Consider the following 288,358-nt stretch of genomic DNA (forward strand, 5'->3'; position numbering starts at 1 on the left):
AAAACGCGGGAGTGTCTGAAGAAACGGGGGAGTGTCTGGGCGAACGCTGGGTGTGTTTGTGACGTCAAAGCAGGAACGAAACGGCCTGAGCTGATCGCAGTGGCAGAGTAAGTCTCGAGCTACTCAGAAACTGCAAAGAAATTTCTATTCGCAATTCTGCTAATCTTTCGTTCGCAATTCTGCAAAGCTAAGATTCACTCCCAGTAGGCGGCGGCTTAGCGTGTGCAATGCTGCTAAAAGCAGCTAGCGAGCGAACAACTCGGAATGAGGGCCCATGTTAGGGACACAGAGTTGTAATGTGACACCAAGAGCCTGACTGGGTGAAAGATTTACGTGATAGTGTGAATCATATCAGTAAGAGATTGGATAAGTCTGAGTCTCATGCAGAAAACTGAAAATAATCTGTTGAAGATGTGATTTTTAATAGTTCTGCCTTTCATCCACAGGGGACCCCTCTGGGTCACATAAACATTTGCACAAGTAGTATGAAATTATATCGACACGGACGCTGATTCCTGTGTCGACAATAGTGATTCCAAGGGAATAGGTCCTAAGTTAGCGGAAAAACATTAAAAACATGTTCTTAGCTATAAAGGAGGTATTAGAAGTTACGGGGCCCCCTCCTTTACCAGAGGAGCAGGCTTACTTTAGTAAAGAAGTAATGTAACTACCCTCCACCTCATGAGCTGAACCGTCTCTTGGAGGGAGTCTGGTTTAACCCGAAAATAAATTTTCAGATTCCCAAAAGAAGTCAGGCAGCTTAGCTTTTTCCATGCAGAGGACAGGAAAAGGTGGGAGTCACCCCCCATTTTAGACAGTGCCCTGTCACAGTTAAAGAAAAAAGGTGTCTCTCCCTGCGTCTGAGACGGCTTCACTTAAGGAGCCGCAGACCGCAAGTTGGAGACTACGTTGTAATCTATTGATGTTGCCAATGGGACACTACTCAGGCCTACCATTGCCTGTGCGTGGGTGAGTGGTTCTATTGAAAAGTGGTCAGAAAACTTGTCATCAGACATTGACACAATAGATAGAGACGAGATACTCCTAACGTTAGGTCATATCAAAGACGCTGCTGCGTACATGCTAGAAACCATGAAAGATATTGGTCTCTTGAGATCAAGAGCCGCTACCATGGCAATCTCAGCACGGAGGGCGTTGTGGATTCGCCAATGGAATGCTGACGCAGATTCCAAAAGGAATATGGAGGCTCTCCCGTATTAAGGTGAGTCCTTATTTGGAGATGGGCTGGTAAGTCGACATTCTTGCCTATTGCTCCTTCGCCGGCGAAAAAGACACATCACTCTCAGATGCAGTCATTTCGGCCCAAAAATTACAAAAAAGGGTAAAGGTTCCCCTTTCTTTGTGGGTAAAAGGAAGGGGAAAAGGAAATAAAGTCCACAGTGTCTCCAGGATCACAGGAGCAGAAATCAACCTCTGCTTCTGCCAAATCTTTAGCGTGAAGCTGGGGCTCCCTTGCGGGAGTCCGCTCAGGTGGGGGCACGTCTGAAACTCTTCAGTCAGTTCTGGGTTCAATCTGGCCTAGACCCGTGGGTCATACAAATATAGTCCCACGGGTACAAACTAGAGTTTCAAGATATTTCCCCAGGCCGTATTTTCAAATTTACCTCACCAGCTTCTATCCCAGACAGGAAAGTGGTGGCAGCAGCAATACAAAAATTGTGTAAGGATAAAGTTTTTGTCCTGGTTCCCTTGTTACAACAAGGAGAAGGGTTTTATTGCAACCCTATTCGTGGTTCCGAAGCCGGACGGCTCGGTCAAACAGATTCTAAACCTGTATACTCTGAATCTTGCCCTGTGACCAAGCTATTTGCGAAACGTACATCAGGAGGAAGGAAGGAGGCAACATCCTTCACGGTCACGTGGTGCGCACATGTGACCGCAACTAGCCGTTCTCGGCAAAGTCCGTCGCCAAGGGAACCAGTCTAACAGGAAGTATAGTGCGGCCGGAGCACGACAGCAGGCAGAACGCGGACAGACGCGGCCAGCACCTTCCCCATACCAGGATCTCCCTCATCATACAAGTAGGACAAAAACTTAATGAATTTACACCTGGATTTGTTAATATACGTGATATATGCACCAGTGCATTTTCTATTGCACGGACTGGTATTTATAAATCCTACCCACATGGTATATAGACTATTGTACTATATGTACAAGTGACAGTCAATTATCACCAGCAAGTGAATAAGTGCAATTCTGAGTGTGGTCTATATTTCTATCAAAAAAGCGGATGTGGATACATCTGCTAATTTTTGGACCCTATTAAACACACAAACGCCTTCTCTCTTTACACTGCAGAAATTCATATTTATCTCAATACCAGTTGATGATATATATATATCATATAGAATATACTCTGTGTCAACTTATTATTTTCCAACTACTTGAAAATAATTTCTGATTGGTTATTAGAGCTGAAGGTTTCATTGCTTATGTTATTTAATCTATAATTTTCATAATCCACAGTGTAATCTCCTACATTCATTTTTGTTTTGTTTTGGAGACCAAACTTGGAGGTTTCCCTCTTTGCACAGTTAAAATAATATTATGATTTAATGATTGATTTACATACATGTGATAACTGTGCAGCATAGAGGTTTTTTCTACTTGTACTGCGACTACTTAAGCCGTGAAAACTTAGATGGGTATCTGAATCTTGTGTTATACGTTATCATCTGTGATAAAAAAAAAATTGATATCTTAATTCCACATCAAATCAGCTGTTTGGATACCTGTGGCTCACATAATAACGCAAATTGGCTCTTATCTGTGCCCAATTTGGACACAGTGTGACAAGGGTGAGCATAAGGTCTGCGGTCATACTCCGCTGGAGATGCCCAATCTCATCTGATCTTGGAAGCCAAGCAGTGGCGGGCCGGGTTAAGTACTTGGATGGGAGACTACCAAGGAACACCCTGGTACTGCAAATATTTGCCACCCACCTGTCACTAATATAGAGCATTGTCTTACATCTCGGTTATGACCTATGATTCAACCATCTGCTAGGATTAAATTCCCATTTGGGATATATAGCAGTTTATAAATGACGGTCATATATATATACACTGAATGAGCAACTTTTTATCACAGGTTGTCCTATAGTTGGAATGTGATTATCAACAAAATTATAGATATACCCACTTCGGCCTGTATTAGGTATTTGCACCTTGCAATTTATATATCACTTTCTATATTTTCGCAATGTCACTATTTAACAAATATTGGCGCTCATTGAACTCCTCAATAATCAATTTTAATGAGAATTAATAAAATATTGCATTTTAGTTAGCTATTGTGACATTCAGTCATATAACATTATCTGTATATGAGTGCTTCCCAACAAGAGTCTTCTTTTTTTCTTTTTCTCTATGTTTACACTGTGAATAACTGACTCGGGGGAGCACCACTGATGGGCAGCTTTCTGATACATAAAAATAAGGAATGCGTTACCTTACGTATCTGCTTCCCAAAATGAGGATTTGAACCTTAAATTCAATTATCAGTTTATACAGATAATTATCATTATACATATACACCTACTATACCAGTGCGGTTTCCAATTTTTTGTTTTCTAATACTCTGAATCTCTAACTGCAAAGGTTCTAGTTCAAGATGGAATCTCTGAGGGCAGTGGTTTCCAGTCTGGAGGAGGAAGACTTCATTGTGTCAGTAGACATAAAAGATGCCTACTTACACGTTCCCATTTATCCTCCACATCAAGCTTATCTGAGATTCGCAATACAGAATTGTCATTACCAATTTCAGGCCATTCGGACCTTCCACGGCACTGAGAGTTTTCACCAAGGTGATGGCAGGAAATGATGGTCCTCCTTCGACAGCAAGGAGTCAATATAATTCCTAACCTGGAAGATCTCCTGATAAAAGCGAGATCCAGGGAAAAGTTGGTGCAGAACATGGCACTCTCCCTGACAGAACTTCAACATCACGGTTGGATCATAAGTTTTCCAAAGTTACAATTGGAACCGACGACAAGATTGTCCTTTCTGGGGATGATACTGGACACAGAAGTATAGAGGGTATTTCTTCTAGTGATGAGCGGGTTCGGTTCCTCGGAATCCGAACCCCCCCGAACTTCAGCCTTTTTACACGGATCCGAGGCAGACTCGGATCTTCCCGCCTTGCTCGGCTAACCCGAGCGCGCCCGAACGTCATCATCCCGCTGTCGGATTCTCGCGAGGCTCGTATTCTATCGCGAGACTCGGATTCTATATAAGGAGCCGCGCGTCGCCGCCATTTTCACACGTGCATTGAGATTCATAGGGAGAGGACGTGGCTGGCGTCCTCTCCATTTAGATTAGAAGAGAGAGAGTGAGAGTGAGACACTTGATTTACTGGAGCTTAGGAGTACTCAGAGAGTGCAGAGTTTACTAGTGACTGACCAGTGACCACCAGTGCAGTTTTATTATATTATTATTTAATATAATCCGTTCTCTGCCTGAAAAAAAACGATACACAGTGACACAGTAACAGTATACCATATCTGTGCTCAGCCTCAGTGTGCTGCATCATCTATGTATATCTGACTGTGCTGAGTGCTCAGTGCTCACACAGCTTAATTGTGGGGGAGACTGGGGAGCAGTAGCAGGAGTACATATTATTTAACAGTGCACACTTTTGCTGCCAGAGTGCCACTGCCAGTGTGACTGACCAGTGACCACTGTCTGACCACCAGTATATTGTGATTGTCTGCCTGAAAAAGTTAAACACTCGTCGTGTGGTGTTTTTATTCTATAAACGCATTCTGCTGACAGTGTCCAGCAGGTCCGTCATTAATTATATAATATATACCTGTCCGGCTGCAGTAGTGATATATATATATATTTTATATCATTATCATCCAGTCTATATTAGCTGCAGACGCAGTACGGTAGTCCACGGCTGTAGCTACCTCTGTGTCGGCAGTCGCTCGTCCATCCATAATTGTATACCACCTACCTGTGGTGGTTTTTTTTTTTCTATCTTCTTTATACTACTAGTAGCTTACTTTAGGAGTCTGCAGTGCTGCTGACAGTGTCCAGCAGGTCCGTCATTATATAATATATACCTGTCCGGCTGCAGTAGTGAAATTTATATATATTTTTTATATCATTATCATCCAGTCTATATTAGCAGCAGACGCAGTACGGTAGTCCACGGCTGTAGCTACCTCTGTGTCGGCAGTCGCTCGTCCATCCATAATTGTATACCACCTACCTGTGGTGGTTTTTTTTTTTTCTATCTTCTTGATACTACTAGTAGCTTACTTTAGGAGTCTGCAGTGCTGCTGACAGTGTCCAGCAGGTCCGTCATTATATAATATATACCTGTCCGGCTGCAGTAGTGATATATATATATATATTTTTTATATCATTATCATCCAGTCTATATTAGCAGCAGACGCAGTACGGTAGTCCACGGCTGTAGCTACCTCTGTGTCGGCAGTCGCTCGTCCATCCATAATTGTATACCACCTACCTGTGGTTTTTTTTTTTTCTATCTTCTTGATACTACTAGTAGCTTACTTTAGGAGACTGCAGTGCTGCTGACAGTGTCCAGCAGGTCCGTCATTATATAATATATACCTGTCCGGCTGCAGTAGTGATATATATATATATTTTTTATATCATTATCATCCAGTCTATATTAGCAGCAGACGCAGTACGGTAGTCCACGGCTGTAGCTACCTCTGTGTTGGCAGTCGCTCGTCCATCCATAATTGTATACCACCTACCTGTGGTGTTTTGTTTTTTTCTATCTTCTTGATACTACTAGTAGCTTACTTTAGGAGACTGCAGTGCTGCTGACAGTGTCCAGCAGGTCCGTCATTATATAATATATACCTGTCCGGCTGCAGTAGTGATATATATATATATTTTTTATATCATTATCATCCAGTCTATATTAGCAGCAGATGCAGTACGGTAGTCCACGGCTGTAGCTACCTCTGTGTCGGCAGTCGCTCGTCCATCCATAATTGTATACCACCTACCTGTGGTGTTTTTTTTTTCTATCTTCTTGATACTACTAGTAGCTTACTTTAGGAGTCTGCAGTGCTGCTGACAGTGTCCAGCAGGTCCGTCATTATATAATATATACCTGTCCGGCTGCAGTAGTGATATATATATATATATATATATATATATATATTTTATATCATTATCATCCAGTCTATATTAGCAGCAGACGCAGTACGGTAGTCCACGGCTGTAGCTACCTCTGTGTCGGCAGTCGCTCGTCCATCCATAAGTATACTAGTATCCATCCATCTCCATTGTTTACCTGAGGTGCCTTTTAGTTGTGCCTATTAAAATATGGAGAACAAAAATGTTGAGGTTCCAAAAATAGGGAAAGATCAAGATCGACTTTCACCTCGTGCTGAAGCTGCTGCCACTAGTCATGGCCGAGACGATGAAATGCCAGCAACGTCGTCTGCCAAGGCCGATGCCCAATGTCATAGTACAGAGCATGTAAAATCCAAAACACCAAATATCAGTAAAAAAAGGACTCAAAAATCTAAAATAAAATTGTCAGAGGAGAAGCGTAAACTTGCCAATATGCCATTTACCACACGGAGTGGCAAGGAACGGCTGAGGCCCTGGCCTATGTTCATGGCTAGTGGTTCAGCTTCACATGAGGATGGAAGCACTCATCCTCTCGCTAGAAAAAAGAAAAGACTCAAGCTGGCAAAAGCACAGCAAAGAACTGTGCGTTCTTCGAAATCACAAATCCACAAGGAGAGTCCAATTGTGTCGTTTGCGATGCCTGACCTTCCCAACACTGGACGTGAAGAGCATGCGCCTTCCACCATTTGCACGCCCCCTGCAAGTGCTGGAAGGAGCACCCGCAGTCCAGTTCCTGATAGTCAGATTGAAGATGTCAGTGTTGAAGTACACCAGGATGAGGAGGATATGGGTGTTGCTGGCGCTGGGGAGAAAATTTACCAGGAGGATTCTGATGGTGAGGTGGTTTGTTTAAGTCAGGCACCCGGGGAGACACCTGTTGTCCGTGGGAGGAATAGGGCCATTGACATGCCTGGTGAAAATACCAAAAAAAATCAGCTCTTCGGTGTGGAAGTATTTCAACAGAAATGCGGACAACATTTGTCAAGCCGTGTGTTGCCTTTGTCAAGCTGTAATAAGTAGGGGTAAGGACGTTAACCACCTCGGAACATCCTCCCTTATACGTCACCTGCAGCGCATTCATCATAAGTCAGTGACAAGTTCAAAAACTTTGGGCGACAGCGGAAGCAGTCCACTGACCAGTAAATCCCTTCCTCTTGTAACCAAGCTCACGCAAACCACCCCACCAACTCCCTCAGTGTCAATTTCCTCCTTCCCCAGGAATGCCAATAGTCCTGCAGGCCATGTCACTGCCACTGGCAATTCTGACGAGTCCTCTCCTGCCTGGGATTCCTCCGATGCATCCTTGCGTGTAACGCCTACTGCTGCTGGCGCTGCTGTTGTTGCTGCTGGGAGTCGATGGTCATCCCAGAGGGGAAGTCGTACTCGTAAGACCACTTTTACTACTTCCACCAAGCAATTGACTGTCCAACAGTCCTTTGCGAGGAAGATGAAATATCACAGCAGTCATCCTGCTGCAAAGCGGATAACTGAGGCCTTGGCATCCTGGGCGGTTAGAAACGTGGTTCCGGTATCCATCATTACTGCAGAGGCAACTAGAGACTTGTGGGAGGTACTGTGTCCCCGGTACCAAATACCATCTAGGTTCCATTTCTCTAGGCAGGCGATACCGAAAATGTACACAGACCTCAGAAAAAGACTCACCAGTGTCCTAAAAAATGCAGTTGTACCCAATGTCCACTTAACCACGGACATGTGGACAAGTGGAGCAGGGCAGGCTCAGGACTATATGACTGTGACAGCCCACTGGGTAGATGTATGGACTCCCGCCGCAAGAACAGCAGCGGCGGCACCAGTAGCAGCATCTCGCAAACGCCAACTCTTTCCTAGGCAGGCTACGCTTTGTATCACCGCTTTCCAGAATACGCACACAGCTAAAAACCTCTTACGGCAACTGAGGAAGATCATCGCAGAATGGCTTACCCCAATTGGACTCTCCTGTGGATTTGTGGCATCGGACAACGCCAGCAATATTGTGTGTGCATTAAATATGGGCAAATTCCAGCACGTCCCATGTTTTGCACATACCTTGAATTTGGTGGTGCAGAATTATTTAAAAAACGAGAGGGGCGTGCAAGAGATGCTGTCGGTGGCCAGAAGAATTGCGGGACACTTTCGGCGTACAGGCACCACGTACAGAAGACTGGAGCACCACCAAAAACGCCTGAACCTGCCCTGCCATCATCTGAAGCAAGAAGTGGTAACGAGGTGGAATTCAACCCTCTATATGCTTCAGAGGTTGGAGGAGCAGCAAAAGGCCATTCAAGCCTATACAACTGAGCACGATATAGGAGGTGGAATGCACCTGTCTCAAGCGCAGTGGAGAATGATTTCAACGTTGTGCAAGGTTCTGCAACCTTTTGAACTTGCCACACGTGAAGTCAGTTCAGACATTGCCAGCCTGAGTCAGGTCATTCCCCTCATCAGGCTTTTGCAGAAGAAGCTGGAGACATTGAAGGAGGAGCTAACACAGAGCGATTCCGCTAGGCATGTGGGACTTGTGGATGGAGCCCTTAATTCGCTTAACAAGGATTCACGGGTGGTCAATCTGTTGAAATCAGAGCACTACATTTTGGCCACCGTGCTCGATCCTAGATTTAAAACCTACCTTGGATCTCTCTTTCCGGCAGACACAAGTCTGCTGGGGTTCAAAGAACTGCTGGTGACAAAATTGTCAAGTCAAGCGGAACGCGACCTGTCAACATCTCCTCCTTCACATTCTCCCGCAACTGTGGGTGCCAGGAAAAGGCTCAGAATTCCGAGCCCACCCGCTGGCGGTGATGCAGGGCAGTCTGGAGCGACTGCTGATGCTGACATCTGGTCCGGACTGAAGGACCTGACAACGATTACGGACATGTCGTCTACTGTCACTGCATATGATTCTCTCCCCATTGAAAGAATGGTGGAGGATTATATGAGTGACCGCATCCAAGTAGGCACGTCACACAGTCCGTACTTATACTGGCAGGAAAAAGAGGCAATTTGGAGGCCCTTGCACAAACTGGCTTTATTCTACCTAAGTTGCCCTCCCACAAGTGTGTACTCCGAAAGAGTGTTTAGTGCCGCCGCTCACCTTGTCAGCAATCGGCGTACGAGGTTACATCCAGAAAATGTGGAGAAGATGATGTTCATTAAAATGAATTATAATCAATTCCTCCGTGGAGACATTGACCAGCAGCAATTGCCTCCACAAAGTACACAGGGAGCTGAGATGGTGGATTCCAGTGGGGACGAATTGATAATCTGTGAGGAGGGGGATGTACACGGTGATATATCGGAGGATGATGATGAGGTGGACATCTTGCCTCTGTAGAGCCAGTTTGTGCAAGGAGAGATTAATTGCTTCTTTTTTGGTGGGGGTCCAAACCAACCCGTCATTTCAGTCACAGTCGTGTGGCAGACCCTGTCACTGAAATGATGGGTTGGTTAAAGTGTGCATGTCCTGTTTATACAACATAAGGGTGGGTGGGAGGGCCCAAGGACAATTCCATCTTGCACCTCTTTTTTCTTTCATTTTTCTTTGCGTCATGTGCTGTTTGGGGGGTGTTTTTTGGAAGGGCCATCCTGCGTGACACTGCAGTGCCACTCCTAGATGGGCCAGGTGTTTGTGTCGGCCACTAGGGTCGCTTAGCTTACTCACACAGCTACCTCATTGCGCCTCTTTTTTTTCTTTGCGTCATGTGCTGTTTGGGGAGTGTTTTTTGGAAGGGCCATCCTGCGTGACACTGCAGTGCCACTCCTAGATGGGCCAGGTGTTTGTGTCGGCCACTAGGGTCGCTTAGCTTACTCACACAGCTACCTCATTGCGCCTCTTTTTTTTCTTCTTTGCGTCATGTGCTGCTGTTTGGGGAGTGTTTTTTGGAAGGGCCATCCTGCATGACACTGCAGTGCCACTCCTAGATGGGCCAGGTGTTTGTGTCGGCCACTAGGGTCGCTTAGCTTACTCACACAGCTACCTCATTGCGCCTCTTTTTTTCTTTGCGTCATGTGCTGTTTGGGGAGTGTTTTTTGGAAGGGCCATCCTGCGTGACACTGCAGTGCCACTCCTAGATGGGCCAGGTGTTTGTGTCGGCCACTTGGGTCGCTTAGCTTAGCCATCCAGCGACCTCGGTGCAAATTTTAGGACTAAAAATAATATTGTGAGGTGTGAGGTGTTCAGAATAGACTGAAAATGAGTGGAAATTATGGTTATTGAGGTTAATAATACTTTGGGATCAAAATGAACCCCAAATTCTATGATTTAAGCTGTTTTTTAGGGTTTTTTGAAAAAAACACCCGAATCCAAAACACACCCGAATCCGACAAAAAAAATAAGATTTTACTCACCGGTAAATCTATTTCTCGTAGTCCGTAGTGGATGCTTGGAACTCCGTAAGGACCATGGGGAATAGCGGCTCCGCAGGAGACTGGGCACAACTAAAGAAAGCTTTAGGTCACCTGGTGTGCACTGGCTCCTCCCACTATGACCCTCCTCCAAGCCTCAGTTAGGACACTGTGCCCGGACGAGCTGACATAATAAGGAAGGATTTTGAATCCCGGGTAAGACTCATACCAGCCACACCAATCACACCATATAACTCGTGATACTATACCCAGTTAACAGTATGAATATAACTGAGCCTCTCAACAGATGGCTCAACAATAACCCTTTAGTTAGGCAATAACTATATACAAGTATTGCAGACAATCCGCACTTGGGATGGGCGCCCAGCATCCACTACGGACTACGAGAAATAGATTTACCGGTGAGTAAAATCTTATTTTCTCTGACGTCCTAGTGGATGCTGGGAACTCCGTAAGGACCATGGGGATTATACCAAAGCTCCCAAACGGGCGGGAGAGTGCGGATGACTCTGCAGCACCGAATGAGAGAACTCCAGGTCCTCCTCAGCCAGGGTATCAATTTTGTAGAATATAGCAAACGTGTTTGCCCCTGACCAAGTTGCAGCTCGGCAAAGTTGGAAAGCCGAGACCCCTCGGGCAGCTGCCCAAGATGAGCCCACCTTCCTTGTGGAATGGGCTTTTACAGATTTTGGCTGCGGTAGTCCAGCCGCAGAATGCGCCAGCTGAATTGTGCTACAAATCCAGCGAGCAATAGTCTGCTTAGAAGCAGGAGCACCCAGTTTGCTGGGTGCATACAGGATAAACAGCGAGTCAGTTCTCCTAACTCTAGTCGTCCTGGAAACATAATTTTTCAAGGCCCTGACTACGTCTAGTAACTTGGAATCCTCCAAGTCCCTAGTAGCCGCAGGCACTACAATAGGTTGGTTCAAGTGAAAAACTGATACCACCTTAGGGAGAAACTGGGGACGAGTCCTCAATTCTGCCCTATCCATATGGAAAATCAGATAAGGATTTTTATATGACAAAGCCGCCAATTCTGATACACGCCTGGCCGAAGCCAAGGCCAATAACATGACCACTTTCCGCGTGAGATATTTTAGATCCACGGTTTTTAGTGGCTCACACCAATGTGATTTTAAGAAACTCAATACCACGTTGAGAACCCAAAGTGCCACTGGAGGCACAACCGGGGGCTGACTATGCAGCACTCCTTTTACAATGTCTGAACTTCAGGTACTGAAGCTAGTTCTTTCTGGAAGAAAATCGACAGAGCCGAGATCTGTACCTTAATGGAGCCTAATTTTAGGCCCATAGACACTCCTGCTTGTAGGAAATGCAGAAATCGACCTAGTTGAAACTCCTCTGTTGGGGCCTTTTTTGACCTCACACCAAGCAACATATTTTTGCCATATGCGGTGATAATGTTTTGCAGTTACATCTTTCCTGGCTTGAATCAACGTAGGAATGATTTCCTCCGGAATGCCCTTTTCCTTTAGGATCCGGCGTTCAACCGCCATGCCGTCAAAACGTAGCCGCGGTAAGTCTTGGAACAGACAGGGCCCCTGCTGCCGCAGGTCCTGTCTGAGCGGCAGAGGCCATGGGTCCTCTGATATAATTTCTTGAAGTTCTGGGTACCAAGCTCTTCTTGGCCAATCCGGAACCACGAGTTTCCCAATGGTGTACAATCCTTTGGAAGACTTCTGGATGAAATCCCCACTCTCCCGGGTGGAGGTCGTGGCTGCTGAGAAGATCTTCTTCCCAGTCGTCCACTCCGGGAATGAACACTGCTGACAGTGTTAACACATGATTTTCCGCCCATCGGAGAATCCTTGTGGCTTCTGCCATCGCCATCCTGCTTCTTGTGCCGCCCCGTTGGTTTACATGGGCGACTGCCGTGATGTTGTCTGATTGGATCAGTACCGGCTGGTTTTGAAGCAGAGGCCTTGCCTGACTCAGGGCATTGTAAATGGCCCTCAGTTCCAGAATTTTTATGTGTAGGGAAGTCACCTGACTTGACCAAAGTCCCTGGAAGTTTCTTCCCTGTGTGACTGCCCCCCAGCCTCAAAGGCTGGCATCCATGGTCACTAGGACCTAGTCCTGTATGCCGAACCTGCGGCCCTCTTGAAGATGGGCACTCTGCAGCCACCACAGTAGAGATACCCTGGTCCTTGAAGACAGGGTTATCAGCCGATGCCTCTGAAGATGTGATCCGGACCACTTGTCCAACAGGTCCCACTGAAAAGTTCCTGCATGGAACCTACCGAATGGGATTGCTTCGTAGGAAGCTACCATTTTTCCCAGGACTCGCGTGCAATGATGCACCGATACCTGTTTTGGCTTCAGGAGGTCTCTGACTAGAGATGACAGCTCCTTGGCTTTCTCCTCCGGGAGAAACATTTATTTCTGTTCTGTGTCCAGAACCATCCCCAGGAACAGTAGACGTGTCGTAGGAACCAGCTGTGACTTTGGACTGTTTAGAATCCAACCGTGCTGTTGTAGCACTTTCCAAAATAGTGCTACCCCGACTAGCAACTGCTCCTTGGACCTTGCCCTTATAAGGAGATTGTCCAAGTACGGGACAATTAAAACTCCCTTTTTTCGAAGGAGTATCATCATTTCGGCCATTACCTTGGTAAACACCCTCGGTGCCATGTACAGTCCAAACGGCAGTGTCTGGACTTGGTAATGGTAATCCTGTACCACAAATCTGAGGTACTCCTGGCGAGGATGGTAAATGGGGACATGCAGGTAATCATCCTTGATGTCCCGGGATCCCATGTAATCCCCCTCGTCCAGGCTTGCAATAACCGCCCTGAGCGATTCCATCTTGAACTTGAAGTTTTTTATGTATGTGTTCAAGGATTTTAAATATAAAATGGGTCACACCGAACCATGCGGTTTCGGTACCCCAAACCGTGTGGAATAGTAACCCCGTCCTTGTTGAAGTAGGGGCACCTTGAGTATTACCTGCTGGGAATACAGCTTATTAATTGCCTCTAGCGCAGCCTCCCTGTCTGAGGGAGTTGTCGGCAAGGCATATTTGAGGAAACGGCGGGGGGAAGACATCTCGAATTCCAGCTTGTACCCCTGAAATACTACTTGAATGAAACAGGGATCCACCTGTGAGCGAGCCCACTGATCGCTGAAATTTTTGAGACGGCCCCCCACCGTACCTGGCTACACCTGTGGAGCCCCCGCGTCATGCTGTGGACTCAGAGGAAGCGAGAGAAGAATTTTGATTCTGGGAACAGGCTGACTGGTGCAGCTTTTTCCCTCTTCCCATGTCTCTGTACAGAAAGGAAGCGCCTTTGACCCACTTGCTTTTCTGAAGCCGAAAAGGACTGTACCTGATAATACAGTGCTTTCTTAGTCTGTGAGGAAACCTGAGGTAAAAATATTTCTTCCCAGCTGTTGCTGTGGATACGAGGTCCCAGAGACCATCCCCAAATAATTCCTCACCCTTATAAGGCATAATCTCTATGCGCCTTTTAAAGTCAGCATCACCTGTCCAGTGACAGGTCTCTAATACCCTCCTGACAGAATGGACATTACATTCATTTTGGATGCCAGCCGGCAAAATATCCCTCTGTGCATCCCTCAAATATAAGACGACGTCTTTAATATGTTCTTATGTTTGACAGGGTCACCGACCACGCTGCAGCAGCACGATCTGCAGGTCTCAGTCTAGTACCTGAGTGTGTAAATACAGACTTCAGGATAGCCTCCTGCTTTTTATCAACAGGTACCTTCAAAGTGGCCGTTCCTAAAACGGCAGGGCCACCTTTTTTGACAACCGTGTGAGCGCCTTATCCACCCTAGGGGATATTTCCCAGCGTAACTTATCCTCTGGCGGGAAAGGGTACGCCATCAGTAACTTTTTAGAAATTACCAGTTTCTTATCGGGGGGAACCCACGCTTTTCACACACTTCATTCATTCATCTGATGGGGGAACAAAACACTGCCTGCTTTTTCTCCCCAAACATAAAACCCCTTTTATGTGGTACTTGGGTTAATGTCAGAAATGTGTAACACATTTTTCATTGCCGAGATCATGCAACGGACGTTCCTAGTGGATTGTGTATATGTCTCAACCTTGTCGACACTGGAGTCAGACTCCGTGTCGACATCTGTGTCTGCCATCTGAGTGAGCGGGCGTTTTTGAGCCCCTGATGGCCTTTGAGACGCCTGGGCAGGCGCGGACTGAGAAGCCGGCTGTCCCACAGCTGTTACGTCATCCACCCTTTTATGTAAGGAGTTGACACTGTCGGTTAATACCTTTCACCTAACCATCCACTCTGGTGTCGGCCCCACAGGGGGCGACATCACATTTATCGGCATCTGCTCCGTCACCATATAAGCCTCCTCATTAAACATGTCGACACAGCCGTACCGACACAGCGCACACACACAGGGAATGCTGAGGACAGGACCCCACAAAGCCCTTTGGGGAGACAGAGAGAGAGTATGCCAGCACACACCAGAGCGCTATATAATGTGGGGATTAACACTATAACTGAGTGAAATTTCCCCAATAGCTGCTTGTATATATAATATGCGCCTAAATTTAGTGCCCCCCCCTCTCTTTTTAACCCTTTGAGCCTGAAAACTACAGGGGAGAGCCTGGGGAGCTTTCTTCCAGTTGCACTGTGAAGAGAAAATGGCGCCAGTGTGTCTGAGGGAGATAGCTCCGCCCCTTTTTCGCTGACTTTTCTCCCGCTTTTTTCTGGATTCTGGCAGGGGTATTTACCACATATATAGCCTCTGGGGCTATATATTGTGGTATTTTTGCCAGCCAAGGTGTTTTTATTGCTGCTCAGGGCGCCCCCCCAAGCGCCCTGCACCCTCAGTGACCGGAGTGTGAAGTGTGTATGAGGAGCAATGGCGCACAGCTGCAGTGCTGTGCGCTACCTTGGTGAAGACTGATGTCTTCTGCCGCCGATTTTCCAGACCTCTTCTTGCTTCTGGCTCTGTAAGGGGGACGGCGGCGCGGCTCCGGGACCGAACACCAAGGACTGGGCCTGCGGTCGATCCCTCTGGAGCTAATGGTGTCCAGTAGCCTAAGAAGCCCAATCCGGCTGCAAGCAGGCGAGTTCGCTTCTTCTCCCCTTAGTCCCTCGCTGCAGTGAGCCTGTTGCCAGCAGGTCTCACTGAAAATAAAAAACCTAATTCTATACTTTCTTTCTAGAAGCTCAGGAGAGCCCCTAGTGTGCATCCAACCTCGGCCGGGCACAAAATCTAACTGAGGCTTGAAGGAGGGTCATAGTGGGAGGAGCCAGTGCATACCAGGTGACCTAAAGCTTTCTTTAGTTGTGCCCAGTCTCCTGCGGAGCCGCTATTCCCCATGGTCCTTACGGAGTTCCTAGCATCCACTAGGACGTCAGAGAAAATTCGGTGAGGTTTTGCCAAAACGCGTTCGAACCCAAAACACGGCCGCGGAACCGAACCCAAAACCAAAACACAAAACCCCGAAAAATTTCCGGTGCTCATCACTAATTTCTTCCAGTAGAAAAGGCTCTGGAAATCCAGAGAATAGTCAAACAAATTCTGAAACCGACAAGAGTGTCGATTCATCAATGCATTCGGTTGTTGGGGAAGATGGTAGCGGCCTACGAGGCCATACAGTTTGGCCGATTCCATGCCAGAGTATTCCAGTCGGACCTATTTGACAAGTGGTCCGTGTCCCATCTACACATGCTTCAGAGGATAATCCTGTCATCCAAAGCCAGAATTTCTCTGACGTCCTAGTGGATGCTGGGGTTCCGTAAGGACCATGGGGAATAGACGGCTCCGCAGGAGACTGGGCACACTAAAAGAAAGATTTGGTACTACCTGGTGTGCACTGGCTCCTCCCTCTATGCCCCTCCTCCAGACCTCAGTTAGATTTCTGTGCCCGGCCGAGCTGGATGCACACTAGGGGCTCTCCTGAGCTTCTAGAAAGAAAGTATATATATTAGGTTTTTTATTTTACAGTAAGACCTGCTGGCAACAGGCTCACTGCAACGAGGGACTAAGGGGAGAAGAAGCGAACCTACCTGCTTGCAGCTAGCTTGGGCTTCTTAGGCTACTGGACACCATTAGCTCCAGAGGGATCGACCGCAGGACCCGTCCTTGGTGTTCGTTCCCGGAGCCGCGCCGCCGTCCCCCTTACAGAGCCAAAAGCAAGAAGATGGTCCTGAAAATCGGCGGCAGAAGACTTCAGTCTTCACCAAGGTAGCGCACAGCACTACAGCTGTGCGCCATTGCTCCTCATACACACTTCACACTCCGGTCACTCAGGGTGCAGGGCGCTGGGGGGGGCGCCCTGAGCAGCAATAATATCACCTTGGCTGGCAAAATAACCACAATATATAGCCCCAGAGGCTATATATGTGGTAATTACCCCTGCCAGAATAAAGAAAAAAGCGGGAGAAAAGTCAGCCGAAAAAGGGGCGGAGCCATCTCCCTCAGCACACTGGCGCCATTATTCCCTCACAGTTCCGCTGGAAGGAAGCTCCCTGACTCTCCCCTGCAGTCTACACTACAGAAAGGGTAAAAAAGAGAGGGGGGGCACAGATTTGAGGCGCAGTAAATATTATAGCAGCTATAGGGGACATAATTCAGTTAGTCCCTGCATTATATAGCGCTCTGGTGTGTGCTGGCATACTCTCTCTCTGTCTCCCCAAAGGGCTTTTTGTGGGGTCCTGTCTCCTTTAAGAGCATTCCCTGTGTGTGTGTGCGGTGTGTCGGTACGGCTGTGTCGACATGTTTGATGAGGAGACTTATGTGGAGGCGGAGCAGATGCCTATAAATGTGATGTCACCCCCTGCGGGGCAGACACCTGAGTGGATGGACTTATGGAAGGAATTACGTGCAAGTGTCGAATCCTTACATAAAAAATTTGACGACATGCCAAATGCGGGACAGCCGGCTTCTCAGCTCGTGCCTGCCCAGGCAATTCAAAGGCCATCAGGGGCTCTAAAACGCCCACTACCTCAGATGGCAGACACAGATGTCGACACGGATACTGATACCAGTGTCGACGACGATGAGTCAAATTTAATGTCCACAAAGGCTATTCGTGGCATGATTGAGGCAATGAAAGAGGTTTTACACCTTTCTGATATAAACCCAGGTACCTCAAAAAAGGGTATTATATTTGGGGAGAAAAAACTACCAATAGTTTTTCCCCCATTTAAAGAATTAAATGAAGTGTGTGATAAGATAAGAAATTGGTGATTTCAAAAAAATTACTAATGGCGTTCCCTTTCTCGCCAGAGGATAGGTCACGTTGGGAAACTCCCCCTAGGGTGGATAAAGCGCTCACACGTTTGTCTAAAAAGGTGGCACTACCGTCTCCGGATACGGCCGCCCTAAAGGAACCTGCTGATAGAAAGCAGGAGGCTATCCTAAAGTCTGTATATACACACACTGGTGTTATACTGAGACCAGCTATTGCTTCAGCGTGGATGTGCAGTGCTGCTGCTGCTTGGTCAGATTCCCTGTCAGAAAATATTGACACCCTGGACAGGGACACTATATTGCTAACCGTAGAGCATATAAAAGACTCAGTCTTGTACATGAGAGATGCACAGAGGGAGATCTGCCGGCTGGCATCTAGAATAAGTGCATTGTCCATTTCTGCTAGGAGAGGTTTATGGACTCGGCAGTGGACAGGGGATGCAGATTCTAAAAGGCACATGGAAGTTTTGCCTTATAAGGGTGAGGAGTTATTCGGGGATGGTCTCTCAGACCTTGTTTCCACAGCAACAGCTGGGAAGTCAGCATTTTTACCCCATGTCCCCTCACAGCCTAAGAAAGCGCCGTACTATCAGGTGCAGTCCTTTCGACCCCTGAAAAACAGGCGGGGAAAAGGCGGGTCCTTTCTGTCTAGAGGCAGAGGAAGGGGAAAAAAGCTGCACCACGCAGCAGGTTCCCAGGAACAAAAGTCCTCCCCCGCTTCTTCCAAATCCGCCGCATGACGGTGGGGCTCCACAGGCGGAGCCAGGTACGGTGGGGGGCCGCCTCAAAAATTTCAGCGATCAGTGGGTTCGCTCACGGGTGGATCCCTGGATCCTTCAAGTAGTATCTCAGGGGTACAAGCTGGAATTCGAGGCGACTCCCCCCCCCCGCCGTTTCCTCAAATCGGCCTTACCGACAATTCCCTCGAGCAGGGAGGCTGTACTAGAGGCAATTCACAAGCTGTATTCCCAGCAGGTGATAGTCAAAGTACCCCTACTTCAACAAGGACGGGGTTACTATTCCACACTGTTTGTGGTACCGAAACCGGACGGTTCGGTGAGACCCATTTTAAATTTGAAATCCTTGAACACATACATAAAAAAATCAAAGTTCAAGATGGAATCGCTCAGGGCGGTTATTGCAAGCCTGGACGAGGGGGATTACATGGTATCCCTGGACATCAAGGATGCTTACCTGCATGTCCCAATTTACCTTCCTCACCAGGAGTACCTCAGATTTGTGGTACAGGATTGCCATTACCAATTCCAGACACTACCGTTTGGACTGTCCACGGCACCGAGGGTGTTTACCAAGGTAATGGCAGAAATGATGATACTCCTTCGAAAAAAGGGAGTTTTAATTATCCCGTACTTGGACGATCTCCTAATAAAGGCGAGGTCCAGGGAGCAGTTACTGGTCGGAGTAGCACTATCTCGGGAAGTGCTACAACAGCATGGCTGGATTCTAAACATTCCAAAGTCACAACTGGTTCCTTCCACACGCTTACTGTTCCTGGGGATGATTCTGGACACAGAACAGAAAAAAGTGTTTCTCCCGCAGGAGAAAGCCAAGGAGCTGTCATCTCTAGTCAGAGACCTCCTAAAACCAAAACGGGTATCGGTGCATCACTGCACACGAGTCCTAGGAAAAATGGTGGCTTCGTACGAAGCAATTCCATTCGGCAGGTTCCATGCAAGGACCTTCCAGTGGGACCTCTTGGACAAGTGGTCGGGATCGCATCTTCAGATGCATCATCTGATAACCCTGTCTCCAAAGACCAGGGTGTCTCTACTGTGGTGGCTGCAGAGTGCTCATCTTCTAGTGGGACGCAGATTCGGCATACAGGACTGGGTCCTGGTGACCACGGATGCCAGCCTTCGGGGCTAGGGCGCAGTCACATAGGGAAGAAATTTCCAGGGACTTTGGTCAAGTCAGGAGTCGTCCCTACACATAAACATTCTGGAACTGAGGGCCATTTACAATGCCCTAAGTCAGGCAAGACCCCTGCTTCAAAACCAGCCGATCCTGATTCAATCAGACAACATCACGGCAGTTGCCCATGTAAACCGACAGGGCGGCACAAGAAGCAGGGTGGCCATGGCAGAAGCCACAAGGATTCTCCGATGGGCGGAAAATCACGTACTAGCACTGTCAGCAGTGTTCATTCCGGGAGTGGACAACTGGGAAGCAGACTTCCTCAGCAGACACGACCTTCACCCGGGAGAGTGGGGACTTCATCCAGAAGTCTTCCTACTGATGGTAAACCGCTGGGAAAGGCCACAGGTGGACATGATGGCGTCCCGCCTCAACAAGAAGCTAAAGAGATATTGCGCCAGGTCAAGGGACCCTCAGGCGATAGCTGTGGACGCTCTAGTGACACCGTGGGTGTACCAGTCGGTCTATGTGTTCCCTCCTCTGCCCCTCATACCAAAGGTACTGAGAATAATAAGAAGGCGAGGAGTAAGAACGATACTCGTGGTTCCGGATTGGCCAAGAAGAGCTTGGTACCCGAAACTTCAAGAAATGTTATCAGAGGACCCATGGCCTCTACCGCTCAGACAGGATCTGCTACAGCAGGGGCCCTGTCTGTTCCAAGACTTACCGCGGCTGCGTTTGACGGCATGGCGGTTGAACACCGGATCCTAAAGGAAAAGGGCATTCCGGAGGAAGTCATTCCTACGCTGATAAAAGCCAGGAAAGAAGTAACCGCAAACCATTATCACCGCATTTGGCGAAAATATGTTGCGTGGTGTGAGGCCAGGAAGGCCCCTACAGAGGAATTTCAGCTGGGTCGTTTTCTGCACTTCCTACAGTCAGGAGTGACTATGGGCCTAAAATTGGGTTCCATTAAGGTCCAGATTTCGGCTCTGTCGATTTTCTTCCAGAAAGAACTGGCTTCACTACCTGAAGTTCAGACTTTTGTAAAGGGAGTGCTTCATATTCAGCCCCCTTTTGTGCCTCCTGTGGCACCTTGGGATCTCAATGTGGTGTTGAGTTTCCTAAAATCACATTGGTTTGAACCACTTAAAACCGTGGATCTCAAATAGCTCACGTGGAAAGTGGTCATGTTATTGGCCTTGGCTTCGGCCAGGCGTGTGTCAGAATTGGCGGCTTTGTCATGTAAAAGCCCTTATCTGATTTTCCATATGGATAGGGCAGAATTGAGGACTCGTCCCCAATTTCTCCCTAAGGTGGTATCAGCTTTTCACTTGAACCAACCTATTGTGGTGCCTGCGGCTACTAAGGACTTGGAGGATTCCAAGTTACTGGACGTAGTCAGGGCCTTGAAAATTTATGTTTCCAGGACGGCTGGAGTCAGGAAAACTGACTCGCTTTTTATCCTGTATGCACCCGACAAAATAGGTGCTCCTGCTTCTAAGCAGACTATTGCTCGCTGGATTTGTAGCACAATTCAGCTGGCGCATTCTGCGGCTAAATCAGTAAAAGCCCATTCCGCGAGGAGGGTGGGCTCATCTTGGGCGGCTGCCCGAGGGGTCTCGGCTTTACAACTTTGCCGAGCTGCTACTTGGTCAGGGGCAAACACGTTTGCTAAATTCTACAAATTTGATACCCTGGCTGAGGAGGACCTTGAGTTCTCTCATTCGGTGCTGCAGAGTCATCCGCACTCTCCCGCCCATTTGGGAGCTTTGGTATAATCCCAATGGTCCTTACGGAACCCCAGCATCCACTAGGACGTCAGAGAAAATAAGAATTTACTCACCGGTAATTCTATTTCTCGTAGTCCGTAGTGGATGCTGGGCGCCCATCCCAAGTGCGGATTGTCTGCAATACTTGTATATAGTTATTGCCTAACTAAAGGGTTATTTGTTGAGCCATCTGTTGAGAGGCTCAGTTGTATTTCATACTGTTAACTGGGTTAAATATCACGAGTTATACGGTGTGATTGGTGTGGCTGGTATGAGTCTTACCCGGGATTCAAAATCCTTCCTTATTGTGTCAGCTCTTCCGGGCACAGTATCCTAACTGAGGTCTGGAGGAGGGGCATAGAGGGAGGAGCCAGTGCACACCAGGTAGTACCAAATCTTTCTTTTAGTGTGCCCAGTCTCCTGCGGAGCCGTCTATTCCCCATGGTCCTTACGGAACCCCAGCATCCACTACGGACTACGAGAAATAGAATTACCGGTGAGTAAATTCTTATTTTCGCTCCTGTGGTGGCTACACAGTTCTCACCTCCTAGAGCAGGGGTGGGGAACCTCCGGCCTGCGGGCCGTATAAGGCCCGCAAAGCTGTTTGGTCCGGCCCACCCGCTCCTCTCAGTGAGACACGCCGCCGCTCAGTCCGGCGGCAGCATGTCTCAGCTGTCAGCACACGGAGGAGAGCGCAGCTATTGTCGGGCGGCGAAGGTGTAGGACTTGAAACCAGCCGCCGGTTCGTGCGCCAATCAGAGCTCGCGGACCGGCAGCCAATCTGGAGCCACGGCTGCCGGTCCGCGAGCTCTGATTGGCTCTCGAACCGGCGGCTAATTTCAAGTCTTACACGCCGCCGCCCAACATAGCCGCGCTCTCCTCCGTGTCCCGCCGAAAGGTGCGGTAAGCAGCACGGGGGGGGGGGGGGATTTGCATACCTGGCACTATGGGGACATCTGTATACCTGGCACTGTGGGGGCATCTGTATACCTGGCACTATGGGGGCATTTGTATACCTGGCACTGTGGGGGCATCTGTATACCTGGCACTGTGGGGGCATCTGTATACCTGGCACTGTGGGGGCATCTGTATACCTGGCACTGTGGGGACATCTGCATACCTGGCACTGTGGGGGCATCTGTATACCTGGCACTGTGGGGACATCTGTATACCTGGCACTGTGGGGACATCTGTATACCTGGCACTGTGGGGGCATCTGTATACCTGGCACTGTGAGGGCATTTGTATACCTGGCACTGTGGGGGCATCTGTATACCTGGCACTGTGGGGACATCTGTATACCTGGCACTGTGGGGACATCTGTATACCTGGCACTGTGGGGGCATCTGTATACTTGGCACTGTGAGGGGCATTTGTATACCTGGCACTGTGGGGGCATCTGTATACCTGGCACTGTGGGGACATCTGTATACCTGGCACTGTGGGGGCATCTGTATACCTGGCACTGTGAGGGGCATTTGTATACCTGGCACTGTGGGGGCAATTGTGGATCTGGCACTGCACTATTGGGGGCATATGTGTATTACGTCCCATTTAACTGGCCACACCCATTTTTTGGCGCACGTGGGGGCAGACTTGTATGGCCCCCGAAGGATTTTATAAATATCCAAATGGCCCTCGGTAGAAAAAAGGTACCCCACCCCTGTCCTAGAAGGACACAGGTTCGGGATTCAAGACTGGATCCTGGTGACCACGGATGCAAGTCTCCGAGGCTGGGGAGCAGTCACACAGGGGGAGAGCTTCCAAGGAAGATGGTCAAGTCAAGAAGCTTGTTTTCACATAAACGTTCTGGAGTTGAGAGCCATTTACAACGGCCTTCTACAAGCGGTACATCTTCTTCAAGATCAACCCGTACAGATCCAGTCGGACAATGTAACAGCAGTCGCGTACATAAACCGTCAGGGCGGAACGAAAAGCAGAGCGGCAGTGTCAGAGGTGTCAAAGATCCTCCTCTGGGCAGAAAGACATGCAAAAGCTCTGTCGGCAATTTTCATTCTGAGAGTGGACAACTGGGAATCAGACTTCCTCAGCAGACACGATCTCCATCCAGGAGAATGGGGCCTCCACCAAGAAGTCTTCGCAGAGTTGACAGGTCTTTGGGGAATTCCTCAAATAGACATGGTGGCGTCTCGTCGCAACAAGAAGCTTCAGACATATTGTTCCAGGCCAAGAGACCCTCAAGCAATAGCAGTGGATGCACTAGTGACCCAGTGGGTGTTTCGGTCGGTATATGTCTTCCCTCCACTTCCACTCATTCCAAAAGTTCTCAAAATCATAAGAAGAACAGGAGTTCGAGCGATCCTCATTGTCCCAGACTAGCCAAGGAGGGCTTGGTATCCAGATCTTCAGGAGTTGCTCATAGAAGATCCTCTGCCTTTTCCTCTCCGTGAGGACCTGCTGCAGCAGGGTCCGTGCGTGTATCAAGACTTACCGCAGCTACGTTTGACGGCATGGCTGTTGAGCGCCGAATCCTAGCCCGAAAGGGTATTCCAAAAGAAGTCATTCCCACTCTTATTCAGGCCAGGAAGGGAGTAACGTCTAAACATTACACCGTATTTAGAGAAAATATGTGTCTTGGTGTGAAACCAAGAAGACTCCAATGGAACAGTTTCAGTTAGGACGTTTTCTCCATTTTCTCCAGGAGAGTGTGGATGCGGGCCTACGATTGGGTTCAATCAAGGTCCAGATTTCGGCCTTGTCCGTTCTCTTTCAGAAACAATTGGCCTCCCTTCCAGAAGTTCAGACATTCGTGAAGGGGGTGCTACACATCCAACCTCCATTTGTGCCTCCTGTGGCACCATGGGATCTTAACGTGGTGTTGCGATTCCTTCAATCGGATTGGTTTGAGCCTCTCCAGGAGATTGAGTTGAAATTTCTCACTTGGAAAGTGGTCATGCTGTTGGCCTTGGCATCCGCAAGAAGGGTGTCCGAGTTAGAGGCCTTGTCTCACAAGAGTCTTACTTGGTTCTCCGTGGAGATGGAGCTGAGTTACGAACTCGTCAACAATTTCTTCCAAAGGTGGTTTTTTCTTTCCATATAAACAAGCCTATTGTGGTGCCAGTGGCTGCTGACACCATTGCTGCTTCAAAGTACCTAGCTGTGGTTGGGGCTTTGAGAATCTATGTCGCTAGAACGGCTCGGATAAGGAAAACAGAGGCTCTGTTTGTCCTGTATGATCCCAACAAGATTGGGTGTCCTGCTTCTAAGCAGACTATTGCGCGCTGGATCACAGGTACGATTCAGCCCGCTCATTCCACGGCAGGATTGCCATTACCGAATTCGGTGACTGTCTATTCTACTAGAAAGGTGGGCTCGTCCTAGGCGGCTGCCCGGGGGGTCTCGGCATTACAACTTTGCCGAGCAGTTACTTGGTCAAGGGCAAACACGTTTGCTAAGTGTACAAGTTTGACACCTTGGCCGATGAGGACCTACAGGTTGGTCAATCGGTGCTGCATGGTCATCCGCACTTTCCCGCCCATACTGGAGCTTTGGTATAACCCCATGGTACTGAAGTGGACCCCAGCATCCTCTAGGACGTATGAGAAAACAGGATTTTAATACCTACCAGTAAATCCTTTTCTCCTAGTCCGTAGAGGATGCTGGGCACCCGTCCCAGTGCGTACTTTACCTGCAGTTATTATTTGTTGAAAATGTTTTCAGCACGTTTGATGTAATGTTCATGCTGTTGGCATGTGTTTTGTTGAATACCATGTTGTGCGGCATGGTTGAAGTGTGAGCTGGTGTAAATCTCACCGTTAACTTTAAAGTAATTCCTTTCCTCGAAATGTCCGTCTCCCTGGGCACAGTTCCTATACTGAGGTCTGGAGGAGGGGCATAGAGGGAGGAGCCAGTTCACACTCTAGAAAAGTCTTAAAGTGCCCATGGCTCCTGCGGAACCGTCTATAACCCATGATACTGAAGTGGACCCCAGCATCCTCTACGGACTAGGAGAAAATGATTTACCGTTAGGTATTAAAATCCTGTTTTTTCATTCACCCAATACATGAATGGGCTAACACTGCTATTACCAGTTGTGACCTCCGGCGGCGCTGTAACATGATGACTGACATTGCAGGCAGACACATATTTAACAGATGTCCTGTTTACTTTGGCAATTATATCATCTCTTATCTTACAAAAAAAAACTACCAACAAGACATACTGGCCCTCATTCCGAGTTGTTCGCTCGCTAGCTGCTTTTAGCAGCTTTGCACACACTAAGCCGCCGCCTACTGGGAGTGAATCTTAGCTTTGCAGAATAGCGAACGAAAGATTTGCAAAATAGTGAATAGAATAACGATCAGAAATTTCTTTGCAGTTTCCGAGTAGCTCGATAATTACTCTGCCACTGCGATCAGTTCAGTCAGTTTCGTTCCTGGTTTGACGTCACAAACACACCCAGCGTTCGTCCAGACACTCCCCCGTTTCTCCAGCCACTCCCGCGTTTTTCCCAGAAACGGCAGCGTTTTTCCGCACACTCCCATAAAATGGCCAGTTTCCGCCCAGAAACACCCACTTCCTGTCAATCACACTCCGATCACCAGAACGAAGAAATTTCTTCGTTAAGCCGTGAGTAAAATACCAAACTTCTTAGCAAATTTACTTGGCGCAGGCGCTGTGCGAACATTGCGCATGCGCAGTTTGCGGAAAATCGCTGCGATGCGAAGAAAAATAACGAGCGAACAACTCGGAATGAGGGCCTTAATACATCTGCCCCAGAGTTTTTGTTCACTCCAGTTGTATTTGGCTGATATAGATACCCCTGAGTCAGCTATTGTCTGGCAATGCCTCTCACAGTGGACAATCGTGTGCTGCTTATACCGGAGGTCAGAAATGTGACTAATATTTCGCAAATTTTAGTTTAGTAAATAAGTTTTCGTTTTTCCCTGTGGGTGGACTTTCACATATATATGGCACCTTACAGGAGGCAACATGATTGATTTTCTGAGTAAACAGCAGTTCTGACATCAAGGAAACAGCACAGTTATTTGCTTAGTTACCAACCGGCAAAATGACGAAACAACATACCAGTAATGGTTGTGTGCACCCGAACGGAGCAACACTTGAAGTGCTCTGTCGGGCACCATGTAGTAGCTGCTGGCGCGGAAAACACTTGAATTCATTATATAGGATATGTGTGTGTGTGAGTATGTATACAATATATGCGCGTATAATATATATTTTATATATATATATATATATACATACATACACACACACACACACACACACACACACACACACACACACACACACCTTTCCATATATATATATATATACACTGCTCAAAAAAATAAAGGGAACACTAAAATAACATATCCTAGATCTGAATGAATGAAATATTCTTATTAAATACTTTGTTCTTTACATAGTTGAATGTGCTGACAACAACATCACACAAAAATTATCAATGGAAATCAATTTATTAACCCATGGAGGTCTGGATTTGGAGTCACCCTCAATATTGAAGTGGAAAAACACACTACAGGCTGATCCAACTTTGATGTAATGTCCTTAAAACAAGTCAAAATGAGGCTCAGTGGTGTGTGTGGCCTCCACGTGCCTGTATGACCTCCCTACAATGCCTGGGCATGCTCCTGATGAGGTGGCGGATGGTCTCCTGACGGATCTCCTCCCAGACCTGGACTAAAGCATCCACCAACTCCTGGACAGTCTGTAGTGCAACGTGGCTTTGGTGGATGGAGCGAGACATGATGTCCCAGATGTGCTCAATTGGATTCAGGTCTGGGGAACGGGTGGGCCAGTCCATAGCATCAATGCCTTCATCTTGCAGGAACTGCTGACACACTCCAGCCACATGAGGTCTAGCATTGTCTTGCATTAGGAGGAACCCAGGGCCAACCGCACCAGCATATGGTCTCACAAGGGGTCTGAGGATCTCATTTCGGTACCTAATGGCAGTCAGGCTACCTCTGGTGAGCACATGGAGGGCTGTGCGGCCCCCCAAAGAAATGCCACCCCACACCATTACTGACCCACTGCCAAACCGGTCATGCTAGAGGATGTTGCAGGCAGCAGAACGTTCTCCTTGGCGTCTCCAGACTCTGTCACGTCTGTCACATGTGCTCAGTGAGAACCTGCTTTCATTTGTGAAGAGCACAGGGCACCAGTGGCGAATTTGCCAATCTTGGTGTTCTCTGGCAAATGCCAAATGTCCTGCACGGTGTTGGGCTGTAAGCACAACCCCCACCTGTGGATGTCGGGCCCTCATACCACCCTCATGGAGTCTGTTTCTGATCGTTTGAGTAGACACATGCACATTTGTGGCTTGCTGGAGGTCATTTTGCAGGGCTCTGGTAGTGTTCCTCCTGTTCCTCCTTGCACAAAGGCGGAGGTAGCGGTCCTGCTGCTGGGTTGCTGCCCTCCTACGGCCTCCTCCACATCTCCTGATGTACTGGCCTGTCTCCTGGTAGCGCCTCCATGCTCTGGACATTACGCTGACAGACACAGCAAACCTTCTTGCCACAGCTCGCATTGATGTGCCATCCTGGATGAGCTGCACTACCTGAGCCACTTGTGTGGGTTGTAGGGAGGTCATACAGGCACGTGGAGGCCACACACACTACAGAGCCTCATTTTTACTTGTTTTAAGGACATTACATCAAAGTTGGATCAGCCTGTAGTGTGTTTTTCACTTTAATTTTGAGTGTGACTCCAAATCCAGACCTCCATGGGTTAATAAATTTGATTTCCATTGATAATTTTTGTGTGATTTTGTTGTCAGCACATTCAACTATGTAAAGAAAAAAGTATTTAATAAAAATATTTCATTCATTCAGATCTAGGATGTGTTATTTTAGTGTTCCCTTTATTTTTTTGAGCAGTGTATATATATATATATATATATATATATTCATTATGCAGCGCCTTTCAATGTTGCAGTGTGTCATCTGGGGTTCCGGCAGCTGGACATATACTTTATGGGAGGGTTAGCAGCAAGTGTCATGTCCTATATCACCTACAAGGTGTAATCTTCATCTAATGTCTAGTAATTGCTGAAAGAGAATAAAACCATCCAGATGCTATAAACTATTAGATGTGAGACACTGAGAGCTTCCGGGGCTGTATGACCTATCCTCTGTCACCGCCGTCATTTAGCCATTAATAACCCCTTCCACTCAGTTTCTGCTGATTTCTGACACAAAACATTCCAGTAATGAGAATGCACCATCACAGAAGGGAACTACCATACATCAGGCTGTGTGCTCAGAGATAACTGCAGTCTGTAGCTGGGTCCTGTCCACAGTAACGTTGTAGAATAGGACACGGATGCAGATTGCAGTCCAGGCCCAGTCATATGCTTTGGGCCCCCATTACGACAGTAGGTGCCTGGGATGGTCACAAGATCTTGGTGTGACGCTGTCAGACAGGGAAGGGGGCCCATGTGCACCTCTGGGTGGGCCCCCTCCTCTGTACGGCGCTGTAGACTCCGGCATTGTGCCGGAGTCTACTGCGCATGTGCAGGTCTCCGGAAACATGGTGCCTGCCATGATCTGGAGACCAATTTGGCTACCGTACATGCGCGGTGGCCATTTTGGCGGAGATTTTCACCGCGATTGCAGGTCTCGGCGCTGGACTCCGGAAAGGTAAGTGTTAAAATGGGTGCAATGTGTGCAGTGTGGGCCTCCCTGGACCCAGGTGCCTGTGTGCACCGCACCCATTGCACCCATTATAGAAACGCCAATGCTGTCAGACCTCCAGTGCCAGTGGTGCAACTAGAAATTTTTCTCCCCCAAGCCAAAACATTCTCTGGCGCCCCCCCCCCCCCATCTAAAATTGTCACTAGAAAAGTGATGAATCTGTAGGTGCGTACGCCACAAAAAAAGGGGCGTGGCCTTGCTGAAATGGATGTTGCTCTGCTCCTTACATTATTTGTAATTTTTCCTCCTTATAGTAATGCCCAGTATACATTATGCCACATACTGCAATGGCCCTTAGACATTATGCCACACACAATAATGCCCATTACACAGTATGCCACACACCATAATTGCCCTTACACATTAAACCACGCATCGCAATGCCCGTTATACATTATGCTACACACTGCAAGGGATACGTTCGTTGGGTCGATCCAACTTAGGTCGACAATCATTGGGTCGACCACGATAGGTCACAATGCGTTAGGTCGACAGGGTAACTAGGTCAACATGGTCATTAGGTCGACCTGTACTAGGTGTCGCCGCTGGAGACACAGGACGGAGACTGGGGTGGGGAGGAGCTGAGATAGTGTCTCCTCCCTCCCCATTGGAGGGGCACTCAGCATCTGTCAGCAGCAGCAGCGCAGCGTCTGGGAGGAGGAGGCACGCAAGAATGGAGGAGAGGGAAGAATGGCCCTCCTCCCTCTACAACCGTGCTGCCGCTACGTTATTGTTAAAAGGAAGAACAGGAGGGGCACTGGCAGCGGGCGCAGTGCTGGTGGCAGCGGCGGCGGTGTACAATGAGTTAGTGACTCACTGCAATGACGACGGTTGTGGGCCCCTTCAGTGCAGTGGGGCCCCCGGTGCAATGCACAGGCTGCACCGCCGCAAGTTCCGCCACTGCTGGGCGGTCAGGGCTGGGTCCCTGGTGACTAAAGGCTCACTCGCCCCCAGTGTTCCAGACCATCTTCGAGAAGATAAAAGTTTGTGGGAGATATGAAGGTGTCTGCAGACTCTTTGTGTGTTCAGCAAGTGTCAATCATTCATTTACCACTTGTTATCCAATATAGAGCCAATATATCCCACAATGCTTTGCAACACAAGGGGATTAATGTACTCTGTGGTGCTCTACACAGCTGCTGTGTCTTCAGCGCTTTCTCACACAGGATTTAATGGGGTAACAGTGATCACGCTGAGCCCAAAAAAAAGTGGGTCCCAGGGACCCCTCACTTTTAAAAATTGGGGTCCTACCGGTCTTTTTCTGGGTCCCATCAGAATGAAGGTTCTTTTTAATCTTAATCTTGTTTGGACACTACAAAAGTGTTGCAAGGTGGGGGGATGGGGTGACAATGCTGCTGGGCTGTGTAGCATACAGGACACCCTGCACCAGAGGTGTAACTAGACATTTTGGTGCCCTTAGGCAGAAAGGGAATTGGTGTTCCACCTCCCAGACCGCAAAGTATAGGAAATGCGCGCCGCAGGTGCGCTGCAAAAATTTAGGGGCGTGGCTTCACGGGGAAGGGGCATGACCACATAATAGTGCCAATTCACATTACACCACACAGTAGTGCCGCTTATACACATTGCACCAGGTAGAACCTCCTATGCACACTGCGCCAGGCAGAGCACGTTATACACATTGCGCCAGGTAGAGCACGTCATACACATTGCGCCAGGCAGAGCACGTTATACACATTGCACCAGGTAGAACCTCCTATGCACACTGCGCCAGGCAGAGCACGTTATACACATTGCGCCAGGTAGAGCACGTCATACACATTGCGCCAGGCAGAGCACGTTATACACATTGCGCCAGGTAGAGCACGTCATACACATTGCGCCAGGTAGAGCACGTTATACACTTTGCGCCAGGTAGAGCACGTTATACACATTGCGCCAGGTAGAGCACGTTATACACATTGTGCCAGGCAGAGCATGTTATACACAATGCGCCAGGTAGAGCACGTTATACACATTGCGCCCGGTAGAGCATGTTACACACATTGCGCCAGGTAGAGCACGTTATACACATTGTGCCAGGCAGAGCATGTTATACACAATGCGCCAGGTAGAGCACATTATACACATTGCACCCGGTAGAGCATGTTATACACATTGCACCAGGAAGAGCACGTTATTATACACATTGAGCCAGGTAGAGCATGTTATACACATTGCGCCCAGTAGAGCACGTTACACACATTGCACCAGGAAGAGCACGTCATTATACACATTGAGCCAGGTAGAGCATGTTATACACATTGCGCCCGGTAGAGCACGTTACACACATTGCACCAGGTAGAACACGTTATTATACACATTGAGCCAGGTAAAGCATGTTATACACAATGTGCCAGGTAGCGCACGTTATACACATTGCGCCTGGTAGAGAACGTTATACACATTGCACCAGGAAGAACACTTAGACACATTGCACCAGGTAGAGCGCGTTATACACAATGCGCAAAGTAGAGCACGTTATACACAATGCACCCGGTAGAGCACCGAGGCACATTGCACCAGGTAGAGCACCGAGGCACATTGCACCAGGTAGAGCACCGAGGCACATTGCAGTAACCAGATTGCAGTGTGATAATCTAGTGACTACTGTACATAAGATGAGAATGCTTACATATAATAGTGAAATATATATGCTGTATTTGTATTTGTATCTATCAATCTTTCTCATTAAAGTGATGCTGGCACGGGAACTGGGCACATGTACCTCTACCAACATAAGACACCAGTAATAACATTATGTGACACTGACAGGTTTCCTTATAAACACTGTTTATGTGTAAGCATAGAAAATTGGGCAAAGGTTTCTTAATGAAGTGAATGTTACAGTATCCCACTCCCTCACTCGGGCAGAGCACCGTGTACTGTGCCATGTCTGGACACCCGCCAGCCCCAATCACCTGTTTTAAACGTGAGCTGAGGTTCATTCTTGGACCCAAACTCCTGGATCAGGACCACGAATATGACCCCGCTTGTGTTCTGGATGCCAAAGACGGACCCATTGCACCACATGGCGGAGAGCATGACCAGCCATCCCCAGCCACCTTCCGGGTTTACAAACTCTGTGCTGGTCTCCGGGTCCCCTGCTCCTCCAGCAGCAGCAGCAGTGATCTTCTCCCCATCTCCCGGCACGGAGTTCCACTCCCCCCCATTCTCTTGCTTCTCCTCATCAGTGATGAGGGGTGCGCTCTCCTCTGCCGCAGCTGCAGCACTGTCGTCCCCCGCCGGCTCCTCTTCTTCTGCTGCCGGGACATTGGTGGGTAGCTCTTCCTTACTCTGCACTAATGACACTATATTAGCGGGGAGGAGGTGGAGATGAGCGGGGCCAGTCTGTCAGCGCTGCAGCACAGATTCATCCATGTGCTGGTGGCGGAGCCCATGTCTGCGGGGAGGAGGATTCAAAGCGGGCGGACTGGCGGGAGACGCTGCAGGGATGATTGGCTGGAGACTACAGGAGGTGATTGGTTGAGGAAACAGCCAGTCACCTCATGCGTCCCGCTGACTGGCTGGCGCGATCTCAGAGATTCAGATGAGCGCGTCCATCTGCTAAATGTCCCGGAGTATTTGCTGCTGCGGAGCGCGTCCCCGGGGACCCTCCCATTTTAGATAAGTGAGTCCCTAGACATCAAAAGCGGGTAAAATACGCGCTATAGCGCGTTTTTGCGATCACTGGGGTAATAAATGTAACAGCAAGTTTTGTATTCCGTATTACTGTCCCTTTAAATCCAATCACCAGAACTTACAAAGACAGGCGCCTTTGATAAGCCCTGCTTAGTAAATGTACCACTAGAATTACATACAAGATGTTACTACATATTTATCCAGCCAGGGGCAGTTTAAGAGAGGAGGGTGCCCATGCACAGGCTCCGTGCTGGACCCTCCTTACCAGTGGCAGAGCCGGCCCTAACCAATATGATGCCCTAGGCAAGATTTTGGCTGGTGCCCCCTAGCACCACCGCTGGTTCTGCCTCTGACCTTGCTCCTCTTTCCCAGCACCATCACCCCTCACCCATAGCAGTCCTTGTACCCCCTATATTTTAAATAGGAACAGTTTGCACATTTGACGCACAGCCCAAAAAGGGGCATCTTCTTGCTGGGAAGGAGCATGGCCACACAATAGTAACCCCAATTCCAATTACGCCACACAGTACTGCAACTTTATTCACATTTTATCTTGCGATAGTGTCCATAATTCATATTACATCCCACAGTAGTATCACTTTACCTTATAAACGTTACTCCTCACAGTAGAGCCCCTTATTCACATTGCATCACACTGAATTGCTCCTTATTCACATTACACCACACCTTATTGCTCTTTATTCACATTAGACGACACAGTAGTGCCCTTTCTATATGCAACGCCACATAGTAGAGCACCTTATACACATAATGCCACACATTAGTAATGCATTTATACACAATTCCACACAGTAATGCCCCTTACACATATGAGACACATTAATGTCCTTATAAACATAATGCACCTTACACATTATGACAACCTTTATTAATGCCCTTTTACACATAATGTCCCTTACACATATGCCGCACATTATTAATGCCCTTATACACATAATGACACACATAGTGCCCCCTACACATTTGATGCACATTATTAGTGCCCCTATACATATAATGACACACATACAGTAGTACCCTGTTAGACATATGCTGCACATTATTAATGCCCTTATACACATAATGACACACATAGTGGCCTTTTACACATATGTTGCACATTATTAATGCATTTTTACATGACGCACATATTGCTCCTTACTAGAGATGAGCGGGTTCGGTTCCTCGGAATCCGAACCCGCCCGAACTTCAGTTTTTTTTACACAGGGCCGAGCGACTCGGATCTTCCCGCCTTGCTCGGTTAACCCGAGCGCGCCCGAACGTCATCATCCCGCTGTCGGATTCTCGCGAGGCTCGGATTCTATCGCGAGACTCGGATTCTATATAAGGAGCCGCGCGTCGCCGCCATTTTCACACGTGCATTGAGATTCATAGGGAGAGGACGTGGCTGGCGTCCTCTCCGTTTATAGAGAAGAGAGTGAGACTAGAGTAGAGAGAGACACAGTAGTAATTTTGGGGAGCATTAGGAGGAGTACTTTAGGAGGAGTACTACTACTTGCTGAAGTGATAGATAGATAGCGTGACTGTATAATGTATATCTGACTTGTGGGGGAGACACTGACAGTGGGGAGCAGTTAGAGTCTGAGAGCAGGACTTGCTGCCAGAGTGCCACACTGCCATTGTGACCACACTGACCACCAGTATAATATATATTGTGATTGTCTGCTTAGGAGTACTACTTGCAAGTTGCTGATAGTGTGACCAGTGACCTGACCACCAGTTTAATAATCACCACCAGTTTAATATATATAATATATATATATATAATTGTATATAATATATATATAATATTGTATACCACCTACCCGTTTTTTGTTTTTTTTCTTCTTCTTTATACATACTACTATAGTAGCTTACTGTAGCAGTCTGCGGTGCTGCTGAGCTGACAGTGTCCAGCAGGTCCGTCATCAGTCATTACATAATAAATATATATTATATACCTGTCCGGCTGCAGTACTAGTGATATTATATATATATATATTGATTTCATCTCATTATCATCCAGTCTATATTAGCAGCAGACACAGTACGGTAGTCCACGGCTGTAGCTACCTCTGTGTCGGCAGTCGCTGGTCCATCCATAATTGTATACCACCTACCCGTGTTTTTTTTTTTTTCTTTCTTCTTTATACATACTACTATAGTAGCTTACTGTAGCAGTCTGCGGTGCTGCTGAGCTGACAGTGTCCAGCAGGTCCGTCATCAGTCATTACATAATAAATATATATTATATACCTGTCCGGCTGCAGTACTAGTGATATTATATATATATATATATATATTGATTTCATCTCATTATCATCCAGTCTATATTAGCAGCAGACACAGTACGGTAGTCCACGGCTGTAGCTACCTCTGTGTCGGCAGTCGCTGGTCCATCCATAATTGTATACCACCTACCCGTGGTTTTTTTTCTTTTCTTTCTTCTTTATACATACTACTATAGTAGCTTACTGTAGCAGTCTGCGGTGCTGCTGAGCTGACAGTGTCCAGCAGGTCCGTCATCAGTCATTACATAATAAATATATCTACCTGTCCGGCTGCAGTACTAGTGTGATATTATATATATATATATTGATTTCATCTCATTATCATCCAGTCTATATTAGCAGCAGACACAGTACGGTAGTCCACGGCTGTAGCTACCTCTGTGTCGGCAGTCGCTGGTCCATCCATAATTGTATACCACCTACCCGTGTTTTTTTCTTTTCTTTCTTCTTTATACATACTACTATAGTAGCTTACTGTAGCAGTCTGCGGTGCTGCTGAGCTGACAGTGTCCAGCAGGTCCGTCATCAGTCATTACATAATAAATATATCTACCTGTCCGGCTGCAGTACTAGTGTGATATTATATATATATATATTGATTTCATCTCATTATCATCCAGTCTATATTAGCAGCAGACACAGTACGGTAGTCCACGGCTGTAGCTACCTCTGTGTCGGCAGTCGCTGGTCCATCCATAATTGTATACCACCTACCCGTGGTTTTTTTTTTTTCTTTCTTCTTTATACATACTACTATAGTAGCTTACTGTAGCAGTCTGCGGTGCTGCTGAGCTGACAGTGTCCAGCAGGTCCGTCATCAGTCATTACATAATAAATATATATTATATACCTGTCCGGCTGCAGTACTAGTGATATTATATATATATATATTGATTTCATCTCATTATCATCCAGTCTATATTAGCAGAAGACACAGTACGGTAGTCCACGGCTGTAGCTACCTCTGTGTCGGCAGTCGCTGGTCCATCCATAATTGTATACCACCTACCCGTGGTTTTTTTTTTTCTTTCTTCTTTATACATACTACTATAGTAGCTTACTGTAGCAGTCTGCGGTGCTGCTGAGCTGACAGTGTCCAGCAGGTCCGTCATCAGTCATTACATAATAAATATATCTACCTGTCCGGCTGCAGTACTAGTGTGATATTATATATATATATATATTGATTTCATCTCATTATCATCCAGTCTATATTAGCAGCAGACACAGTACGGTAGTCCACGGCTGTAGCTACCTCTGTGTCGGCAGTCGCTGGTCCATCCATAATTGTATACCACCTACCCGTGGTTTTTTTTTTTTCTTTCTTCTTTATACATACTACTATAGTAGCTTACTGTAGCAGTCTGCGGTGCTGCTGAGCTGACAGTGTCCAGCAGGTCCGTCATCAGTCATTACATAATAAATATATATTATATACCTGTTCGGCTGCAGTACTAGTGATATTATATATATATATATTGATTTCATCTCATTATCATCCAGTCTATATTAGCAGCAGACACAGTACGGTAGTCCACGGCTGTAGCTACCTCTGTGTCGGCAGTCGCTCGTCCATCCATAAGTATACTAGTATCCATCCATCTCCATTGTTTACCTGAGGTGCCTTTTAGTTGTGCCTATTAAAATATGGAGAACAAAAATGTTGAGGTTCCAAAATTAGGGAAAGATCAAGATCCACTTCCACCTCGTGCTGAAGCTGCTGCCACTAGTCATGGCCAAGACGATGAAATGCCAGCAACGTCGTCTGCCAAGGCCGATGCCCAATGTCATAGTACAGAGCATGTAAAATCCAAAACACCAAATATCAGTAAAAAAAGGACTCCAAAATCTAAAATAAAATTGTCGGAGGAGAAGCGTAAACTTGCCAATATGCCATTTACCACACGGAGTGGCAAGGAACGGCTGAGGCCCTGCCCTATGTTCATGGCTAGTGGTTCAGCTTCACATGAGGATGGAAGCACTCAGCCTCTTGCTAGAAAAATGAAAAGACTCAAGCTGGCAAAAGCACCGCAAAGAACTGTGCGTTCTTCGAAATCCCAAATCCACAAGGAGAGTCCAATTGTGTCGGTTGCGATGCCTGACCTTCCCAACACTGGACGTGAAGAGCATGCGCCTTCCACCATTTGCACGCCCCCTGCAAGTGCTGGAAGGAGCACCCGCAGTCCAGTTCCTGATAGTCAGATTGAAGATGTCAGTGTTGAAGTACACCAGGATGAGGAGGATATGGGTGTTGCTGGCGCTGGGGAGGAAATTGACAAGGAGGATTCTGATGGTGAGGTGGTTTGTTTAAGTCAGGCACCCGGGGAGACACCTGTTGTCCGTGGGAGGAATATGGCCGTTGACATGCCTGGTGAAAATACCAAAAAAATCAGCTCTTCGGTGTGGAAGTATTTCAACAGAAATGCGGACAACATTTGTCAAGCCATGTGTTGCCTTTGTCAAGCTGTAATAAGTAGGGGTAAGGACGTTAACCACCTCGGAACATCCTCCCTTATACGTCACCTGCAGCGCATTCATAATAAGTCAGTGACAAGTTCAAAAACTTTGGGCGACAGCGGAAGCAGTCCACTGACCAGTAAATCCCTTCCTCTTGTAACCAATCTCACGCAAACCACCCCACCAACTCCCTCAGTGTCAATTTCCTCCTTCCCCAGGAATGCCAATAGTCCTGCAGGCCATGTCACTGGCAATTCTGACGAGTCCTCTCCTGCCTGGGATTCCTCCGATGCATCCTTGCGTGTAACGCCTACTGCTGCTGGCGCTGCTGTTGTTGCTGCTGGGAGTCGATGGTCATCCCAGAGGGGAAGTCGTACTCGTAAGCCCACTTTTACTACTTCCACCAAGCAATTGACTGTCCAACAGTCCTTTGCGAGGAAGATGAAATATCACAGCAGTCATCCTGCTGCAAAGCGGATAACTGAGGCCTTGGCATCCTGGGCGGTGAGAAACGTGGTTCCGGTATCCATCATTACTGCAGAGCCAACTAGAGACTTGTTGGAGGTACTGTGTCCCCGGTACCAAATACCATCTAGGTTCCATTTCTCTAGGCAGGCGATACCGAAAATGTACACAGACCTCAGAAAAAGAGTCACCAGTGTCCTAAAAAATGCAGCTGTACCCAATGTCCACTTAACCACGGACATGTGGACAAGTGGAGCAGGGCAGGGTCAGGACTATATGACTGTGACAGCCCACTGGGTAGATGTATGGACTCCCGCCGCAAGAACAGCAGCGGCGGCACCAGTAGCAGCATCTCGCAAACGCCAACTCTTTCCTAGGCAGGCTACGCTTTGTATCACCGGTTTCCAGAATACGCACACAGCTGAAAACCTCTTACGGCAACTGAGGAAGATCATCGCGGAATGGCTTACCCCAATTGGACTCTCCTGTGGATTTGTGGCATCGGACAACGCCAGCAATATTGTGTGCGCATTAAATCTGGGCAAATTCCAGCACGTCCCATGTTTTGCACATACCTTGAATTTGGTGGTGCAGAATTTTTTAAAAAACGACAGGGGCGTGCAAGAGATGCTGTCGGTGGCCAGAAGAATTGCGGGACACTTTCGGCGTACAGGCACCACGTACAGAAGACTGAAGCAACACCAAAAACGCCTGAACCTGCCCTGCCATCATCTGAAGCAAGAAGTGGTAACGAGGCGGAATTCAACCCTATATATGCTTCAGAGGTTGGAGGAGCAGCAAAAGGCCATTCAAGCCTATACAATTCAGCACGATATAGGAGGTGGAATGCACCTGTCTCAAGCGCAGTGGAGAATGATTTCAACGTTGTGCAAGGTTCTGCTGCCCTTTGAACTTGCCACACGTGAAGTCAGTTCAGACACTGCCAGCCTGAGTCAGGTCATTCCCCTCATCAGGCTTTTGCAGAAGAAGCTGGAGACATTGAAGGAGGAGCTAACACGGAGCGATTCCGCTAGGCATGTGGGACTTGTGGATGGAGCCCTTAATTCGCTTAACAAGGGTTCACGGGTGGTCAATCTGTTGAAATCAGAGCACTACATTTTGGCCACCGTGCTCGATCCTAGATTTAAAACCTACCTTGGATCTCTCTTTCCGGCAGACACAAGTCTGCTGGGGTTCAAAGACCTGCTGGTGAGAAAATTGTCAAGTCAAGCGGAACGCGACCTGTCAACATCTCCTCCTTCACATTCTCCCGCAACTGGGGGTGCGAGGAAAAGGCTCAGAATTCCGAGCCCACCCGCTGGCGGTGATGCAGGGCAGTCTGGAGCGACTGCTGATGCTGACATCTGGTCCGGACTGAAGGACCTGTCAACGATTACGGACATGTCGTCTACTGTCACTGCATATGATTCTCTCCCCATTGAAAGAATGGTGGAGGATTATATGAGTGACCGCATCCAAGTAGGCACGTCACACAGTCCGTACTTATACTGGCAGGAAAAAGAGGCAATTTGGAGGCCCTTGCACAAACTGGCTTTATTCTACCTAAGTTGCCCTCCCACAAGTGTGTACTCCGAAAGAGTGTTTAGTGCCGCCGCTCACCTTGTCAGCAATCGGCGTACGAGGTTACTTCCAGAAAATGTGGAGAAGATGATGTTCATTAAAATTAATTATAATCAATTCCTCCGTGGAGACATTGACCAGCAGCAATTGCCTCCACAAAGTACACAGGGAGCTGAGATGGTGGATTCCAGTGGGGACGAATTGATAATCTGTGAGGAGGGGGATGTACACGGTGATATATCGGAGGATGATGATGAGGTGGACATCTTGCCTCTGTAGAGCCAGTTTGTGCAAGGAGAGATTAATTGCTTCTTTTTTGGTGGGGGTCCAAACCAACCCGTCATTTCAGTCACAGTCGTGTGGCAGACCCTGTCACTGAAATGATGGGTTGGTTAAAGTGTGCATGTCCTGTTTATACAACATATGGGTGGGTGGGAGGGCCCAAGGACAATTCCATCTTGCACCTCTTTTTTCTTTAATTTTTCTTTGCGTCATGTGCTGTTTGGGGAGTGTTTTTTGGAAGGGCCATCCTGCGTGACACTGCAGTGACACTCCTAGATGGGCCCGGTGTTTGTGTCGGCCACTAGGGTCGCTTATCTTACTCACACAGCTACCTCATTGCGCCTCTTTTTTTCTTTGCGTCATGTGCTGTTTGGGGAGTGTTTTTTGGAAGGGCCATCCTGCGTGACACTGCAGTGCCACTCCTAGATGGGCCAGGTGTTTGTGTCGGCCACTAGGGTCGCTTATCTTACTCACACAGCTACCTCATTGCGCCTCTTTTTTTCTTTGCGTCATGTGCTGTTTGGGGAGTGTTTTTTGGAAGGGCCATCCTGCGTGACACTGCAGTGCCACTCCTAGATGGGCCCGGTGTTTGTGTCGGCCACTAGGGTCGCTTATCTTACTCACACAGCTACCTCATTGCGCCTCTTTTTTTCTTTGCGTCATGTGCTGTTTGGGGAGTGTTTTTTGGAAGGGCCATCCTGCGTGACACTGCAGTACCACTCCTAGATGGGCCCGGTGTTTGTGTCGGCCACTAGGGTCGCTTAGCTTAGTCATCCAGCGACCTCGGTGCAAATTTTAGGACTAAAAATAATATTGTGAGGTGTGAGGTATTCAGAATAGACTGAAAATGAGTGGAAATAATGGTTATTGAGGTTAATAATACTTTGGGATCAAAATGACCCCCAAATTCTATGATTTAAGCTGTTTTTTAGTGTTTTTTGAAAAAAACACCCGAATCCAAAACACACCCGAATCCGACAAAAAAAATTCGGTGAGGTTTTGCCAAAACGCGGTCGAACCCAAAACACGACCGCGGAACCGAACCCAAAACCAAAACACAAAACCCGAAAAATTTCAAGTGCACATCTCTACTCCTTACACATATTCTGAACACTACTGCACAACCAACCCACTCACATGCACACAGCACTCACACTGCCACTAACACTGTGACCTCTGCCTCTGCTTGGATACAGATGTGTCCTCACAAATCTTGCATCAATGCTAACGTTGGGCACCTTTTTTTTTTTTTTTAAATGCATCTTATTTGCATTGCTATGTGGCTAGGATGCACAAGCAGGTTCTGCTGATTAAACTGATATGCAGCATGCCAATATACTGTGTGATACTGTGGCTGTATCTGCATATGAAATGCTACATACAGAATATAGGCATGCCGCATATCATTTTAATCAGCAGAAGCTGATGATGCCCCTAGGCATATCAAATGCCCTAGGCAATTGCCTAGTTTGCCTATGCCTATGGCCGGCTCTGACCAGTGGTGCACTAGACTTTGGCTTTGTACCAGACTCTACTGTGCATGCGGAGGTCTTCAGGAACATGGCGCCTGTGCCTTGCTCTCAGGGACACCTCTACTGTACATGCGCAAAACCGCTGATAAAATGGCTGCAGCTGCCATTTTCCTGGTGCTTTCTGCAGTTCTGGAACCAGTGCCGGGCCGATGGTGGGGTAAGTATAATTATACTAGGTGATTCATCGCGCCCTACAGGCGCTCTTCACACCGTTGTAAGGGGCTACGCCCCCGTAACCCCTACAGAAAGGTGAAGGTGTAGAATACTAGTTGTATATTTGCTTGTGGTGGAATGGGACTTTTTCGGTTGGTTAAATATAGCATGGCAAAAGGAAATGTGATGGTGTGGGGAATGATTTATGGGGGGAAATGTACTAAGCCTGAAAAGTGCTAAATATCACTGTGATAAAGCACCAGCCAATCGGCTCCTAACTGCCATATTACAGGCTGTGTTTGAAAAATGACAGTTAGGAGCCGATTGGCTGGTGCTTAATCACAGTGATATTTGTCACTTTTCACGCTTAGTACATCTAGCCCAATGTGCTTGGGCAAGTGCGTGGAGGGGGTTCGCTGCCTGTATATGTTGTTGCGTAGTGGTGAGGGATGGGGGTGGTGAGCGGAGGTGCAGTGTGGAATGCAGTTGTGGTTGGCAGGGGAATGGGGGAGGGGGTTTGAAGTTTGCATGGGTGGAGGAGGTGCACATAGGATGGGTGGGTGTATGGTGGAGTGTTTTGTGGGGTTTGTGGTGTGTGCAAGGGAAGGGAAGGGAGGGGAAGGGAGGGGAGGGGAAGGGAGGAGAGGGGGGTTGTCTGGATTAGTCAGATGGTAAAGGTTGTGCTGTGGTGGAGGGGGTGTTGGACGGGTGTTGTATTTGTGGAGGGTGGGTGGGAGGTATGGGGTTATTGGGGGTGGGTGATGGGCTTGCGGTGTGCGCGGGGATGTTGGACAGGTGGTTGCGTGGTTGTGGGTTTGTGTGCTAAATGTAGTGTTGGGGGTGTGGTTTTTTTTTTTACCCTAGTGGTGTGAGGGTGATGGGGGCAGGAGTGGTTGCTGTTTGGTGGTGGTGTAGCCAAGATGCGTAAGGTATTTTGTGTGAGGAGGGTGGGGGGGGGGAGGGAAGGGGAGGGTGCGTGCGTGTTGTTAGGAGTGTGGAGGGTGAGTGTGTGTGTGTGTGTGTGTGTGTGTGTGTGTGTGTGTGTAAGATAGAAGTGGTAGCAGTATTTGTGTGGTGATAGTGAGTGTTTGGCTGAGGTGGGTGTAGACATAGTGGGATGTTTGTGGTCCGTTGTCCGGCGGGGGTGTTGGGAAAGACACATGCATTTGTGGGGTCTGGGGGCAGCAAACAATGAATGCTGGTAGAGAGGCAGGTGTGGCGTGCTGTCGGGGTGATGGTGCATGTACAGCAATGTGTTGGTCCGTTCCCGGTCAGCGTGTCCCAGCGGCTCCTGGCCAGCGTGTCAGTGGCTACATGTGTGAGCTGGTGACGGGGTGGTGCGGAGGGAGGGTTCCGTGGTGCGGGTGTCAGTGGGCTCCCGGGCAGTGTGTCCCGTCAGTGGCTGGATGTGGGAGCTGGGGACGGGGTGTTGTGGAGGCAGGGTTTCGTGGTGCGGGTGTCAGTGGGCTCCCGGGCAGTGTGTTCCGACAGTGGCTGGATGTGGGAGCTGGTAACGAAGTGTTGCGGAAGGAGGGTTCCGTGGTGTGAGGTGCGGGTGTCATTTGGGGTGTGGGCGGCTGTGTGTTGCGGAGAAACCAAGGGCGGGGTGTATGGGGTGGGGTGTGGGTGTGTATTGTGTTACCGTGCACGGTGAGGGCTCCGTCTAGTGGTGTTTTCCTGTGATGATGGTGGCCGGATTCTGTGGCTGCTACTGCTGCCGCTGTCCACCTCCTTACGTGTAGGTAGTGTTGTGCTGGCACAGGCCAGAAGCAGGTGACTCCACCCAGCCCTGTGACTCCACCCAGCGTTACAGGCCCAGGCACAGAGTCACAGATTTGGCCTAATATATAGGAGATGGCTGCAGGGTGTGCGGTGTATGAGTCCCTGAGGTGTGTAATGATGCGATCACATCCCTGCTTCTTTAGGACCCTCCAGCTCAACTCCTACAGATCCCTCTCTCGGTAACTGATGCGGTAAGTAGTCTGCAGGTACCAATGGCTAACATCATCTAAAGATGGGGTTAGCCCTCAGATATACTGTATCTAGGCAACGCATGCTGACGTATGAATCATGTGACGGCTGGGCAATTTGCATACTGCTTATTCTATAAACTCTCCACATTTAAAGTGTCTGTTTTATTGCCTCTTCTTACTGCATCTCTGAGCATCAGCAGCGGCCCGAATCGGCCCCGTCAGACCTGTCACACTGTAATTAGCGCCAGATCTATAGCAATGCAATTGCATCTGTTTCTGCGGGCCTATACACAGCTGTCTGCCTAATACGAAGCCGTCTGCAGGTTCCTCCGCGTGTTCTGTGCTCATTTAGGGGGTGATAGTATCATAAAATATTTAGCATTCAGAAATTAACATAAGATACAGCGATTCTCTACTTTCCATTTACTCGTTATCCTTGTAGATAAATATAGGCTGCATCTCTGCTGCACTTTTAATAAACTCTTCCCAATGAGAGATGACTGCGGAGCAAACCGGTACTTTAATGTGCAATCTTCCCATTATTTGTGAAAAATATCAAATGATCAATATTCCTGTCTCAAAGGCACCTTCATCTGCATGAGGGTACGGAGCCACAAAATGCTCATTTATATTCAAGCGCTGATGCGCTGACTCTTGCTGGGGAGCCGGGTGCTGTGTTCGCAATGCTTTTATTTAGCACATCACAGACGATTATTCCTCAGAGTTGCACGATGCATCTGACACATCTCAGCCCAGTAATTCTAAAAAGTGCCGTCTCACAGTCAAACTAAATTCAGTTGATTGATTCGGTTTGTTATAAAAATACAAAAAATAAAAAAAGGAGATGAACTGAAGATATTTTTATTTATTTGTTTGAAGTGTTCTTGACTTTGTTACTCAAACACTTTAATGTGTTTATATCATGGTCTCGGTGTCTTGTGTCACATAATTGCCAGGACATGTGGGGCGAGCGATTGCGTGGTGAAGAATCGTACACATACCATGCCCCCTGCCCTATCTGCGCTGTGGAAGAAAACATAAACATCATGCATAATTAGACCCAGCCGGGTTACCCCAAGTGCAGCCACAGACGCAATTTTGACACTTAAACCGCTAATTATAATAATTTAAATGATTTCCACGTTAAATCTAGCAGCTTAAGCTCTGAAAACTCAAAAGAGCCTGCAAGTCACAGGCTTTTACATCTGGGTCCAGTGATAGCAGGGACAGCTGCGGGACCTGGGTGTAGTATGAAAAGTCATACAGTATGTTAAATGTTGACTATGCCCGTTTTCCATAGACATGTTAACTAACTCTAACATCATGTCGGCATTCTGAACATAAACTGAAGGACCTAACATGATGGTGGCGCATGTAGGAGAGGTTTCTGAGTATCCAGAAATCCACCTAGATGGACCGATATACTCAGAAGTCTTCGTCTAAAAGTTATTATTGAGATAGTTCACAAGTGTATAGATATGATATAAGAGGTTTGGTGTTCCTTGCTTGAAGTGTTCTTAAATGTGTGCTGTGTGTGTCTGTGTGGTACATGTAGGTATATGTTTATTGGCATAGGAAAGGAGGGTGTTAATATTAGATCTAGGCCTGCTATTACTTTGACAACAGAATTAAGGAAGGTAGAGTATTTTAAGAGCTTACAAGAGGTGTGGCCATCCACTGATTGACAGCGACGGATAATCATTTTTCAGGACTTTGGGGGTCATTCCGTTGATCGCACGTAGCAACTCTTTGCTGCTCGTGTGATAAACTAGACGCCGCCTATGGGGGAGTGTATTTTAGCATAGCAGGGCTGCGATCGTTTGTTTCGCCCTGCTATGCTAAAAAAGTTTCCTGCAAAGCAAGACCAGGGTCAGACCTACTTACCCTGTGCGACGGATCCAGCGACGAATGTCCCGGGATTGACGTCAGACATCCACCCTCTAAACGCCTGGACACGCCTGCGTTCGGATCTCCACACCCGGAAAACGGTGAGTATCCGCCCCGGAACGCCTCCCCGCTGTCAATCTTCTTGCGATCGCGCTAGCGATCACCTTCCCCTCTCTTCTGGTCGTTGCCCGGTGAGGGCAACGCCACGCGTGCACATTGCGGGCACCGCGCATTCACAGTTCCAACCTGTTTGCGCCGCAGCGAGGAACGGGTTGGAATGACCCCCTTTAACAGCAGTCGCCCAATAAAAGGGAAGTATTCTCTAAGATGTGAAACACCTTGTAGTGATAAATAAAAGACAGCTAAAGTAGCACTTGTCCTAGTAGTAATACTGTAGGTTCCCCAGCTGGCCCTACCACCAAGGGCGTAAGTTCATCACAGTCGCCTGGAGGCAAGTTGGAGTTTGGTCCCCGCCCCCACTTTAAAAAAAAAAAAAAGGGGAAACAAACATGGTATGTGCATGTTTTAGTGTGTGCATGTGTATAAACTCATGCGCTCCCAGCTGGTCTATGCTGTAATTCAGCCATCAGCAGCATGCAGAATCAGTGTTCACCGGCGGGTCCCATCTTACTGTCCAGCAGGAGAGGCAGGTGCACAGTCGCTTGCTGCAGAACAGGCTGAGCGGCACCAGGCAGGAGCCGCCCTGTCCCCTATTGCAGGTGTTAGCAGAGCTCATGGGACAGAGACGATTAACTCTGCAGCAGCCGCAAGTGTGCCGCAGAGCTCCATTGAAAGAGCAGGGGTCTCACTTGGATACCGCTGTGAACCACACAGGTGCTGCTGTATATGAAGGTGACCCTTCAGGGCTTGGAGCCCGGAGGCAGGTGTCTCCATTGCCTCTGGGAGTTACGCCCCTGCTACTCTCTATGAAGGTGAGTGAGTCTTTCTACAGGGCCAGCAATACAGCATCTATCTCAGCTCGTTTATAGATTGCAGTGGGATCTTCCCAATCCCCCATACTGTAAGAGGGGAGAGGGGAGGTAGACTTAGATTACTCTGTGTGGCGTTATGGCAGCACTGCTGACGGCTGCTCCCCCATGGCACTCCAGACAAATTCCACTGAAATTGGCAAAAAGACCACAAAGGGACATCAAAGCCTTTATATAACAACTAAGGCATTATTTAATAAAGCCGGCTGCAACCAGCAAAAGCTGCGGGATGCACGTAAACCACTACGGTAAAGTCACCTGAAGCTGAGAGCCAGTTCCGAGAGGGAATTTCCCCCAGTAATAATAAATAATGTACAAAGTTTTAGTCTACTCTCCTGCGCAGTAACAATCATTTTCTGCCGTTACGCCAAGAAGACAGAAAGTGGGGACTCAGGTTTTACAGTCAATGGGGCAGATGTATTAACCTGGAGAAGGGATAAGGAAGTGATAACGCAGTGATAAGGTGATAACGCACCAGCCTATCATTACGGATTTGAAAAATGACAGTTAGGAGCTGATTGGCTGGTGCGTTATCACCTTCCACTTATCACTGTTTTATCACTTCTCCAGGCTTAATACATCTGCCCCAATAAATATTCTGTAAGAGCCATTTATTATTATCTGGAATTTCCTTGGTTCACATCCTAATTTAATACTAAAAATACACTTTCCTCATACACGTTTCTGTCCCACTGCTGCCTGAGACGAACAAAATGTGTCTCTTTCAATGTAGATATACAGTACAGGTTGAGTATCCCATATCCAAATATTCTGAAATACGGAATTTTTTGAATGAGAAACCTTTGTTTTCTGATGGCTCAATGTACACAAACTATGATTAATACACAAAGTTATTAAAAGTATTGGCTAAAATTAACTTCGGGCTGTGTGTATAAGGGGGGTCATTCCGAGTTGTTCGCTCGTTATTTTTTTCTCGCAACGGAGCGATTAGTCGCAAAATGCGCATTCGCAATGTCCGCAGTGCGACTGCGCCAAGTAAATTTGCTATGCAGTTAGGTATTTTACTCACGGTTTTTTCTTCGTTCTGGTGATCGTAATGTGATTGACAGGAAGTGGGTGTTTCTGGGCGGAAACTGGCCGTTTTATGGGTGTGTGCGAAAAAACGCTACCGTTTCTGGGAAAAACGCGGGAGTGGCTGGAGAAACGGAGGAGTGTCTGGGCGAAATCTGGGTGTGTTTGTGACGTCAAACCAGGAACAAAACTGACTGAACTGATCGCAGATGCCGAGTAAGTCTGGAGCTACTCAGAAACTGCTAAGAGGTGTGTAATCGCAATTTAGAGAATCTTTAGTTCGCAATTTTACTATGCTAAGATTCACTCCCAGTAGGCGGCGGCTTAGCGTGTGCAAAGCTGCTAAAAGCAGCTTGCGTGCGAACAACTCGGAATGAGGGCCAAGGTGTATATGAAACATAAATGGATTCTGTACTTAGACTTGGGTCCCATCGCCATGATATCTCATTATGGTATGCAATTATTCCAAAATACGGAAAAATCCGATATCCAAAATACTTCTGGTCCCAAGCATTTTGGATAAGGGATACTCAACCTGTATATTTGCAACAGTATATTTGCTCTTTCCAGTTTTTCCGTTGGAAGGATAAGTACGGTGCTTCTGTTGAAGTATTGTTTGGCTTGAATTCTCATACTTCTCTCTTTTCTCTTTATTCTTATTTCATTCTGTTCTTCATTCTTCTCACTCCTGCCTCTACTCTGCTGCTTTTCTATCTTTTCTATTGAGCTATGTCCTCTAGGCCTAGGCGCAGCGCGGGTCTGCCAGCGCACTTGGCAGACTCGGAACAAGTTTGTCAGGCTGGCGTTCGGGGCAGGCCAGAGGCTCTAGGGGTCAGGAGAGGCACGGGCATTCGGGAGCGGGCTCACCCTCCGAGTCGCATGGCGACAAGGGCCCCTTCTCTGTCTCCTGCCAGGGCCGTGTTGGCCGCAAGTGGAGATGGCCTAGCGGGAGTATCAGGGAGGCGTGCTGGTTGCGGTGTCGCAGGCCCGCGGCTGCATCGTTGGACTCTGGCATTGGAGCGGGCCCAGAGGGTGGATGTAGCAGCTGGGGCGCTCTCTGTGGCGTCACGCTCGTCAGCCTTGCAGCTCTCCGGTGGGGTTGGTGTGCTCCCCAGTGTGGATGGCATGGCATCTGGCGGTCGCAAGCGGAGGGTCAGGCCTCCTCTAGTGCGCGGCATGGTTAGGGGTGTGCGGGATGCTGGAGCTGCAGCTGAACGATCCCAGCGTCTCTATGACAGTGATAGTGTGCGCGCTTCGGGCAGTGGTGAGAGTGCTAGGGAAAGGAGGAGAATTAGACGCAGGAATGCACGGTTCTTATGCGGAAGTGGTGCGTGGCGTACCGGTTAGGGCAACCGCCCCTGCTTTAGATGCATCTGTGTTGTCTTCAATCTACGTGGCAGTGGTGTCGGCAGTGGCTCCCTTGCTAACCACCGTTCCCGGTGGGCAGGGCACTGATGTTGGTTCATTGGTGGCTAATGTTTTGCAGGCGCTTGCACCGGTTTTGTCCTCGATCGGTGTGCCTAGGGCGCAGGGTCAGTAATCCAGTGCGGATGTAGCGCATGCTGTTGCGGATGGGAACAATGTTTCTTTTGTTTCTCCAGCTCCTGAGACGGTTGGTGAAATGGAAAGAGCTTCAGCTTCAGTAGGTCTTCAGGGTGGAGCTGAGGCGGCGGACGTGGCTGAACAGGCTGGTGAGTCTTCTTCGGACCCCGACTGGTCCAGGGGCAGTGTTGGGAGCCCTGGTAGTGGACTCTAGTACCCGGTCTTCCTCCTCTAGTGAGGACCAGCATACGGGTAAGGGCTTCAGCAAACATCGTAGGAAGAGACATAGACGTCGGGGGACTGACTCTTCCCTGGCTTCTATGTCGTTGGAGGAGGTATCCTCCTCCGATGGCGGAGTGCACAGGGTCAAGAGGCGCAGGTGGCGCTCACGGAGGTATTCTAGCTCTAATTCTTCCCAGGTGTCAGTAGAGTCAGACACGGTCCACTGTGCTAACACGGCGGTAATGCGCGGGTTGAGGTCCTGGGCCTGGGACCGGATACGTAAAGGTCGTTATATTAATATATTTGCATTGACCAGTGACGATAGAAAGGCGTTGCTTGCGGCTAGAAAGAAAGGCCAGGTTAGTGAAGACTCGTTTAGTTCTTATCAGAATTGGGTTCGGTGTTTGCTGATTTTTTCCGCCTGTTACTTGGGGCCACGGCCTGATGAGTACATGAATTTGGTTCGCTACCAATTTTTTATTAATTTACTGTTCACTAAGTATAAGGGTTCTGCTTGGCGTCATTTATGACGAGGATTTTCAGAGAAAACAGCATGGATGTGAGGTTTACGATTTTGGGAAAAAGGATGTGGAGTTGTATGTAGAGATGAGCGCCTGAAATTTTTCGGGTTTTGTGTTTTGGTTTTGGGTTCGGTTCCGCGGCCGTGTTTTGGGTTCGAACGCGTTTTGGCAAAACCTCACCGAATTTTTTTTGTCGGATTCGGGTGTGTTTTGGATTCGGGTGTTTTTTTCAAAAAACACTAAAAAACAGCTTAAATCATAGAATTTGGGGGTCATTTTGATCCCAAAGTATTATTAACCTCAAAAACCATAATTTACACTCATTTTCAGTCTATTCTGAATACCTCACACCTCACAATATTATTTTTAGTCCTAAAATTTGCACCGAGGTCGCTGTGTGAGTAAGATAAGCGACCCTAGTGGCCGACACAAACACCGGGCCCATCTAGGAGTGGCACTGCAGTGTCACGCAGGATGTCCCTTCCAAAAAACCCTCCCCAAACAGCACATGACGCAAAGAAAAAAAGAGGCGCAATGAGGTAGCTGTGTGAGTAAGATTAGCGACCCTAGTGGCCGACACAAACACCGGGCCCATCTAGGAGTGTCACTGCAGTGTCACGCAGGATGGCCCTTCCAAAAAACCCTCCCCAAACAGCACATGACGCAAAGAAAAAAAGAGGCGCAATGAGGTAGCTGTGTGAGTAAGATTAGCGACCCTAGTGGCCGACACAAACACCGGGCCCATCTAGGAGTGGCACTGCAGTGTCACGCAGGATGTCCCTTCCAAAAAACCCTCCCCAAACAGCACATGACGCAAAGAAAAAAAGAGGCGCAATGAGGTAGCTGTGTGAGTAAGATTAGCGACCCTAGTGGTCGACACAAACACCGGGCCCATCTAGGAGTGGCACTGCAGTGTCACGCAGGATGTCCCTTCCAAAAAACCCTCCCCAAACAGCACATGACGCAAAGAAAAAAAGAGGCGCAATGAGGTAGCTGACTGTGTGAGTAAGATTAGCGACCCTAGTGGCCGACACAAACACCGGGCCCATTTAGGAGTGGCACTGCAGTGTCACGCAGGATGTCCCTTCCAAAAAACCCTCCCCAATCAGCACATGATGCAAAGAAAAAGAAAAGAAAAAAGAGGTGCAAGATGGAATTGTCCTTGGGCCCTCCCACCCACCCTTATGTTGTATAAACAAAACAGGACATGCACACTTTAACCAACCCATCATTTCAGTGACAGGGTCTGCCACACGACTGTGACTGATATGACGGGTTGGTTTGGACCCCCCCCAAAAAAGAAGCAATTAATCTCTCCTTGCACAAACTGGCTCTACAGAGGCAAGATGTCCACCTCATCATCACCCTCCGATATATCACCGTGTACATCCCCCTCCTCACAGATTATCAATTCGTCCCCACTGGAATCCACCATCTCAGCTCCCTGTGTACTTTGTGGAGGCAATTGCTGCTGGTCAATGTCTCCGCGGAGGAATTGATTATAATTCATTTTAATGAACATCATCTTCTCCACATTTTCTGGATGTAACCTCGTACGCCGATTGCTGACAAGGTGAGCGGCGGCACTAAACACTCTTTCAGAGTACACACTTGTGGGAGGGCAACTTAGGTAGAATAAAGCCAGTTTGTGCAAGGGCCTCCAAATTGCCTCTTTTTCCTGCCAGTATAAGTACGGACTGTGTGACGTGCCTACTTGGATGCGGTCACTCATATAATCCTCCACCATTCTATCAATGTTGAGAGAATCATATGCAGTGACAGTAGACGACATGTCCGTAATCGTTGTCAGGTCCTTCAGTCCGGACCAGATGTCAGCATCAGCAGTCGCTCCAGACTGCCCTGCATCACCGCCAGCGGGTGGGCTCGGAATTCTGAGCCTTTTCCTCGCACCCCCAGTTGCGGGAGAATGTGAAGGAGGAGATGTTGACAGGTCGCGTTCCGCTTGACTTGACAATTTTGTCACCAGCAGGTCTTTCAACCCCAGCAGACTTGTGTCTGCCGGAAAGAGAGATCCAAGGTAGGCTTTAAATCTAGGATCGAGCACGGTGGCCAAAATGTAGTGCTCTGATTTCAACAGATTGACCACCCGTGAATCCTTGTTAAGCGAATTAAGGGCTCCATCCACAAGTCCCACATGCCTAGCGGAATCGCTCCGTGTTAGCTCCTCCTTCAATGTCTCCAGCTTCTTCTGCAAAAGCCTGATGAGGGGAATGACCTGACTCAGGCTGGCAGTGTCTGAACTGACTTCACGTGTGGCAAGTTCAAAGGGCATCAGAACCTTGCACAACGTTGAAATCATTCTCCACTGCGCCTGAGACAGGTGCATTCCACCTACTATATCGTGCTCAATTGTATAGGCTTGAATGGCCTTTTGCTGCTCCTCCAACCTCTGAAGCATATAGAGGGTTGAATTCCACCTCGTTACCACTTCTTGCTTCAGATGATGGCAGGGCAGGTTCAGTAGTTTTTGGTGGTGCTCCAGTCTTCTGTACGTGGTGCCTGTACGCCGAAAGTGTCCCGCAATTCTTCTGGCCACCGACAGCATCTCTTGCACGCCCCTGTCGTTTTTTAAAAAATTCTGCACCACCAAATTCAAGGTATGTGCAAAACATGGGACGTGCTGGAATTTGCCCATATTTAATGCACACACAATATTGCTGGCGTTGTCCGATGCCACAAATCCACAGGAGAGTCCAATTGGGGTAAGCCATTCCGCGATGATCTTCCTCAGTTGCCGTAAGAGGTTTTCAGCTGTGTGCGTATTCTGGAAAGCGGTGATACAAAGCGTAGCCTGCCTAGGAAAGAGTTGGCGTTTGCGAGATGCTGCTACTGGTGCCGCCGCTGCTGTTCTTGCGGCGGGAGTCCATACATCTACCCAGTGGGCTGTCACAGTCATATAGTCCTGACCCTGCCCTGCTCCACTTGTCCACATGTCCGTGGTTAAGTGGACATTGGGTACAACTGCATTTTTTAGGACACTGGTGAGTCTTTTTCTGACGTCCGTGTACATTCTCGGTATCGCCTGCCTAGAGAAGTGGAACCTAGATGGTATTTGGTAACGGGGGCACACTGCCTCAATAAATTGTCTAGTTCCCTGTGAACTAACGGCGGATACCGGACGCACGTCTAACACCAACATAGTTGTCAAGGCCTCAGTTATCCGCTTTGCAGCAGGATGACTGCTGTGATATTTCATCTTCCTCGCAAAGGACTGTTGAACAGTCAATTGCTTACTGGAAGTAGTACAAGTGGGCTTACGACTTCCCCTCTGGGATGACCATCGACTCCCAGCAGCAACAACAGCAGCGCCAGCAGCAGTAGGCGTTACACGCAAGGATGCATCGGAGGAATCCCAGGCAGGAGAGGAATCGTCAGAATTGCCAGTGACATGGCCTGCAGGACTATTGGCATTCCTGGGGAAGGAGGAAATTGACACTGAGGGAGTTGGTGGGGTGGTTTGCGTGAGCTTGGTTACAAGAGGAAGGGATTTACTGGTCAGTGGACTGCTTCCGCTGTCACCCAAAGTTTTTGAACTTGTCACTGACTTATTATGAATGCGCTGCAGGTGACGTATAAGGGAGGATGTTCCGAGGTGGTTAACGTCCTTACCCCTACTTATTACAGCTTGACAAAGGGAACACACGGCTTGACACCTGTTGTCCGCATTTCTGGTGAAATACCTCCACACCGAAGAGCTGATTTTTTTGGTATTTTCACCTGGCATGTCAACGGCCATATTCCTCCCACGGACAACAGGTGTCTCCCCGGGTGCCTGACTTAAACAAACCACCTCACCATCAGAATCCTCCTGGTCAATTTCCTCCCCAGCGCCAGCAACACCCATATCCTCCTCATCCTGGTGTACTTCAACACTGACATCTTCAATCTGACTATCAGGAACTGGACTGCGGGTGCTCCTTCCAGCACTTGCAGGGGGCGTGCAAATGGTGGAAGGCGCATGCTCTTCACGTCCAGTGTTGGGAAGGTCAGGCATCGCAACCGACACAATTGGACTCTCCTTGTGGATTTGGGATTTCGAAGAATGCACAGTTCTTTGCTGTGCTGCTTTTGCCAGCTTGAGTCTTTTCATTTTTCTAGCGAGAGGCTGAGTGCTTCCATCCTCATGTGAAGCTGAACCACTAGCCATGAACATAGGCCAGGGCCTCAGCCGTTCCTTGCCACTCCGTGTCGTAAATGGCATATTGGCAAGTTTACGCTTCTCCTCCGACAATTTTATTTTAGGTTTTGGAGTCCTTTTTTTTCTGATATTTGGTGTTTTGGATTTGACATGCTCTGTACTATGACATTGGGCATCGGCCTTGGCAGACGACGTTGCTGGCATTTCATCGTCTCGGCCATGACTAGTGGCAGCAGCTTCAGCACGAGGTGGAAGTGGATCTTGATCTTTCCCTAATTTTGGAACCTCAACATTTTTGTTCTCCATATTTTAATAGGCACAACTAAAAGGCACCTCAGGTAAACAATGGAGATGGATACTAGTATACAATTATGGACTGCCTGCCGAGTGTAGACACAGAGGTAGCCACAGCCGTGAACTACCGTACTGTACTGTGTCTGCTGCTAATATAGACTGGTTGATAAAGAGATGTCTATGTAACTATGTATGTATAAAGAAGAAAGAAAAAAAAACCACGGTTAGGTGGTATACAATTATGGACGGACTGCCTGCCGAGTGCAGACACAGAGGTAGCCACAGCCGTGAACTACCGTACTGTACTGTGTCTGCTGCTAATATAGACTGGTTGATAAAGAGATGTCTATGTAACTATGTATGTATAAAGAAGAAAGAAAAAAAAACCACGGTTAGGTGGTATACAATTATGGACGGACTGCCTGCCGAGTGCAGACACAGAGGTAGCCACAGCCGTGAACTACCGTACTGTACTGTGTCTGCTGCTAATATAGACTGGTTGATAAAGAGATGTCTATGTAACTATGTATGTATAAAGAAGAAAGAAAAAAAAACCACGGTTAGGTGGTATACAATTATGGACGGACTGCCTGCCGAGTGCAGACACAGAGGTAGCCACAGCCGTGAACTACCGTACTGTACTGTGTCTGCTGCTAATATAGACTGGTTGATAAAGAGATGTCTATGTAACTATGTATGTATAAAGAAGAAAGAAAAAAAAACCACGGTTAGGTGGTATACAATTATGGACGGACTGCCTGCTGAGTGCAGACACAGAGGTAGCCACAGCCGTGAACTACCGTACTGTACTGTGTCTGCTGCTAATATAGACTGGTTGATAAAGAGATGTCTATGTAACTATGTATGTATAAAGAAGAAAGAAAAAAAAACCACGGTTAGGTGGTATACAATTATGGACGGACTGCCTGCCGAGTGCAGACACAGAGGTAGCCACAGCCGTGAACTACCGTACTGTACTGTGTCTGCTGCTAATATAGACTGGTTGATAAAGAGATGTCGTAGTAGTATGTATGTATAAAGAAGAAAAAAAAACCACGGTTAGGTGGTATATACAATTATGGACGGGCTGCCGAGTGCCGACACAGAGGTAGCCACAGCCGTGAACTACCGCACTGTACTGTGTCTGCTGCTAATATATAGACTGGTTGATAAAGAGATAGTATACTCGTAACTAGTATGTATGTATAAAGAAAGAAAAAAAAACCACGGTTAGGTGGTATATACAATTATGGACGGGCTGCCGAGTGCCGACACAGAGGTAGCCACAGCCGTGAACTACCGCACTGTACTGTGTCTGCTGCTAATATAGACTGGTTGATAAAGAGATAGTATACTCGTAACTAGTATGACTATAAAGAAAGAAAAAAAACCCACGGTTAGGTGGTATATACAATTATGGACGGGCTGCCGAGTGCCGACACAGAGGTAGCCACAGCCGTGAACTACCGCACTGTACTGTGTCTGCTGCTAATATATAGACTGGTTGATAAAGAGATAGTATACTCGTAACTAGTATGTATGTATAAAGAAAGAAAAAAAAACCACGGTTAGGTGGTATATACAATTATGGACGGGCTGCCGAGTGCCGACACAGAGGTAGCCACAGCCGTGAACTACCGCACTGTACTGTGTCTGCTGCTAATATAGACTGGTTGATAAAGAGATAGTATACTCGTAACTAGTATGTATGTATAAAGAAAGAAAAAAAAAACACGGTTAGGTGGTATATACAATTATGGACGGGCTGCCGAGTGCCGACACAGAGGTAGCCACAGCCGTGAACTACCGCACTGTGCTGTGTCTGCTGCTAATATATAGACTGGTTGATAAAGAGATAGTATACTCGTAACTAGTATGTATGTATAAAGAAAGAAAAAAAAACCACGGTTAGGTGGTATATACAATTATGGACGGGCTGCCGAGTGCCGACACAGAGGTAGCCACGGCCGTGAACTACCGCACTGTACTGTGTCTGCTGCTAATATATAGACTGGTTGATAAAGAGATAGTATACTCGTAACTAGTATGTATGTATAAAGAAAGAAAAAAAAACCACGGTTAGGTGGTATATACAATTATGGACGGGCTGCCGAGTGCCGACACAGAGGTAGCCACAGCCGTGAACTACCGCACTGTACTGTGTCTGCTGCTAATATAGACTGGTTGATAAAGAGATAGTATACTCGTAACTAGTATGTATGTATAAAGAAAGAAAAAAAAACCACGGTTAGGTGGTATATACAGAGGCGTCACTAGGGTTGGTGTCACCCGGTGTGGTAACTCATGGTGTCACGCCCCTCCCCCCCTATGGACCTCCTTCCGCTTCACACCCCATGGAATACTTAGTAGATATGTGCACCTGGCCATTTTTGCCAAAACCGCCCTTGTGTGTTTTGCTTTTGGTTCTAATTTTTTTTTTAAATCATAAAAACAGCTAAAATCAAAGAATTTGGGCCTGTTTTTGTTCCTACAGTATTATTAACCTCAATAACATTAATTTCCACTCATTTCCAGACTATTTTGAACACCTCGCAGCTCACCATATTGTTTTTAACCAGTTTAGGCCAAAAGGTTGCACCGAGGTAGCTGGATGACTAAGCTAAGGGACAGAAGTGGGCGGCAAAAACACCTGGCACATCTAGGAGTGGCACTGCAGTGGCAGACAGGTTGGCAGTTTTAGAAACTATGCCCAAAAAATGCTCCAAAGAGCACTTAATGCAAAGAAATAAGGTGCAAGATGGAATTGCCATGTTGTATATATTAAACAGGACATGCACAGTTTAACAAACCAATCATTTCAGCGACAGGGACCGTCACTTGTGGCTCAAATGATTGGTTTGTTTGGGCCCCCACAAAACAATTTTTTAGAAGGACTTCCTCCTTTAAGTAATTACTCTGAGGATGTTAATGATGAGGTGTTAATTGCATTATAATATTGTATAATAAATGTAATGTCTTCGCCGCAAATTATGTAACATGGAGGTGGGGGTGGTCTTCTGTATGCCGGCGGTCGGGCTCCCGGCGCTCAGTATACCGGCGCCGGGAGCCCGACACCCGGCATACCGACACTTATTTTCCCTCGTGGGGGTCCACGACCCCCATAGAGGGAGAATAAAATAGTGTGGCGCGCGTAGCGCGCCACCGTGCCCGTTGCGCGGCGAGCGCAGCGAGCCCGCAAGGGGCTCATTTGCGCTCGCCACGCTGTCGGTAAGCCGGCGGTCGGGCTCCCGGCGCCGGCATGCTGGTCGCCGGGAGCCCGACCGCCGGCCAGCCGTAGTGAACCCGGAGGTGGTGCCTAGATGGCTAACGTTCCTACCTCTACTAAATTTGGCCTCACAAATGGAGCAGATGCTTTCATAAACATTGTCAGGATTGGAGTAAAAATAATCCCACACCCAAGAGGTGGCTTTTTTGGTCTCATGCCCTGGCATCCAATGTCTTTCTTTTTACCACGGTCAATAACTGCAGCCACTGGTGGCTGACTTACACAAACAATATCATCATCAACATCCTCACTGTCCGATAGTACACACATATCACCCTCATCCTGTCCCACTTCCACACACGAATCCTCAATTTGTATTATGTCCTCTTCCATATACCCCTTATACACATTATGCACCACAATAGTAGGACCCCTTATACTATCTAGTACTGGTGCCCCTTATAAATTATGCCACACTGAATGAGCCAAAATTCCCTTTACGACACACAGAATGATCCAAAATTCACATTACCCCACACAGTATGATCCAAAATTCACATTACTCCACACCGTATGATCCAAAATTTAGGGACAGGGAGAGTGACAGCACGGACATAGGGACAGGGAAAGTGACAGAAGGAACAGAGTAGTGACAGAAGGAACAGAGTAACAGCAGTAACAGTGACAGAGTGACAGCAGGGAGAGTGACAGAGTGACAACAGGGAGAGTGACAGCAGGGAGAGTGACAGAGTGACAGCAGGGAGAGTGACAGAGAAAGTGATAGCAGGGAGAGTGACAGAGAAAGTGATAGCAGGGAGAGTGACAGAGACAGTGACAGCAGAGAGAGGGAGAGTGACAGAGACAGTGACAGCAGAGAGAGGGAGAGTGACAGAGACAGTGACAGCAGAGAGAGGGAGAGTGACAGCAGTGACAGAGGGACAGTACCTAATGAGCAGCGGACGAGGCTGTACTCGGCGGTGGTGCAGAGGCTGAAGTCAGCGGCGGCGAGAAGGACCTGGGCAGCGCCGGTGACCAGGAGAAGGCCCTGGGCAGCGGTGTGGAGGATGACGTCGGCGGCAGGCATCAGCGGAGGACGTGGGCTGCAGCAGGGGAGGATGTGGGCAGCAGCGGCGAAGGGCAGAAAGCCCGGGGGAACAGCAGTGATGTGGAGATGGCCTTCGGTCCCTATGACCGTGGCGCCACCATTTGAAATCTCCCGCAGATCGGTTCCAATGCTTGACAGCGCAGAATTTGAAAGGCGGCAGCGGGGGTCGGTGCTCGAAGTGCCGGTATGCCATACCGTTATATACTGGCCCACTTCGAGTACTGAGGGGGTTAAAAATATATTAGAATATGAATAGGAGCGCTGAATAGATATGAAAGTGCTAAAACCTGTGAAAAAAAACGGTGGTTAGTAAAGCAATGTTTAACAGCCCTTTTAGATGCAGGTGTTTTGAGTCCGTCATTGATCCGTTTTTGTGTGATTAAGGGTTCTGTATATTGCTGGGGGTCAGGACCGCATGTAGGTAGTATGCAGAGGTTAGCAAAGGGATCCTAACTTTCTGTCCCTACTACCTACATGCGGTCCTGACCCCCGGCAATATACGGAACCCTTAAACACACAAAAACGGATCAATGACGGACTCAAAACACCTGCATCTAAAAGGGCTGTTAAACATTGCTTTACTAACCACCGTTTTTTTTTCACAGGTTTTAGCACTTTCATATCTATTCAGCGCTCCTATTGAAAATGTTATTATTGCTTTTATTTATTGGAGCCGCTTATATACAAAAATATATATTTAAATTACTTGATAAAATTTACCACACTGGCAGGTGAAACGACTGGCAGCCAGCCAGGGTGTGACAGCAGCAGGAGACAATCGCCACTGCAGAACAGATCCTCTCCGTTAAAACAGCGGCAGCGCTACAGATTGCAGTGTCCTCCACTTCTCCCTCCCAGCATTGCAAGCGGCACTGAAGTTCATGGTGACGTCACAGCGCCCGGGATCCAGGGAGTTTATTATGAAACAGCCCGGCTGTTCTACAGAGTCCGGACCCTCCCGCAGCGGCGTTCTGCTGCTTGTACAGGCGGGTGGGACTGACATGGGGTCGGCGGGTGTGCGGCGCTTTGTGAAAAGGAGGAGGGGGTGCGGTGCGCGGACCTTGTATGCGGCTCGTTTTGGTGTCACCCCATTGAAGGGTGACACCCGGGTGCGGGACGCACCCCCCGCACCCCCGTCATGACGCCACTGGGTATATACAATTATGGACGGGCTGCCGAGTGCCGACACAGAGGTAGCCACAGCCGTGAACTACCGCACTGTACTGTGTCTGCTGCTAATATATAGACTGGTTGATAAAGAGATCGTATACTCGTAACTAGTATGTATGTATAAAGAAAGAAAGAAAAACCACGGTTAGGTGGTATATACAATTATGGACGGGCTGCCGAGTGCCGACACAGAGGTAGCCACAGCCGTGAACTACCGCACTGTACTGTGTCTGCTGCTAATATATAGACTGGTTGATAAAGAGATAGTATACTCGTAACTAGTATGTATGTATAAAGAAAGAAAAAAAAACCACGGTTAGGTGGTATATACAATTATGGACGGGCTGCCGAGTGCCGACACAGAGGTAGCCACAGCCGTGAACTACCGCACTGTACTGTGTCTGCTGCTAATATAGACTGGTTGATAAAGAGATAGTATACTCGTAACTAGTATGTATGTATAAAGAAAGAAAAAAAAACCACGGTTAGGTGGTATATACAATTATGGACGGGCTGCCGAGTGCCGACACAGAGGTAGCCACAGCCGTGAACTACCGCACTGTACTGTGTCTGCTGCTAATATAGACTGGTTGATAAAGAGATAGTATACTAGTAACTAGTATGACTATAAAGAAAGAAAAAAAAACCACGGTTAGGTGGTATATACAATTATGGACGGGCTGCCGAGTGCCGACACAGAGGTAGCCACAGCCGTGAACTACCGCACTGTACTGTGTCTGCTGCTAATATAGACTGGTTGATAAAGAGATAGTATACTACTAATATTATATATACTGGTGGTCAGGTCACTGGTCACTAGTCACACTGGCAGTGGCACTCCTGCAGCAAAAGTGTGCACTGTTTAATTTTAATATAATATTATGTACTCCTGGCTCCTGCTATAACCTATAACTGGCACTGCAGTGCTCCCCAGTCTCCCCCACAATTATAAGCTGTGTGAGCTGAGCACAGTCAGATATATATATACATTGATGCAGCACACTGGGCTGAGCAGTGCACACAGATATGGTATGTGACTGAGTCACTGTGTGTATCGTTTTTTTCAGGCAGAGAACGGATATATTAAATAAAACAAACAACTGCACTGTCTGGTGGTCACTGTGGTCGTCAGTCACTAAACTCTGCACTCTCTTCTACAGTATCACAGCCTCAGGTCAATCTCTCTCTCTCTCTCTCAACCCTAATCTAAATGGAGAGGACGCCAGCCACGTCCTCTCCCTATCAATCTCAATGCACGTGTGAAAATGGCGGCGACGCGCGGCTCCTTATATAGAATCCGAGTCTCGCGAGAATCCGACAGCGTCATGATGACGTTCGGGCGCGCTCGGGTTAACCGAGCAAGGCGGGAGGATCCGAGTCTGCTCGGACCCGTGAAAAAAACATGAAGTTCGTGCGGGTTCGGATTCAGAGAAACCGAACCCGCTCATCTCTAGTTGTATGTTGAAGTTACGCAGGATGCTGGAGGAACGGTGGAAGGGAGTGGCGCTAAAGAGTGGAGGAAGCAATCTGGTCCTCGATCCTTTGGCTATAAGGCGGGCCGTTGCGGGCTGGGCATGGAAAATGCTTTGCCTTTAATAACGGACAGTGTGAGTTAGGAGAGAGGTGTCGTTTTCGACACTCCTGTATTAGATGTGGTGGAGGCACGCAATCAAAGACTGCAGCAAACCGGCGGCTGGGGGATCTGCCACACCCTTGACTTGGCAAAGCCGCAATCCAGCGGCCCCTGTGGTTGGGCTGAGCCCCCACCCCAATTAAGTTGCCGGTGCTTGTGCCCTGGTTGCAGAGATATCCACGTCAGGTTGACACGGAGTTTCTGCGTACTGGCTTCACCTTGCCTATTTCGGGGTCCGTTCGTCGTGGTCTCGTGAGAAATTTGCGTTCTGCGCAAGACTTTCCCGATGTTTTAAAACAGAAGGTCTTAGCAGAGGTTCTGTTAGGACGGATGGTGGGGTCTTTTCGGGAGCCTCCTATTCTGGACCTAGTACTTTCACCAGTAGGGGTAGTGCCTAAAAAGGTTGCTGACAAGTTTAGGCTCTTTCAGCATCTTTCTTGTCCTTTGGGTGCATCAGTGAACGATGCCATCCCTGAAGAGCATTGTCGGGTTGTGTATTTATCTTTTGACTCGGCTTTGGAGATTGTTAGATTGTTTGGCAGGGGGGCTTTGATGTGCAAGTTAGATGTTGAATCAGACTTTCGTCTCCTACCCTTGCACCCTTCTGCCTTTTCTCGAAGTCGGATAAAATTAGATATACAAACTACACACAGAGTGGCGCTTCTTGGTGGTGGCGTAAGGACACAATTGACGTATATGGATGCACCATGCTTCTTTACCGTACATCATGCATAGAGTTGCACGGCGTGCGTGTTGCAGCGTGGTGGGTGTATATACGGTAAAAGGCGCAATCACAGAGAAGCGCCATAAAGACGCACACAGACACATATTTCATACAACACATAAATTACACATAGACAAAACATGTTCAACACCAGACTTGTATTATAATGTATTTATATAGTAGAGTGTAAAACCAGATATATATGTATTATTGGGACGGAACAAGTTTATTATATCATGCTTAGTGTCAAAATGGTCAGGAGAATGTGTGGATTAATTTGATAGCTGTGGGTAAATTGTAGCACATTGCAACGATTAGTTATGACCAAATGTATAAATATAAAGTCACATTCTATGAGAACAAAGGACTTCCTGAAAAAACATGTGTGCAGAATCCCAGTGGTTAATCCCTGTATCTACATCTTGAAACTGGACATTGCTTACATATGAACTGACCAATAACACACAATGAATGAGAAACCTCCTTTTCCTGGACCAATGGAAGGAGACCGAAACCAACAACCTGTTAACTCCCACTGTTTGATATATGCAGTTTTCTAAGGCATAGTTAGTAGCTGAGAGGAAGACATGGAAGAAGGTTCTATGGGATAGGGTGATGTATACTGGCTGTAACTATTTCTTATGTAACTGTAACCCTGTAAACCTATCTTATTTTTATATATGTTATACCAAATGATATACTGTACAAATGTTATTTTGCATGCATAACTTATAATATCAAATACATATATATCTCTGAGTATTGGACCTCAGTATACCATGCAGTGATGTGCGGTGAGTTCAATGGCTGGGGAGGCACTGGCTTCTCCAGTACATCCCCATCAGCCTGTGTGTAGCGCCTCCGGCGGGAGACTGCAGCAGGCATTGACGCTGCTGAAGCTGCTACCTGAAAGGAGGAGGAGGAGAGCGCCGGCCTCCGCTGCACAATGCACTCCCAGCCATAGGCGTGCGCAGCTAAATTTATTAGGGGGTGCACCGCAGGAAGGATGTATCAAGCACCACCCAGGGGCATGTCTATCACTAGTTTACATTCTCTCAGTAAAATCACATGGCTTAATCTAATTTCTCCCTAGTTCCTAATAATAAAGTAGATATAATACACCCCAGAGGAACATAATGGTGCAACCACCGGCCAGTACTGACTGTCCGCTACGAATAACCCTCAGTCCTAGCTACTGCTGCAGCACCCTATCGCTGCATACACTTCCCCAACCTATCCCTGACCCAGTGGTGGAATTAGAGAGTGGTGGGTCTAAATGCATATGCATTCCCCCCCTCCCACACACCCCCCACCCCTTGCACCCCCAGCACCTACACCCTGATTTTGAGCTGGCCACTCTGAAAACTACGGGATATTTAGGGGGCCAAACATTTGAGTTTTAATATAACACAAGTAAAGTTTAAAATTTACACGTGCTATCAGAGCCACATTTGCCTCTTCCTATACCATCAGACCCCTCCTCCGCAGGACACCAGCATTTGTCACACATGTCCCCATGCTCACCAGCTACTGACAGTAGTGCCCCTTGTTCACATTAAGCCACACAGTATGAGCCGAAATTCACATTAAGCCACACGGTATGAGCCAAAATTCACATTAAGCCACACGGTATGAGCCGAAATTCACATTACGCCACATGGTATGAGCCAAAATTCACATTATGCCACACGGTATGAGCCAAAATTCACATTACGCCACACGGTATGAGCCAAAATTCACATTACGCCACACGGTATGAGCCAAAATTCACATTACGCCACACGGTATGAGCCAAAATTCACATTACGCCACACGGTGTGAGCCCGCACACAGGTTCACCACCACCTGGCCACTGCTGCTCAATCTACTTCACGGCTGCAGGCCAGCTGAGGATGCTGAAAATGAAGACCACAGAGCCACGCCGGGTCCTGACTGTTACTGCCGACTACAGTCCACCACTGAGATCAATCATAGCAGCATGGGGAGGGCTGACAGCAGCAGCCTTGTCCAAGCAGCTGCAATAAAATTAAAATAAATAAATAAATAAAAATCAACTGAATGACTTGGGGGCACATACCTAGGTGCCCCCCCCCCCTCCCTCCCCCAAATCTGCCACTGTCTCCGGTACACACAGCATAGATTATATTATGCACAGTCCCCTCATAACGCACCCATACTATATTACATTATACACAGCACCCCCTTACCATAGCACACGTTTGTTTACATTATTCACAGCCTCCCCCTCCGCATTGCACACCCATACTATATTTCATTATACACAGCCCCTCTCCCTATACCACACACATACTACACATTATAGACAGTCTCTCCTCCCCATAGCACATCCACATACCTCCCAACTGTCCCGATTTTCGCAGGACAGTTCCGTTTTTTGGGGACTGTCCCGCTGTCCCAACCGCGGACCGCAGTGTCCCGCGGTGGGGGGGGGGGGGCAGTTGGAAGGCTCTGTCTCTCGCTACCCTGCTTAGCAGAGCAGCGGTGGATAGAAGCTGTGCGCATGCGCACAGCGTCTATTCTGTGCAGACAGTGGGAGAGAGGGCATGCCAGCAGCTCATAGAGCGCTGGCTATGCCCCCTCACTGACAAAAAAGGGTCGCGATTGTGGCCCTCCTGTGAAGCCATGCCCCCTTTCCCGTAGGCCACACACCCTTTTTGGGCGCCGAGATGTCCCTCTTTCAAGTTCTTCAATGTTGGGAGGTATACATCCATAGTATATTATAATATATCCAGCCCCCCTCCCCCATAGCACACCCACACCCAGAGTTTACTACATTGTACACATGCCCCCCTCCCCATAGCACACCCATGCAACATCATACACAACTCCCTCCCCCTAGCACACCCATGCTATAGTACATTATACACAGCCCCCCAAAAAAGCAGATTATATAATTAGTGATGTGCACCGGAGATTTTTCGGGTTTTGTGTTTTGGTTTTGGATTCGGACGCGTTTTGTCAAAACCTCCCTGAACAATTTTTGACGGATTCAGGTGTGTTTTGGATTCGGGTGTTTTTTTACAAAAACCCCTCAAAAACAGCTTAAATCATAGAATTTGGGGGTAATTTTGATCCCATAGTATTATTAACCTCAATAACCATAATTTCCACTCATTTCCAGTCTATTCTGAACACCTCACAATATTATTTTTAGTCCTAAAATTTGCACCGAGGTCGCTGGATGACTAAGCTAAGCGACCCAAGTGGCCGACACAAACACCTGGCCCATCTAGGAGTGGCACTGCAGTGTCAGACAGGATGGCACTTCAAAAAATTGTCCCCAAGCAGCACAAGATGCAAAGTAAAAAAGAGGTGCACCAAGGTCGCTGGATGGCTAAGCTAAGCGACCTAAGTGGCCGACACAAATACCTGGCCCATCTAGGAGTGGCACTGCAGTGTCAGACAGGATGGCACTTCAAAAAATAGTCCCCAAACACCACATGATGCAAAGAAAAAAAGAGGTGCACCAAGGTCGCTGGATGGCTAAGCTAAGCGACCCAAGTGGCCGACACAAACACCTGGCCCATCTAGGAGTGGCACTGCAGTGACAGACAGGATGGCACTTCAAAAAATAGTCCCCAAACAGCACACAAAAACTTAAATGCACCACAGGTATGGATGGATAGTATACTTGATGACACAGAGGTAGGTAGAGCAGTGGCCTACTGTACCGTACTGTTATATATTATATACTGGTGGTCAGCAAAATTATGCACTGTCCTACTACTTTATATATACTGCGCTCAAAAACTTAAATGCACTACAGGTATGGATGGATAGTATACTTGACGTCACACAGGTAGGTAGAGCAGTGGCCTACTGTACCGTACTGCTATATATTATATACTGGTGGTCAGCAAAATTATGCACTGTCCTACTACTATATATATACTGCGCACAAAAACTTAAATGCACCACAGGTATGGATGGATAGTATACTTGAGGACACAGAGGTAGGTAGAGCAGTGGCCTACTGTACCGTACTGCTATATATTATATACTGGTGGTCAGCAAAATTATGCACTGTCCTACTACTATATATATACTGCGCACAAAAACTTAAATGCACTACAGGTATGGATGGATAGTATACTTGACGACACAGAGGTAGGTAGAGCAGTGGCCTACTGTACCGTACTGCTATATATTATATACTGGTGGTCAGCAAAATTATGCACTGTCCTACTACTATATATATACTGCGCACAAAAACTTAAATGCACCACAGGTATGGATGGATAGTATACTTGATGACACAGAGGTAGGTAGAGCAGTGGCCTACTGTACCGTACTGCTATATATTATATACTGGTGGTCAGCAAAATTATGCACTGTCCTACTACTATATATATACTGCGCACAAAAACTTAAATGCACTACAGGTATGGATGGATAGTATACTTGACAACACACAGGTAGGTAGAGCAGTGGCCTACTGTACCGTACTGCTATATATTATATACTGGTGGTCAGCAAAATTATGCACTGTCCTACTACTATATATACACTGCGCACAAAAACTTAAATGCACCACAGGTATGGATGGATAGTATACTTGACGACACACAGGTAGGTAGAGCAGTGGCCTACTGTACTGTACTGCTATGTATTATATACTGGTGGTCAGCAAAATTATGCACTGTCCTGCTACTATATATATACTGCGCACAAAAACTTAAATGCACCACAGGTATGGATGGATAGTATACTTGAGGACACAGAGGTAGGTAGAGCAGTGGCCTACTGTACCGTACTGCTATATATTATATACTGGTGGTCAGCAAAATTATGCACTGTCCTACTACTATATATATACTGCGCTCAAAAACTTAAATGCACCACAGGTATGGATGGATAGTATACTTGACGACACAGAGGTAGGTAGAGCAGTGGCCTACTGTACCGTACTGCTATATATTATATACTGGTGGTCAGCAAAATTATGCACTGTCCTACTACTATATATACACTGCGCACAAAAACTTAAATGCACCACAGGTATGGATGGATAGTATACTTGACGACACACAGGTAGGTAGAGCAGTGGCCTACTGTACTGTACTGCTATGTATTATATACTGGTGGTCAGCAAAATTATGCACTGTCCTGCTACTATATATATACTGCGCACAAAAACTTAAATGCACCACAGGTATGGATGGATAGTATACTTGAGGACACAGAGGTAGGTAGAGCAGTGGCCTACTGTACCGTACTGCTATATATTATATACTGGTGGTCAGCAAAATTATGCACTGTCCTACTACTATATATATACTGCGCTCAAAAACTTAAATGCACCACAGGTATGGATGGATAGTATACTTGACGACACAGAGGTAGGTAGAGCAGTGGCCTACTGTACCGTACTGCTATATATTATATACTGGTGGTCAGCAAAATTATGCACTGTCCTACTACTATATATATACTGCGCACAAAAACTTAAATGCACCACAGGTATGGATGGATAGTATACTTGACGACACACAGGTAGGTAGAGCAGTGGCCTACTGTACTGTACTGCTATGTATTATATACTGGTGGTCAGCAAAATTATGCACTGTCCTGCTACTATATATATACCGCGCACAAAAACTTAAATGCACCACAGGTATGGATGGATAGTATACTTGACGACACAGAGGTAGGTAGAGCAGTGGCCTACTGTACCGTACTGCTATATATTATATACTGGTGGTCAGCAAAATTATGAACTGTCCTACTACTATATATATATAGCGCACAAAAACTTAAATGCACCACAGGTATGGATGGATAGTATACTTGACGACACAGAGGTAGGTAGAGCAGTGGCCTACTGTACCGTACTGCTATATATTATATACTGGTGGTCAGCAAAATTATGCACTGTCCTACTACTATATACTACTACAATGCAGCACAGATATGGAGCGTTTTTCAGGCAGAGAACGTATAATACTGGTGGTCACTGGTCAGCAAAACTCTGCACTGTCCTCCTACTATATAATACTGGTGGTCCCCAGTCTCCACAATAAAGCACACTGAGCACAGATTTTTGCAGCACACTGAGCACAGATATGGAGCATTTTTCAGGCAGAGAACGTAGATATTTGCAGCACACTGAGCACAGATATTTGCAGCACGCTGAGCACAGATATTTGCAGCACACTGAGCACAGATATTTGCAGCACACTGAACACAGAAACTGAGAGAACGCCAGCCACGTCCTCTCACTATCATCTCCAATGCACGAGTGAAAAATGGCGGCGACGCGCGGCTACTTATATAGAATACGAATCTCGCGAGAATCCGACAGCGGGATGATGACGTTCGGGCGCGCTCGGGTTAACCGAGCAAGGCGGGAAGATTCGAATCTGCCTTGGAACCGTGTAAAATGGGTGAAGTTCGGGGGGGTTCGGATTCCGAGGAACCGAACCCGCTCATCACTAATTATAATATATACAGCCCTCCCCACATCCATAATATATTACATTGTACAGAAGCCCCTCCCCCATAGGACACCCATGCTACATTATACACAGCATTCCCCCCCCCCCCCTCCAGTAACCACAGCCCCTACCTGGCTTTTTAGTGTAGTCCTGTGAATAGCAGGAAGCCAGCCCGGGACAGAGACAGCCAGGGAGTGTATGCAGCCAAGGACCAGGAAGACGGGAGGGCTGACACACACAGCCCACTCTAAGCCTGGTGGGAGGGGCCGGCCAGACACTGTTAAGCAGAGCTCTCTGACTGCCGGGTCCTCTGCTTCACTGTACAGGTGGCTCAGCATGGACTCAATCGGCACACTTGATGAGGGGCGTGCTGAACATTAAGGGGTGCCTGAGAGCACTAATCGCACCCTGCTCCTGTCAAAATGGCTCACATTACCCATGCCCCAGGAGGAGAGAGGAGTCAGGGGGAGTGAGCCTTGTTTCGCCGCCTCCTATGGGTGATTGGACAGCGGACTGGATCCGCTGTCCACTCACATGTGCCTCGCTGGCAGGGGAAGCCCGTCCCTGTTAACAAGGCACATGTAGAAGTGCCGCTTTCACTGCTTTTTTCAATGGGCATTTACTGCCCAGTGCTTAGCCCCGCCCCCTCTCTATCCCCATTACCGTTGTCAGCGGTACCTCCCAAACTGCTTTAACGCCTTAAAATGATTAGAATAATGTAAAGAAGATACTTATGACACAGAATATGTGTCATAAATATCTTCATTGTATTATTGTAATCAATAATGACAGGGGAGGCACTGACTTCCCTCACTGCACGTCCCTGATACCATGTGTATGAGTACTTGCTTTCTCTTAAGGGACATAGTGCTGCAATGTTCAGCGTACTATTATCGTCAGAGGCGGAACTACCGCCAGTACAACCAGTGCGTTGCACTGGGGCCCGCCACTGTCCAGGGGCCCAAAGCATGTAATGAGTCAAACTGACTCATCACATGCAGCTGTGTGCTGCGGGCAACCGCTGCCCGCACACACAGCCGCCCGGAGAGAGAGGAGAGGAGCGCAGCAGTACGGGGGAAGGAGGAGGAGGGAGGTGGAGGAGGGAGCCGCAGCAGCGCTTTGTTACTGGTTGAGGCGCTGCTGCTGCTGTCCCTCTACTTCACTATAGGCTGTCTTCCGCCGCTGTGAAGCGCATCCCAGGATTCACAGCAGCGGATAACAGCCTATAGTGAAGGGACAGCAGCAGCAGCGCCTCCACCAATAACACAGTGCTGCTGCGGCTCACTCCTCCACCTCCCTCCTCCTCCTTCTCTCCTGCCCGGGATCTCTGCCAGAAGCTGCACCGAGGAGCCTGAGCCAGCGGAGAGGGTAAGTATAATTCTTTCTTTCTTTATGTGCAAAAAGGGGGACTGTCTGCCGTAATGTGTAAAAAAGGGGGATGCTGTCTGTCGTGATGTGTAAAAATGGGACGCTGTCTGCCGCAATGTGTAAAAAGGGGGAATCTGCCAACCGTAATGTGTAAAAAGGGGGACGCTGTCTGCCGTAATGTGTAACAAGGGCACGCTGTCTGCCGTAATGTGTAAAAAGGGGAAGCTGTCTGCTGTAATGTGTAAAAAGGGGATGCTGTCTGCCGTTATGTGTAAAAAGTGCACGCTGTCTGCCGCTATGTGTAACAAGGGCACACTGTCTGCCGTTATGTATAAAAAGGGGACGCTGTCTGCCGTTATGTGTAAAAAGGGGATGCTGTCTGCCGTTATGTGTAAAAAGGGCACGCTGTCTGCCGTTATGTGTAAAAAGGGGGACGCTGTCTGCAGTAATGTGTAAAAAGGGGAATCTGTCCGCCGTAAGGTGTAAAAGGGTCTCTACCTGGTGTAGTGGTGCTACTGTGTGGCGTAATTTGAATAACGGAGACTACTGTGCACCGTTTTATGAATTGGGAGTATTTTGTGGCCACACCCCTTCCCCACGAAGCCACGCCACTATGTATTTTTGCGCGCAGGGGTGGGGCTCCGATGCGGTTTCTTGCACACAGTGCTAAAATGTCTAGTTACGGCACTGTTGCTAGGTATCCATTTCTCTGGCCCTGAGCAGGTCCCCCTCACCAGATCCTCTCCAGGGGTGAGGGGGTGGACTTGGATGGGATGAGGGGGGGCATAGCATTTTGTCGCACCTGGGCCCACCGCTCGCTAGTTCCGCCACTGATTATCGTATATGGTAATAAGATGCGCCTTGCGTCCGCAGTATATATTAACGCTGGTATTTAAATGAACAATTGGTATAAGGGTTTCTGGCGACCACAGGTGTATTAATTAAAATATGCATCAGTCCATGTATATAAAAATATACAACAAATTTATTTGGTACAGATAAAATACAATAGAGTAACAGTAAAAAATGTATATATACTGTATAATTTTAAACTCTTAAAAAAGGGTGGGGAGAGGGGTTGGATTGTACTTTAAAACCACATAAACATGGTTCTAAAACCAGAAAAATTAATAAATAATAAACATATATTCAAATATTTAGAACGAATAAAGGAGAGTCTTAACTTTTAGGTAGAGGGTCACAGAGGGAGAGCCCAACGCGTTTCGTCCTGTTGACTTCTTCAAGAAGTTGAAGAAGTCAACAGGACGAAACGCGGGTAAGCTTACTCTTAAGCAGGCTCAATCCCTCTTGGGTCTGTTTCATTTTGCTGGCAGGGTGATCCCTATGGGTAGAGTGTTCTGTAGGAAATTGGAAAGGGCGACAGTTGGTATTAGAATGCTGCATCATTTCTTGAAGTTATCTCTTGAAATTCGCAGGGATCTGCGCATTTGGGATGCCTTCCTTTTCCAGTTCAATGGGGGTGTGCTTATGGCAAGAGTGAGCCGTTCCCAATGCCTTATTGGTGCTCTTTACTGATGTGGCTGGTGCTTGTGGTTTTAAGGCTTATTTCGCGGGTAGATGGTATGTTGCGCGTTGGCCGGACGATTGGGTGAGCAGTCGGTTGATAGGAACAGCGTATTTCCTATCATGATGGCCTTGGAAGTGTCATTACCTGCGGAATAGGGAGGTAATTAGTATTAGTGTCATTACCTGCGGAACAGGGAGGTCATTTTTTGGTGTGAAGATTTAGGAGCAGTTTTTGCTATTAATAAACAGAAATCTACCTCGCTACCAGTACCGGGAGTACGTAACGACATTGCTGATGTCCTTTCTCATTTTGATTGCGAAAGTTTTAGACGGTTGGCTCCTTCTGCACGTCCATTGGGTGATGAATGTCCTGATTATGTATGGCAGATTATCCATCAGGACTGGAGGACCTAGCTCATAGATCCTTGGCTCCTGCGACATTTGCAGCCTATTTGGCATTGTGGGAGCGGTGGAATCGTTTCCTGCTGGTGAGGGGCCATAATGGTAAGAACATTCATGACTTGATTCTTGCCTTTGTGTGGCGTTTCAATGTCGACGGGAAGTCACGCACTTACGTCGGACGGGTTCTTGCAGGCATATCGTATTTTTTGGCGTCTTCGTGGGAAGAGGGACTTTACCAAGTCTTCAAGTCCTTTTTCCTTACGAGGGTTCTGAAAGGTTGGGCAAGAGCGGTCCCACCTTTGCCTGACAAACGGCGCCCCATCGATGGTTCCTTGTTGAAACGAATTTTAGGGTCGCTGAGGAAGATTTGTTCTTCGGGCTATGAAGTTCGACTCTTCAGAATGGCCTTTGTGATGGCCTACCACGGAGCGTTCAGGGTGGGTGAACTGGTGTCGGTTTCCCAAACAGCAGTTTCGCCCATGCTGGCGAGCCATGTTGTCGTACATCCCGACGGTTTATAGTGCAAGATGCAGCGCTCTAAGACTGACGTAGTTGGCAGGGGGCAGTGGGTCCGAATGGGTCGGGCCTGACAGGTAGCTGGTCCATAGCGACGGTTCCCCGTTGACTTGTTATCAGGTCCGGTCGTTTTGAAGCACTGTATATTGGACTTGGGTCTGCCACTGGTTGACTATGGGACTCACTCTTTCCACATCGGTGCTGCTTCAGGTGGTGGGTTGGTCCGAAGTCGATATCCGGGCACTGGGTAGGTGGAGGTCTGGTGCAGTTAGACGCTATTATCAGGCCTTCTCCTGGCAGTGCGCCCCTTTGAGGATTAGCCGCTCGTTGCAATTGCCTTTTTAAATTGAGGAATTTGAAGACCTTGAGGAATTTTTGGTTTTACCGTTGGTTTTAATTACGGCTTCTGCCGGCTGATGGACTTTTTTTTTTTTTTGCCTCAAGTCAAATTGGGCGAACCCCCCCTTTAATAGTTAGGGTTTACAATTTCCATGTTACATGTTGGTCAAACTTATTCCGCAAGTTATTTGGGTGGTTGGCCACTCTTTTATCTATGGGCTTCTGGTGTCACCTGTGGTCACCGATGTTAGGAGCCTCCCAGAGCTTCAGCTTATGCGCTGGCTGGCCCATAGGGGCCTTAGGTGGAATGGTCTGAGTGACTGGTTAGTATAATCGGCGTCCGGTTTGGTTTTCCCTTATTTTTGATTATTCATGTGGGGGGGTAACGATTTGGTGGTAAGGTCAGGCCTAGATATACGGTGTGAGATTAGATGGCACATGTTGCAGCTGAAGACCGATTGCCCATTTTGCACTGTCATCTGATGGGACATCGTGCCTCAGAGGGTTTTGCGTGGTGCTGTGAACCCGGGAGCGATTGATCTGGTTAGACGCCGAGTTAACTGTTGGTAGAGCAGTCCTGCAGCGGGGTGGTCTAGTAGTGACTCATGGTAGAATTATCTTTCGGGACCAGAGAATGTATTGGTCTGATGGTGTTCACCTGTCAGAGGAGGGCCTGTTGATTTTTTTTGAGGATATTATTAGTGTTGAGGTCTTGTTAATTGTGTTTTAGGTGGAGGTGGCGGTGGCAGGTTTGGAGGAACCTGGCAGTTCACCGGTTCAGAATGGTTAGCTTAGTTAACCTTTGCTTTACTAGGCTTTATTATGGTTTTGGATTAGAAGTTTTGTATTTTTTGATAATTTTTTTTAGTTATGGGCATCACCGGACCAGGTGGGCCCATATGCTATTGTTCACTATTCTCATATGTGGTTCTTGGGGCTGGTGGCCCAATTTGTATTCCCGTAGGGGCGGAGTGTTAGCTCTGTCCTTACGAGTTGTGCTGTGGTCAGCGGTGGTGGCAGGAGGTCGACCCCTGGACCGTGGTTGCTTTGGAGTTTGGATGTTCAGGAATGGTGGCAGAAGGCTGATCCTTGAACATCTGGACGTGTTTAATATTTGATTTAGATGTTTTATATGTTTTATGTCATATGTGATATTTGCATTGTGTTATTTATTTTCATGCACATTTTAACCGTTCTTCTCCCCGCCACCTTAGTTAGAGAGGGATTTCTTTCATCAGAGTTTAGTTTTTTAATAGGCCTTCCTCTCAATCAATAAAAAGTCGACCCCTTTCATGCCATATTTCAGTTGTCAGTGTCATTATTTATTTAGACAAGTGAGTATGAGTGATGTGTGAATGCTTCTGACCATGTGACGTTTAAAAGGACAAAAAGTGATGGATCATTAAATGCAATAAATTCTGTAACCGCCAAACGGGTTCAGTATGATTTCCTGATTGACGGTATGCCGACGGTCAGAATACAAACAGCCCCCTCTAAAGTACCCTAACCAGTAGCGGCTCTTGCCACAGGTGCCGCTGCCCCGGGGCCGCCGCCGTGGCAAGAGCCGCTACTCCTGATCCCCGCTCTCCCCGGTTGCAGCAGGCACCGTGGGCTGTGTGGGCGCCCGCTGCAGCCGGCTCCAGTGACAGACACTAGAGGTCATAATTTACCTCTAGTGTTTTTGCAGCGCTGCTATGGGAGAGACGTCATGACGTCTCTCCCTTAGAGAGGAGCTGGTGGCCGGAGACGGAGGACAGCGCAGCAGCGGTCCGGAAGCAGGAGCGGGACTGGCAAGTATTGGTTTTGGGTTTTTTTGGTGTTTGGAAGCGGTGCTACTACAGGGGTCACAACTACAGGGGGCACTGCTACAGGGGCAAAATCAACTGGGGGTACAACTACAGGGGGCACAGCTACTGGGGGCCAATCTACTGGGGGCACAGCTACAAGGGGCACAGTTACAGGGGGCACACAGGGGTCATAACTACAGGGGGCACTGCTACAGGTGTCAAAGCTACTGGAGGCAAATCTACTGGGGGCACAGCTAGGGGGCACTGCTACAGGGGGCACTGCTACTGGGGGCACAGCTACAGGGGCACAAGTACAGGGGGATAACTGTGGCCATGCCCCTTCCCTATGAAGAAGCCACGCCCCTATTTTTGGACACGCGGCTTTGGCGTGCACCAACTCTATTTTGCCGGGGTGGGCACAGGAAACTTTCGCCCTGGGCGCCACAAGGTCTAGAACCGGCCCTGACCCTAACCCTCCTCTGCCCCCTATCCTACTGATTTGGTCAGGATTAATGGTGTCCTCAATGCTGAGAAATACAGGCAGGTACTTATCCATCATGAAATACCATCAGGGAGGCGTCTGATCGGTTCAAAATGTATTCTGCAGCAGGTCAATGACTCCAAACATACAGCCAATATCATTCAGAACTATGGCCCTCATTCCGAGTTGTTCGCTCGGTATTTTTCATCGCATCGCAATGAAAATCCGCTTAGTACGCATGCGCAATGTTCGCACTGCGACTGCGCCAAGTAACTTTGCTATGTAGAAAGTAATTTTACTCACGGCTTTTTCATCGCTCCGGCGATCGTAATGTGATTGACAGGAAATGGGTGTTACTGGGCGGAAACACGGCGTTTCAGGGGCGTGTGGCTGAAAACGCTACCGTTTCCGGAAAAAACGCAGGAGTGGCCGGAGAAACGGTGGGAGTGCCTGGGCGAACGCTGGGTGTGTTTGTGACGTCAACCAGGAACGACAAGCACTGAACTGATCGCACAGGCAGAGTAAGTCTGAAGCTACTCTGAAACTGCTAAGTAGTTAGTAATCGCAATATTGCGAATACATCGGTCGCAATTTTAAGAAGCTAAGATTCACTCCCAGTAGGCGGCGGCTTAGCGTGTGTAACTCTGCTAAATTCGCCTTGCGACCGATCAACTCGGAATGAGGGCCTATATTCAGCATAACAAAGAACAAAAAGTCCTGGAAGTGATGATATGGTACTCACAGAGCCCTGATCTCAACATCATCTAGTCTGTCTGGGATTACATGAAGAGACAGAAGGATCTGAGCAAGCTACATCCACAGATCTGTGGTTAGTTCTCCAAGATGTTTAGAACAACCTCTCTGCCGAGCTCCTTCAAAAACTGTGGCCCTCATTCGGAGTTGTTCGCTCGGTAAAAATCTTCGCATCGCAGCGATTTTCCGCTTAATGCGCATGCGCAATGTCCGCACTGCGACTGCGCCAAGTAAATTTGCTATGCAGTTAGGATTTTTACTCACGGCTTTTTCATCGTTCTGGCGATCGTAATGTGATTGACAGGAAATGGGTGTTACTGGGCGGAAACAGGCCGTTTTATGGGCGTGTGGGAAAAAACGCTACCGTTTCCGGAAAAAACGCAGGAGTGGCTGGAGAAACGGGGGAGTGTCTGGGCGAACGCTGGGTGTGTTTGTGACGTCAAACCAGGAACGACAAGCACTGAAATGATCGCAGATGCCGAGTAAGTCTGGAGCTACTCAGAAACTGCTACGAGGTGTGTAATCCCAATATTGCGAATACATCGTTCGCAATTTTAAGATGCTAAGATTCACTCCCAGTAGGCGGCGGCTTAGCATGAGCAAATCTGCTAAAATTCACTTGCGAGCGAACAACTCGGAATGAGGGCCTGTGTGCAAGTGTACCTAGAAGAATCGATGCTGCTTTGAAGGCAAAGGGTGGTCACACCAAATATTGATTTGTTTTCTCTTCTGTTCATTCACTTTGCACTTTGATAATTGATAAAAATAAACTATGAACACTTCTATTTTTGAAACCATTCTTACTTTACAGCATTTTTCCCCATGCCTGCCTAAAACTTTTGCACAGTATTGTAACTATAATGTCTGGGCATGTAGTTACGCTCATTTATTTGTACCAATTTAGTTTTGCCTTACTAAAATTGGCACTTTCAATTTGACTGTTAACACGCCAAAATCTCCTCAGGTTACATTTGGCCCAGATTGTTAGCAAACAGAACAGATTGTATAAAGGACCCTCGGGCCTAATCTGTCCACTCCAAACAATGCCTACTGACATTTTACATTGTTTTTCTTTGCATATCAATGGGAAATGCTTTTAGGCTATATCAGAGGATGTATAAAAAAAAAAACGCGTATACCAGAGGTTCCAGAATGCAATCCTGCAGAGAAAATTAGATTTGGGTGGGGGGTGTTCAAACTGAAATCTAAATTGCAGTGTGCAAATAAAGCAGCCAGTATTTACCCTGCACAGAAACAAAAGTGATGAGCGGATTCGGTTTTACTCGGTTCTCAAAACGGCATCTTATTGGCTCACAGATGTCACGTGTTTTGGATAGCCAATAAGATGCAGTTTTGAGAACTGAGTAAAACCGAATCCGCTCAACCCACCCAAATCTAACTCTCTCTGCACATCTGCCCCACCTGTAGTGCAACATGGTTTCGCCTATTAGAGAAAGATTTTGCTTTTGTGATCAGGTCTGACTTAGGCCCTTAATTAGTACTTCACTCAATATCTTTAAAACCTGGACAGTTAGGGCGCCTTTAAGCCTGCGTTTGGGTACCACTGGCGTATACATAGAGAGTAATAGTGTACGACCTTGAGTGGATTTTGTTGCTTTAGCGGATTTCTGCTTGCAGACTCCCAAGCATAATGGCCCTCATTCTGAGGTGATCGCACGTAGCAACTTTTTGCTGTCGTGCGATCAACTTGACGCCGCCTTTGGGGGAGAGTATTTTAGCATAGTAGGGCTGCGATCGCTTGTGCAGCCCTGCTATGCTAAAACAGTTTCCTGCAAAACAAGACCAGGGTCAGACTTACTTACCCTGTGCGACAGATCCAGCGACGAAGGTCCCGGGATTGACGTCAGACATCCGCCCTCCAAACGCCTGGATCCGTCTGCGTTCGCCTCACCGCGCCTTGGAAATGGTCAGTTGACGCCCCGGAACGCCTCCTGCCTGTCAGTCTTCATGCGATCGCCGCTGTGATCACTTTCCGCGCTGGCGGCGGTGCTGCCCAGAGACGACTGTCGCCGGGCTGCACAGGGCCGTCTTTTCGTATGGGCTCAATGGGCTCTTGCCCAAGGGCCCCAGGAGTATAAGGGCCCTAGGCTGATAGCTGAGGGTCCCCTCTTTCCAGGGGTACCAGATTTTTGAAAATCGGCCCTGGGGAACCGGAGATATCCAACGTGAAAGCAGTGGTCCCCATCCAAGCCTGTTAATTGCTCTTCCCAGCCAGATATCTCAGGTTCTGTCTGACTTAGAGTTTTTCTGAGGGTATAATCCAAAAGCTGTGACTCTCCCCTTTTGCTGGACGCTGGCAGCTTATCTCAGAACCAGAGATATCAGCCTTCCAGAAGCTGGTCCCTGCTCCAGCTCCACGCGCCTGGTATACAGTTTTATATATTCATTGGAGGATTGTTCTGGCTCCTGACCTCTGATCCCCAAGTCCCTAGAACCTTCTGAAAGGTGGGACTCGCTAGTTTTTTTTATCCCATTCAAAACTGAGAAATATATTTTCAGGAACTTGAGATATCTGCAGTCAAGCAAGCTGCCCTCCCACCGGAAAATGCAGAATATTAAGCCCACTCCACTATCCACCCCTCCCCTGCGTATTAAACACCCCCTACCACCCCGGAAGTCATGTACCGGGGCCCCTTCATTCAGCCCAATGCCCTCTTCTACAGTTTAGTCTTCTCCCTCCCGCCCCATCTGTGCAGTAAAGGAGCAATTAGCAGAAATTACTGCTCCAGGTCCTACATGCTGAGCGGAAGATAGAACACCACCTACCACCCACGGGACATCAAAGCAGCTGCTGATAGCACCCTCCACCCCTACCGCTGGATGATGGGTAGGGGGCCCAATGCATTGCTGTGCCCAGGGGCCTACACTGCCGTTAAGACGGCCCTGGCCGGGCAACGACACGTGTGCCCATTGCGGGCGCCTAGCAGCCGCAGTCCCGACCCGTTGGCACCACAGCAAAGAACCGCTGCGTGCGAACCAGTCGGAGTGTCCCCCAATGTTAGCGTTTGTGCTAATGACACAGTTCTTATATTTTAGAGTGACCATATTATCTCTTTTACCTGGGACGCTCATGGATTACACAGGTTCTGGGGCTGTCTGACTTCAAGACTACATTTCAGCTGGTTTTAATCAGCCACAGAACCTGTGTAATCCATGAGCATCCAGGTAAAAGTGATAAACTGGTCACCCTATATATTTATATGTGTTGCATGTTAGTCTCAGTCATCCCATCAAATACAAGCGGACTATGTGTGAGGTGGATGGAATCAAATAGCGAGGTTTAGCATACACATGCACAAGGGCAGATTTATGGATTTTTTTACGTATATGTCCACCCAGACCTGACTGGATTTGTCTATTCATACACTGGCGTATTTATAATGGGTACAGAGTGTGCGGTGCACACGGGGCCCCACACTGCACACCCTGCACCCATTATTTGTAATACTTACCCTCCAGAGTCCTGCGGCGAAGCAGCAGCGCTGCAGAAATCAGTGGGAAAATGGCGTGGCACTATTTTCCCGGTGTTTCGCGCATGCGCAGTAGGAAAATCACTGGAAAAATGTCCGCCGCACCATTTTCCCGGAGATCTGCGCATGCACTTTAGACTCTGGGACAGCACTATGGTCCCCTAGGGACCCTAGTGCCCAGCGTCATAGCTAGAGAGTAGGGGGCCCTGACGGAGCCTGCACACAGACCTGCTCCTCTCTAGATGCGCCCCTGCATTCATGCAATGGGTGTTTCAGGACGGGAACTTTAAAAGAGTAGGGGGCTCTAATCGTGCCCCCTCTTCTCCGGCGGTGAGTATAATTAAATGGATGCAGGGTGTGCAGTGTTTGGGCCCCCTGGACCCGGGGCCCGTGTGCACACCTTGCACCCATTACAGATATGCCAGTGCTTGTGACAGTGTCATGAGTTTGTACTCTATCTGAAGCTCCGTACCATCGTGTGTATGGGGAAAGGAATGGGCCAGCTGCAAGTGCAAATACTAATGATTAAGGGGGTCATTCCAACCCGATCGCTCGCTGCAGTTTGTCGCAGCGCAGCGATCAGGTGGGAACTGCGTATGCGCCAGCGCATGGCAGCCGTCGTTGCCTAGCGATTGCCTCCGAGGCAGAGGTGGTCGCTGGGCAGGAGGGGGCTGGACGGCGGCGTTTAGGGGGATCGGTCCAGGTGTGGCCAGATCATTGGGGGGGCGGGCCACGGCGGCTGCGTAAGCGTCGAGTAGCTCCCGGCCAGCACGCTAAAGCTGCGCTGGTCGGGAGCTACTCTTGAAGTAAAGAGGCATTGCCGTTGTGCGATGCCTTTGCACTTCTGCGGGGGCGTCACTGACATGGGGGGCGGACTAGCCCTGTGCTGGGCGTCCCCCCGCATGTCAGTGTGAATGATCGTAGCTGTGCTAAATTTAGCACAGCTACGATGAACTCGGAATGACCACCTAAAACCATTAGTAAAATCGATAGGTGGCACAGACCCCAGCATTAGCTGAATAGCTTAAGGTAGTATATCAGGTTTCTGCGGCTACCTGCAACCACGGCCATTTTGCCTTTGACTCAGAATGCCTGTGGACGCCGAGTGGACTGTTTGTCAGAAAACTGGATTTTAAAGTAAAGTTAATTGTAATGTCTGTAAAAGAAATGTGAATGTTACAGACCTTTCTAGATGTCCCCTGAGGAAAAGTAAAACAAAAATTAAACATACATTAAAAAAAAACCTGCCCACTTCTACATTTGGAATGCCCTAACTTGCCCATCAACCAGAGCAAATATTGGCCTGACAAGAGAAGCCATCTTGCTGTGCACACCCCAGAGCAACAGTGCAAATGTAGTCACACGCAGCCACCACGGATGGACAAAGCTTATTGTGTGGAGACGTTATAGGGCAGAAGGATAGAATTCAGGCGACCAGCAGGGTCTCTCTGAGCCAGCAGGTATCGTGGATGTATGGCTTTCTCCTCAAGCTGTATGGCAGGCTATCCATTTTCACCATTCTCTAGCAAGAACTCCGGCCAAAGGAATATTTTGAGCACAAGCCAATGCAATTACTTTTTTTTTCAATGAAAGGATAATGGAAGCAACTGAAAAGCCGTTCATGGCAAGCAAATACAGGTGCTGTATTCCTGAGGAGACGCAGTTTGCTGGCAAAGCATTTCCTGGCAGCCGGTAGTAAGAAAGCAGCAGCAGCTTAGAGAAATACAAACCATTTATTCCACGAGGTCTAACCAGTCTTAAAGGGGAACAGTTGCATCCAAACATCTCTATCCCTATTCCCAATTAGTCCATGTACTGCGTGGCATTAATACTAGTCAGGGTGTGTGGGAGGCGGTCATCCTAGAATGTCACATCTGATTGTACATTATTTATGCATTACCAGTTTTTTATATAGCACATACATGTTCTGCAGCGCTTTACAGGGACTAAATCAGTCATTCTCATCAGTCCCTTACTATATTCCCGAATGAGAGCAGTATGATTTGCCGGCGCTTGGGATCCCGGCGCTCGTAATACCGATTCCGGGATCTCACTTGTTAATAAGCCGACAGGGGTGAGTAAAGTGTGTTCCCCCTTCTCCCCAACCCCCTAACTCAAACCCTCCCTCCCCACAGCCTAACCCTAAACTCCCCCCTTGGTGCCTAACCCACCCACATAGGTGCCTAAACCTAACCCCCCCATATCCGCTGCCTAAACATAACCCTCCACCCCACAGCCTAACCCTAACCCTCCGAGGGGGGTGCCTAACCCCCCCTCCCCACAGCCTAACCCTAACTTTCCCCGGGGCACATCCCATCCCTAACCCCCTCCCCACCCCCTGCGCAGCTTACCTGACGTGCGGCCCGATGTCTCGTCATTGATCCTGGCTGTCGGTATTCCAGCGCCGGGATGTTGTACTCTTCTGGATGCCGGTGTCAGCATTCAGAAGGGGGTCGGTATTCCGGCATCGGTATTCTACCTGTCGGGATAACGGCAGCCGGGACCCTGACTGCTTCCCTCCCGAACACATGCACACACACATAGACTAGGATTAATTTTTTTGTGTCAGAAGCAAATTAACCTACCAGTATATTTATGGATTGTGGGAGAAATTCCTTAGCTGATGGTTGGAGCATGCGGTCATCATAGATGCCGACATATATTCAAGATGTTCACATACAGTTCAACATGTCAACATTGAGACTGACATACAGATGAGCCCTAGCTCATCTTACCCGCTAATTGCGGCAAATGCAGGTCGTTTGTTACAAGTAGCGTGCCCACAGATGTGCTTGTGCACATAGGAATAGGAATGCATGGGTGTCCCTGCTCCTGTGATCGGATCGCACATGGGCGCACCAAGTTGCAACCATGATGCAGCTGCACGTGCAACCCATTCGTGGCCAAGGTGAGCAAGGACATATCTGTAATGTCTACATTGTCAGAATGTCAACACAGGATTTTAGGGTTAGGCTGCAATTAGTTCTAGGCTTCGGGTGTGATTTACATTGGAAATACTACTGTCAAAATTCTGTCAACATTCACAGTGTTGACATTCTAGCAAAGTCAACATTTTGTCAGTATCGACATTCTGAACACGTCGACATTCCGAGTGTCAACATGCAGTCCATGTCAACAGTATGCACTTGACATTCGGAAAATCAACATAATATACCACACCCAACGGTCAGTATATGATGCAGATCTGTTATATTAATGGCTTGTATACAAAACAAAGCCTAATCTGGTGACCAATATGAAAAACAGTAACTACATCTAGCCTGAAGAGGACCAGTAGGAAGACCAGTAACAATACCTAGCCTTATGAGGACCAGTGGGAAGACCAGTAACAATACCTAGCCTGAAGAGGACCAGTAGGAAGACCAGTAACAGTACCTAGCCTGATGAGGACCAGTAGGAAGACCAATAACATTACCAAGCCTGATGAGGACCAGTACGAAGGCCAGTAACAATACCAAGTCTGATGAGAACCAGTACGAAGACAAGTAACAATACCAAGCTTGATGAGGATCAGCAGGAAGACTAGTAACAAGACCTAGACTGATGAGGACCAGTAGGAAGATCAGTAACAATACCTAGAATAATGAGGACCAGTATGAAGACCAGTAACAATGTATTGCCTTATGAGACCAGTAACAATACCTAGCCTGATGAGGACCAGTGTGAAGACAAGTAACAATACCCAGTCTCATGAGAACCAGTGTGAAGACCAGTAACAATACATAGCCTGATGAGGACCAATAGGAAGACCAGTAACAATACCTAGCCTGATGAGGACCAGTAGGAAGACCAGTAACATTACCAAGCCTGATGAGGACCAGTACGAAGGCCAGTAACAATACCAAGTCTGATGAGAACCAGTACGAAGACAAGTAACAATACCAAGCTTGATGAGGATCAGCAGGAAGACTAGTAACAAGACCTAGACTGATGAGGACCAGTAGGAAGATCAGTAACAATACCTAGAATAATGAGGACCAGTATGAAGACCAGTAACAATGTATTGCCTTATGAGACCAGTAACAATACCTAGCCTGATGAGGACCAGTGTGAAAACCAGTAACAATACCTAGCCTGATGAGAACCAGTGTGAAGACAAGTAACAATACCCAGTCTCATGAGAACCAGTGTGAAGACCAGTAACAATACATAGCCTGATGAGGACCAATAGGAAGACCAGTAACAATACCTAGCCTGATGAGGACCAGTAGGAAGACCAGTAACAATACCTAGCCTGATGAGGACCAGTACAAAGACCAGTAACAATACCAAGCCTGATGAGAACTAGTAGGAAGACCAGTAACAATACCAAGCCTGATGAGGACCAGTAGGAAGACTAGTAACGATACAGTACCTAGCCTTATGAGGACCAGTAGGAAGACCTGTAACAATACCTAGAATGATGAGGACCAGTATTAAGACTAGTAACAATGTATTGCCTTATGAGAACAGTAACAATACCTAGCCTTATGAGGACCAGTAGGAATACCAGAGCAATACCTAGAATGATGAGGACCAGTATGAAGTCCAGTAACAATACATTGCTTTATGAGACCAGTAACAATACCTAGCCTGATGAGGACCAGTAAGAAGACCAGTAATAATACCTAGTCTGATGAGGACCTGTAGGAAGACCAGTAACAATACATAGCCTGATGAGGACCAGTGTGAAGACCAGTAACAAAACAGTACTTAGCCTGATGAGGACCAGTGTGAAGACCAGTAACAATACAGTACTTAGCCTGATGAGGACCAGTGTGAAGACAAATAACAATGCCTAACCTGATGAGAATCAGTGTGAAGACAAGTAACAATACCTAGCATGTTGAGGACCAGTATGAAGACCAATAACAATACATAGCCTTATGAGACCAGTAACAATACCTAGCCTGATGAGGACCATTGTGAAGACCAGTAACAATTCCTAGCCTGATGAGGACCAGTGTGAAGACCAGTAACAATACCCAGCCTTATGAGGACCGTTGTGAAGACCAGTAACAATACCTAGCCTGATGAGGGCCAGTGTGAAGACCAGTAACAATACTGTACTTAGCCTGATGAGGACCAGTATGAAGACCAGTAACAATACCTAGCCTGACGAGGACCACTGTGAAGACCAGTAACAATACCTAGCATTATGAGAATCAGTAGGAAGACCAGTAACTATACCTAGCCTTATGAGGACCAGTGTGAAGGCCAGTAAGAATACCTAACCTGATGAGGACCATTAACAATACCTAGCCTTACAAGGACCAGCAGGAAGACCAGTAATAATGCCTAGCATTATGAGAACCAGTAGGAAAACCAGTAACAATACCTAGCCTTATGAGGACCAGTGTGCAGACCAGTAACAATACCTAGCCTTACGAGGACAAGTGTAAAGACCAGTAGCATAACCCAGTCTGATGAGAACCACTACGAAGACCAGTATCAATACCAAGCCTGATGAGGGCCAGTAGGAAGACCAGTAACAATACCTAGAATGATGAGGACCGACCAGTATGAAGACCAGTAACAACATATTGCCTTGTGAGACAGTAACAATACCTAGCCTGATGAGGACCAGTAGGACAAGTAACAATGCCTAACCTGGAGAGAACCAGTGTGAAGACAAGTAACATTGCCTAGCCTTATGAGGACCAGTAGGAAGACCAGTAACAATACCTAGAATGATGAGTAGGAAGACAAGTAACAATACATTGCCTTATGAGACCAGTAACAATACCTAGCCTGATGAGGACCAGTAGGAAGACCAGTAACAATACCAAGCCTGATGAGGACCAGTAGGAAAACAAGTAACAATACATAGCCTGATAAGGACCAGTGTGAAGACAAGTAAGAATACCTAGCCTGTTGAGGACCACTAGGAAACCGGCAGTAACAATACCTAGCCTTACAAAGACCACTAGGAAGACCAGTAACAATGCCTAGCCTTATGAAGACCAGTAGGAAAATTAGTAACAATACAGTACCTAGCCTGATGAAGACCAGTAACAATACCAAGAATGATCGGGACCAGTAGGAAGACCAGTAACAATACCTAGCCTAATGAGGACCAGTATGAAGACCAGTAATAATGCCTAGCCTTATGAAGACCAGTAGGATGATCAGTAACAATACAGTACCTAGCCTGATGAAGACCAGTAACAATACCTAGAATGACGAGGACCAGTAGGAAGACCAGTAACAATACCTAGCCTGATGAGGACCAGTATAAAATGCAGAACCCCATGTTTGACTTTGAGCAGAATGTAATATAATGTCCCTTTTGTTACCAGTAAACAATGCAAGCCCTTTAAGTGATGCACATACTATAACCAATAAAATATACAAATATAACCAATATATTTGACTGAACTTAGATATTAATTCTTCATTCCCTATGGGCTTATTAAACACTTGTTCCTGCATGTATTAAGTAACAGGCCTTTATTATTATTAGTGGCCCGTTGTGGCAACCCTGTATTCAGCAAACTCCACATGCCCTGACTAGACATCCTGCTCTGTACTAACAGACACTGCGGCTGATTTATCAAAAAGTGTTTTCATATGTGAGTTTTAAAACTCGTTGCGTATGATAAAACTGCTCATTGCTAAATGGGCCCTATGGCTCTAAGCAAGCCTGGTCAGTTCATGATGGCTCATCCCCACTGTTAGCAACTGGGTATTTAGTTTGGTGGTGGGTCCCTCTAGGGCCCTCATTCCGAGTTGTTCGCTCGCTAGCTGCTTTTAGCAGCATTGCACACGCTAGGCCGCCGCCCTCTGGGAGTGTATCTTAGCTTAGCAGAATTGCGAACAAAAGATTAGCAGTTCTGCTATTAAATATTTCCCTGCAGTTTCTGAGTAGCTCCAGACCTACTCCTAGATTGCGATCACCTCAGTCCGTTTAGTTCCTGGTTTGACGTCACAAACGCCCTCTGTTCGGCCAGCCACTCCCCGTTTCTCCAGCCACTCCCGCGTTTTAGCCTGACACGCCTGCGTTTTTTAGCACACTCCCGGAAAACGCTCAGTTTCCGCCCAGAAACACCCACTTCTGTCAATCACTCACCGATCAGCAGAGCGACTGAAAAGCGTCGCTCGGACCTGTGTAAAATTGCATAGTTTTGTGTTAAAATACTTAGCGCGTGCGCCCTGCAGCCCATACGCATGTGCAGAATCGCCCATTTTTAGCCTGATCGCTATTCTGCTAAAAACGGCAGCGAGCGAACAACTCGGAATGACCACCTATGTCCCAGGACAATCTCAAAAACTGTGAGTCTGCAAAATTGGGTGCCACCTTACTCCCTAACAAAGTATTTGTAAAAATACATGAACAAAATTATATATTATGTATGATCTTGCCAAAACCGGTGAGCCCTACATTGTCCAAGGAGGTCGCTCTTTCCACCATACCGTACCTCCTATCCATAACACTTTTGGGTGGAGTTTTAGGCAAAAGTGAGCTGTTAAGTGTGGATAAAGGCAGTGTGTGGGCAGATCAGGGGCAGGGTTTGGGTGTATCAGGCGCAGGGCTTATTTTCACCTCATTTTGTGTGCCATAGGGGTCTATTTACTAAGACTTGGACAAAGATAAAGTGGATGGATATAAACCACCAGCCAACCAGCTCATGTCATTTTTCAAACTCAGCCTGTGACATGGCAGTTAGGAGCTGATTTGCTGGTACTTTGGGGTCTATTCATGAAGCAGTGATAAGAGTGGAGAAGTGAGGCAGTGGAGAAGTTGCCCATGGCAACTAATCAGTGCTGAGGTAACATTTAAAAAGTGCATTCTATAAAATTATACAGAGCAGCTGATTGGTTGCCATGGGCAACTTCTCCACTAGCAGAGCAGCTGATTGGTTGCCATGGGCAACTTCTCCACTAGCTCACTTCTCCACACTTTTCACTGCTTCATGAATAGATCCCTTTATGTCCATCCAGGCAGTGTCGGACTGGGGCATGAAGGGCCCACCGAGGAATGCAATGGTATGGGCCCATATTTTGGGGTGTGGCCAGTCTTCAGCTGACACAGAGTCTTCAGCTGACACAGCTGACTGTGGCCAGTCTTCAGCTGACACTTGGCTAACCATTAGAGAGTGCATGGTCTGGGTCGCTTGATAAATAGATATAGTAAATGCTGATAGTGCATGCATGATAATGTACCACATTAATAACAGCAATACACTGTAGAAAATACACCATAGTAATGTGCAGTATAAGGTAACATTTATAATGTATAATTCAAGTGCACAGTCTGAAACCTGATCCCTAGAGGAGGAGGTGGGCCCCCAGGCAGTGGGGCCCAACGGTGGTTTCCTCTGTACCTCTGTGGGCCAGTCCAACCCAGGGCTTAGTAAATAGACCTGTAAATCTTGGAAGGGATAATTTACTCCTAGTATACACTGCTACAGTGGTTTAAATTAGAGATGAGCGGGTTCGGTTTCTTTGAATCCGAACCCGCACGAACTTCACTTTTTTTTTCACGGGTCCGAGCGACTCGGATCTTCCCGCCTTGCTCGGTTAACCCGAGCGCGCCCGAACGTCATCATGACGCTGTCGGATTCTCGCGAGGCTCGGATTCTATCGCGAGACTCGGATTCTATATAAGGAGCCGCGCGTCGCCGCCATTTTCACACGTGCATTGAGATTGATAGGGAGAGGACGTGGCTGGCGTCCTCTCCATTTAGATTAGATTTAGAAGAGAGAGAGAGAGAGAGATTGCTGTGATACTGTAGATTAGAAGAGAGTGCAGAGTGCAGACAGAGTTTAGTGACTGACGACCACAGTGACCAGTGACCACCAGAGACAGTGCAGTTGTTTGTTTTATTTAATATATCCGTTCTATGCCTGAAAAAAACGATACACAGTCACACAGTGACTCAGTCTGTGTGCACTGCTCAGCCCAGTGTGCTGCACATCAATGTATTGTATATAAAGCTTATAATTGTGGGGGAGACTGGGGAGCACTGCAGGTTGTTATAGCAGGAGCCAGGAGTACATGATAAATAATATTATATTAAAATTAAACAGTGCACACTTTTGCTGCAGGAGTGCCACTGCCAGTGTGACTAGTGGTGACCAGTGCCTGACCACCAGTATATTAGTAGTATTGTATACTATCTCTTTATCAACCAGTCTATATTAGCAGCAGACACAGTACAGTGCGGTAGTTCACGGCTGTGGCTACCTCTGTGTCGGCACTCGGCAGGCAGTCCGTCCATCCATAATTGTATTATATACCACCTAACCGTGGTTTTTTTTTTTCTTTCTTTATACCGTCGTCATAGTCATACTAGTTGTTACGAGTATACTACTATCTCTTTATCAACCAGTGTACAGTGCGGTAGTTCACGGCTGTGGCTACCTCTGTGTCGGAACTCGGCAGGCAGTCCGTCCATCCATAATTGTATTATAATATATACCACCTAACCGTGGTTTTTTTTTCGTTCTTTATACCGTCGTCATACTAGTTGTTACGAGTATACTACTATCTCTTTATCAACCAGTGTACAGTGCGGTAGTTCACGGCTGTGGCTACCTCTGTGTCGGAACTCGGCAGGCAGTCCGTCCATCCATAATTGTATTATAATATATACCACCTAACCGTGGTTTTTTTTTTCGTTCTTTATACCGTCGTCATACTAGTTGTTACGAGTATACTACTATCTCTTTATCAACCAGTGTACAGTGCGGTAGTTCACGGCTGTGGCTACCTCTGTGTCGGCACTCGGCAGGCAGTCCGTCCAACCATAATTGTATTATATACCACCTAACCGTGGTTTTTTTTTCATTCTTTATACCGTCGTCATACTAGTTGTTACGAGTATACTACTATCTCTTTATCAACCAGTGTACAGTGCGGTAGTTCACGGCTGTGGCTACCTCTGTGTCGGCACTCGGCAGCCCGTCCATAATTGTATATACCAGTGACCTAACCGTGGTTTTTTTTTCTTTCTTTATACATACATACTAGTTACGAGTATACTATCTCTTTATCAACCAGTCTATATATTAGCCTCAGACACAGTACAGTGCGGTAGTTCACGGCTGTGGCTACCTCTGTGTCGGCACTCGGCAGCCCGTCCATAATTGTATATACCACCTAACCGTGGTTTTTTTTTCGTTCTTTATACCGTCGTCATACTAGTTGTTACGAGTATACTACTATCTCTTTATCAACCAGTGTACAGTGCGGTAGTTCACGGCTGTGGCTACCTCTGTGTCGGAACTCGGCAGGCAGTCCGTCCATCCATAATTGTATTATAATATATACCACCTAACCGTGGTTTTTTTTTCGTTCTTTATACCGTCGTCATACTAGTTGTTACGAGTATACTACTATCTCTTTATCAACCAGTGTACAGTGCGGTAGTTCACGGCTGTGGCTACCTCTGTGTCGGCACTCGGCAGGCAGTCCGTCCAACCATAATTGTATTATATACCACCTAACCGTGGTTTTTTTTTCATTCTTTATACCGTCGTCATACTAGTTGTTACGAGTATACTACTATCTCTTTATCAACCAGTGTACAGTGCGGTAGTTCACGGCTGTGGCTACCTCTGTGTCGGCACTCGGCAGCCCGTCCATAATTGTATATACCAGTGACCTAACCGTGGTTTTTTTTTCTTTCTTTATACATACATACTAGTTACGAGTATACTATCTCTTTATCAACCAGTCTATATATTAGCAGCAGACACAGTACAGTGCGGTAGTTCACGGCTGTGGCTACCTCTGTGTCGGCACTCGGCAGCCCGTCCATAATTGTATATACCACCTAACCGTGGTTTTTTTTTCTTTCTTTATACATACATACTAGTTACGAGTATACTATCTCTTTATCAACCAGTCTATATATTAGCAGCAGACACAGTACAGTGCGGTAGTTCACGGCTGTGGCTACCTCTGTGTCGGCACTCCGCAGCCCGTCCATAATTGTATATACCAGTGACCTAACCGTGGTTTTTTTTTCTTTCTTTATACATACATACTAGTTACGAATATACTATCTCTTTATCAACCAGTCTATATATTAGCAGCAGACACAGTACAGTGCGGTAGTTCACGGCTGTGGCTACCTCTGTGTCGGCACTCGGCAGCCCGTCCATAATTGTATATACCAGTGACCTAACCGTGGTTTTTTTTTCTTTCTTTATACATACATACTAGTTACGAGTATACTATCTCTTTATCAACCAGTCTATATATTAGCAGCAGACACAGTACAGTGCGGTAGTTCACGGCTGTGGCTACCTCTGTGTCGGCACTCGGCAGCCCGTCCATAATTGTATATACCAGTGACCTAACCGTGGTTTTTTTTTCTTTCTTTATACATACATACTAGTTACGAGTATACTATCTCTTTATCAACCAGTCTATATATTAGCAGCAGACACAGTACAGTGCGGTAGTTCACGGCTGTGGCTACCTCTGTGTCGGCACTCGGCAGCCCGTCCATAATTGTATACTAGTATCCAATCCATCCATCTGCATTGTTTACCTGAGGTGCCTTTTAGTTGTGCCTATTAAAATATGGAGAACAAAAATGTTGAGGTTCCAAAATTAGGGAAAGATCAAGATCCACTTCCACCTCGTGCTGAAGCTGCTGCCACTAGTCATGGCCGAGACGATGAAATGCCAGCAACGTCGTCTGCCAAGGCCGATGCCCAATGGCATAGTACAGAGCATGTCAAAACCAAAACACCAAATATCAGTAAAAAAAGGACTCCAAAACCTAAAATAAAATTGTCGGAGGAGAAGCGTAAACTTGCCAATATGCCATTTACCACACGGAGTGGCAAGGAACGGCTGAGGCCCTGGCCTATGTTCATGGCTAGTGGTTCAGCTTCACATGAGGATGGAAGCACTCAGCCTCTCGCTAGAAAACTGAAAAGACTCAAGCTGGCAAAAGCACCGCAAAGAACTGTGCGTTCTTTGAAATCCCAAATCCACAAGGAGAGTCCAATTGTGTCGGTTGCGATGCCTGACCTTCCCAACACTGGACGTGAAGAGCATGCGCCTTCCACCATTTGCACGCCCCCTGCAAGTGCTGGAAGGAGCACCCGCAGTCCAGTTCCTGATAGTCAGATTGAAGATGTCAGTGTTGAAGTACACCAGGATGAGGAGGATATGGGTGTTGCTGGCGCTGGGGAGGAAATTGACCAGGAGGATTCTGATGGTGAGGTGGTTTGTTTAAGTCAGGCACCCGGGGAGACACCTGTTGTCCGTGGGAGGAATATGGCCGTTGACATGCCAGGTGAAAATACCAAAAAAATCAGCTCTTCGGTGTGGAGGTATTTCACCAGAAATGCGGACAACAGGTGTCAAGCCGTGTGTTCCCTTTGTCAAGCTGTAATAAGTAGGGGTAAGGACGTTAACCACCTCGGAACATCCTCCCTTATATGTCACCTGCAGCGCATTCATAATAAGTCAGTGACAAGTTCAAAAACTTTGGGTGACAGCGGAAGCAGTCCACTGACCAGTAAATCCCTTCCTCTTGTAACCAAGCTCACGCAAACCACCCCACCAACTCCCTCAGTGTCAATTTCCTCCTTCCCCAGGAATGCCAATAGTCCTGCAGGCCATGTCACTGGCAAGTCTGACGAGTCCTCTCCTGCCTGGGATTCCTCCGATGCATCCTTGCGTGTAACGCCTACTGCTGCTGGCGCTGCTGTTGTTGCCGCTGGGAGTCGATGGTCATCCCAGAGGGGAAGTCGTAAGCCCACTTGTACTACTTCCAGTAAGCAATTGACTGTTCAACAGTCCTTTGCGAGGAAGATGAAATATCACAGCAGTCATCCTACTGCAAAGCGGATAACTGAGTCCTTGACAACTATGTTGGTGTTAGACGTGCGTCCGGTATCCGCCGTTAGTTCACAGGGAACTAGACAATTTATTGAGGCAGTGTGCCCCCGTTACCAAATACTATCTAGGTTCCACTTCTCTAGGCAGGCGATACCGATAATGTACACGGACGTCAGAAAAAGACTCACCAGTCTCCTAAAAAATGCAGTTGTACCCAATGTCCACTTAACCACGGACATGTGGACAAGTGGAGCAGGGCAGGGTCAGGACTATATGACTGTGACAGCCCACTGGGTAGATGTATGGACTCCCGCCGCAAGAACAGCAGCGGCGGCACCAGTAGCAGCATCTCGCAAACGCCAACTCTTTCCTAGGCAGGCTACGCTTTGTATCACCGCTTTCCAGAATACGCACACAGCTGAAAACCTCTTACGGCAACTGAGGAAGATCATCGCGGAATGGCTTACCCCAATTGGACTCTCCTGTGGATTTGTGGCATCGGACAACGCCAGCAATATTGTGTGTGCATTAAATATGGGCAAATTCCAGCACGTCCCATGTTTTGCACATACCTTGAATTTGGTGGTGCAGAATTTTTTAAAAAACGACAGGGGCGTGCAAGAGATGCTGTCGGTGGCCAGAAAAATTGCGGGACACTTTCGGCGTACAGGCACCACGTACAGAAGACTGGAGCACCACCAAAAACTACTGAACCTGCCCTGCCATCATCTGAAGCAAGAAGTGGTAACGAGGTGGAATTCAACCCTCTATATGCTTCAGAGGTTGGAGGAGCAGCAAAAGGCCATTCAAGCCTATACAATTGAGCACGATATAGGAGATGGAATGCACCTGTCTCAAGTGCAGTGGAGAATGATTTCAACGTTGTGCAAGGTTCTGATGCCCTTTGAACTTGCCACACGTGAAGTCAGTTCAGACACTGCCAGCCTGAGTCAGGTCATTCCCCTCATCAGGCTTTTGCAGAAGAAGCTGGAGGCATTGAAGAAGGAGCTAAAAGGGAGCGATTCCGCTAGGCATGTGGGACTTGTGGATGCAGCCCTTAATTCGCTTAACAAGGATTCACGGGTGGTCAATCTGTTGAAATCAGAGCACTACATTTTGGCCACCGTGCTCGATCCTAGATTTAAAGCCTACCTTGGATCTCTCTTTCCGGCAGACACAGGTCTGCTGGGGTTGAAAGACCTGCTGGTGACAAAATTGTCAAGTCAAGCGGAACGCGACCTGTCAACATCTCCTCCTTCACATTCTCCCGCAACTGGGGGTGCGAGGAAAAGGCTCAGAATTCCGAGCCCACCCGCTGGCGGTGATGCAGGGCAGTCTGGAGCGACTGCTGATGCTGACATCTGGTCCGGACTGAAGGACCTGACAACGATTACGGACATGTCGTCTACTGTCACTGCATATGATTCTCTCAACATTGATAGAATGGTGGAGGATTATATGAGTGACCGCATCCAAGTAGGCACGTCACACAGTCCGTACTTATACTGGCAGGAAAAAGAGGCAATTTGGAGGCCCTTGCACAAACTGGCTTTATTCTACCTAAGTTGCCCTCCCACAAGTGTGTACTCCGAAAGAGTGTTTAGTGCCGCCGCTCACCTTGTCAGCAATCGGCGTACGAGGTTACATCCAGAAAATGTGGAGAAGATGATGTTCATTAAAATGAATTATAATCAATTCCTCCGCGGAGACATTGACCAGCAGCAATTGCCTCCACAAAGTACACAGGGAGCTGAGATGGTGGATTCCAGTGGGGACGAATTGATAATCTGTGAGGAGGGGGATGTACACGGTGATATATCGGAGGGTGAAGATGAGGTGGACATCTTGCCTCTGTAGAGCCAGTTTGTGCAAGGAGAGATTAATTGCTTCTTTTTTGGGGGGGGTCCAAACCAACCCGTCATATCAGTCACAGTCGTGTGGCAGACCCTGTCACTGAAATGATGGGTTGGTTAAAGTGTGCATGTCCTGTTTTGTTTATACAACATAAGGGTGGGTGGGAGGGCCCAAGGATAATTCCATCTTGCACCTCTTTTTTCTTTTCTTTTTCTTTGCATCATGTGCTGATTGGGGAGGGTTTTTTGGAAGGGACATCCTGCGTGACACTGCAGTGCCACTCCTAAATGGGCCCGGTGTTTGTGTCGGCCACTAGGGTCGCTAATCTTACTCACACAGTCAGCTACCTCATTGCGCCTCTTTTTTTCTTTGCGTCATGTGCTGTTTGGGGAGGGTTTTTTGGAAGGGACATCCTGCGTGACACTGCAGTGCCACTCCTAGATGGGCCCGGTGTTTGTGTCGGCCACTAGGGTCGCTAATCTTACTCACACAGCTACCTCATTGCGCCTCTTTTTTTCTTTGCGTCATGTGCTGTTTGGGGAGGGTTTTTTGGAAGGGACATCCTGCGTGACACTGCAGTGCCACTCCTAGATGGGCCCGGTGTTTGTGTCGGCCACTAGGGTCGCTAATCTTACTCACACAGTCAGCTACCTCATTGCGCCTCTTTTTTTCTTTGCGTCATGTGCTGTTTGGGGAGGGTTTTTTGGAAGGGCCATCCTGCGTGACACTGCAGTGCCACTCCTAGATGGGCCCGGTGTTTGTGTCGGCCACTAGGGTCGCTAATCTTACTCACACAGTCAGCTACCTCATTGCGCCTCTTTTTTTCTTTGCGTCATGTGCTGTTTGGGGAGGGTTTTTTGGAAGGGCCATCCTGCGTGACACTGCAGTGCCACTCCTAGATGGGCCCGGTGTTTGTGTCGGCCACTAGGGTCGCTAATCTTACTCACACAGCTACCTCATTGCGCCTCTTTTTTTCTTTGCGTCATGTGCTGTTTGGGGAGGGTTTTTTGGAAGGGACATCCTGCGTGACACTGCAGTGCCACTCCTAGATGGGCCCGGTGTTTGTGTCGGCCACTAGGGTCGCTTATCTTACTCACACAGCGACCTCGGTGCAAATTTTAGGACTAAAAATAATATTGTGAGGTGTGAGGTATTCAGAATAGACTGAAAATGAGTGTAAATTATGGTTTTTGAGGTTAATAATACTTTGGGATCAAAATGACCCCCAAATTCTATGATTTAAGCTGTTTTTTAGTGTTTTTGGAAAAAAACACCCGAATCCAAAACACACCCGAATCCGACAAAAATAATTCGGTGAGGTTTTGCCAAAACGCGTTCGAACCCAAAACACGGCCGCGGAACCGAACCCAAAACCAAAACACAAAACCCGAAAAATTTCAGGCGCTCATCTCTAGTTTAAATAGCTACAATATACTCTGTACATGATACCTCCCAACACTGCAGGAGAATCTCTTGTGTTCTGTATCCCCCATTTATATAATGCTGCAGAATATTGTCACTCAAGACATACCTCCCAACATGGGTGGTCATTCCGCGTTGATCGCTCGCTAGATGTTTTTCGCAGCCGTGCAAACGCTATGCCGCCGCCCACTGGGAGTGTATTTTAGCTTAGCAGAAGTGCGAACGAAAGGATTGCAAAGCGGCGACAAAGTTTTTTTGTGCAGTTTTAGAGTAGCTCAAAACCTACTCAGCGCTTGCGATCACTTCGCTGTTCAGTACCTGTTTTGACGACACAAACACGCACTGCGTTCGCCCAGCGATGCCTGCGTTTTTTGTGGCACGCCTGCATTTTTTCGAACACTCCCTGAAAACGGTCAGTTGACACCCAGAAACGCCCACTTCATGTCAATCACTCTGCGGCCAGCAGTGCGACTGAAAAGCTTCGCTAGACCCTGTGTGAAACTACATTGTTCGTTGTAATAGGACGTTGCGCCGCATACGCACAACTGCCATTTTTTTTGCCTCATCGTTGCACAGCGAACAAATGCATTTGGCGGTCAACTCAGAATGACCACCATGACCCTATCCAGGAGGGACACCATGCTCTGCTCCTGGACTTTTCTCTTAATGTATGATTGCCGGCACCTGTGCTGAAACACCTTTCTTATCCACTAACCTGTTCAAAACAAGTGCTGGCAATCATACATTAAGAGAAAAGTCCAGGAACAGAGCATTGTGTCCCTCCTGGAGAGGGTCATGTTAGGAGGTATGCTCAAGATTTATAAGCGATAACACTAATAGTATCCTTAACACTAATATCAACAATAGCGGCAGTACTTATAGTAATAATAAAACTGAAAAAATATTATTTATTACTACCACCACTGCCACTACCATTAGACATCTGTAGTGTGTGCTGCAGCTGCAGTCCTCCGGCCGCCAGGTGGCAGTGTGGCGCGGTGTTGGGAACAGGGACTCTACACACCACAGGCTCTGAGGAAGCAGCAGCAGCAGCATCAGTCAGGCTGGTCAGCAGCAGCCGGGAGATTATCACTGACAGCGAGTGCACGGTGCAGGTAATGTGACAGCCGCGGAAAGACTCCATGTAGGGTGAGACTGTCTGTGCCAGTCAGAGAGACTGCTTGTGGCACACTGAGCGCAGAGAGACTGCCTGTGCCACCGAGAGAGACTGTCTGTGTCACTCAGAGAGACTGCTTGTGACACTCAGAGACTGGCTGTAGATACTGCCTGTGCCACTCAGAGAGACTGCCTGTAGAGAGACTGCCTGTGCTACCCAGAGAGACTGCCTGTGCTACCCAGAGAGACTGCCTGTGTCACTCAGAGAGACTGCTGTGCCACTCAGAGACTGGCTGTAGATACTGCCTGTGCCACTCAGAGAGACTGCCTGTAGAGAGACTGCCTGTGCCACCCAGAGACACTGTGCCACTCATAGAGACTGGTTGCAGAGAGACTGCTTGTGACACCCAGAGAGACTACAACCAGAGTTCTCATCAGCTGAACGTTTGTTTTGTTTTGGATAGGTACAGTGTGATGAGACTGCTAGTGCCACTCAGGGAGGCTGCACACAGGGAGACTGAATGTAATAAACCATAGGAGATGTAACATCTTGAAGTTTCCCTTTGTCATCAAGCAGGCAGGGTGCAGTGATGTGACATCTGCAGAGAGACAAAGAAAAGACAGGTGAGCGTTATGTGAAATGTACAGAGACACAGGTGAGCATTATGGGGAATATGCAGAGAGACAGGTGAGCGTTATGGGAAATATGCAGAGACGCAGGAGAGACAGGTGAGCGTTATGGGAAATATGCAGAGACGCAGGAGAGACAGGTGAGCGTTATGGGGAATGTGCAGAGACGCAGGAGAGACAGGTGAGCATTATGGGGAATATGCAGAGAGACAGGTGAGCGTTATGGGGAATGTGCAGAGACGCAGGAGAGACAGGTGAGCGTTATGGGGAATGTGCAGAGACGCAGGAGAGACAGGTGAGCGTTATGGGGAATGTGCAGAGACGCAGGAGAGACAGGTGAGCATTATGGGGAATATGCAGAGAGACAGGTGAGCGTTATGGGGAATGTGCAGAGATGCAGGAGAGACAGGTGAGCGTTATGGGAAATGTGCAGAGAGACAGGTGAGCGTTATGGGATATATGCAGAGACGCAGGAGAGACAGGTGAGCGTTATGGGAAATATGCAGAGACGCAGGAGAGACAGGTGAGCGTTACGGGAAATGTGCAGAGAGACAGGTGAGCGTTATGGGAAATGTGCAGAGACGCAGGAGAGACAGGTGAGCGTTACGGGAAATATGCAGAGAGACAGGTGAGCGTTACGGGAAATATGCAGAGAGACAGGTGAGCGTTATGGGGAATGTGCAGAGACGCAGGAGACACAGGTGAGCGTTATGGGAAATATGGAGAGACGCGGGAGAGACAGGTGAGCGTTACGGGAAATGTGCAGAGAGCCAGGTGAGCGTTATGGGGAATGTGCAGAGATGCAGGAGAGACAGGTGAGCGTTATGGGGAATATGCAGAGACGCAGGAGAGACAGGTGAGTGTTATGGGAAATGTGCAGAGAGACAGGTGAGCGTTATGGGGAATATGCAGAGACGCAGGAGAGACAGGTGAGTGTTATGGGAAATGTGCAGAGAGACAGGTGAGCGTTATGGGAAATGTGCAGAGACGCAGGAGAGACAGGTGAGCGTTATGGGGAATATGCAGAGACGCAGGAGAGACAGGTGAGCGTTATGGGAAATGTGCAGAGACGCAGGAGAGACAGGTGAGCGTTATGGGGAATGTGCAGAGACGCAGGAGAGACAGGTGAGCGTTATGGGGAATGTGCAGAGATGCAGGAGAGACAGGTGAGCATTATGGGGAATGTGCAGAGACGCAGGAGAGACAGGTGAGCGTTATGGGGAATGTGCAGAGACGCAGGAGAGACAGGTGAGCGTTATGGGGAATGTGCAGAGACGCAGGAGAGACAGGTGAGCGTTATGGGAAATGTGCAGAGACGCAGGAGAGACAGGTGAGCGTTATGGGGAATGTGCAGAGACGCAGGAGAGACAGGTGAGCGTTATGGGGAATGTGCAGAGACGCAGGAGAGACAGGTGAGCGTTATGGGAAATGTGCAGAGAGACAGGTGAGCGTTATGGGGAATGTGCAGAGACGCAGGAGAGACAGGTGAGTGTTATGGCGAATGTGCAGAGACGCAGGAGAGACAGGTGAGCGTTATGGGGAATGTGCAGAGACGCAGGAGAGACAGGTGAGCGTTATGGGGAATGAGCAGAGACGCAGGAGAGACAGGTGAGCGTTATGGGGAATGTGCAGAGATGCAGGAGAGACAGGTGAGCCTTATGGGGAATGTGCAGAGACGCAGGAGAGACAGGTGAGCGTTATGGGAAATATGGAGAGACGCAGGAGAGACAGGTGAGCGTTACGGGAAATGTGCAGAGAGACAGGTGAGCGTTATGGGGAATGTGCAGAGATGCAGGAGAGACAGGTGAGCGTTATGGGGAATGTGGAGAGACAGGTGAGCATTTTGGGAAATGTGCAGAGACGCAGGAGAGACAGGTGAGCATTATGGGAAATGTGCAGAGACGCAGGAGAGACAGGTGAGCATTATGGGAAATGTGCAGAGACGCAGGAGAGACAGGTGAGTGTTATGGGAAAAGAGCAGAGACGCAGGAGAGACAGGTGAGCGTTATGGGGAATGTGCAGAGAGACAGGTGAGCATTATGGGAAATGTGCAGAGACGCAGGAGAGACAGGTGAGTGTTATGGGAAAAGAGCAGAGACGCAGGAGAGACAGGTGAGTGTTATGGGGAATGTGCAGAGACGCAGGAGACAGGTGAGCATTATGGGAAATGAGCAGAGACGCAGGAGAGACAGGTGAGCGTTATGGGGAATGTGCAGAGACGCAGGAAAGACAGGTGAGCGTTATGGCGAATGTGCAGAGACGCAGGAGAGACAGGTGAGCGTTATGGGGAATGTGCAGAGACGCAGGAGAGACAGGTGAGTGTTATGGGGAATGTGCAGAGACGCAGGAGAGACAGGTGAGCGTTATGGGGAATGTGCAGAGAGACAGGGGAGTGTTATGGGAAATGTGCAGAGACGCAGGAGAGACAGGTGAGCGTTATGGGAAATGTGCAGAGACGCAGGAGAGACAGGTGAGCGTTATGGGAAATGTGCAGAGAGACAGGTGAGTGTTATGGGGAATGTGCAGAGACGCAGGAGAGACAGGTGAGCGTTATGGGGAATGTGCAGAGACGCAGGAGAGACAGGTGAGTGTTATGAGGAATGTGCAGAGACGCAGGAGAGACAGGTGAGCGTTATGGGAAATGTGCAGAGACGCAGGAGAGACAGGTGAGCGTTATGGGAAATGTGCAGAGACGCAGGAGAGACAGGTGAGTGTTATGGGGAATGTGCAGAGACGCAGGAGAGACAGGTGAGCGTTATGGGGAATGTGCAGAGACGCAGGAGAGACAGGTGAGTGTTATAGGGAATGTGCAGAGACGCAGGAGAGACAGGTGAGCGTTATGGGAAATGAGCAGAGACGCAGGAGAGACAGGTGAGCGTTATGGGGAATGTGCAGAGACGCAGGAGAGACAGGTGAGCGTTATGGGGAATATGCAGAGACGCAGGAGAGACAGGTGAGCGTTATGGGAAATGTGCAGAGACGCAGGAGAGACAGGTGAGCGTTATGGGGAATATGCAGAGACGCAGGAGAGACAGGTGAGCGTTATGGGAAATGTGCAGAGACGCAGGAGAGACAGGTGAGCGTTATGGGGAATATGCAGAGACGCAGGAGAGACAGGTGAGTGTTATGGGAAATGTGCAGAGAGACAGGTGAGCGTTATGGGAAATGTGCAGAGACGCAGGAGAGACAGGTGAGCGTTATGGGGAATATGCAGAGACGCAGGAGAGACAGGTGAGCGTTATGGGAAATGTGCAGAGACGCAGGAGAGACAGGTGAGCGTTATGGGGAATGTGCAGAGACGCAGGAGAGACAGGTGAGCGTTATGGGGAATGTGCAGAGACGCAGGAGAGACAGGTGAGCATTATGGGGAATGTGCAGAGACGCAGGAGAGACAGGTGAGCGTTATGGGGAATGTGCAGAGACGCAGGAGAGACAGGTGAGCGTTATGGGGAATGTGCAGAGACGCAGGAGAGACAGGTGAGCGTTATGGGAAATGTGCAGAGACGCAGGAGAGACAGGTGAGCGTTATGGGGAATGTGCAGAGACGCAGGAGAGACAGGTGAGCGTTATGGGGAATGTGCAGAGACGCAGGAGAGACAGGTGAGCGTTATGGGAAATGTGCAGAGAGACAGGTGAGCGTTATGGGGAATGTGCAGAGACGCAGGAGAGACAGGTGAGTGTTATGGCGAATGTGCAGAGACGCAGGAGAGACAGGTGAGCGTTATGGGGAATGTGCAGAGACGCAGGAGAGACAGGTGAGTGTTATGGGGAATGTGCAGAGACGCAGGAGAGACAGGTGAGCGTTATGGGGAATGTGCAGAGAGACAGGGGAGTGTTATGGGAAATGTGCAGAGACGCAGGAGAGACAGGTGAGCGTTATGGGAAATGTGCAGAGACGCAGGAGAGACAGGTGAGCGTTATGGGAAATGTGCAGAGAGACAGGTGAGTGTTATGGGGAATGTGCAGAGACGCGGGAGAGACAGGTGAGCGTTATGGGGAATGTGCAGAGACGCAGGAGAGACAGGTGAGTGTTATGAGGAATGTGCAGAGACGCAGGAGAGACAGGTGAGCGTTATGGGGAATGTGCAGAGACGCAGGAGAGACAGGTGAGCGTTATGGGGAATGTGCAGAGACGCAGGAGAGACAAGTGAGCGTTATGGGGAATGTGCAGAGAGACAGGGGAGTGTTATGGCAAATGTGCAGAGACGCAGGAGAGACAGGTGAGCGTTATGGGAAATGTGCAGAGACGCAGGAGAGACAGGTGAGCGTTATGGGAAATGTGCAGAGACGCAGGAGAGACAGGTGAGCGTTATGGAGAATGTGCAGAGACGCAGGAGAGACAGGTGAGCGTTATGGGAAATGTGCAGAGAGACAGGTGAGTGTCATGGGGAATGTGCAGAGACGCAGGAGAGACAGGTGAGCGTTATGGGGAATGTGCAGAGACGCAGGAGAGACAGGTGAGTGTTATGGGGAATGTGCAGAGACGCAGGAGAGACAAGTGAGCGTTATGGGGAATGTGCAGAGAGACAGGGGAGTGTTATGGGGAATGTGCAGAGACGCAGGAGAGACAGGTGAGCGTTATGGGGAATGTGCAGAGACGCAGGAGAGACAGGTGAGCGTTATGGGAAATGTGCAGAGACGCAGGAGAGACAGGTGAGCGTTATGGGAAATGTGCAGAGACGCAGGAGAGACAGGTGAGCGTTATGTGGAATGTGCAGAGACGCAGGAAAGACAGGTGAGTGTTATGGGGCATGTGCAGAGATGCAGGAGAGACAGGTGAGCGTTATGGGAAATGAGCAGAGACGCAGGAGAGACAGGTGAGCGTTATGGGGAATGTGCAGAGACGCAGGAGAGACAGGTGAGTGTTATAGGGAATGTGCAGAGACGCAGGAGAGACAGGTGAGAGTTATGGGAAATGAGCAGAGACGCAGGAGAGACAGGTGAGCGTTATGGGGAATGTGCAGAGACGCAGGAGAGACAGGTGAGCGTTATGGGGAATATGCAGAGACGCATGAGAGACAGGTGAGCGTTATGGGAAATGTGCAGAGACGCAGGAGAGACAGGTGAGCGTTATGGGGAATATGCAGAGACGCAGGAGAGACAGGTGAGCGTTATGCGAAATGTGCAGAGACGCAGGAGAGACAGGTGAGCGTTATGGGGAATATGCAGAGACGCAGGAGAGACAGGTGAGTGTTATGGGAAATGTGCAGAGAGACAGGTGAGCGTTATGGGAAATGTGCAGAGACGCAGGAGAGACAGGTGAGCGTTATGGGGAATATGCAGAGACGCAGGAGAGACAGGTGAGCGTTATGGGGAATGTGCAGAGACGCAGGAGAGACAGGTGAGCGTTATGGGGAATGTGCAGAGACGCAGGAGAGACAGGTGAGCATTATGGGGAATGTGCAGAGACGCAGGAGAGACAGGTGAGCGTTATGGGGAATGTGCAGAGACGCAGGAGAGACAGGTGAGCGTTATGGGGAATGTGCAGAGACGCAGGAGAGACAGGTGAGCGTTATGGGAAATGTGCAGAGACGCAGGAGAGACAGGTGAGCGTTATGGGGAATGTGCAGAGACGCAGGAGAGACAGGTGAGCGTTATGGGAAATGTGCAGAGAGACAGGTGAGCGTTATGGGGAATGTGCAGAGACGCAGGAGAGACAGGTGAGCGTTATGGGAAATGTGCAGAGACGCAGGAGAGACAGGTGAGTGTTATGGCGAATGTGCAGAGACGCAGGAGAGACAGGTGAGCGTTATGGGGAATGTGCAGAGACGCAGGAGAGACAGGTGAGTGTTATGGGGAATGTGCAGAGACGCAGGAGAGACAGGTCAGCGTTATGGGGAATGTGCAGAGAGACAGGGGAGTGTTATGGGAAATGTGCAGAGACGCAGGAGAGACAGGTGAGCGTTATGGGAAATGTGCAGAGACGCAGGAGAGACAGGTGAGCGTTATGGGAAATGTGCAGAGAGACAGGTGAGTGTTATGGGGAATGTGCAGAGACGCAGGAGAGACAGGTGAGCGTTATGGGGAATGTGCAGAGACGCAGGAGAGACAGGTGAGTGTTATGAGGAATGTGCAGACACGCAGGAGAGACAGGTGAGCGTTATGGGAAATGTGCAGAGACGCAGGAGAGACAGGTGAGTGTTATGGGGAATGTGCAGAGACGCAGGAGAGACAGGTGAGCGTTATGGGGAAGGTGCAGAGACGCAGGAGATACAAGTGAGCGTTATGGGGAATGTGCAGAGAGACGGGAGTGTTATGGCAAATGTGCAGAGACGCAGGAGAGACAGGTGAGCGTTATGGGAAATGTGCAGAGACGCAGGAGAGACAGGTGAGCGTTATGGGAAATGTGCAGAGACGCAGGAGAGACAGGTGAGCGTTATGGGGAATGTGCAGAGACGCATGAGAGACAGGTGAGCGTTATGGGAAATGTGCAGAGAGACAGGTGAGTGTTATGGGGAATGTGCAGAGACGCAGAAGAGACAGGTGAGCGTTATGGGGAATGTGCAGAGACGCAGGAGAGACATGTGAGTGTTATGGGGAATGTGCAGAGACGCAGGAGAGACAAGTGAGCGTTATGGGGAATGTGCAGAGAGACAGGGGAGTGTTATGGGAAATGTGCAGAGACGCAGGAGAGACAGGTGAGCGTTATGGGAAATGTGCAGAGACACAGGAGAGACAGGTGAGTGTTATGGGGAATGTAAAGAGACGCAGGAGAGACAGGTGAGCGTTATGGGGAATGTGCAGAGACGCAGGAGAGACAGGTGAGCGTTATGGGGAATGTGCAGAGATGCAGGAGAGACAGGTGAGCGTTATGGGAAATGTGCAGAGACGCAGGAGAGACAGGTGAGCGTTAAGGGGAATGTGCAGAGACGCAGGAGAGACAGGTGAGTGTTATGGGAAATGTGCAGAGACGCAGGAGAGACAGGTGAGCGTTATGGGAAATGTGCAGAGAGACAGGTGAGCGTTAAGGGGAATGTGCAGAGACGCAGGAGAGACAGGTGAGCGTTATGGGGAATGTGCAGAGACGCAGGAGAGACAGGTGAGCGTTATGGGAAATGTGCAGAGACGCAGGAGAGACAGGTGAGCGTTAAGGGGAATGTGCAGAGACGCAGGAGAGACAGGTGAGTGTTATGGGGAATGAGCAGAGACGCAGGAGAGACAGGTGAGCGTTATGGGGAATGTGCAGAGACGCAGGAGAGACAGGTGAGTGTTATGGGGAATGTGCAGAGACGCAGGAGAGACAGGTGAGCGTTATGGGGAATGTGCAGAGAGACAGGGGAGTGTTATGGGAAATGTGCAGAGACGCAGGAGAGACAGGTGAGCGTTATGGGAAATGTGCAGAGACGCAGGAGAGACAGGTGAGCGTTATGGGAAATGTGCAGAGAGACAGGTGAGTGTTATGGGGAATGTGCAGAGACGCAGGAGAGACAGGTGAGCGTTATGGGGAATGTGCAGAGACGCAGGAGAGACAGGTGAGTGTTATGGGGAATGTGCAGAGACGCAGGAGAGACAGGTGAGCGTTATGGGGAATGTGCAGAGAGACAGGGGAGTGTTATGGGAAATGTGCAGAGACGCAGGAGAGACAGGTGAGCGTTATGGGAAATGTGCAGAGACGCAGGAGAGACAGGTGAGCGTTATGGGAAATGTGCAGAGAGACAGGTGAGTGTTATGGGGAATGTGCAGAGACGCAGGAGAGACAGGTGAGCGTTATGGGGAATGTGCAGAGACGCAGGAGAGACAGGTGAGTGTTATGAGGAATGTGCAGAGACGCAGGAGAGACAGGTGAGCGTTATGGGAAATGTGCAGAGACGCAGGAGAGACAGGTGAGCGTTATGGGAAATGTGCAGAGACGCAGGAGAGACAGGTGAGTGTTATGGGGAATGTGCAGAGACGCAGGAGAGACAGGTGAGCGTTATGGGGAATGTGCAGAGACGCAGGAGAGACAGGTGAGTGTTATAGGGAATGTGCAGAGACGCAGGAGAGACAGGTGAGCGTTATGGGAAATGAGCAGAGACGCAGGAGAGACAGGTGAGCGTTATGGGGAATGTGCAGAGACGCAGGAGAGACAGGTGAGCGTTATGGGGAATATGCAGAGACGCAGGAGAGACAGGTGAGCGTTATGGGAAATGTGCAGAGACGCAGGAGAGACAGGTGAGCGTTATGGGGAATATGCAGAGACGCAGGAGAGACAGGTGAGCGTTATGGGAAATGTGCAGAGACGCAGGAGAGACAGGTGAGCGTTATGGGGAATATGCAGAGACGCAGGAGAGACAGGTGAGTGTTATGGGAAATGTGCAGAGAGACAGGTGAGCGTTATGGGAAATGTGCAGAGACGCAGGAGAGACAGGTGAGCGTTATGGGGAATATGCAGAGACGCAGGAGAGACAGGTGAGCGTTATGGGAAATGTGCAGAGACGCAGGAGAGACAGGTGAGCGTTATGGGGAATGTGCAGAGACGCAGGAGAGACAGGTGAGCGTTATGGGGAATGTGCAGAGACGCAGGAGAGACAGGTGAGCATTATGGGGAATGTGCAGAGACGCAGGAGAGACAGGTGAGCGTTATGGGGAATGTGCAGAGACGCAGGAGAGACAAGTGAGCGTTATGGGGAATGTGCAGAGACGCAGGAGAGACAGGTGAGCGTTATGGGAAATGTGCAGAGACGCAGGAGAGACAGGTGAGCGTTATGGGGAATGTGCAGAGACGCAGGAGAGACAGGTGAGCGTTATGGGGAATGTGCAGAGACGCAGGAGAGACAGGTGAGCGTTATGGGAAATGTGCAGAGAGACAGGTGAGCGTTATGGGGAATGTGCAGAGACGCAGGAGAGACAGGTGAGTGTTATGGCGAATGTGCAGAGACGCAGGAGAGACAGGTGAGCGTTATGGGGAATGTGCAGAGACGCAGGAGAGACAGGTGAGTGTTATGGGGAATGTGCAGAGACGCAGGAGAGACAGGTGAGCGTTATGGGGAATGTGCAGAGAGACAGGGGAGTGTTATGGGAAATGTGCAGAGACGCAGGAGAGACAGGTGAGCGTTATGGGAAATGTGCAGAGACGCAGGAGAGACAGGTGAGCGTTATGGGAAATGTGCAGAGAGACAGGTGAGTGTTATGGGGAATGTGCAGAGACGCGGGAGAGACAGGTGAGCGTTATGGGGAATGTGCAGAGACGCAGGAGAGACAGGTGAGTGTTATGAGGAATGTGCAGAGACGCAGGAGAGACAGGTGAGCGTTATGGGGAATGTGCAGAGACGCAGGAGAGACAGGTGAGCGTTATGGGGAATGTGCAGAGACGCAGGAGAGACAAGTGAGCGTTATGGGGAATGTGCAGAGAGACAGGGGAGTGTTATGGCAAATGTGCAGAGACGCAGGAGAGACAGGTGAGCGTTATGGGAAATGTGCAGAGACGCAGGAGAGACAGGTGAGCGTTATGGGAAATGTGCAGAGACGCAGGAGAGACAGGTGAGCGTTATGGAGAATGTGCAGAGACGCAGGAGAGACAGGTGAGCGTTATGGGAAATGTGCAGAGAGACAGGTGAGTGTCATGGGGAATGTGCAGAGACGCAGGAGAGACAGGTGAGCGTTATGGGGAATGTGCAGAGACGCAGGAGAGACAGGTGAGTGTTATGGGGAATGTGCAGAGACGCAGGAGAGACAAGTGAGCGTTATGGGGAATGTGCAGAGAGACAGGGGAGTGTTATGGGGAATGTGCAGAGACGCAGGAGAGACAGGTGAGCGTTATGGGGAATGTGCAGAGACGCAGGAGAGACAGGTGAGCGTTATGGGAAATGTGCAGAGACGCAGGAGAGACAGGTGAGCGTTATGGGAAATGTGCAGAGACGCAGGAGAGACAGGTGAGCGTTATGTGGAATGTGCAGAGACGCAGGAAAGACAGGTGAGTGTTATGGGGCATGTGCAGAGATGCAGGAGAGACAGGTGAGCGTTATGGGAAATGAGCAGAGACGCAGGAGAGACAGGTGAGCGTTATGGGGAATGTGCAGAGACGCAGGAGAGACAGGTGAGTGTTATAGGGAATGTGCAGAGACGCAGGAGAGACAGGTGAGAGTTATGGGAAATGAGCAGAGACGCAGGAGAGACAGGTGAGCGTTATGGGGAATGTGCAGAGACGCAGGAGAGACAGGTGAGCGTTATGGGGAATATGCAGAGACGCATGAGAGACAGGTGAGCGTTATGGGAAATGTGCAGAGACGCAGGAGAGACAGGTGAGCGTTATGGGGAATATGCAGAGACGCAGGAGAGACAGGTGAGCGTTATGCGAAATGTGCAGAGACGCAGGAGAGACAGGTGAGCGTTATGGGGAATATGCAGAGACGCAGGAGAGACAGGTGAGTGTTATGGGAAATGTGCAGAGAGACAGGTGAGCGTTATGGGAAATGTGCAGAGACGCAGGAGAGACAGGTGAGCGTTATGGGGAATATGCAGAGACGCAGGAGAGACAGGTGAGCGTTATGGGGAATGTGCAGAGACGCAGGAGAGACAGGTGAGCGTTATGGGGAATGTGCAGAGACGCAGGAGAGACAGGTGAGCATTATGGGGAATGTGCAGAGACGCAGGAGAGACAGGTGAGCGTTATGGGGAATGTGCAGAGACGCAGGAGAGACAGGTGAGCGTTATGGGGAATGTGCAGAGACGCAGGAGAGACAGGTGAGCGTTATGGGAAATGTGCAGAGACGCAGGAGAGACAGGTGAGCGTTATGGGGAATGTGCAGAGACGCAGGAGAGACAGGTGAGCGTTATGGGAAATGTGCAGAGAGACAGGTGAGCGTTATGGGGAATGTGCAGAGACGCAGGAGAGACAGGTGAGCGTTATGGGAAATGTGCAGAGACGCAGGAGAGACAGGTGAGTGTTATGGCGAATGTGCAGAGACGCAGGAGAGACAGGTGAGCGTTATGGGGAATGTGCAGAGACGCAGGAGAGACAGGTGAGTGTTATGGGGAATGTGCAGAGACGCAGGAGAGACAGGTCAGCGTTATGGGGAATGTGCAGAGAGACAGGGGAGTGTTATGGGAAATGTGCAGAGACGCAGGAGAGACAGGTGAGCGTTATGGGAAATGTGCAGAGACGCAGGAGAGACAGGTGAGCGTTATGGGAAATGTGCAGAGAGACAGGTGAGTGTTATGGGGAATGTGCAGAGACGCAGGAGAGACAGGTGAGCGTTATGGGGAATGTGCAGAGACGCAGGAGAGACAGGTGAGTGTTATGAGGAATGTGCAGACACGCAGGAGAGACAGGTGAGCGTTATGGGAAATGTGCAGAGACGCAGGAGAGACAGGTGAGTGTTATGGGGAATGTGCAGAGACGCAGGAGAGACAGGTGAGCGTTATGGGGAAGGTGCAGAGACGCAGGAGATACAAGTGAGCGTTATGGGGAATGTGCAGAGAGACGGGAGTGTTATGGCAAATGTGCAGAGACGCAGGAGAGACAGGTGAGCGTTATGGGAAATGTGCAGAGACGCAGGAGAGACAGGTGAGCGTTATGGGAAATGTGCAGAGACGCAGGAGAGACAGGTGAGCGTTATGGGGAATGTGCAGAGACGCATGAGAGACAGGTGAGCGTTATGGGAAATGTGCAGAGAGACAGGTGAGTGTTATGGGGAATGTGCAGAGACGCAGAAGAGACAGGTGAGCGTTATGGGGAATGTGCAGAGACGCAGGAGAGACATGTGAGTGTTATGGGGAATGTGCAGAGACGCAGGAGAGACAAGTGAGCGTTATGGGGAATGTGCAGAGAGACAGGGGAGTGTTATGGGAAATGTGCAGAGACGCAGGAGAGACAGGTGAGCGTTATGGGAAATGTGCAGAGACACAGGAGAGACAGGTGAGTGTTATGGGGAATGTAAAGAGACGCAGGAGAGACAGGTGAGCGTTATGGGGAATGTGCAGAGACGCAGGAGAGACAGGTGAGCGTTATGGGGAATGTGCAGAGATGCAGGAGAGACAGGTGAGCGTTATGGGAAATGTGCAGAGACGCAGGAGAGACAGGTGAGCGTTAAGGGGAATGTGCAGAGACGCAGGAGAGACAGGTGAGTGTTATGGGAAATGTGCAGAGACGCAGGAGAGACAGGTGAGCGTTATGGGAAATGTGCAGAGAGACAGGTGAGCGTTAAGGGGAATGTGCAGAGACGCAGGAGAGACAGGTGAGCGTTATGGGGAATGTGCAGAGACGCAGGAGAGACAGGTGAGCGTTATGGGAAATGTGCAGAGACGCAGGAGAGACAGGTGAGCGTTAAGGGGAATGTGCAGAGACGCAGGAGAGACAGGTGAGTGTTATGGGGAATGAGCAGAGACGCAGGAGAGACAGGTGAGCGTTATGGGGAATGTGCAGAGACGCAGGAGAGACAGGTGAGTGTTATGGGGAATGTGCAGAGACGCAGGAGAGACAGGTGAGCGTTATGGGGAATGTGCAGAGACGCAGGAGAGACAGGTGAGCGTTATGGGGAATGTGCAGAGACGCAGGAGAGACAGGTGAGTGTTATGGGGAATGTGCAGAGACGCAGGAGAGACAGGTGAGCGTTATGGGGAATGTGCAGAGACGCAGGAGAGACAGGTGAGCGTTATGGGGAATGTGCAGAGACGCAGGAGAGACAGGTGAGCGTTACAAGAAGTTTATTGTTGGTCGCTGCGTGTAGCTCATCTGTGTCCTGTAGTTTATGTGGTGGTGTCACTCTGGATGTTGGTGGAGGCGGAGGAGGAGGAGTTGAGAGCCATTGGAATGGAATGCTGAGAGGGCTGTAGGAATTTGTAATATCGGTCTGTATAGTAAATTTCTCTATCGTCCTAGTGGATGCTGGGGTTCCTGAAAGGACCATGGGGAATAGCGGCTCCGCAGGAGACAGGGCACAAAAAGTAAAGCTTTTCACATCAGGTGGTGTGCACTGGCTCCTCCCCCTATGACCCTCCTCCAGACTCCAGTTAGATTTTTGTGCCCGGCCGAGAAGGGTGCAATCTAGGTGGCTCTCCTAAAGAGCTGCTTAGAGAAAGTTTAGCTTAGGTTTTTTATTTTACAGTGAGTCCTGCTGGCAACAGGATCACTGCAACGAGGGACTGAGGGGAGAAGAAGTGAACTCACCTGCGTGCAGGATGGATTGGCTTCTTGGCTACTGGACATTAGCTCCAGAGGGACGATCACAGGTACAGCCTGGATGGTCACCGGAGCCGCGCCGCCGGCCCCCTTGCAGATGCTGAAGTTAGAAGAGGTCCAGAATCGGCGGCTGAAGACTCTGACAGTCTTCTAAAGGTAGCGCACAGCACTGCAGCTGTGCGCCATTTTCCTCTCAGCACACTTCACACGCTGTCACTGAGGGTGCAGGGCGCTGGGGGGGGGCGCCCTGGGAGGCAAATGTAAACCTATATACTGGCTAAAAATACCTCACATATAGCCCCCAGAGGCTATATGGAGATATTTAACCCCTGCCAAACTTCACTAAAGAGCGGGAGACGAGCCCGCCGTAAAAGGGGCGGGGCCTATCTCCTCAGCACACAGCGCCATTTTTTCTCTCACAGAAAGGCTGGAGAGAAGGCTCCCAGGCTCTCCCCTGCACTGCATTACAGAAACAGGGTTTAAACAGAGAGGGGGGGCACAAATTGGCGATATAAATATATATATAAAGATGCTATTAGGGAGAAACACTTATATAAGGTTGTCCCTATGTAATTATAGCGTTTTTTGGTGTGTGCTGGCAAACTCTCCCTCTGTCTCTCCAAAGGGCTAGTGGGGTCCTGTCCTCTGTCAGAGCATTCCAGGTGTGTGTGCTGTGTGTCGGTACGTGTGTGTCGACATGTATGAGGACGATGCTGGAGGAGGCGGAGAAATTGCCTGTAATGGTGATGTCACTCTCTAGGGAGTCGACACCGGAATGGATGGCTTATTTAGGGAATTACGTGAGAATGTCAACACGCTGCAAGGTCGGTTGACGACATGAGACGACCGACAAACAATTAGTAACGGTCCAGGCGTCTCAGAAACACCGTCAGGGTTTTTTTATAAAAAACGCCCATTTACCTCAGTCGGTCGACACAGACACAGACACGGACACTGTATCCAGTGTCGACGGTGAATAAACAAACGTATTCCTCATTAGGGCCACACGTTAAGGGCAATGAAGGAGCTGTTACATATTTCTGATACTACAAGTACCACAGAAAAGGGTATTATGTGGAAGTGAAAAAACTACCTGTAGTTTTTCCTGAATCAGATAAAATAAAATGAAGTGTGTGATGATACGTGGGTTTACCCCGATAGCAAATATTGGCGTTATACCTTTTCCCGCCAGAAGTTAGGGCGCGTTGGGAAGCACCCATTAGGGTGGATAAGGCGCTCACACACTTATTAAGTGGCGTTACCGTCTCCAAATACGGCCGCCCTCAAGGAGCCAGCTGATAGGCAGCTGGAAAAATATCCTAAAAAGTATATACACACAGACGGTGGTTATACTGCGACCAGCGATCGCCATCAGCCTGGAGATGCAGTGCTGGGTTGGCTTGGTCGAATTCCCTGACTAAAAATATTTTATTGATATAGAGCATTTAATAGGATGCATTCTATATATATGTATGCGAGATGCACAGAGGGATATTTGCACTCTGGCATCAAGATAAGTGCGTTGTCCATATCTCCCAGAAGATGTCATGGACACGACAGTGGTCAGGTGATACAGATCCCATACGGCACATGGAAGTGCCGTATAAAGGGAAGGAGTTATTTGGGGTCGGTCCGTCGGACCTGGGGGCCACGGCCACAGCTGGGAAATCCAACCTTTTTACCCCAAGTTACATCTCAGCAGAAAAAGACACTGTCTTTTCAGCCTCAATCCTTCCGTTCCCATGTGGGCAAGCGGGCAAAAGGCCAGTCATATCTGCCCAGACATAGAGGAAAGGGAAGTAGACTGCAGCAGGCAGCCCCTTCCCAGGAAAAGAAGCCCTCCACCAGTGGGGGGGTAGTCTCAAGAGTCTCAGCGCGCAGTGGGATCACTCGCAAGTTGACCCCTAGATCATACAAGTATTATCCCAGGGGTACAGATTGGAGAGTCGAGACATTTTTTCCTCGCAGGTTCCTGAAGCCTGCTGTACCAACGGCTCCCTCCGACAAGGAGGCAGTATTGGGAAAAAATTCACAAGCTGTATTTCCAGCAGGTGATAATCAAAGTACCCCTCCTACAACAAGGAAAAGGGTATTAGTCCTCCACACTATATTGTGGTACTGAAGCCAGACGGCTTGGTGAGACATAGTCTAAATCTGAAATCTTTGAACACTTACATAAAAAGGTTCAAATCAAGATGGAGTCACTCAGAGCAGTGATAGAGAACCGGAAAAAAGGGGACTATATGGTGTCCCTGGACATCAAGGATTACCTCCATGTCCAAATTTGCCCTTCTCAACAAGGGTACCTCTGGTTCGTGATACAGAACTGTCAATATCAGTTTCAGACGCTGCCGTTGAATTATCCACGGCACCCCGGGCCTTTACCAAGGTAATGGCCGAAAAGATGATTCTTAAAAGAAGAAAGGCATCTAAATTATCCCTTACTTGGACGATATCCTGAAAGGGACAAGTTTCCAGAGAACAGTTGGAGGTCGGAAAAGAACTATCTAAAGTAGTTCTACGACAGCACGAGTGGATTCTAAATATTCCAAAAATCGCAGCTGTTTTCCGATGATACGTCTGCTGTTCCTAGGAATGATTCTGGGCATAGTCCAGAAAGAGGTATTTCTCCTGGAGGGGAAAGCCAGGGAGTTATCCGACCTAGTCAGAAACCTCCTAAATCCAGGCCAAGTATCAGTGCATCAATGCACAGGAGTCCTGGGAAAAATGGTGGCTTCTTACGAAGCGATTCCATTCGGCAGATCTCACGCAAAAACTTTTCAGGGGGATTTGCTGGACGAATGGTCCGGATCGCATCTTCAGATGCATCAGCGGATAACCCTGTCTCCAAGGACAAGGGTGTCTCTTCTGTGGGGGCTGCAGAGTGCTCATCTTCTAGAGGGCAGCACATTCAGCATTCAGGACTGTGTTCTGGTGACCACGGATGCCAGCCTGAGAGGCTGGGGAACAGTCACACAAGGAAGAAATTTCCAAGGAAGTGTGGTCAAGTCTGGAGATTTCTCTCCACATGAATATACTGGAGCTAAGGGCAATTTACGATGCTCTGAGCCTAGGAAGACCTCTGCTTCAAAGTCAACCGGTGCTGATCCAGTAGGACATCATCATGGCAGTCGCCCACGTAAACAGACGGGGCGGCACAAGAAGCAGGAGGGCAATGACAGCAAGGATTCTTCGCTGGGCGAAAGATCATGTGATAACACTGTCAGCAGTGTTCATTCCGGGAGTGGACAACTAGGAAGATTTCCTCAGCATAAATGAATTCCACCCGGAAAAGTGGGAACTTCATCTGGAAGTTTCCACATGTTTGTAAACCGTTGGGAAAGACCAAAGGTGGTTATGATGGCGTCCCACATGAAGCGCCAGGTCTAGAGACCCTCAGGCAATAGCTGGGACGCTCTGGTAACACCGTGGGTGTACCAGTCGGTGTATGTGTTCCCTCCTCTGCCTTTCATACCCAGTGTATGGAGAATGATAGGAAGGAGAGGAGTAAGAACTATACTCGGGGTTCCGGTTTGGGCCAAGAAGAACTCGGTACCCGGAACTTCAAGAGATACTAGAAAGGATCTTGATTCAGCAAGAATCATGTCTGTTCCATGACTTACCGCAGCTGCGTTGACGCCAGGGCGGGTGAACGCCGGATCCTAAGGGAAAAAGGCATTCCGGAAGAGGTCATCCCTACCCTGGTCAGAGCCAGGAAGGAGGTGACCGCACAACATTATCACCGCTTAGGTGAAAATATGTTCCATGGTGTGAGGCCAGGAAGGCTCCACGGAAGAATTTCAACTAGGTTAATTCCTACATTTCCTGCAAGCAGGAGTGTATATGGGTCTCAAATTGGGGTCCATTAAGGTTCAAATTTCGACCGGTCGATTTTCTTCCAGAAAGAAATTGGCTTCAGTTCCTGAAGTCCAGAAGTTGTTAAGGGAGTACTGCATATACAACCCCTTTTTGATGTCTCCAGTGGCACTGGGCGATCTCAACGTAGTTTGGGATTCCTAAAATCACATTGTTTTAAACAACTCAAATCTGTGGATTTGATATATCTCACATGGAAAGTGACCATGCTGTTGGTCCTGGCCTCGGCCAGGCGAGTGTCAGAATTGGCGGCTTTATCTCACAAAGCCATATCTGATTGTCCATTCGGACAGAGCAAAGCTGTGGACTCGTCCCCAGTTTCTCCCTAAGGTGGTGTCAGCGTTTCACCTGAACCAGCTTATTGTGGTGCCTGCGGCTACTAGGGACTTGGAGGACTCCAAGTTGCTGGATGTTGTCAGGACCCTGAAAATATAGTTTCCAGGTCGGCTGGAGTCAGGAAATCTGACTTGCTGTTTATCCTGTATGCACCCAACAAGCTGGGTGCTCCTGCTTCTAAGCAGACTATTGCTCGTTGGATTTGTAGTACAATTCAGCTTGCACATTCTGTGGCAGGCTTGCCACAGCAAAAAATATGTAAATGCCCATTCCACAAGGAAGGTGGGCTCATCTTGGGCGGCTGCCCGAGGGGTCTCGGCATTACAACTCTGCCGAGCAGCTACGTGGTCGGGGGAGAACACGTTTGTAAAATTTTACAAATTTGATACCCTGGCAAAAGAGGACCTGGAGTTCTCTCATTCGGTGCTGCAGAGTCATCCGCACTCTCCCGCCCGTTTGGGAGCTTTGGTATAATCCCCATGGTCCTTTCAGGAACCCCAGCATCCACTAGGACGATAGAGAAAATAAGAATTTACTTACCGATAATTCTATTTCTCGGAGTCCGTAGTGGATGCTGGGCGCCCATCCCAAGTGCGGATTGTTCTGCAATACTTGTACATAGTTATTGTTACAAAAATCGGGTTATTGTTGTAGGAAGCCGTCTTTCAGAGGCTCCTTTTGTTATCATACTGTTAACTGGGTTTAGATCACAAGTTGTACGGTGTGATTGGTGTGGCTGGTATGAGTCTTACCCGGGATTCAAAATCCTCCCTTATTGTGTACGCTCGTCCGGGCACAGTACCTAACTGGAGTCTGGAGGAGGGTCATAGGGGGAGGAGCCAGTGCACACCACCTGATGTGAAAAGCTTTACTTTTTGTGCCCTGTCTCCTGCGGAGCCGCTATTCCCCATGGTCCTTTCAGGAACCCCAGCATCCACTACGGACTCCGAGAAATAGAATTATCGGTAAGTAAATTCTTATTATTAGCTTTCTGGAGGAGAGGTGTAAGCTGTATATAGGGGTAGATGGGCGGCTGCAGCGGGACAAATACTGTATAAATATGTTGGAAGCTTTTCATGCAGAGCTGAGGTCAGGGGGCGATACAGTGTTTGTAGAAGAACATTGGGGTCCCCAAAGGTACAAGAGGTAGACATGAGAGTGGGGTGGAATGGACAGGTGAATGTCAGAGTATGTAGCGTGGTTACATGGATAAAGTACAGTGTTCACTCTTTTATAATATGCCAACAAACATACCACTAAGACTACAATGAAGGCTAAGCGTTTGCAGTAAAACAAAGTCTTACTTACACTGGGTCAGATGTATTAAGCCTGGAGAAGTGATAAGTCAGTGATAAGTGCAAGGTGATAACGCACCAGACAATCAGCTCCTAACTGTCATTTTTCAAATCCGTAATGATTGGCTGGTGCGTTATCACCTTGCACTTATCACTTCTTTCTCTGACGTCCTAGTGGATGCTGGGGACTCCGAAAGGACCGTGGGGAATAGCGGCTCCGCAGGAGACTGGGCACAAAAGTAAAAGCTTTAGGACTACCTGGTGTGCACTGACTCCTCCCCCTATGACCCTCCTCCAAGCCTCAGTTAGATTTTTGTGCCCGAACGAGAATGGTGCATACTAAGTGGCTCTCCTGAGCTGCTTAGAGTAAAAGTTTAAAGTAGGTTTTTTATTTTCAGTGAGACCTGCTGGCAACAGGCTCACTGCACCGAGGGACTAAGGGGAGAAGAAGCGAACTCACCTGCGTGCAGAGTGGATTGGGCTTCTTAGGCTACTGGACATTAGCTCCAGAGGGACGATCACAGGCCCAGCCATGGATGGGTCCCTGAGCCGCGCCGCCGGCCCCCTTACAGAGCCAGAAGACTGAAGAGGTCCGAAAAATCGGCGGCAGAAGACGTCCTGTCTTCAATAAGGTAGCGCACAGCACCGCAGCTGTGCGCCATTGCTCTCAGCACACTTCACACTCCGGTCACTGAGAGTGCAGGGCGCTGGGGGGGGGGGGGGGGCGCCCTGAGACGCAATAAAAACACCTTATATGGCAAAAAATACATCACATATAGCTCCTGGGCTATATGGATGCATTTAACCCCTGCCAATTTTTCCATAAAAAAGCGGGAGAAAGGCTCCGCCCCCTTCTCGGCGGCCTATCTCCTCAGCACACTGGCGCCATTTTTTCCTCACAGCTCCGTTGGAGGGAAGCTCCCTGACTCTCCCCTGCAGTCCTGCACTACAGAAACAGAGTAAAACAAGAGAGGGGGGGCACTAATTTGGCAGATAAATATATACAGCAGCTGTATCAGGGAGAAACACTTATATAAGGTTATCCCTGTATATATATAGCGCTCTGGTGTGTGCTGGCAAACTCTCCCTCTGTCTCCCCAAAGGGCTAGTGGGGTCCTGTCCTCTATCAGAGCATTCCCTGTGTGTGTGCTGTGTGTCGGTACGTTGTGTCGACATGTATGAGGAGGAAAATGGTATGGAGGCGGAGCAATTGCCTGTATTAGTGATGTCACCCCCTAGGGAGTCGACACCTGACTGGATGGTCTTATGGAAGGAATTACGTGATAGTGTCAGCACTTTACAAAAGACTGTTGACGACATGAGACAGCCGGCAAATCAGTTAATACCTGTACAGGCGTCTCAAACACCGTCAGGGGCTCTAAAGCGCCCGTTACCTCAGATGGTCGACACAGACACAGGCACTGACTCCAGTGTCGACGGTGAGGAAACAAACGTATTTTCCAGTAGGGCCACACGTTACATGATCACGGCAATGAAGGAGGTTTTGAACATTTCTGATACTACAAGTACCACAAAAAAGGGTATTATGTGGGGTGTGAAAAAACTACCCGTAGTTTTTCCTGAATCAGATGAATTAAATGAGGTGTGTGATGAAGCGTGGGTTTCCCCCGATAAACTGCTAATTTCTAAAAAAATATTGGCATTATACCCTTTCCCGCCAGAGGTTAGGGCGCGTTGGGAAACACCCCCTAGGGTAGATAAGGCGCTCACACGCTTATCAAAACAAGTGGCGTTACCGTCTCCTGATACGGCCGCCCTCAAGGAACCAGCTGATAGGAAGCTGGAAAATATCCTAAAAAGTATATACACACATACTGGTATTATACTGCGACCAGCTATCGCCTCAGCCTGGATGTGCAGTGCTGGGGTGGCTTGGTCGGATTCCCTGACTGAAAATATTGATACCCTGGACAGGGACAATATATTATTGACTATAGAGCATTTAAAGGATGCATTTCTATATATGCGAGATGCACAGAGGGATATTTGCACTCTGGCATCAAGAGTAAGTGCGCTGTCCATTTCTGCCAGAAGAGGGTTATGGACGCGACAGTGGTCAGGTGATGCGGATTCCAAACGGCATATGGAAGTATTGCCGTATAAAGGGGAGGAGTTATTTGGGGTCGGTCTATCGGACCTGGTGGCCACGGCAACGGCTGGGAAATCCACCTTTTTACCCCAGGTCACCTCTCAGCAGAAAAAGACACCGTCTTTTCAGGCTCAGTCCTTTCGTCCCCATAAGGGCAAGCGGGCAAAAGGCCACTCATATCTGCCCCGGGGCAGAGGAAGGGGAAAAAGACTGCAGCAGACAGCCTCTTCCCACGAACAGAAGCCCTCCCCCGCTTCTGCCAAGTCCTCAGCATGACGCTGGGGCCTTACAAGCGGACTCAGGCACGGTGGGGGCCCGTCTCAAGAATTTCAGCGCGCAGTGGGCTCACTCGCAAGTGGACCCCTGGATCCTGCAGGTAGTATCTCAGGGGTACAAATTGGAATTCGAGACGTCTCCCCCTCGCCGGTTCCTGAAGTCTGCTTTACCAACGTCTCCCCCCGACAGGGAGGCAGTATTGGAAGCCATTCACAAGCTGTATTCCCAGCAGGTGATAATCAAGGTACCCCTCCTACAACAGGGAAAGGGGTATTATTCCACGCTGTTTGTGGTACCGAAGCCGGACGGCTCGGTGAGACCTATTTTAAATCTGAAATCCTTGAACACTTACATACAAAGGTTCAAATTCAAGATGGAATCACTCAGAGCAGTGATAGCGAACCTGGAAGAAGCTGACTATATGGTGTCTCTGGACATCAAGGATGCTTACCTCCATGTCCCAATTTGCCCTTCTCACCAAGGGTACCTCAGGTTTGTGGTACAGAACTGTCACTATCAGTTTCAGACGCTGCCGTTTGGATTGTCCACGGCACCCCGGGTCTTTACCAAGGTAATGGCCGAAATGATGATTCTTCTTCGAAGAAAAGGCGTCTTAATTATCCCTTACTTGGACGATCTCCTGATAAGGGCAAGGTCCAGAGAACAGTTAGAGGTCGGAGTAGCACTATCTCAAGTAGTACTACGACAGCACGGATGGATTCTAAATATTCCAAAATCGCAGCTGATTCCGACGACACGTCTGCTGTTCCTAGGGATGATTCTGGACACAGTACAGAAAAAGGTGTTTCTCCCGGAGGAGAAAGCCAGGGAGTTATCCGACCTAGTCAGGAACCTCCTAAAACCAGGCCAAGTGTCAGTGCATCAATGCACAAGGGTCCTGGGAAAAATGGTGGCTTCTTACGAAGCGATTCCATTCGGCAGATTCCACGCAAGAACTTTTCAGTGGGATCTGCTGGACAAATGGTCCGGATCGCATCTTCAAATGCATCAGCGGATAACCCTGTCTCCAAGGACAAGGGTGTCTCTCCTGTGGTGGTTACAGAGTGCTCATCTTCTAGAGGGCCGCAGATTCGGCATTCAGGACTGGGTCCTGGTGACCACGGATTGTGAACCGTTGGGAAAAACCAAAGGTGGACATGATGGCGTCCCGCCTCAACAAAAAACTGGACAGATATTGCGCCAGGTCAAGGGACCCTCAGGCAATAGCTGTGGACGCTCTGGTAACACCGTGGGTGTACCAGTCAGTGTATGTGTTCCCTCCTCTGCCTCTCATACCCAAGGTACTGAGAATCATAAGAAGGAGAGGAGTAAGGACTATACTCGTGGCTCCGGATTGGCCAAGAAGGACTTGGTACCCGGAACTTCAAGAGATACTCACGGAAGACCCGTGGCCTCTACCTCTACCTCCAAGAAAGGACCTGCTCCAGCAGGGGCCATGTCTGTTCCAAGACTTACCGCGGCTGCGTTTGACGGCATGGCGGTTGAACGCCGGATCCTGAAGGAAAAAGGCATTCCGGATGAAGTCATCCCTACCCTGATCAAAGCCAGGAAGGATGTAACTGTGCAACATTATCACCGTATTTGGCGTAAATATGTTGCGTGGTGTGAGGCCAGGAAGGCTCCTACAGAGGAATTTCAACTGGGTCGTTTCCTGCATTTCCTGCAAACAGGACTGTCTATGGGCCTAAAATTAGGGTCCATTAAGGTTCAAATTTCGGCCCTCTCAATATTCTTCCAAAAAGAACTAGCTTCAGTTCCTGAAGTTCAGACGTTTGTCAAGGGAGTACTGCATATACAGCCTCCTTTTGTGCCTCCAGTGGCACCTTGGGATCTCAATGTAGTTTTGGGGTTCCTAAAATCACATTGGTTTGAACCACTCACCACTGTGGACTTAAAATATCTCACATGGAAAGTGGTAATGCTGTTAGCCCTGGCTTCAGCCAGGCGTGTTTCAGAATTGGCGGCTTTATCCTATTTAAGCCCTTACCTAATTTTCATACGGACAGGGCAGAATTGAGGACTCGTCCTCAATTTCTCCCTAAGGTGGTTTCAGCATTTCACTTAAACCAGCCTATTGTGGTGCCTGCGGCTACTAGGGACTTGGAGGATTCCAAGTTGCTGGACGTAGTCAGGGCCCTGAAAATATATGTTTCCAGGACGGTTGGAGTCAGAAAATCTGACTCGCTGTTTATCCTGTATGCACCCAACAAGCTGGGTGCTCCTGCTTCTAAGCAGACTATTGCTCGTTGGATTTGTAGTACAATTCAGCTTGCACATTCTGTGGCAGGCCTGCCACAGCCAAAATCTGTAAAAGCCCATTCCACAAGGAAAGTGGGCTCATCTTGGGCGGCTGCCCGAGGGGTCTCGGCTTTACAACTTTGCCAAGCAGCTACTTGGTCAGGGGCAAACACGTTTGCTAAATTCTACAAATTTGATACCCTGGCTGAGGAGGACCTGGAGTTCTCTCATTCGGTGCTGCAGAGTCATCCGCACTCTCCCGCCCGTTTGGGAGCTTTGGTATAATCCTTTCGGAGTCCCCAGCATCCACTAGGACGTCAGAGAAAATAAGAATTTACTTACCGATAATTCTATTTCTCGTAGTCCGTAGTGGATGCTGGGCGCCCATCCCAAGTGCGGATTGTCTGCAATACTTGTACATAATTATTGTTACAAAAATTGGGTTATTATTGTTGTGAGCCATCTTTTCAGAGGCTCCTCTGTTATCATGCTGTTAACTGGGTTCAGATCACAAGTTGTACGGTGTGATTGGTGTGGCTGGTATGAGTCTTACCCGGGATTCAAAATCCTTCCTTATTGTGTACGCTCGTCCGGGCACAGTATCCTAACTGAGGCTTGGAGGAGGGTCATAGGGGGAGGAGCCAGTGCACACCAGGTAGTCCTAAAGCTTTTACTTTTGTGCCCAGTCTACTGCGGAGCCGCTATTCCCCATGGTCCTTTCGGAGTCCCCAGCATCCACTACGGACTATGAGAAATAGAATTATCGGTAAGTAAATTCTTATTTTATCCCTTCTCCAGGCTTAATACATTTGCCCCACTGTGCTTAGGGGGGTCTATACCTCTATGCCAAGGTGCCCCTTATCATACTGGCACCACTTAGTGCATTTAGGTATGTAATGATGTTGGTAATCTCTTGTGTGCTGCAGAAATAATGGGCTACAATCATTAGATTGTAGCTATTCTGGGTCCCCCCACCACACGTTCACCCCTCATGGTCTCATTGTCCCAGGTAGTAGCTATCATGCCTTGCCCACCTGTGAAGATCAGGCTAGCTGGGAGGATGCACAGTCTCCACCTCGGGACTGCATTCAGCACCCCGCCTGCCAGAACAGAGAGCGCCGCCGCTCCCTCCGTGCTGCAGACCAACAGCTCCTGCCCCAGCGAGGACGTATGTCCTCCTTCTGCAGCATCATCGTCCCAGAGACCACTCAGTTGTTGGAGCCAAACAGGATTCCTCCCAGGGCAGAGAACACGGGCGCCACATAAATTAATGCAGGGGTGATTTCCTGCCTCATCTGAGGTTGGAGATATGGGGTTGTCCAGTGTTTGGTGTTGGCTAACAGATAAGAGGAGGTGAATGCACAGACCACTCTTAATCCCCCCTTGTCAAATCAGGAATTGTGCAGAGCATATGGCCCTCTGGAAAGGGGCAGGGTGCATTCTCATGTCTACAAAATTTATAGGGCACCGTGCCCTCCTGAAATAGCCTGCTGGGAACAGTATAAATACACTATATGACAGAGAGATATTCAATAAAATGTAATAATCCCTATTCCTACTATATAATACTGTATATAAAAATGAAACGTATGTTTGTTCTTCAATCACGGCCAAACTTTTGAATCAATTGACTTGACAGTTGACATAAGAATAGTTTAGAGCAGGCTTTTTCAACCAATGTAGTGTGCCGCGACCAGTTGCAGGGTGTGCCGCGGAGTCAGAGCAGCTTCCTGCACCTTCAGAGTGAACTGTTGGCCCGGGGCTCTTCTTAGAGGATCAGTCGTGCTCTGGCCGTGACGTATGCCTTGAAGATACGGCAGTGTGATACCATAGGTCACGACTGCCGCGTCTCACCATCCAGCCAGCCCACCCGCCTGTATACACATCTTCCAGTTCCCGCCTGCATCCACCGCTTTCCTTGCCCACCCACATCCACATCTGCCCGACCGCCCGCTGCTCAGTATTCGCAGCACTCCACTATGAACAACCCCCGCCACTGAGAGACAGGGAGGAGGACAGCTGACAGGAAGGTGCTAATATTTGGGTTTTTTCTTCTCCTGTGGGGAACAATAGGATTTATGTGGGGAGAATAAGGATTTATGGGGGGAGCAATGTGATTGTTTTTTCTGTGTAGGCCAATATATGTGTGGATTTTTTTTTACTATGAGGGCCAATGTGTGTTTTTTGTTTTATTTCTGTGGGGAACTGATGGTGTGCCTTGGCAATTTTAAAATATTGTTCGGTGTGCCGCGAGTAAAAAAAGGTTGAAAATCACTGGTTTAGAGGATGGGTTAGGACATAGGCTATGTGTTTTCCCAGAGCTCCCTCTCAAATTCCCGTTTATTAGGTACTGGCGTTCAAACTCCAACTGGCATGCGTGGCTCAGCACCTGCCACACACAGCACATAATATGGAGATCTGTAGTGCATGTAGTTTGTATCATGGACATACAAAGCTCAAGTACACAGCAAAATCCAAAGTTGCAGTGCCTTCACGTGCGTTAACCCGGGATTTTGCGTGTAGTGTGAAAAGGGTATGTCTGAAATTGCTTTCAACACAACTTCTGAATGGAGTAGCTGCACGTAGTAAAATCCACAATGGCCCTCATTCCGAGTTGTTCGCTCGGTATTTTTCATCGCATCGCAGTGAAAATCCGCTTAGTACGCATGCGCAATGTTCGCACTGCGACTGCGCCAAGTAACTTTACTATGAAGAAAGTATTTTTACTCACGGCTTTTTCTTCGCTCCGGCGATCGTAATGTGATTGACAGGAAATAGGTGTTACTGGGCGGAAACACGGCGTTTCAGGGGCGTGTGGCTGAAAACGCTACCGTTTCCGGAAAAAACGCAGGAGTGGCCGGAGAAACGGTGGGAGTGCCTGGGCGAACGCTGGGTGTGTTTGTGACGTCAACCAGGAACGACAAGCACTGAAATGATCGCACAGGCAGAGTAAGTCTGGAGCTACTCTGAAACTGCTAAGTAGTTAGTAATCGCATTATTGCGAATACATCGGTCGCAATTTTAAGAAGCTAAGATTCACTCCCAGTAGGCGGCGGCTTAGCGTGTGTAACTCTGCTAAATTCGCCTTGCGACCGATCAACTCGGAATGAGGGCCAATGTTTGTAGCGTGTCAGCATCTTCTGTTAGAATGTGTAGTCTGCTACAATAAACATGTTCTGTCTACTGATTGCTGTTAATTATAGTCTGCAGGCTACAGATGGAGATGCGCTCGTCTGAGGCGGCTCCATCGCAAACGAGCACTCCCGGTGTGACTAGGCGATCCATCCACCTAGTCACGCCGGGAGTGCACAGAGACGCTCTCCCATTCAAAGAATAGGAGAGCGTCTCCGTCTGGGCGCGCGCGCCCGCCCGGACAGAGACGCTCTCCCGTTCTAGTGAATGGGGCGCGTCTCCGTCACGCGTGCCCTGTCGGAGACGGAGATGCTGAGTCCTCGGTGCGCCTAGGCACAGACGGAGCCACGACTTACTTCCAGCTGCAGGCAAACACTACTCGCTGTTCACATTCACTTTTGGAGGCAATGGTGTACCAAGTCTAATGTGCATGCACGGCTTGGACCCATCCACGCAGTTCACATAATGAAAAGATCTTTAGTGCTGACAGTCGTGCGACCATTTACACGCGAGCATGCAGCGATGATGCATGCCATAGTGTTCATTCTAGCACCCTGCACCTTTCAAAATCCATGCAGTTCTTCTTTCCTGCCTGGGGTGTCGCTCTCTGCTCTGGTGCTTCTCAGACCACTCTGGTCTGTATCTCAGCACTGAAATACAGACCAGAGTGTGCTGAGAAGCACCAGAGCAGAGAGTGACACCCCAGGCAGGAAAGAGGAACTGCACATGTTTTGAAAGGTACTACATAATAATCAGATAATACGGAGATCTTAGTTGCGTATATCTGCAGATATAGGGTTAAGCCCCCAGGCCGATCGGCAAGGCTTCTCCGTCACTGGGGGTCCCTAATACTAGGTATGGGTCCGGGGTGCAGGACCCCATCATGCCGGCACAGGTCGGCCACCCCAGGTCAGCACACAGGTGAAAATGAACAAGGGTTAATAAGAAGCACAGAAGTGCTATATAAGTGAAGTGTGATTAAAATAATACAAAAATATATACAAAGTGATATGGAAAATCATGAGTGTTAATAAAGTGTTAGGGTGTGCCGACCTGAAGCCGCCCAGCCACACCGACACAGGGGCCACCGCACCCCACACTCACCCCATAAATCATTACATATATGTCTGGGTCTGAATGCCCAGTGTAAGGCCACATGATAATGGCTCCTACAGCATCTGAGAGCCAGCTTACCTGGAGACACCCCTGACCTCTCCAATGGCACTCTGGAGTCAGCAATCCCTCCTAATGCTGACCCATCCATGCCTCTCTAAATACAATGCACAAATATTGGAAAGCTGCTCAATCAGATTGAAATATCACTCAGGTGCTAAAAGGGAGGGGTAATTATGTGTAAGAAAAAACAATTTGTGTTCCCTAGTTAAAAGGGCTATGCCTCAATTGGCATAGTGTTCATTCTAGCACCCTGCACCTTTCAAAACATGTGCAGTTCTTCTTTCCTGCCTGGGGTGTCGCTCTCTGCTCTGGTGCTTCTCAGACCACTCTGATCTGTATCTCAGCACTGAAATACAGACCAGAGTGTGCTGAGAAGCACCAGAGCAGAGAGTGACACCCCAGGCAGGAAAGAGGAACTGCACATGTTTTGAAAGGTGCAGGGTGCTAGAATGAACACTATGCCAATTGAGGCATAGCCCTTTTAACTACTTCAAATCTTCACTGTAAAAAGCTGACCTTCACAACTATTGTCTTTCTCTGACGTCCTAAGTGGATGCTGGGACTCCGTAAGGACCATGGGGAACAGCGGCTCCGCAGGAGACTGGGCACAACTAAAGAAAGCTTTAGGACTACCTGGTGTGCACTGGCTCCTCCCACTATGACCCTCCTCCAGACCTCAGTTAGAATCTTGTGCCCGGCTGAGCTGGATGCACACTAGGGGCTCTCCTGAGCTCCTAGAAAGAAAGTATATTTTAGGGTTTTTTATTTTACAGTGAGATCTGCTGGCAACAGACTCACTGCAGCGAGGGACTAAGGGGAGAAGAAGCGAACCTACCTGACTGGAGATAGTTTGGGCTTCTTAGGCTACTGGACACCATTAGCTCCAGAGGAATCGAACACAGGACCCAACCTCGATCGTTCGGTCCCGGAGCCGCGCCGCCGTCCCCCTTACAGAGCCAGAAGCAAGAAGTGGTCCGGAAAATCGGCGGCAGAAGACCTCGGTCTTCAACAAGGTAGCGCACAGCACTGCAGCTGTGCGCCATTGCTCCTCATGCACACCTCACTCTCCGGTCACTGATGGGTGCAGGGCGCTGGGGGGGGGGGGCGCCCTGAGCAGCAATATAAACACCTTGGCTGGCAGATCATCACAATATATAGTCCCAGGGCTATATATGTGATAAATTACCCCTGCCAGAATTCCTGAAAAAAGCGGGAGAAAAGTCAGCCGAAAAAGGGGCGGGGCTAACTCCCTCAGCACACTGGCGCCATTTTTTCTTCACAGTGCAGCTGGAAGACAGCTCCCCAGGCTCTCCCCTGTAGTTTTCAGGCTCAAAGGGTTAAAAAGAGAGGGGGGGCACTAAATTTAGGCGCAATATGTGTATACAAGCAGCTATTGGGGGAAAAATCACTCAGTTATAGTGTTAATCCCTGCATTATATAGCGCTCTGGTGTGTGCTGGCATACTCTCTCTCTGTCTCCCCAAAGGACTTTGTGGGGTCCTGTCCTCAGTCAGAGCATTCCCTGTGTGTGTGCGGTGTGTCGGTACGGCTGTGTCGACATGTTGGATGAGGAAGGTTACGTGGAGGCGGAGCAGAGGCCGATAAATGGGATGTCGCCCCCTGTGGGGCCGACATCAGAGTGGATGGATAGGTGGAAGGTATTAACCGACAATGTCAACTCCTTACATAAAAGGCTGGATGACGTAACAGCTGTGGGACAGCCGGCTTCTCAGCCCGCGCCTGCCCAGGCGTCTCAAAGGCCATCGGGCTCAAAAAACGCCCGTTACCTCAGATGGCAGACACAGATGTCGACACGGAGTCTGACTCCAGTGTCGACGAGATTGAGACATATACACAATCCACTAGAAACATCCGTTGCATGATCTCTGCAATGAAAAATGTGTTACACATTTCTGACATGAACCCCAAGTACCACATAAAAGGGGTTTTATGTTTGGGGAGAAAAAGTAGCCAGTGTTTTGTTCCCCCATCAGATGAGTGAATGAAGAGTGTAAAGAAGCGTGGGTTCCCCCGATAAGAAACTGGTAATTTCTAAAAAGTTACTGATGGCGTACCCTTTCCCGCCAGAGGATAGGTCACGTTGGGAGATATCCCCTAGGGTGGATAAGGCGCTCACACGTTTGTCAAAAAAGGTGGCACTGCCGTCTTAGGATACAGCCACTTTGAAGGAGCCTGCTGATAAAAAGCAGGAGGCTATCCTGAAGTCTGTATATACACACTCAGGTACTATACTGAGACCTGCAATTGCCTCAGCATGAATAGTGCTGCTGCAGCGTGGTCGGATACCCTGTCAATATTAATACCCTAGACAGAGATAATATTTTGCTAACATAGAGCATATTAAAGACGTCGTCTTATATATGAGGGATGCACAGAGGGATATTTGCCGGCTGGCATCCAGAATTAAGGCAATGTCCATTCTGCCAGGAGGGTATTAGAGACCCGGCAGTGGACAGGTGATGCTGACTTTAAAAGGCACATGGAGATTCTGCCTTATAAGGGTGAGGAATTGTTTGGGGATGGTCTCTGGGACCTCGTATCCACAGCAACAGCTGGGAAGGAAAAATTTTACCTCAGGTTTCCTCACAGCCTAAGAAAGCACCGTATTTTCAGGTACAGTCCTTTCGGCTTCAGAAAAGCAAGCGGGTCAAGGGCGCTTCCTTTCTGCACAGAGACAAGGGAAGAAGGAAAAAGCTGCACCAGACAGCCAGTTCCCAGGATCAAAAATCTTCCCCCGCTTCCTCTGAGTCCACCGCATGACGCTGGGGCTCCACAGGTGGAGACAGGTGCGATGGGGGCGCGTCTCGGGAACTTCAGGGACCAGTGGGCTTGCCCACAGGTGGATCCCTAGGTTATGCAAGTAGTATCACAGGGATACAAGCTGGAGTTCGAGGCAACTCCCCCTCGCCGTTACCTCACATCAGCCTTGCCTGCTGCCCTCGGAGAAAGGGAGGTAGTACTGGCGGCAATTCACAAGCTGTACTTCCAGCAAGGTACCCCTCCTTCAACAAGGCCGGGGTTACTATTCCAAAATGTTTGTGGTACCGAAACCAGACGGTTCGGTGAGACCCATTCTAAAATTAAAATCCTTGAACACTTATATACGAGGGTTCAAGTTCAAAATGGAATCGCTCAGGGCGATTATTGCAAGCCTGGAGAATTTCATGGTATCACTGGACATCAAGGATGCTTACCTGCATGTCCCTATTTACCCTCCTCACCAGGAGTACCTCAAAATTGTGGTACAGGTTTGTCATTACCAATTCCAGACGTTGCCGTTGGTCTGTCCCCGGCACCGAGGGTATTTACCAAGGTAATGGCCGAAATAATTATCCCGTACTTGGACGATCTCCTTATAAAGGCGAGGTCCAGGGAGCAGTTGTTCGTCGGAGTAGCACTATCTCGGGAAGTGCTACAACAGCACGGCTGGATTCTGAATATTCCAAAGTCGCAGCTGGTTCCTACGACGCGTCTACTGTTCCTGGGTATGGTTCTGGACACAGAACAAGAAAAAAGGGTTTCTCCCGGAGGAGAAGTCCAAGGAGTTGTCGTCTCTAGACAGAGACCTCCTAATACAAATACAGGTGTCGGTGCATCAATGCACGCGAGCCCTGGGAAAGATGGTAGCTTCTTACGAAGAAATTCCATTCGGCAGGTTCCATGCAAGGATTTTCCAGTGGGATCTGTTGGACAAGTGGTCCGGGTCGCATCTTCAGATGCATCGGCGGATAACCCTGTCTCCAAGGGCCAGGGTGTCGCTGTTGTGGTGGCTGCGGAGTGCTCATCTTCTAGAGGGCCGCAGATTCGGCATACAGGACTGGGTCCTGGTGACCACGGATGCCAGCCTTCGAGGCTGGGGGGCAGTCACACAGGGAAGAAACTTCCAAGGACTATGGACAAGTCAGGAGACTTCCCTACACATAAATATTCTGGAACTAAGGGCCATTTACAATGCCCTAAGTCAGGCTAGACCCCTGCTTCAACACCGGCCGGTGCTGATCCAGTCAGACAACATCACGGCGGTCGCTCATGTTAACCGACAGGGCGGCACATGAAGCAGGATGGCGATGGCAGAAGCCACAAGGATTCTCCGATGGGCGGAAAATCATGTGTTAGCACTGTCAGCAGTGTTCATTCCCGGAGTGGACAACTGGGAAGCAGACTTTCTCAGCAGACACGACCTCCACCAGGGAGAGTGGGGACTTCATCCAGAAGTCTTCCAAATGATTGTACACCGTTGGGAAAGGCCACAGGTGGACATGAGGGCGTCCCGCCTCAACAAAAAGCTAAAAAGATATTGCGCCAGGTCAAGGGACCCTCAGTCGATAGCTGTGGACGCTCTGGTAACACTGTGGGTGTACCAGTCGGGATATGTGTTCCCTTCTCTGCCTCTCATACCCAGGGTAATGAGAATAATAATAAGGAGAGGAGTAAGAACTATACTCATTGTTCCGGATTGGCCAAGAAGAGCTTGGTACCCAGAACTCCAAGAAATGATCTCAGAGGACCCATGGCCTCTGCCGCTCAGACAGGACCTGCTGCAGCAGGGGGCCTGTCTGTTCCAAGACGTACCGCGGCTGCGTTTGACGGCATGGCGGTTGAACGCCGGATCCTGAAGGAAAAGGGCATTCCGGAGGAAGTTATCCCTACGCTAATTAAAGCTAGGAAAGAAGTGAGCGCAAACCATTATCACCGCATATGGCGGAAATATGTTGCGTGCTGTGAGGCCAGGAAGGCCCCAACGGAGGAATTTCAGCTAGGTCGATTTCTGTACTTCCTACAGTCAGGGGTGACTATGGGCCTAAAATTGGGTTCCATTAAGGTCCAGATTTCGGCTCTATCGATTTTCTTCCAAAATAGAACTAGCTTCACTGCCTGAAGTTCAGACTTTTGTTAAGGGAGTGCTGCATAGTCAGCCCCCGTTTGTGCCTCCAGTGGCACCGTGGGATCTCAACGTGGTGTTGGATTTCCTGAAGTCGCATTGGGTTGAGCCACTTAAATACGTGGAGCTAAAATACCTCACGTGGAAAGAGGTCATGCTGTTGGCCTTGGTGTCGGCCAGGCGTGTATCAGAATTGGCGGATTTATCATGCAAAAGCCCTTATCTGATTTTTTTTATATGGATAGGGCGGAATTGAGGACTCGTTCCCAATTCCTTCCTAAGGTGGTATCAGTGTTTCATGTGAACCAACCTATTGTGGTGCCTGCGGCTACTTGGGACTTGGAGGATTCCAAGTTACTGGACGTAGTCAGGGCCCTGAAAAATATATGTTTCCAGGACGGCTGGAGTCAGGAAAACTGACTCGCTATTTATCCTATATGCACCCAACAAGCTGGGTGCTCCTGCTTCTAAGCAGACTATTGCTCGCTGGATCTGTAGCACGATTCAACTTGCACATTCTGCGGCTGGACTGCCGCACCCTAAATCTGTAAAAGCCCATTCCACGAGGAAAGGGGCTCTTCTTGGGCGGCTGCCCGAGGGGTCTCGGCTTTACAATTTTGCCGAGCTGTTACTTGGTCGGGTTCAAACACTTTTGCAAGAGTCTACAAGTTTGATACCCTGGCTGAGGAGGACCTAGAGTTTGCTCATTCGGTGCTGCAGAGTCATCCGCACTCTCCCGCCCGTTTGGGAGCTTTGGTATAATCCCCATGGTCCTTACGGAGTCCCAGCATCCACTTAGGACGTCAGAGAAAATAGGATTTCCCTGACGTCCTAAGTGGATGCTGGGACTCCGTAAGGACCATGGGGATTATACCAAAGCTCCGAAACGGGCGGGAGAGTGCAGATGACTCTGCAGCACTGACTCCAGTGTCGACGAGGTTGAGACATATACACAATCCACTAGGAACATCCGTTACATGATCTCGGCAATGAAAAATGTGTTACGCATTTCTGACATGAACCCAAGTACCACATAAAAGGGGTTTTATTTTTGGGGAGAAAAAGCAGCCAGTGTTTTGTTCCCCCATCAGATGAATGAATGAAGTGTGTAAAGAAGCGTGGGTTCCCCCGATAACAAACTGGTAATTTCTAAAAAGTTACTGATGGCGTACCCTTTCCCGCCAGAGGATAGGTCACGTTGGGAGATATCCCTTAGGGTGGATAAGGCGCTCACACGTTTGTCAAAAAAGGTGGCACGGCCGTCTTAGGATACGGCCACCTTGAAGGAGCCTGCTGATAAAAAGCAGGAGGCTATCCTGAAGTCTGTATATACACACTCAGGTTATATACTGAGACCTGCAATTGCCTCAGCATAAATAGTGCTGCTGCAGCGTGGTCTGATACCCTGTCAGATAATATTAATACTCTAAGACAGGGATAATATTTTGCTAACATTGAGCATATTAAAGACGTCGTCTTATATATAAAGGATGCACAGAGGGATATTTGCCGGCTGGCATCCAGAATTAATGCAATGTCCATTCTGCCAGGAGGGTATTAGAAACCCGGCAGTGGACAGGTGATGCTGCCTGTAAAAGGCACATGGAGATTCTGCCTTATAAGGGTGAGGAATTGTTTGGGGATGGTCTCTGGGACCTCGTATCCACAGCAACAGCTGGGAAGAAAATTTTTTACCTCAGGTTTCCTCACAGCCTAAGAAAGCACCGTATTTTCAGGTACAGTCCTTTCGGCTTCAGAAAAGCAAGCGGGTCAAAGGCGCTTCCTTTCTGCACAGAGACAAGGGAAGAAGGAAAAAGCTGCACCAGCAGTCAGTTCCCAGGATCAAAAATCTTCCTCCGCTTCCTCTGAGTCCACCGCATGACGCTGGGGCTCCACAGGTGCGGTAGGGGCGCGTCTCGGGAACTTCAGGGACCAGTGGGTTTGCCCACAGGTGGATCCCTAGGTTCTGCAAATAGTATCACAGGGATACAGGCTGGAGTTCGAGGCGACTCACCCTCGCCGTTACCTCACATCAGCCTTGCCTGCTGCCCTCGGAGAAAGGTAGTACTGGCGGCAATTCACAAGCTATACTTCCAGCAGGTGAAATCAAGGTACCCCTCCTTCAACAAGGCCGGGGTTACTATTCCAAAATGTTGTGGTACCGAAACCAGACGGTTCCGTGAGACCCATTCTAAAATTGAAAGCCTTGAACACTTATATACGAAGGTTCAAGTTCAAAATGGAATCGCTCAGGGCGATTATTGCAAGCCTGGAGAATTTCATGGTATCACTGGACATCAAGGATGCTTACCTGCATGTCCCTATTTACCCTCTTCACCAGGAGCACCTCAAAATTGTGGTACAGGATTGTCATTACCAATTCCAGACGTTGCCGTTGGTCTGTCCCCGGCACCGAGGTATTTACCAAGGTAATGGCCGAAATAATTATCCCGTACTTGGACGATCTCCTTATAAAGGCGAGGTCCAGGGAGCAGTTGTTCGTCGGAGTAGCACTATCTCGGGAAGTGCTACAACAGCACGGCTGGATTCTGAATATTCCAAAGTCGCAGCTGGTTTCTAAGACGCGTCTACTGTTCCTGGGTATGGTTCTGGACACAGAACAGGATAAAAAGGGTTTCTCCCGGAGGAGAAGTCCAAGGAGTTGTCGTCTCTAGACAGAGACCTCCTAATACGTATACAGGTGTCGGTGCATCAATGCACGCGAGCCCTGGGAAAGATGGTAGCTTCTTACGAAGAAATTCCATTCGCCAGGTCCCATGCAAGGATTTTCCAGTGGGATCTGTTGGACAAGTGGTCCGGGTTGCATCTTCAGATGCATCGGCGGATAACCCTGTCTCCAAGGGCCAGGGTGTCGCTGTTGTGGTGGCTGCAGAGTGCTCATCTTCTAGGGGGCCGCAGATTCGGCATACAGGACTGGGTCCTGGTGACCACGGATGCCAGCCTTCGAGGCTGGGGGGCAGTCACACAGGGAAGAAACTGCCAAGGACTATGGAAAAGTCAGGAGACTTCCCTACACATAAATATTCTGGAACTAAGGGCCATTTACAATGCCCTAAATCAGGCTAGACCCCTGCTTCAACACCGGCCGGTGCTGATCCAGTCAGACAACATCACGGCGGTCGCTCATGTAAACCGACAGGGCCGCACAAGAAGCAGGATGGCGATGGCAGAAGCCACAAGGATTCTCCGATGGGCGGAAAATCACGTGTTAGCACTGTCAGCAGTGTTCATTCCCGGAGTGGACAACTGAGAAGCAGACTTTCTCAGAAGACACGACCTCCACCCGGGAGAGTGGGGACTTCATCCAGAAGTCTTCCAAATGATTGTACACCGTTGGGAAAGGCCACAGGTGGACATGATGGCGTCCCGCCTCAACTAAAAGTTACAAAGATATTGCGCCAGGTCAAGGACCCTCAGGCGATAGCTGTGGACGCTCTGGTAACACCGTGGGTGTACCAGTCGGTGTATGTGTTCCCTTCTCTGCCTCTCTTACCCAGGGTAATGAGAATAATAAGAAGGAGAGGAGTAAGAACTATACTCATTGTTCCGGGTTGGCCAAGAAGAGCTTGGTAACCAGAACTCCAAGAAATGATCTCAGAGGACCCATGGCCTCTGCCGCTCAGACAGGACCTGCTGCAGCAGGGGGCCTGTCTGTTCCAAGACGTACCGCGGCTGCGTTTGACGGCATGGCGGTTGAACGCCGGATCCTGAAGGAAAAGGGAATTCCGGAGGAAGTTATCCCTACGCTATTTAAAGCTAGGAAAGAAGTGAACGCAAACCATTATCACCGCATATGGCGGAAATATGTTGCGTACTGTGAGGCCAGGAAGGCCCCAAAGGAGAAATTTCAGCTAGGTCGATTTCTGCACTTCCTACAGTCAGAGGTGACTATGGGCCTAAAATTGGGTTCCATTAAGGAACAGGCGTGTATCAGAATTGGCGGCTTTGTCATACAAAAGCCCTTATCTGTATTTTATATGGATAAGGCGGAATTGAGGACTCGTTCCCAATTCCTTCCTAAGGTGGTATCAGTTTTTCATGTGAACCAACCTATTGTGGTGCCTGCAGCTACTTGGAACTTGGAGGATTCCAAGTTACTGGACGTAGTCAGGGCCCTGAAAAGTATATGTTTCCAGGACAGCTGGAGTCAGGAAAACTGACTCGCTATTTCTCCTGTATGCACCCAACAAGCTGGGTGCTCCTGCTTCTAAGCAGACGATTGCTCGCTGGATCTGTAGCACGATTCAACTTGCACATTCTGCGGCTGGACTGCCGCACCCTAAATCTGTAAAAGCCCATTCCACGAGGAAAGTGGGCTCTTCTTGGGCGGCTGCCCGAGGGGTCTCGGCTTTACAACTTTGCCGAGCTGTTACTTGGTCGGGTTAAAACATTTTTGTAAGAGTCTACAAGTTTGATACCCTGGCTGAGGAGGACCTAGAGTTTGCTCATTCTGTGCTGCAGAGTCATCCGCACTCTCCCGCCCGTTTGGGAGCTTTGGTATAATCCCCATGGTCCTTACGGAGTCCCAGCATCCACTTAGGACGTCAGAGAAAATAAGATTTTACTCACCGGTAAATCTATTTCTCGTAGTCCGTAGTGGATGCTGGGCGCCCATCCCAAGTGCGGATTGTCTGCAATACTTGTTTATAGTTATTGCCTAACTAAAGGGTTATTGTTGAGCCATCTGTTGAGAGGCTCAGTTATATTTCATACTGTTAACTGGGTATAGTATCACGAGTTATACGGTGTGATTGGTGTGGCTGGTATGAGTCTTACCCGGGATTCAAAATCCTTCCTTATTGTGTCAGCTCTTCCGGGCACAGTATCCTAACTGAGGTCTGGAGGAGGGTCTTAGTGGGAGGAGCCAGTGCACACCAGGTAGTCCTAAAGCTTTCTTTAGTTGTGCCCAGTCTCCTGCGGAGCCGCTGTTCCCCATGGTCCTTACGGAGTCCCAGCATCCACTACGGACTACGAGAAATAAATTTACCGGTGAGTAAAATCTTATTTTCTTCTTCAGAATATTACTTTAAACATCTAAACGTCACTCCGATGTTCACATAGAAAATCTCCTTTCAGTTTCATTCTAATGGCGTTTGGTCACAAACTTTTCCGCTCGATGTCTGGTACTGTAGCTAGGTAATAGTGTTCATTCTAGCACCCTGCACCTTTCAAAATCCGTGCAGATCCTCTTTCCTGCCTGGGGTGTCGCTCTCTGCTGTGGTGCTTCTCCGCACACTCTGATCTGTTACTCAGTGCTGTGATACAGACCTGTGTGTGCTGAGAAGCACCAGAGCAGAGAGCGACACCTCAGGCAGGAAAGAGGAACTGCACAGGATTTGAAAGGTACAGGGTGCTAGAATGAACACTAGTTAATATATAAGTAGCATACTTTTAATTAAAAGTAAAGCTTTGATAATTAAATAATGGAAAAATTAAGTAAAAATCACATTATACTGTAGTGGCATTAGCAGTTATATAAATAAATGTCAGTAATCCATGAAGTATAGAGGACGTATACACAGTAGGGTATTAGTGTGGTTATCCATGTTTTGCCTCTCTAGCTGATGTATACATGCTGTTACTTTTATTATCTGCCTATGGTATTTATTCCCATTCCAGGTGGCACCATGGAAGGCATAAAGAATGAGGCAACATGCTCAAAAGACAAGAGATGGAAATTCCTAGTTGTTGGAGTACTACTTACATGGCTAATTCTGGCCCACCTCCTGGTGAATATCTGGCTGCTTCTCCTCTTCTCTGGATTCATGGCGGCATTGGGAGCCTGGTTGGGGCCACAGTTTATACTTGGAAGTGCAACGCCTATTCACCTAGAGAGGTTTATCTCCCTAGATGTAAACAACCAGTCTGCAGACGCGGAGAGGCAACTAGACAAAGAAATTGGACTAACTGTACAGAAGATCGTCCAGGACTTTGTATCCTCTTGGTACCGCAGGTTGAGCCATGAAACTGCGTTTGAAGATGAGGTCAGAGGAGTGATGTGGGATTTGGCCATGGAACTCAAGAAGAGATTGATCTGCACCGATCGGGAAGAGTTGACACGACAGTTACTGATTTTGGCCGGTTGTCATCTTCAGTGCTACAAGTGGGCCAATGCACGTGTTGAAGGCATCCACAACCCGTCTGAGAGAGAACTGCTATTGTGGGAGGCTTACCAAGAACTTAGTCCTGCTCACCAAGCTTTGAGTAGCCCAGTAGAAGAAGTGAACCATGCACGATGGTTGGTGGAACTTTTGTTGACTGAGCTAGTCCCAAAACCGCATTTGGAAACCCGCACTGGGAGACATTTAGTTGTGGAACTCATCGCATGCAATGTTGTGTTACCACTGGTTGGACGTATGTCAGAACCAGACTGGATCAACATAGTCTTGACCAACGTGTTTTCCAAGACGCCACTGAAAGTGGAAGAAGTGAAATATGACACCCCTGTTCCGCCAGCAGTTCCAAAATCCCTTCCTTTGGGGTTAGGACAAGAACCAAATCCTCAGCTTGTCCTGCCTTCACCCATACCGTCTAACACCTCCAGCTATGAGGTGATTGATAGCAGTGATGTAGAGCATGACAGTGAGGTGAGAGCGAGAGACCCACTGGATGCTATTGATGAGTTAGGGTCTTGCAAGGATAAGCTGGACATTTTCTCAGTGCATTATTTGCAGCCACCAAAACCCACCAGCCCTTTCTTTCTCTGTGAGGAATCTGAGCTGGAATCTCCTCTGTCTGATCTGGGACGGGAATTGGACCCCCCACTGAACTTATCTGAAGACCTGCTCTCTGACTGCTGCTTGGACGCGTTGACCCCAGCTGAGAGCCCCGTTGTCCCCATACACGATGAAAGTATAGGGACCTTGTCAGAAGATGGGTGTATGTCTCTCCATGGTGGAACGCCTTCCCGCCCAGAAATTCTCATTGAGTCTACAGAACTCACTTCAGAATTTACAACCACTCCACCAAATGACAAAGAGGGTTTGAGTCCAATTGACGTGTCCTCCATAATCACTTCTTCACCAACAGCCCCTATTCATCCTTTCAGCTTTGTGCCCCTCAGCAGCCCAGACGGACCTGTGCTTATTGAGAACCTCCGCATCACGGGTACTATCACTGCCCGCGAGCATAGTGGGACAGGATCTCACCCGTACACACTCTATACTATAAAGGTAATGACATCGTCTTATTGTGGTGTTTCTGTCATAGGCAAGGCTTTGTTGTAGTACTTCTGCAGATTGCCTTGAATACGTTGTGTTTTACAAATTGCCTGGAATATGTTAACAGCAATTATTTGCATTCATCCTTGACGTGTCCTTACATGACTTATATTTACCCTTTCTCACATTCCGTTATAAACATCTGCTTTCTAGTTTCTGTTCCATCCACTTTTGTAGACACTGATAATCTAGGAGTGTGAAGGGCGTTGTGTAAGTAGACACTCATTGCAAAGCTCAGAACTTGTTTGCAGTCTGCCTCCTCCCCTCTACAATACTCATTCAGTTAGAAGGGCTACGATCAGAAATTGTGGGCCCTTTGACTGATAAAATAGTCAGCCCCCCCCCCTCCCCCTGAACGGCAGGGCTCCTGGGTGTTCCATCTCCAAACCAGAAATCTACCAAGGAACTGCAGCACCCTAAGTAGGCACATGAGCCAGTGGGTGGTACGGTGGGCAGTGTGTGTCCCTACTGTCAGGAAAGGAGAGGGAGGGTGGGGCATTCAGTGTATGTTCCTGTGGCCAGGGATGGTGGGCTGGGGACTATATGTCCCTGGGCCTGGATGTAATGTAGTTATATGGGGCCAGGGGGTAGGGTGGGTACAGTATTTCTCTAACGTCCTAGTGGATGCTGGGGACTCCGTCAGGACCATGGGGAATAGCGGCTCCGCAGGAGACAGGGCACAAAAGTAAAAGCTTTAGGATCAGGTGGTGTGCACTGGCTCCTCCCCCCATGACCCTCCTCCAAGCCTCAGTTAGATTTTTGTGCCCGGCCGAGAAGGGTGCAATCTAGGTGGCTCTCCTAAAGAGCTGCTTAGAGTAAAAGTTTTGTTAGGTTTTTTATTTTCAGTGAGTCCTGCTGGCAACAGGCTCACTGCATCGAGGGACTTAGGGGAGAGAAGTGAACTCACCTGCGTGCAGGATGGATTGGCTTCTTAGGCTACTGGACACCATTAGCTCCAGAGGGAGTCGGAACACAGGTCTCACCCTGGGGTTCGTCCCGGAGCCGCGCCGCCGACCCCCTTGCAGATGCCGAAAAGTGAAGAGGTCCAGAAACCGGCGGCAGAAGACTTTTCAGTCTTCATAAGGTAGCGCACAGCACTGCAGCTGTGCGCCATTGTTGTCAGCACACTTCATAACAGCGGTCACTGAGGGTGCAGGGTGCTGGGGGGGGCGCCCTGGGCAGCAATGATAGTACCTTATTCTGGCTAAAAATACATCACATATAGCCCCTGGGGGCTATATGGATGTATTTAACCCCTGCCAGGTCTCAGAAAAACGGGAGAAGAAGCCCACCGAAAAGGGGGCGGGGCCTATTCTCCTCAGCACACAGCGCCATTTTCCCTCACAGAAATGCTGGTGGGAAGGCTCCCAGGCTCTCCCCTGCACTGCACTACAGAAACAGGGTTAAAACAGAGAGGGGGGGCACTGATTTGGCGATATGACTACATATATTAAAATGCTATAAGGGAAAAGCACTTATATAAAGGTTGTCCCTGTATAATTATAGCGTTTTTGGTGTGTGCTGGCAAACTCTCCCTCTGTCTCCCCAAAGGGCTAGTAGGTCCTGTCCTCTATCAGAGCATTCCCTGTGTGTGTGCTGTGTGTCGGTACGTGTGTGTCGACATGTATGAGGACGATGTTGGGAGGCGGAGCAAATTGCCTGTAATGGTGATGTCACTCTCTAGGGAGTCGACACCGGAATAGATGGCTTATTTAAGGAATTACGTGATAATGTCAACACGCTGCAAGTCGGTTGACGACATGAGACGGCCGGCAAACATATTAGTATCTGTCCAGGCGTCTAAAACACCGTCAGGGACGTTATAATGCCCATTTTACCTCAGTCGGTCGACACAGACACAGACACGGACACTGACTCAAGTGTCGACGGTGAAGAAACAAACGTATTTTCCTTTAGGGCCACACGTTACTTGTTAAGGGCAATGAAGGAGGTGTTACATATTTCTGATACTACAAGTACCACAAAAAAGGGTATTATGTGGGGTGTGGAAAAACTACCTATAGTTTTTCCTGAATCAGATAAATTAAATGAAGTGTGTGATGAGGCGCGGGGTTCCCCCGATAGAAAATTATTGGCGGTATACCCTTTCCCGCCAGAAGTTAGGGCGCGTTGGGAAACACCCCTTAGGGTGGATAAGGCGCTCACACGCTTATCAAAACAAGTGGCGGTACCGTCTCCAGATACAGCCGCCCTCAAGGAGCCAGCTGATAGGAGGCTGGAAAATATCCTAAAAAGTATATACACACATACTGGTGTTATACTGCGACCAGCAATCGCCTCAGCCTGGATGTGCAGCGCGGGGGTGGCTTGGTCGGATTCCCTGACTGAAAATATTGATACCCTTGACAGGGACAGTATTTTATTTACTATAGAGCATTTAAAGAATGCATTTCTATATATGCGAGATGCACAGAGGGATATTTGCACTCTGGCATCAAGAGTAAGTGCGATGTCCATATCTGCCAAAAGATGTTTATGGACACGACAGTGGTCAGGTGATGCAGATTCCAAACGGCACAAAGATGTATTGCCGTATAAAGGGGAGGAGTTATTTGGGGGTCGGTCCATCGGACCTGGTGGCCACGGCAACTGCTGGGAAATCCACCGTTTTTACCCTAAGTCACATCTATGCAGAAAAAGACACCGTCTTTTCAGCCTCAGTCCTTTCGTCCCCATAAGCATATCTGCCCAGGGATAGAGGAAAGGGAAGAAGACTGCAGCAGGCAGCCCATTCCCAGGAACAGAAGCCTTCCACCGCTTCTGCCAAGTTCTCAGCATGACGCTGGGGCCGTACAGGACCCCTGGATCCTACAAGTAGTATCCCAGGGGTACAGATTGGAAAGTCGAGACGTTTCCCCTCGCAGGTTCCTGAAGTCTGCTTTACCAACGTCTCCCTCCGACAGGGAGGCAGTATTGGAAACAATTCACAAGCTGTATTCCCAGCAGGTGATAATCAAAGTACCCCTCCTACAACAAGGAAAGGGGTATTATTCCACACTATATTGTGGTACTGAAACCAGAAGGCTCGGTGAGACCTATTCTAAATCTGAAATATTTGAACACTTACAAAGGTTCAAATCAAGATGGAGTCACTCAGAGCAGTGATAGCGAACCAGGAAGAAGGGGACTATATGGTGTCCCGGGACATCAGGGATGCTTACCTCCATGTCCCAATTTGCCCTTCTCACCAAGGGTATCTCAGGTTCGTGGTACAGAACTGTCACTATCAGTTTCAGACGCTGCCGTTTGGATTGTCCACGGCACTCCGGGTCTTTACCAAGGTAATGCCCGAAATGATGATTCTTCTTCGAAGAAAATGGACGACCTCCTGATAAGAGCAAGGTCCAGAGAACAGTTGGAGGTCGGAGTAGCACTATCTCAAGTAGTTCTACGACAGCACGGGTGGATTCTAAATATTCCAAAACCGCAGTTGTTTCCGACGACACGTCTGCTGTTCCTAGGGACTGGACACAGTCCAGAAAAAGGTGTTTCTCCCGGAGGAGAAAGCCAGGGAGTTATCCGAGCTAGTCAGGAACCTCCTAAAACCAGGAAAAGTGTCAGTGCATCATTGCACAAGAGTCCTGGGAAAAATGGTGGCTTATTACGAAGCGATTCCATTCGGCAGATTCCACGCAAGAACTTTTCAGTGGGATCTGCTGGACAAATGGTCCGGATCGCATCTTCAGATGCATCAGCGGATAACCCTATCTCCAAGGACAAGGGTGTCTCTCCTGTGGTGGTTACAGAGTGCTCATCTTCTAGAGGGCCGCAGATTCGGCATTCAGGATTGGATGCTGGTGACCACGGAGGCCAGCCTGAGAGGCTGGGGAGCAGTCACACAGGGAAAAAATTTCCAGGGAGTGTGATTAAGTCTGGAGACTTTTCTCCACATAAATATACTGGAGCTAAGGGCAATTTATAATGCTCTAAGCTTAGCAAGACCTCTGCTTCAAGGTCAGCCGGTATTGATCCAGTGGGACAACATCACGGCAGTCGCCCACGTAAACAGACAGGGCGGCACAAGAAGCAGGAGGGCAATGGCAAAAACTGCAAGGATTCTTCGCTGGGCGGAAAATCATGTGATAGCACTGTCAGCAGTGTTCATTCCGGGAGTGGACAACTGGGAAGCAGACTTCCTCAGCAGGCACGACCTCCACCCGGGAGAGTGGGGACTTCATCGGGAAGTTTTCCACATGATTGTGAACCGTTGGGAAAGACCAAAGGTGTACATGATGGCGTCCCGCCTGAACAAAAAACTGGACAGGTATTGCGCCAGGTCAAGAGACTTTCAGGCAATAGCTGTGGACGTTCTGGTAACACCGTGGGCGTACCAGTCGGTGTATGTGTTCCCTCCTCTGCTTCTCATACCCAAGGTATTGAGAATTATAAGACGTAGAGGAGTAAGAACTATACTCGTGGCTCCGGATTGGCCAAGAAGGACTTGGTACCCGGAACTTCAAGAGATACTCACAGAGGACTCATGACCTCTGCCGCTAAGAAGGGACTTGCTTCAGCACGTACCATGTCTGTTCCAAGACTTACCGCGACTGCGTTTGACGGCATGGCGGTTGAACGCCGGATCCTAAGGGAAAAAGGCATTCCGGAAGAGGTCATTCCTACCCTGGTCAAAGCCAGGAAGGACGTGACCGCACAACATTATCACCACATGTGGCGAAAATATGTTGCGTGGTGTGAGGCCAGGAAGGCTCCACGAAGAAATTTCAACTCGGTCGATTCCTGCATTTCCTGCAAACAGGAGTGTCTATGGGCCTCAGATTGGGGTCCATTAAGGTTCAAATTTCGGCCCTGTCGATTTTCTTCCAGAAAGAATTGGCTTCAGTTCCTGAAGTCCAGAAGTTTGTCAAGGGAGTACTGCATATACAACCCCCTTTTGTGCCTCCAGTGGCACTGTGGGATCTCAACGTAGTTCTGGGATTCCTCAAATCACATTGGTTTAAACCGCTCAAATCTGTGGATTTGAAATATCTCACATGGAAAGTGACCATGATGTTGGCCCTGGCCTCGGCCAGGCGAGTGTCAGAATTGGCGGCTTTGTCTCACAAAAGCCCATATCTGATTGTCCATTCGGACAGGGCAGAGCTGCGGACTCGTCCCCAGTTTCTCCCTAAGGTGGTGTCAGCGTTTCACCTGAACCAGCTTATTGTGGTACCTGCGGCTACTAGGGACTTGGAGGACTCCAAGTTGCTAGATGTTGTCAGGGCCCTGAAAATATCGGTTTCCAGGACGGCTGGAGTCAGGAGAACTGACTTGCTGTTATCCTGTATGCACCCAACAAACTGGGTGCTCTTGCTTCTAAGCAGACGATTGCTAGTTGGATGTGTAGTACAATTCAGCTTGCACATTCTGTGGCAGGCCTGCCACAGCCAAAATATGTAAATGCCCATTCCACAAGGAAGGTGGGCTCATCCTGGGCGGCTGCCCGAGGGGTCTCGGCATTACAACTCTGCCGAGCAGCTACGTGGTCGGGGGGAGAACACGTTTGTAAAATTCTACAAATTTGATACCCTGGCTAAAGAGGACCTGGAGTTCTCTCATTCGGTGCTGCAGAGTCATCCGCACTCTCCCGCCCGTTTGGGAGCTTTGGTATAATCCCCATGGTCCTGACGGAGTCCCCAGCATCCACTAGGACGTTAGAGAAAATAAGATTTTACTTACCGATAAATCTATTTCTCGTAGTCCGTAGTGGATGCTGGGCGCCCATCCCAAGTGCGGATTGTCTGCAATACTTGTACATAGTTATTGGTACAAAAATCGGGTTATTATTGTTGTGAGCCATCTTTTCAGAGGCTCCGCTGTTATCATGCTGTTAACTGGGTTCAGATCACAGGTTGTACAGTGTGATTGGTGTGGCTGGTATGAGTCTTACCCGGGATTCAAAATCCTTCCTTATTGTGTACGCTCGTCCGGGCACAGTATCCTAACTGAGGCTTGGAGGAGGGTCATGGGGGGAGGAGCCAGTGCACACCACCTGATCCTAAAGCTTTTACTTTTGTGCCCTGTCTCCTGCGGAGCCGCTATTCCCCATGGTCCTGACGGAGTCCCCAGCATCCACTACGGACTACGAGAAATAGATTTATCGGTAAGTAAAATCTTATTTTTATGCCTCTGAGTCCGGGGGGGCTGGAGTGAGTGTGTAGTGTGTGTCTCTGGGGCTTGGGGCGTTGAGGGGTATGTTTTTGGAGGCTGGGGGTTGGGTTACATTCAGGGGTGGGTATTGTATGTCCCAGGGGGTAGGGCTGGTTAAGCAAAGTAGCAACAATCAATATAAATAAATCAAAATACTGTTTCCAGTACAAACTCTGAGAATTGTAAAGAAATTGAAGCGCTTAAATGAATTTACATCTTGTGGGTTGTCTAGAATAAAATAAACACATTTAAAAATTAAAACCAGCAGCGCGCACAAAATGAAAACCGCACAACACAAATATGTTTACATTCACTACAGTGAATAAATGTTGGGGCCTCACGGCCACTGACCAGGCGTATGAGGGTGACGCTGCAGCTCTCCCTACCATTCCAATTTAATCACAGATGACGCCGGGACCCGGAGGGTGCATATCGCGAACAGCTCACGGCACCTGGAAGTGCTCGCAAGCTGGGGCAGATGACCACTCGCGGTTTGTGGGCACTGTTCTGCTGCTGCTGGGATGCTGGAAGCAGCAGATCGGTTATAGTTTTTATGTGTTAGTTTTTTCATTTATTTTTTTATTTTTGCAGAAAATGCGTCTTATCCACTTCTCTGTGAATAAGACGCACAAGCAGATGTTTAAAATGTGATGCTCCATTCCCATATTCTGTGTGTGTCTGCAGCTGCATCTGCATAAGAAATTCTACGCTATAGTGTCTTCTAGATAAACACAGTTACAAAGCATTTCGTATGCGGATACAGCCGCAGTGGCACACAGACTATAGGCATTCCGCATATCAGTTTACTCAGCATGAGATGCTTGTGTGTTCCATTCTCATAGCAATACAAATAAGACACATTTTTGAAAACAATGCTCAAAAAGACACCCGGCATTAATAACCGCGATTACGACTAGATGCGACTAGAAGGGTTGTTTAAGGTGACTGCAGCAACTACATGGGAGGACGCATCAGCACCATTGCAGGCTCTCTGGCAATAATCTAGGAGCCTCCCTTTAGCACAAACAAATACTTAATTTAATATTTTTTAATAAGAAGAATCTTTTATCCTAGGAGTGCAGTGGAGAAATGCTGAAACTAAAAGGCGCCATGGTTAAAAAAAAGTATAGGAACCACTGGGCAGAGGTGATATCTGAGATGGTCATTCAGGCCATAATTAGGGTGGGGAACTTGGGCTCCTTGGAAAACTTACCATAGTATGTGGAAGTCCTTCATTCTGTAGGTTTGTGTGAAAGAACAGAGGTTCATCCTTCATCCTTTTGTTTGAATTCTCCTTTTGTGTGATGGGCTGGACAGTGGCATGAAACTGTTCTCTCTTATAGGCCAGGTTTCAGTCGTATCTATCTTCTGCCAGAGGTAACTGTAGAACATTCCTGAGCTTCCAACTTTTCTTAAGGGGATCCTCTGCATTCAACCTCCCCATGGGTTCTGCCAGTTGTTCCGTGACACCTTAACTTGGTCTTTTGGGCATTAAAAAAAAGTTATTCATGCCTACTGGATCCATTGATTTTAGCTTCCTAACCTGAAACATTTTTATTTTAAATAATTTTTTACTGTCTGCTAGATGGTTGTCTGCCCTATCTTGTATGTCTTACTGTATCTGGTCTGTCATGGGGACAGAACTGCCTTGTGCGCCAACCCTTCCTTCCAGCCCAGAGTGGTATGAGAATGTCATCTGACCCAAGATGCTGGACTCCCAGAGCTCTGCATGTGGTTAGAGCTTTGTGGGTCTATGTAGATTGCTTACTTGCGTAAAATGGATTAAAAGATGCCAGTTTCGAGCAGAAAGTCTTGTGTACAACTGCGTCTGTGTGCACCCTTCTCTTATATCTACTTCGGGGGGTACCCAAGATCAGCAATGTCCCCCAGGGGGGTGAAAGAGAGATGACGTGTTTTGCTACAGTACCTGCCTTTAAATCCATTTCTCTGAATCCATTTGAAGGATAATACGTTCCCACCTCTTTGTTTCAAATGTATTGTTTGTTCAAATGTTTTGTTTGATTTGCTCTATTCTGTTTTAGCCTATGGGATTTGAAAATCTGATTGGATGAGGGGCGTATAGGTGCGGAAGCAGGTGCCTATTCCTGCAATATCTCCATCTGTACCCCAAGGTTAGCCGTGCACCCATATGGATACAGGAAACCTGGATTTAATAAATACAGTAGCAAAAAACAACAACCCTATCTTTCTGCTGTGGGGTACACTGGGCTCCACAATGATTAACATCGGGGTGTAGAGTAGGATCTTGATCCGAGGCACCAACAGGCTCAAAGCTTTGACTGTTCCCAAGATGCACAACGCCGCCTCCTCTATAACCCCGCCTCCGTGCACAGGAGCTCAGTTTGTAAGTTGGTGCCATGCAGTAAGCAGGCAATCAACAGGGGGTCTTCCTTTGCAGCCCATATTATAGCTTAATTAGAAGAAAAGAAGAACTTTTGAAGACTTCAAGGGCTGCAGCTTTTATGTATGTCACATAAGACACACTTTGCTGCAGCTCCATCACTCCCCCAGCGGCGCTGTATACTCCTGCCCCCTGGTTGCCGGGTAACTACAGCGGAGGCTCCGGTGTCTTTCCTGTCAGTCACACACACCCGCCGCTGCCCTCCAGGATCGCGTGGCTGCAGGTACAAGGGGAGGTAAGGGGTCTCTTTGGCCCGCTGTTAACCGCGATCCGGCACGGCCGTGGGAGGTGGGCTGCGCGCGCTGGCGTGGACACTGTAATTGGGCAGCCGCTCCAATAGTCACTGGGACACAGGGCACAGGTGGGGGTTTTTCTCTCTTAAAAACCCTGTTTTACAAAGCCACAGCGCCCGGTGGGAAATCCAGCAGGGGGGATAAGGCCTAACCTGTAGCCCCTCCCCCAGCCCCAGGGCGCAATTTCAGTGAATGTTCCCGCCCTGGAGCTGCATATCTCTCCCTCACTCCCTGTCAGCCGCCATCACACGGAGCTGCGCTATTCCTGGGACTGCTGGTGCAAATCCTCATCTGTAAAGCCGCCTGATCGCCAGCGCTGTGCATTTTACAGGACACTTAAGTATTCTACCTGTCAAGGGACAGTGTTAGTTAAGAAAGAGTGCATACATTCAGGGCTGTGTGGTACAAACAACCTGTGATATACATCCAGTATCTACTGTGCTTTGTTATATCTATTGTTAACATATATAGCTATACTGAGTATTACTTTGTATTGCTAGTCCAGTGCAGTTTTATGGTGTATAATTTCTGCATGGTACACTTGTGACTATATACAGTATGTGTGTGTGTGCATGTAGCTGCTGCGTGGCTGCCATATCGGGTATTTCACTCAGCGTGCTGCTCCTATATTCTGTAACCTGAGGGGCTAAGTGTGTCAGGTTTTCTAAATAACATAGGTATTTCACATGATATACTTGCTGTGTATTTTTCTTTGAGATTTATAGTTGCCATATATCTCTTGGATTCCCGGTTTGTGCTGACAGGAAGGTCACACTTCACAGGGAGTTCTTGCTAGGTATATAGCTGCTAAGTATTGTACCAGGTTGCCCAATATTGTGCTTATTGTTATGTCAGCTACACGAGGCAACGGAACTGGGGCTTCTCCCACATTGCGTGGTGGTGATGCCGCAGACATTTTGGAGGAAAATTTGGCAGCAGAGAGTTCAGGTTCAGGGGGTTCTTTACTCCCCAGTGGGTCTGTAGCACCGGGGGCAACAAATGACCCACCTTGGGCTACCTTTTCCACGCTGTTAAACACGCTTGTAACTAAATTGGCGCCCCCTGTGGGACCACCTGTGCCAATGCAGCAGTTTATGGTCCCGTCAATTAATCTGCCATGGGCAGATCAAATCTCCACTCAGTTACAGCAATTGAACCGGTCACTGACTAAATCTAAATCTCACTCTCGCCCACCTAAGACTAAGACATCTTCTAAATGGGCCATTACCTCCTCACAATCCACTGCTATTCCGGACACATCCTCTGAGGAGGATGGTGCATATACTGACCCCACAGACACTGACTCAGATGCTTCTGATGGGGAAGGGAAGTCAATGGTTGATGTCCCTGATTTGATTGAGGCTATCAGGCTCATTCTTCAGGTCTCTGATGAACCTGAGCCTGAGGTTGTCTCTTAAAAGCCGGATTTAAACGTAAGAAGGTGGTTAAACAAGTTTTACCTCATTCTCAACACCTGGCTGACATACGTCAGGAGTACTGGGAAAATCCGGGGACGAAATTCACACCGAATAAGAGACTGTTGGCTCGCTATCCTCTCTCTGCGGAGCTATGTAAAAATTGGGAAACTCCTCCGCCCGTAGATTCTCATGTAGCACGCATGGTAGAGTCCTCTGCTCTGCCAGTAACTACCGTCACCTCTGAAGGAACCGACGGATAGACGTGTGGAGGGTTGTTTGAAAGTGATTTACACCCTAACAGGGGCTGTGCATAGGCCAACCATTGCAGCAACTTGGGCTGCTGAAGCTGTTGAGGCGTGGGCTCAGGAGCTAGAGGCGGAGCTGCCTTCTAATGCATCTGAGCATGCTCGACAATGTCTCTCATATATTACCATGGCTTCTCTGTACCTTAAGGAGGTGGCCTCCGATGCCGGGGTGCTGGCGGCCAAGGCTGCTACTACGTCCGTCTTGGCCAGACGTATCCTTTGGTTGAGATCCTGGTCGGTGGATATGGATTCTAAGAAAACCCTGGAGGTGCTTCCTTTCAAGGGAGACATTCTCTTTGGAGAAGACCTCAATAAGATTGTGGCTGATCTGGCTACTGCTAAAACAGCTTGCCTACTCAGTACAGCTCCTTCCACGCAGAAGGCTGAAAGTACTTTCCCTCGGCCCTTTCGTCCTCCAGGTAAAGCAAAAGGTCAGGCGTACCCAAAGCAAGCTAGCGCTTCCAGACCTGCCAAGCCCAGACCGAAGCGAGCCTGGGCTACCCGTCAGCCTTCTTCCAAAACTGACAAGCCTGCCGCATGACGGGGCGGGGATCCCAGGGTGGGGGGCCGACTTCTAGGTTTTGCCCAGGAATGGTTGAAGACCACTTCCGATGCCTGGGTAAGGGAAGTCGTCACTCGAGGTTACGCCGTATCCTTCAAGATTCGTCCCCCTCATCGATTTTTGCCTGACAGATGTTCCTCTGGACCCGACAAAGGCAAACACTCTGCATTCGGTGGTACATTCCCTTCTGTCCACAGGAGTGGTAGTACAGGTGCCTCTGGCTCAGAGAGGCAAGGGGTACTATTCACCGCTGTTTCTAGTCCCGAAACCGAACGGGTCCTCGCGGCCCATTCTCAATCTAAAGTCCTTGAACAAGTATGTGCGGGTCTCCAAGTTTCGTATGGAAACTCTGCGCTCTATTGTTCTGGCCTTGGAGCCTGGGGACTATATGGTCTCCCTGGACATATAGGATGCCTACATGCATATTCCTATTGCAGTGTCTCATCAGCAGTACCTCAGGTTTGCGGTGGGTAATCTTCATTACCAATTTCGGGTGTTACCCTTTGGTTTGACAATGGCTCCCCGAGTTTTCACCAAAGTAATGGCGGTCATGACGGCTACACTCCGCCGTCAAGGGGTCAGGATCCTACCGTACTTGGACGATTTGTTGATCCTGGCAAATTCCCAGAACTTCTCCTGTGTCATCTAGATCTGACGGTCCAGTTCATGAAAGCCCACGGGTGGCTGATCAACTGGAAGAAATCCTCCCTGGTCCCTGTTCGGAGCATGGTACACCTGGGAGCGTTATTGGACACTCTCACAACCAACGGTTGTTCTTGTCTCAGGAGAAAGTCCTGAAGCTTCAGGACAGGATTCGATGCTTCCTATCTCGTCCGCAAGTGTCGATACATTCGGCAATGCAAGTGCTAGGTCTCATGGTGTCGGCTTTCGACGTGGTGGAGTATGCTCAACTCCATTCTCGCCCTCTGCAGAAGTTACTTCTGACCAAGTGGGCTGGCCTGCCTCACCGGATCAGATCTCACATGATCTCCTTGTCTCCGGAGGTCCGCCTTTCACTGAGCTGGTGGCTTCAGGACCAACGATTGAGCAGGGGCCGTCACTTCTGGATATCCAACTGGGTCCTGCTGACGACGGATGCCAGTCTGAGAGGTTGGGGCGCAGTGTTGGAACAACACTCTCTCTTCAGGGTCGGTGGACCAAGGAGGAGTCTCTACTCCAGATAAATATTCTGGAACTGCGGGAAGTGTTCAATCCGTTGACAATGGCACAGCATCTAATACAGAACAGACCTGTTCAAGTGCAATCTGACAACGCCACCACGGTGGCGTACATCAATCATCAAGGCGGCACTCGAAGTCGCATGGCAATGAAGGAAGTATCTCAGATTCTTCAGTGGGCAGAACGCCATCTGCCGGCTATATCCGCAGTGTTCATTCCGTGGGTCCTAATCTGGGAAGCGGACTTTATCAGTCGTCAGGACGTACATGCCGGAGAATGGAGCCTCCATCCAGAGGTGTTTCAACTTCTCGTGGAAAAGTGGGGCCTTCCAGATGTGGACCTGATGGCGTCTCGACACAATCACAAGGTTCCGGTCTTTGGAGCAAAGACAAGGGATCTTCAAGCAGCGTTCGTGGATGCTCTGTCAATCCCATGGACCTTTCGGCTGCCGTACGTGTTCCCTCCGGTGTCACTCCTGCCCAGAGTAATACGGAAGTTCAAGCAAGAAGGAGGAAACCTACTTCTGATCGCTCCAGCATGACCCAGACGGCACTGGTTCTCCGATCTACAGGGCCTCTCGCTAGATCGTCCCCTTCTACCTATACAACGACCAGACCTCCTCGTTCAGGGCCCTTGTGTTTACCAGGACTTGCACCGTCTGGCTTTGATGGCATGGCTCTTGAAGCTTCCGTCCTGAGTGCCAAGGGTTTTTCTGAGGCGGTCATTCAAACTATGTTGAAGGCCCGTAAGCCGGCTTCTGCTCGGATTTACCATAGGGTCTGGAATGCTTACTTTACTTGGTGTGCGTCTCACAATCATGACCTTTTCAAGTTTAGCACGGCCAAACTGTTGGCTTTCCTACAACAGGGCCTGGACTTAGGCATGCGTCTGGCCTCCCTCAAGGTTCAAATTTTTGCCTTGTCGGTTTGGTTTCAGAGAAAGATTGCTGCCCTTCCGGATGTTCATACATTCACTCAGGGCGTGTTGCGGATTCAGCCTCCTTATGTACCTCCTGTGGCCCCTTGGGACCTGTTGGTGGTACTGGAGGCCTTGCAAGAGTCTCCATTTGAACCTCTTTCCTCTGCTGACCTTAAGTGGCTGTTCCTTAAGGTGCTATTTTTGCTGGCTATTGCTTCAGCTAGGAGGGTCTCGGATTTGGGTGCCTTATCCTGTAAGTCCCCCCATTTGATTTTTCATTGTGACCGGGCGGTTCTTAGAACGCGACCGGGTTATTTATCCAAGGTGGTGTCTTCCTTCCACCTTAACCAGGTTCAGGCCTTTAATTCTCCTAAGTTGTCTTTCCAAAGAGCGGTCTTTGGATGTGGTACGGGCTCTCCGTATCTACGTGAAGAGAACATCCTCCATTAGGAAATCTGATTCTCTGTTTATACTGTTTGGTTTTCACAAACGTGGCTGGCCTGCTTCCAAGCAGACTCTTGCCAGATGGATTAGAATGGTGATTGCACATGCTTATGTACAGACTGGTCGTCCAGCTCCTGCTACCATCAAAGCCCATTCTACTCGGTCGGTTGGACCTTCTTGGCCGGCCCACCGTGGTTTGACCCTTGAACAATTGTGCAAGGCGGCTACGTGGTCCTCAGGGAACACGTTTATAAGGTTCTATGCCTTTGATACTTCCGCCTCCCAGGATGCTTCCTTTGGACGCCGGGTTCTTGTGCCCGCTACAGTGCATTCCCTCCCATAAGAAACTGCTTTAGTACATCCCCGATGTTAATCCTTGTGGAGCCCAGTGTACCCCGCAGCAGAAAACGAGATTTATGGTAAGAACTTACCGTTGTTAAATCTCTTTCTGCGAGGTACACTGGGCTCCACAAGGCGCCCACCCTGACGCACTTAGCTTCTTTGGGTTGGTGTGGCATAGCCGCTGACACCCTCTCCTGTGGTGAGTATGTGGTGTAATTGGCTACGAGCGATTGTCGTCTTTGGTACCTGCTACTGCATTGGGCTGGTTAATGAAACTGAGCTCCTGTGCACGGAGGCGGGGTTATAGAGGAGGCAGCGCTGTGCATCTTGGGAATAGTCAAAGCTTTGAGCCTGTTTGTGCCTCGGATCAAGATCCTACTCTACACCCCAATGTTAATCCTTGTGGAGCCCAGTGTACCTTGCAGAAAGAGATTTAACAATGGCAAGTTCTTACCATAAATCTCGTTTTCATCTATTGCAAGCTTGACATATGTTTGTGTATATCATTGTTTCAATGTACCAGGAATACAATGCAGGATACTGCATGCTATTATTTATCATGCGGGAACAATAACCAGACCTGATCTTTCAAGTTACTGTAGATAGAACTCCTCTCTTGCTGGCACATTGCGAACGGGAAGGGTTAAGTCTTTAGAGCTGCCTGATCTTCAATTTCCACACACATCACAAATCCCTTCAGTCCAAGTCGCTTCCCACCCAGGAAAAACATTGCGTTATTAATTTAAGTGGAACTAGACAAACGGGACTTAATCATTTGTACATGTGCAGTTAATGAAAACGTGTTGTACACAGTAACTTCAAAAGATGCTACAATAGTTCTGGGCATCAGAATTGGGTTAGGCGTGAAACCCACGGGGTAGCACATCTTCAAAGAGAACAAGTGGAAGCTGACACGAATTTAATTAAAACCAGAGCGATGCCTGCGTTTGAGAGAAGAGTGACACATACAGATACACATCATCTCAGGGAATATTAGCGGCTCTCCCCATTAGACGTGGAATCTTCTGATAGGAGATGTGAGTGTAAAAATAAGGCTAAATCCATGGGGATATATGCGGAGACTGGTGACATAATGCAGCGGACCCATTAGAGTGGCTCTAGGCCTAGATGGATGTGGCAGAGATTAGCGTTGGCATTGCCCTTCGATTCACTTGTCTCCTTTTCCCGTCCGGCAGTATGATACAGCTCTGGACAGCCAGTCTCTGGGCACCCTGCAGCCAATGGCCTATCACACAGTCAACCGGAGGTACCGCGAGTTCCTCAATCTTCAGACCCGCCTGGAGGAGAAGGCTGAACTGCGCAAGTTCGTTAAGCGTGAGAAGCTGTATTAATGTATATTGTGTGTGTGTGATCGTACAGAGACTGAGTACGTCTCCTTCTAGTCCTGGCAAGAGTTTGTGAAACACATAGGCTGGCATCTCATTTACACTGTATCCGAGCGTGCAATTTCATGCCCAAACATAAGAGGGCAGTGTTGTAGCCCTCATAGATTGCTATGCAAGTTACGGAAGCCCCTGTCTTCAAGGGAGATCTTTCCACTTTATTCAAAAGTGCTTTATACATTATGGGGCTGACACCGTCACCATCGTCGTGGGCACAAAAAGGCAGTTTTAGCGTACAACATGCTCAGATGTGAATCCACGCATTAGTGCGTAGGTCTGTCCTTTTCCGAGTTAGTCACAACTTGACCGGGTCTGTTTTTCTGTGAAATAGGGCGTTTCGGGACGTGAATTGAGCGGTGACAAAGCCCTGACTTGTCGGAGTGCCGTGGGTGGGTGGATGTGTATGACGAGCTCCGTGTGATTTTTTCTTGTTACTCTTTCATACATTCTAAAATGTTGTTAAAAGACAGTCTAGGGTATTCAATTATTCGCAAATTCACGTCAATTTTTCACCCGAAATTTTTTTGCGGCAATCGGGCGAAAATTGCCGCGAAAACGCTCCGTTTTTCGACCTATTTAATTCCAAACGGGTTTCACCTGAAAATTTTTGCGGTGAAAATGGGGAAATCAGCCTGTACCCCAAAAAATGCTAAACTAACATAGGAAAACAGAAGAGAAGTGTGTTAGAGATCACATTAGAGAGTTTTTGGGGACTTAAATTGTGTGAAATGGCTGTTGTATGCATTTTTTAGAAAAGGCAAAAAAATGATAGAAAGCAAAATTTTTTTGAGCAAAATAAATGCTCTCATTAAATTTGGGGTACATGAAAATGGGTATAAGTATATATTTGGGTCATTTTAGGGTACTTTAAAAAAAAGTGGAAACAGACTGATTACTCCCATCTGCAAGCCTAAAAACACCTGTCCCACTCATAAAGCACCCCAATATACCTGTCCCATACCTTGAACCCCAATTTCCATCACTTTTTCACCCCAAAAATGACATGTCATTATTGGCCAATTAAAAATAATTAAAAACCTCAACGTGCGTAATTAGTCATTAAGGGGGGTGTCCCAGGAGTTCTGTACCATATCCACACATTTTTACCTTAAAATAGTGACTTTTCCCAACTTTTCACCTGCTTCAGAGTAGGTGAAGTGAAATTAGTGAAAAAATGATCACTGATAAATTTTCCAGGAAAATTGAATAGGCTGTAATTGCATTTCGCGGGAAAAGTCCGGTTTTTCGCACGAAAACCGGAATTTTCACGCGAAAAGTCCGTTATCGCTGCTAATTGAATATACCCCAGTATATTTTGATTAGGTGTTTGTGTTCTAAAAAATACTTTTTGAACAGTTAAGATCTTTTTAGCCCTTATTCTTTTTAGACTAATTGATTAATAACGAGGCACATTGTGCACAGAGATGATATTATTATGGCCTAATTATTATCATAATAATATCATAGGTGGAACATAAACTAGAGGAATATTCCACGTGGATATTGGTCATCTTTGTTTGAGAACATTACTCAGTAATAAATTTATGAAATTATTAAATTATTTGCAAATGGGATAGAGTGCACCCTAAGAAACTGATCCCTGCTACAATTTCTTCTTTCCATATATATTTTCGGATCAGTGGGTAGCACCGATGTTTACATATATATGTGTTATGCACGTTAAGAACAAAACATATAATTCCCAATATTAAAACCTATTATTATCAAAAAGTCCAGGTGCGGGATTTTCTCTTATAAAGAAATACAGTATATCCCGCGATCAGTGAAATAATGAAACTAAAAGGAAATGATTGCAACAACTGGGCAGTATCTCATTCCACAGCTGCATATCATGGTTAGGGGCACATCCAATTAGCCGCTGCGCGATTTAATCCGCTGCCGGAACCCCGCGAGCTAATTCCCACAGACGGGATTTTTCTGCAAGGAAAATTCTGCAGTAAATACAACTTTCTGCAACGCACGGGGAGACCCATTAGAATCAGAGCGTGTAAAAGGCAAAGTAATTGAATATGGTAAAACTTGCACCTGTATACATGGTGCAGGGCCTTTGGCACAATATTATGAAAATGTCACTTGAAAGATGGCCGCTGGCAGAAGATTTGGGTGGGCATAGCCTCCCCCCCAGGCATTCATACACCTCTGCTGCGATATATATTACTTATAACTATGCACAGGAAACTAAGGGCCTGGGCTTTTTATAAACGTGCTGTAACCATAGCTACTGATATGAACAAAAACCTGATTGCTTGTTGTGTTGCCATTGCAGACTGTTAAGCTGGGTACACAGTAGGAGATATTTCAGCTGGAACGGCTAATATATAACGCTGGTGGGTGTATGCAAATGATATGTCTGTGAACGGCGTCACCTACACACATATCGTGTCGGCTGTGCAGCACAACCAATGGCTGATATATCTTCAGATACAGTATATCAGTGCATCTGGCTGTGTGTGCGGTTGGTCCGACGGCCTCCCGTACACTCGCTGCAGGGGTTCACGTCATGGCTGAATAGACAACATCAAATGCTTGCATGTGATGTGAGACCGACACATCGAGAGTGTGTATGCTTTACCTGGATCGCCTGCTCTGTGTGTGCGCAGCTTAACTTTCCCTATGAGACATATAACAATGACTTCACTGTTGTGTTTCGTTTCTTTTTGTTACTTTCAGACATTAAAGGACCCAAGAAGTTTCTTCCAGATTTGCCATTTGGGAACATGGACAGTGAGAAGGTGGAGGCACGAAAGAGCCTCCTGGAGTCATTTCTAAGGGTCAGTCAAGAGGTGTACAGACACGACAGAGAGATACTGGGAGAGCCCACCAGCATGTACAGCTCTCAGTTACCCAGGGTACAGAGGGCACTGATAAGCGGGTCAGGGGCACCATAGAGGGAGAGCCCACCAGCATGTACAGCTCTCAGTTACCCAGGGTACAGAGGGCACTGATAAGCGGGTCAGGGACACCGTGCAGAGAGAGCCCACCAGCATGTACAGCTCTCAGTTACCCAGGGTACAGAGGGCACTGATAAGCGGGTCAGGGGCACCATACAGGGAGAGCCCACCAGCATGTACAGCTCTCAGTTACCCAGGCTAAAGGGTACAGAGGACACTGATAAGCGGGTCAGGGGCACCGTGCAGGGAGAGCCCACCAGCATGTACAGCTCTCAGTTACCCAGGGTACAGAGGGCACTGATAAGCGGGTCAGGGACACCGTGCAGGGAGAGCCCACCAGCATGTACAGCTCTCAGTTACCCAGGCTAAAGGGTACAGAGGACACTGATAAGCGGGTCAGGGGCACCGTGCAGGGAGAGCCCACCAGCATGTACAGCTCTCAGTTACCCAGGGTACAGAGGGCACTGATAAGCGGGTCAGGGGCACCGTGCAGGGAGAGCCCACCAGCATGTACAGCTCTCAGTTACCCAGGGTACAGAGGGCACTGATAAGCGGGTCAGGGACACCGTGCAGGGAGAGCCCACCAGCATGTACAGCTCTCAGTTACCCAGGCTAAAGGGTACAGAGGACACTGATAAGCGGGTCAGGGGCACCGTGCAGGGAGAGCCCACCAGCATGTACAGCTCTCAGTTACCCAGGGTACAGAGGGCACTGATAAGCGGGTCAGGGGCACCGTGCAGGGAGAGCCCACCAGCATGTACAGCTCTCAGTTACCCAGACTACAGGGTACAGAGGGCACTGATAAGCGGGTCAGGGGCACCGTGCAGGGAGAGCCCACTAGCATGTACCACTCCCAGATACCCAGCAACATGGTACAGAGGGTACTGATAATTGGGTCAGGGGCACCATACAGGGAGAGCCCACCAGCATGTATAGCTCTTCAGCTACCCAGACTACAGGGTACAGAGGGCACTGATAAGCGGGTCAGGGGCACCGTGCAGGGAGAGCCCACCAGCATGTACAGCTCTTCAGCTACCCAGACTACAGGGTACAGAGAGCACTGATAAGCGGGTCAGGGGCACCGTGCAGAGAGAGCCCACCAGCATGTACAGCTCTCAGTTACCCAGACTACAGGGTACAGAGGGCACTGATAAGCGGGTCAGGGGCACCGTGCAGGGAGAGCCCACCAGCATGTACTGCTCTCAGATACCCAGACTACAGGGTACAGAGGACACTGATAATTGGGTCAGGGGCACCGTGCAGAGAGAGCCCACCAGCATGTACCACTCCCAGATACCCAGACTACAGGGCACAGAGGGCACTGATAATTGGGTCAGGGGCACCATACAGGGAGAGCCCACCAGCATGTACAGCTCTTCAGCTACCCAGACTACAGGGTACAGAGGGCACTGATAAGCGGGTCAGGGGCACCGTGCAGGGAGAGCCCACCAGCATGTACAGCTCTTCAGCTACCCAGACTACAGGGTACAGAGAGCACTGATAAGCGGGTCAGGGGCACCGTGCAGAGAGAGCCCACCAGCATGTACAGCTCTCAGTTACCCAGACTACAGGGTACAGAGGGCACTGATAAGCGGGTCAGGGGCACCGTGCAGAGAGAGCCCACCAGCATGTACAGCTCTCAGTTACCCAGACTACAGGGTACAGAGGGCACTGATAAGCGGGTCAGGGGCACCGTGCAGAGAGAGCCCACCAGCATGTACAGCTCTCAGTTACCCAGACTACAGGGTACAGAGGGCACTGATAAGCGGGTCAGGGGCACCGTGCAGAGAGAGCCCACCAGCATGTACCACTCCCAGATACCCAGCAACATGGTACAGAGGGCACTGATAATTGGGTACAGGCGCACCATAGAGGGAGAGCCCACCAGCTTGTACTGCTCTCAGATACCCAGACTACAGGGCACAGAGGGCACTGATAAGCGGGTCAGGGGCACCGTGCAGAGAGAGCCCACCAGCATGTACCACTCCCAGATACCCAGCAACATGGTACAGAGGGCACTGATGAGCAGGTCAGGGGCACTGTTCAGGGAGAGCCCACCAGCATGTACAGCTCTCAGATACCCAGACTACAGGGTACAGAGGGCACTGATAAGTGGGTCAGGGGCACCGTGCAGGGAGAGCCCACCAGTATGTACTTTTCTCAGATACTCAGACTACAGGGTACAGAGGACACTGATAATTGGGTCAGGGGCACCGTGCAGAGAGAGCCCACCAGCATGTACCACTCCCAGATACCCAGACTACAGGGCACAGAGGGCACTGATAATTGGGTCAGGGGCACCATACAGGGAGAGCCCACCAGCATGTACAGCTCTCAGATACCCAGACTACAGGGTACAGAGGGCACTGATAAGCGGGTCAGGGGCACCGTGCAGAGAGAGCCCACCAGCATGTACCACTCCCAGATACCCAGCAACATGGTACAGAGGGCACTGATAAGCAGGTCAGGGGCACTGTTCAGGGAGAGCCCACCAGCATGTACTGCTCTCAGATACCCAGCAACATGGTACAGAGGACACTGATAAGCAGGTCAGGGGCACCGTTCAGGGAGAGCCCACCAGCACGTACTGCTCTCAGATACCCAGACTACAGGGTACAGAGGACACTGATAATTGGGTCAGGGGCACCGTGCAGAGAGAGCCCACCAGCATGTACCACTCCCAGATACCCAGACTACAGGGCACCGTGCAGAGAGAGCCCACCAGCATGTACCACTCTCAGATACCCAGACTACAGGGCACAGAGGGCACTGATAATTGGGTCAGGGGCACCGTGCAGAGAGAGCCCACCAGTATGTACTGTTCTCAGATACCCAGACTACAGGGCACAGAGGGCACTGATAATTGGGTCAGGGGCACCGTGCAGAGAGAGACCACCAGCATGTACAGCTCTCAGGGCATTGGGCACCGTGGCAAACACAGATCTTCTGATTGGATAATTCCAGTTACCTGCTAAAGTGGAGTTATGCCCTCAGACATGTGTCACTGACTATTAACCCTTGTAGTGCTGATGCCAGTGTAGAGTTTATGCAATGGCACTATACAGTAAAGCTTTATTCTCTTCAAACCCTCATTAATTATGCATATTTAATTTATTTTTCTTTATAAATGTATTTATTCTAGCTCCGGCAACTGTCTATTTCCTATTGGTTGCACAGTATCTTTTCTGGCACCGTCCTGCATTTGTAACAGACCTAGCAGCAATAGCCATACATAGTACACTATGTTACAACTGTTTTGTTATTTGGAATGCTGTAGCAGTATAATATGTGTATGTACTGTATGTATTGTATATATGTGTGTTCTTGTCACCGTTACAGCAACTCTGCGCAGTGCCGGAGATTGCCAGCAGTGAGGAGGTGCAGGAGTTCCTGGCTCTGAACACTGATGCCCGGATTGCATTTGTGAAAAAGCCATTCTTGGTCTCGCGGATAGACAAGGTACCAGATAATGAGGCCCGCATCTCCATGATATGCCGTCCTGGTAGATTACATACACTATGTGGAGGTAATGATAGATCACTGACCCTATATGGAGGTAATGATAGATCACTGACACTATATGGAGATACTGGTAGGTCACAGACACTATATGGAGGTACAGGTTGAGTATCCTTTATCCAAAATGCTTGGGACCAGTGGTATTTTGGATATGGGATTTTTCTGTATTTTGGAATAATTGCATACCATAATGAGATATCATGGTGATGGGACCTAAATCTAAGCACAGAATGCATTTATGTTACATATACACCTTATACACACAGCCTGAAGGTCATTTTAGCCAATATTTTTAATATCTTTGTGCATTAAACAAAGTGTGTGTACATTCACACAATTAATTTATGTTTCATGTACACCTTATTCACACAGCCTGACGGTCATTTAATACAATATTTTTAATAACTTTGTGTATTAAACAAAGTTTGTGTATATTGAGCCATCAGAAAACAAAGATTTCACTATTTCGGTCTCACTCAAAAAATTCCGTATTTCGGAATATTCCGTATTTCGGAATATTTGGATATGGGATACTCAACCTGTACTGACAGATCACTGACACTATGGGGGTCATTCCGAGTTGATCGCCCGCTGCCGATTTTCGCAGCACAGCGATCAGGTAAAAAAATTGCAAAACTGCAATGTGCACGTGCGTCGTACGGGTACAAACAGCATCGTTGCTGTGCAATGCGTCTAGCGACGATTCCATTCGCACAGCCGGTCGCAAGGAGATTGACAGGAAGAGGGCATTTATGGGTGTCAACTGACCCTTTTCTGGGAGTGGTAGGAAAAGCGCAGGCGTTTGCAGGGCAGGTATCTGATGTCAATTCCGGGACCTCTGTCGCTAGGATCATCGCACAGGATAAGTAACTTCAGGGCTGGTCTTGTTTTGCACAAAATGTTTTTGTACCGCTTAGCTGCACATGCGATCGCACACTTGCAAAGCGAAAATACACTCCCCCGTGGGCGGCGACTATGCGTTTGCGCGGCTGCAAAAAGTAGCTAGCGAGCGATCAACTCGGAATGAGGGCCAATATGTAGATACTGTTAGGTCACTGACACTATATAGAGGTACTGACAGATTACTGACGCTATATAGAGATACTGGTAGATCACTGACACTATATGGAGATACTGGTAGGTTACTGGCACTATATAGAGATACTGGTAGATCACATACACCATATGGAGGTAATGAAAGATCACTGACACTATAAGGAGATACTGGTAGGTCACTGACATTATATGAAGGTACTGATTGATCACTGCCTCTATATGGAGATACTGGTAGATCATTGACACTATATGAAGATCTGGTAGGTTACTGACACTATATGGAGATACTGGTAGATCATTGACACTATATGAAGATCTGGTAGGTTACTGACACTATATGGAGATACTGGTAGGTCACTGACACTATATGGAGATACTGGTAGGTCACTGACACTGTATGGAGACACTGGTAGATCACATACACTATATGGAGGTAATGATAGATCACTGACACTATATGGAGATACTGGTAGATCACATACACCATATGGAGGTAATGAAAGATCACTGACGCTATAAGGAGATACTGGTAGGTTACTGACACTATATGGAGGTACTGACAGATCACTGACACTGTATGGAGATATTGGTAGATCACTGACGCTATATAGAGATATTAGTAGATCACTGACACTATATAGAGGTACTGACTGATCACTGATACTATATAGAGATACTGGTAGATCACTGACGCTATATGGAGATACTGGTAGGTCACTGACACTATATGGAGATACTGGTATATCACATACACTATATGGAGGTAATGATAGATCACTGACGCTATATGGAGATACTGATAGGTCACTGACCCTATATGGAGAGAGATACTGGTAGGTCACTGAAATATGGATATACTGGTAGATCACTGACACTATATGGAGATACTGACACTATATGGAGATACTGACACTATATGGAGGTACTGACACTATATGGAGGTACTGACAGATCACTGACACTATATAGAGATACTGGTAGATCACTGACGCTATATAGTGATACTGACGGATCACTTACGCTATATAGAGATACTGGTAGATCACTGACGCTATATAGAGATACTGGTAGATCACTGACGCTATATAGAGATACTGGTAGATCACTGACGCTATATAGAGATACTGGTAGATCACTGACGCTATATAGAAATACTGGTAGATCACTGACGCTATATAGAGATACTGGTAGATCACTGACGCTGTATAGAGATACTGGTAGATCACTGACACTATATAGAGATACTGGTAGATGCCTGACGCTATAGAGATACTGGTAGATCACTGACACTATATAGAGATACTGGTAGATCACTGACGCTATATAGAGATACTGGTAGGTCACTGACACTATATGTAGATACTGGTATATCACATACACTATATGGAGGTAATGATAGATCACTGACGCTATATGGAGATACTGATAGGTCACTGACCCTATATGGAGAGAGATACTGGTAGGTCACTGAAATATGGATATACTGGTAGATCACTGACACTATATGGAGATACTGACACTATATGGAGATACTGACACTATATGGAGGTACTGACACTATATGGAGGTACTGACAGATCACTGACACTATATAGAGATACTGGTAGATCACTGACGCTATATAGTGATACTGACGGATCACTTACGCTATATAGAGATACTGGTAGATCACTGACACTATATAGAGATACTGGTAGATCACTGACGCTATATAGAGATACTGGTAGATCACTGACACTATATAGAGATACTGGTAGATGCCTGACGCTATAGAGATACTTGTAGATGCCTGACGCTATATAGAGATACTGGTAGATCACTGACGCTATATAGAGATACTGGTAGATCACTGACGCTATATAGAGTACTGGTAGATCACTGACGCTGTATAGAGATACTGGTAGATCACTGACGCTGTATAGAGATACTGGTAGGTCACTGACATATGGATATACTGGTAGATCACTGACACTATATGGAGATACTGACACTATATAGAGGTACTGACAGATCACTGACACTATATAGAGATACTGGTAGATCACTGACGCTATATAGTGATACTGACGGATCACTTACGCTATATAGAGATACTGGTAGATCACTGACGCTATATAGAGATACTGGTAGATCACTGACGCTATATAGAGATACTGGTAGATCACTGACGCTGTATAGAGATACTGGTAGATGCCTGACGCTATAGAGATACTGGTAGATCATCGATGCTATATGAAGAAACTATACACAGTGAAGTCACATCTTCCCAATCACGCAGCTATATGTAACATGTAGGCATGCATTTGTAAACGTGTGAGCTTCATGGTTGTCCATTTTCTTTGGGCAGTTTGTGGTAAATGCCATTGTTGACACCCTAAAGACGGCGTTTCCTCGATCTGAACCCCAGAGTCCGACAGATGAGCTGAGCGAGAACGAGGTGGACGGGAAATCTCAGAACGACAACAAAAAGAGTGCAAAGTGAGTGTACAAGTACTGCCAGTGTAATTGCAGCAAGGGCAGACAAAACAGGAGCTCACACCTGAGACTTATAACTGAGAGCTGCATTCTGTAAGTCTTGTTTGTCCGTCGTAGCTTCGTGTGAAGTTCACATGCCCTGGATAGCTCAGTGTGAGTCTCACTTGCCAGCGACACCTCTGTGTGAGTATCACCTGCCCGGGACAGCTCTGTGTGAGGCTCACATGTCCAGCTCAGCTCTGTGTTAAGCTTGCATGCCCTGCTCAGCTCCGTATGAGGCTCACATGCCCGGGGAAGCTCCTTGTTAGGCTTGCATGCCCAGTGCAGTTCTGTGTGAAGCTCACATGCCCGGCTCAGCTCTGCCTTAGGCTTGCATGCCTGGGAAAGCTCTTTGTTAAGCTTGCATGCCAGGAGCAGTTCTTTGTAAGGATTGCAAGTATAGCGCAGCTCCGTGTGAGGCTGGCATGCCTGGCGCAGCTCCGTGTGAGGCTGGCATGCCTGGAGCAGCTCCGTGTGAGGCTCTGGAAGTATGTGTGCTTTACATGACTACCTGTAAATAATTACTTCAGCGGCGTAAAGACAACTCTGGAAAACATGAGCATTCACCTAAAATATTTTCTCTATCGTCCTAAGTGGATGCTGGGGTTCCTGAAAGGACCATGGGGGGGATAGCGGCTCCGCAGGAGACAGGGCACAAAAGTAAAGCTTTTACAGGTCAGGTGGTGTGTACTGGCTCCTCCCCCTATGACCCTCCTCCAGACTCCAGTTAGATTTTTGTGCCCGGCCGAGAAGGGTGCAATTCTAGGTGGCTCTCATAAAGAGCTGCTTAGAGAGTTTAGCTTAGGTTTTTTATTTTACAGTGATTCCTGCTGGCAACAGGATCACTGCAACGAGGGACAGAGGGGAGAAGAAGTGAACTCACCTGCGTGCAGGATGGATTGGCTTCTTGGCTACTGGACATGAAGCTCCAGAGGGACGATCACAGGTACAGCCTGGATGGTCACCGGAGCCACGCCGCCGGCCCCCTCACAGATGCTGAAGCAAGAAGAGGTCCAGAATCGGCGGCTGAAGACTCCTGCAGTCTTCTTAAGGTAGCGCACAGCACTGCAGCTGTGCGCCATTTTCCTCTCAGCACACTTCACACGGCAGTCACTGAGGGTGCAGGGCGCTGGGGGGGGGCGCCCTGGGAGGCAAATGTAAACCTTTAAAAAGGCTAAAAATACCTCACATATAGCCCCAGAGGCTATATGGAGATATTTACCCCTGCCTAAATGTACTAAATAGCGGGAGACGAGCCCGCCGGAAAAGGGGCGGGGCCTATCTCCTCAGCACACGGCGCCATTTTCTGTCACAGCTCCGCTGGTCAGGAAGGCTCCCAGGTCTCTCCCCTGCACTGCACTACAGAAACAGGGTATAACAGAGAGGGGGGGCAAAATAAATGGCAATATATTAATATAAAAGCAGCTATAAGGGAGCACTTAATCATAAGGCTATCCCTGTCATATATAGCGCTTTTTGGTGTGTGCTGGCAGACTCTCCCTCTGTCTCCCCAAAGGGCTAGTGGGTCCTGTCTTCGTATAGAGCATTCCCTGTGTGTCTGCTGTGTGTCGGTACGTGTGTGTCGACATGTATGAGGACGTTATTGGTGTGGAGGCGGAGCAATTGCCAAATATGAGGATGTCACCTCCTAGGGGGTCGACACCAGAATGGATGCCTTTATTTGTGGAATTACGGGATAGCGTCAACTCGCTTAAGCAGTCGTTTGCCGACATGAGGCGGCCGGACACTCAATTAGTGTCTGTCCAGGCGCCTCAAACACCGTCAGGGGCTGTAAAACGTCCCTTGCCTCAGTCGGTCGACACAGACCCAGACACAGGCACTGATTCCGGTGGTGAAGGTGACGAATCAACCGTATTTTCCAGTAGGGCCACACGTTATATGATTTTGGCAATAAAGGAGATGTTACATTTAGCTGATACTACAGGTACCACTAAACAGGGTATTATGTGGGGTGTGAAAAAACTACCAGTAGTTTTTACCGAATCAGAAGAATTAAATGACGTGTGTAATGAAGCGTGGGTTGCCCCGATAAAAAAACTGCTAATTTCAAAGAAGTTATTGGCTTTATACCCTTTCCCGCCAGAGGTTAGGGAGCGCTGGGAAACACCTCCTAGGGTGGACAAAGCGCTAACGCTTATCAAAACAAGTGGCGTTACCCTCTCCTGAGACGGACGCACTTAAAGATCCATCAGATAGGAGGATGGAAAATATCCAAAAAGGTATATACACACATGCAGGTGTTATACTACGACCAGCTATTGCGACTGCCTGGATGTGCAGTGCTGGGGTAGTTTGGTCAGAGTCCCTGATCGAAAATATTGATACCCTGGACAGGGACAATATTTTACTGTCGTTAGAACAAATAAAGGATGCATTTCTTTATATGCGTGATGCACAGAGAGATATCTGCACACTGGCATCACGGGTAAGTGCTATGTCCATTTCGGCCAGAAGAGCTTTATGGACACGACAGTGGACAGGCGATGCGTAGAGGAGTTATTTGAGGTCGGTCTATCGGATTTGGTGGCCACGGCTACGGCCGGGAAATCCACCTTTCTACCTCAAGTCACTCCCCAACAGAAAAAGGCACCGACCTTTCAACCGCAGCCCTTTCGTTCCTTTAAAAATAAGAGAGCAAAGGGCTATTCATATCTGCCACGAGGCAGAGGACGAGGGAAGAGACAGCAACAGGCAGCTCCTTCCCAGGAACAGAAGCCCTCCCCGGCTTCTACAAAAGCCTCAGCATGACGCTGGGGCTTCGCAAGCGGACTCGGGGGCGGTAGGCGGTCGTCTCAAAAATTACAGCGCGCAGTGGGCTCACTCGCAGGTAAATCCCTGGATCCTGCAGATAATATCTCAGGGGTACAGGTTGAAATTAGAGACAGAGCCACCTCGCCGTTTCCTGAAGTCTGCTTTACCAACGTCCCCCTCAGAAAGGGAGACGGTTTTGGAAGCCATTCACAAGCTGTATTCTCAGCAGGTGATAGTCAAGGTACCTCTTCTACAACAAGGGAAGGGGTATTATTCCACTCTATTTGTGGTACCGAAGCCGGATGGCTCGGTAAGGCCTATTCTAAATCTGAAGTCCTTGAACCTATACATAAAGAAGTTCAAGTTCAAGATGGAGTCACTCAGAGCAGTGATAGCGAACCTGGAAGAAGGGGACTTTATGGTATCCTTGGACATCAAGGATGCGTATCTCCACGTTCCAATTACCCCTCACACCAGGGGTACCTCAGGTTCGTTGTACAAAACTGTCACTATCAGTTTCAGACGCTGCCGTTTGGTTTGTCCACGGCACCTCGGGTCTTTACAAAGGTAATGGCCGAGATAATATTTCTTCTTCGAAGAAAAGGCGTATTAATTATCCCATACTTGGACGATCTCCTAATAAGGGCAAGGTCCAGAGAACAGCTAGAGATGGGTTTAGCACTATCTCAAGAGGTGCTAAAGCAGCACGGATGGATTCTGAATATTCCAAAATCCCAATTAATGCCGACAACTCGTCTGCTGTTCCTGGGGATGATTCTGGACACAGTTCAGAAAAAGGTTTTTCTTCCCGAAGAAAAAGCCAAGGAGTTATCTGACCTGGTCAGGAACCTCCTAAAACCAGGAAAGGTGTCTGTACATCAATGCACAAGAGTCCTGGGAAAAAATGGTAGCTTCTTACGAAACAATCCCTTTCGGCAGATTCCATGCAAAGGGATCTGTTGGACAAATGGTCAGGGTCGCATCTTCAGATGCACCTGCGGATAACCCTGTCGCCGAGGACAAGGGTATCCCTTCTGTGGTGGTTGCAGGAGGCTCATCTATTGGAGGGCCGCAGATTCGGCATGCAGGATTGGATCCTGGTGACCACGGATGCCAGCCTGAGAGGCTGGGGAGCAGTCACACAGGGAAGAAATTTCCAGGGAGTGTGGTCGAGCCTGAAAAAGTCTCTTCACATAAGCATTCTGGAACTAAGAGCAATCTACAATGCTCTAAGCCAGGCGGAACCTCTGCTTCAAGGAAGACCGGTGTTGATCCAGTCGGACAACATCACGGCAGTCGCCCATGTAAACAGACAGGGCGGCACAAGAAGCAGGAGGGCAATGGCAGAAGCTGCCAGGATCCTTCGCTGGGCGGAGAATCACGTGATAGCACTGTCAGCAGTATTCATCCCGGGCGTGGACAACTGGGAAGCAGACTTCCTCAGCAGACACGACCTTCACCCGGGAGAGTGGGGACTTCATCCAGAAGTTTTCCACATGCTATTAAACCGTTGGGTAAAACCAATGGTGGACATGATGGCGTCTCGCCTCAACAAAACACTGGACAGGTATTGCGCCAGGTCAAGAGATCCGCAGGCAATAGCTGTGGACGCGCTGGTAACACCTTGGGTGTACCAGTCGGTATATGTGTTTCCTCCTCTGCCTATCATACCAAAGGTATTGAGGATTATACGGCAAAGAGGAGTAAGACTAGTGGCTCCGGATTGGCCAAGAAGGACTTGGTACCCGGAACTTCAAGAGATGGTCACGGACGATCCGTGGCCTCTACTTCTGAGAAGGGACCTGCTTCAGCAGGGTCCTTGTCTTTTTCAAGACTTACCGCGGCTGCGTTTGACGGCATGGCGTTGAATGCCAGATCCTAAAAGGAAAAGGCATTCCAGAAGAAGTCATTCCTACCTTGATAAAGGCAAGGAAGGAAGTCACCACGAAGCATTATCGCCGTATTTGGCGAAAATATGTTGCGTGGTGCGAGCAGCGGAGTGCTCCGATGGAGGAATTTCAACTGGGTCGTTTTCCTACAGTTCCTGCAATCAGGATTGTCTATGGGTCTCAAATTGGGATCTATTAAGGTTCAAATTTCGGCCCTATCAATATTCTTCCACAAAGAATTGGCCTCAGTCCCTGAGGTCCAGATTTTTATCAAAGGAGTACTGCATATACAGCCTCCTGTGGTGCCTAAGGTGGCACCGTGGGATCTAAATGTAGTTTTAGATTTCCTCAAATCCAATTGGTTTGAACCACTAAAGAATGTGGATTTGAAATATCTCACATGGAAAGTGACTATGTTACTGGCCCTGGCTTCGGCCGGGAGAGTATCTGAACTGGCGGCTTTGTCTTATAAAAGCCCTTATATAATTTTCCATTCGACATAGGGCAGAGCTGCGGACGCGTCCGCATTTTCTCCCTAAGGTGTTATCAGCGTTTTCACCTGAACCAGCCTATTGTAGTGCCTGCGGCTACAGACGACTTGAAGGACTCCAAGTTGTTGGACGTTGTCAGAGCCTTAAAAATATACATTTAAAGGACGGCTGGAGTCAGAAAATCTGACTCGCTGTTTATACTGTATGCATCCAACAAGTTGGGTGCACCTGCTTCTAAGCAGTCGATTGCTCGTTGGTTTTGTAACAAAATTCAACTTGTACATTCTGTGGCAGGCCTGCCACAGCCTAAATCTGTTAAGGCCCATTCCGCAAGGAAGGTGGGCTCATCTTGGGCGGCTGCCCGAGGGGTCTCGGCATTACAACTCTGCCGAGCAGCTACGTGGTCAGGGGAGAACACGTTTGTAAATTTTTACAAATTTGATACCCTGGCAAAGGAGGACCTGGAGTTCTCTCATTCGGTGCTGCAGAGTCATCCGCACTCTCCCGCCCGTTTGGGAGCTTTGGTATAATCCCCATGGTCCTTTCAGGAACCCCAGCATCCACTTAGGACGATAGAGAAAATAAGAATTTACTTACCGATAATTCTATTTCTCGGAGTCCGTAGTGGATGCTGGGCGCCCATCCCAAGTGCGGATTATCTGCAATACTTGTACATAGTTATTGTTAACTAATTCGGGTTATTGTTTAGGAAGCCATCTTTCAGAGGCTCCTCTGTTATCATACTGTTAACTGGGTTTAGATCACAAGTTGTACGGTGTGATTGGTGTGGCTGGTATGAGTCTTACCCGGGATTCAAAATCCTCCCTTATTGTGTACGCTCGTCCGGGCACAGTACCTAACTGGAGTCTGGAGGAGGGTCATAGGGGGAGGAGCCAGTACACACCACCTGACCTGTAAAAGCTTTACTTTTGTGCCCTGTCTCCTGCGGAGCCGCTATCCCCCCCATGGTCCTTTCAGGAACCCCAGCATCCACTACGGACTCCGAGAAATAGAATTATCGGTAAGTAAATTCTTATTAACTATAGTATGTATATATATATATATATATTGTATGTCTGTGTGTGTTTTGAAATTATACAATATTCCTGTATGTAGATATAAATATATATGTGTGTGTAATGTTTATATATATATATATATATATATAATATTATTATGTATTCACTGATGATAAATGAAAAATGTAATGTACAAATATATTTGAGCAGGTTTTCTGCTGGGAGGCAGTAATTACCCTGAGTATTTGCAGCAATAAATGGCTCTTATTGTCCATTATCTGTCCATTATTAACTCTAAATGAGCACTCAGAGTAAAGTCCTTGATCTCCTTACTTTACTGTAAAACTAATAAAGGAGGGGAATCGAGTACGTGAAGAGTTTAGAAAATCCGATCTGTACATGTTGCCGCACTGCCCCCTGCTGGACACTTCTCAGCGCAGCCATTCCTCAATCTTGTGTCTGTGATAAGAAAGCATGTTTCGCAGTTATGCTGTATATACTGGAGCCTTGAATTGAGCTTGCACGTCTCCGACTGAGTATAGCTCGCCAGACTATACTCGCCAGAGTATAGTCTCCAGACTAGCACTACAGGGCTGCCACATATTGGACTTGTTTACGTTTATTTCTGACAATTGGGGTTCTGTGCTGTCCTGGAGACAAATGAGGTGATAATCATCTTACAGATCATAACCAGCCCTGCCCTTGTACTTACTGTTATGTGAGTTGCCCATCCCTTGTACCAAGGTACCACAAGGACAAAGCACTGACCCGTATCCCATCAATTGATGTATAAGAGTAATAAAAGTGATCTTCTGCTGCGCTCCGGCATGCTAAGGACAAGACACTGTACTATCTGTCCTGTCTCCATACCACTTATATATCCAGTGACTGCATTCCTGATTCACACATTATATGTATATACAGGTTGAGAATCCCATATCCAAATATTCCGAAATACGGAATATTCCGAAATACGGACTTTTTTGAGTGAGATAGTGAAACCTTTGTTTTCTGATGGCTCAATGTACACAAACTTTGTTTAATACACAAAGTTATTAAAAATATTGTATTAAATGACCTTCAGACTGTGTGTGTAAGTTGTATATGAAACATAAATGAATTGTGTGAATGTAGACACACTTTGTTTAATGCACAAAGTTATAAAAAATATTGGCTAAAATTACCTTCAGGCTGTGTGTATAAGGTGTATATAAAACATAAATGCATTCTGTGCTTAGATTTAGGTCCCATTACCATGATATCTCATTGTGGTATGCAATTATTCCAAAATACGGAAAAATCTCATATCCAAAATACCTCTGGTCCTAAGCATTTTGGATAAGGGATACTCAACCTGTATAATGTTTTTTTTACTCTGTGTGTTGAGACGATGCTTAGAGGTGTTTGAGCTAGATGGTTGTGCGACAAATTGAATCCAGTGGACCTAACCTTGAACCATTCTTTTGTCACTCATAGATCTCGTCTCCGGTTCCCATCCAGTAAAATTGCTCCGGTGCTGAGTTCGGTTGACACCCAGGATAGGATCCTGTACTCTGTACGAGAGAGCAGTACCGTGAGTGCTTATGGTTATACAGCAAGTAAACCTGCACATTACTGTGTTACTACGTGATATAGCTAATAATAAGTATTCCGACTCCGCTGGCTGTTTATTCCTCATGCTGACAGCCACCATTGTAGTTATATGCTCAGTATTGCTACAGAGCCGTAGGACACTGATGGAAATGCTTTTACCTCTCACACCCTTCTGCCAACCTATAAATTCATTAAGGATAACGCTGAACAGCGTACTTTTATCTCACTCTTAATGCAATCTGTTTCTCATACGTCATAGAGGATGCTGGGGACACCGTAAGGACCATGGGGTATAGACGGGATCCGCAGGAGACATGGGCACACTATTAGACTTTGAATGGTTGTGAACTGGCTCCTCCCTCTATGCCCCTCCTCCAGACCTCAGTTAGACTTTGTGCCCAGGAGTGACTGGACACACACTAGGGGAGCTCTAAAGAGTTTCTCTAAAGACTTTATTGTTAAGTTTTCTCTGACGTCCTAGTGGATGCTGGGAACTCCGTAAGGACCATGGGGAATAGCGGCTCCGCAGGAGACTGGGCACAAAAGTAAAGCTTTAGGACTACCTGGTGTGCACTGGCTCCTCCCCCTATGACCCTCCTCCAAGCCTCAGTTAGATTTTTGTGCCCGGCCGAGAAGGGTGCACACTAGGGGCTCTCCTGAGCTTCTTAGTGAAAGTTTAGTTTTAGGTTTTTTATTTTCAGTGAGACCTGCTGGCAACAGGCTCACTGCATCGAGGGACTAAGGGGAGAAGAAGCGAACCTATCTAAGTGGTGGTAGCTTGGGCTTCTTAGGCTACTGGACACCATTAGCTCCAGAGGGACCGAACACAGGCCCAGCCTCGGAGCTCGGTCCCAGAGCCGCGCCGCCTGCCCCCTTACAGAGCCAGAAGCAAGAAGAGGTCCGGAAAAATCGGCGGCAGAAGACATCAGTCTTCAACAAGGTAGCGCACAGCACTGCAGCTGTGCGCCATTGTTACTCAGGCACACTTCACACTTCGGTCACTGAGGGTGCAGGGCGCTAGGGGGGGGCGCCCTGAGCAGCAATGTAAACACCTTGGCTGGCATAAATACACCACATATAACCCCCAGGGCTATATGGATGTATTTTAACCCCTGCCAGAACTCACCAAAAAGCGGGAGAAAAGGCAGCCGAGAAGGGGGCGGAGCCTATCTCCTCAGCACACGGGCGCCATTTTCCATCACAGCTCCGCTGGAAGGACGTCTCCCTGACTCTCCCCTGCAGTCCTGCACTACAGAAAAGGGTAAAAAAGAGAGGGGGGCACTAATTTGGCGCAGTTTTAATACTAACACCAGCTATAAAGGGAAAAGCACATTTTATAGTGGTATTCCTGTCTATATATAGCGCTCTGGTGTGTGCTGGCATACTCTCCCTCTGTCTCCCCAAAGGGCTAGTGGGGTCCTGTCCTCTATCAGAGCATTCCCTGTGTGTGTGCGGTGTGTCGGTACGTTTGTGTCGACATGTTTGAGGAGGAAAATGAGATGGAGGCGAAGCAATTGCCTATTATAGAGTTGTCACCCCCTAGGGAGTCGACACCTGAGTGGATGAGCTTATGGAAGGAATTGCGTGACAGTGTCAGCTCTTTACGACAGACAGTTGACGACATGAGACAGCCGGCTACTCAGCTTGTGCCTGTCCAGGGGTCTCAAACGCCATCAGGGGCTTTAAAACGCCCGTTACCTCAAATGGCAGACACAGACACGGATACTGACTCCAGTGTCGATGATGAGGAGACAAACGTGACTTCCACTAGGGCCACACGTTACATGATTGAAGCAATGAAAAATGTATTGCATATCTCTGATAATACAAGTACCACTAAAAAGGGTATTATGTTTGGTGAGAAAAAACTGCCTGTAGTTTTTCCTGTATCCGAGGAATTAAATGAAGTGTGTGATGAGGCGTGGGTTTCCCCCGATAAAAAACTGATAATTCCTAAAAGGTTATTGGCATCGTACCCTTTCCCGCCAGAGGATAGGGCACGTTGGGAAACACCCCCTAGGGTGGATAAAGCGCTCACACGCTTGTCTAAACAGGTAGCACTACCCTCTCCTGATACGGCCGCCCTAAAGGAACCTGCCGATAGAAAGCTGGAGAATATCCTAAAATGTATATACACTCACACGGGTGTTATACTGCGACCAGCAATCGCCGCAGCCTGGATGTGCAGTGCGGGCCTGGCGTGGTCGGATTCCCTGACTGAAAATATTGATACCCTAGATAGGGACAGTATATTACTGACTATAGAGCATTTGAGGGATGCATTTCTATATATGCGTGATGCACAGAGGGATATTTGCCGACTGGCATCAAGAGTTAGCGCGCTGTCCATTTCTGCAAGAAGAGGTTTATGGACGCGGCAGTGGTCAGGTGATGCGGATTCTAAAAGGCACATGGAAGTATTGCCTTATAAGGGGGAGGAGTTATTTGGGGTAGGTCTATCAGACCTGGTAGCCACGGCAACTGCTGGAAAATCCAAATTTTTACCCCAGGTAGCTTCTCAACCTAAGAAGACGCCGTATTATCAGGCGCAGTCCTTTCGGCCCCATAAGGGCAAGCGGGCAAAAGGCGCCTCATTTCTGCACCGTGGCAGAGGGAGAGGAAAAAGGCTGCAACAAACAGCCAGTTCCCAGGAACAAAAGCCCTCTCCCGCCTCCGCAAAGTCCTCAGCATGACGCTGGGGCTTTACAAGCGGACTCAGGCACGGTGGGGGCCCGTCTCAAGAAGTTCAGTGCGCAGTGGGCCCACTCGCAAGTGGACCCCTGGATCCTTCAGGTGGTATCTCAGGGGTACAAATTGGAATTCGAGACGTCTCCCCCTCGCCGTTTTCTAAAGTCTGCTTTACCGACGTCTCCCTCAGACAGGGAGGCAGTATTGGAAGCCATTCACAAGCTATATTCCCAGCAGGTGATAATCAAGGTACCCCTCCTACAACAGGGAAAGGGGTACTATTCCACACTATTTGTGGTACCGAAGCCGGACGGCTCGGTGAGACCAATTTTAAACCTAAAATCCTTGAACACTTACATAAAAAGGTTCAAATTCAAGATGGAGTCACTCAGAGCAGTGATTGCAAACCTGGAAGAAGGGGACTATATGGTGTCTCTGGACATCAAAGATGCTTACCTACATGTCCCAATTTACCCTTCTCACCAAGGGTACCTCAGGTTTGTGGTACAGAACTGTCACTATCAGTTTCAGACGCTGCCGTTTGGATTGTCCACGGCACCCCGGGTCTTTACCAAGGTAATGGCCGAAATGATGATACTCCTTCGAAGGAAGGGAGTTTTAGTTATCCCTTACTTGGACGATCTCCTGATAAGGGCAAGATCCAGGGAACAGTTGGAAGTCGGAGTAGCACTATCTCAGATAGTGCTGCGCCAGCACGGTTGGATTCTCAATATTCCAAAATCGCAGCTGATCCCGACGACACGACTTCTATTCCTAGGGATGATCCTGGACACAGTCCAGAAAAAGGTGTTTCTCCCGGAGGAGAAAGCCAGGGAGTTATCCGAACTAGTCAGAAATCTCCTAAAACCAGGCCAAGTCTCAGTGCATCAATGCACAAGGGTCCTGGGTAAGATGGTGGCTTCTTACGAAGCAATCCCATTCGGCAGATTCCACGCAAGAACCTTCCAGTGGGATCTGCTAGACAAATGGTCCGGGTCGCATCTTCAGATGCATCAGCGGATAATCTTGTCACCAAGGACAAGGGTGTCTCTCCTGTGGTGGTTGCAGAGTGCTCATCTTCTAGAGGGCCGCAGATTCGGCATTCAGGACTGGGTCCTGGTGACCACGGATGCCAGCCTGAGAGGCTGGGGAGCAGTCACACAGGGAAGAAATTTCCAGGGCTTGTGGTCAAGCCTGGAGACATCACTTCACATAAATATCCTGGAGCTAAGGGCCATCTACAATGCTCTAAGCCTAGCAAGACCTCTGCTTCAAGGTCAGCCGGTGCTGATCCAGTCAGACAACATCACGGCAGTCGCCCACGTAAACAGACAGGGCGGCACAAGAAGCAGGAGGGCAATGGCAGAAGTTGCAAGGATTCTTCGCTGGGCGGAAAATCATGTGATAGCACTGTCAGCAGTGTTCATTCCGGGAGTGGACAACTGGGAAGCAGACTTCCTCAGCAGACACGACCTCCACCCGGGAGAGTGGGGACTTCACCCAGAAGTCTTCCACATGATTGTGAACCGTTGGGAAAAACCAAAGGTGGACATGATGGCGTCCCGCCTCAACAAAAAACTAGACAGGTATTGCGCCAGGTCAAGGGACCCTCAGGCAATAGCTGTGGACGCTTTGGTAACACCGTGGGTGTACCAGTCAGTGTATGTGTTCCCTCCTCTGCCTCTCATACCCAAGGTACTGAGAATCATAAGAAGGAGAGGAGTAAGGACTATACTCGTGGCTCCGGATTGGCCAAGAAGGACTTGGTACCCGGAACTTCAAGAGATGCTCACAGAGGACCCGTGGCCTCTACCTCTAAGAAAGGACCTGCTCCAGCAGGGACCCTGTCTGTTCCAAGACTTACCGCGGCTGCGTTTGACGGCATGGCGGTTGAACGCCGGATCCTGAAGGAAAAAGGCATTCCGGATGAAGTCATCCCTACCCTGATCAAAGCCAGGAAGGATGTAACCGTACAGCATTATCACCGCATTTGGCGTAAATATGTTGCGTGGTGCGAGGCCAGGAAGGCCCCTACAGAGGAATTTCAACTGGGTCGTTTCCTGCATTTCCTGCAAACAGGACTGTCTATGGGCCTAAAATTAGGGTCCATTAAGGTTCAAATTTCGGCCCTGTCGATTTTCTTCCAGAAAGAACTGGCTTCAGCCAGGCGTGTCTCAGAATTGGCGGCTTTATCCTATAAAAGCCCTTACCTAATTTTTCATACGGACAGGGCAGAATTGAGGACTCGTCCTCAATTTCTCCCTAAGGTGGTTTCAGCGTTTCACTTGAACCAGCCTATTGTGGTACCTGCGGCTACTAGGGACTTGGAGGACTCCAAGTTGCTGGACGTAGTCAGGGCCCTGAAAATATATGTTTCCAGGACGGCTGGAGTCAGAAAATCTGACTCGCTGTTTATCCTGTATGCACCCAACAAGCTGGGTGCTCCTGCTTCTAAGCAGACTATTGCTCGTTGGATTTGTAGTACAATTCAGCTTGCACATCCTGTGGCAGGCCTGCCACAGCCAAAATCTGTAAAAGCCCATTCCACAAGGAAGGTGGGCTCATCTTGGGCGGCTGCCCGAGGGGTCTCTGCTTTACAACTTTGCCGAGCAGCTACTTGGTCAGGGGCAAACACGTTTGCTAAATTCTACAAATTTGATACCCTGGCTGAGGAGGACCTGGAGTTCTCTCATTCGGTGCTGCAGAGTCACCCGCACTCTCCCGCCCGTTTGGGAGCTTTGGTATAATCCCCATGGTCCTTACGGAGTTCCCAGCATCCACTAGGACGTCAGAGAAAATAAGAATTTACTTACCGATAATTCTATTTCTCGTAGTCCGTAGTGGATGCTGGGCGCCCATCCCAAGTGCGGATTGTCTGCAATACTTGTACATAGTTATTGTTACAAAAAACGGGTTATTATTGTTGTGAGCCATCTTTTCAGAGGCTCCTCTGTTATCATGCTGTTAACTGGGTTCAGATCACAGGTTGTACGGTGTGATTGGTGTGGCTGGTATGAGTCTTACCCGGGATTCAAAATCCTTCCTTATTGTGTACGCTCGTCCGGGCACAGTATCCTAACTGAGGCTTGGAGGAGGGTCATAGGGGGAGGAGCCAGTGCACACCAGGTAGTCCTAAAGCTTTACTTTTGTGCCCAGTCTCCTGCGGAGCCGCTATTCCCCATGGTCCTTACGGAGTTCCCAGCATCCACTACGGACTACGAGAAATAGAATTATCGGTAAGTAAATTCTTATTTTTTATTTTCAGGGAGACCTGCTGGCTACAGGCTTCCTGCATCGTGGGAGTGAGGGGAGAGAAGTCAGACCTACTTCTTCTTAGTTCAAGGGCTCTGCTTCTTAGGCTACTGGACACCATTAGCTCCAGAGGGTTCGATCACTTGGTTCGCCTAGCTGCTTGTTCCCGGAGCCGCGCCGTCACCCCCCTCACAGAAGCCAGAAGACAGAAGCTGGGTGAGTATTAGAAGAATAGAAGACTTCAGTGACTGCAGAAGACTTCAGTAACGGAGGTAAGCTGCGCTCCATGCTCCCACACACCAACGGCACTCACAGGGTGCAGGGCGCTGGGGGGGAGCGCCCTGGGCAGCAGTTAATGAGGTCTCGTTTGGACTGGCAAAAGAGCATAGTCGGGCCCACAGGCACCGCGTACGATACCCCCGCCAGTACATAGCAGCCAACGGTTTTACTTGGGTGCAGGGCGCAGGGAGGGGCGCCCTGGACAACGATATGTATATTGTTTAAGGAGGTATATAGTGTGTATACACTATATACTGTCCCCTGCCTGCATATAGAGTGTTAGTATAACGGGGCTGAAGCGTGCCGATGAGGGGCGGGGCTTAGCCCTCACACAGTGTTCAGCGCCATTTTCTCACTGTCCCCGCCAAAAAATGTGTACAGCACAAACAAGGGGGGGCACAGTCTTTTAGTGTTATGTTGAGGGATATATAACACTATTTGATTCTAGAAATGGGCATGTAATCGTTGTGCATATTCTCTGTGTGCTCCCTGTCAGATATACTCACTATAGTTCACTTGTTTCGACATGCGTGAGTGTTCTGTCACCAACACCTATGGGGTTCACTGTCGGCATCGCCGACGCCTGTTGGTACTTGATACAGTAGATGCTGAGTCAACAGGTCGGTAGTGGTATGCTTGTCAAAAGTTCACACTGTATGGGAGACACAGTAGTATTTGGGTGACCCTGTCGGCACCAACTATTATTACCGGGTGTAAATTGACATGCTGTAGCTAACTTATACCTGTATATATATTTATGTGTATATGTATGGTACGGTTCCATGGGCCTGTAGCTCGAGCACAGACATGGTAGTATTTGTGGGGGAGCGAAATTAAAATTATATATGTATACTTCCCTCGGACCCCTCGGGGTTGCAAGAATGTTATTTTGACTGGTTACTACTGTCTACTGTCGACGAATACTAGGTTTTCTGTTGAGTATAATGTTTCATGGTAGATCCACAACTGGGGCATTCAGTACATGGTCATACACATTCAGAACACATTAATGTCACTAGGGGCAGAAGGCTCCGGACAATCCGCTTATATGTATGTTATATATATATATATATATATATATATATATTTAGGATATGTGTGTAATTGTGTATTACATTATGTATATTCATATTATGATTTATAATGAATGCTGAGGTAATAGTATTCCTTCTCATGTGCTGGTCGCTCTGTGGACAAAGCTCTAGGTCGGCCGTGACGAGTTGGTCTCAGATCCTCTCAAGGAGTCCGAATGTTTATTCTTTTCCCGCGCGGATAGAATACTGTGAAAGTCAACTCCTGGTCGACACGGGGCCCTGTCTCAAAGGATCGTATACAGGAAGCTAAGTGATATTTCTCTGACGTCCTAGTGGATGCTGGGAACTCCGTAAGGACCATGGGGAATAGACGGGCTCCGCAGGAGACTGGGCACTCTAAAAGAAAGATTAGGTACTATCTGGTGTGCACTGGCTCCTCCCTCTATGCCCCTCCTCCAGACCTCAGTTAGAATCTGTGCCCGGCCAGAGCTGGGTGCTCCTAGTGGGCTCTGCTGAGCTTGCTAGAAAAGAAAGTATTTGTTAGGTTTTTTATTTTCAGTGAGATCTGCTGGCAACAGACTCACTGCTACGTGGGACTGAGGGGAGAGAAGCAAACCTACCTGCTTGCAGCTAGCTTGTGCTTCTTAGGCTACTGGACACCATTAGCTCCAGAGGGTTCGAACACAGGGCCTGACCTCGATCGTCCGTTCCCGGAGCCGCGCCGCCGTCCCCCTTGCAGAGCCAGAAGACACAACGAAATCGGCGGCTGAAGACTCCTGTCTTCATTAAGGTAGCGCACAGCACCGCAGCTGTGCGCCATTGCTCCCACTGCACACCACACAATCCGGTCACTGTAGGGTGCAGGGCGCTGGGGGGGGGGCGCCCTGGGCAGCAATTTTAATACCTTTTGGCACTAAAAATACACATATACAGTCTAGCACTGTATATGTGTAAAAAACCCCGCCATTAAGTTACACAAAACGCGGGACAGAAGCCCGCCGCTGAGGGGGCGGGGCCTTCTTCCTCAGCACACCAGCGCCATTTTCCCTTCACAGCTCCACTGGAAGCAGCTCCCCAGGCTCTCCCCTGCAGTATCCTGATACAAGAAGGGTAAAAAAGAGAGGGGGGGCACATAAATTTAGGCGCAAATAAGATAATTAAGCAGCTATTGGGTAAATCACTTATTTTAGTGTAAATCCCTGTGTTATATAGCGCTGTGGTGTGTGCTGGCATACTCTCTCTCTGTCTCCCCAAAGGACTTTGTGGGGTCCTGTCCTCAGTCAGAGCATTCCCTGTGTGTGTGCGGTGTGTCGGTACGGCTGTGTCGACATGTTTGATGAGGAGGGTTACGTGGAGGCGGAGCAAGGGCAGATAAGTGTGGTGTCGCCCCCGTCGGGGCCGACACCTGATTGGATGGATATGTGGAAGGTCTTAACCGACAGTGTCAACTCCTTACATAAAAGGTTCGATGACGCAGCAGCCTTGGGACAGCTGGGGTCTCAGCCCGCGCCTGCCCAGGCGACTCAGAAGCCGTCAGGGGCTCATAAACGCCCTCTGGCTCAGATGGTAGACACAGATGTCGACACGGAGTCTGACTCCAGTGTAGACGATGATGAGACCAATGTACAGTCTAAAAAGGCCATCCGATGCATGATTACTGCAATGAAAGATGTACTACACATTTCTCTAACGTCCTAAGTGGATGCTGGGGACTCCGTAAGGACCATGGGGAATAGCGGCTCCGCAGGAGACTGGGCACATCTAAAGAAAGCTTTAGGACTATCTGGTGTGCACTGGCTCCTCCCCCTATGACCCTCCTCCAAGCCTCAGTTAGATCTCTGTGCCCGAACGAGAAGGGTGCACACTAGGGGCTCTCCTGAGCTTCTTAGTGAAAGTTTTAGTTTAGGTTTTTTATTTTCAGTGAGACCTGCTGGCAACAGGCTCACTTCATCGAGGGACTAAGGGGAGAAGAAGCGAACTCACCTGCGTGCAGAGTGGATTGGGCTTCTTAGGCTACTGGACATTAGCTCCAGAGGGACGATCACAGGCCCAGCTTGGATGGGTCCCAGAGCCGCGCCGCCGGCCCCCTTACAGAGCCAGAAGGCAGAAGAGGTCCGGAAAATCGGCGGCAGAAGACGTCCTGTCTTCAACAAGGTAGCGCACAGCACTGCAGCTGTGCGCCATTGCTCTCAGCGCACTTCACACTTCGGTCACTGAGGGTGCAGGGCGCTGGGGGGGGGCGCCCTGAGACGCAATAAAAACACCTTGGCTGGCGAAAATACATCACATATAGCCCCCAGGGCTATATGGATGAATTTTAACCCCTGCCAGAATCCATAAAAAAGCAGGAGAAAAGTCCGCGAAAAAGGGGCGGAGCCTATCTCCTCAGCACACTGGCGCCATTTTCCCTCACAGCTCCGTTGGAGGGAAGCTCCCCTGGCTCTCCCCTGCAGTCACTACACTACAGAAAGGGTTAAAAAAGAGAGGGGGGCACTAATTAGGCGCAGTATTAACTATACAGCAGCTATAAGGGGAAAAACACTTATATAAGGTTATCCCTGTATATATATATAGCGCTCTGGTGTGTGCTGGCAAACTCTCCCTCTGTCTCCCCAAAGGGCTAGTGGGGTCCTGTCCTCTATCAGAGCATTCCCTGTGTGTGTGCTGTATGTCGGTACTTTTGTGTCGACATGTATGAGGAGAAAAATGATGTGGAGACGGAGCAGATTGCCTGTAATAGTGATGTCACCCCCTAGGGGGTCGACACCTGAGTGGATGAACTGTTGGAAGGAATTACGTGACAGTGTCAGCTCTGTATAAAAGACAGTGGTTGACATGAGACAGCCGGCTACTCAGCTTGTGCCTGTCCAGACGTCTCATAGGCCGTCAGGGGCTCTAAAGCGCCCGTTACCTCAGATGGCAGATATAGACGCCGACACGGATACTGACTCCAGTGTCGACGGTGAAGAGACGAATGTGACTTCCAGTAGGGCCACACGTTACATGATTGAGGCAATGAAAAATGTTTTACACATTTCTGATAATACGAGTACCACCAAAAAAAGGGGTATTATGTTCGGTGAGGAAAAACTACCTGTAGTTTTCCTGAATCTGAGAAATTAAATGAGGTGTGTGATGATGCGTGGGTTTCCCCCGATAACAACTGATAATTTCTAAAATGTTATTGGCATTATATCCTTTCCCGCAGAGGTTAGGGTGCGTTGGGAAACACCCCCTAGGGTGGATAAAGCGCTCACACGCTTGTAAGGGCTCTACCTTCGCCTGAGATGGCCGCCCTTAAGGATCCTGCTGATAGAGAGCAGGAGGGTATCCTAAAAGGTATTTACACACATACTGGTGTTATACTGCGACCAGCAATCGCCTCAGCCTGGATGTGCAGTGCTGGGTTGGCGTGGTCGGATTCCCTGACTGAAAATATTGATACCCTAGATAGGGACAGTATATTTTTGCCTATAGAGCATTTAAAAGATGCATTTCTATATATGCGTGATGCACAGTGGAATATTTGCCGACTGGCATCAAGTCTAAGCGCGTTGTCCATTTCTACCAGTAGAGGGTTATGGACACGTCAGTGGTCAGGTGATGCGTATTCCAAACGGCATTTGGAAGTATTGCTTTATTAAGGGGAGGAGTTATTTGGGGTCGGTCTTTCAGACCTGATGGCCACGGCAACAGCTGGGAATTCCACGTTTGTACCCCAGGTCGCCTCTCAACATGAGAAGACGCCGTATTATCAGGCGCAGTCTTTTCGTGGACAAGCGGGCAAAAGGTTCCTCATTTCTGCCCCGTGACAGAGGGAGAGGAAAAAGGCTGCAGAAATCAGCCAGTTCCCAGGAACAGAAACCCTCTCCCGCCTCTGCCAAGCCCTCAGTATACGCTGGGGCTTTACAAGCAGAATCAGGCACGGTGGGGGGCCCGTCTCAATGAATTTCAGCGCGCAGTGGGCTCACTCGCAAGTAGACCCCTGGATCCTTCAGGTGATATCTCAGGGGTACAAATTAGAATTCGAGTCGTCTCCCCCTCGCCGTTTCCTAAAGTCGGCTTTACCGATGTCTCCTTCTGACAGGGAGACAGTTTTGGAAGCCATTCACAAGCTGTATTCCCAGCAGGTGATAATCAAGATACCCCTCCTGCAACAGGGAACGGGGTATTATCCCACACTGTTGTGGTACCGAAGCCGGATGGCTCGGTGAGACCGATTCTAAATCTAAAATCTTTGAACACTTACTTACAGAGGTTCAAATTCAAGATTGAGTCACTCAGAGCAGTGATTGCGAACCTGGAAGAAGGGGACTACATGATGTCTCGGGACATCAAGGATGCTTACCTTCATGTCAAAATTTACCCTTCTCACCAAGGGTACCTCAGGTTTATGGTACAGAACTGTCACTATCAGTTCAGACGCTGCCGTATGGATGGTCCACGGCACCCCGGGTCTTTACCAAGGTAATGGCCGAAATGATGATATTCCTTCGAAGGAAGTGAATTTTAGTTATCCCTTACTTGGACAATTCCCTGATAAGGGTAAGATCCAGGGAACAGTTGGAGGTCGGTGTAGCACTATCTCAGGTAGTGTTGCGGCAGCACAATTGGATTCTCAATATTCCAAAATCGCACCTGGTTCCGACGACGTGTCTTCTGTTCCTAGGGATGATCCTGGACACAGTCCAGAAAAAGGTGTTTCTCCCGGAGGAGAAAGCCAGGGAGTTATCCGAGCTAGTCAGGAACCTCCTAAAACCGAGCCAAGTCTCAGTGCATCAATGCACAAGGGTTCTGAGTAAAATGGTGGCTTCCTACGAAGCAATCCCATTCGGCAGATTCCACGCAAGAACTTTCCAGTGGGACCTGCTGGACAAATGGTCCGGGTCGCATCTTCAGATGCATCAGCGGATAACCCTGTCACCAAGGACAAGGGTGTCCCTCCTGTGGTGGTTGCAGAGTGCTCATCTTCTAGAGGGCCGCAGATTAGGCATTCAGGACTGGGTCCTGGTGACCACGGATGCCAGCCTGCGAGGCTGGGGAGCAGTCACACAGGGAAGGAATATCCAGGGCTTATGGTCAAGCCTGGAGACATCACTTCACATAAATATCCTGAAGCTAAGGGACATTTACAATGCTCTAAGCTTAGCAAGACCTCTGCTTCAAGGTCAGCCGGTGTTGATCCAGTCGGACAACATCACGGCAGTCACCCACGTAAACAGACAGGGTGGCACAAGAAGCAGGAGGGCAATGACAGAAGCTGCAAGGATTTTTCGCTGGGCGGAAAATCATGTGATAGCACTGTCAGCAGTATTCATTCCGGGAGTGGACAACTGGGAAGCAGACTTCCTCAGCACGACCTCCACCCGGGAGAGTGGGGACTTCACCCAGAAGTCTTCCACATGATTAAAAACTCGACAGGTATTGCGCCAGGTCCAGGGACCCTCCGGCAATAAGCTGTAGACGCTCTGGTAACACCGTGGGTGTACCAGTCAGGGTATGTGTTCCCTCCTCTGCCTCTCATACCCAAGGTACTGAGATTGATAAGATGGAGAGGAGTAAGCACTATATTCGTGGTTCCGGATTGGCCAAGAAGGACTTGGTAACCGGAACTTCAAGAGATGCTCACGGAGGATCCGTGGCCTCTACCTCTAAGAAGGGACCTGCTCCAGCAAGGACCCTGTCTGTTCCAAGACTTACCGCGGCTGCGTTTGACGGCATGGCGGTTGAACGCCGGATCCTGAAGGAAAAAAGGCATTCCGGATGAAGTCATCCCTATCCTGATCAAAGCCAGGAAGGATGTAACCGCAAAAACATTATCACCGCAATTGGCGAAAATATGTTGCGTGGTGCGAGGCCAGTAAGGTCCGACGGAGGAAATTCAACTGGGTCGATTCCTACATTTCCTGCAAACAGGAGTGTCTATGGGCCTGAAATTGGGGTCCATTAAGGTTCAAAATTCGGCCCTGTCAATTTTCTTCCAAAAAGAACTAGCTTCAGTCCCTGAAGTTCAGACGTTTGTAAAAGGGGTACTGCATATACAGCCTCCTTTTGTGCCTCCAGTGGCACTTTGGGATCTCAATGTAGTTTTGGGTTCCAAAAGTCACATTGGTTTGAACCACTTAAATCTGTGGAGTTAAAATATCTCACATGAAAAGTGGTCATGCTGTTGGCCCTGGCCTGGGCCAGGCGCGTGTCAGAATTGGCGGCTTTATCCTGAAAAAGCCCTTATCTGATTTTCCATTCGGACAGGGCGGAATTGAGGACTCGTCCTCAGTTTCTCCCCAAGGTGGTTTCAGCGTTTCACCTGAACCAACCTATTTGTGGTGCCTGCGGCTACTAGGGACTTGGAGGCCTCCAAGTTGCTAGACGTTGTCAGTGCCCTGAAAATATATGTTTCCAGGACGGCTGGAGTCAGGAAATCTGACTCGCTGTTTATCCTGTATGCACCCAACAAGCTGGGTGCTCCTGCTTCTAAGCAGACTATTGCTCGTTGGATTTGTAGTACAATTCAGCTTGCACATTCTGTGGCAGGCCTGCCACAGCCAAAAATCTGTAAATGCCCACTCCACAAGGAAGGTGGGCTCATCTTGGGCGGCTGCCTGAGGGGTCTCGACTTTACAACTTTGCCGAGCAGCTACTTGGTCAGGAGCAAATACGTTTGTAAAATTCTACAAAATTGATATCCTGGCTGAGGAGGACCTGGAGTTCTCTCATTTGGTGCTGCAGAGTCATCCGCACTCTCCCGCCCGTTTGGGAGCTTTGGTATAATCCCCATGGTCCTTACGGAGTCCCCAGCATCCACTTAGGACGTTAGAGAAAATAAGAATTTACTTACCGATAATTCTATTTCTCATAGTCCGTAGTGGATGCTGGGCGCCCATCCCAAGTGCGGATTGTCTGCAATACTTGTACATAGTGATTGTTACAAAAATCGGGTTATTATTGTTGTGAGCCATCTTTCAGAGGCTCCTCTGTTATCATGCTGTTAACTGGGTTCAGATCACAGGTTATACGGTGTGATTGGTGTGGCTGGCATGAGTCTTACCCGGGATTCAAAATCCTTCCTTATTGTGTACGCTCGTCCGGGCACAGTATCCTAACTGAGGCTTGGAGGAGGGTCATAGGGGGAGGAGCCAGTGCACACCAGATAGTCCTAAAGCTTTCTTTAGATGTGCCCAGTCTCCTGCGGAGCCGCTATTCCCCATGGTCCTTACGGAGTCCCCAGCATCCACTACGGACTATGAGAAATAGAATTATCGGTAAGTAAATTCTTATTTTCTAATGTTAACCCGGTTACTACCAAGAGGGTTTATATGTTTGGGGAGAAAAAGCAGCCAGTGACTTTTCCCCCATCTGATGAATTAAATGATTTGTGTGAAGAAGCGTGGAGTTCCCCTGATAAGAAACTAGTGATTTCTAAGAGGTTACTGATGGCGTACCCTTTCCCGCCAACGGACAGGTTACGTTGGGAAACATCCCCTAGGGTGGACAAGGCGCTCACACGCTTATCTAAAAGGGTGGCCCTGCCGTCTCAGGATACGGCCGCCCTAAAGGAGCCTGCGGATAGAAAGCAGGAAGCTATCCTGAAGTCTGTGTATACACACTCTGGTACTCTACTGAGACCTGCTATTGCTTCAGCCTGGATGTGTAGTGCTGCAGCAGCATGGACTGATACACTCGACAGGGATAATATTTTGCTAACCCTAGAACATATAAAAGACGTCGTCTTATATATGCGGGATGCCCAGAGGGACATTTGCCTGCTGGCATCTAGAATTAATGCAATGTCCATTTCTGCCAGGAGAGTATTATGGACTCGGCAGTGGACAGGTGATGCTGATTCTAAAAAACACATGGAGGTTTTGCCTTATAAGGGTGAGGAATTGTTTGGGGACGGTCTTTCGGACCTAGTATCCACAGCAACAGCTGGAAAGTCGACTTTTTTACCTCAGGTTTCCTCACAGCCTAAGAAAGCACCGTATTATCAAATGCAGTCCTTTCGGCCTCAGAAAGGCAAGCGGGTCAGAGGCGCATCCTTTCTGGCCAGAGGCAGGGGTAGAGGAAAGAAGCTGCACCAGGCAGCCAGTTCCCAGGAACAAAAATCCTCCCCTGCTTCCACTAAGTCCACCGCATGACGTTGGGGCTCCACAGGCGGAGCCAGGTGCGGTGGGGGCGCGTCTCCGAAACTTCAGCAACCAGTGGGTTCGCTCACAGGTGGATCTCTGGACTGTACAAATTGTATCTCAGGGATACAAGCTGGAGTTCGAGGCGACTCCCCCCCGCCGTTACCTCAAATCAGCCTTGCCAGCTTCCTTCAGGGAAAGGGAGGTAGTACTGGCGGCAATTCACAAGCTGTACCTCCAGCAGGTGATAATCAGGGTCCCCCTCCTTCAACAGGGAAGGGGTTACTATTCCACAATGTTTGTGGTACCGAAACCGGACGGTTCGGTGAGACCCATTCTGAATTTAAAATCCTTGAACACTTATATAAAGAAATTCAAGTTCAAAATGGAATCGCTCAGAGCGGTTATTGCAAGCCTGGAAGAGGGGGATTTTATGGTGTCGCTGGACATCAAGGATGCTTACTTGCATGTCCCCATTTACCCACCTCACCAGGAGTACCTCAGGTTTGTGGTACAGGACTGTCATTACCAATTCCAGACGTTGCCGTTTGGCCTGTCCACGGCACCGAGGATATTTACCAAGGTAATGGCCGAAATGATGATACTCCTTCGGAAGAAGGGAGTTATAATTATCCCGTACTTGGACGATCTCCTTATAAAGGCGAGGTCCAGAGAGCAGTTGTTGGTCAGCGTAGCACTCTCTCAGGAAGTGTTGCGACAGCACGGCTGGATTCTGAATATCCCAAAGTCGCAGCTGATTCCTACGACGTGTCTGCCCTTCCTGGGCATGATTCTGGATACAGGCCAGAAGAAGGTGTATCTCCCGGAGGAGAAGGCTCAGGAGCTCGTGACTCTGGTCAGGGACCTCCTGAAACCAAAACAGGTGTCGGTGCATCACTGCACGCGAGCCCTGGGAAAGATGGTGGCTTCATACGAAGCAATTCCCTTCGGCAGGTTCCATGCAAGGATCTTTCAGTGGGATCTGTTGGACAAGTGGTCCGGATCGCATCTTCAGATGCATCGGCTGATCACCCTGTCCCCGAGGGCCAGGGTGTCTCTGCTGTGGTGGCTGCAGAGTGCTCATCTTCTCGAGAGACGCAGGTTCGGCATACAGGACTGGGTCCTGGTGACCACGGATGCAAGCCTCCGAGGATGGGGGGCAGTCACTCAGGGAAGAAACTTCCAAGGGCAGTGGTCAAGTCTGGAGACTTCACTACACATAAATATACTGGAACTAAGGGCCATTTACAATGCCCTGAGTCAAGCAGAGCCCCTGCTTCGAAACCAACCAGTGCTGATTCAGTCAGACAACATCACGGTGGTCGCCCATGTAAACCGCCAGGGCGGCACAAGAAGCAGGATGGCAATGGCAGAAGCCACAAGGATTCTTCGATGGGCGGAGAATCACGTGCTAACACTGTCAGCAGTGTTCATTCCGGGAGTGGACAACTGAGAAGCAGACTTCCTCAGCAGACACGACCTCCACCCGGGAGAGTGGGGACTTCATCAAGAAGTCTTCACACAGATAGCAAATCGTTGGGAACTGCCACAGGTGGACATGATGGCGTCCCGCCTCAACAAAAAGCTAAAAAGATATTGCGCCAGGTCAGGGGACCCTCAGGCGATAGCTGTGGACGCACTAGTGACACCGTGGGTGTACCAGTCGGTTTATGTGTTTCCTCCTCTTCCTCTCATACCCAAGGTGCTGAGAATCATAAGAAAAAGAGGAGTGAGAACAATACTCATTGTTCCGGATTGGCCAAGAAGGACTTGGTATCCAAAGCTGCAAGAAATGCTCACAGAGGACCCATGGCCTCTGCCTCTAAGGCAGGATCTGTTGCAGCAGGGACCTCGTCTGTTCCAAGACTTACCGCGGCTGCGTTTGACGGCAGGGCGGTTGAACGCCGGATCCTAGTAGAAAAAGGGATTCCGGATGAGGTTATTCCTACGCTAATAAAGGCTAGGAAGGACGTGACGGCTAAACATTATCACCGTATACGGCGAAAATATGTTGCTTGGTGTGAGGCCAGGAATGCCCCTACAGAGGAATTCCAGCTGGGCCGTTTCCTTCACTTCCTACAGTCGGGAGTGACTTTGGGCCTAAAATTGGGGTCCATTAAGGTCCAGATGTCTGCCCTATCCATTTTCTTTCAAAAAGAACTAGCTTCTCTACCTGAAGTTCAGATGTCTGTAAAGGGAGTGCTGCATATTCAGCCCCCGTTTGTGCCCCCAGTGGCACCTTGGGATCTTTACGTGGTGTTGAGTTTCCTGAAATCACACTGGTTTGAGCCACTTAAAACCGTGGAGTTAAAATATGTCACGTGGAAGGTGGTCATGCTATTAACCTTGGCTTCGGCTAGGCGTGTGTCAGAATTGGCGGCTTTGTCACATAAAAGCCCCTATTTGGTTTTCCATATGGACAGGGAAGAATTGCGGGCTCGTCCGCAATTTCTGCCAAATGTGGGGTCATCTTTTCATATGAACCAACCTATTGTGGTGCCTGTGGCTACTCGTGACTTGGAGGATTCCGAGTTACTGGATGTAGTCAGGGCTTTGAAGGTTTATGTAGCCAGAACGGCTAGAGTCAGGAAAACTGAGTCGCTCTTTATCCTGTAGGCGTCCAACAAGCTGGGTGCTCCTGCTTCAAAGCAAACTATTGCTCGCTGGATCTGTAACACGATCCAGCAGGCTCATTCTGCGGCTGGATTGCCGCTTCCAAAATCAGTAAAAGCCCACTCCACAAGGAAGGTGGGCTCTTCTTGGGCGGCTGCCCGAGGGGTCTCGGCATAACAGCTTTGCCGAGCGGCTACTTGGTCAGGTTCAAACACCTTTGCAAAGTTCTACAAGTTTGATACCCTGACTGAGGAGGACCTTGTGTTTGCTCATTCGGTGCTGCAGAGTCATCCGCACTCTCCCGCCCGTTTGGGAGCTTTGGTATAATCCCCATGGTCCTTACGGAGTCCCCAGCATCCACTAGGACGTTAGAGAAAATAAGATTTTACTTACCGGTAAATCTATTTCTCATAGTCCGTAGTGGATGCTGGGCGCCCGTCCCAAGTGCAGACTTCTTCTGCAATACTTGTATATAGTTATTGCTTAAATAAGGGTTATGTTATGGTTGCATCAGGTTTGTCTGATGCTCTGTTGTTGTTCATACTGTTGACTGGGTAAGTTTATCACAAGTTATACGGTGTGATTGGTGTGGCTGGTATGAGTCTTACCCTGGATTCCAAAATCCTTTCCTTGTACTGTCAGCTTTTCCGGGCACAGTTTCCTTAACTGAGGTCTGGAGGAGGGACATAGAGGGAGGAGCCAGTGCACACCAGTAGTACTAATTCTTTCTTAGAGTGCCCAGTCTCCTGCGGAGCCCGTCTATTCCCCATGGTCCTTACGGAGTCCCCAGCATCCACTACGGACTACGAGAAATAGATTTACCTGTAAGTAAAATCTTATTTTCTTCCACATCCACCACATGGTGCTGAGTCTATCTGACTGGACCCCACTCCGGTGGGGACTCGTCTACTACTTTTCAGTCAGTCCGGGAATAGACTAGGACCTGTGAGTTAATTATAGAATCCAAAGGGGGACATTCTGGTGTTACAGATGTTTCCCCTCACTGATTTTCTAATAGATCTTGCCGTTCCGCCATACCACAGGTGCGTCAGGTTCAGTGCATTGTACTGCTGTCCCTGTTTATAAAAAAAGAAAGAAAAAAAGACTAAGGTTTAAATGCGTTGTTCTCCGCATTCAGATTACCTGGGTTGATGTCCAGGATTGTCTTTGCCATTCACCGGAGTGATGGCAGTATGATCGTGTTCTTGCAATAGTAAGAGCCATTGTTATTCTGTACTGAGACGCTCTCCTGATTAAGGCGAAGTCAGGACACAAGTGGTGCAAATCATTGTTTCTCCCTGACTGTTCTTCAACACAGGGAATGGCAGTTGTTCCCAACGACACAGATGTCGGTGGTGGGTGTCAGAGTAGATACTGAACGGTTGAGGTTCTGTGCTTTTCCTGTGGAAAGTGGTCTGAGAATCCGGAGTCGGATCAGATTTGCAGTCATAATCCATCAATCGGTTCCGTTGATGAAACAGATGGGTGCGGCCTAAGAGGCCTTTTCGGTGAGCAGGTCAAATGCCAGAGTGGTTTTCAAGGGACCAGTTGGAAATGTGGTCCGGGTCTCACCTGCACATGCACCGGAATATAATCCTAATGGCCAGGATATCGCTCCTGTGGTGTCTTCTCGGTTCTCACCTTTTAGAGGGACGAAGGTTCGGGATCCAGGATTAGATCCTGGTGTCCATGCAAGCAGATCTCCGAGGCTGGGGAGCAGCCCTTGCAAAGGGAAGTATTTCCGGAGGAAAAGGTCAAGCTGGGAAGCTTGTCTGCAATAAGCTTTCTTGAATTAAGAGCCTTTTTCGACAAACATATGCTTCATGATCTGCCCGTGTTAGTACCGTAGGACGACTTGACAGCAGTGGCGTAAGTAAGCCGCTAGGGCGGAACAAGGAGCATAGCAGCAATGGCAGAAGATGCAAAAGTTTGCCGCTGGGTGGAAAGACTAGTAAACACTGTATTAGCAGTCTTCGTTACGGATGTAAACGACGGAGAAATAGATTTCCTCTGCAGACACGATCTCCATCCGGGAGATATACAGTCGTCATCGAGAAGTTTTCACGGAAGTGACAAGTCTTTGAGGAGTGCCTCGATTGGACATGTTGGCGTCTCGCCTCAACAAGAGGCCTCAGGGATATTGTTCCAGGTCAAGGGACACTCAAGCTATAGCAGTGGACGCCCTCATGACACCTTGGGTGTTTTCAGTCGGTCTATGTGTCCCCTCCGCTTCACTCTTTCTGAAGGTGATAAACGTAAGAAGACCAAAGGTTCAGGCGATCCTCATTGTTCCGGCCTAGCCAAGGAGGGCTTGGTATCCAGTTTTTCACGCTTTACTCATAGTAGATCCCTGGCCGCTTCCTCTAAGTGAGGAACTGTGACAGTAAGATCCGGGCGTGTATCAAGACTTACTGCGGTTGACGGCGTGGCGGTTGAATGCCGTATCCTAGCCCGAAAGGGTATTCCCAGTGAAGTCGTTTCCACACATCTTCAAGCTAGAAAAGAAGTAACGGCAAAGCCTTACCACCGTAGTTGGTGTAAATGTGTGTCTTGGTAAAACCAAGAAGGCTCCTACGGAAGATTTTCAGCTGGGTCGTTCTTCTCCATTCTTTGCAAGCAGGTGTGGATGCAGGCCTAAAGTTAGGCTCCATTTCAGTGCAGTTTTGGCCTTATACATTTTCTTAAAAAAAAAAAAAAAAAGAATTGGCCACCTTTCCGAAAGTTCAAACTTTCGTGAAAGGAGTACTGCACATCCAACCTCCATTTGTGTCCCCATTGGCACCGTGGGACCTTGACGTGGTGTTGCGTTTCTTGTGTTTCACCGATTGGAACCTTTAGGGAAAGGTGGTGTTAAAATTTCTCTCTTAAAGAGTGGTCATGCTATTGGCTTTGGCGTCCGCAAGGCGGGTGGCGGAAGTAGCGGCTTTGTCTCACAAGAGCCCCTGTTTGATCTTCCATGTGTATAGAGTGGAATTGAGAACTCTGATAATAGTTCTGCCAAAAGTGGTTTCTGTGTTTTGCAGAAAACAGCCTATTTTGATGCCTGTGGTTACTTAAGCATTGGCTGATTCAAAGTCTCTCGAGGTAGTCGGGGCTTTGAATATTTATGTCACCAATTTGGCTCGGATTGGGGAAACAGAGGCTCTGTTTGTCCGGTGTGCTCCCAGCACGATTTTGGGGCGTCTGCGTCTATGCAGTCTGTTATACGCTGGATCTGTGATACGATTCGGTGTGTTCGTTCTACGGCTGGATGGCCGTTACCGAAGTTGGTGGAGACCCATTCTACTAGGAAGATGGGCTCTTCTTGGGCGGATGCCCGAGGAGTCTCGGCGGTTCAACTTTGTTGAGCGGCTACTTGATCGGGTTCAAACACTTCTGCTAAGCTCTACAAGTTTGATACCCTGGCTGATGGGGACCTCATGTTGCTCAATCGGTGCTGCAGAGTCGTCCGCACTCTCCCGCCCGGTCTGGAGCTTTGGTATAAACCCCATGGTCCTTACGGAGTCCCCAGCATCCTCTAGGACGTATGAGAAAATAGGATTTTAATACCTACCGGTAAATTATTTTCTCTTAGTCCGTAGAGGATGCTGGGCGCCCGTCCCAGTGCGTACTGTGTCTGCAGTTGTTGGTTCTGGTTACACTCTTGTGGTGTTTCTTCTCTGTCAGGCTGTTGCTGACGTGCATGCCATGGCAGGCGGTGTTTTATTATTGGTTGTGTTGACACACTGGTTGTGTTACATATTCTCTCAGCTTGTGGCTGTGTATTGTCATGCGGTGGGCTGGTATTCTTTTGAATGCCACGTTCTGCGATATGTTCGTGGTGTGAGCTGGTATGGCACTCACTGTGTTTAATCAATAAATTCTTTCCTCGAAATGTCCGTCTTCCTGGGCACAGTTTTCTAACTGAGGTCTGGAGGAGGGGCATAGAGGGAGGAGCCAGTTCACACCCATTCAAAGTCTTATAGTGTGCCCATGTCTCCTGCGGATCCCGTCTATACCCCATGGTCCTTACGGAGTCCCCAGCATCCTCTACGGACTAAGAGAAAAGGATTTACCGGTAGGTATTAAAATCCTATTTTCTGCGTGCCTGATCATCCTTTAACAACTCTTTAACACAGTGTTTCCCAAACCCGGCCCTGATGGAAGGAGGATACGGAGCATTGAGGGGGAGCAGGAGGTATCCTTAATTTCCCTCTAATAGCGATATGATCACAATTTCTGCTTGTTGAAGGGGGGGAAGGGGAGGCGGCGGTCAGCATGCTAGGAAAAGGATTGTAAATGCTCCTAATTTGCAGAATTTGCCGTCCTTACTGAATTAGACCCTTAAGTCCCGTACACACGGGGAGAGATATGTGCTGAGCGAGGGGGGCCACTCATTTCACCCAGCAGTGAAATGAGCGACCAGCTAGATTGTGCCTGCATGCAGGCCAATCTAGCACCGGCAATAGCGACGCGCGGGGCTGCGGATCGCTATCTCTATGGGGGGTACACACGGAGAGATCCGTGCTTAAATTCTAAGCAATCTAGTCAGATTACTTAGAATTTAAGCACGGATCTCTCCGTGTGTACCCCCTTTAGTTTGCAAAACACTGCTTTACCTGATAAGGCACTAAACGCTAATAGATGCAGCTTCTGTCACAGAGGTAACGCTACAGATCAGACATGGCCTGAGCAATGTGTCAGAGTGGTTCTTACTGTCACTGTCAATCCTGGAAGGTTTACTACTTTCTAGAACAGGCATGTCCAAACTGCGGCCCTCCAGCTGTTGTGAAACTACATATCCCAGCATGCCCTGACACAGTTTTGCTGTCAGAGAATGCTAAAGCTGTGTCAGGGCATGCTGGGATGTGTAGTTTCTCAACAGCTGGAGGGCCGCAGTTTGGACATGCCTGTTCTAGAAGAATGTCAGTAATGCAGGTAAATGCTGAAGTGTTTGCTCCTGTAGACGTGGCGGCGGTGTCGTAGGTTTATAGCACATTGGGGGTAATTCCAAGTTGATCGTAGCAGGAATTATGTTAGCAGTTGGGCAAAACCATGTGCACTGCAGGGGAGGCAGACTTAACATGTGCAGAGAGAGTTAGATTTGGGTGTGGTGTGTTCAATCTGCAATCTAATTTGCAGTGTAAAAATAAAGCAGCCGGTATTTACCCTGCACAGAAACAAAATAACCCACTCAAATCTAACTCTCTCTGCACATGTTATATCTGCCTCCCCTCCAGTGCACATGGTTTTGCCCAACTACTAACAAAATTCCTGCTGCGATCAACTTGGAATTACCCCCATTGAGAGCCTGCACTTGAATGACAAAAAAAAGTATTTAGTAGAATATTTGCAGCACAATGACCTGATTGGATCAGTATTGCTGGTAATAGACTGCATGAGAGAATCTGGGAATAGAGTGACTGTATCACCGCACACGTATCCTTACCTGCTCCTCTTCAGGTGTCCGACGTCCTGCCAGTCTGCGCTATGGAGTCCTTTATCCAAAAGCAGGAACAGGCGCTGCAGGAGAGCGCTGCATCTCAGGAAAAGCCACCGGTGCCCAGCACGCGGTCTCGGGTCTCCTCCATCAACCCCCAGGCAACAGGTAGGAAGAAATCACCATTCTCCATTATCCCTGGACACGGAAATCAGTGACAGGTCTGTGAGTAACATCACTAACAATTATCTCTATTATCACTCTGCAACCTGACTCTGTTATGAGTATGGTATATTTTGTTGACATTCGCAATGTCAATATTCAACGTGTTGACGACACACAGAAAATGATGCCAAAAGGTTCCTGGTGGTCTTGCAGTGACTTACTTGGTACGGCGTGTTCTGCAGATTCTGCAGCGATTCCGTCAGTGAGTATCCCTAACCCTTCCCCTAATGCTTAACTCTAACCTCCCATCCCCCAGCCTAATTCTAACCTCCCATCCTGCAGCCTAACTCTAACCTGCCCCCCCCCCCCCCCGCAGCCTAATCATCCTTCGAGTGCCTAACTCTAACCTTCCATCCCCCAGCCTAATTCTAACCTCCCATCCTGCAGCCTAACTTTAAACCGCCAACCCCCCACCCCCACCTTGCAGCCCTAATCATCCCTCTATTGCCTAACTATAACCTCCCTTTCTGCATCCTAACTCCATTTCTGCATCCTAACCTGCAAAACCACGCAGCAGCCTAATCCTCCCTCTAGTGCCTAACTCTAACCTCCCTTTCTCTGACGTCCTAGTGGATGCTGGGAACTCCGTAAGGACCATGGGGAATAGCGGCTCCGCAGGAGACTGGGCACAACTAAGAAAGATTTAGGACTACCTGGTGTGCACTGGCTCCTCCCTCTATGCCCCTCCTCCAGACCTCAGTTAGAATTTTGTGCCCGGCCGAGCTGGTTGCACACTAGGGGCTCTCCTGAGCTCTTAGAAAAGAAAGTATAATTTAGGTTTTTTATTTTCAGTGAGATCTGCTGGCAACAGACTAACTGCTACGAGGGACTAAGGGGAGAGAAGCGAACCTACCTGCTTGCAGCTAGCTTGGGCTTCTTAGGCTACTGGACACCATTAGCTCCAGAGGGATCGAACACAGGCCCAGCCTCGGTCGTCCGGTCCCGGAGCCGCGCCGCCGTCCCCCTTACAGAGCCAGAAGCAAGAAGACATTCCTGGAAATCGGCGGCAGAAGACTTCGGTCTTCACCAAGGTAGCGCACAGCACTGCAGCTGTGCGCCATTGCTCCCCATGCACACCTCACACTCCGGTCACTGATGGGTGCAGGGCGCTGGGGGGGGGCGCCCTGGGCTGCAATAAAAGTACCTTGCTGGCAAAATAAACACATAATATAGTCATTAAGACTATATATGTGTAAAATCCCCTGCCAGATATACATATAAAAAAGCGGGAGAAGTCCGCCGAAAAAGGGGCGGGGCTATCTCCCTCAGCACACTGGCGCCATTTTCTTTAACAGCTCCGCTGGAAGGACGCTCCCCAGGCTCTCCCCTGCAGTTTCCAGACTACATAGGGTAAAAAAGAGAGGGGGGGCACTAAATTTAGGCACAATTTGTGTAATAGCAGCTATAGGGGAAAAATCACTGTGGGTAGTGTGAATCCCTGTATTATATAGCGCTCTGGTGTGTGCTGGCATACTCTCTCTCTGTCTCCCCAAAGGACTTTGTGGGGTCCTGTCCTCAGTCAGAGCATTCCCTGTGTGTGTGCGGTGTGTCGGTACGGCTGTGTCGACATGTTTGATGAGGAGGCTTATGTGGAGGCGGAGCAGATGCCGATAAATGTGATGTCACCTGAGTGGATGGACATGTGGAAGGAATTACGCGACAGTGTCAACTCCTTACATAAAAGGTTTGACGACATAGCAGATGTGGGACAGCCGGCTTCTCAGCCCGTGCCTGCCCAGGCGTCTCAAAAGCCATCAGGGGCCCTAAAACGCCCGCTACCTCAGATGGCAGACACAGACGTCGACACGGATACTGACTCCAGTGTCGACGACGATGAGACTAGTGTACATTCCAATAGAGCCACCCGTTACATGATTACGGCAATGAAAAATGTGTTGCACATTTCTGATATTACCCCAGGTACCACAAAAAAGGGGATTATGTTTGGGGAGAAAAAGCTACCAGTGGTTTTTCCCCCATCTGATGAATTAAATGAAGTGTGTGAAGAAGCGTGGGCTTCCCCAGATAAGAAATTGGTAATTTCTAAAAGGTTACTAATGGCGTACCCTTTCCCGCCAGAGGACAGGTCACGTTGGGAGACATCCCCTAGGGTGGATAAAGCGCTCACACGTCTGTCAAAGAAGGTGGCACTACCGTCTCCGGACACGGCCGCCTTAAAGGAACCTGCAGATAGAAAGCAGGAGGCTATCCTGAAGTCTGTATATACACACTCAGGCATTATACTGAGACCAGCTATTGCTTCAGCATGGATGTGCAGTGCTGCAGCTGCGTGGTCAGATTCCCTGTCAGATAACATTGATACCTTAGACAGGGACACTATATTGCTAACCGTAGAGCACATTAAAGACGCAGTCTTATACATGAGAGATGCACAGAGGGATATTTGCCGGCTGGCATCTAAAATAAACGCAATGTCCATTTCTGCCAGCAGAGGATTGTGGACTCGGCAGTGGACAGGTGATGCTGATTCTAAAAGGCACATGGAAGTTTTGCCTTACAAGGGTGAGGAGTTTGGGGGTGGTCTCTCGGACCTCGTTTCCACAGCTACAGCTGGGAAATCATCATTTTTACCCCATGTTCCCTCACAGCCAAAGAAAGCACCGTATTATCAGGTACAGTCCTTTCGGCCCCAGAAAGGTAAGCGGGTTAAAGGCGCGTCCTTTCTGCCCAGAGGCAGAGGTAGAGGGAAAAAGCTGCAGCATACAGCCAGTTCCCAGGAACAAAAGTCCTCCCCCGCTTCCTCTAAGTCCACCGCATGACGCTGGGGCTCCACAGGCGGAGCCAGGTACGGTGGGGGCCCATCTCAAGAACTTCAGCGACCAGTGGGCTCGCTCACGGGTGGATCCCTGGATTCTACAGGTAGTATCTCAGGGGTACAAGCTGGAATTCGAGACGTCTCCCCCTCGCCGTTTCCTCAAATCTGCCTTGCCGACGGCTTCCTCAGACAGGGAGGCAGTGTTACAGGCAATTCACAAGCTGTATTAACAACAAGTGATAGTAAAGGTGCCCCTACTTCAACAGGGACGGGGTTACTATTCCACAATGTTTGTGGTACCGAAACCGGACGGTTCGGTGAGACCCATCTTAAATTTGAAATCCTTGAACACTTATATACGAAGGTTCAAGTTCAAAATGGAATCGCTCAGGGCGGTTATTGCAAGCCTGGACGAAGGGGATTACATGGTATCACTGGACATCAAGGATGCTTACCTGCATATCCCCATTTACCCCCCTCACCAGGAGTACCTCAGATTTGTGGTACAGGACTGTCATTACCAATTCCAGACGTTGCCGTTTGGTCTGTCCACGGCACCGAGGGTATTTACCAAGGTAATGGCAGAGATGATGATACTCCTTCGAAAAAAGGGAGTTATAATTATCCCGTACTTGGACGATCTCCTTATAAAGGCGAGGTCCAGGGAACAGTTGTTGATCGGAGTAGCACTAGCTCGGGCAGTGCTACAACAGCACGGCTGGATCCTGAACATTCCGAAGTCGCAGCTGGTTCCTACAACGCGTCTACTGTTCCTGGGGATGGTTCTCGACACAGAACAGAAAAAAGTGTTTCTCCCGGAGGAGAAGGCCAAGGAGTTGTCATCTCTAGTCAGAGACCTCCTAAAACCAAAACAGGTGTCTGTGCACCACTGCACGCGAGTCCTGGGAAAGATGGTGTCTTCTTACGAAGCAATTCCATTCGGAAGGTTCCATGCAAGGATCTTTCAGTGGGATCTGTTGGACAAGTGGTCCGGATCGCATCTTCAGATGCATCGGCTGATAACCCTGTCTCCGAGGGCCAGGGTGTCGCTGCTGTGGTGGCTGCAGAGTGCTCATCTTCTAGAGTGATAAAGCTAAATATTTATCTTATTTAAAACCCTTTAAGAGGCCTAAGAACACTGTACGCTATTGACGTATGGAGTACCGTAAGGGTACGCACGTTGCGTAGCAATCGCTTAGCCGAGGTCGAGACGCTCAAGCGTCACGTTCGCTCACGGCCAAGAGATCACAGGCAGGCACGCTATTGGCTGCTGACTAACGTAATGGTTCGCTATAGCGTAGCGGACGCTCGGGACCACGAGGAGATCACCAGCGGCGCAGACGCTCACAATGTTAAACCTTTATATCTAAACCATAAACAATGTAATATGCAGTAAAACCCTAGTGTAGAGATAGGGTGTAGATGCAACACAGTGTAACCTTATTAACTTAAAAGCTGTTTGAGCGTCACCGACGCTCTGTGAATACTTAACACTATAATAAATACACAACTACCGGGCTTAGGGTCTAACGCCTTATATGAATGTTATACTTGCAAAAAGAATAATACAGTACAAGTCATACACTACAATATAACATAGACTAACTAACCAGGTAACTACACAGGAAATACAATACAATACTATTACGTTTAAGAGAATACGAGAGAAAGAGGAGAAGAGAGAGAGAGAGAGAGATATGGCTCACAATAACAAGAAAAACAATATGATTGCGGAGAAAACTTACGCACAAAGGGGAACGATCGCATGCGCCTCTGGACATCCAGCTCCCGATTATCAGCAATGAGAACCGTTGAAGAGTGAGAGCTGGATGTGATCGGCTTGTCTATTTATGCCCCACACACAATACAATTCAATGGTCCCTACAATCTCATTGTTCATTGGACACAGGAATTCCTCCTCGCATTATAACAAAAGGTCATAGGTTGATTCATACAGGTGGGCTGTGACAATTTCCAACTGCTCAGGTGGGTGGGAAACTGGGTTTCCCGCCGCATGGATAAGTAAGTGCAAATAATAGTAAATGGACATAAACTTCTTATGTCCATAACTATTCGCACGAGCGATTAATCCGCTTCAAACCAACACCGGGATATTGCTAATTAAATATTCTTCCGATGGATACTAAACACCACAGTATTACTCCTGTCTGACCCTTCGTATCAAACAAAGAGGGATTTCTCTGTCCATGAACATGCTATATTAACTAAACTTTCAGAATCTATCAAAGGGACCATGATCTACAAAATATATTATATAGTGAAAATATGTAACGATTGAGTCGCACGCTACGAACACATAAACTCTACCGTAAATGCACATACCGTGCGCCTGCGGGTGCCCGCTACAGCGAGTATGCGCACGCACGGGAGAGCGCACGCATGCGCAGCGCGGACCTGTATGAGGTGCAAATATGGCAGTGTGCATCGTGATATTTTTCTGACTTTGACAGTCCACCCTTTGGCAGTCAACAATAACTGCCACTTCCTAAAACATTTCAAAACGAGAAAAATATATGTCAGGGGTTAATACATTTACATGGTTGGGTAGGGGAGGAGAGGAGAAGGTAGGAAAAGGGTATGACCTAGTGAGATAGCAGAAGCATGTGTGTATGAATCCGTGTTTGGGGGGTCATGTATCATCGTGCCGTACGTGTTTTAAATCAAGCTTCGAGGTATTGCGAAGTATACATTTGAATTCCTTCTTATCCCGTGGTACGGGTCTGTGGATGGGCTGTCAAACTTTACCGAGCTCTTTTCGGCTGTGGTTGTAACAAAATGGGGAGCACATTTTAGTTGATGATACATGAATGGGGGAATAATAAGAATTTACTTACCGATAATTCTATTTCTCGGAGTCCGTAGTGGATGCTGGGGTTCCTGAAAGGACCATGGGGAATAGCGGCTCCGCAGGAGACAGGGCACAAAAAAGTAAAGCTTTACTAGGTCAGGTGGTGTGCACTGGCTCCTCCCCCTATGACCCTCCTCCAGACTCCAGTTAGGTACTGTGCCCGGACGAGCATACACAATAAGGGAGGCATTTTGAATCCCGGGTAAGACTCATACCAGCCACACCAATCACACCGTACAACTTGTGATCTAAACCCAGTTAACAGTATGACAACAGAAAGGGCCTCTTAAAGATGGCTCCTTAACAATAACCCGAATTAGTTAACAATAACTATGTACAAGTATTGCAGATAATCCGCACTTGGGATGGGCGCCCAGCATCCACTACGGACTCCGAGAAATAGAATTATCGGTAAGTAAATTCTTATTTTCTCTATCGTCCTAAGTGGATGCTGGGGTTCCTGAAAGGACCATGGGGATTATACCAAAGCTCCCAAACGGGCGGGAGAGTGCGGATGACTCTGCAGCACCGAATGAGAGAACTCCAGGTCCTCCTTTGCCAGGGTATCAAATTTGTAAAATTTTACAAACGTGTTCTCCCCCGACCACGTAGCTGCTCGGCAGAGTTGTAATGCCGAGACCCCTCGGGCAGCCGCCCAAGATGAGCCCACCTTCCTTGTGGAGTGGGCTTTTACAGTTTTAGGCTGTGGCAGGCCTGCCACAGAATGTGCAAGTTGAATTGTGTTACAAATCCAACGAGCAATCGACTGCTTAGAAGCAGGTGCGCCCAACTTGTTGGGTGCATACAATATAAACAGCGAGTCAGATTTTCTGACTCCAGCCGTCCTTGCAATGTATATTTTTAAGGCTCTGACAACGTCCAACAACTTGGAGTCCTCCAAGTCGCTAGTGGCCGCAGGCACCACAATAGGTTGGTTCAGATGAAATGCTGATACCACTTTAGGGAGAAAATGCGGACGAGTCCGCAGTTCTGCCCTATCCGAATGGAAGATTAGATAAGGACTTTTATAAGATAAAGCCGCCAATTCAGATACTCTCCTGGCAGAGGCCAGGGCTAGTAACATAGTCACTTTCAATGTGAGATATTTCAAATCCACCTTTTTCAATGGTTCAAACCAATGGGATTTGAGGAAATCTAAAACTACATTTAGATCCCACGGTGCCACCGGAGGCACCACAGGAGGCTGTATATGCAGTACTCCCTTGACAAAAGTCTGGACCTCAGGGACAGAGGCCAATTCTTTTTGGAAGAATATTGACAGGGCCGAAATTTGAACCTTAATGGATCCCAATTTGAGACCCATAGATAATCCTGATTGCAGGAAATGTAGGAAACGACCCAGTTGGAATTCCTCCGTCGGAACCCTCCGATCCTCGCACCACGCTACATATTTTCGCCAAATGCGGTGATAATGTTTCACGGTGACTTCCTTCCGTGCCTTAATCAAGGTAGGAATGACTTCTTCTAGAATGCCTTTCCCTTTTAGGATCTGGCGTTCAACCGCCATGCCGTCAAACGCAGCCGCGGTAAGTCTTGAAAAAGACAGGTACCCTGCTGTAGCAGGTCCCTTCTCAGAGGTAGAGGCCACGGTTCGTCCGTGAGCATCTCTTGAAGTTCCGGATACCAAGTCCTTCTCGGCCAATCCGGAACCACTAGTATTGTTCTTACTCTTCTTTGCCGTATGATCTTCAATACCTTTGGTATGAGCGGCAGAGGAGGAAACACATACACTGACTGGTACACCCAAGGAGTTACCAGTGCGTCCACAGCTATTGCCTGTGGATCTCTTGACCTGGCGCAATATTTGTCCAGTTTCTTGTTGAGGCGAGACGCCATCATGTCTACAATTGGTCTTTCCCAACGGTCTATTAACATGTTGAAGACTTCTGGATGTAGACCCCACTCTCCCGGATGAAGATCGTGTCTGCTGAGGAAGTCTGCTTCCCAGTTGTCCACGCCCGGGATGAACACTGCTGACAGTGCTATCACGTGATTCTCCGCCCAGCGAAGAATCTTGGCAGCTTCTGCCATTGCACTCCTGCTTCTTGTGCCGCCCTGCCTGTTTACATGGGCGACCGCCGTGATGTTGTCCGACTGAATCAACACCGGCTTTCCTTGCAGGAGAAGTTCCGCCTGGCTTAGAGCATTGTAGATTGCTCTTAGTTCCAGAATGTTTATGTGAAGAGACTTTTCCAGACTCGTCCATACTCCCTGGAAGTTTCTTCCTTGTGTGACTGCTCCCCAGCCTCTCAGGCTGGCGTCCGTGGTCACCAGGATCCAATCCTGAATGCCGAATCTGCGGCCTTCTAATAGGTGAGCCTTCTGCAACCACCACAGAAGTGACACCCTTGTCTTTGGTGACAGGGTTATTCGCAGGTGCATCTGCAGATGCGACCCTGACCATTTGTCCAACAGATCCCTTTGGAATATTCTTGCATGGAATCTGCCGAATGGAATTGCTTCGTAAGAAGCCACCATTTTTCCCAGGACTCTTGTGCATTGATGTACTGACACTTTTCCTGGTTTTAGGAGGTTCCTGACCAGATCGGATAACTCCTTGGCTTTTTCCTCTGGAAGGAAAACCTTTTTCTGAACCGTGTCCAGAATCATTCCTAGGAACAGCAGACGAGTTGTCGGGATTAAATGGGATTTTGGAATATTCAGAATCCACCCGTGTTGTCTTAGCACCTCTTGAGATAGTGCTAAAGCTGTCTCCAGCTGTTCTCTGGACCTTGCCCTTATTAGGAGATCGTCCAAGTATGGGATAACTAATACGCCTTTTCTTCGAAGAAGAATCATCATCTCGGCCATTACCTTGGTAAAGACCCGAGGCGCCGTGGACAATCCGAACGGCAGCGTCTGAAACTGATAGTGACAGTTTTGAACAATGAACCTGAGGTACCCCTGGTGTGCGGGGTAAATCGGAACGTGTAGATACGCATCCTTGATGTCCAAGGATACCATAAAGTCCCCTTCTTCCAGGTTCGCTATCACTGCTCTGAGTGACTCCATCTTGAACTTGAACTTTTTTATGTAGAGGTTCAAGGACTTCAGATTTAGAATAGGCCTTACCGAGCCATCCGGCTTCGGTACCACAAATAGAGTGGAATAATACCCCTTTCCTTGTTGTAATAGGGGTACTTTGACTATCACCTGCTGAGCGTACAGCTTGTGAATGGCTTCCAACACCCTCTCCCTTTCGGAAGAGACGGTTGGTAAGGCAGACTTCAGGAAACGATGAGGAGGATCCGTCTCTAATTCCAACCTGTACCCCTGAGATATTATCTGCAGGATCCAGGGGTCTACCTGCGAGTGAGCCCACTGCGCGCTGTAATTTTTGAGACGGCCCCCCACTGTCCCCGAGTCCGCTTGAGAGGCCCCAGCGTCATGCTGAGGTTTTTGCAGGAGCCGGGGAGGGCTTCTGTTCCTGGGAAGGAGCTGCCTGTTGGTGTCTCTTCCCTCTTCCTCTGCCTCGTGGCAGGTACGACAAGCCCTTTGCTCTCTTATTTTTGTAGGAGCGAAAAGGCTGCGGTTGAAAGGTCGGTGCCTTTCTCTGTTGGGGAGTGACTTGAGGTAAAAAAGTGGATTTCCCGGCAGTAGCCGTGGCCACCAAGTCTGATAGACCAACTCCAAATAACTCCTCCCCTTTATACGGCAAAACCTCCATGTGACGTTTTGAATCCGCATCGCCTGTCCACTGTCGTGTCCATAAGGCTCTTCTGGCTGAAATGGACATAGCACTCACCCGAGATGCCAGTGTGCAAATATCCCTCTGTGCATCACGCATATAGATAAATGCATCCTTTATTTGTTCTAACGACAGTAAAACATTGTCCCTATCTAGGGTATCAATATTTTCAATCAGGGATTCTGACCAAACTACTCCAGCACTGCACATCCAGGCAGTTGCTATAGCTGGTCGTAGTATAACACCTGCATGTGTGTATATATTCTTTTGAATAACTTCCATCTTTCTATCTGATGGATCCTTAAGTGCGGCCGTCTCAGGAGAGGGTAACGCCACTTGTTTGGATAAGCGTGTGAGCGCCTTGTCCACCTTAGGGGGTGTTTCCCAGCGCGCCCTAACCTCTGGCGGGAAAGGGTATAATGCCAATAACTTTTTTGAAATTATCAACTTTTTATCAGGAGCAACCCACGCTTCATCACACACGTCATTTAATTCTTCTGATTCAGGAAAAACTGTTTGTAGTTTTTTCACACCATACATAATACCCTGTTTTACGGTATCTGTAGTATCAGCTAAATGTAACGTCTCCTTCATTGCCAAAATCATATAACGTGTGGCCCTACTGGAAAATACGTTTGAATTTCTACCGTCGTCACTGGAATCAGTGCCCGTGTCTGGGTCTGTGTCGACCGACTGAGGCAAAGGGCGTTTTACAGCCCCTGACGGTGTTTGAGGCGCCTGGACAGGCATTAATTGATTGTCCGGCCGCCTCATGTCCTCAACTGACTGTTTAAGGGAAGATAAACCATCACGTAATTCCACAAATAAAGGCATCCATTCTGGTGTCGACCCCCTGGGGGGTGACATCTGCATATTTGGCAATTGCTCCGCCTCCACACCAATATCGTCCTCATACATGTCGACACCACGTACCGACACACACCGCAAACTCACAGGGAATGCTCTAATGAAGACAGGACCCACTAGCCCTTTTGGGGAGACAGAGGGAGAGTCTGCCAGCACACACCACAAAGCGCTATATATACAAGGGATATCCTTATATTAAGTGCTCCCTTATAGCTGCTTTAATATATATATATATAGCCATTAATGTGCCCCCCCTCTCTGTTTTACCCTGTTTCTGTAGTGCAGTGCAGGGGAGAGACCTGGGAGCCGTTCTGACCAGCGGAGCTGTGACAGAAAATGGCGCCGTGTGCTGAGGAGATAGGCCCCGCCCCTTTTTCGGCGGGTTCTTCTCCCGCTATTTTTCCAGTCAGGCAGGGGTTAAATATCTCCATATAGCCCCTATGGGCTATATGTGAGGTATTTTTAGCCTTGTATAAGGTTTATATTTGCCTCTCAGAGCGCCCCCCCCCAGCGCTCTGCACCCTCAGTGACTGCCCAGTGAAGTGTGCTGAGAGGAAAATGGCGCACAGCTGCAGTGCTGTGCGCTACCTTATGAAGACTGAGGAGTCTTCAGCCGCCGGTTTCCGGACCTCTTCACGCTTCAGCATCTGCAAGGGGGTCGGCGGCGCGGCTCCGGGACCGGACTCCACGGCTGGGCCTGTGTTCGATCCCTCTGGAGCTAATGGTGTCCAGTAGCCAAGCAGCAAATCCACTCTGCATGCAGGTGAGTTTACTACTTTCCCCCTAAGTCCCACGTTGCAGTGATCCTGTTGCCAGCAGGACTCACTGTAAAGAAAAAAACCTAAACTAAACTTTCTCTAAGCAGCTCTTTAGGAGAGCCACCTAGATTGCACCCTTCTCGTTCGGGCACAAAATCTAACTGGAGTCTGGAGGAGGGTCATAGGGGGAGGAGCCAGTGCACACCACCTGACCTAGTAAAGCTTTACTTTTTTGTGCCCTGTCTCCTGCGGAGCCGCTATTCCCCATGGTCCTTTCAGGAACCCCAGCATCCACTTAGGACGATAGAGAAATGTGATTGCTGATATCTGTGCCTGTATTCTCTATCGACTATGTGTGTAATTACCTGAAGGTTGTAGAGATGAAGAAAAGACATAATTACGGTAAATGCAGTGGTATTCTATGTCAGGTTAATGAACATTTGTCGGTTGAAGTCTTGTTCGGTGTCTGTTGAATGCAGTCTTCTTTGTGCTTTTGCCCAAAAGGCGTGTGGGCAAAAAGCTTTGTCAATGTCCATAGACTTACAAAAGTGTTGGGCTAGCGTAATTTTAAAATTTCTAGGGAAACTGGGGGTCTATGGCATAGTTCATCAAATATCTGTGTATAAGGTTGTCAAAACTTCTTCTTTAATCCATCCGTTATCTGTATACAGGGTCATCAAATTCCTCGTCAAACGTAGGTCTTGTTACCTTGGAGAAACCGGAAAAACAGGTGAAAGAAACGGACCGTAGAAATCGCATTTTCATCACATCATTGTTTCTACAGTTGGGTCATAAATCAAATCCATTGGAATTACAATTTCCTCACTCCTTAAACTCATTACCCTAGTACTACGTTTGCACTTCATTAAAGCCTGACCGCATCTAAATATCAAGCCAATCGTTATGACAACACCTAAGATACATAGAAGAAACTTCCCAACATCCATTATGACTCCTTGAGCCCATTCTCCTAAACCAGAGAACCAATTTCGCGGGTTCAACCATGACACCCAACTAGTCAGCTCATTACCTACAGCAGCAAGAGTGAGATTGTGTCTCCTGCGAAATTCCCATTTCAGTTGGAGAATATCGTCCATCTTTTGGTCTATGACCTCGACCGGGTCCTCGGTACTGTTCGTTATATATGTGCAGCATTTCACGCCGTACTGCGTTGCCAGTGTGACACAATATCCACCTGTTACTGCCGTGAGATAATTGAGAACCATTCTATGCTGAACCAGTTCTGTTTTATAGGCTTGAAGTTCTCTTCCAGTATACCTAAACGTGTCATCATACATTTCTGTGATATTGTCTAACAAATTTGCGAGCGCAGATATGTATTTATAATTCAACACTCCTCTGGCGGTGCGAGTGATGTCTAACGCGATTAGAAACTGAATCCCGGTGGATTCATGGATCATGTCAGAGGCCGGATGCTCTGTTCTTTCTATCAGGTGCCGTTTAACTACGTGCTCGTAATGAGTATGAGTATAAGGAGCTTGGGCAACACGGTGTATATCTTTCATTTTGGCATGTGATACAGTCATTACTTCAGGCAGTACTTTTCCAATATAACACAATCCTTCAGAGTTTGGGGCAAGCCACTTATACGCCTTCCTCCCGCATATGAAATATGCATCATCGGGGAGAACATATGGGACGGAGTAGGACATAACCATATTACACATCTTCCATGTGAAATCTCCTAACCCTAATTCCCCCATCTGTCTAGTACACGTATCAGCTTGTACGATATGTGCACAGTATCCTGGTGATACCTCTCCAACTCTCGTAATCCTACTTCCTAGGGTATACCTATATCGGAAAGATTTTCCTCTACTGGCTATGTGGCGTATAAGCTCTGTATCTGTAGGCATTCTATCTGCTCTATATGAAAAGGTCATGGTTTGGTTACTCCATGACACTTCCCAATTTCCCGGCTTTCGGGGATTGGAAATGTTAAAACATATTGGGGATCTATCCACATGATATTGGTGGAGCTTCAAACTAGGAGGACTGGAGATATTAAACCTCCTGTCCACCGGCCTCCCACCACTTAGCTCAAGTACCTCCCCTATCGTTAAAGGAAATGGTACTAATCCTGATTTGCTATGACCTTGAGGTACTTGAGAGCATACCCAACAATCTGTTTGATTTAACACACTACCCACTAAGGAGTGATAGTCACTCAAGGGATGCCGGTCCATGTGGATATTAAAACTGGATTGGCATTTTTTGATGCACCCATCCTCAACCACATTGTCACAGAGCCTACAGATACAGTTTTCTTCAGCTAACAATCCTTCACAATTCCTTCTATGGTCTATGTTATCGGACCGTTTTCTGATACTCGCCTTTGCTTGTTGATTATGTTGTTCTCGGGAAACTACGCCTCCATCTCTGTCATCAGAACCCATTCCAGAACCTCTCTCGACCTCCATGGTACTCTCGCCGGAACAGACTGCTCTGGTCAACATCATGGTCAACAGGAAAATCCGGATCACAGTCTCTTGAGGCAAGTCCATCTTAGGAGGAAACGAAGAAGAATGAGAAGGGGGAAAAAAATAATTTGAGGGAGAGGGGATGGGAAGTGGAGAAAAACAATAAAAGGGAAACAGGGGATCGACAACTGCTTTTGATCTTGTGATTCTCAATGCTCAGGTGCCGCCTCAGTCCTCCTGGAACAGACACTCCAGTGATACAACTTCCTCTACCGTCTGTTCCTTATCACGGGACCTCTCTGGATCAGCAACCTTCTTACAATGGGACGAATGAACCCAAGTCTCTCTCTCGGCAACTTTTAATGCTGTAGTGCTAGTCAATAAGACTTGGTATGGTCCTTCCCATCTGTCAATAGGGCAACCTGAGCGTAGAAAATTCCGTATCATTACATAATCCCCAGGTTCAATGTCATGACAATTACTATCTGGTAAATCAGGAATCACTAACTTCAAATTATCATTCTGATTCCTTAACTGTTTACTCATGTTAATCAAGTATTTTACAGTCACTTCATTGTTACACTTCAAATCATCCTGAGGGTTAATCATAACATGCGGTTGTCGACCAAACAAGATTTCAAAGGGAGACAGATTAAGAGGGGACCTGGGAGTGGTTCTGATGCTGTACAGTACAATGGGTAAAGCTTCTGGCCATGCCAATCCTGTCTCTGCCATAACTTTGCTCAGTTTATTTTTAATAGTGCTGTTCACTCTTTCCACCTTCGCACTCGCCTGTGGACGGTATGGAGTGTGCAGCTTGCTATCAATTCCCATCAACTTACACATTCCTTGAAAGACATCACCTGTAAAATGGGTACCCCTATCACTTTCAATTATTCTAGGGATACCATATCTACATACAAATTCCTGCACAATTTTCTTAGCAGTAAACATAGCGGTATTTGTGGCCGCAGGAAATGCTTCGACCCAATTTGAGAACACATCTATACAAACAAGTACATATTTCAAATTTCGACAAGGGGGTAATTGAATAAAGTCAATCTGTATTACCTGAAAAGGACCGCCTGTAGGTGGGATATGAGATGGTTCTGTTGGTATTGCCTTTCCGATATTCTTTCTCAAGCATGTAAGGCATGACATTGCTCTCTTACTTGCATGAGATGAAAATCCTGGGGCGCACCAATATGCTCTTACCAACTTGCACATTCCTTCCTTGCCCAGATGAGTCAGCCCGTGAGCTGCCTCAGCTAAACATGGAAGATATGCTCTGGGGGCCACCGGTTTACCTTGTCCATCCGTCCAGAGTCCTGAGGACTCGTGGCCATATCCCTTTGCCTTCCAGACTGCCTTTTCCTGTGTGGAACACAAATTTTGCATTTCACACAACTTCTGTGTGTTGATGGTATTAAATACCATCAATTGTGTGGTGTCTGTCTGTCTGGGGGTACCAGCTGCTAACTTAGCTGCTTCGTCTGCTCGGCTGTTACCAAGTGATACTGGGTCCTGGCTATATGTGTGTGCTTTACACTTGATAACAGCCACTCTGTCGGGTTCCTGTATCGCTGTTAGAAGCCTTTTGATGTGAGCTGCATGCGCTACCGGTGTACCAGCTGCCGTCATGAAATTTCTGAGGCGCCATAGGGCTCCAAAATCATGGACTACCCCGAATGCGTATCTAGAGTCGGTGTAGATATTGGCTGATTTGCCCTTAGCCAATTCACATGCTCTGGTTAGGGCGACCAGTTCAGCAACCTGGGCTGAGTGAGGTGGGCCTAGCGGTTCCGCTTCTATGGTGCCTTGGTCATCTACGACTGCGTATCCAGTACACAAGTCTCCCGAGTCTGACTGTCTGTGACAACTACCGTCCGTGTAGAAAGTTAGATCTACATCTTCCAGTGGGTTGTCACTGATGTCAGGCCTTGCGGTAAAATTTTGGGTCAAATATTCCATACAATCATGTGTGTCCTCCTTTGTATTAAATTCTCCTTCCCCACCAATCTCATCCTCCACCCTTTGTGCCTGTCCAGGCACACCTGGGAGATATGTTGCAGGATTTAATGCACTGCATCTCCTTATGGTAATGTTTACGGGGGCCATTAGTGCCAATTCCCATCTTGTAAACCGCGCTGATGAGACGTGCCTGGTTTGGGCAGAATTTAGCAAGGCTGACACTGCATGTGGTGTATGAATTGTGAGGTTGTGACCTAGCACTACATCTTCGCTTTTCGTTACTAGCAATGCTATCGCAGCAACGCTTCGCAAGCATGTGGGGAGGGATCGCGCTACCGTATCTAGCTGAGCGCTATAGTATGCTACTGGCCTGCTGGCATCACCGTGCTTCTGGGTTAAGACGCCTGCCGCGCAACCAGCACTTTCTGTTCCGTACAGCTCAAAGGGTTTCCCATAGTCTGGCATACCTAATGCTGGTGCCTGCGTTAGGCACTGTTTAAGTCTCTCAAATGCCATCTCGGACTCGTCTGTGTGCGAAATCCGATCAGGTTTATTTGAGGAGACCATCTCCTGCAAAGGTAACGCTAGAATGGAAAACCCTGGGATCCCGTTACGGCAATACCCACACATTCCTAAAAATGTTCTGATCTGTTGCTGGGTTTGTGGCAGAGTCATGTCTCTAATTGCTTGAATTCTATCAGCGGTCAGGTGTCTCAGTCCTTGTGTTAGACAGTGTCCCAAATATTTTACCTTAGTTTGGCATAATTGTAACTTGTCTTTGGAAACCTTGTGTCCTGTGTCTGAAAGATGAAACAGGAGCTGTTTCGTATCCTTCAGGGATGCTTCCACTGAATCAGAACACAGTAGTAGATCATCCACGTACTGTATTAATACTGATCCACTCTCTGGTTGGAAAGACTGTAAACAATCATGCAAAGCCTGGGAAAATATACTTGGACTGTCTATGAAACCTTGTGGTAATCGAGTTCATGTGTATTGGACTCCTCTGTATGTAAATGCAAACAAATATTGGCTGTCAGGGTGCAGAGGTACCGAAAAGAAAGCGGAGCAGAGGTCAATAACAGTGAAAAATTTCGCAGTGGGAGGGATTTGCATAAGGATGACAGCTGGATTTGGCACTACGGGGAACTGACTCTCAACTATTTTGTTAATCCCCCTTAGATCCTGCACTAGCCGGTAACCCCTCCCCCCACTCTTTTTCACAGGGAAGATGGGACTATTGGCAGTGCTGGACGTTCTTACCAGAATGCCCTGTTGTAGCAAGCGCTCTATTACGGGATAAACTCCTAACTCCACCTCTGGCTTCAGAGGGTACTGTGGGATTTTTGGAGCTATCCTACCATCTTTTACTTGTACAACTACCGGAGCTACGTTTGCCATTAATCCAGTGTCCTGTCCATCTTTAGTCCAAAGTGACTCTGGTATCTGGGATGTCATTTTTTCTACTTGGGATAGAGTCCTATTTGTCATAATGGTATGTGACATTAATTTTGATGGGGAGTCTAACATGTCTCGCACTTCCTGAGCGTGATTCTCAGGTATGTCCAAGAATACACCTTCAGGAGTACAATAAATGACGCACCCCATTTTACACAATAAGTCTCTTCCCAGGAGATTAGTCGGTGCCGATGCAGCCAGCAAAAAGGAATGCTTGGTATGTAAAGGCCCTATTGTAATCTCGGCTGGTTTGCTAACAGGGTAGTGCTGGACTACTCCCGTTACCCCTATGGCTGGAATTGTCTTACCAGTGGTTCTCATGCCCACTGTCGAATTTATCACTGATTTGGCCGCCCCCGTATCTACAAGAAAGTTTAATGATTTACCAGCTACATTTATTGCAATCTCGGGTTCACTTCCAAGATTTGCAATCAATTTTACTGGCTGCAGATTACAGGTATGGCCACACCCCTATTGGGTATGGTGACCTCCCTGAATCCCGCTGGCAGCAACTACTTGTGAAGGGGTTAAATGTGAACTGCCAGGAGTTTGCCAGTCTCCTTTTGGGGGATATCTTTTTGTTTCCCCTGTATGTGGCTCATAACTCCGTCTCTGTGGACCCTGATCCCAATTTCGTGTGTCATGTCGTTGTCTAGGGGGTTGGTATGATCTTTGTGAATTTTTCGCTCTACAGTCTCGTGCTATGTGTCCCTGTTTATGACAAAAATAACATGTTACCACATTTGACTTACCCACAGGGTTTGGTGATCTATACAAAGGCTGCTTTGTGGTCAGGGCCTGTATACTTACGGCCATTAACTTATCACCTTGTGACTCCCTGTGTCTGGTGATATTCTGGTCGTGATCAATAGCAGCCTCTCTCAAAGTAGCCACCGACAGACCTCGCCAACATGGTTGCGTGGTCTGTACCCTTGTCTTTAATGCTTCTTTTAAACCATCCATTAGCACAGATACTGCTACTTCTTGATGATTTGCATTGGTCCTAATGTCCTCTATGCCAGTGTATTTTGCCATTTCTAATAATGCCCGGTGAAAATAATCAGCAGCTGTTTCTGACTCTTTTTGTTTAATGGAAAAAATTCTATTCCATTTGGCTACAGCTGGGAAATACTCCTTTAACTGTAAATTTATCCTTTTTACATTATCTTTGTTGTACACATCTGTAAGAGGTACATCCTGATCCAGTCCACAGTCAGCTAAAAATTGAGCTGCGTCGACATTGGGGGGTAAACATGCCCTCAGCAATATCTGCCAGTCTTTGTTATTGGGCTCTAAAGTGTTCCCTAGGTCTCTGATGTATTTCTGGCTAGCAACTAAGTCTTTTCTAGGATCAGGGAATTCAGACACTATGGTTCTTAATTCCATTCGGGAAAACGGGCTGTACATGGCAATGTTCCTGATAGGAGTGACTCCTGTAGTGTCCGTTTTCCCATTTGGAACAGCTATTACCCTCACGGGAGCAAGTTTAACAACATCATTCTGTGTAGATTCTACAGTCTGTGGTGAAATGGTTTCAGCATAGTGTATGGTGCCGTACTTACCCGTTGATACGACCTCACCTGTCCCTCCGCTAGGGGGCTTTGTTACTAATCTTATGGGTTGGGCCGTGCCTACTGTTGTTTCTGATATGGTGGCTGCTAGAGAGAGAGCCGATATTGTTGCCGATTCGTCCTCTTGATCACACTCCTGGGGAAAGTTCAAAACAGGGTACAACTTGCACGGGTTAATACTTGCATTGGTTAACTTATTAACATTATCCTTAACATTTATACAGTTGCTAAGTGCCTGTTTGTTACCCCCTGATGCGTCATTCTCCGCAACCAATTTCTCTCCTGATATGTATGGTGGCGGCGGGGCCGTGGCTACCAGTTTCCTGATAGGATTAGATCCCGCCGCCTGAGCCAATCCTCTCTGTATTTCACCCTCCTGTTGCCATAACTGCAAATAATCATAATGTTGGATTCGTCTCTTTGTTGATTTAATGAGACATATCCTCCTCCTTAAATTCATTAACACTTCTGGGCTGAAGCTACCTACTCTTGGGAATTTCTCCCCGTCATGCATTGTCATTCTTTCCCATTCATCACATAAAACTTCTGTGTGTGAGCCGTATTTTTCACACATTACGTACCTTGCCGACCCGATTGGTCGGTTCACTAAATCAACCCGAACCGAGGTTGATTGCCCCCTTCCTGAACAACTGGCCCCCATAATTTGCAGGTGTTGCTTGCTCTACCTCTGACCTTTATATCAGGGTCTTCAGCGAACCCTTACAAAAAAACAAAATGTTCTCGATAGGCTGACGGTGGTGGTTTACCGAGTACCCCACTTACTCGCCCACGCCGACCAATACGCCCACACACTGATATAGTGCTGGCGTACTCGACCCAGGGCCCCTATGAACCTTTGTTTACTGGAACATGTGGGTGTGATCCGCAGAGCATTAACCCTTTCCAGTAACTGTGGGGTTGTTGGATAATTCCTGAGTGACCAGCGAACTTCCCTTTTAAAAAATAAAAAATTACACAAATCACGTCAGAATGTACAAATAGCGTTTATGACCGGGTTCGTACACAAATGGTACTGGTCAGACTAACTAATGCACACAATTACGTGCGGTACAATCGTTCAGTACATAAGCAACTAATCTTATGTACGGAGCGACCAGTGGAATCGACATTCAGCAGCTGCGAATTCCTTCAGCCTGAGCTTTATGGCCTATATGGGTTCCGCTCCAACCCTTCTTGGTGTTGGGCTACTTGACTCTATAGCGGACTTCCTTGTCTGCTGTACCTGGACCTCCTGGTCTGTTATGCGACCTCCTGGTCTGATCTCCTGGTCTGTTACAGTATGACCTCCTGGTCTGCTACACTCTAATGCTCTTTATATGTTTAACAAGGGATGCCTCCCTAGCCACCATGTATGTCACTTACACGTATGTACTTCACGAGAACTCGATGATTTCTGTGGTTCAATCCCCAAAATTGTAAAACTTATATAATTGCAAAACACTCACTCATCACATGTACACTTTTGTTTCTATTTCTATTTCTGCGCAGAAATTTTTTCTTTAGACCAGATGTGTTGTAAATTTGGAGAAGGATCTGTTAATTTAAATTTCGGATATTAAAATAGATTTGCGCTATTTATCGCGTTTTGCGCTATTTATCGCCTGTTGCGCTATTTATCGCCTGTTACGCTATTTATCGCCTGTTGCGCTATTTATCGCCTGTTGACAATCAACACTATCGTGTGACTTGAGTTACGTGGGCGTACCCAGACGCTCTGTTGCGTAATTTACGCTGCGTGCGTCGGCCTTTGCGTACGCGAGTCTCAGCCCTTTGTTAGAGACACGTGTACACAAAACCAATGTCCACCGTAACACAATGTACACGTTTATCAATGTAGATGATCCTCGATCCTCTACTGAACCCCACACCAATCTCTCCTTGTACCTTTAGGTAGAGCTGCGTGTGTGCGTTACACTTTATCCCTTAATGCATTACTTTTACACTTTAACTATGAAATAGCGACAAATCTCTCTTAGCACGTTTATCAATTATAAAATGGCAAACAGGAGAGTGATATATGAAAATACACGAATGAAAAAGAAATGCAGATATGTGCGTGCGTACGCAAGATAGAAATAAACAGTTTTAAAAGACACTAGCGTGTTGTTCTTACCTCCGGTTCCGGATTCCTTCAGCACCCTTTACTAAGCGAAGCAGACGCTTATCCCGTCAGCACTGCGAAGAATATGATCTCCCGCCCTTTGCTGATGGATAATGTCTGCTGAAATTACCTAGCAGAGATATGTGAAGGACGGACGAGCCGCCAATTGATAAAGCTAAATATTTATCTTATTTAAAACCCTTTAAGAGGCCTAAGAACACTGTACGCTATTGACGTATGGAGTACCGTAAGGGTACGCACGTTGCGTAGCAATCGCTTAGCCGAGGTCGAGACGCTCAAGCGTCACGTTTGCTCACGGCCAAGAGATCACAGGCAGGCACGCTATTGGCTGCTGACTAACGTAATGGTTCGCTATAGCGTAGCGGACGCTCGGGACCACGAGGAGATCACCAGCGGCGCAGACGCTCACAATGTTAAACCTTTATATCTAAACCATAAACAATGTAATATGCAGTAAAACCCTAGTGTAGAGATAGGGTGTAGATGCAACACAGTGTAACCTTATTAACTTAAAAGCTGTTTGAGCGTCACCGACGCTCTGTGAATACTTAACACTATAATAAATACACAACTACCGGGCTTAGGGTCTAACGCCTTATATGAATGTTATACTTGCAAAAAGAATAATACAGTACAAGTCATACACTACAATATAACATAGACTAACTAACCAGGTAACTACACAGGAAATACAATACAATACTATTACGTTTAAGAGAATACGAGAGAAAGAGGAGAAGAGAGAGAGAGAGAGAGAGAGATATGGCTCACAATAACAAGAAAAACAATATGATTGCGGAGAAAACTTACGCACAAAGGGGAACGATCGCATGCGCCTCTGGACATCCAGCTCCCGATTATCAGCAATGAGAACCGTTGAAGAGTGAGAGCTGGATGTGATCGGCTTGTCTATTTATGCCCCACACACAATACAATTCAATGGTCCCTACAATCTCATTGTTCATTGGACACAGGAATTCCTCCTCGCATTATAACAAAAGGTCATAGGTTGATTCATACAGGTGGGCTGTGACAATTTCCAACTGCTCAGGTGGGTGGGAAACTGGGTTTCCCGCCGCATGGATAAGTAAGTGCAAATAATAGTAAATGGACATAAACTTCTTATGTCCATAACTATTCGCACGAGCGATTAATCCGCTTCAAACCAACACCGGAATATTGCTAATTAAATATTCTTCCGATGGATACTAAACACCACAGTATTACTCCTGTCTGACCCTTCGTATCAAACAAAGAGGGATTTCTCTGTCCATGAACATGCTATATTAACTAAACTTTCAGAATCTATCAAAGGGACCATGATCTACAAAATATATTATATAGTGAAAATATGTAACGATTGAGTCGCACGCTACGAACACATAAACTCTACCGTAAATGCACATACCGTGCGCCTGCGGGTGCCCGCTACAGCGAGTATGCGCACGCACGGGAGAGCGCACGCATGCGCAGCGCGGACCTGTATGAGGTGCAAATATGGCAGTGTGCATCGTGATATTTTTGGACCTGCTGCAGCAGGGGCCCTGTCTGTTCCAAGACTTACCGCGGCTGCGTTTGACGGCATGGCGGTTGAACACCGGATCCTAAAGGAAAAGGGCATTCCGGAGGAAGTCATTCCTACGCTGATTAAGGCTAGGAAAGATGTGACCGTAAAACATTATCACCGCATATGGCGAAAATATGGGTCGATTTCTGCACTTCCTACAGTCAGGAGTGACTATGGGCCTAAAATTGGGTTCCATTAAGGTCCAGATTTTGGCTCTGTCCATTTTCTTCCAAAAAGAACTGGCTTCACTGCCTGAAGTTCAGACTTTTGTTAAGGGAGTGCTGCATATTCAGCCCCCGTTTGTGCCTCCAGTGGCACCGTGGGATCTCAACGTGGTGTTGGGTTTCCTGAAGTCGCATTGGTTTGAGCCACTTAGATCCGTGGAGCTAAAATACCTCACATGGAAAGTGGTCATGTTGTTGGCCTTGGCTTCGGCCAGGCGTGTTTCAGAATTGGCGGCTTTGTCATGCAAAAGCCCTTATCTGATTTTTCATATGGATAGAGCGGAATTGAGGACTCGTTCCCAATTCCTTCCTAAGGTGGTATCATCTTTTCATGTGAACCAACCTATTGTGGTGCCTGCGGCTACTCGGGACTTGGAGGACTCCAAGTTGCTGGACGTAGTCAGGGCCCTGAAAATATGTTTCCAGGGACGTCTGGAGTCAGGAAGACTGACTCGCTATTTATCCTGCATGCACCCAACAAGTTGGGTGCTCCTGCTTCTAAGCAGACTATTGCTCGCTGGATCTGTAGCACGATTCAACTTGCACATTCTGCGGCTGGACTGCCGCATCCTAAATCTGTAAAAGCCCATTCCACGAGGAAAGTGGGCTCTTCTTGGGCGGCTGCCCGAGGGGTCTCGGCTTTACAACTTTGCCGAGCTGCTGCTACTTGGTCGGGTTTAAACACTTTTGCAAGATTCTAAAAGTTTGATACCCTGGCTGAGGAGGACCTTGAGTTTGCTCATTCGGTGCTGCAGAGTCATCCGCACTCTCCCGCCCGTTTGGGAGCTTTGGTATAATCCCCATGGTCCTTACGGAGTTCCCAGCATCCACTAGGACGTCAGAGAAAATAAGATTTTACTCACCGGTAAATCTATTTCTCGTAGTCCGTAGTGGATGCTGGGCGCCCATCCCAAGTGCGGATTGTCTGCAATACTTGTATATAGTTATTGCCTAACTAAAGGGTTATTGTTATGAGCCATCTGTTGGTGTGGCTCAGTTGTTATTCATACTGTTAACTGGGTATAGTATCACGAGTTTTACGGTGTGATTGGTGTGGCTGGTATGAGTCTTACCCGGGATTCCAAATCCTTTCCTTATTGTGTCAGCTCTTCCGGGCACAGTTTCCTAACTGAGGTCTGGAGGAGGGGCATAGAGGGAGGAGCCAGTGCTCACCAGGTAGTACTAAATCTTTCTTAGTTGTGCCCAGTCTCCTGCGGAGCCGCTATTCCCCATGGTCCTTACGGAGTTCCCAGCATCCACTACGGACTACGAGAAATAGATTTACCGGTGAGTAAAATCTTATTTTCTGCATCCTAACTCCCTTTCTGCATCCTAACTCCCTTTCTGCATCCTAACCTGCAAAACCACGCAGCAGCCTAATCCTCCCTCTAGTGCCTAACTCTAACCTTCCATCCCCACAGCCTAACTCTAGCTACTCACACCACCGCCCAACTCTAACTTTCCATCTGCGCCCATCTCTGACCCTGCCTCCCCCCCAGCTTAATCCTCCCTCTAGTGCCTAACTGTAACCTTACATCCTCGCAGTCTAACGCTAGCTGCCCACCCCGCAGCCGAACTCTAACCCTGCCCTCCGCAGCTTAACCCTTCCTCTAGTGCCTAACTCTTACCTCCCATCCTGCAGCCTTACTCTAACCTCCCATCCCACAGCCTAACCCTCTCTCTCCAATGACATAACCTAACCGCCATTCCCGCAACATAACTCTAATACCCTCCCCTAGTGCCTAACCCTAAGCTTCAATTCCACAGCCTTACTCTAACCTCCCAGCCCGCAGCCTAACCTGTTCCCTAGTGCCCAACCCTAACCCTTCGGTCCCTGCATAATGTCAACATTTCACATTTTGCAGATGCCGATATGTTTAATGTTGACATTTCATCAGTGTCAATCTAATGGTCGACATTGTGTTGTTAACATTATGAATTTTGACATTGTTAATGTAGACATCATGGGCGGTATTCAATTCTTTCTGTCCCCTTCCACACCCGTTCTGTTTCTGCTGACGGGTGTGGTATTATCATTCCAGGGGTAGCGAGGGCGCCCAACCCTTTGCGCAGCTAAACCTGATTACTACAGGCGCAATATGCCTGATAACGGGGATCACTTTAGAAAGGAGATCGGGCGTGATATATCATTTGAATACCGCCCAATGTCTGCATCCCTTCTGAGCTACAGGACTATTGGCCAGGTGGTTGGTAGTTCTGTAACATAGTTGGTGAGCTGCATAAGTTCCAAATTTTGATGTCTCAGTTGTTGGCCATGTTTTGCAGGGTGTGTGGCCCCTATAATACTGCAGTGCCCTATAATACTCTCACAGCCATGTATCCAGTCATTATCATGCATGTTGGCGGTCACTGTATAACACTTTTCCCTTTGTTGGAACAGGTCTGGGCAGTGGTCCACCTGCCAGAACAGGTCTGGGCGGAGGTCCTTCTGCGGTGGCTCTCGAGGTGCTGTGGTTGGCGATGAGGGAACAGTGGAGCTGGCTATGTACAGATAACATGCAGAAAGTCACCCACCTCCTGTGTGGTAGCCTTATCCAGAGGTGAGATCTCTTTCCCTGGCTTGGATGGAGCAATGGGAGGAAAATCCCACAGTGATCTGAATGCCACCTTAAAGATAGTATTAAATTGCAATATATTGGATTTGTGTCAGTAGAGAACTAACAGCAGTAAATAAGCGGAATGGCCCCACTTTAGCCGCTTCCTTTGTCTCTCCGTAGTCTCAGCGGACAACTATCTGTCCTAACTGTACCCCTTAACTCTAATCCTAACTCTAAGTTTTATCCTGTAACCCTAATTCTTATCCTAACCCTAACTATAATCCTAACCCTAACTTTTATCCTGTAACCCTAACTATAATCCTAACCCTAATTTGTATCCTGTAACCCTAACTATAATCCTAACCCTAATTTTTATCCTGTAACCCTAACCCTAATTTTTATCCTAACCCTAACTATAATCCTAACCCTAACTCTTATCCTAACCCTTATTGTAATCCCAACCTTAACTCTAATCCTAACCCATACTCTAAACCCTAACCCCAACTCTTATCCTAACCCTTAACGCTAATCCTAACCCTAACTCTTATCCTAACTCTAACTGTAATTCTAATTTTAACTCTGAACCTAACCCTAACTCTTATCCTAACCCTAATTGTAACCCTAACTGTTATCCTGACCTTAACTATTATACCCTTACCCTGACTATTATTCCCTAAGTCTAATACCCTAACCCCAGCTCTTATCCTGACCCCCAGCTCTTATCCTGACCCCCCAGCTCTTATCCTGACCCCCCCCAGCTCTTATCCTGACCCACAACTCTTGTACCCTAACTCTAAAACTCTAACACTAACTCTTATACCCTAACCCCAACTCTTTATCCTGACCCCCAACTCTTTATCCTGACCCCCAACTCTTTATCCTGACCCCAACTCTTATCTGGATCAGTGTTGGTCTATGTCAGTCTTAATTGTCTTGGTCAGCAAGTGCAGGAAAATACTTGTTTCTTCATTGCTGCAAATCACTATTACACCAGAAGATGGCGCTGCTGGGCAGCTAATTAATCCGCAGATATTCTGTGCAGACAGCTCTTCATCTCCCATTCTTCTCTGCTTTTGATCAATAACTCTGAAATATTAAAGTACAAGTTGTCTCTATCCTCTCTCCTATTAAAGTCAAGTACAATCTTTGTGTCAAGGCTGATAGTGATTTCTATTTATGTTACCATTTATTTGTACAATGTAAATCTTCCTGCTGTGCTGTAGCTGTATGTATTCTGCTCTCGCCTTAGCATTCTCTGTATCTGAGAGAAATGTATGAATCCGGCTCTCAGATACAGGGAGGCTGATTCCGGGTTGGGAGCAAACCAAACAAAAACAAAAAAGTTACTTTCTTCTCTCTAGGGGGGACATTTACTAAGCAGTGATAAGAGTGGAGAAGTGAGCCAGTGGAGAAGTTGCCCATGGCAACCAATCAGCACTGAAGTAACATGTAGAATTTGCATACTATAAAATGATACAGAGCTGCTGATTGGTTGATGGGGCAACTTCTCCACTGGCTCACTTCTCCGCTCTTATCACTTCTTAGTGAATGTCCCCCTAAATCTCTCTCTCCCTCTGTCCCTCTCTCCCTCCTCCCTCGGCTCCATGCCAAAGTCTTCTCTTTATAAATAAGTAAGGAAAGTGAGGATACTCCCATAGCGTGGATATGATAAAGTGTTGAGTTACACTATGATAATGTTGCTGTGTAAAATAATGCCCTTATTGGGGCTTTCGCTCAGGTGGCTAGAAGTCCAAGTGGCTAATTTCACCTGCATGGAACGCTGGGTCCTCTACCTCCGCCTTCTTCAGCAAGCTATTTGGCCCAGAGGTGCCCTGCGTACCCAGCCCCGGCCAGCCAGGACACAAGAACAGAAAGATGCAGCCCATGATCAGGCGTTGCACAGTCTTATGGGTATTTTACCAGGTGAGTGCCATGAACCACCCTCTGTACCATTGATGGGGGGTCATTCGGAGTTGATCGCTAGCTGCTGATGTTCGCTGCGTAGCAATCATTTTAAAAAAACTGCAAAACTGCGTAGGCGTATGCGGCGCAATGCGCACGTGCGGCGTACGGGTACAAAGAGCTTCGTTGTTTTGCACTGCTTCTAGCGAGTGACAGGAAGAGGGCGTTTATGGGTATCAACTGACCGTTTTCAGGAAGTGTTTGGAAAAACGCAGGCGTGGCTGGGCGGGTATCTGACGTCAATTTCGGGACCTTCGTCGCTGCAATCATCGCACAGAATAAGTAACTACAGGGCTGGTTTTGTTCTGCACAAAATGTGTTTGTACCCGCTCGGCTGCACACGCGTTCGCACACTTGCAAAGTGAAAATACACTCCCCCGTGGGCGGCGACTATGCGTTTGCACGGCTGCTAAAAGTAGCTAGCGTGCGATCAACTCGGAATGAGGACCGATATGCGTTTGTTGAGCTTACACACCCTGTTCTGGCTGTCTGCAGATCTGGTCCAGGAGATGTTGGGGACTGAGAAGTGCCAGCATGTCTGGCAGTCTGTTCTGGAATCACTTCAGCACCCACAAATTAACAGGTAAGGCCACATTACAGCTCATCATGTCCTGTTATGTGACAGCAGGAAATATAGTTACTGTAGGTCTCTGGGGAAAATAAGTTGCTGATAGTAGTCATTTTCTAGACACTCCGTTAATGTAATTCTGCTTTCTTAGCCAGCTTGTTCTTGTGATTATGCCCAATGTGTGCCTGCAGTATAATATGTTCTCTCTGTCTCCGCAGACATTTGCTGTACTGTATATGGGACATCCTCCTGGAGAGCCTGACCTGTGATCCCCCATCGTAGTCGGATGCCCCCTACTGGTCTCTCTCTATTTGCACTTCTCCAAGCTGCGTTGTTAGTGCAGTAGGACTCACAAAACCGTGGAAATGCACTCAGCAAATCCCGACTACACCGGATCCACTGTCCCAGACAGGACTGAGCATAACCTGCCATCAGGGGATCCTGCAGATCTCACGGCTGGGATCCAGGTGTTAATTTCCAGCGTGGTGGCCGTGTGCTGGTCTCTGTACTTGTATGTCCGTATTCTTTTCAGAGAATGTCCAATAGCTCATGAGTTTTTCATGTATTGTTTTTAATTTGATTGTACACAAAAGCAAACGTCACTCTGCGATCATAGGTATAATCCGGGTATTTGCCTTTTTGGGGCACTTAGTGAATGCACCATAGGTGTAAATTATGCACACAGACACTTGATACCTATGTATATTTACACACTTGGCGCAATCACGGCAAATGTCCACGTGGTGAATGTAGTTTTACACCTGATCACAGGGATGTAATGACTGGATTATAAATCACGTACTAGCACACTTTTATTGGACACATTAAAAGGACGGGATAATTGGGATATGAAGGGAGAGCGTCAGCCAGAAGTCACGTGACGAGTTGGCTGCACAGTTATTGGATTGGTGTATAATCACATGGTTGCTTTAGAATGGCGCTGTAAAACACCTGTGTTCCGGCGCAGCCACTGTCGAGGAAAGCTTGTGTGTCTGTATGCTATTACTGTGTTATGGCTGATATGTTGTGTTTTTACTGTTATGTCTGGTTATACTTATTATGTTAATGAGTAAATTGCTGTAATCCCAAATTCCCAGCCTTCATTGTTTCCTGGGTTCCCCTCTAATTATCTGTAGCGTCACTTGTTTCGTACTGTTGCTACATATTCACTACGTATTGGGCTACCACAAATGTTGCGCACAGCGTTCATAATCAAAGGACAGATTAAAGGTCAACTACTAGGCGCCGTAATAGGCGGTCTTATTGTAGTTTGAAAATAAGAAAAAGCCTGGTTGCTACGGGTTACACAGACATTTGCCTTTGTACCAATTTTCTTAAATTTCCCCAGCTGTGATGCATCCCACTTCCCTTCAAACAGGGAAATCCTGTTATGCTGCTTGCAGACAGATCTGCCCTAATAACAGCAACTAGTTGTGGGGATATAGCTGCTCATCTCGAGTGAGGCCAATCTCGTCATCGGTTTTGGCCAAAATGCGCCGGGATTTGTTTACAGTGCACATGCGGACATTTGTTTTCAGGCTGGCAGCGCTGAGCACTAGCACTCGGCTCAGATGCTGCCCAGGCCGGCTGTGTGGCTATGCGTGATGTCATAGAAGTCATGCTGTGCAGCTCCGCGCCGGCCTATCCCTTAAATAGCTGTGTCCGCCTGCACCGTGTGGGGAGTAGTCTGCTGTGTGGGTGACTGGCTTACTAAGCGGAGGCTTCCTGCGGCCGCCTGCCGATAGTGAGGGACACAGTCTCACTGAGTGGCCCTGTGGCCTGAGGGATTGGCTGCTGTGAGTGACTTGAGAGGAGGTGGGAGTCACTCGCTACCTGCTGCTGCCTGCCACTATCTGTGCTCTGAGCTGGCCCTGCCTGCACTAAGTTGTCTGATTAATGCGCATCATCACTGTTGGCTATGTGACATTTAGTCTTACAGATTGTGCTGCTCCTTACACTGGATCAAATAACACAGCCCATCACTCACAGTACAAATGTCTTGGCCACTTAGTATAACATTGTTCTGGGAGACGGTTTCAAATGTTGGACAGCTATTCCCCTATACCTGCAGTACTTTCTACAGCCAGCATGCTATTCCCCTATACCTGCAGTACTTCCTACAGCCAGCATGCTTTCTCTTACGTCCTAGAGGATGCTGGGGACTCTAAAAGGACCATGGGGTATAGACGGGAACCGCAGGAGACATGGGCACTTTAAGACTTTAAATGGGTGTGAACTGGCTCCTCCCTCTATGCCCCTCCTCCGGAACTCCGTTAGATTCTGTGCCCAGAGAGACTGGACACTAACAGGGGAGCTCTCCTGAGTTTCTCTGTAAAAATACTTTTTTGTTAGGTTTTTTGTGTTCAGGGAGCACTGCTGGCATCAGGCTCCCTGCATCGTGGGACTGAGGAGAGAGAAGCAGACCTACTTCTGTGAGTTCAAAGGCTCTGCTTCTTAAGGGGGGTACTCACGGAGCGATCGCTGCTTAAAATCTAAGCAATCTGCACGCCATGCTCCCACACACACTTCAGGCGGCACTTGCAGGGTGCAGGGCGCAGGGGGGGCGCCCTGGGCAGCATGATTACTGAAGTTTTTACAATAAACCTGGCAAAAATGTATATGTTGGAAGTGCCTAGGCACTTGATATAGCCCCCGCCAGTATAAATATTTTAAATTTAAGCGGGACTACAGTGCGCCGGTGAGGGGGCGTGGCTTAGCCCTCACAGCTTACCAGCGCCATTTTCTCTTCACAGGATGCAGAGACGCTGGCCCGGACCTCCACACTCCTGCACAAGTAACAGGGTACAAAACAGGGGGGGGCACAGTTATTTGGTGCGATTATACATTGATAATAACAGCGCAAGCAGGTCTGAGGTAGTGTGTATTTGCTCTCAGTACCGGGATAGGCGCTGGGGTGTGAGCTGGAAAACTCCCTCTGTGTGTCTCTAACAGCCTTTCCGTGGGTCTGTCCCCTATAGCCAGTGTGTTGGTGCGTGTCGGTACGTGTGTGTCGACATGTCTGAGGCTGAGTGCTCCTCCCCGGAGGAGGTTACTGTGGGGGCGGATAAGGCACTGGGAGTGACTCTGTCGGCACCGCCGACTGCTGATTGGGTGGATATGTTGAGTACATTGAATGCAAATGGGGCGTTATTGACTAAAAGGCTGGATAAATCTGATTCTCAGACACAAACGTGGAGAAAATCCATAGAGGACGCCTTGTCTCAGGTCCAGACCCCCTCAGGGTCACAAAAGCGTTCATTTACCCAGATGGCGGATACTGATACCGACACGGACTCTGATTCCAGTGTCGACTATAGAGAGGCCAGTTTAAATCCGAAACTGGTTAAGAGTATTCAGTACATGATTGTGGCAATTAAAGACGTTTTACATATTTCTGAAGTACCTACTGTTCCTGATACAAGGGTTTGTTTGTATAAGGGAAAAAAGCCTGAGGTGACGTTTCCCCCCTCTCATGAACTGAACACTCTTTGTGAAAAAGCTTGGGAATCTCCTGACAAAAGGTGGCAGATTCCCAAGAGAATTCTAATGGCATATCCTTTCCCCTCTGACGACAGTGAAAAGTGGGAGTCATCTCCCAATGTGGACAAGGCTCTATCACGACTGTCCAAGAAGGTGGCGCTTCCGTCTCCTGACACAGCTGCCCTAAAGGACCCTGCGGATCGTAAGCAGGAGACTACCTTAAAATCCATTTATGTCACTACAGGTGCGCTGCTCAGACCTGCCGTGGCGTCGGCATAGGTGAGTAGTGCTATTGATAAGTGGGCAGATAATTTGGCATCTGACATGGATACCCTGGATAGGGATAGCATTCTTTTGACTCTCGGTTATATCAGGGACGCTGCGGCTTACCTAAAGGATGCGGCGAGGGATGTTGGCCTCTTGGGATCAAGGGCCAATGCCGTGGCAGTCTCGGGCAGGATTGCGCTGTGGATTCATCAATGGAATGCTGATGCCGACTCTAAGAAAGCTATGGAGGCTCTCCCATATAAAGGTGGTGTCTTGTTTGGTGACAGCCTCGCTGATCTGGTGTCTACTGCTGCAGCGGGTAAGTTCATCATTTCTTCCTTATGTTCCTGCACAACAGAAAAAGACGCCGCATTATCAGATGCAGTCCTTTCGGCCTAATAAATACAAAAAAGGAAGAGGGTCGTCCTTCCATGCCTCTAAAGGTAGAGGAAGGGGAAAAAGGGTGCCTGCTGTGCCAGGTACCAGGAGCAGAAGTCCTCCCCGGCTTCTGCCAAGTCCACCGCATGACGCTGGGGCTCCTTTTACGGGGAGTCCGTACCGGTGGGGGCGCGTCTCCGATTCTTCAGTCAGGTCTGGTTTCACTCGGACCTGGATCCTTGGGTATTAGAAATAGTGTCCCAAGGGTACAAACGAGTTTCAAGACGTGCCCCCCCACCGATTGTTCAAATCAGCCTTGCCAGTTTCTTTCCCAGAAAGGGAAGTAGTGAGCGCTGCGATACAAAAGCTGTGTCAACAGCGTGTCATTGTCACGGTACCCCCGTCTCAACGGGGAGAAGGGTTTTATTCGAGCCTATTTGTCGTACCAAAGCCAGATGGCTCGGTCAGACCGATCCTAAACCTAAAATCCCTCAATCTATATTTGAAAAGTTTCAAGTTCAAGATGGAATCTTTTTGAGCAGTAATCTCCAGTCTGGAAGGGTGGAATTTTATGGCGTCAGTCGACATCAGAGATGCCTACTTACATGTCCCAATATATCCTCCACATCAAGCTTTCCTGAGGTTTGCTGTTCAGGATTGTCATTACCAATTTCAGACGTTGCCATTTGATCTTTCCACGGCCGAGGGTCTTCACCAAAGTAATGGCGGAAATGATGGTGCTCCTACGCAAGTAGGGTGTCACAATTATCCCGTACTTGGACGATCTCCTGGTAAAGGCGAGATCAAAGGAGTAGTTGCTAAGAAACGTGGCACTCTCCCTGACAGTTCTGCAACAACATGGTTGGATCCTAAATTTGCCGAAGTCACAGTTGATGCCGACGACTCTGCTGTCTTTCTCGGGCATGATCCTGGACACGGAACTACAGAGAGTGTTTCTCCCAGCGGAAAAAGCTCTGGAAATCCAAAGCATGGTCAAGGAGTTACTCAAACCGGCAAGTGTGGATTCATCAATGCATTCGGGTGTTGGGGAAGATGATTGCAGCCTACGAAGCCATTCCGTTTGGCAGGTTTCATGCCCGGGTGTTTCAGTGGGACCTGTTGGACAAGTGGTCCGGGTCTCACCTGCACATGCACCGGAAAATAAGCCTATCTTCCAGAACCAGAATATCTCTCCTGTGGTGGCTTCAAAGTTCTCACCTCCTAGAGGGACGCAGGTTCGGGATCCAGGATTGGGTCCTGGTGACCACGGATGCAAGTCTCCGAGGCTGGGGAGCAGTCGCACAGGGAAAAAATTTCCAGGGAAAATGGTCAAGCCAGGAAGCTTGTCTACACATAAACGTTCTGGAATTAAGAGCCATCTACAACGGCCTTCTACAAGCGGAACACTTTCTTCGAGGTCTACCTGTCCTGATTCAGTCAGACAACGTAACAGCAGTGGCGTACATAAACCGCCAGGGCGGAACAAAGAGCAAGGCGGCGATGGCGGAGGCCACAAAAGTTCTCTGCTTGGCGGAAAAACATATAAGCGCTCTGTCAGCGTTCTTCCTTCCGGGCGTGGACAACTGGGAAGCAGTTTTCCTCAGCAGACACGATCTCCATCCATGAGAGTGGGGTCTTCATCAAGAGGTTTTTGCAGAAGTGACAAGTCGTTGGGGAATTCCTCAAATAGACATGATGGCATCTCGCCTCAACAAGAAGCTTCGGAGATATTGTTTCAGGTCGAGGGACCCTCAAGCCAGTGCAGTGGACGCCCTGGTAACTCCGTGGGTGTTTCAGTCGGTATATGTGTTCCCTCCACTTCCACTCATTCCAAAGGTGATAAGGATTGGAAGAAGAACAAGGGTTCAGGCGATACTCATTGTTCCAGATTGGCCACGGAGGACCTGGTATCCGGATCTTCAGGAATTGCTCATAGAAGATCCCTGGCCTTTTCCTCTCAGGGAGGATCTGTTACTGCAGGGGCCGTGCGTGTTCCAGGACTTACCGCGGTTGCCTTTGACGGCGTGGAGGTTGAACGCCAAATCCTAGCTAGAAAGGGTATTCCCGGGGAAGTCATCCCCACTCTGCTCAAGGCTAGAAATGAGGTCACGGCGAAGCATTATCATCGTATTTGGAGAAAGTATGTGTCTTAGTGTGAATCCAAGAAGGCTCCTACGGAGGAGTTTCAGCTGGGTCGTTTCATCCATTTTTTGCAGGCAGGTGTGGATGCAGGCCTAAAATTAGGTTCCATTAAAGTGCAGATTTCGGCTTTATATATTTTCTTTCAAAAAGAATTGGCCGCCCTTCCAGAGGTTCAGACTTTCGTGAAGGGAGTACTGCACATCCATCCTCCGTTTGTGCCACCTGTGGCACCATGGGACCTTGACGTGGTGTTGCAATTTCTTATGTCACACTGGTTTGAACCTTTGCGAACGGTTGAGTTGAAATTTCTTACTTGGAAAGTGGTCATGCTTTTGGCCTTGGTGTCCGCAAGGCGGGTGTCGGAATTGGCGGCTTTGTCTCACAAAAGCCCCTATTTGATTTTCCATGTGGATAGAGCGGAATTGAGAATTCGTCAACAATTTCTGCCGAAGGTGGTTTCTTCGTTTCACATAAACCAGCCTATTGTGGTGCCTGTGGCTACGGAAGCCTTGGCTGTTTCAAACTCTCGATGTGGTCAGAGCTTTGAAAATTTATGTCGCCAGAACGGCTCAAATTAGGAAATCAGAGGCTCCTATATGCTCCCAACAAAATTGGGGCTCCTGCTTCCAAGCAGACTATTGCCCGCTGGATCTGTAATACGATTCGGCATGCTCATTCTACGGCTGGATTGCTGTTACCTAAGTCAGTGAAAGCCCATTCTACCAGGAAGGTGGGCGCATCTTGGGCGGCTGCCCGAGGAGACTCTGCGCTTCAGCTTTGCCGAGCAGCTACGTGGTCGGGTTCAAACACTTTTGCTAAGTTCTACAAGTTTGATACCCTGGCTGATGATGACCTCATGTTTGCTCAGTCGTTGCTGCAGAGTCGTCCGCACTCTCCCGCCTGGTCTGGATCTTTGGTATAAACCCCATGGACCTTTTGGAGTCCCCAGCATCCTCTAGGACGTAAGAGAAAAAAAGGATTTTAATACCTACCGGTAAATCCTTTTCTCCAAGTCCGTAGAGGATGCTGGGCGCCCGTCCCTGTGCGGACTGTTTTTGCAGTAGTGTTGATAGTTATTGCTTCTGTTACACACTGGTTGTGTATCGGTTATGTTCAGCCTGTTGCTGTTTTTGGTTCATGCTGTTAACTGGTATTGCTTAAAAGCCATGTTGTACAGTGTGTTGTGGTGTGAGCAGTACTTCCTACAGCCAGCATGCTATTCCCCTATACCTGCAGTACTTCCTACAGCCAGCATGCTATTCCCCCATACCTGCAGTACATCCTACAGCCAGCATGCTATTCCCCAATACCTGCAGTACTTCCTACAGCCAGCATGCTATTCCCCTATACCTGCAGTACTTCCTACAGCCAGCATGATATTCCCCTATACCTGCAGTACATCCTACAGCTGGCATGCTATTCCCCAATACCTGCAGTACATCCTACAGCCAGCATGCTATTCCCCTATACCTGCAGTACATCCTACAGCCAGCATGCTATTCCTCCTATACCTGCAGTACTTCCTACAGCCAGCATGTTATTCCCCTATACCTGCAGTACATCCTACAGCCAGCATGCTATTCCCCTATACCTGCAGTACTTCCTACAGCCAGCATGCTATTCCTCCTATACCTGCAGTACTTCCTGCAGCCAGCATGCTATTTCCCTATACCTGCAGTACTTCCTACAGCCGGCATTGTACCTGTAGTACTTCCTACAGTCAGTATCCTATACCTGCAGTACATCCTACAGCCAGCATGCTATTCCGCTATACCTGCAGAACATCCTACAGCCAGCATGTTGTTCCCCTATACCTCCAGTACTTCCTACAGCCAGCATGCTATTGCCCTATACTTGCAGTAATTCCTACAGCCAGCATATTGTTCCCCTATACCTGCAGTACTTCCTACAGCCAGCATGTTATTCCCCTATACCTGCAGTACTTCCTGCAGCCAGCATGCTATTCTCCTATACCTGCAGTACTTCCTACAGCCGGCATGCTATTCCCCTATACCTGCAGTATATCCTACAGCCAGCATGCTGTTCCCCTATTCCTGCAGTACTTTACTACCTACAGCCAGCATGTTATTCCCCTATACCTGCAGTACTTCCTACAGACGGTATGCTATTCCCCTATACCTGTAGTACTTTACTTTCTACAGCCAGCATGCTATTCCCCTATACCTGCAGTACTTCCTGCAGCCAGCATGCTATTCCCCTATACCTGCAGTACTTCCTACAGCCGGCATGCTATTCCCCTATACATGCAGTACATCCTACAGCCGGCATGCTATTCCCCTATACCTGCAGTACTTCCTACAGCCAGCATGCTATTCCCCTATACCTGCAGTATATCCTACAGCCAGCATGCTATTCCCCTATACCTGCAGTACTTCCTACAGCCAGCATGCTATTCCCCTATACCTGCAGTACTTCCTACAGCTGGCATGCTATTCCCCTACATGCAGTACATCCTACAGCCGGCATGCTATTCCCCTATACCTGCAGTATTTCCTACAGCCAGCATGCTATTCCCCCATACCTGCAGTATATCCTACAGCCAGCATGCTATTCCCTTTCTACAGCCAGCATGCTATTGCCCTATACCTGCAGTACTTCCTACAGCCAGCATGCTATTCCCCTATACATGCAGTACATCCTACAGCCAGCATGCTATTCCCCTATACCTGCAGTACTTCCTACAGCCAGCATGCTTTTCCCCTATACCTCCAGTACTTACTTCCTACAGCCAGCATGCTATTCCCCTATACCTGCAGTACTTTCAACAGCCAGCATGCTATTCCCCTATACCTGCAGTACTTCCTACAGCCAGCATGCTATTCCTTTATACCTGCAGTACTTCCTACAGCCAGCATGCTTTTCCCCTATACCTCCAGTACTTACTTCCTACAGCCAGCATGCTATTCCCCTATACCTGCAGTACTTTCTACAGCCAGCATGCTATTCCCCTATACCTGCAGTACTTCCTACAGCCAGGATGCTATTCCTTTATACCTGCAGTACTTCCTACAGCCAGCATGCTATTCCCCTATACCTGCAGTACTTTACTTCCTACAGCCAGCATGCTATTTCCCTATACCTGCAGTACATCCAACAGCCAGCATGCTATTCCCCTATACCTGCAGTACATCCTACAGCCAGCATGCTATTCCCCTATACCTGCAGTACTTTACTTCCTACAGCCAGCATGCTATTCCCCTATACCCGCAGTACTTTACTTCCTACAGCCAGCATGCTATTCCCCTATACCCGCAGTACTTTACTTCCTACAGCCAGCATGCTATTTCCCTATACCCACAGTACTTTACTTCCTACAGCCAGCATGCTATTCCCCTATACCCGCAGTACTTTACTTCCTACAGCCAGCATGCTATTCCCCTATACCCGCAGTACTTTACTTCCTACAGCCAGCATGCTATTCCCCTATACCCGCAGTACTTTACTTCCTACAGCCAGCATGCTATTCCCCTATACCCGCAGTACTTTACTTCCTTCAGCCAGCATGCTATTCCCCTATACCCGCAGTACTTTACTTCCTTCAGCCAGCATGCTATTCCCCTATACCCGCAGTACTTTACTTCCTTCAGCCAGCATGCTATTCCCCTATACCCGCAGTACTTTACTTCCTTCAGCCAGCATGCTATTCCCCTATACCCGCAGTACTTTACTACCTACAGCCAGCATGCTATTCCCCTATACCCGCAGTACTTTACTACCTACAGCCAGCATGCTATTCCCCTATACCCGCAGTACTTTACTACCTACAGCCAGCATGCTATTCCCCTATATCTGTAGTACAGTGGTGGCCAACGCGTGGCTCTTGAGCCACGTGAGGCTTTCTTTATTCAAATGTGGCTCCCAACACTCAGTCACGTGACCACAAGAGATATGTAAACCGTTGCACTACAGCCAGCCAGACATGCAGTAGCACTACGTAGACTGAGAACTGAGGGAGCCAAATACACATGGGGGAGCTGGCTGGAGTGACACAGGCGGGTGCTGGCTGGAGTGACACAGGCGGGTGCTGGCTGGAGTGACACAGGCGGGTGCTGGCTGGAGTGACACAGACGGGTGCTGGCTGGAGTGACACAGGCGGGTGCTGGCTGGAGTGACACAGGCGGGTGCTGGCTGGAGTGACACAGGCGGGTGCTGGCTGGAGTGACACATGAGGCTGCTGGCTGGAGTGACACATGAGGCTGCTGGCTGGAGTGACAGGCGGGTGCTGGCTGGAGTGACACAGGCGGGTGCTGGCTGGAGTGACACAGGCGGGTGCTGGCTGGAGTGACACAGACAGGTGCTGGCTGGAGTGACACAGGCGGGTGCTGGCTGGAGTGACACAGGCGGGTGCTGGCTGGAGTGACACAGGCGGGTGCTGGCTGGAGTGACACAGGCGGGTGCTGGCTGGAGTGACACAGGCGGCTGCTGGCTGGAGTGACACAGGCGGCTGCTGGCTGGAGTGACACAGGCGGGTGCTGGCTGGAGTGACACAGGCGGGTGCTGGCTGGAGTGACACAGGCGGGTGCTGGCTGGAGTGACACGCGGGTGCTGGCTGGAGTGACACAGGCGGGTGCTGGCTGGAGTGACACATGAGGCTGCTGGCTGGAGTGACACAGGAGGCTGCTGGCTGGAGTGACACAGGAGGCTGCTGGCTGGAGTGACACAGGAGGCTGCTGGCTGGAGTGACACAGGCGGGTGCTGGCTGGAGTGACACATGGGGGAGCTGGCAGGAGTGACACAGGTGGGTGCTGGCTGGAGTGACACATGGGGGAGCTGGCAGGAGTGACACAGGAAGGTGCTGGCTGGAGTGACACATGGGGGAGCTGGCAGGAGTGACACAGGAAGGTGCTGGCTGGAGTGACACAGGCGGGTGCTGGCTGGAGTGACACAGGCGGGTGCTGGCTGGAGTGACACAGGCGGGTGCTGGCTGGAGTGACACAGGCGGGTGCTGGCTGGAGTGACACATGGGGGAGCTGGCAGGAGTGACACAGGAAGGTGCTGGCTGGAGTGACACATGGGGGAGCTGGCAGGAGTGACACAGGAAGGTGCTGGCTGGAGTGACACAGGAGGCTGCTGGCTGGAGTGACACAGGAGGCTGCTGGCTGGAGTGACACAGGAGGCTGCTGGCTGGAGTGACACAGGCGGGTGCTGGCTGGAGTGACACAGGAAGGTGCTGGCTGGAGTGACACAGGAGGCTGCTGGCTGGAGTGACACATGGGGGAACTGAAGTGTATTATGTGAATCTGGATTTTTCAATATATTTTCTGCGGATCTGGCTTTTTCAATTATTTGATGTAGAAGTGGCTTTTTCATTGTATTTTATGTTGGATCTGGCTTTTTCAATATATTTTATACCATGGGCGTGGCCTAGCAGGCACAAGATCACACCCCATTTTTGCAAGTGCGCCTTCGGCTCGAAGTCGGCTCTTTGATGCACCTAACAAGATTTCTTGGCTCTTTGTCTCTGACTGGTTGGCCACCCCTGCTGTAGTACATCCTACAGCCGGCATGCTATTCCCCTATACCTGCAGTACTTCCTGCAGCCAGCATACTATTCCCCTATACCTGTAGTACATCCTACAGCCAGCATGCTATTCCCCTATACCTGCAGTACATCCTACAGCCAGCATGCTATTCCCCTATACCTGCAGTATATCCTACAGCCAGCATGCTATTCCCCTATACCTGCAGTACTTCCTGCAGCCAGCATACTATTCCCCTATACCTGTAGTACATCCTACAGCCAGCATGCTATTCCCCTATACCTGCAGTACATCCTACAGCCAGCATGCTATTCCCCTATACCTGTAGTACATCCTACAGCCAGCATGCTATTCCCCTATACCTGTAGTACATCCTACAGCCAGCATGCTATTCCCCTATACCTGCAGTACATCCTACAGCCAGCATGCTATTCCCCTATACCTGTAGTACATCCTACAGCCAGCATGCTATTCCCCTATACCTGCAGTACATCCTACAGCCAGCATGCTATTCCCCTATACCTGTAGTACATCCTACAGCCAGCATGCTATTCCCCTATACCTGCAGTACATCCTACAGCCAGCATGCTATTCCCCTATACCTGCAGTACATCCTACAGCCAGCATGCTATTCCCCTATACCTGCAGTACATCCTACAGCCAGCATGCTATTCCCCTATACCTGCAGTACTTCCTACAGCCAACATGCTATTCCCCTATACCTGCAGTACTTCCTACAGCCAACATGTTACTCTCCTATACCTGCAGTACTTTACTTCCTACAGCCAGCATCCTATTCCCCTATACCCGCAGTAATTTACTTCCTACAGCCAGCATGCTATTCCTTTATACTTGCAGTACTTTACTTCCTACAGCCAGCATGCTATTCCCCTATACCCGCAGTACCCACAGTACTTTACTTCCTACAGCCAGCCTGCTATTACCCTATACCCGCAGTACTTTACTTCCTACAGCCAGCATGCTATTCCCCTATACCCGCAGTACTTTACTTCCTACAGCCAGCATCCTATTTCCCTATATCCGCAGTAATTTACTTCCTACAGCCAGCCTGCTATTATCCTATACCCGCAGTACTTTACTTCCTACAGCCAGCATGCTATTCCCCTATACCCGCAGAACTTTACTTCCTACAGCCAGCATGCTAATCCCCTATACCCGCAGAACTTTACTTCCTACAGCCAGCATGCTATTCCCCTATACCCGCAGAACTTTACTTCCTACAGCCAGCATGCTATTCCCCTATACCCGCAGAACTTTACTTCCTACAGCCAGCATGCTAATCCCCTATACCCGCAGAACTTTACTTCCTACAGCCAGCATGCTATTCCCCTATACCCGCAGAACTTTACTTCCTACAGCCAGCATGCTAATTCCCTATACCCGCAGTACTTTACTACCTACAGCCAGCATGCTAATCCTAGATCTCTGCCACATGGGTGAGAAATGGTGCCATCTAGTGCAGCATTATTAGGATTATGTGAATCGTGCTCAAAAAAAGTGTGAAAACAAAAATGTAGGCGTACCAAAGGTAGATGAATATGAGGTTTACTTAAGTGTTCTTTGAAGTTCCATAGATTTTCCTTCTAACGTCTCATAATTCAGTACTCCCAAGCAGTCCAATCATAAAAATATTTAATGTTATGTTTTTTTACTTTTTTTTTTTTACTTTGTGAATATTCACCTACCTTTGGTACGCCTCTATTTTTTGGGGTCTCCCCCCCCCCCCCCCACACATGACTGTTCACATAAGCCTAATACAGCTACACTAGATGGTGCTATTTCTCATCCATTTGCTACAGATCTACAATTTGACTGATAGCCCGACAGTCTCCCTGGAGAAACAGCGGCCACCTGATCTGATCAGAGGGTAGTGTACGAAACTCGAACATTGATTCCGTTAATTTCCTCTGTCATGTTAAAGTCTAAAAGATCATCTCACAGACTAAATATGTGTTTGTTATTTAATGTGTTTGTGTGCACTTTGATTTAATGGATGTATTTAATTTACTGGCTAAATTCAGCTCAGGGCTCATCATTATCCTAAGTGATACATGATGCCGTGGAATTACAGTCCTGGCTGCTGGTGGGGTCTATAAGGCGGTGATGATGTAAATCAGTGATTTGGGGGAGGTTGCGGATGTGTATATGGGCCGAGTGAAGACCGTGAGCTCCGTAGATGTGATGGGATGAGGATATGAGAGTGGAACAGATTACCGGTGATTTGAATATAAAGGACCAAAGTGATCAGCTGGAAGGAGAGACTCCGTGCTCATGTGACCAGAGGGGCTGTCTGTGTCCTGTCTGCGTCTTCAGCTGCTAGTGCTCTACTCTATAAATGCAAAAGTCATTTCTTTGATGTCAGATCGTGTTTATTAAATATTTTCATGATTCCAAAATTCTGACTTATCGTCCGTAACACATATTCAACGTATTTATTGCCGATCGTTCATATATCTTCACATTAAAGGATTCGTATTACCGTAACGCGTAGTTCATTGTGGTTTTTCTTTCCCCCCGACGCTCTTTTTAATTATTGTATTTAAAAAAATAAATATACATAGATTTTGGCTGAAGGAAAAAATGTCTTTTGTGTTTAACCCTGTGGTCCTCAAACTTTTTTGTATAGAAATGGAGGACTGCGCTCATAAAGTAGAACAGACGTAGCTATGGTGCTGCTACACCTGGAGGTGTCCTGCCTCCTGTTTACCAATCTGGAATGTATAGCGGTTAGCGCACTTGAATTACGTGGGGTGTAAGGTATAGATTGGAGGTAAGAGGACAGGGGGTATAGAAGTTGGGATGAGGATGAATAGAAGTGTGTATTTCTAATATTGATATCAGTGATCGTGGTTTTGGTGTAGGTGTTATGAAATTCACGAGAATTAAGTGTTGCAAACCTCAATGTTTATTGGTTATAATAAAATGTCTACACCAAATAGAATTAAGTAAATGTCTCTATGGTGGCACTTTAGGTGCTATGTAGAAAGTTTTGGTCTGTTAAGGGTTAATGTCAGGTGCACCTTTACCATGGGTCCTCACTGAACCTATGTCCCTTTATATAAGGATAAATAAAGGAGTGTTGGTCTGTAAAGGGTTAATGTCAGGTGCTCCTTTAGGGTGCACCTTTACCATAGGTCCTTGTAGAACCTATATCCCTTCTGATGGTTATTAATCAAAAACCGTTCTGTGTGCAATTACTAGTGCGGCATCCTACCTGTCGTGCCCTCTGCGTGTGTGCACCGTGTGGGCAACCAATAGTAATGAGACAGGGTTTCGGGCCTGATCTTATACTCACCGCCGGGGGTGCGTTCTGCGCGCCTGTGCCGACTCAGCTTCCGTCCCTGTTTCCTGCTGTGCCCTGTTCTCCAAGGTGTCCGTCTTGTCCTGGTCCCCGCGTGAGTGCAGAGGCCGCTGTACTCCATCTCAGGGTCCCGCGTGCCGCTTACGGTTTCCCCGTGTCATGTGATGCGGGGCTTTCGTGCAGCGGTAACTCCGTAGCTTCTCTCTCTCTGGCCGGGGAGGGGGGACAGCTGCTCAATCAGTCTGCGCAGTTCTGTGTGGATATAGGGCAATGTTCCAACGCGTTTCAGCACCAGGGTTCCTTTGTCAAGGATTACATGCCCGGTATTGATGAGTCCATATAAGCTTCCTTGTGCTTGCTAATTGGTTCCTATTTGTCACTGCCCCCTTTACCATTGAGTAGTCCTGGGACCATCATCTGTCAATCAAATGATCATTTCCTTTAGCTCTGTGAAGGATTGATTGGTCCACTTTCCGTGTAGTTGTTATGAAACAAAATATGTGCTGTGTATTGCAGCCATGCCCTAGCATGTTTTGTTGTATGTAATCTAAATAAATCCATTTTCTCCTTCATCCACTAGGGGCCACTGGAGCGTAGTTACAATGGGGAATAGGAGGCAGTAATTGGGAGCTGGCACTTTAAAAAAAAAATTCTAACCCTGTGGCTAGCTCCTCCCCTACTATCTCCCCTCCAAGCCAGTCTTAGTTTAGTGCCCAAGGGAGCTGGTTCACTTGGGTTTAGCTGAAGAAATTTTTATTTTTTCTTTATTATTTTATTTTTTCTAACTTACACTCACAGACTGGCAGCTCTGCCACTGCCAGTCTGCACCGTGGGAGCTGCCGGCGGGGTCCCATCGCAGCTGCGTGCGGCTCGGGATGGGCCCCGGCTGAGGGAGACACTGAGCTCTCCTGAGTTGGCGGACACCGCTGCGTGCGGCGCGTGTCGCGGCCACTCCATCCAGCAGAAGATTCCGGCAGCACGGCAGCGGTGAGTATCTGACGGCCGGACACCGCTGCGTGCGGCGTGTGTCGGGGCCACCCTCCACCACTGAAAGGTGTGTATATTCCCCCCACCCAGACTGTTGGGATGAAGGGGTGACAAGGGGGTTTTGAAGACTTGATTTTATCATTGGTGACACAGTGACTGAGCACTATCATGGCGCAGGGGAATCATCACCTGCACTCCATACAGTGAGACCCAGGTTTGAATCCGACCTGCTCAGTTTCCCTTACACTAACAACACCCTCCCCCTTCCCCCCACCTCGGATTATTCATTTTTTATTTAAAAAAAAAAAAAAGTAGTAATGTGCCGCGCTCCCGCTCGCCCGCCCGCCAGCCGCCCGCTCTCCTCACTGCTCGGATCCCCGCCAGCGCGGCTCACAGAGCCGCTACAGGGATCCGAAATAAGCACACTGCAGTTTTAAATTTGGCGCGTCAAGGAGGGGGGCGGGGCTTAATCCCGCTCTGCGCGCCCGGAAGTACAGCGCGCTGGGGACCCGTTCTTTTCCTGTCAGCAGCAGCGCGGGACGGAGGCCACGCGACCACACAAAAGTAGTTACAGTGGGGAAGGGGGGCACTACAGGTACGAGATTTGTTTATGCCAGCCTGTCACTGCACACAGTATCGTGCAGGACAGATAGGCTGCTGTGGCTACATTCTTTTCCCTGCTTCCCTCCCCTCCCTCCCATTCTGCCTATAGCTGTTTTCCTGTGGGGGAAGGTTATCAAGTTTAGGTGCTGCCATGGCCACTAAAGGCTCCAAGGCAGCTCAAAAGCAGGGTCAAGGTTTAGGTGAGGAGTCACAGCAATCAGCCCAGCCCTCCTCAGAACCCCAGAGCGCCCCGACATGGACGACACAGCTCACAGAGGTGATGTCCCTGCTGACTGGGGAACTTAAAGCCTCTCGGAAAGATAGAGAGGCGGCCCAGTTCCGACAGCTTGTCCCGATACCAGCGCCAGAACCTGCATGGGCAGTCTCATTGGCAAAGTCAGTGGAAGGGCTTTCCAGGGCTGTAATCCCTTCCCAAGCCCCGTCCTTTAGTCCCCCCCAACAGGCTGCAAAAAAGAGATTGCTAGCCTCGGTGTTACAGGACTTTGACGATGATATGCCTCAATTAGATGAGGCGGACGTAGATGTACAGGATATACAGGATGTGGATATCCAGGATACTGGGGACGATCAGGTATATGGGGACTCTGAACCAGTAGCTCAGGGTATAGAGGCTCTTATTACTGCTATTCGATCAGTCTTACAGGTGGAGGAGACGGAAGACATCTTACGCCCTTCAAGGTTTGGCACCGACCAATACCTGCCGGTGACTTTTCCAGTTTCGGAGGAGCTGGATGCGCTTATAACAACAGCCTGGAAGCATCCAGACACGAAATTTCAGGTATCAAGGAAAATGTTGTCTTCCTATCCTTTTCCCGCAGGTAGCAGAACGCGCTATGAGAACTCTCCGATCGTGGATCCTTCGGTGTCTCATCTGTCCAAAAAGACGGTCCTGCCTGTTCCGGGGGCAACTTCTCTTAAGGAGGCGTCAGATAGGAAGTTGGAGTCTACCTTAAAGAATATTTACTCTGCGGCAGGGGTTTTGCAGCGCCCGGCCCAGGTAGGTTGTTGGGTCAACAAGGCAATCGAAGCTTGGGCGGAACAATTGTCCTCTGGAATTCGTGACGAATTACCGGCGGATCAATTGATAGACTTGGCAGAACACATCCGTGAATCAGCCCTTTATCTTTGCGAAGCGTCCAAGGACATAGGTGTTCTTGGAGCTAGAATTTCCGCTTTAACAATCGCGGCCCGCAGAGCGCTATGGCTCAGGCATTGGCATGCGGATACGGAATCCAAAAGGGCGGCAGAGGCATTACCCTTTACGGGTGAGGTTCTGTTTGGTAAGGATCTGGATGCCTGGATCTCTACGGCCACGGGGGGTAGGTCGTCTTATCTTCCTTCTGCTGCTCCAGCCGCTCGCAGACCATATAGGGGTCCCTCTTTTCGATCCTTTCGTGCCCCTTCCAGGTTTCGAGGACAGGCCGGGGTGGAGCTTCTACCTTCCGTGGCCATAGAGGTAGAGGCGGCGGCAGGGGTAGAGGTTCCGCAGCCTCAGCCCAGTCAGACGTTAAGTCTTCTGGCACTGCCACCGCATGACGGGCCTTCCTCCCACCTGGGAGATCACAGGGTGGGAGCTCGTTTGTGGGATTTCAAGGAGGTCTGGATACAGTCCTGCCCAGATGCCTGGGTCCGGGATCTCATCACTTGCGGTTACAAGCTCGTATTTCAGGAACAACCACCCCAGCGGTTCTTTACCACGGGTTTGCCAGTTTCCGACAACCGGGGAGTTGCCTTACAAACCGCGGTCCAGAAGCTTCTGTCTGCAAGGGTTGTGATCCCTGTTCCCTCGCATCATCGAAAACAGGGCTATTACTCAAGCCTGTTTCTAGTACCGAAGCCGGACGGCTCAGTCAGACCAATCCTGAACTTGAAAGATCTCAATCCGTATTTGAAGGTGTTCAGGTTCAAGATGGAGTCCCTCCAGTCTGTTATTGCGGGGTTGGAAAAAGACGAGTTTCTGGCATCCTTGGACATCAAGGACGCATACTTGCATGTTCCCATTTGGCCTCCTCACCAGGCTTTTCTCCGGTTCGCAATACAGGACGCTCATTTACAGTTCCAGGCCCTTCCTTTCGGTCTCTCTTCTGCTCCCAGAGTGTTCACAAAGATCATGGCGGTCATGATGGCCCTGCTTCGGAAGCAGGGTGTGACAATTGTTCCCTATCTGGACGATCTGCTAATAAAAGCAAGCTCAGCAGAACGGTTACTTCAGAATATCCGGATGACACAGGACCTTCTAATCCGACACGGGTGGGTCCTGAATTTTCCGAAGTCTCACTTATGTCCCGCACAACGGCTGTTGTTTCTGGGAATGATTCTCGACACAGTCCATCAGAGGATTTTCTTTCCGCGGGACAAGATACTTTCTCTGCAGACACTGGTAAGACTGGTCCTTCAACACCGTCGGGTGTCAGTATATCTGTGCATTCGCCTGCTGGGAAAGATGGTAGCAGCGTTCGAGGCTCTTCCGTACGGTCGCTTCCACTCTCGACCGTTTCAGCTATGTCTTCTAAATCAGTGGTCAGGATCTCATCTGTTCCTTCATCAGCGGGTGACGCTATCTCCAAAGGCACGGTCATCGCTGCTCTGGTGGCTCCAGTCGACCCATCTGTTGGAAGGAAGACGGTTCGGCATATGGGATTGGACTCTCCTCACCACGGACGCCAGTCTGCGAGGCTGGGGAGCAGTGACCCTGGGACATCGGTTTCAGGGGCGCTGGTCAATCCACGAATCCGCTCTCCACATAAACATCCTCGAACTAAGGGCGGTGTACAACGCCCTGCTGCAGGCACATCACCTCTTGCGAGGTCAAGCGGTCAGAGTTCAGTCCGACAACGCCACGACGGTAGCATACATCAACCGTCAGGGTGGCACTCGCAGCCGCGCAGCGATGAGGGAAGTCACCAACATCCTTCTCTGGGCGGAGAAGTATGCCCTGTCCTTCTCGGCAATATTCATTCCGGGAGTGGACAATTGGGAAGCCGACTATCTAAGCCGGCAGGACATGCACCCGGGAGAATGGTCACTACATCCCCAGGTGTTTTGGCAACTGGTCCGCCGGTGGGGAAAACCACAGATCGATCTCATGGCGTCCCGCCTGAACCATCAGTTGCCTCTTTACTACTCTCGGACGAGGGACCCGGCGGCGGCGGGCGTGGATGCTCTCACGGCTCCTTGGAATTTCCAGTTTGTTTACCTCTTTCCTCCGTTTCCGCTGTTGCCGAAGGTTCTGCAACGCATCAAGAGAGAAGGCGCTCTGGTTCTCCTAGTGGCTCCAGATTGGCCGCGCAGGGTTTGGTACTCCGCTCTACATCTGTTGTCGGTGGCCGAGCCTTGGCCCCTACCACTACGAGACGACCTTCTACAACAGGGTCCTTTTTGTTATCCAGACTTACGCAGGCTACGTTTGACGGCGTGGCTGTTGAGAAAGCCATCTTGACAAGGAAGGGGATTCCTCGTACAGTTATACCTACTATGCTTCGGGCTAGGAAGTCGGTTACATCTTCTCACTACTACCGCATTTGGAAGGCTTACGTAGCATGGTGTGAACGTCGAGAATATTCCCCTTCCGTGTATAGCTTAGCCCGTCTTCTCCGTTTTTTGCAGGCGGGTTTTTCAGCAGGCCTAAGACTGGGCTCACTAAAAGTGCAGGTCTCTGCTCTTTCGGTTTACTTCCAGAAACGGTTAGCCTTGCTGCCTGAGGTTCAGACCTTCTTTCAGGGGGTTCTTCGAATACAGCCTCCCTTCCGTCCTCCGACAGCGCCATGGGACCTCAGTCTGGTCCTGTCCTTTCTACAGTCTTCATTGTTTGAGCCCCTGGAATCAGTAGAAATAAAATATCTCACCTGGAAGGTGGTTCTGCTCCTGGCGCTGGCTTCAGCTAGACGAGTGTCAGAACTAGGGTCTCTCTCTTGCAGGTCTCCTTACCTGGTGTTTCATGCGGATAGGGCCGAGCTTCGTACTCGTATGTCCTTTCTACCAAAAGTGGTGTCTGATTTTCACATCAATCAGCCGCTTGTAGTACCGGCCCTCTCAGGGGACTCTCCGGATGTGAGATCATTGGACGTTGTAAGAGCGCTCAAGATCTATGTGGATAGGACTTCGGCTATTCGGAAGTCTGATTCCTTATTTGTGCTGTACGACGCTGCCCGTCGGGGTTGGCCGGCCTCTAAGCAGACCTTGTCTCGATGGATCCGACTGACCATAAGACAAGCTTATTTGGCGGCTTCTCGGGAACCTCCATCTTCCATTTCAGCACACTCCACACGCTCTGTGGGACCTTCTTGGGCGGCTGCCGGGGGGGTCTCTATGACTACTTTATGTCGGGCAGCTACTTGGTCCGGCCGTCATACGTTTGTCAAATTCTACAAGTTTGACACTTTTGCGGCCTCTGCATCCCACTTTGGCAGAGCGGTTTTACAGGACTCTCAGCGCTCTCCCACCCGTTCTGGGAGCTCTGGGACGTCCCCATTGTAACTACGCTCCAGTGGCCCCTAGTGGATGAAGGAGAAATCAGGATTTTGGTACTTACCGATAAATCCCTTTCTCCGATTCCACAGGGGCCACTGGACGCCCGCCCAGCGCTGTTCCTCCTTGTTGTTTTTTGCTTAACGGTTTGCGGTTCAATTAATGACCGCGTGTTGAGTTCAGGTTATCCTGTTTATTATTAGGTTCAATTCCAGGGTTAGTTTGGGTTATCCTGGTTGAGTAGACGTCAATAACCTCCTCTACCTTATGATTTTCTCTATTACAGCTCTCCTTGGGCACGGTTTTACGTAGACTGGCTTGGAGGGGAGATAGTAGGGGAGGAGCTAGCCACAGGGTTAGAATTTTTTTTTTTAAAGTGCTAGCTCCCAATTACTGCCTACTATTCCCCATTGTAACTACGCTCCAGTGGCCCCTGTGGAATCGGAGAAAGGGATTTATCGGTAAGTACCAAAATCCTGATGTTTCTATTGTCTATGTGTTATTGTGTATTTCACCATATATCGGTGTGTCATGCGGTTGATTACCATATTTGATTGTGTGGATATGAGAGAGAAAAGGAAGATTGATATATGAATGGGGGGGGGGGGTGAGAAAACTAAATCAATTTATATTTAAAAATTGCTGTGGTAATAAGTACCCATATGTGGAAATATACTTTTATGGAGTTATTTTAATGGGATTCTTAATATATTTGAATGTATCTCCCTTTGCTGTATGCAGTATTAGATGACATCATGTATTTGACCCTTTTTCCTGTCACATGACTGAAGTGATATTGAAATCTATGTTCAGGCCTTTAGGTGTCAAAGATTTTAGGGTGTATATCCATTTGAGTTCTTCCCTGTTTATTTTATTTCAAAAAGTCACCTCCTCGCCAGTTGTTTGTTACTTTTTGTTTGGCCATGAACTTCAAATGTGTCGGATCTTGGTTGTGCTTTTCTTTATAGTGTTGTGATACACTATGTTTGTCGTACCCTCGTTTAATATTCTGTATGTGTTCTGACATTCTGACTTTCAGTGTTCTAATCGTACGTCCTACATATTGTAATCCGCATGGACATTCAAGTATGTATATAACTCCCTTTGTGTGGCATGTTAATTCGTCCCTTATTTTATCATTTGTCCTGTGTTAGCGGATGTGAAATCTGAAAGAATCTTTGTCGATCTGGAGTTGGGTCCTACACCCCATACAGGTTCCACAATGATGAAACCCATTTCTCTTTGTGTTGCCAGCTACTGTATTTTGGTCTGTTGTACTGTTGGTGGGGGTATATGGTTGTGCACTAGGTTCATCTTGAGATCTGGAGCCTTTCTGTATACTACTTTTGGTTGTGAAGGTAGAATCTCAGCCAAGGTCTCGTCTTGCATCAGAATATTCCAGTTTTTCTGTATACTTTGTTTTATCCTCCCTGCTGCAGTGTTATACTGTGTCACAAAGTATATGTTCTTTCCTTGTTGTGTTAGTTTCTTATCTTTATCTTTAAGTAGATCCTGCCTTTCTGTCTCTTCTATTTTGGTATATGCCTTCTCTACAGTCTGTTTGTCATATTTTTGTATAAAAATTTCTGTTTCAGATCTCTTCCCTGTTCTTTGTAGTATTCTGGCCGAGTGCAATTTTTCCTCCGTTTTGTTAACTGTCCTAGTGGGATACTTTTCAGCCAGTTCGGATGATGGCTACTGATGGATAGAATATAGATGTTCGCATCTACTTTTTTGTGGAATGTTCTTGTCACTATTTTATTGTTTTTGATGTGTATGTCAAGATCAAGAAATTCTTTCTTTTCCATGGTAAAGTTAGTTGTAGATTGCAAGTTACTGTTGTTGTCATTGATATGCTATATGAATTTGTTTGTCATGTTCAGTCCCTTTCCAGATTAATATTATGTCATTATCACTAAGAAAGAATTTGATACTACTGATGAGTGACGTGACATCCTTATACACAATCATAGAACACACACAGCACAAAACATTTTCTTTCACAGGATGACACACTTCATCACACACATACAGAATTCAACATAAGGGCCATAACATTCATTCTGGAACATAACTACACATGGTTTGATAACGACTATTACAGACAACGGACAGGTACAGCCATGGGGACCAGGTTCACTCCAAGCTATGCAAACCTGTTCATGAGTAAATGGGAGGAGGACAACATCTGGCAGGGGCATGGCTTCAGAGAGAACCTGGTCCTATGGCAACGTTTCATGGAAAGGGGCCGAACATGACTTAAACAAATTCATACAGCATATCAATGATAACAACAGGAAATTGCAATTTACAACCAACTTCAGCAGGAAAAAGATAGAATTTCTTGATCTTGACATACACATCAAAAACAATAAAATAGAGACAAGAATATTCCACAAAAAAGTAGATGTGAACAGCTATATTCTATCCACCAGTAGCCATCATCCGAACTGGCTGAAACGTATCCCACTAGGCCAGTTCACACGATTGATGAGAAATTGCACTCAGCTAGAATACTACAAAGACCAGGGACATGATCTGAAACAGAAATTTTTAGCCAAAAAATATGACAAACAGACTGTAGAGAAGGCATATACCAAAATAGAAAGGCAGAAAGGCAGGATCTACTTAAATATAAAGATAAGAAATGAACACAACAAGGAAAGGACATATACTTTGTGACACAGTATAACACTGCAGCAGGGAGGATAAAACAAAGTATACAGAAAAACTGGAATATTCTGATGCAAGACGAGACCTTGGCTGAGATTCTACCTTCACAACCAAAAGTAGTATACAGAAAGACTCCAGATATCAAGATGAACCTAGAGCACAACCACATACCCCCACCAACAGTACAACAGACCAAAATACAGTAGCTGGCAACACAAAGAGAAATGGGTTTCATCATTGTGGAAACTGTATGGGGTGTAGGACCACCAACTCCAGAACGACAGATTCTTTCAGATTTCACATCCGCTAACACAGGGCAAACACATAAAATAAGGGACGAATTAACATGCCACACAAAGGGAGTTATATACATGCTCGAATGTCCATGCGGATTACAATATGTAGGACGTACAATTTGTACACTGAAAGTCAGAATATCAGAACACATACAGAATATTAAACAACGGTACGACAAACATAGTGTATCACAACACTATAAAGAAAAGCACAACCAAGATCCGACATATTTGAAGTTCATGGCCAAACAAAAAGTAACAAACAACTGGCGAGGAGGTGACTTTTTGAAAAAAAAAATAAACAGGGAAGAACTCAAATGGATATACACCCTAAAAACTTTGACACCTAAAGGCCTGAACATAGATTTCAATATTACTTCAGTCATGTGACAGGAAAAAGGGTCAAATACATGATGTCATTTAATACTGCATACAGCAAAGGAAAATACATTCAAATATATTAAGAATCCCATTAACATAACTCCATAAAAGTATATTTCCACATATGGGTACTTATTACCACAGCAATTTTCAAATATAACTTGATTTAATTTTCTCACCCCCCACCCCCCCAGTCATATCAATCTTCCTTTTCTCTCTCATATCCACACAATCAAATATGGTAATCAACCGCATGACACACCGATATATGGTGAAATACACAATAACGCATAGACAATAGAAACAATGGATTTATTTAGATTACATACAACAAAACATGTTAGGGCATGGCTGCAATACACAGCACATATTTTGTTTCATAACAACTACACGGAAAGTGGACCAATCAATCCTTCACAGAGCTAAAGGAAATGATCATTTGATTGACAGATGAAGGTCCCAGGACTACCCGATGGTAAAGGGGGACAAATAGGAACCAATTAGCAAGCACAAGGAAGCTTATATGGACTCCTCAACACCGGGCATGTAATCCTTGACAAAGGCACCCTGGTGCTGAAACGCGTTGGAACATTGCTCAATATCCACACAGAACTGCGCAGACTGATTGAGCAGCTGTCCCCCCCTCCCCGGCCAGAGAGAGAGAAGCTACGGAGCTACCGCTGCACGAAAGCCCCGCATCACGTGACACAGGGAAACCGTTAGCGGCACGCGGGACCCTGAGACGGAGTACAGCGGCCTCTGCACTCACGCGGCGCCCAGGACAAGACGGACACCTTGGAGAACAGGGCACCGCAGGAAACAGGGACGGAAGCTGAGCCTGCACAGACGTGCAGAACGCACCCCCGGCGGTGAGTATAAGATCAGGCCCGTAACCCTGTCTCCTTACTATTGGTTGCCCACACAGTGCACACACGCAGAGGGCATGACAGGCAGGATGCCGCACTAGTAATTGCCCACAGAACGGTTTTTGATTAATAACCATCAGAAGGGACATAGGTTCTACAAGGACCTATGGTAAAGGTACACCCTAAAGGAGCACCTGACATTAACCCTTAACAGACCAAAACTTTCTACATAGCACCTTAAGTGCCACCATAGAGACATTTACTTAATTCTATTTGGTGTAGACATTTTATTATAACCAATAAACATTGAGGTTTGCACCACTTAATTCTCGTGAATTTCATAACACCTACACCAAAACCACGATCACGGATATCAATATCAGAAATACACACTTCTATTCATCCTCATCCCGACTTCTATACCCCCTGTCCTCTTTCCTCCAATCTATATCTTACACCCCCCCTAATTCGAGTGCGCTAACCGCTATACATTCCTGATTCTCAAACTTTTTTGAATCGCGTCACCATAGAGTATCAGTATTTTGTTCACAGCACCTATAGGTCAAAAGTTTTTTATTGAGAAATTTAGAAAGAAATATTAAATTAAGTAAATTGTGTTTTTGTGTCATCATTAGCTTTAATTGTGTGGTGAGGGACAAGATTTGCTTCTGTTTGTCCACATAATTTATGATTGACAGTCTCCCTGTTTGCTGGTGATGCTCTCTGCAGATAGCATGTGCCCTGTTCATTGAGTACATGAAGGGGACAGAGGTGACGGCTCATTAAAGGCAGGAGCTTCATGGGCTGCTGTGTGTTGTCCGCTGGGCTCCTCCTCATTTCCGTCTAGAGGCAGTAATGTAATGTGGGCTCTGCGGGGTCTTCTGCAGAAGGAATAAAATGACAGCCCTCTTCTTCATCTCCCAGGATTAGGTTCTCTTTGCCCGTCTTGTCCCTTTGTTTAAGGTCTTCATTTCCTGCCTATTCACTCTATGGGACGGCTTTGTAATCCCTCAGACATGAGAGCTTTTATCTGAGTCTTATAGCACACAGGCTCCTGCCATTCTCACCGCTGTTTGCCTTTCCCTTTTCTTCTACAAATATTGAAGGGTTGTTTCTCTCAATAGCTTCAGGCTAAGACGTTTAATAAGTCAAGCAATGCTTTTTATAGAGAGAGGACCTGATGGGAAGAAAGACACAAAGTCTTTAGCAGAAACCTGGCCACAATTGATCTGTGAATTCTCCCGTATGGGGGAATGAGAGCTGGCAGTCAAAGTGACTTGGGGACATGTCTTTCTTAACGTTGTCATGAATTAAAGGCATGATAAGAGAATTAATAATGGGAACTGTCACCATCTCTTCTTCAAAGGACAATATGGTGAAACTCTGCATACTGTATTATGGAAACATGTTTTGTAGGGATGAGCAGGTTCGGTTCTTTGAACTTGGGGATCCGAGCCCGACCCCGAGTCAGGCTCGGTTTTTCGAGCCTAACTCGGATCTGAAAACGAGACAAAACGTCATAGGCTGTACGGATGGTGTAATGGTTAGCATTACTGCCTCACAGTACTAAGGTCATGGGTTCGATTCCCACCATGGCCCTAACTGTGCAGAGTTTGTATATTCTCCCCGTACTTGCGTGGTTTTCCTCCGGGTACTCTGGTTTCCTCCCACAATCCTAAATTACATTGGTAGGTTAATTGGCTCCCAACAAAAATGAACCCTACTGTGAATGTCTGTACATGTGATAGGGAATATAGATTGTAAGCTCCACTGGGGCAGGGACTGATGTGAATGGGCAAATATTCTCTGTACAGCGCTGCGTAATATGTGTGTGCTATATAAATAACTGGTAATATATAATAATAATAAATCATCCCGCTGTTGGATCTCGCGGGTTTTGGATTCTATATTTAGTCCCGGTGATCGGCGCCATCTTCACTCCGGACTTGGAGAGTGCACAGTAAGGACGTGTTCCTTCTGTGCTGTAATCGGATAGGCAGGTTAGAAAAGGGTGGCAGGAGAGAGTAGAGGGGTTGCAGCAGGAGAGTTGACTTAACCTGCGGTGCTGCTTGTGTAGGTGTGCTGTGACTGTCACTGTGTTAGGGCTCTGCATGGTAGACAGTGCACTGCATATAGCATACTGTGGCTGTGTATAGGACCAGGTGTTGTTCTCTGTCTAAGCGGCTATGCACTGCCGTACACTACTGCTATATATCCTCTATGTGATCCAAAGCAAAAAATATATTTCTTTTGATGTGTCACTCTGACTACTAGTACAGCGGCTGCCATACACTACTGCTATATATCCTCTGTGTGTGATCCTGAGCAAAAAATTTATTTCTATTGGCTCGTCACTCAGTGACCACTACCAGTACTGCTGTACTCTTACTGCTATATATCCTCTGTATGTGATCCAAAGCAAAAAATATATTTATTTTGGTGCATCACTCCGACTACTAGTACAGCGGCTGCCGCACACTACTGCTAGATATCCTCTGTGTGTGATCCAAAGCAAAAAATATATTTATTTTGGTGCGTCACTCCGACTACTAGTACAGCGGCTGCCGTACACTACTGCTAGATATCCTCTGTGTGTGATCCAAAGCCAAAAATATATTTCTATTATGTATTTGTAAGGGGTGATCTGTCCGTCCATCCAGGGCCTCTGCCCCAGTGTAAAATTTAAATAATAAAGCTAAAAACAAAAAGCCTAAAATTATAATTATAAAAAAATAACGAGATTTATGGTAAGACCTTACCTTTGTTAAATCTCTTTCTGCGAGGTACACTGGGCTCCACAAGGATAGACAATTGGGGGTGTAGAGTAGGATCTTGATCCGAGGCACCAACAGGTTCAAAGCTTTGACTGTTCCCAGAATGCACAGCGCCGCCTCATCTATAACCCCGCCTCCCTGCACAGGAGCTCAGTTTTTAGTTAACCAGTCCAATGCAGTAGCAGGAAAAGAGACGACAACGGTTAGTAGCCACATACACCACACTCTCACGACAGGAGAAGTGTCAGCAGCTAATGCCATACCAACCCAAAGAAGCTAAGTGCGTCAGGGTGGGCGCCTTGTGGAGCCCAGTGTACCTCGCAGAAAGAGATTTAACAAAGGTAAGTTCTTACCATAAATCTTGTTTTCTGCTGCGGGGTACACTGGGCTCCACAAGGATAGACATTGGGGATGTCCTAAAGCAGTTCCTTATGGGAGGGGACGCACTGTAGCGGGCACAAGAACCCAGCATCCAAAGGAAGCATCCTGGGAAGCGGCAGTATCGAAGGCATAGAACCTTATGAATGTATTCACTGATGACCACGTAGCCGCCTTGCACAATTGTTCAAGGGTCGCACCACGGCGGGCCGCCCAAGAAGGTCCAACAGACCGAGTAGAATGGGCCGCAATGTGAGCAGGAGCTGACAGACCAGCCCTCACATAAGCATGTGCAATCACCATTCTAATCAATCTGGCCAAAGTCTGCTTGTGAGCAGGCCAGCCCCGTTTGTGAAATCCAAACAGTACAAAGAGAGAATCAGATTTCCTAATGGAAGCAGTTCTCTTCACATAGATACGGAGAGCCCGTACCACATCCAAAGACTTCTCTTTGGGAGACAGATCAGGAGAAACAAGTGCCGGAACCACAATCTCCTGGTTAAGGTGGAACGAGGAAACCACCTTAGGTAAATATCTGGGACGAGTCCTAAGTACCGCCCGGTCACGGTGAAATATCAGATATGGGGAACTACAGGACAAGGCACCCAAATCCAATACTCTTCTAGCTGAAGAATAGCCAGCAGAAACACCACCTTAAGGGAAAGCCACTTAAGATCAGCTGAACCAAGAGGTTCAAACGGAGACTCTTGTAACGCCTCCAAAACCACCGACAAGTCCCAAGGAGCCACAGGTGGGACATAGGGAGGTTGGATACGCAACACACCCTGAGTAAAGGTATGCACATCAGGTAAGGTCGCAATTTTTCTCTGATACCACACCGACCAGGCAGAAATATGAACCTTGAGGGAGGCCAGACGTAGGCCTAAGTCCAGGCCCTGCTGAAGAAAAGCCAACAACTTGGCTATACTAAACTTGGAAGCGTCATAATCGTTAGATGCGCATCAAACAAAGTAAGAATGCCAGACCCTATAGTAAATCCGAGCTGAAGCCGGTTTCCGGGCCCGCAACATAGTTTGAATGACCGCCTCAGAAAACCCTTTAGCCCTTAAGACGGAAGCTTCAAGAGCCACGCCGTCAAAGACAGCCGGCCTATGTCCTGGTAGACACAGGGGCCCTGAACGAGGAGGTCTGGGCGTTATGGAAGTAGAATTGGACGCTCTGACGATAGGCCCTGCAGGTCTGAGAACCAGTGCCGTCTGGGCCACACTGGAGCTATGAGAAGCGGAATTCCTTTATCTTGCTTGAACTTCCGAATTACCCTGGGCAGGAGTGACACCGGAGTAAACACGTACGGCTGCCGAAACCTCCACGGCACCGCCAGCGCATCCACGAATGCTGCTTGATGATCCCTTGCTCCGAAGACCGGAACCTTGTGATTGTGTCGAGACGCCATCAGATCTACGTCTGGAAGACCCCACTTTTCCACTAGGAGTTGAAACACTTCTGGATGGAGGCCCCACTCGCCGGCATGCACGTCCTGACGACTGAGAAAGTCTGCTTCCCAATTCAGGACTCCCGGAATGAAGATTGCCGATATGGCCGGTAGATGGCGTTCCGCCCAATGTAGAATCCGTGTGACTTCCTTCATTGCCAGACGGCTTTGTGTGCCGCCTTGATGATTTATGTAAGCCACTGTGGTGGCGTTGTCCGACTGCACTTGAACAGGACGGTTGTGAATTAAATGCTGGGCAAGGTTCAATGCATTGAAGACCGCCTGCAGTTCCAGAATGTTGATTGAGAGGAGGGATTCCTCCTTGGTCCACCGACCCTGAAGGGAGTGTTGCTCCAGCACCGCGCCCCAACCTCTTAGACTGGCATCTGTCGTCAACAGGACCCAGTTGGATATCCAGAAGGGACGGCCCCTGCACAATTGTTGGTCCTGGAGCCACCAGAGCAGCGACAGACGGACCTCCGGAGTCAATGAGATCATTTGAGACCTGATCCGGTGAGGCAGGCCGTCCCACTTGGCTAGAATCAGCCTCTGGAGGGGGCAAGAATGGAATTGAGCATACTCCACCATGTCGAATATACCATGAGGCCCAGCACCTGCATAGCCGAATGTATCGACACTTGGGGACGAGAAAGGAAGCAACGAATCCTGTCCTGAAGCTTCAGGACTTTCTCCTGACACACGAACAACCTCTGGTTGTGAGTGTCCAATAGCGCTCCCAGATGCACCATGCTCTGAGCAGGGATCAGGGAGGATTTCTTCCAGTTGATGAGCCACCCGTGGGCTTGTAGAAACCGGACCGTCATATCTAGATGACGTAGGAGAAGTTCTGGGGAATTTGCCAGGACTAACAAGTCGTCCAGATACAGCAGTATCCTGACCCCTTGACGGCGGAGTACCACCGTCATCACCGCTATTACTTTGGTGAAGACTCGCGGAGCCGTTGTTAAACCAAAAGGTAACGCCCGAAACTGGTAATGGAGGTTGCCAATAGCAAACCTCAGGTATTGCCAATGTGACGCTGCTATAGGAATATGCAGGTAAGCATCCTGTATGTCCAGGGAGACCATGTAGTCCCCAGGTTCCAAAGCCAGAACTATAGAGCGAAGGGTTTCCATACGGAACTTGGAAACCTTCACAAACCTGTTCAATGCCTTGAGGTTGAGAATGGGCTGGGAGGACCCATTCGGTTTCGGGACTAGAAACAGCGGAGAATAGTACCACCAGCCCCTGTACTACGACTCCTGTATCCAGGAGGGTCTGTACCACCAAATGCAGAGTGTTTGCCTTTGTCTGGTCCAACGGGACGTCTGTCTGGCAAAATCGATGAGGGCATCTGTTTTTGAAGACTATGGCGTAACCTCGAGTGACGACTTCCCGTACCCAGGCATCTGAAGTGGTTTTCAACCATTCCTGGGTATACCCTAGAAGCCGGCCCCCCACCCTGGGATCCCCCAGGGGGAGGCCTGCCCCGTCATGCGGCAGGCTTATCGGCCTTGGAAGCTGGCTGATGGGCCGCCCAGGCTCTTTTTGGCTTTGGCTTACCAGGTTTGGAAGTGCGGGCCTGCTTGTTGTACGCCTGACATTTTGCTTTACCTGAAGGACGAAAGGGGTGAAAGGAAGTACCTTTAGCCTTCGACACAAAAGGAGCGGTACTTGGCAGACAGGCAGTTTTGGCAGTAGCCAAGTCAGCCACTATCTTATTTAAGTCCTCCCCAAACAGAATATCTCCCTTGAAAGGGAGTACCTCCAGGGTTTTTCTAGAGTCCAGATCCACAGACCAGGATCTCAGCCACAATATCCGGCGAGCCAGGACTGACGTAGTAGAGGCCTTGGCTGCTAGGATACCGTCATCAGAAGCCGCCTCTTTAATATAGCGAGAAGCTGTGACAATATATGACAAGCATTGTCTAGCATGGTCAGAAGAGATTTCAGCTTCTAACTCCAAGGCCCATGCTTCAATAGCCTCTGCAGCCCGTGTTGCTGCAATAGTGGGCCTTTGTGCAGCACCCGTGAGGGTGTAAATCGCTTTAAGACAACTCTCCACACATTTATCCATAGGCTCTTTTAGAGACGTGACAGGTAGAGCTGAGGAAACCACCATCCTAGACACATGTGAGTCTACTGGAGGAGGCGTTTCCCAATTCTTAGACAGCTCTGTTGCGAGGGGATAGCGAGCCAGCATCTTCTTTTGTGGCACAAACTCCGTACCCGGGTTTTCCTAGGGTTCCTGACGTATATCCACTAGGTGATCAGAGTGAGGTAAAACTTGTTTAACCACCTTCTGACGCTTGAACCTATCTGGTTTCTTAGGAGGGACGGATGGCTCGGGATCATCCGTAATCTGTAGAATTAATTTAATAGCCTCCAAAAGATTAGGAACATCCTCATGTGAACTACCCTCCCCATCAGCAGTATCTGAGTCAGAACCTGTGGGGTCAGTGTAAGTGCCGTCTTCATCAGACAAGGTGCCAGTGACAGCAGTGGATTGTGAGGAGACAAGCACTCGCTTAGAGGACCCCTTGGATTTAGGCGAGCGATGGTCAGACTTTTTAGTAGTCAGGGACTGGTTCAACTTCTTCAATTGAGCAGATAAATCATCCACCCACGGCGGGTTAGCTGCAGGGACCACATACGGTTGTACCGGCATTGGGGGTCCCATAGGGGGTGTTAGTTTATTAACTAGCGTATGTAGAAGCGTGGAAAAAGCGGCCCAGGGTGGGTCATTATGTACCTCCGTTGCTATAGTCCCACTGGGGGGGCAAGGAGCCCCCAGAACCAGAGCCCACAGCTGCTATATTCTCCTCATAGGGATCTGTGGCTTCAGCAACACCGGCAGTGTGTTCAGCCCCAGAACCGTTACCCTCAGAAGCAGACATGATATATCTTGCAGTACCAGGTAACACAGTACAATTGGCAGCAGCACAATACCTTTTACCCAAACCCCTGCGCAGTGTAGTCAGCACTAGCAGAGATAAAGGAGAGATATGGTGACTAAATCACAGAAAAAAATAGGTATTAAAGTATATCTTTGTGAAAATCCTATATCAATATAAAACCTGACGCACCGGGGCGTGGCCTGGCTTTCAGAGTGTGAGGAAGCAACTCTGCTGCTCCAGAGGGCACTTTATAATATAAATCCCTACGGATTCTTATTCCCGTCCTGAGAGCCCAGGAGAGCCTCTAACACCCTCTTACACCCCGTTGCAGCCACTGAGGGGGACCCGCGGAATCGGGGAGCGCTTTTTAGCCCTCCTGCGGGTTGCGGCCTTCCCCTCGGTGTGGAGCCGGGACCTGGATTTTGAGCCGTGGCCGGACGGGACATCCAGAGCCATACAGCTGACTCCACAAGGCCTCTTTGGACCCCCGAAAGACATCGGACGACTACCCTGACTGCTCCCATAGCCTTCCACCTGGCGTTTCGAGTCCCCGAGCCACGGGATACGGAGCGGGTGACGCGGCCTGCCGAGACGGGGACGGGGCGGCAGCCATCTTGCCTCCGACTGCGGAGCTCGGGAAGAGACGGGACTCCGGCCGGGTAAACTGCTTCCCCCCTCCCCTCGTCCGCTGCTCCCCCTACCGCTATGAGGACCGGGTCCCGCCGTTGCTGGGCGCATCATCGCCGCTGATCTCCGATCACGGCGCCAGCCGCCATCTACCTCCCGCTTCCGGCCTTGCGATAACGGAGGAAGCCTCTTGAACTAGGACCCCACTGCGGCCCTCACAGCCCACTGCTAGGCAACACAGGTGGCCACAACTATCTGAGCTACGGAGCTCACCTTAGCCACACAGAGCAGCAACTCAGCACCCCATCCCCCCCCCCCCCCCAAGGCCCAGACGACTGGAACAGAGCCTTATTACACCATATAAACAAACAGTTAAACCGCACAGCTCTGTATCCAGCCCTACTACACTGCGGCTGCTCACTGGCTGCACACTGCGGGGGTGAGGAGGTCGGGCCGAGACGCGGACGTCGTCATCCCGGAGCCTCAGGGACGGCGGCCATCTTCTGTCCCTGCGCAAGAGGTGAAGTTGCGGCCACGGGTCTCGGCGACACACGCCGCACGAAGAGGTGTGCTGCTTCCATCCTCCCCTCACTCACCCCTACCAACGCTCTCCAACACCCGCACTAGGGGACGACCGCGGCTGGCTACCTCCGGCAATCTGTCGGGAGATACGCGGCTCATCTCTCCCCCCTACATGGGCAGTGTGACTCTATATATCAGTTCTATATATCAGTCCTCTATGATACTGCTGGCCGGGGGAATGGCCTGCTGAGTGCCTGTGGGTGCGACCCTGGGGGTCATCCTATGTTTATTCTCTATGCTCAATTCATGATGGATCACTAACTACTTACGTGATGGCTCAGCTCTGACCTATGACCCTCTCCATCTTCGGGACCGTCGCACACCATGCCTAAATCTAAATCCAAGTCTAAGAAAGCCACAGCAGCATCGGCGGAAATATCGTCCTTTATTTCCAAAATGAAATCTAGTGCAGCCAAATTACCAGTCGCCTCCCCCCCTGATTTGGTCTCGGAATCGGAGGAAGACTCGTCTGTCCCAGACCCCTCCATGAAAGATTGCTTCTCCTCAATTTTAACGGAAATGAAGTCGCTAAAACAGGCCTTCCATTCAGAGATCCACAAAGCCATCTCCGGTCTCAAGGCGGAGATTTCTGATCTTGGGGCCCGCACTAATGATGTTGAACAGAAAATCGATGAAGTCATCACTTTCCAGCAGGAGTTAGAGCATTCCGTTCAAGTCATGCAGGAGGATATCTATTTACTCCAGGACCAACAGGAGGACGCTGATAACCGCGCACGACGTAATAACTTGCGCATTAAATATATCCCAGAATCGGTGGAATCAGCACAACTGGAGGATTTCCTCCTCCGGTTTTTTCAACACCTCCTGCCGGACATTCCACGCGAACAGTTCCTCCTAGATAGGGCCCACCGTTCCCTACGCCAAAAACCCTCAACCTCGTCCCCTCCTCGCGACGTAGTTTTACGCTGCCATTATTTCAAAACTAAAGATAGAATTCTAACGGCTGCCCGGAACAAGGACGTGTGTCTGTTCGAATCTCACAAGCTCATGGTGTTTCAGGACTTATCCCCTACTACTCTTAAGAGGCGCTTCGACCTGAGGGAATACACCCAAATCTTCAGGGATAATCAAATCCGTTACAGATGGGGTTTCCCCTTTGCCCTAATTGTACAGCTTGATGGGAAGAGAATGCTGGCTTGATCCAAGGAGGAGGCTCACAGGCTTCTGCTGAGACTGAACTTACCCCCTCCAGAGTCCAATAAATCATCCTCCCCGCGGGATGCACCAGATCTCCGACATTCACCGAACTCTCCCCTCCCACAACGAGCACCTCGACGCCTTTGGTCGACAGTCCCGGAGAAAACCTCTACAAATCTTGACCCTCCATGAAAGCTCCTTCACAGATGCTCTGATGGGTTATTATATGTTCATTGTTACTGTTATGCAATATGGTTTAGAGGTTTAAAAATTCCTCCCTGAGCTGAGCTTATATAATTTATATAATTTAGCATATGTTTATTCTGTTTCTTGGTTCCTAACGGTGGTTCATTATGGTTAGATGTTGCCCCGACCCCCTCGGTCGCCCTCCCCAGGTTTAGCTGGTGGGCCCCTTGATGGTCGGAGCTGCACCTCCCACCGAGCCACTATAGTTAGGTTTGGGCATAGGGGAGTTATTATCTCCCTTAGATTCCCCATACGGGTGCTCAAACACACGGACCCGTACGTAGTGTACAATGGGTCGCTGGCTCGGTCAAAACTACATGTTCATTTTACAGTGTTCTAGATGTTCTCTTTTGCTTCTTCTGTCTCTTTCCCTTCTTTTTTCACTTCCTACTCTTCCTCTCCCCCTTGTTCCCCTTGTTTCCCATGGAGATCATCCTTGGGTCGTTAGGTTCAATCATGCTATGCTTATACTGGTAACACTATGGCTATCAATGTAATATCCTATAATGTGAAGGGCCTCAATAGTCCCCAAAAGAGGACCAAGTTATTTCTTTTTCTGAAACAGGTGAGGGGAGATCTGGTATTCTTTCAGGAGATGCATTTTAGAGGTATTTCCCATCCTGAACTGCGCTCTAGACGCCACCCTGTCGCTATCCACGCTTGCGACCGCACCCAAAAGAAAAGAGGGGTCGCAATTCTGATCCCCGCTCATTTACATTTGGAATCAGACCGAATTATTAAAGACAAACGCGGTAGGTTCCTTATTATAGTAGGCAAACTTAATAATGTTCCCATCACTATGGTCAATATCTACGCTCCCAACGTTAATCAGGCTTCGTTCTTTGCTTCCTTAGACTCTAAAATTGCCCAATGTAGGAAAGGTGACCTCTTAATAGCAGGAGGCTTTAACACTATACTACACCATAATCTTGATCGCTCCCACCCCCTCCCACCGTCCCAGTCCCACTTAAGCGCCCGTAACTCCAGAGCCTTGCAGTCGCTACTTAAAAACCATCTACTATTTGACTCCTGGAGGGTTGTCGACCCCTTAGTTAAGGATTACACGTTCTTTTCCCCAGTCCATAATCTATATACTAGAATTGACATGATTATGGTTGGAAGAGATATGACCTCTAGAATCCAGAATTGCTGTATTTATCCAATTACGTGGTCTGACCACGCCCCTATATCTTTGACTCTGTCTGGGCTGGCTCGTACTCCCTCCCCCCCCCCCTTGGTCCCTTAACGATGCCCTTCTTCAACAGCTTGAAGTGCTACAGCAAACTACTCAGGCATTGACTGATTACTTCAACGAGGACCAAACACCCGGTATATCTGATATGACTCTATGGGAGGCACATAAAGCGGTCCTCCGGGGCCACTTCATCCAGACCGCGGCCAGGCTCAATAAACAGCGTTCCCAAAAATTTTTAGAGTTAACCAATCAACTCCATCAATTGGAGGAAGCTCATAAGTCCTCCCTGAATTCTGCTGACTTAGAAAAGGTACTTAAAGTCAGGGGCGAACTTAATATGCTGTTATCGCACAAAACTGAACATTGCCTTAGACGTCTTAATCAGATATATTATGAAAAAGGGGATAAAGCAGATAAACTCCTAGCCAGAAAGTTGAGGGCTCAGATTTCTTCCAAAAATATTTTATCCATTCGCACCAAACAAGGGGCTCTGACTCATGATCCTGACCGCATTCTGGATGAATTTTAGGAGTTTTATAAATCATTGTATAACTCGGAAGTGACCCCCTCCTCGTCACAGAGATTTGATGAGGGGATTGACTTCCTCCTAGATAAATGTAACCTACCATCCTTGAGTAGCTCGACAGTGTCCCAGTTAGGTTCAGAGATTACTGTCGAGGAATTAGAGAATGCTCTTAAAACTCAGAAACCAGGTAAGGCCCCTGGACCTGATGGGATGTCAATTATGTACTACAAGAAATTTAAGGGGACTTTATTGCCCCACCTTTGTAGGCTCTTCAATGGTTTCCTAAGTGGTAACCCCCTTTCTCCCCGTGCATTGGAGGCACGAATAGTTTTGATCCATAAGCCTGGGAAGGACCCCAACTCCTGTGCTAGCTACCGCCCCATTTCTTTATTAAATAACGATATTAAACTATTTGCTAAAATTCTAGCCCTAAGACTAAACCCAATTCTCCCGCATTTAATACACGCTGACCAGGTGGGCTTCATCCCAGGCCGACAAGCTAGAGACAACACGCGGAGAACTATTAATCTGGTCCATCTTATTAACAAAACCAGATTGCCCTCCATCCTTCTTTCGCTTGACGCAGAGAAGGCTTTTGATAAAATACTATGGCCCTTCATGTTCGCCACCCTACGCAGGTTCGGTCTGCGGGGAAGCCTACTTCAGGGTATTCAGGCACTCTACTCCAATCCCTCTGCTAGAGTCCGGGTTAATGGCAAAGACTCTCACCTCTTTCACATCAGCAACGGTACACGCCAGGGGTGCCCCCTGTCACCACTAATTTTTGCTATGACAATCGAGCCTCTGGCGTGTATGGTTAGAACCAACCCTGACATCAAAGGAATCTCTGTTGGTGAGGAGGAATTCAAATTATCATTATTCGCAGATGATGTTCTTTTATCTCTCTCCTCTCCCAATATATCTATCCCTAATCTATTTAAAACCCTGTCATTATATTCTCACTACTCGGGATATCGCATTAATTACTCTAAATCGGAAGCCCTCCCTCTGCATCTTGACGGGAATACCAGATCTCTCCTAGCTGCTAACTTTAACTTTTCCTGGCGCTCCAAGAAAATCAGGTATCTAGGCGTGTATATCACAAACTCCTACGATTCTCTATACTCTGAAATCTTCCCAGCTCTTTTTAAGTGTATAGAGTCAGACCTCCGAGCTTGGGATAAACAGATTATAGCCTGGTTCGGACGGATAGTATCAGTGAAAATGAACATCCTTCCTAGGATTCTGTATCTGATTCAAACAATCCCCGTAAGCATCCGCGCTGAGGCCCTATGTCGAATGCAGAAACTCTTCGTAAAATTTATATGGTCTAATAAGCCCCCTAGAATCAGGACCTCCACCCTGGTACGTGACCCGTTGGCGGGAGGTAGAGGATTGCCGGATATCCGTAAATACTATCATGCAACCCACATGAGTCAGGCTCTTGCATGGTTCTCCCCAGCTCCCCACCTACCCTGGATTCGAATTGAACTCTTAGCGGCCGGGGTCTCCACTTTGGTTTCCCTTCTTACGCCAACTAAGCCACTACGGTCAATGTATACCTGTATCCCTTCAACAAAACTCACCTGCTCCCTGTGGCTTTTCTGCATTCGACATTATGGCCTGTCCACTTTCCCTTCACCCATCACGTCCATTTGGGATAACCGGGATTTCCCCCCAGGCTCCACTTTGCGATCCCATTCGTGGCTTCATTTGGACCCGCGTCCGGGTCTGGTATTTGATTTTATAGATGGGTCCTCATGGCGTTCCCTTCAATCGCTATGTGACAGATATGATATTTCCCAACCTGTAGTTTATGAATACTTACAGCTCCGCTCCTTTTTAAGCTCCCTCCCCAAATCCCGGGTTATTCGCCAGCTTACCCCCTTGGAGCGTCTTTGTATTTACTCTCCTATGCGGCAGGGTATTATCTCCATACTCTATGGTTTGTTACGTTCCCTGAAGGCAGCAAATTTACTCCCCCATGAAAGTAAGTGGGAACAGGACCTAGGCCCACCCCCCGATGATGACTCCTGGGAAATCATTAGACAAAAAGTAGCCCAGTCTTCAATTTCCTCCTTAGTAAAGGAAAATTCCTATAAAGTCTACACAAGATGGTATCGGGTCCCCGCAACCTTGCATAGGATCTTTCCAGGGTCCTCTCCACTGTGTTGGCGTGGGTGCGGCCAAACCGGAAATTTCAAACACATATGGTGGTCATGCCCAAAAATATACATGTTCTGGACTCAGGTGGAAGCTCTTATTAGTTCTATTTTCTGTTCACGGATAACCCTGGGCCCATGGTCAGCCCTGCTGGGCCTTCCCTTACCCAACCTAGATAGCCATGCGAATAGCCTTGTACTTCAAATCTTACATGCGGCCCGCTGTGTAATAGCTAAGAATTGGAAAAAAAACAATACCCCCCCTAGGAGCATGCTAATAGCTAAAATTTGGCATATCTCCATGATGGAGAAAATCACAGCATCCTTACATGACAGATCGGACAAATATAGGAGGATATGGGAACCATGGTTCATCTTTACTACACCCTCCACTTCCGGGGTGTGATGTGATGTGATGCGGTATGATGCATTACTCTACGCCAAACAGGTCACAATAAATAAAAGAGATGATATGCCGTCCTTGGTTGTACAGATGACATGGTCTGTAGCAGGGAAGTAGTGCCCTCCATGGCACATCCCCGCCTCGCTAGCTTCTCTGACGATCCACCATGCTCCCATCCCCCCTTCCCTTTCTTTCCCCCACTCTATCTCTTTTCTTCTCAGATTCTTTTTTCTTACTGTCTTTCCTTTTTATGTTTATCTTTGTTTAAACACAGAAAAATTGTTGTCGATATATACATCTGTTATTGATGACGTACTCCCTTGTTCTTGTTATATTTGGTTACTCCCCATGGGATAACATGTATGTAATTCAATATTTATTCGGAGTTGTCATCTCCTGCCTGTATTGTATCAGCTTACTCGACTTCTCTCTAATAAAAATATAAAAAAAAAAAAAAAAAAACCTGACGCACCGTGCCCCCTCAGGTTATAGAATATAGGGATAGCAAGTTGAGTGAAAGACACGAAATGGACACCACTCAGCTATCTAATGCACACACAGATAGTCACAGTTTGTACAATGCAGAGGTTATTACTAACAATAATACTGCACTGGACTAGCTTATATATATAGCTATATACAGTGCCGGCCTTAGGCATAGGCAAATGCCTAGGGCATTTGGCATGCTTAAGGGCACCAGCAGCTTCTGCTGATTAAAATGATATGTGGCATGCCTATATTCTGTGTGTGACTGCTGCTCTATCTACATACGAAATGCTACGTTGCAGTGTATTCCTGGAAATCACTGTAATATAGTATTTCGTATGCAGATACAGCCGCAGTCACACAAAGAATATAGGCATGCTGCATATCATTTTAATCAGCAGACGCTGCTTGTGCATCCTAGCCACATAGTAATGCAAATAAGATGCATTTTCGTAACCAAAAGGCGCCCGACGTTAGCAGAGCTGCCAGCTGACTCATGCCAGGCATCTCCTGCAGAACTAGCAGCGGTGCTAGGGGGCACCAGCCAAAATCTTGCCTAGGGCATCATATTGGTTAGGGCCGGCTCTGGCTATATAGTCAATAGATATACATCCAGTTCTTACTGTGCAGTGTTATATCACAGGGTAATTGTACTAGAAAACCCTGACTAAATGCACTCTTTCTTAACTAGCACTGTCTAAAAAGGCAGGTCGAATATTTAAGTGTCATGTAAAGTCACAGCACTGAGAACCAGGCGGCTTTACACAGGAGGATTTGCCCAAGCAGTCCCAGGAACAGTGAAGCTGAGACATAATGGCGCCCAGACACTGACAGGGAGTGAGGGAGAGACAGATATGCAGCTCCAGTGTGGGAACATTTGCGGGAAATGGTGCCCTGGGGCTGGGGGAGGGGCTTCAGGTCTAAGCCTTATCCCCCTGCTGGCAAAACCACCGGGCACTGTGGGCTACTGAAAATGGTTTAGATTGAAAACCTGACCTGTACCCATGCCCTGGTGATCTAGTGGGATCGCCTGTACTGCCACAGTGTCCACCGCCAGCGCGCGCAGCCCACCTCCCACTGACTGCGCCGGATTGCGATAAAGACCTGGTCCCGCAAGCGGGACCCACTAACCACCTCCCGAAGCGCGGCCATGCGATCCCGGAGAGCCCCCGTCGTGTGCGCCTGACGTGAAGAAAACTGGAGCCTCCTGCTGTAGTTACCCGGCAACCAGGGCTCGGGAGTGTACAGCGCCGCTGGGGAGAGCTGGAGCTGCAGCAGTGAATGTCAGAAGACATTTACCACCGCTGCTGCCCTTGAAGTCTTCACTTTTTTCCTCGAAAAAAAGCTCCTCTTAGGGCTGCCTGGAGCAGCCCCTCTGTTATGTGCCTGCTTACTGCAGCACCAACTACAAAACTGAGCTCCTGTGCAGGGAGGCGGGGTTATAGAGGAGGCGGCGCTGTGCATTCTGGGAACAGTCAAAGCTTTGAGCCTGTTGGTGCCTCGGAGCAAGATCCTACTCTACACCCCCAATGTCTATCCTTGTGGAGCCCAGCGTACCCAGCAGCAGAAATATCTATTTTTTTTTTTTTTGTTTGAGCTGTACCCCAGTGTACTATACAATTTTTATTTTATTTTCATAAGTGCTGTGACACTGCCGGTCAGACCACAGTATATTATTTCCTACTCATAAACGCATTGTGCGACGCTGTTGGTGTACTCAACTGCAGTGTGTAATTATTCTATATATTTCTGATTTGTGCAACACTGTAACCTCCAGTGTTTGATATAAAAAATACTTCTACATATTTTTGACTCATTTGTGTGACACTGTAACCGCAGTGTGTGATTATAAAGAATAATATATATATATTTTGATTTAAATTAATATTTTGTGCAGTGTCATCCCAGTATACATCCAGGGACTGCAGCTGCTCCGTCCATCTAGGGGTGTTCTGTCAGTCCACCCAAAGTAAAATAAATTTTTTAAAATATATTTTGTGCTGTATCCTCCCAGAATACATCCAGGCGTGCTCCGTCCATTTCAGGGTGTGGTGTCTGTAGCTCATGTTCTTATTATAACTTATTGTCTCTTATTGTACTCTTCTGATCACCTCATTGTAATTAATTCAAATTAATATTATTAAGTAATAATTATAAATTAGATACATTTAAATTAAATGAATATAAATGAACTCTCCACACTCATATAGTGAACTTCGAAGATATCTTGGAGGAAATGAAGAATTTGATTCTAAATAAATTAAATTAAAATAAATTATATCTAAAATATTGTCTTTTTTTATTCTTCTTTGCCTTAATCATCTTTTTCTGAACTGAAATCTTGAGCCTTACCTAATGCGTCTTTTTTTAAATGCATTCTTTTTTAAAATATTTTGTCCTCCCAGTATATACATCCAAGGGTTGGGTACGGGATCCCGGCGGTCAAAATATCGACGCCGGAATCGCGACCGTCAGAATGGCGGCAGGGGGGCAAGCATTAAGGCAAAGTACATATTGATGAAACAAAGTACACTATATAGACAAAAGTGATTGGACACTGACAGCAAATACTGTACATAAACGAGATTTTATTGACGTCAGTACTTCGTAGGTCCACCACGTGCAGTTATTACTGCAGACACCCTTCTTGGCAAACTGTCCACAAGTTCCAGGACAACAGTATAATGACACTACCTCCATGCTTTACCGTAGGTACTGTACAGATGTTCTCCTGGCAATCGCCAAACCCAATAATATCCAAGTGCATGGGCCTCCATACACAGTGGGGTAAATTTACTAAGGTGGGAGATTTTTAGAACTGGTGATGTTGCCCATAGCAACCAATCAGATTATATCTATTATCTGCAGAGCCGGCCCTAACCAATATGATGCCCTAGGCAAGATTTTGGCTGGTGCCCCCTAGCACCGCCGCTAGTTCTGCAGGAGATGCCTGGCATGAGTCAGCTGGCAGCTCTGCTAACGTCTGGCGCCTTTTGTTTCTGAAAATGCATCTTATTTGCATTACTATGTGGCTAGGATGCACAAGCAGCTTCTGCTGATTAAAATGATATGTGGCATGCCTATATTCTGTGTGCGACTGCGGCTATATCTGCATACGAAATGCTACATTACAGTGATTTCTAGGAATACACTGCAATGTAGCATTTCGTATGCAGATACAGCCGCAGTCACACACAGAATATAGGCATGCCGCATATCATTTTAATCAGCAGAAGCTGCTGGTGCCCCTAAGCATACCAAATGCCCTAGGCATTTGCCTAGTTTGCCTATGCCTAAGGCCGGCTCTGATTATCTGCTAGAAGCAGCTAGATAAATGGTAAGTAGAATCTGATTGGTTGCCATGAGCAACATCACCAGTTCTAAAAATCTCCTACCTTAGTAAATTTACCCCCGTGTTGTCAAAACCAGAACTCTACCTGTTTTATACCTTCACGAACATGTGTCTGGTGCAAGAGCTCACCATTTCACAATTGCACGGGAGGGTTTTTGTTTTTTTGGGGGGGTGGCCAATAACTTTTGTCTACATAATGTAATACAGCCTGTCTCTCCTTGAAGGTTGGTATAGATGTGGGCTGCTATAGTGTAGTTCAGTCTGTGCTTGTATATAAGATGATTACTGTGTGATGTATGATATTATTTTTCCCACATTGTAGCTCTGTTTGAGAAAAGAGATTCCTCCTATGACCAAACATGTAGTGGCTGCAACTAATTGCTTGAATAATATATGTTATATATGTTAAATAAGTCATTACATGTATAAATTCTTGTTGCCCTGTTGAGAGGGGCCACCTTCCCGTCACAGGAACATGTGTTATATACATTTTAACCACTGGGTGGTACATGGGGCTCTTACACACATTTGCCTTGGGGCCTACAATATAGCTAGGTATGCCCCTAGACCTGCTCCTTGTAATGTGGTATAAAATGAACAGGAGGGCATTATAATGTTACATAATATAACTGGGGCACTGTAATGAGGCACAATATGAAGTGGCAGCATTATAGGCGTGGCGTAATATGGATCCCGACTGGCAGAATCCTGACACATCCACCTGTAAGTACTAGGGTTATGGTTAGGCTGCGGGTGTGGGTGAGGTTAGGGTGAGGCTGTGGGAGGGGTAGGTTAGGTTGCGGGAGGAGTGGGTTAGGGGGGAAGGTAAGAGTAAGAGTAATGTGTCAGGAGTATGACCGACAGGATGCCGCTGTCCGTGTTTTGTCCATTGGCATCCTGGCTGTCGGGATCCTGTATCCAACCTGTATAATGTGTACTGGCAGAACTACAAGCATAGCCAGATTAAGGGGGGATGCAGGGCATACTGTACCCCGGGCCCCCCTTTGTCAGGGGGCTCCCCGGCCAGAGCACACTGACATCACTAGCTTTTCCTCTTATGCAACAGCAAACCAGGCAGCCAGAATGAGAGCAGGACAGTATGCAGTGCAGTCAGAGACACAGGAGTACCAGGTTTCATGAGATACCGACCAGAGTAGAGATAGGAGGGTGGAGAGAGCTGTGACACAGTGATCCCAGCTTCTCCTCCCTGCCTGGGAGTCTGAGTACTGTGTGACCTGCTATCTAATGAGGGTCCAGACAGAGAGCCACACACAGAGTCCTCCTGCGTCCTGACCCAGTGTGCAAGTTAGCACAGAGGATACTGCTATTCTTGTATGTGACAAGATAAATTATAGATTTTCTATGTGCATTTTAAGGTTAAGTTGCCTTCATTGTACTACAATTAGGTGGAGCTATAAACAATACCCAGGCATTATTAAACTATTAGTTTAAATCTAATATACCCCAGTGGTTTAAATTTAATATACACAAACCATACCTCCGGACATGACCCATTCTAGGAGGGACAAAATGCTCTCTACCTGGTCTTCCCTCTTAAATTACAGTATGATTGCAATAGCCTGTGTTGAAACACTGTCTTATCAATTAAATAGTTCAACACAGGTGACACCAGTCATATATGCACAATCTAATATATGCCCTGCTCCACCAGGGCCCCCCTGTCTTAAGTGCCCCGGGCACCCCCAAGGCTTAATCCAGCCCTGACTACAATGTGACGTAACATGAACTAGGGCACTGCTATGGGTCAGAAAATGAAATAGGGCACTATTATGGAGCTTAAAATGAACAAGGTGTCTCTCCAGCATTGGGATGCGGCCACTTTAAAATTTTGCTCTGGGGCCAACAATGTTTTGGCTACGCCCCTGCTGGGAATATCTTCCTTATTTCACCAGTTTGCTGAGGGCCTCTAGGATAAAACAGTAGCTTACAGTACTCCTATGGTTTCGCTGTAAAAGATACAGTAGCCAATTTGTACATGACCATATAAGACCGTCTCTGTCCAGCAGTGTTATTAATACTCAAGTTACTGCACTATGTAAGGTTTAATCAAACACGGACACAAATACAGAATTAAAGTGCTAATGAAGTGTAATTACATACAAACGTGTTGTCTTCCACATTAGAAAACTGAAATTTAAATATTTCGTATGATCAGTGAGGTATTAGGTTCTGATGTCCCCGCAAACCCCTTAACGGCCCTATTTCACATTTTTCCAGGGCCACTCTCCCAGGGAAACAGGTACCTTATGGGACATATTTTAATAGCTACCAAGGCTTCCATTGCCCAACTGTGGAAATCTCCTCTAATTCCTACGACCACTGTTATTTTAGATAAAGTCCACAGGCACTATTTATTTGAAATGGCAGAGACCGCATATTCATCCTCTGCCATTATTTAAAAAGTGATCTAAAAATCATCCGGGTAACTACAGACCAGTTAGTTTGACATCTATAGTGGGGAAATTATTGGAGGGAATTTTAAGGGATAGCATACAGGAGTATCTGCATGCCGCTAAGTTTATTAGCAAGAAGCAGCATGGGTTTGTAAGGGGCAGATCATGTCAAACTAACTTAGTTAGCTTCTATGAGGTAGTGAGCGACAATCTTGACCAAGGAAAAGCAGTGGATGTGGTATACTTAGATTTTGCAAAAGCCTTCGATACAGTGCCTCACAGGAGACTGATCATCAAATTAAAGGAGCTTGGCCTAGGAAAAACTATTTGTACATGGATAAGTAATTGGATGGATAACAGGGTAAAGCGAGTAGTGGTCAATGGGATGTCCTCCAGCTGGGCACCAGTAGTCGGCGGAATACCACAAGGGTCCATACTTGGGCCACTACTGTTCAACATATTTATCAACGACCTAGAAATAGGCCGGGAAAGCACAGTGTCAATCTTTGCAGATGATACTAAATTGTGTAAGGTAATTAATTCAGAAATAGATCTGGAGTCTCTGCAGAATTACTTATCTAAACTTGAAATCTGAGTGTCTAAATGGAAAATGGGATTTAGTATAGAAAAATGCAAAGTTATGCACTTCGGGACCAAAAACAAACTTCGGGACCAAAAACAAACTTGCATCCTACATATTACATTGGAAAAAGGTTTGGGGGACTCATTGATAATAGGCTAAACAACCGTACTCAATGTCAAAATGCAGCAAAGAAGGCAAGTAAGGTGCTAGCGTGCAGAAAACGGGGAATTGAGACAAGGGACGAAAGTGTAATCCTGCCGCTGTACAAATCATTGGTACGTCTGTACCTGGAATAATGTGTTCAGTTTTGGGCACCACATTATAAAAAAGATATCTGTGAACTCGAAAGGATTCAAAGGCGTGCTACTAAATTGATTAAAGGACTAGAGGGACTGGAGTAAGAGGAAAGGCTTACTAGGTTGAAACTGTATACACTGGAAAAGAGGCGACTAAGAGGAGACATTATCAATATCTTCAAATACATAAAGGGAAATTACAAAGAGTTATCAGAGGAATTGTTTATTAAAAGAACTCTGTATAAGACGCAAGGTCACTTGCTGAGGCTTGAGGAGAGAAAATTCCATACGCTACGTAGGAAAGGGTTCTTCACTGTTAGGGCAATAAGGATCTGGAATTCCCTGCCAGAGAAGGTGGTAATGGCAGGCATTATATGCATTTGAAAACAGGTTGGATAAATTTCTGACTGAAAAAGATATCCAAGGTCCTAACATTTAAAATATTGACATTATTAATCTGAGAGGAACATGATTTTCAGTTGATAACTAAACATAACATATTTTTTCAATTGGGACATTATAATGAACTCGGCTTAAGACATGGGGGTCATTCCTAGTTGATCGTAGCTGTGCTAAATTTAGCACAGCTACGATCATCTTCCCTGACATGCGGGGGGGGGGGGGGGACACGCCCAGCACAGGGCTAGTCCACCCCGCATGTCAGTGCCGCCCCCCCCCCCCCCCTGCACAGATACAAAAGCATCGCACAGCGGCAATGCTTTTGTATTTTTGGAGTAACTCCCGGCCAGCGCAGCTCCTGTGGCTGGCCGGGAATTGTTCTTCGCTGCCGCTGTCTGCGTGAGATGTCACGCAGCCACCGCGGCCCACCCCCCCAATGGTCCAGCCACGCCTGCGTTGGCTGGACCGCGCCCCCTAAATGGCGGATTAACACCGCCGTTCAGCCCCCTCCCGCCCAGCGACCGCCTCTGTCTCAGAAGTGATCGCTAGGCAACGACTGCCATGCGCCGGCGCACTGCGGCGCCGGCGAATGCGTAGTTCCGACCCGATCGCTGCAACAAACTGTAGCGAGCGATCGGGTCGGAATGACCCCCAGAATACAGGTTGAACCCAATGGGCATTTTGCCTCTTTTCAACCTCATTAACTATGTAACTATGAGGGTAATTCTGAGTTGATCGCAGCAGCAAGTTTGTTAGCAATTGGGCAAAACCATGTGCACTGCAGGGGGGGGGGGGCAGATATAACATTTGCAGAGAGAGTTAGATTTGGGTGGGTTATTTTGTTTCTGTGCAGGGTAAATACTGGCTGCTTTATTTTTACACTGCAATTTAGATTTCAGTTTGAACACACCCCACCCAAATCTAACTCTCTCTGCACATGTTATATCTGTCCCCCCTGCAGTGCACATGGTTTTGCCCAACTGCTACAATATTTGCTGCTACGATCAACTCAGAATTAGGCCCTATATATGCCTCTTCCAGTCATATGCTGTGGTTTAAGTGAGGAGAGTTCAGGGAGCGTATAGGATATTCCATTATTTACACTGCGCCCATAGACTTTACTGTTTTGAATTCCCCTGTTGAGGATCCATGAGATAGTACTACTGTTATTGAATGGATTTATGCTCATTTATTTTTGTATTCTCTGATTAAGTGAATAGGAGCTAGATTTACCCGTTCTTTTTCTTATTGTCATTGCCTAGGTATGGCAATTTCCCTTCCTTTTTTCATGTTATTTACTGTTTTCTTTCTTTTCCCTCCCTCCCATTTCCCCTTTTAATTATCCCCTCTTTAATACATATTTGATTGTATTCTTTATGTTTGTATGCTCAGGGCCGTCTTAACAGCAGTGTAGGCCCCTGGGCACAGCAATGCACTGGGCCCCCTACCCATCCTCCAGCGGTAGGGGTGGGGGTGCTATCAGCCGCAGCATTGATGTCCCGTGGGTGGTAGCAGGTGTGCTATCTGCCACTCAGCATGTAGGACCTGGAGCAGTAATTTCTGCTAATTACTCCTTTACTGCACAGATGGTGGGAGATAGGGCGGGAGGGAGAACACTAAACTGTAGAAGAGGCATCGGGCTGAATGAAGGTGCCCTTTTACATAAATTCCAGGGTGGTAAGGGGTGTGTAATACAAAAGGGGAGGGGTGGATAGTGGAGTGGACTTAATATTCATCATTTCCGGTGGGAGGGCAGCTTGGTTGACTGCAGATATCTCCAGTTCCTATTGAATGCGATAAAAAATTAGAGAGTCCCACCTTTCAAGAAGTTCTGGGATCTTGGGGATCAGAGTTCAGGAGCCAGAGCAATCCACCGGCAAAAGTATAAAACTGCAAACCAGATGTGTGGAGCTGGAGCAGGGACCAGTTGCTTGAAGGCTGATATATCTGGTTCTGGGCATAATAGAGACAAGCTGCTAGTGTCCACTGAAAGGGGGGAGTCCCATATTTTGGAGAATATCCTCAAAAAACTCTAAGTCAGACAGAACCAGAGATATCTGGCTGGGAAGAGCAATTAACAGTCTTGGATGGGGACCACTGCTTCAAAGTCAGATATCTCCGGTTCCCCTGGGCTGATTTTAAAAAATCTGGTACCCCAGGAAAGAGGGGACCCTCAGCTATCAGCCTAGGGCCCTTAGACTCCTGGGGCCCTTGGGCAAGAGCCCATTGAGCCCATACGAAAAGACGGCCCTGTGTATGCTACCAAAAAAGAAAATCAATAAATATTATTGTTAAAAAAAAGAAAGAAAATCCTGATAGATCCAAATTAGCAGCAATGTCTCGTCTTGATCTTACTAATGTAGCACAAATTAGTATTTATTGTTGCAGAAAAAGGCTAATGTCACTGAAGCAATACTATGGAAATAACTTATATAATAACTTTTTTCTATATGTGGACCCTGTGTATGGTTTGTTTGGATAGCAAATTGTTATTGACCTAATAAGTGAAGGTGAAAAAAAAATGTTTAGTACAGTACAGTACATCACATACTGTACAGGATTTATTTACAGAGTATGAACCTGTGGCAAGAACCAGACCACAATTTATCACCTAAAAAGTTTTTTTTGTTGTTGCCTATTGAAGCAAACAGTTTATTCTGGTAATTCTAACAAATGGTCAAATTGTAACAAATCACACAAAGCAAAATAAAGCAAAATATTGTTGGATTAAAAAAAAGAAAAAAAAAGAAAACTGAAATTAATATTATTTCCTGCTGTGTCCCGATGCAAACCTCTCATTTATCATGCAGATAGACCGTAGCGGTCACATAGTATCAGTGGGAGGGCTCAAGATGCACGCAGCCAATCAGAAGCGACTGCCAATCGTCATCACCATTGCTGTGTATTTTGCACCAGTAACACTTATACGCATCCTCTGAGAGGCACACGTGTGTCTTTGTCGTGTTCTGCATGCGTCGCCCTTGCCGTACTTGGCCAGGCGTCACTGCTGCATGCGCGGTATGGAAATACTTTCTGTACTCTCAGCCATACATCTCTGTCTGGGCTGTAGTCACATCATGGCCACCCCACCCCTATTCTTTCTTTCTATGGAAAAGGCAGAAACCAACTTAATGTTATAGTCAGGTACTCAGCAGCCCTCCACAATATCAGCCATTTAATTCCACGTATTATGTTATTTATTCATTTCTGGTGTACGTCAGGAATCTGTCAGGTGATTAATATGCTGCCATTCCAGCCGCTGGAGAAATGATTAGGTACAGGGAATAAATGCGCCACTGATGGCTACACAACTGCGGTGTGTGAGACCGCGAGAACAAGTCTCAATCTACAGGAGATACCGCAGACAATGTCCATAGTAACCGCACAGTGACATCAAAGGGGCCATTTATTTCCCACTTGTAGCTCCAATAACTAGAGGGTTCTCACTCAGCAGCCTGTGTGGCGCTCTCATCGCGTCCCTGCCAGTTTATTGTAAGTGACTCTGGATTATCCCAAATCAATAGCAAGTGGTCTTTTCCTGCTTAATATAAGTGTTGTGTACATTGCGCAGCCTGACCTGCGACCTCTTCCCACTGCTCTCCCATTCAGTCCGGGGCCTTTTATGCTGGCTGTCTTGCTTGAGAATCAGACAAAGCCACCATGTAGGTAAATACACCCAGGGCAGTAAATTAAGCTGTGAGAGCGTAACCAGTTTCCACAGAGGGGGACGGGAAAGGCTTCCGTGATTATATATTATCGTGGTGGAACCGTCTCCTGGATACCAGCTTATGTCCCACTGCTGGTTTCCTTAGATACTTCTAATGCTCAGAAACCTGCGGACCCAGAGACCTGGTGGATTTCACTCACTGACATTCAGGAAAATACTGTAATACATGTCCAAACTGGGTGTCTCTGACGTGTTTAAGGTCTGGTGGGTCGCAAGCACCTTCATTACCTAAGCCTGTTTCCCTCACTTGCTTTACTTTATCCGCAATATGGCAGAGAAGGCAACAGATGATGGTGTGCCATACGGAACACCTACAGAACAATGCTCGTACGTATTAAACACAATCTACACCAGTAGTTCTCAACCTCAGCCCTCAAGAGTCCCAAAAACTCATGTCTGAGGATCTCTATCTGTGGATAAAACTATAGCTTTATGTATGTAATAGAAATGATGCCCTTCCAAGTGTATCTGGGTCTGTGGTCCTTCTCTGGATGTAGTGCGGAGGATAAAATAAATGGGGCAAATCACAAAGCAGAAGTCCCCACCATGACGTAACCAGAACCTTATCAATTAGTCCGTTCCACATTATGTAGCTGATTCTAAGCCAAAACAGAGCACGTCATTTTGCACCTTGGTAAAACCATGTTGCACTGCAGGTGGGGCAGGTGTACAATGTGCAGAGAGAAGTAGATTTGGTAGGGGTGTGTCCCAACTTGTATCTAAATTGCAGACCCTCCAACATGACCCTTTCCATCAGGTACAAAATACTCTGCACCTGGCCTTCCCCCTTCATTTATGATTTCAGTCACCTGTGTTTAAACATCTTTCTCATCCGTTAACTAGTACAACACAGGTGACGGCAGAGCCGGACAGCCCACCTGGTACGTCGCACAAATGCCAGAAGGGCCGATGGCCTGATGGGTCTGTACGGCCACGCAAAGAGACCAGGGCTGACCGAGCACTCTGCTCAGCTGCCTGGTTCACACAGACAAGTGCTGGGCAAGTAGCTCCATCTCCCAGGGCTCTGCACGGCCACCTGGCATACAGAGATATGGGGGCATGTCGCAAGGAGGTGAAGGGGAGAGGGTGATATCTTGTATAGGCAGAGGGTGAAGAGAGACAGTGATGGGGAGTTAGTGACACACGGAAGAGGCAGTGGATAACAGGGAGAGATACTGGGAAACAGATGCAGTGGGTGACATAGAAGATGATGGAGAGCGGCATTGGGTGACAGAGAGGGTGACAAAAGAGAGAGATAATGGGAAAAGATAGTGGGAGACATGCATTGGTTGACAGGAAAGAGTGACTGGGAAAGGCAGTGGGTGACAGGGAGAAGGTGATGGGTAGAGGCAGTAAGTGACAGGAAGAGGCAGTGGGTGACAGAGAAAAGCTGAAGGTAATGGGGAGAGGGTGATGCCTTTGGAGGGGCAGAGGGTAACATGAGAGAAAGGGTGATGGGGAGATAGTGACACTGGGGGCGGTAGTAGGTGGCAGGGAGACGCAGTAACTGGCAGTGGGCGATAGCTGGAGGTAGTGGGTGACAGAGAGATGGTAGATGACCACAGGTGGCAATGGATGGCAGAGAGTAAACAGGAAAGGTAGTGGATGACTAGAAGAAGGAGTGAATTACTGGGTGATGCAGTGGGAGGCAGAGAGTGACTGGGGAAGAAGCACTTGATGCTCACAAACCAGCGTAACCCAATCATCTCACCACCACTCCCCCTACCCCTGAGGACTACAAGGACACCTTCTCTTCTCCTGGCAGGGCAGCTGTAATAGCTCCGGTACCACACACACGACATTGTCGCCACACACACAACATTGTCAACTCCAGACCTGGGACTGGCACTTACTAGGAGCAGGAGCTGCCTTTCTTTGCCCACCTTCTCGATGCACCACAACCACCCCCCTCAAATCTGGTGCTCAGGGGAGCGGTGTAATGTGGCCGTAGAGAACACAGCCGCGCATACAGTATGAGTGCAAGAGAGTCAGTGGCAACAGAGCAGACTCCTAGTGCCCCGGGTCCTAGTATCGTTAGTTCCTCCGAGTGCACGGCAGAAAACAGAGGCACTCACTGAGTGCACTCTAAATAATAATAAAAATCTTCTAAATGACAGGGAGGCACATGCATTGATGCCTCCCTGAATCCATCTATCGAAGGAGATTGAAATTGCAGTATAAAACTAAAGTTGTCAAGCATTTGTGGACTATGGGGGTCATTCCGAGTTGATGGCATCAAGCAACTTTTTGCTGCTGGTGCGATCAACTAATCTCCGTCTACGGGGGAGTGTAATTCAGCATAGCAGGGCTGCGATCGCATGTGCAGATCTGCTATGCTAAAAAAGTTTCACTCAAAACAAGACTAGCCCTGGACATACTCACCCAGTGCGACGGATCCAGCGATGAAGGTCCCGGTCCTGACGTCAGACATCTGCCCTCCGTTTGCCTGGACACGCCTGCGTTCTTCTTACCACTCCCCGAAAACGGCTGGAAACAGTGAGTATCCGCCCCAGAACGCCTCCCGCCTGTCCATCTTCTTGAGATCGCCGCTGCGATCACATTTGTCGCTGGCGGCGTCGTTGCCCGGCGACAATCATCACCAGGCAACGACGTGTGTGCGCAATGCATCCGCCACATACGCGCATTTCCGACCCGTTTGCACCGCAGCGAAGAACCGCTGCATGCGAACGGGTCGGAATGACCCCCTAAATGCAAAAGCAGCCAGTAATTACCTTGTATGCGAAACTAATAAATTATTTATTACCTCTTGCATTGCAGCATGGTTTGTTTAGGTGCAACGTGTTTTTTACGTTTGTTCCCATCTCAGAACTAGCCCATGTTTCTTCATCAGTGTACATCCTTGCTGCTTTTAAGCCCGGCGATGGGGGGGACTGAGGGCACAGATGTACCGCGCCCGAGGCTCCAATGGCCCCTTGAAGGAGCTCACAGATAAAGTGGACTCTGCTGCTCTGCCTCTAACCTGTGTCTTTCCCAAATTCTCTTTTGATGTTTTCCTTCTTCAAATTCTGTATTAATTGTTTTTCTTTATGCTATCTTGTCCAGTAAAAGTATGTGTTTAAATATCAAATGGATCTTGAATATTGTAACGTTTGTGTATCTGACAATTTGAATAACATTTTATTTGACTTCTATGACCTAAGAAACATTGGCCCTCATTCCGAGTTGTTCGCTCTCTAGCTACTTTTTGCAGAAATGCACACGCTAAGCCGCCGCCTACTGGGAGTGAATCTTAGCTTTGCAGAATTGCGAACGAAAGATTAGCAGAATTGCGAATAGAAATTTCTTAGCAGTTTCTGAGTAGCTCCAGACTTACTCTGCCACTGCGATCAGTTCAGTCCTTTTCGTTCCTGGTTTGACGTCACAAACACACCCAGCGTTCGTCCAGACACTCCCCCGTTTCTCCAGACACTCCCGCGTTTCTCCCAGCAACGCCTGCGTTTTTCCGCACACTCCCATAAAACGGCCAGTTTCCGCCCAGAAACACCCACTTCATGTCAATCACACTACGATCAGCAGGCCTTGAGTAAAATACCAAACTTTTGTGCAAATTTACTTGGCACAGTCGCACTGCGAACATTGCGCATGCGCAGTTTGCGACTAATCGCTCCGATGCGAAGAAAAATAATGAGCGAACAACTCGGAATGAGGGCCATTATTTGATACAACTGTCAGCCATATAGGCAATTGAGAACATTTTCAAAGTGTATATGAGCGCCATTTTTGTTCTAGTTCCAATCAGCCGTTCTCCAATATCTAAATTTCTTTTCTATACACTAAGTATGCTCTGTGCCAAATTTAATGCTTTTATCACAAAATGCACAAACATTTTTCTTATCTGTCCCACTGATAAAATGTTTTCATCAATCAAGAACTAGATCAGAGGCCCGAGGCCAGTGCAGGTAAATAGAGGTAGAGTATTTAATACTGTTTATGTAGTGGAAATTAGGTGCAGTGGGGCACATGGAAGGTGCTTCAGGTTTGTGATCCATGAGCCTAATTCAGACCTGATCGCAGATGTGCTAAATTTAGCGCATCTACGATCAGTCACACAGACATGCGGGGGGACGCCTAGCAAAGGGCTAGTCCGCCCCACACGTCAAGCCTGACTCCCCCTCACTAGTCCAAAAGCGCGCTGGCAGGAGAAACTCATTGCTGTGAGGGTCGCAGTGGCTGCGTGTGACGTCATGCCGCCGCCGCAGCCCCCCCAACGGTCCGGGCATGCCTGCGATGCCCGGACCGCGCCCCCTAAACGGTGGCCAAATGCATCCGGACCGCCCCCTCCCGCCTCTGCCTGTCAATCAGGCACGGGCGATCGCAGGGCTAAGACAGCCGTCTGCTGTCTGGCATGCACCGGCGCACTGCGGCGCCGGAGCATGCGCAGTTCAGACCTGATCGGCTGTTGTGCGAAAATGCACATCAGATCTGAATCAGCGCCCATGACCAAATGAAATTATTTATGGTCCATGTAATAGGCAAAAGCAGAACTGATGGCTCCCAACCATAAAATATGTGACAAATAGAAGCGCAACCCTGACCTCCACCACATAACTGACCCGAAGGATGACATACTGTATAAGCACAATTTACTTAATTTCATAATTTTTCCTGAATTTCTTAATACGATACTTCTGGCCTAGTGATTCCATAAAAAAAAAAATGCTGATACTCTAAGGCGCTGTGATTCAAAAATGTTTTGGAACCACTGCTATAAAGAAGCTTTCTCCAACCACCAATAATGTATACTTGTGGAAGAAAACATTAGTTTCAATATGGCGCTTAACCTTATTTTACATATAATATTAATACATTTCACTCATGTGGGAACAATACACAACAAGATTTTAGCTGGTCCGAAACTCGTTGAGCTAATGACACTGGAACCTCCAGGAGAGGACTGTTCAGCTATACCTATTTGGGCACTTTGATATTTTCCTGCTTTGGGGGGTCATTCTGACCCGTTCGCACGCTGCTTTTTTTTCGCAGCTGTGCCAATGGGTCTGAACTGCGGCTGCGTGTGGGCCCCAATGCGCATACGCATCATTGCCCGGCGACGGCCGTCGCCAGGCAGTGACCAGAGCAACGACAGAAGTGTTCGCAGCGGCGAACGCTAGAAGATTGACAGGCAGAAGGCAGATCTGGGTGTCAACTGACTGTTTTCGGGGAGTGGTGAGGCGAACGCAGGCGTGTCGAGGCATTTGCAGGGCGGGTGTCTGACATCAATTCCGGGACCTGACAGGCTGAAGTGATCGCAGTGGGTAAGTCAGAAGCTACTCAGAAACTGCACAAAATGTTTTTGCATAGCTCGGCTGCACAAGCGATCGCACCCTTGCTATGCAAAAAAACCCTCCCAGGGTTTAGGCAGTGTCTATCTGATCGCACGGGCAGCAAAAAGTTGCAGCGTGCGATCAACTTGGAATGACCCCCTTAAAGCGTCTGGCTACTACTTGTAGTTTAATAATGTAAAATCCATAGATAGGGAAGTTCACATTTTGCCCTGCACCAAAATATCTGTTGGTATGTACAGTATTACTGTATCTGGTTGAATCTCTGTTATATGGCAATGAAATGGGTTATGGCCATCATTCCGAGTTGATCGCTCGCTAGCTACTTTTAGCACCCGTGCAAATGCATTGTCGCCGCCCACAGGGGAGTGTATTTTCGCTTTGCAAGTGTGCGATCGCCTGTGCAGCCGAGCGGTACAAAAACATTTTGTGCAAAACAAGACCAGCTCTGTAATTACTTATCCTGTGCGATGATCCTAGCGACGGAGGTCCCGGAATTGACGTCAGACACCCGCCCTGCAGACGCCTGGTCACGCCTGCGTTTTCTCTACCACTCCCAGAAAACGGTCAGTTGACACCCATAAACGCCCTCTTCCTGTCAATCTCCTTGCGATCGGCTGTGTGAATGGATTCGTTGCTAGAAGCATTGCACAGCAACGATGCTGTTTGTACCCGTACGACGTGCGTGCACATTGCGGTGCATACGCATGCGCAGTTTTGCCGTTTTTTTACCTGATCACTGCAAAAATCGGCAGCGTGCGATCAACTCGAAATTACCCCCTATATTCCTACACAAACAGGCGTCTTCTGGACCATGTGATCTACGTCAATAGTGAATACTGACTGTCACCATCTGCCCAGGGAGGAACAAATTCTGCAGAGTTTCAGGCTCCAAGATTTCTGTTGCTGACCCCTGGTAGACATTAGTGATGAGCGGGTTCGGTTTCTCGGAAACCGAACCCCCCCGAACTTCACCCATTTTACACGGGTCCAAGGCAGGTTCGAACCTTCCCGCCTTGCTCGGCTAACCCGAGCGCGCCCGAACGTCATCATCCCGCTGTCGGATTCTCGCGAGATTCGGATTCTATATAAGCAGCCGCGCGCCGCCGCCATTTTCACTCGTGCATTGGAGATGATAGGGAGAGGACGTGGCTGGTGTCCTCTCCGTTTATTGTTGAACTTGATTGCTTTATTGCTTAATTGTGGGGAGGACTGGGGAGCAGCTGTTAGGAGGAGTACAGTGCAGAGTTTTGCTGATAAGTGACCACCAGTTTTATCCGTTCTCTGCCTGAAAAAAACGCTCCATATCTGTGCTCAGTGTGCTGCATAATATATCTGTGCTCACACTGCTTAATTGTGGGGACTGGGGAGCAGCTGTATTATATAGCAGGAGTACAGTGCAGAGTTTTGCTGACAGTGACCACCAGTATACGTTGTCTGCCTGAAAAACACTCCATATCTGTGCTCAGTGTGCTGCTTTATTGTGGGGACTGGGGACCACCAGTATAATTAATATTATATAGGAGGAGTACAGTGCAGAGTTTTGCTGACACAGTGACCACCAGTATACTATATATAGCAGTACGATACGGAAGGCCACTGCTGTGCCTACCTCTGTGTCATCATTAAGTATACTATCCATCTACATTCTATACCTGTGGTGCGCCTCTTTTTTTCTTTGCATCATGTGCTGTTTGGGGACAATTTTTTTGAAGTGCCATCCTGTCTTGACACTGCAGTGCCACTCCTAGATGGGCCAGGTGTTTGTGTCGGCCACTTGTGTCGCTTAGCTTAGTCACACAGCGACCTTGGTGCGCCTCTTTTTTTCTTTGCATCATGTGCTGTTTGGGGACAATTTTTTTGAAGTGCCATCCTGTCTTGACACTGCAGTGCCACTCCTAGATGGGCCAGGTGTTTGTGTCGGCCACTTGTGTCGCTTAGCTTAGTCACACAGCGACCTTGGTGCGCCTCTTTTTTTCTTTGCATCATGTGCTGTTTGGGGACAATTTTTTTGAAGTGCCATCCTGTCTTGACACTGCAGTGCCACTCCTACATGGGCCAGGTGTTTGTGTCGGCCACTTGTGTCGCTTAGCTTAGTCACACAGCGACCTTGGTGCGCCTCTTTTTTTCTTTGCATCATGTGCTGTTTGGGGACAATTTTTTTGAAGTGCCATCCTGCCTGACACTGCAGTGCCACTCCTAGATGGGCCAGGTGTTTGTGTCGGCCACTTGTGTCGCTTAGCTTAGCCATCCAGCGACCTCGGTGCAAATTGTAGGACTAAAAATAATATTGTGAGGTGTGAGGTGTTCAGAATAGACTGGAAATGAGTGGAAATTATGGTAATTGAGGTTAATAATACTATGGGATCAAAATGACCCCCAAATTCTATGATTTAAGCTGTTTTTTAGGGTTTTTTGAAAAAAACACCCGAATCCAAAACACACCCGAATCCGACAAAAAAATTTTGGTGAGGTTTTGCCAAAACGCGTCCGAATCCAAAACACGGCCGCGGAACCGAATCCAAAACCAAAACACAAAACCCGAAAAATGTCCGGTGCACATCACTAGTAGACATGTTCGGCTCAGTACTGGATGTTATTGATCCAAGCTGAATGGATCTATTGCTGCAAATAACTGTGTAGGTGCAATTCACATTGCACAAATTGGAACAGATTTCTCTTTTCTTCCAGTGACAGAGATTTGTGCCTGGGCTCGCCAGGTGCTCAAAATCCCTTTTTACTGAAGTAATTACCACATCAAATTATTTGACTGTACTTTATTCTGTGACAGAAAATTCCCTTTTATAAATGCCTCCTTTTCATGCAAATAAAATCACAGGAGGCATGTACTGTGTGACATTATAAAACACCTTATAACAATTGCGCCATAAAATCATGCTGCAGACACATTATCTCATCTCTAATAGCACAGTACGTGACATTCTCTTAATATAACCATTATGCGCAGTATAATCGAATCTGACGTAGGAGCAAGAGGCCTAATGCAGAGTCTCACCTGACTGTAAGATTTAGCAGTGAGATCCTATAAAGTAGCTTTGCTATGATAATATTCATGTATATAAAGGGCCCGATTCAGACCTGGGGGTAATTTACTAAGATGGGAGTTCTATTTAAGATGGGATCTTGCTCATAGCGACCAATCAGATTCTACTTCTCATTTATCTAGCACCCTCTAGAAGATAATACCTGGAATATGATTGGTTGCTATGGGCAACATCCCATATTAAATAGAACTCCCATCTTAGTAAATTTACCCCCTGATCACTGTTGTGCGTTTTCTGGGAGTGTCAGGAAAAACGCAGGCGTTCCCAAGTGTTTTCAGGGAGGGTGTGTGAAGTCAGCTCTGGCCCCGATCAGCCTGTTTGTACCGCACTGTAGGAGTAAGTTCTGGGCTACGCACCGACTGCACAGACTGGAAAAATCATTAGATGGTGAGAGAGTTGCGAACGGATGTGCAGCTGTCCGCTGTCTGGCGGAATTTTCGCACGGCGTACACATGCATTCACACACTTGCACAGGGCGGGTTTTCACTCTCCCTGGGCGGTGACTATCTGTTCGCAGACCTCTGCAAACTGGAGCACAGCAATCAGGTCTGAATCACCCCCATAGTACGAGCAGCGCTGCACATATACTGTAATACTGTAGGCTTTATTAGGGATGCTGAGATCATGTAGTAAGTATTTGGCTTGAACCATTTGTAGCTATGCTTAATTCAGCTAAGAGTGATGTACATGGAACAACAGATAAAACCTTCCCATATCCCTGTAAGACAGAAAGCAGCCTATTCCCACGGAACATGAGAAGGAGCAGCCAGGCCTGCAGCATAGAGCTTGGACACCAGCTGTAATAATGATCTTTAATAACAGAACTTGGCGGTTGGTCTTTGGGGTCAGGCTGACTGCAGGGTCTGAATGGGGAGTATTAGGCCCATCAGCGTGAGACAGACAATGGTGCATGTACCTCTTACTGGGCGCAGCCTAATAATTGCTGATATCTTCTGTCCCTTCCATCCGTTTCTGCCGGCGTTTCACAGTGCTCGCTGGAGTGAAAGATCAGTTCTCTAGGTAGTAAATGGCCCCCACAGTGTTCCCAGCTAAGAGCCTTATATTAGATGGCGCGACGTGGCTGCAGACCACCCGTTCCTGTCTTTACACTAAAAGCCTCTTTCCTTTAATCCTATTTTTCTCAGCACTCCCCAGTGTTTGTAGACATAATACATCCCCCCGTCCATAAACCATTACCTGGACTATATATTATTGTATTGTGCCGAGCTATAATTGCATGTGTATTGTCTCATCGTGGGTATTTTACATCAGATATAGGGGCTTATATATTAATAATCGCGGCACTGCCTTAGTTATTGTCAATCTGTATCGTGATGGATATTATCATTTTTATTTTGAATGAAAATATCCCCGTCTTTATAAGTTACACAGTGCTCCAGAGTCCAGTCTAATGGCGTTTAGTGCATCACAGAGCCCAGAGTCCCACATCCCCTCCCTCTGGTCACTGGTGTCCTGTGCATTTATTACTGCCTCGCAGAGCCCACAGTCCCACATCCTCTCCCTCTGGTCACTGGTGTCCCGTGTGTTTTTTAGTACCTCACAGAGACCACAGTCCCACATCCCTTCCCTCTGGTCACTAGTGTCTTGTGCGTTGTTTAGTACCTCACAGAGCCCACAGTCCCACATCCCCTCCCTCTGGTCACTGGTGTCCTGTGCATTTATTACTGCCTCACAGAGCCCACAGTCCCACATCCTCTCCCACTGGTCACTGGTGTCCCGTGTGTTTTTTAGTACCTCACAGAGACCACAGTCCCACATCCCTTCCCTCTGGTCACTAGTGTCTTGTGCGTTGTTTAGTGCCACACAGAGCCCACAGTCCCACATCCCCTCCCTCTGGTCACTAGTGTCCTGTGCATTTTTTAGTACCTCACAGAGCCCACAGTCCCACATCCCCTCCCTCTGGTCACTAGTGTCCTGTGCATTTTTTAGTACCTCACAGAGCCCACAGTCCCACATCCCCTCCCTCTGGTCACTGGTATCCTGTGTGTTTTAGTGCCTCACAGAGCCCACAGTCCCACATCCCCTCCCTCTGGTCACTGGTATCCTGTGTGTTTTAGTGCCTCACAGAGCCCACAGTCCCACATCCCCTCCCTCTGGTCACTGGTATCCTGTGTGTTTTACTGCCTCGCAGATCCCACAGTCCCACATCCTCTCCCACTGGTCACTGGTATCCTGTGTGTTTTACTGCCTCACAGAGCCCATAGTCCCACATCCTCTCCCACTGGTCACTGGTATACTGTGTGTTTTAGTGCCTCACAGAGCCCACAGTCCCACATCTTCTCCCACTGGTCACTGGTGTCCCGTGTGTTTTTTAGTACCTCACAGAGCCCACAGTCCCACATCCCCTCCCTCTGGTCACTAGTGTCCTGTACGTTTTACTGCCTCGCAGATCCCACAGTCCCACATCCTCTCCCACTGGTCACTGGTATCCTGTGTGTTTTACTGCCTCACAGAGCCCATAGTCCCACATCCTCTCCCACTGGTCACTGGTATCCTGTGTGTTTTACTGCCTCACAGAGCCCACAGTCCCACATCCTCTCCCACTGGTCACTGGTGTCCTGTGTGTTTTTTAGTACCTCACAGAGACCACAGTCCCACATCCCTTCCCTCTGGTCACTAGTGTCTTGTGCGTTGTTTAGTACCTCACAGAGCCCACAGTCCCACATCCCCTCCCTCTGGTCACTGGTGTCCTGTGCTTTTATTACTGCCTCACAGAGCCCACAGTCCCACATCCTCTCCCACTGGTCACTGGTGTCCCGTGTGTTTTTTAGTACCTCACAGAGACTAGAGATGAGCGCCTGAAATTTTTCGGGTTTTGTGTTTTGGTTTTGGGTTCGGTTCCGCGGCCGTGTTTTGGGTTCGACCGCGTTTTGGCAAAACCTCACCGAATTTTTTTTGTCGGATTCGGGTGTGTTTTGGATTCGGGTGTTTTTTTCAAAAAACACTAAAAAACAGCTTAAATCATAGAATTTGGGGGTCATTTTGATCCCAAAGTATTATTAACCTCAAAAACCATAATTTACACTCATTTTCAGTCTATTCTGAATACCTCACACCTCACAATATTATTTTTAGTCCTAAAATTTGCACCGAGGTCGCTGTGTGAGTAAGATAAGCGACCCTAGTGGCCGACACAAACACCGGGCCCATCTAGGAGTGGCACTGCAGTGTCACGCAGGATGTCCCTTCCAAAAAACCCTCCCCAAACAGCACATGACGCAAAGAAAAAAAGAGGCGCAATGAGGTAGCTGTGTGAGTAAGATTAGCGACCCTAGTGGCCGACACAAACACCGGGCCCATCTAGGAGTGGCACTGCAGTGTCACGCAGGATGGCCCTTCCAAAAAACCCTCCCCAAACAGCACATGACGCAAAGAAAAAAAGAGGCGCAATGAGGTAGCTGACTGTGTGAGTAAGATTAGCGACCCTAGTGGCCGACACAAACACCGGGCACATCTAGGAGTGGCACTGCAGTGTCACGCAGGATGTCCCTTCCAAAAAACCCTCCCCAAACAGCACATGACGCAAAGAAAAAAAGAGGCGCAATGAGGTAGCTGTGTGAGTAAGATTAGCGACCCTAGTGGCCGACACAAACACCGGGCCCATATAGGAGTGGCACTGCAGTGTCACGCAGGGTGTCCCTTCCAAAAAACCCACCCCAATCAGCACATGATGCAAAGAAAAAGAAAAGAAAAAAGAGGTGCAAGATGGAATTATCCTTGGGCCCTCCCACCCACCCTTATGTTGTATAAACAAAACAGGACATGCACACTTTAACCAACCCATCATTTCAGTGACAGGGTCTGCCACACGACTGTGACTGATATGACGGGTTGGTTTGGACCCCCCCCAAAAAAGAAGCAATTAATCTCTCCTTGCACAAACTGGCTCTACAGAGGCAAGATGTCCACCTCATCTTCACCCTCCGATATATCACCGTGTACATCCCCCTCCTCACAGATTATCAATTCGTCCCCACTGGAATCCACCATCTCAGCTCCCTGTGTACTTTGTGGAGGCAATTGCTGCTGGTCAATGTCTCCGCGGAGGAATTGATTATAATTCATTTTAATGAACATCATCTTCTCCACATTTTCTGGATGTAACCTCGTACGCCGATTGCTGACAAGGTGAGCGGCGGCACTAAACACTCTTTCGGAGTACACACTTGTGGGAGGGCAACTTAGGTAGAATAAAGCCAGTTTGTGCAAGGGCCTCCAAATTGCCTCTTTTTCCTGCCAGTATAAGTACGGACTGTGTGACGTGCCTACTTGGATGCGGTCACTCATATAATCCTCCACCATTCTATCAATGTTGAGAGAATCATATGCAGTGACAGTAGACGACATGTCCGTAATCGTTGTCAGGTCCTTCAGTCCGGACCAGATGTCAGCATCAGCAGTCGCTCCAGACTGCCCTGCATCACCGCCAGCGGGTGGGCTCGGAATTCTGAGCCTTTTCCTCGCACCCCCAGTTGCGGGAGAATGTGAAGGAGGAGATGTTGACAGGTCGCGTTCCGCTTGACTTGACAATTTTGTCACCAGCAGGTCTTTCAACCCCAGCAGACCTGTGTCTGCCGGAAAGAGAGATCCAAGGTAGGCTTTAAATCTAGGATCGAGCACGGTGGCCAAAATGTAGTGCTCTGATTTCAACAGATTGACCACCCGTGAATCCTTGTTAAGCGAATTAAGGGCTGCATCCACAAGTCCCACATGCCTAGCGGAATCGCTCCGTGTTAGCTCCTTCTTCAATGCCTCCAGCTTCTTCTGCAAAAGCCTGATGAGGGGAATGACCTGACTCAGGCTGGCAGTGTCTGAACTGACTTCACGTGTGGCAAGTTCAAAGGGCATCAGAACCTTGCACAACGTTGAAATCATTCTCCACTGCACTTGAGACAGGTGCATTCCATCTCCTATATCGTGCTCAATTGTATAGGCTTGAATGGCCTTTTGCTGCTCCTCCAACCTCTGAAGCATATAGAGGGTTGAATTCCACCTCGTTACCACTTCTTGCTTCAGATGATGGCAGGGCAGGTTCAGTAGTTTTTGGTGGTGCTCCAGTTTTCTGTACGTGGTGCCTGTACGCCGAAAGTGTCCCGCAATTCTTCTGGCCACCGACAGCATCTCTTGCACGGCCCTGTCGTTTTTTAAAAAATTCTGCACCACCAAATTCAAGGTATGTGCAAAACATGGGACGTGCTGGAATTGGCCCAGATTTAATGCACACACAATATTGCTGGCGTTGTCCGATGCCACAAATCCACAGGAGAGTCCAATTGGGGTAAGCCATTCCGCGATGATCTTCCTCAGTTGCCGTAAGAGGTTTTCAGCTGTGTGCGTATTCTGGAAAGCGGTGATACAAAGCGTAGCCTGCCTAGGAAAGAGTTGGCGTTTGCGAGATGCTGCTACTGGTGCCGCCGCTGCTGTTCTTGCGGCGGGAGTCCATACATCTACCCAGTGGGCTGTCACAGTCATATAGTCCTGACCCTGCCCTGCTCCACTTGTCCACATGTCCGTGGTTAAGTGGACATTGGGTACAGCTGCATTTTTTAGGACACTGGTGACTCTTTTTCTGAGGTCTGTGTACATTTTCGGTATCGCCTGCCTAGAGAAATGGAACCTAGATGGTATTTGGTACCGGGGACACAGTACCTCCAACAAGTCTCTAGTTGGCTCTGCAGTAATGATGGATACCGGAACCACGTTTCTCACCACCCAGGATGCCAAGGCCTCAGTTATCCGCTTTGCAGTAGGATGACTGCTGTGATATTTCATCTTCCTCGCAAAGGACTGTTGAACAGTCAATTGCTTACTGGAAGTAGTACAAGTGGGCTTACGACTTCCCCTCTGGGATGACCATCGACTCCCAGCGGCAACAACAGCAGCGCCAGCAGCAGTAGGCGTTACACGCAAGGATGCATCGGAGGAATCCCAGGCAGGAGAGGACTCGTCAGACTTGCCAGTGACATGGCCTGCAGGACTATTGGCATTCCTGGGGAAGGAGGAAATTGACACTGAGGGAGTTGGTGGGGTGGTTTGCGTGAGCTTGGTTACAAGAGGAAGGGATTTACTGGTCAGTGGACTGCTTCCGCTGTCACCCAAAGTTTTTGAACTTGTCACTGACTTATTATGAATGCGCTGCAGGTGACGTATAAGGGAGGATGTTCCGAGGTGGTTAACGTCCTTACCCCTACTTATTACAGCTTGACAAAGGGAACACACGGCTTGACACCTGTTGTCCGCATTTGTGGTGAAATACCTCCACACCGAAGAGCTGATTTTTTTGGTATTTTCACCTGGCATGTCAACGGCCATATTCCTCCCACGGACAACAGGTGTCTCCCCGGGTGCCTGACTTAAACAAACCACCTCACCATCAGAATCCTCCTGGTCAATTTCCTCCCCAGCGCCAGCAACACCCATATCCTCCTCATCCTGGTGTACTTCAACACTGACATCTTCAATCTGACTATCAGGAACTGGACTGCGGGTGCTCCTTCCAGCACTTGCAGGGGGCATGCAAATAGTGGAAGGCGCATGCTCTTCACGTCCAGTGTTGGGAAGGTCAGGCATCGCAAACGACACAATTGGACTCTCCTTGTGGATTTGGGATTTCAAAGAACGCACAGTTCTTTGCGGTGCTTTTGCCAGCTTGAGTCTTTTCAGTTTTCTAGCGAGAGGCTGAGTGCTTCCATCCTCATGTGAAGCTGAACCACTAGCCATGAACATAGGCCAGGGCCTCAGCCGTTCCTTGCCACTCCGTGTGGTAAATGGCATATTGGCAAGTTTACGCTTCTCCTCCGACAATTTTATTTTAGGTTTTGGAGTCCTTTTTTTTCTGATATTTGGTGTTTTGGATTTGACATGCTCTGTACTATGACATTGGGCATCGGCCTTGGCAGACGACGTTGCTGGCATTTCATCGTCTCGGCCATGACTAGTGGCAGCAGCTTCAGCACGAGGTGGAAGTGGATCTTGATCTTTCCCTAATTTTGGAACCTCAACTTTTTTGTTCTCCATATTTTATAGGCAGAACTAAAAGGCACCTCAGGTAAACAATGGAGATGGATGGATTGGATACTAGTATACAATTATGGACGGACTGCCACGGTTAGGTGGTATAAAAAAACCACGGTTAGGTGGTATATATTATAATAATAATACAATTATGGATGGACGGACTGCCTGCCGACTGCCGACACAGAGGTAGCCACAGCCGTGAACTACCGCACTGTACACTGGTTGATAAAGAGATAGTAGTATACTCGTAACAATTAGGATGACACTATGACGGTATAAAGAATGAAAAAAAAACCACGGTTAGGTGGTAGGTATATAATAATAAATAATACAATTCTGGTCGGACGGACTGCCTGCCGTGTGCCGACACAGAGGTAGCCACAGCCGTGAACTACCGCACTGTACACTGGTTGATAAAGAGATAGTAGTATACTCGTAACAATTAGGATGACACTATGACGGTATAAAGAATGAAAAAAAAAACCACGGTTAGGTGGTAGGTATATAATAATAAATAATACAATTCTGGTCGGACGGACTGCCTGCCGTGTGCCGACACAGAGGTAGCCACAGCCGTGAACTACCGCACTGTACACTGGTTGATAAAGAGATAGTAGTATACTCGTAACAATTAGGATGACACTATGACGGTATAAAGAATGAAAAAAAAAACCACGGTTAGGTGGTAGGTATATAATAATAAATAATACAATTCTGGTCGGACGGACTGCCTGCCGTGTGCCGACACAGAGGTAGCCACAGCCGTGAACTACCGCACTGTACACTGGTTGATAAAGAGATAGTAGTATACTCGTAACAATTAGGATGACACTATGACGGTATAAAGAATGAAAAAAAAACCACGGTTAGGTGGTAGGTATATAATAATAAATAATACAATTCTGGTCGGACGGACTGCCTGCCGTGTGCCGACACAGAGGTAGCCACAGCCGTGAACTACCGCACTGTACACTGGTTGATAAAGAGATAGTAGTATACTCGTAACAATTAGGATGACACTATGACGGTATA

At 48.2% G+C, this 288,358-nt stretch overlaps 1 protein-coding gene and 1 pseudogene across 4 annotated transcripts; both read left to right on the forward strand.

Moving 5' to 3' along the window:
- Positions 1 to 2,833: 2,833 nt before the first annotated feature.
- Positions 2,834 to 2,954, forward strand: LOC134968434 (5S ribosomal RNA; annotated as a pseudogene).
- A 93,208-nt stretch (positions 2,955 to 96,162) lies between these two features.
- On the forward strand, positions 96,163 to 221,968 carry SNX19 (sorting nexin 19). Of its 4 annotated transcripts, none has more exons than XM_063943626.1 (13): positions 96,163 to 96,248; positions 96,714 to 96,873; positions 134,981 to 136,533; positions 151,829 to 151,967; positions 154,727 to 154,827; positions 158,287 to 158,406; positions 161,870 to 162,000; positions 169,684 to 169,780; positions 193,235 to 193,379; positions 218,192 to 218,351; positions 220,087 to 220,271; positions 220,806 to 220,893; positions 221,097 to 221,968. In XM_063943626.1, the coding sequence occupies exons 3-13, from the start codon at positions 134,989 to 134,991 to the stop codon at positions 221,158 to 221,160; spliced, it is 2,775 nt and encodes a 924-aa protein (XP_063799696.1). In that variant the 5' UTR covers positions 96,163 to 96,248; positions 96,714 to 96,873; positions 134,981 to 134,988; the 3' UTR covers positions 221,161 to 221,968. The 4 variants fall into 4 exon arrangements, with proteins under 4 accessions (XP_063799696.1, XP_063799697.1, XP_063799698.1 ...); XM_063943627.1 differs by having other exon boundaries at positions 96,824 to 96,873; XM_063943629.1 differs by having other exon boundaries at positions 96,166 to 96,248; positions 96,827 to 96,873.
- The last annotated feature ends 66,390 nt before the right edge of the window (positions 221,969 to 288,358 follow it).

This window comes from Pseudophryne corroboree, chromosome 10, assembly GCF_028390025.1.
Source record: "Pseudophryne corroboree isolate aPseCor3 chromosome 10, aPseCor3.hap2, whole genome shotgun sequence".
Lineage (NCBI taxonomy): Eukaryota > Metazoa > Chordata > Amphibia > Anura > Myobatrachidae > Pseudophryne > Pseudophryne corroboree.

What these genes read in the sequence shown, in the direction of transcription:
- SNX19 (XM_063943626.1), top strand. Translation starts at nt 134,989, where the DNA reads ATGGAAGGCATAAAGAATGAGGCAACATGCTCAAAAGACAAGAGATGG. An exon ending in TGGTCTCGCGGATAGACAAG is followed by an intron (nt 158,407 to 161,869) that starts GTACCAGATAAT and finishes TTCTTTGGGCAG; the next exon opens with TTTGTGGTAAATGCCATTGT. An exon ending in CATCAACCCCCAGGCAACAG is followed by an intron (nt 193,380 to 218,191) that starts GTAGGAAGAAAT and finishes TTGTTGGAACAG; the next exon opens with GTCTGGGCAGTGGTCCACCT.